Source organism: Schistocerca nitens, chromosome 8 (genome assembly GCF_023898315.1).
Source record: "Schistocerca nitens isolate TAMUIC-IGC-003100 chromosome 8, iqSchNite1.1, whole genome shotgun sequence".
NCBI classification, from domain to species: Eukaryota; Metazoa; Arthropoda; class Insecta; order Orthoptera; family Acrididae; genus Schistocerca; species Schistocerca nitens.
The window spans coordinates 255,902,211-256,190,568 of NC_064621.1; the positions used below are offsets into that span (position 1 = coordinate 255,902,211).

At 41.9% G+C, this 288,358-nt stretch overlaps 1 protein-coding gene across 1 annotated transcript; it reads left to right on the forward strand.

Annotated features, from left to right (window-relative positions):
• Window positions 1-95,581: 95,581 nt before the first annotated feature.
• On the forward strand, window positions 95,582-220,826 carry LOC126198757 (myrosinase 1-like). The gene is made up of 11 exons (XM_049935313.1): window positions 95,582-95,741; window positions 113,464-113,597; window positions 121,002-121,136; window positions 134,601-134,723; window positions 152,205-152,385; window positions 158,225-158,319; window positions 171,451-171,598; window positions 194,131-194,279; window positions 201,685-201,819; window positions 208,184-208,290; window positions 220,516-220,826. The coding sequence occupies exons 1-11, from the start codon at window positions 95,597-95,599 to the stop codon at window positions 220,646-220,648; spliced, it is 1,485 nt and encodes a 494-aa protein (XP_049791270.1). The 5' UTR covers window positions 95,582-95,596; the 3' UTR covers window positions 220,649-220,826.
• The last annotated feature ends 67,532 nt before the right edge of the window (window positions 220,827-288,358 follow it).

The window sequence follows — 288,358 nt, forward strand, 5'->3', positions numbered from 1 at the left end:
TTGCCTTATGCTCTGCCTGAAACTTTGTACAGCCTCTGGTTCTTTCAGTTTATCCAGATCCTATCTTCTTAAATTCCCACCTTTTTGCAGTTTCTTCAATTTTAATCTGCAGTTCATAACCAATAGATTGTGGTCAGTCCACATCTGCCCCTGGAAATGTCTTACAATTTAAAACCTGGTTCCTAAATCTCTGTCTTACCATTATATAATCTATCTGATACCTTTTAGTATCTCCTGGGTTCTTCCATGTATACAACCTTCTTTCATGATTCTTGAACCAAGAGTCACCTATGATTAATTTATGCTCTGCACAAAATTCTACCAGTGGCTTCCTCTTTCATTTCTTAGCCCCAATCCATATTCACCTACTATGTTTCCTTCTCTCCCTTTTCCTACTCTCGAATTCCAGTCACCCATGACCATTAAATTTTCGTCTCCCTTCACTACCTGAATAATTTCTTTTATCTCATCATACATTTCATCAATTTCTTCATCTGCAGAGCTAGTTGGCATATAAACTTGCATTACTGTAGTAGGTGTGGGCTTCGTGTCTATCTTGGCCACAATAATGCATTCACTATGCATTTGTAGTAGGTTACCTGTACTCCTATTTCTTATTCATTATTGAACCTACTCCAGCATTGCCCCTATTTGATTTCGTATTTATAACCCTGTAATCACCTGACCAAAAGTCTTGTTCCTCCTGCCACCGAACTTAACTAATTCCCACTATATCTAACTTTAACCTATCCATTTACCTTTTTAAATTTTCTAACCTACCTGCCCGATTAAGGGATCTGACATTCCATGCTCCGATACGTAGAACGCCAGTTTTCTTTCTCCTGATAACGACGTCCTCCTGAGTAGTCCTTGCCCGGAGATCCGAATGGGAGACTATTTTACCTCGGGAATATTATACCCAAGAGGACGCCATCATCATTTAATCATACAGTAAAGCTGCATGCCCTCAGGAAGAATTATGGCTGTAGTTTCCCCTTGCTTTCAGCCATTCGCATTACCAGAACAGCAAGGCTGTTTTGGTTAGTGTTACAGGGCCAGATCAGTCAGTCATCCAGACTGTTGCCCCTGCAACTACTGAAAAGGCTGCTGCCCCTCTTCAGGAACCACATGTTTGTCTGGTTCTCAACAGGTACCCCTCCGTTGTAGTTGCACCTACGGTATGGCTATCTGTATCGCTGAGGCTCGCAAGCCTCCCCACCAATGGCAAGGTCCATGGTTCATGGGGGGTTGTGTTCATACTCCTTGTGAAAGTCAAAATAGAAGACTCAACAGATTATAACTTATTTATTAAATCTTTTGCTACAGGTAAGTTTCCCATCTGGACTTCCAAACAAAAAATATTTGTTTTTACTGTAGTAGGTTCTATTTCACTGTAGCTACATTTTCAACAAATTGTGCCCGGTGGTGTTAATTAATTTTTCTAACAAATATACATGTCAATCAATTAATACAGGTTTTTCTACAGAAATATGATGCCAGACTGTAACCACAAAGCCTTATTCACACTGAAGTAGACCTCTACCTGGTATTATGTCTTACTGTGTCATTTTCAGGATGCCAATTTTCTTTGAGTGCCAGTACTGTATTATCACATGTTTGGCTCTTTATTATGGCATAATGCCACATGTGTCAGAAAATGAAAATGCGCACTTGGATTTCAGTGAACAGTTGAAACATGAGAATAACGTTGAATGAAACACTTCATTTCAAATAAATTGACTGTCTGTGGAAAAGATTGTTAGAAGCAAAATTTATTTTGCAAACCAACAAAAATAATTTCATTGTTCCGCAAGACGATTAATGCTTGACTGCTAATAATGTGGAAATAAGACAAAATCATAAAACTGAAACTACAACATATTTTAGTCTCCCATAATTATGTGAATGTATTTTAATTCACTTGATGGCTCCCAGCCATAGAACTCTGTTTTGTTTTTGTTTGACGTGAGACCTGTAAATGAAAAGAAAACATCAAAATTATGAAATATAAGCATGGGTCACATGGAGACTGTCCCACCTCCTGCCCACTACAACTCAGTCTGCTCTGCATATGCACCAATATGGCAGCTTGGGTGAACCAGGAAAATTTTCCATATAGCATCTGGCTGCTTGCTGCTACTGCTCATACAATTAACAGCTACATCTCAAGTAGCTAGAAGCAGGAGAAGGTGCAGCTCATATGTGGTTTCAGCTCTGTTCATGCCCATGAGCCAACTAGCAACTGCTCAAACAAACCTCATACATACACTGTAACTGGTGCCAAAACGGCACACTAGCTCCCTACCTCACTAGTATTTTGACTGTGGTGAAGTACAGTTCATGAGAGTCTTTGCTTTGAAACACTTACAACAATGAACAACTACAACAAAACCACTATTTTCTATTTTCACGTAGTTAAAAAAAAAAAACAACTCTGCAGTATTGAGGAAAATGAAGAATCAAGAAAAATGTTAATGGCCTCCCCCACAAAAAAAAACAAAAACCACACATGTAATTGGGATATATTATTAAAAATCGCAATCCTCTCCAATACTTTGTTCAAAATCTGACCAAGTGAAGGAAATTATATGCACAATACCATGTTTATACAATAATTTGTGGTAATGAATTTCATCTGTTCTAAAAAAGTCAGATGTGTAACAGCAAGTAAGAACTCATGACAAAATTGAAATCGATATCTGGGTACAAGGTAATCAATCTATTTTCTGACATGGAGTGACTACAAATTATACATTCAAAACTCTCGTTTTGAGAGATCATCCTTTGTATTCACCTAGAAAAAAGCAAAAACTGACAAACATGTTGAATCAAATCATAAACATCACTGCAGCTAAGTAGTTAAACCATAAGTGTAAATGTGGACATATGTTTAATGACAAACTTAGTCACCATTGCTGTTATTATGTAATGTTTTTCTTATGAGGTGCACTTCATATGCTCACCACCATTAGGGTGTTATTTTAGGTGTGTTGAAAGATACAGAGGTGAAAAAAATGAGTTTACTTCCCCAATTGACATTGCAAATTTATTTGAAGTCGGCTCAGTGAATTTCTGTACACTTCGTAAAATGTAAATTTGAAAGGAAGCTAAGGTGCTACAGTTTCACTTTGTGCTCTGTCACTGCTGCCAATCTTTATAGTCTACAGTGTGTGGTGCAAAGTATACAAGTGATTAGTATATGTAGTTGTTGCAATTGTATCATAACAGATTTGAGCACAACTGTTTTTAAAATGTACTACTGCAAAACCCTTTTTCTATTTCGATGTGACATCTGTTACAGCACATCATCTACATGAAAAGTATATTTTCAGCACTTCACAAAATGCTATCACCCCTACCTCCACTCCCATCTTTGAAGGGCCACCCCCTTTCTCCACACATCCAGTAGACAAGCTCATTTTATGTGTGTTAGTGTGGTGTGGTGGGTGCACTGACTATTGCGTGACTTAACACGTTTCCAGCCAATAAGAGTTCACTAGCCAGAAATAGGTGATGTTTCCTCGATCATGACCAAGCCCATTCTTTGAGACTCAATGTTTGACTTTAAAAGACTCACAATTTATATTCTTGTTGAATACAGTACATCAGAAGTACATGCAAAAAGATGAGACTGAGTTATAAGTGGCACAAGAAAATGTGGTGGCTGGGCTCCTTCATCACGTATTAGCTTGGTCCAGAACACTTCATGTCAACTGTCTTATTTTTCCATTACTGCTGCAACCTAGCAATAGTTGTACCAATAATTGCACAGTGAAGCTAAATGTTACAAGTTGTGTTGGCAACACCAATCATTGATTATATCAGCATTTCCTCTCACACCTCCCCTTTCCACTGTGGCCTAAGACATTCCCTTAACTCTGCCAGTGCCCATGTTGTGATAGCCTATTCAGTCACATCAAATATCAATAGGAAGAAAACAAGAAAAACTCAAGTGAGAAGTTGAGTAAGAATTTAGAATAGAGGTAAACCTTACTAGGAAGAAATATAAAATTGGGGAATTTTTTGCATTGATCTTATGGATTTTCAGAGGAACTACGAATTTATGGTGTAGAATTGCAAAAAACATAAGATCGGAGAATGTAAAATCGAATTTCCAGTATGTGCATACTGTTTTGTATGAATTCTGTCATTTTACCTGGTGTGAAAATGTCTACGTTTATGTCAACCAGATTGAAACATGTGGAAATAAAAAGTGGACATATAAAACTCAACAAACAATACTTCAGTCACCTCTGAAACAAAAGTCAGGACCAAACTTTACTTTCAGTTAGGTTATCAGTTGGAGATGATGATTAGATACCAACACCAATACAAATTAAGCAACCTTTTTTTCTTTATAAAGTTTTCGTCTTAGATCTTCTTTGCAAATATTGCATCATAAGTGTTGGTCACTAATTGGCAATAAATTTGGACTTCCAGTATGCAATGATAACTGCCAAGAGGGAACTTTATCCAGTCAAGACTATGACCTCCCTGCCAATCAAAAATCGTGACTCCTTGCTGCTTCACTGCTTAAAAGGGCAAACCACTTTCTTTTTGTATTTTTGCTTCAAATACTTCTTGAGAAGTCATAATTTCTTTGTACCATACATCACTTGCAGTGTTATTGGCTGATTTTTTGTTGCATCTCACTATCTGAGGTTTGCGCCATAATTATCAAATTATGGAGAATGTGTGAAACTCTTTGATGTGAAACAGTTGTGTATTCCTCTGGGCTTGAAATTTCCCATACAGTTGCTTGGGGGTAGCACTCTGAGTACTAACAGGTTGCCCATCTGATGCCTCACCTGGATGGTTCCCTTTACCTTTAACAGTACACTCTTTCAGCTTTTGTGACTGGCTTTTATGATACTGCTATACTCCTTTTTCCTTCTATTATTGTTGTGTCCTTGTTTTAAGCGCTTGTGTTTTATGTATTAGTAAGACTGTAGTGATTTCAAATACATAGAACAGGCAGTTTCCTTAAATTTTATTTGGGCAAATATATTATTTCTGTGTGTTCAAAGTGCTGGAGAGTGACTTCTTTCGTCAGAATGTTTTGAGTATGCTTTTGAACATCAGTTTCTTTGCTTAATAGTAATTATTATTCTTCCATGACTGTCTTAGAAACTTTCTCATCATCATCATCATCATCATCATCATCATCATCATCATCATCATCATCATATTTTTCAAACTATTTACTTCAAGTTCACTGATATTGAACTGTATTTGTTTAGTGGTTTCATGTATGTGTGTGTGTGTTTTGAGGTTTTCGGGCACTAAACCTAGTGGTTTCATATTTGTAACTTTCAGTTCCATGTTTATGTTAGTACTAGGTAACTGGCACATCACTATATCATTGATATTATTATGTAAAACATCCTTGGTTTTCTTGCTGCGCCAATTTGGGATAAAATCTCAAGCTTTCAATGATAGCCTCCTTTGTCATTGTCAGGAGCAACTGACTGTCTTCACTGCTACTATGGTGGCCTTATATAGCCAGTGGATGGCTTCTGATTGGTCAGCTTGTGATTGGTTGACGATTATGTACTGCTGTCACAGATGGTGTCAATTTCTGTGCTGGTGGCGCCACCGCTTTCGTGGGAACATAAACCCTGCAAGGAATGTCTCTGCTGCTTCTCTGCATCGAGCACTCGTTTCCATGTACCACTCAGATAGTATCCGCTATCACAGTTAAAGTTCTTCTCACTCATTCTTATTTCAACAGCCTCCTTAATAACAGAATCCCAGGATGTGGAGGCATGGGACAAAATTTTTGTTTCATCAAACAATATTTTATGTTTGTTCGTGAGACTGTGCTCCCCAATTGCTGATTTTCTCCCATCCTGTCGTACATCCTTCTTAATCCAAGCACTTCACTCTTTGCCTTCAGTTTGTATTGCTACTTTTTGGTTCTGATACATATGATATATGTTCTTCTTCTTTTCCAATAGCTTATGATTTTTCTAAGAATTTTGAAGATCTTCCACTGTTTCACTATTTGGATCATTTTTTCTAGGTCAACAAATCATGTGAAAAGTATTGATTTTTCTTAAGTCTTACTCCCATTATCAAGTGCAACTTCAGAACTGGTGCCTGTATATTTTCAAAAGCCCAACTCACTGACATCTAACAAAATCTCAACTTTCTTTCCCATTCCTCTGTATATTATTCCTATCAGTAACTTGGATGCACGAGTTACAAAGCTAACTGTATGATAGTTCTTGTACTTACCTGCCTTTGCTGTCTTCCATGTTGTGTGACTTATTTTTCCAAAAGTCCGATGATTCATTTCCAGTCTCATAAATTCTACATAAACTTGAATAGCAGTTTGGTTGCCAATTCCCTTGTTGATTTTAGAAATTCTGAAGGAGTGACATCTATCCCTTCTGCCTTATTTGATTGCAAGTCTTCCAAAGCTCTGTTGAACCCTGACTCTAATGATGGATTCCCTATATCTTCCACATCAACTCTCATTTCTATCACGTCTGATGAATCTTCTTCCTTATGCAGACCTTCAATGTATGCATACTGTTTCCACCTACCTGCACTCTCTCTGCATTTAACTCTGGGATTCCCATTCCCTGCTTAATGTTGCCACTGCTGCTCTTAATTTCACTGAATATTGTTTGGACTTTTCTGCATGTTGAAAATGTCCTTCCCACAATAATTTCTTCTTTGATTTCTGCACATTTTTCCTGCAGCCATTTCACCCTATCTGTCCTGCACTTCCTATTTATTTAATTCCTTAGTGATCTGTATTGCTGTATCCCTGTGTTTCCCCGACATTTTTGTACTTCCTTCTTTCATCACTCAACTTTCTGCTCCTCTTCAACTGACTGACTGCTCTGATATTCCACATTCTTAGCAAACTTTAGTAGCCGACTTTCTTCCACATTGACTCTTCTAGATGATTCTTTTAAACTTTATCACCATCATTACTAGTGCCCAGATTTGAAAGGCCTTTTTCCTGGACTTTAGGATAAATTTTACAACAATTTCTATACAAATCCAGGTACTTTTGTGTAGAAAAATGTGTTTTTATTATGCATATAAAGTCATATTTACCATTTTTTCAGTAACAGGCCATATTTTGACAATCTTTGGCCATAATAGGTCATATTTCAGCCAACTTCTACCAAAAAAGCTTGTGTTCACTGTATCTCTAAGGGCACAGGAATAAATACATGAAAATCTTGCTTACATGACACTGTTTCAGGTGATATTGTCACAAATAAACAGCACTTTCTACAAAGATTTATTTATCAGGACTGTTGTAGACAAGCAGCGTAACCCACTAATCAGATTAGTGACATAAAACATAAGACAATAACCCAAGGGCAAAAAAAGGCTCTCAAAGCCAATAAACATAGATTCTGACATATTAGCCCTTATTCGGAATTGATATTTTGACGAAAATAACTGGAATCTGGATCCAAATGGACCTTCGAATAAAAATTCAGCATGATCCCCATTAAAGATATAATTCATACTTAAATGCGTAATTATTCTATTAAAATAAGTTTTATTTCAAATATAAATAAAATTTTATTCAGCAAAAATTTTACATTCTGTTATTTTTTTGGCTTTAAGTCCTATGTCTCATATTTTGCAAGACTTACTTTGGAATGCTATATGATTACAAAAAAGGCTTAGGTTAGAAAACCTAGATGTACTGTAGAGTTTCTCATAACTTCCCTTTAATATAAATAGGGACTCTCTATGCCATCAATCAGAAACAAAAATAATGAAAACAAAACATGGAAGTGTCCAGATGTTATCTATATCAGTACAGAACTAGGAATGGCACTTGGTACACAACACTTTTTTTCTGCATACAGATGATTTTAAAACATCTGTCGCACTTTTGTGATTCTTTGCTGTCAGTTTTAGGATCACATAAATAACATCTTCCTCTTTTTCATGAGTCACTTTGATTACAAGGTGAATTTTCTAGTTGTAGATCATTTTGTGGTTCATCTGCTGCCTCTAGATGATTATCTAGCCTACTCTTAAATCTACTGAAAATGAAGAATACTTCATCTTTTTTTCTGTGACAAATGGCCTTATCAAATTTAGTCCAATTTCTTTTATGTAATCATTAAGTTTCATACATTTTACACCATTTGAAGCCTTCCATAATACGAATACATTTTCACTCGCAACATTCAAAATTGCTGAAAGAATTACACATGGCCGTCGTTGAGGTCTTGTAGACACTGAATAATTGGTGCATTTCTGATCTAATGTATCAACACCACCTTTTGTTCTGTTGTAAAATTCGATCACCTCAGGTTTTCCATTGTTTTCATTGACTGAATTGTCATGGTGCATTGATGAGATCACCACTACGCTTCGATTCTTTTTTGGGACATAAGATGCCAGTATTTTATCCTCCATGAAAACAAATAACATAGATCCTTCTATCCATCGTTCATTGGCTAAAAATTCTGGTGGTATTTTCCTTTCGTGAGTCAAACCATTTTCAATCAATTTAGTCCAAATAGAGGTTCTGCAAGCTGCAGTACATTCTGTGCTGGAACTGAAAGTTTGCTTGTTTTATTAGTGATTGCTTTGCCGTATAAATAAAAGCATTGTATAAATAGTGTGTTTTAGTGTAGCAAAGGCACATAATCTTGATGCCATAGTTAGCAGGCTTTGATTTCATATAAAACCTGAAAAAACATTTCCCTCTAAAAGGGGAAAGCATTTCATCACTTGTCAAACATTCTGAGCAGCTATAGTTTTTTTGACAGTTCTGAATGAAATTTCGAAATATTTCTGAGATGAGAGCAGCACAATCATTAGTTCTTCTTTCTTCCCTAGAATTCACATTATATAATCTCAAAGCAGATAACAGGAACACAAATTGCTTTACTGACATCATTATTCTGAATATATCTCAGCCTGTTCCATCAGTTGCCCATAAACTTTCTATATATTCATGGCGAGATTTGAATACACCTGGTAATAGCAACAACTCAAAGAATGCTTTCATTTCCATAACACTCACATTGTTAGTGTAACTAGCATTAGTTTTATACTTTTCTGAATATTCTATTATTTTCTGATTAGTGTGAGTGCAAATAAGTGCAATCATTTCATCTGATATGAGCAACTGCCATGATTAATAGGTAACATGTTCCATTTTTCACCACTGTACCGATGAGACCGGGCAGGTGAGTAATGATGTTGTGGCTTCTGACTCTGGACCTAGCCGATGGATGAGTAGACCACTTGAATCAATTTTTACCTTGAAAATATGCACTGCTGACAGCTGGCTATCTCTCTCTACTGAATCATCAGACGATGAATTACTTGAATCAGTAGAAATTTCTGGTTGTGTATTTTCATAGGCACTTATGTCATTGTCACTTATATTCTCTTCATCACAAGGTTGAATATCACTTACAAGATTCTGTGTCTGAATAATTTTCATCTAATAATAGTTCACAAGTTTCTTTTTCAGTGAGATCCCACTGCATTGTGGCAATAAAGTGCCTGAAACACCACAAAATAATCAGTACACACTGACTAAACAAATCCTGTATCTTGACTTGTGAGTCAAATAGGACCCAGGGATGGCACTTATCTCCGTTTCCAGTAAATTTAAAGCAGCGAGCTCCCGGTCCCTGGTGCACCTCACAATGTACTGAGATTACACTGGGATGTGAAACTGAAACTACATGCGTTTTCATTGTTAGACAGTTTAATTGTTGTCGCCGGGTCCAAAATGACCCATGATTCTGATTAAGGGTTAAACGTAGTGTAAATTGTGACACTATTCATTTCGAATACAGACTCACTCCAGTCCAACATTCTGAAAGTAAAGTGCTCCAACAGTATGAAGTTAGAAGTTTTTTTTTTTATGATTTTGAAGAGAAGCTCCTCAGCACTGATGGGGTCATATTTTGCAAACTATGGGAAGCTAACCCTTCATTCTGCACTTTTTTTGTAGAACACCAATTCCTCTCCACACTCTCCCCCAGTATGTCAGGGAAAAGAAACACATTCCTTCTGGAAGGAACTACAAATTTATCTATTTTAATTTTTAATTTTTCTTACATTTTGTGTTTGTACAAAATTGCATGAAACTTATCATCTTATGACATCTTGCACCTATTCAAAACTGTGAAATTTACATCATTAATAACAAATTTGTTAAGCATAAAAACATAGTTTTAAATACCAAATGAAGAACAGTTATGATGGAATTAATGGTGCTATGGAAAATGGACGGATGGCATATGTCTTTAGATGCTATGGAATGCAAGAAAGCAGTTTTTATCTTTATTTAAACATAAGTATATGTTGCACTTCTCATATGGGACAAAGGCATAGCTTGGTAGTTAAGGTATCTGCACGTTGTCCTCTTCTCATTCCACACTGGGTCAGTGGTTAAGTGACTCTAATCCCATATCCTTTGGAGGTAATGATGATCCCTTATGTTTAAGCCTGTTGATCTCTATCACATCTGTTCTAGCTGGTCTGCCTCACTCATTTGCTCCAGGACCAATCCGGGGAAGAGTGTAAGCCATTTCAGTTCTAAGCTTCTAGTTCATTGGCATGTCTGCTGTTCAGTGTTTATCCTTACGTAGAGAATCCACAAATTTACTACAGTTATATCAGTCAGATGCAAAAACAAATCTAAATACCACTGTCTGGATCTAGTCTTAAGGTATCTGTCAATGTTATTAACTAATAAGTCTACATTTCCTATTTGTGAGTTGTAAACAGCAGGACATGTTACCAGTCTGTGTCCTCTCTTCTTTCTGGCAAAAGTACTCACTTCAGATTTTGGCAGGTCACCAACGAAAGTAGATAGGAAACAGAAAATACTAGTCTTTACACAAAATGGAGGCAATGTCCTCTTGGTCAATGGTCATAATATATTCCTCAGAATAATCACATGCTTGTTTCTTCAGCTCCTTTTCATTTTCGAATTAACAATTTTCTATTTTATTAGTTTGGAGTATTAGTACACACTGAATCTCTAGCTTGAAGTGTATGTGAGAATGGGGTAGCCCCTTTAGGGAGGTAGCCCCAGTAGATCAATTTTCAGCCATTATATACATTTATTTGATGAAAGGAGAAAATATAAAAATGCAGTAAATGAAGCAGGCAAAAAGGAATACTAACATCTCAAAAATGAGATCGACAGGAAGTGCAAAATGGCTAAGCAGGGATGGCTAGAGAACAAATGTAAGGATGTAGAGGCTTATCTCACTAGGGGTAAGATAGATACTGCCTACAGGAAAATTAAAGAGACATGTGGAGAAAAGAGAACCATTTCTATGAATATCAAGAGCTCAGATGGAAACCCAGTTCTAAGCTAAGAAGGGAAAGCAGAAAGGTGGAAGGAGTATATAGAGGGTCTATACAAGTGCGATATATTTGAGGACAATATTATGGAAATGGAAGAGGATGTAGATGAAGATGAAATGAGAGATACGATACTGCATAAAGAATTTGACAGAATGCTGAAAGACCTGAGTCAAAACAAGGCCCCAGGAGTAGACAACATTCCATTAGAACTACTGACAGCCTTGGGAGAGCCAGTCATGACAAAACTCTACCATCTGGTGAGCAAGATGTATGAGACAGGCGAAATACCCTCAGACTTCAAGAAGAATATAATAATTCCAATCCCAAAGAAAGCAGGTGTTGACAGATGTGAAAATTACCAAACTATCAGTTTAATAAGTCACAGCTGCAAGATAATAATGCGAATTCCTTACAGAGGAATGAAAAAACTGGTAGAAGTCGACCTCGGGGAAAATCAGTTTGGATTCCTTAGAAATGTTGGAACATGTGAGGCAATACTGACCTTACGACTTATCTTAGAAGAAAGATTAAGGAAAGGCAAACCCATGTTTCTAGCAATTGTAGACGTAGAGAAAGCTTTTGACAATGTTGACTGGAATACTCTCTTTCAAATTCTAAAGGTGGCAGGGGTAAAATACAGGGAGCGAAAGGCTATTTACAATTTGTACAGAAACCAGAAGGCAGTTATAAGAGTTGAGGGGTATGAAAGGGATGCAGTAGTTGGGAAGGGAGTGAGACAGATTTGTAGCCTCTCCCCGATGCTATTCAATCTGTATATTAATCAAGCAGTAAAGGAAACAAAAGAAAAAATTGGAGTGGGTATTAAAATCCATGGAGAACAAATAAAAACTTTGAGGTTCGCCAATGACATTGTAATTCTGTCAGAGACAGCAATGGACTTGGAAGAGCAGTTGAATGGAATGGACAGTGTCTTGAAAGGAGGATATAAGATGAACATCAACAAGAGCAAAACAAGGATAATGGAATGTAATCGAATTAAGTTGGGTGATGCTGAGGGAATTAGATTAGGAAATGAGACACGTAAAGTTGTAAAGGAGTTTTGCTATTTGGGGAGCCAAATAACTGATGATGTTCGAAGTAGAGAGGATATAAAATGTAGACTGGCAATGGCAAGGAAAGCGTTTCTGAAGAAGACAAAGTTGTTAACACCAAGTATAGATTTAAGTGTCAGGAAGTCGTTCCTGAAGTTATTTGTATGGAGTGTATCCATGTATGGAAGTGAAACATGGATGATAAATATGTAGTTTGGACAAGAAGAGAATAGAAGCTTTTGAAATGTGGTGCTACAGAAGAATGCTGAAGATTAGATGGGTAGATCATGTAACTAATGAGGAGGTATTGAATACAATTGGGGAGAAGAGGAATTTGTGACACAACTTGACAAGAAAAAGGGACCGGTTGATAGGACATGTTCTGAGGCATCAAGGGATCACAAATTTAGCATTGGAGGGCAGGGTAAAAATCGTAGAGGGAGGCCAAGAGATGAATACACTAAACAGATTCAGAAGGATGTAGGTTGCAGTAAGTACTAGGAGATGAAGAAGCTTGCACAGGATAGAGTAGCATGGAGAGCTGCATCAAACCATTCTCAGGACTTAAGACCACAACAACATCTGGAAGTATCTGGTTGGTTTTTCTGTCTTTGCAGAGTATGGTTAACTAAGTTCTCCATTGATGCCATTACTGAATTATCTGTTATACAGTCATGTTTGGGGACTGTTTTACTATGCTTCTACTCTAATTTTCATCAGTTTTCTACCTGTTTCACTTGCTTTAGCATTTTTTTTTCTTTCTACTTCACAGTCTGTGAATGCTTGTAATACATAAGGTTTCATTTACTGTGCTACACAAGTATTTTAGATAATAATTTCTGACCTTTAATTACTTTTTTTCAGACCAAGCAAAATGGGTAGATATCAATGGGGTAATGGCAGCAAGGTACTGGCACTCCACAATTCAGGGCAGTTGTTCCAAAAAAGCCCTTAAAAACATGTTGAAGTTTGTTGCTGTAGGCAATTCCATTTTTGCAGCAAGCAGAATATTCAATATCTCATTTAGCCCTCTAAAAGAACTTAGGAATAAAAATAAAACAACTAAATGTCTTCTGGGATCTAATGCCACTTCCACTCAAGAAGCAGAAATTGTTAATAGAACAAATTTGTTATCAGACATTTTTTGTGCTCTGTCTGCACAGGAAGTATGAGGAATATCTTGCTCATATGAGGACTATCTTGCTCACTACAAGATTGAAATAATTTTCAGTTGTGTTATCATTTTCACTAATTTTTAAAAATAAAATTTTCTGCAACTTTTATTTATGAAAAAGAATAATAGTCTATAACCTTCTACAAAATATCCAATAATTTCATGTTCACATAAAAACTAATTAAGATGTGTTTTTCTGTATTAGAATCAATATGGCCAAGCCTACCTGCATTAATCCTGGGTGCGGGAATGCCAGTACATGTACTTTGTATGATTGTTATATATTGCTGTGTTTACTTGTTTTCAGAATTCGTTTATAGTTTAGCATACTGAAATATACATGCATAGCTCAACTTTAAGAGTGTAAATTTTAATGTGGGTATTTTGAACAGTAATATGAGCATTACTGCTTAACTTACTGCTATCCCCCTCTTCTCCCCTATACAGACAGAACTATAGAGGCGTAATAGCTATCAATATAGATATTGTAGTTCTGATCCCTTGGAATTTCTGTTACAAGGAAAATGCTCCAATATCTGATTCATTACTTAATCTGAATTTTAGATTATTTGCTTGCTCACTGTAGGTTTCAACTCTGTGTGCAAATCCCATTTCTCCATATAAAATGAAAAATTTGTACTCCCATTTATGTGGTTTGTATTTCATATATGTCTTCATGTGGTGCCTTGTTTTGGTTGTATGAATTTGTTCATCAAGTGAAACACACTCACTCATTGCAATTGAAAGAACTTTTTTTTGCATGTTCAAATATAGGCCTTGAGGAGGATTACCAGGTTGGTTGCACCAATAATCACACCCATTTAGCAATAGTTCATTTATTAACATTAACACATACAAGGATCACAAAGAACTAAACTGAACATGGCGGAACAGCCAAAGATAATGCATAGAGTCCAAAGATGAATGCATATCGATATTGGTGTCGATTTCATCGGTGCCACATAGCCCCCTCCCCGCAGTACTGAGTACTCTTGGGAGGCCGGAGAGGGGAGGGGGGGGTGTTACTAGGGTGTCGGCAGGGGTTGTCCGTGTGATCAGGATCATGGTCAGCTCAACAGCATTGTGAGAGAGCTGTGTGGGTAGATGTCATGAAGGAAGGTTCAGCCACCAAACCTGAAAGTCGTTGAAGCGACCCGGGCGTCCTACTGGGCATGCTGGTCATGTGGCGACAGGTAGGCCAGCGGTTTGCGAATGGAACGGAGTGCCAATGATGATGTCTCTGGTGGGTGTGGTTAACACACGAAGCATGTCCAGGTTGACGTCAGGCGGTAGGGGAACATATTTCACCAGGCGGCAGGGAATGGCGGAGGTTGTGTCATGAGCACTGGATGAAGAGAAACACATGACGAACAGTGTATAATTGCACAGTATTATTGAGATGTTTTGGATTATGTTGGGGGGGACAGGCACAAACACCTAAACACCTCGAGCGAGGGCACATTCAAAACGGGGGGGGGGGGGGGCAGACACCTCGACAGGGCGAGGCAGGCGACGGTGGTGAGGTCAAAGGGACCAGCGAAGGGCCCGGCGATGAGGGTGTGATCGTAGGTAAGCTCGACGTGGGGAACATGTGGTCGGAGGAGAGCTCGACGATTGGAGCTGGAAGTCACTCAATGGAGTGTGTAAGTCCGACGAGGTGGGAGTGTTCGGAGCATCATGAGCCACGACAGTGAGTGGCATGGTAGTGTCCTGAAGGGGGCGTAGAAGAAGGCTCGACATGAGCAGGCTTAAGTCTGTTGAGAGAGACTGTAACAGCTGAATCTTTCATCTGGATGTCATAGGTGTTGGCTGAGCTCCGGAGAACTCGGTACGGGCTGGTATATGGAGGTTGGAGGGGAGCACGGACAGTGCCATCTCGGAGCACGACATACTCGCAATTGTCCAGAGATTTCGGGACATGAACCTTAGGGCGGGAATGGCTGGCGGGTGGAGGGATATGGAGGTTGATGAAGTGGCATCTGACAGGGTCCACGAAGGAAGGTAAGTCAGGCTGAGAGATAGAAGCGGAAGGGCTCACAAGTTCGCCAGGGAGAACAATGTTCTGGCCGTATACGAACTCGGCTATTGTGCCTTTGAGGTGGTCTTTATAAATCGCACAAATGCCGAGTAGCACAAGGGGAAGGGCCTCCGTCCATAGAGGGTCGTGGCATTGAAGAGCCGCCTTGAAAGTGCGGTGCTGTGTGCTGTGTACTGTTTGCTGTGGTATGCATGTGCCAGATGCCGCAAATGTTACAAATCCTGTTGAACAGGGCCGACTCAAATTGTCTGCCCTGGTCAGTCATGATGATAGCTGGACATCCAAAACGCGATACCCATGACTCGATGAAAGCTCAAGCAACAGTTTCTGCCATAATATTGGGGAGGGGGACAGCCTCGACCCAGTGAGTTGTTCGGTCGATAGACAAGAGAACATAACGAAAGCCGTTAGAGGGGTAGAGAGGGCTGACAGTGTCAATATGAATGTGCTGGAAACGCCCAGGAGGGATCGAAAAGGCGCCGAGGGGGGTTGAAGTGTGCTTGTGTACTTTGCAGTGTTGGCACGCGACGGAGGAGCGTGCCCATTGCTGGCAGTCCTGCACTCCGCTATGAGGTGGGCGGCGCACGAACACGGGTGTGGGCTAAATTATGCAATGTGTTGAAGACAGCTCGATGGAATGTGGTTGGGATGAGGGGGCGTAACATGCCCATACTGTCGACGCACCGGATCTCACCAGAAATGCCAGGGAAGGTGGTGCAGACGAAGTTAAGTGAAGAAGTAAAGTCTGAAATCAGGTATTGTGTTTCCTTGTCGGCAGGTTGGAGGTTATGCAGTTCAGAGAGGTCTAACAGCGAATGGACGGCGTCACTCGTGAAAGGAAATCAGCAACTATATTGTCAGCACCCTTTATGTGTCTGACATTGGTGGTGAACTGAGATATGAAGTCCATGTATCTGAAGCGGTGAGGAGGCAGGTCAGCTGGCGGGTTTGTAATGGCCACAGCCAGGGGTATGTGGTCCGATAAAACATAGAAAGGGCGTCCCTCAACGTCAGTCTTAAAATGCTTAATCGCTTCGTACACCGCGAGTAACTCCCAGTCAAACGCGGAATATTTCCATTGTACATTGTTGAGCTTGCACGAGACGAACTGCAGAGGCGAAGTTTGCCCGTCGATTGTCTGGCTAAGGACAGCGCCGATGTCAGTATTGCTCATGTCTGTAGTGATGAAAAGCTGCGCATTGGGATGAGGATGCGCGATGGCGCAGGCCTCGGCAAGATGATTTTTGAGGGCAGTGAAAGAGTCAGTCATAGCAGGGGTCATGGAACGGGCTGAGATCCAGAAGTGTTGGTGCCTGCCAAGGCGTCCATCAGTGGAGCCTGAACATCCGCAGCCCGAGGTAGATGTCGGCGATAATAATTAATCTTCCCGAGAAAGTGCCGGAGCTCTTTGACTGACGAAGGTCTGGGTAGGTTTAGTATTGTTTGTACTTTCTCAGGGGGTGGTGAAATGCTGTCGGCAGAGACCCGAAAACCAAGAAAAGTGACAGCGGGTTGATGTAGTTGCAGTTTGTCCTGGTTGGTGTCGATGCCTGCTGCCGTGAGAGTGTTCATAACAGTTTGCACATGTCGAATGTTGTCCAGCTGGAGGAGTTGAACACAAGAATGTCATCTAGATATGCAAAGCAGAATTTTAGGTCGAATAGCACTTCGTTGATGAAGCATTGCCAGCTCTGGGTTGCGTTTTTCAGACCGAAGGGCATGAATCGAAACTGAAATAACCCCTATTGGGGTGGTGATTGCTGTCTTCTCGATGTCTTCAGGTGCCATGGGGATCTGGTGGTAGGCCTGTTTGCAATCAATGACAGAGAACGCGGTCACACCTGCGAGGGAACTGGTAAAGTCAGCAGTGTTGGGAATGGGGTAGGTGTCCATAATTGTTCGTGCGTTTAGTCGACGGTAGTTTCCGCATATGTGCCAGGACTCGTCTTTCTTGGGTGTCATATGAATGGGCGTAGACCAGCTACTGGCAGAGGGTTTAATGACGCCGGAGCTTAGTAATTCAGAAATCTGATTTTTAAGGTCAGGGAGGCATTCGGGGCAAAGTCGACGTTGTTTACTTGAGATCGGCGGACCTGGCGTGAGTCGAAGCTTGTGAACCATGCCGTTGGTGATGACGGAAATGTTGCCGGCGGCACGGGAGGCGGTTTGTTTACATTGTGTGGTGGACGGGGCAGGCGAGGTGTGGTCGTGGTGTTCGGAGCCACTCGGCGGATCCAACGGGAGCCGAGGCGGCAAAGTGTCCCAGGAGTCAACGCCGCCGGCCCGATGCAGTGGCACCGTTGTTGGGTGATACTCGGTAGAGCTCATGAGCCATTAGTGAGTCCATTGTCCGAGGGCGTGGGCTGTGGCAGCACGGTCGCGGGCGAAATGTTTGGCTCAAGTGCACTGTTTGTGTTGTCAGTGGTGGTCGCACGGTGACGCACAGGAGCAGAAGTTGCATAGTTTGAGGTGCTGTCCGTGAGGGGCGGGGTAGGAGCCGTCAGTTCGGGAACACGTGACGGTCGTCGCGCATGCGCACTTGCGTCCGGCCGAGTGTCAAACGCTGCCATGTTAGGAGGGTGTGGCCCCGTGAAACTGTCAGCACACGTTATGGCAGTCTTGATAACATAGTTACGAGGGGTAGCGGGAGGTAAACACACGGAGGCTCGGTTGCTGGGATTGCAAGCAGATTCGGCGCACTTACTGACCTTGCTTAGTCCTCGCTGTAGTGTCTGTAATTCCTTTGCTGCATCGGAGAGGTGGAGCTGTTTTTCATGGAGCCGGAGGGAGAGCTTGAAGTTTTCCTTGCATAGGCGAGTGATGTATTCAAGCTCGACAAGGCACTTGTGCGTTGTTTCTTGTAACGTCGTCGACAGAGACGAGCATGTACAGATGAGATGAGCCCAGACTGTTGAGGCAGGGGGCGGGGGGGGGGGGGGGGTTTGCTCGACGGAGCAGAGGGGAAGTGAGTCTTGGACAGATGATGAACCACGGTGTTTCGCGCTAGGTCCGGTGAAAGTTTGTGGTGTCGCAAGAAGTCAATGCCTAGTATAGATTCGTCAATTTTGCACACTAAAAAAGTCCACTCGAGTTTGCAGTTTGCGGAGAGTGAGACAATGTGGGAAGTTCAACCTGAGCATTGTACTTTAGTTGAATTCATGGCTTGCAGTGAAGGATGATGAGGGCGGATGTTTGACGACTCTAAGGACGTAGGTATCAGCGAAACATTGGTACCTCTGTCCACTAGGGAAAGGTATCCTGACGAAATGTCTTTAATGTAAAGTCGTCCGCCATTATCCAGTCGTTCCTGGACAGAATGGAGCACTGGGGGGTACCTGTCATGTTGTGTACAGGAGGCAGCACCTGGACCTACCTTCGATTGGCGTTTGGGAAGTAGCAGGGTGGTCTGCAGTTTCGTGCCGCCTCACCAAACCGTGTGTTTAAGTAACAGTAACGGTAGTGTGGTTGCATTTCCTGCAGAAAGTTCGTTGCCAGTGGTGGTGGCCGAGGTTCGGTGGCCACCGCAGGTTCGGTTGCGGGAGGGGGCGTTACTGTGAGCGGAGCCGGTGACGTCCCAGTTGCTTGTGTAGTGCTTCCTGGAGCGAGCGGAACGGTCGGCACAGTATGGCCCCGGCCGCGTCAAGCTGCAGAGCGATGAGCCTGAACCTGAGACTTGTCAGGTAGGCAGTGGCTGGCGAAATAGAGCAGTGATGCATCGTGTAGCTTGTCAGCAATCGTCATTCTTTGCTCGACAGGTTCAGGAGACCTTTGAGCCAGAGCAAAGCGGATGTGAGGAGATAGTTTATCTGAACAGATGGCGAGGAGAGCTGTCAGAGAATAGGTCGGCGCTGACGAGGGTACGTAGCCGTCTCCAGAGCTGGGAAGGTTTGTCGTTGCCTAGTTGCCCGACGTGGAGCTTCAGTTGAGTGTGCAAGTCGACGTAGAACTGTCTTTTTGGCTAGAGTGTACCGGGTACATGAGTCCGGGGCGTCGACCAGGTCAGCAATCAAGTCCGCCTGGTCGTGCGGATGGGTGATGAGACACAGAAACCTGGTTGACTCGTCGAGTTTGTAATGGTCGAACACTTTGTCCACAATTTTGTACCAGGTTGTGGCTCTGTCGGGATTAAACGGCGGCAGCATCGGTAAGCGTTGTAGAATGTTTGGAAGAATAGGTTGAGTTGAGTTCGTCTGGGCACTGCCTGAATCAAGCTGTTGTTCCTGTAGTATTCCAGGAGAGTGTGCCTCCAGGGGATGTGGCAACGACGGCTGTTCGGTTGGCAGCGTGAAGGTGACACGTTGTGGTTGAGCGCGATCCGTCGCGACGTGGAAGGCCGACGCGGGGGAGACACCATAATGAGTCGATTGCGGTTGCGGAAGCTCAACACGTTGCGGGTGTGTTCAGATTGACGTGTCGCGGAAGACCGACGTGGATGAGGCACCGAGATGTGCCGAGAACGGTAGCGGAAGCTCGACTGGAGCCGGGGTGTGGGCGACAGGTGAGAAAAAGTTCAAAGTTTGAGAACGCATGTCAGTCCGCGGAAAGCTCGACGTATGATCAGAGCCGGGGCCACCTGTGTTGCAGGGAGGCTGCGGAGGTGCGGGCTGTCGAGAAGCACAGTGTGGGAAATGATGTCGAACATGGGACGGAATGTGTGAATGTTCGCTGCTCATAGTCACTCCACTCAAAACGGTGTGCGGATAAGGTAATGTGGCACGAAACACTGAGGCGTAGCAGTGGGACGGAGGTGGAGGTCACGCTCAGATAACAGTCGTGTGAAGTTAGCACCCCTTTTACGAGAAATATACATTTTTTTCATAGTTCTTGATAGATGTGCCATAGTTCTAGAGCTCTTTGTACAAAATTTGAATAGTTCTGTAGAATTTAACGAAGAAAACAACAATACTCGAAAAAATGTTCGTATCGAAAACATTCTTTGTCAGTTTCCGCAAAATATAAAGAAGTACAACAGTTCTGAGCACAGGACTCAGCAGAACTCCAAGAGTTCTATCGAAAATCCAAGTAACATTTTTTTGTGCAGCTAATAGTTTACGAGATAATTGCAATTTAAGGAGAAAATCTTTTCACTTACTGTGAAGTTGGCACTCTTTTTTTCAGAAATGTGTATTTTTTCAGAGCTGTTGATAGATATGCCATAGTTCTAGAGTTCTTCGTACAAAATTTCAATAGTTCTGCAGAATTTAGCGAGGAAAACAGCAATATTCGAAAAAATTTTCGTATCGAAAACATTCTTTGTCAAATTTCGCAAAAATTAAACTCGTACAACCGTTGTGAGTATAGTTCTGAACAGAACCCCAAGAGCTAAATCGAAAATCCCAATAACATTTTTCTATGGCGATAATAGTTTATGAGATAAATTGATTTAATGTGGGACACACTTTCTCTACAGAAAATATAAATATATTCGTACAACAGTTCTGATGACAGTTCTGGACACCACGTGAAGAGTTCTATCGAAAACCCCAGTAGCATTTTTTTTGTGCAGGTAATACTTTAAGAGGTAATTGCAACTTAATTAAGAACCCCATAAGAGCTCCTACTGTGAAGCTGGCACCTCTTTTTTCAGAAATATATATTTTTTTCAGGGTTCTTGATAGATATGCTATAGTTCTAGAGTTCTTTGTACAAAATTTCAATAGTTCTGCAGAATTTAGCGAAGAAGACAACAATACTCGTAAAAATTTTGGTATCGCATTCATTCTTCGTCGATTTTCGCAAAAAGTAAATTCGTACAACAGTTCTGAGGACAGTTCTGAACAGAACTCCAATAGTTCTATGGAAAATCTAAATAACACTTTTTTGTGCATTTAATAGTTTACGAGATAATTGCAATTTAAGGAGAAAATCTTTTCACTTACTGTGAAGATGGCACCCTTTTTTCAGATATGTATATTTTTTTCAGAGTTCTTGATAGATGTGCCATAGTTCTAGAGTTCTTTGTACAAAATTTCAATAGTCCTGCAGGATTTAGTGAAGAAAACAATAATACTAGAAAAAATTTCGTATCGAAAACATTCTTTGTCAATTTTCGTAAAAAGTAAATTCGTACAACAGTTCTGAATAGAACAACAAGAGCTCTATCGAAAATCCTAATAACATCTTTTTCTGGCGATGATAGTTTATACAGTAATTGCTTTGATGTTAGACCAACTGTCTCCACAGAAAAAAATAAATTCGTACAACAGTTCTGATGAACAGTTCTGGATAATACCCCAAGACTTCTATTGATAATCATAATAACATTTTTTGTGGTTATAATAGTTTGTAAGATAATTGATTAATTGTGGGGCTCACTTACTCTACAAAAAGTTATGTCTATTCGTACGTTCTGGATAGCATTGTAAGAGTTCTATCGAAAATACTAGTAACATATTCTGTGCAGGTAATTGTTTATGTAGTAACTGCATTTAATAAGGAATGCTTATGAGCATTTCCCGTGAAGTTCTCACCCCTTTTACGAGAAATATACATTTTTTTCATAGTTCTTGATATGTATGCAATAGTTCTAGAGTTCCCTGCTCAGAACACGAATTGTTCTGCAGAATTTCGGGAAGAAAACAATAACTCGGCAAAATTTTGGCATAGTAAAAAATCATTTGTCAGTCTGGATAAAAATAAATTTGTATGATAGTTCTGTCGGCAGTTCTGTATAGCACCCGAAGAGTTGTACTGAAAATGATAAGAACATTTTTGTGGCGATAATAGTTTATGCGATAATTGTTTTAATCTGATATTCACTTACTCTACGAAAACAAAATTCGTAGAATAGTTCTGATGACAGTTCTGAATAGCACCCACAGAGTTCTACCGAAAACTATAATAACATTTTTTGTGACAATGACAGTATATGAGATAATTAATGTGGGACTCACTTTTGTCATGTAAAAGTAATAAATTCGTACAAAAGGTCTGATGGCATTTCTTTGTAGGACCCTATGAGTTCTACCGAAAACTGTAATAACATGTTTTGTGGGGATAACAGTTAATGAGATAATATCATTTACCAGAGACCCACTTGGTCTACATTATAATAAATTGGCACAACCCTTTTGCTGACAGTTCTGGATAGCACCGAAAGAGTTCTTTTTAAAACCCTCATAACATTTTTATGGTGCCAATAGATTATGAAATAGATTGTGTGTTCACTCTGCAGTGGGTGTGCGCCGATGATAAACTTACTGGCAGATAAAAACTGTGTGCCGGACCGGGTCTCTAATCCCAGGCTGTGACGAAGCAATATGGTCACAATATCCTTTCTTCCGGGAGTGCTACTTCTGCAGTTTTCGTAGGACAACTTCTGCGAAATTTGGAATGCAGGAGATGAGTACTGCTGGAAGTATAGATATGAGGACGGATCGTAAATTCTCACTTTTATTTAGGTATTATCTGAGACATAAACAGTGTTACAATGTGCAGTGCAGTACACAAGAAACTCTTTTATCTGGACTAGATTGGACCGGATGTAATCCGGGTCACCGAAAATCCGGATATATATTCTACTAAATACAAAAAGTCTAAATGTTCAGCACTGTACAAATGCCGGTACACCTTAAGACTTACTGTAGTAAGTGCAGGTGGAAGCGTGGGATGTGCACGCTTACATGATTCAAAGAGAGAAGGCTCGTCACTGCAAAACAAACAGATGGCTGAGAGAGCAGATACATTCACACGCGTCACTAACCAGATGGTGTCACACCTGTTGAGAAGCGCACCAGAGGTACAATGAACTGTGGTGGAGTGCTGTTAGCGTGGTTACTATGCAACTTACTTGATGGACACCAATACACCGTTATATTAATGTACAATACTTGAGAAACAATGTCATTCACACACTCTGAGCTTCTTAATCACTCAGTAGCAGACTAAATTACCGGCCTAATGATAAGCAGCCTATAGACCTCACCGACTACATATCTTCGTGTTATAAGAAAAAAAGAGAAAAATTCCAAGGGCACAAAATATGAATCCGGATAAACCGGAAATTCAGATTAGTGAGGACCAAATAAACGAGATTCTTGTTTACAAATTTCGAACTCCTTATTAACATTAATACTATATCCCCTCAACATAATAGCACCTCTATCAGTCATGTACTGAATTAGAATTTTAACATACTACTTAGTTCGTTTATACATTATTCACTTAAACATACTTACATTTCTATACATTGTAAAGACTTTTGACTCTCGCTGTAGTGTAACTCATCAAACTTCCACACTTCCTTTCTAACTAGAACAAATGTTTGCAAAAATATTAACGATAGTAAATTTATTCGGTATACAAAGCACATGTTTTTATGTATCCTAGAGTATGGTGATGTTGCCACCTAACTTTCATCCTGGGCATATTTTTAGCTGTTAGTGGGTCCTGGATGTCATGACAGCTCAAAACAAGTACTGTTTGACGTAATAAAATTCTTCTGATTCTTCCTGATTCTAAAAATATACACTTCATATACAATATACCTCATCATTCTCGTGTTTAATTCGGGCGCCGCAATTTCCGTAGAACCCCGTTTATGTAATATCTTCCAAGAACCTGCCCCCCTTCTAACAGCCGTGTACCGCAGGTCTCTAGAGGAACGGAAGGTTTCAAATGATTGGGAAAGAGCACAGGTAGTCCCAGTCTTCAAGAAGGGCCGTCGAGCAGATGCGCAAAACTATAGACCTATATCTCTGACGTCGATCTGTTGTAGAATTTTAGAACATGTTTTTTGCTCGCGAATCATGTCGTTTTTGGAAACCCAGGATCTACTCTGTAGGAATCAACATGGATTCCGCAAACAGCGATCGTGTGAGACCCAACTCGCTTTATTTGTTCATGAGACCCAGAAAATATTAGATACAGGCTCCCATGTAGATGCTATTTTCCATGACGTCCGGAAGGCGTTCGATACAGTTCCGCCCGCATCTCGTGGTCGTGCGGTAGCGTTCTCGCTTCCCACGCCCGGGTTCCCGGGTTCGATTCCCGGCGGGGTCAGGGATTTTCTCTGCCTCGTGATGGCTGGGTGTTGTGTGCTGTCCTTAGGTTAGTTAGGTTTAAGTAGTTCTAAGTTCTAGGGGACTTATGACCACAGCAGTTGAGTCCCATAGTGCTCAGAGCCATTTGAACCATTTTTGATACAGTTCCGCACTGTCGCCTGATAAACAAAGTAAGAGCCTACGGAATATCAGACCAGCTGTGTGGCTGGATTGAAGAGTTTTTAGCAAACAGAACACAGCATGTTGTTATTAATGGAGAGACGTCTACAGACGTTAAAGTAACCTCTGGCGTGCCACAGGGGAGTGTTATGGGACCATTGCTTTTCACAATATATATAAATGGCCTAGTAGATAGTGTCGGAAGTTCCATGCGGCTTTTCGCGGATGATGCTGTAGTATACAGAGAAGATGCAGCATCAGAAAATTGTAGCGAAATGCAGGAAGATCTGCAGCGGATAGGCACTTGGTGCAGGGAGTGGCAACTGACCCTTAACATAAACAAATGTAATGTATTGCGAATACATAGAAAGAAGGATCCTTTATTGTATGATTATATGATACCGGTGCAAACACTGGTAGCAGTTACTTCTGTAAAATATCTGGGAGTATGCGTGCGGAACGATTTGAAGTGGAATGATCATATAAAATTAATTGTTGGTAAGGCGGGTACCAGGTTGAGATTTATTGGGAGAGTCCTCAGAAAATGTAGTCCATCAACAAAGGTGGTGGCCTACAAAACACTCGTTCGACCTATACTTGAGTATTGCTCATCAGTGTGGGATACGTACCAGATCGGGTTGACGGAGGAGATAGAGAAGATCCAAAGAAGAGCGGCGCGTTTCGTCACAGGATTATTTGGTAATCGTGATAGCGTTACGGAGATGTTTAGCAAACTCAAGTGGCAGACTTTGCAAGAGAGGCGCTCTGCATCGCGGTGCAGCTTGCTCGCCAGGTTCCAAGAGGGTGCGTTTCTGAATGAGGTATCGAATATACTGCTTCCCCCTACTTATACCTCCCGAGGAGATCACGAATGTAAAATTAGAGAGATCCGAGCGCGCACGGAGGCTTTCAGACAGTCGTTCTTCCCGCGAACCATACGCGACTGGAACAGAAAAGGGAGGTAATGACAGTGGCACGTAAAGTGCCCTCCGCCACACACCGTTGGGTGGCTTGCGGAGTATAAATGTAGATGTAGATGTAGAACCTGTCGACTGTCGTATGTGCAGGAAAAATGTTTACATGGCATGAAACAAAATCAGAATGCGTTTCAACTGTTGCTTTTGGGAATACTTGCCGAAATCTGTTTTTGTTGGCATCTCAGCTATTCACGTTGGTGGAATGAATGTCATAATATGTTTTAATGATGGAGTAAAGATTAAAAACAATGAGCAGAACAGCCGTCAAAACAAGGAACTACATAATAATTGTGCAGGTATGAGCGGACAGGCAACATGTCACATGAAGTGAAAAAGCTGCTGAACGCATGAAAAAGGAGGCCAGAATAACAAAGAAAAGAAGTAAAACTAAAGAAAATGAAAAGGACACAAAGGGAATCAACAAGATTATGGAGAAGGAATGGTTTGAAATGTGGTCATTGAGAAGAAAATGTCATACAAATCTTTAGTTTCAAATACAGAGATACTGTTACCGGTTATCTCATCCACTATTAAAGCTAAATACACAAGTTATGAATGAATAATAATATAGTGCATGCCTACACATTGAACCACATTATTCAACAATGTATCAAATTTTTTAAGCTGCAGTATGTCATATTATGTTCTTAAATTATTAGGAGAAAAATTGACTCTTAAAATATTTTTTTAAATAATCAAAACATGAAACTAGTAAATATTACTGGTTTGCTGTTTCAACAAGGTAATAATTCAAAGAATAAAATTTGTTATTTATCTTTTATTTGGAATAGCGTGTAAGTACATTGAACCTAAAATAACAATTACGTGTAATTCAGAATGCAAGAAAAACAACAATATACACTGCACAATGTATTCCACAGATTTACAATTTTTTTCACCTAGAGCTCACAATATACCAATTCTTTGATAAAAGTTTCCTTCCTGAATCTACTGACAGTCTTGCATAATTAAATTACAAAGTACCAGTAAAAACGACTGGCCATGATGTACAGGTCCCCTTAACAGCTCTTCTTCAGGAGACACTAAAACCCAGAAGGAAATTCATATGTACTGAATTCAGTAATAAATAAGCATGGAATTTATGAGGTGTAAAACGACTAAGAAAAATAGCTACAAAAAATATATACGTGAAATTTGGGACGTAAAATGCTCTTATTCTAGTAACGAAAACAGGAAGGCTGTGTTTCCAGAAACAAAGATACTAAGAATTAACATAAGAGCTGTATTTGTAGTATTGGGATATCAAGTTTTAGCAATTGCTTACCTTATAAAGCAAAGTACCTATGTAGGAACTACTTGTTTCGTCTCGTCGGTCTTGTAGCTGTCATTTGAAAATTTTTCCTATCTTGACATACATGAACAGGTGTGGAGAAATTATCGTTTCTTTTGAAACTCTCTGTACATCTTTATACAGGTCATCGTACTTCTTCCAGTAGGTTCCATCGAAGACATATGCCATGTAGTGTTTGATGGAGCTATTCTAATGAATGGCACCAACGAGAGTGTACTCTTGATTGTTGACTACGATTTCTTTCGTGATCGTTTGCAACACACATTTCTTCCTTTCATTCAGAGGAAACTAATCCTCAGTTAGTGGACAAGTTGTTATACTAGTATCCATCATCAAGCAGCGTCCGAATTTCTTTTCTTCGACTGCTTCTCCTTTACATTTCTTGCATTTTATGATAGCCTTAGACCTCCATTTGTTGCATCTATAGCCTCTTGCATGAAGTTATAACCAAGTCTGAAAAGCACATACGTATCAACGGAACTATAATGTAGTTTCACATAGCGTGAATTTAGGCACGTCAGACACGACATCTTTTTGTTGCAAATCGAGATATCTTTTAATATTGTCTCGTATAATTCCCCAACATTCGACTCTGCATTCAGAGACAATATTTTTCGAGAGATTACTCCTTTTTTAGGAACGGTAACACATATAAAATGTCAAATCTCTGCTTAAAATGCTGGTAGTTTATAATTTTTTTGTCCAAAACATCCAAATGTAGATCCAAAAATGGATGGCTCACTATTTGAATGGTACTTTTGAAATCATCACTGAGTGATATTGCTTGCATGAATAAGGTCATCAAAGAATCGAAACCGCACATTCCCTTCAAGTTGTAGGTAGCAGATTTGAATTTGCCTGAGGACCCACTTGGGAAAAGTGGCAAATTAATGTGTATGAATTTCTTAGTCGAATTCCAATTTGGGCAATCATCTAAGTAGTTTCTCTTGCTCTTCGTTTGCATGCTCGATGTGACAATGATTTCATTTTGAAGCTTTTTCAGCATTGCACTCTCCTCCATTTTATTGTTACAGGTCTCTCGGTTCTCTTCGGTTTTCAAAGCACAGGATGGAATTTCAGTGACATCCCTGGTGAAGTATGAGTCTCGATAGTCTTTTGTGGAATGAAATATCTCTTTAGAATCCAAATTCGGCAGTAAATTATTATCTGAAGAGCGCTGAAAATACACACCATCACTCTTGCCTGAGAGACTGTTGTTCTCCGCATTCATAATAAATGAGCTCGATGTAGGAGAAAATCTGTAATCAAAACTATTAAAAATTTTGTTTAACTCTGTCTCATTGCCATCTTCGTGTTGGGTCTCACTTCGTAAGGTATTGTTCAGTGTGCTCTCAGATTTATCGAGTATATGATTGCTTTTGGGGTTTGTTATCTTCAGCTTCTCATTTTTTTCCTCTCCAGTTTTCTTCCTCATAGTAAGGGAGTGATGCTTTAGTGGTTTGTGCTTCACAGCTTTCTTTGAATCTTTTTGTTCCATCATAAGTGGCGCTAACAGTTTTGTTTCCTCACGCACCCACTTCAAATGTTGGAAAATGAATTTGTCTACTCGTAAAGGCAGCCTGTCAAAGCCCATTGTCTTTAATTTTGAAAATTGTCCTTCAGTCGCTGCTGACGAACGAATAGATAACGGAATATGGAAAGAAGGATACATCACAGCTGTCCACAGTGGTATATAGTACATCAACTCTTTCAGCATCTCTGCAACATTAGAAATGTTGTACGGATTCACATCAAAGAGATTGTCATCCTTAGTCTGATTCGCGATGACTTCAGCTTCATTGTAGATACGTTTTGCCCTATGAGTCCACGCGTTTGCAGTAGATTCCTTAGAGTTCAAAACTGATTCCAAAAGACAGTCATCATTGTTTTCAACATCATCAGTTTTCTTGTCATCATCTTTCTTTTCGTCAGTATATGAATGACGTGGATCACCTCTGATAAGGTTATCAAGGTGGCGCTGATGTTCCATTGATGAATATTCTTGACCGCGCTCATCAATACCAAGATGTTCACTCAACGCAACAACCAAAAGTGAGCGCAAAGCACTTTCAATATCACGAAAATCTGTCATCATGTAAACATGTGCCAAAACTCCAAGATAAAGTTGTTTGACTTGTGATTTACCTCTTGAGAAGCATTTCCACCTCAAAATCAGGCCATAAAATGGTTTAAACCTATTCTCAAAAAACACGAGGGTAGAGTTACTCTTTCATGCATAACAATATGACTATAACACCTATTCAAATAATCTGTTAAGTCCGAGCAATTGGCTATTGCTCTAGAAATGTCAACCAACAAAGCCTTACCAAAATCAGTTACAATGATTTTTGGTCTGGGAGCTCCAGATCTGACGATTTCCAATAGAAAAATGACTAGAATGATGCGTCATGCCTAGAGGATATCATCTGATAAGTTGGGCAACTGATTGATGATCGATTGACGATATTTGGATCTTTACTAATGACGTTTACTTCGCGGATGCGCATGTACTGATAAAGGTAGATGTACTTTGTCTTAATTTCTACACAGTCAGCCCTGTTTGACACATCCCCAAATCGTGAAATAACTCGAAATGGCCGGCCGGGGTGGCCGAGCGGTTCTAGGGGATACAGTCTGGAACCGCGCGACCGCTACGGTCGCAGGTTCGAATCCTGCCTCGGGCATGGATGTGTGTGCTGTCCTTAGGTTAGTTAGGTTTAAGTAGTTCTAAGTTGTAGGGGACTGATGACCTCAGAAGGTAAAAAAAAACTCGAAATGCAACGCCACCTGTAGCATCTAGTGAATCGTATACACTGCTGTTGTTTTATGACAATATTTGTGCAACTGACTTTGATCTTTCAGCCAATATATTCAGAAGAATGGGTCCGACTGCATGAATTTCGTCCCGATGGGTTGTATGTTTTGCGATTTGCAGGTTTTCAACAGCCTTACTAGTGGTTATACCAAATCGTTTGTCCCTTTCCTCTTCCTTAGCCTTTCTCAAGACATCAGATGGAGGAATCATGTCTCCGAAAGACATATTTTTCGCTTCATCATTTCGCCAAAGAGCTGCTGGCATCCTGTTATCAACCAATTTAGCAACCTGTTGTCTTCTCGTGCCACGAAGTCTTCTTTTCAGGTGATTACTATCGTCTGAAAAGTTTGAAAGTCTGCAGCTTAGAACAATATCGTTGTCCTTTTTTGGCTTCTTCAGAGCAATCGGTTCGAAAGTGGCTCAAATGGTTCAAATGGCTGTGAGCACTATGGGACTTAACATCTGAGGTCATCAGTCCCCTAGAACTTAGAACTACTTAAACCTAAATAACCTTAGGACAACACACACATCCATGCCAGAGGCAGGATTCGAACCTGCGACCGCAGCGGTCACGCGATTCCAGACTGGAGCGCCTAGAACCGCACGGCCACATCGGTCGGCTCGAAAGTGGCTCCGCATTCTGTACATCTTGCCTTTGACCTTCAAGAAGTACTTTGAACTTGAACTTTCATACACTTTCGCGTATTTGAAAGAAAAGGCACATGGAATTTTGTGATGTTCATAAATTTTATCAGCCATCAAATCGGTCATTTTCCTATTTCCAGTCTTGAAGGCTTTCCAAGTTTCCTGTTTGTTGGTTCTATGGTAGACCATTTTTCTGCTGACAGTAGTAGGTCAAATTGCTTTGTCATGTCCTAGTTGCACGAAGAACCAAAAGCATTTCACGACTCATCTTTGCTGTTGTCGTCTTTTTCTTCAACGAAACATTCCAGCCTGAAGGTGTTTCTGACAAATGGAAGCAGATCATGACGATCTTCTTTAATTGTTGTGTAAATATGGTTTGATGACATTTTCGAGCCAATGTCGACCATGGCATCGGACAGTTTTTGGAAGACCGAATGAGACGGAGTGAATTGAATGCCTCCATCATCGATCATTGAGAAGACGTTTCAATTCTGGTAGATTGTACATTTTTTATGGGTATTACGGTTCATAAATATCACTTACACAACAGCACCGACTGCACAACAGGCACCGACTGCACAAGAGCTCTGACTGAACGAGCATAATGATTATTCGCATGTGTGTGAGTAGTACTGTTACGTTTATGCATTAGGGGCAGATCACGGAGCGAAATGCAGCGCTGGCGGGCGCCGTCACTCGAAGCGGCGCACGCCACCCAAAAAGTGCAGCTGACTTCATTTGCCGACCGTTTAATAGACGCACTTCACATGTTCATCATTTCGAAATGTAGTGCCACGACTTTTGCATTGTTGCGGTGCTCTGTTTATTATTTTTTGGTCTTGAGAGGTCTCAGGGACGTATCATAGTTTTTATTATTCTTCCATCGGGCGCAGCTGTTCAGATTGATACATGTCGAAGTTTTCTGTAAATTACTTTTCAACAATTTACAGTATTGGCGCCTTCTCGTTAATAATTTCCCTTCTCCGTATGCTTTTCATTGTTGTGTGATTCTGTAAATTACTTGTCAACAATTGGCAGCACTGGCGGCTTCTCGTTATAGCTTGCTTTTTCTGTATGCCTTTCATTGTTGTATGATTCAGTATCGACGCTAATGCTCTCTTGATGAGATATGTGCCGATTGCTCGTTTTTATCCACTGTGCCCTTTCGTATTTCATTTCAGCAATTACTTTATTTGTTTTCCAATGTAGTAAGTATATTGTTGTTGTTGTGGTCTTCAGTCCTGTGACTGGTTTGATGCAGCTCTCCATGCTACTCTATCTTGTGCAAGCTACTTCATCTCCCAGTACCTGCTGCAACCTACATCCTTCTGAATCTGCTTAGTGTCTTCATCTCTTGGTCTCCCTCTACGATTTTTACCCTCCATGCTGCCCTCCAGTACTAAATTGGTGATCCCTTGATACCTCAGAACATGTCCTACCAACCGATCCCTTCTTCTAGTCAAGTTGTGCCACAAACTCCTCTTCTCCTCAATTCTATTCAATACCTGTTCATTAGTTATGTGATCTACCCATCTAATCATCAGCATTCTTCTGTAGCACCACATTTCGAAAGCTTCTATTCTCTTCTTGTCTAAACTATTTGTCGTCCATGTTTCACTTCCCTACATGGCTACACTCCATACAAATACTTTCAGAAACGACTTCCTGACACTTAAATTTATACTCGATGTTAACAAATTTCTCTTCTTCAGAAACTCTTTCCTTGCCATTGCCAGTCTACATGTTATATGCTCTCTACTTCGACCATCATCAGTTATTTTGCTCCCCAAATAGCAAAACTCCTTTACTACTTTAAGTGTCTCATTTCCTAATCTAATTCCCTCAGAATCACCTGATGTAATTTGACTGCATTCCATTATCCTCGTTTTGCTTTTGTTGATGTTCTTCTTATATCCTCCTTTCAAAACACTATCCATTCCATTCAACTGCTCTTCCAAGTCCTTTGCTGTCTCTGACGGAATTACAATGTCATCGGCGAACCTCAAAGTTTTTATTTGTTCTCTATGCATTTTAATACCTACTCCGAACATTTCCTTTGTTTCTTTTACTGCTTGCTCAATATACAGATTGAATAGCATCAGGAAGAGGCTACAACCCTGTCTCACTCCCTTCCCAACAACTGCTTCCCTTTCATGTCCATCGACTCTTATAACTGTCATCTGCTTTCTGTGCAAAATGTAAATAGCCTTTCGCTCCCTGTATTTTACCCCTGCCACCTTCAGAATTTTGAAGAGAGTATTCAAATCAACATTGTCAAAAGCTTTCTCTAAGTCTACAAATGCTAGAAATGTAGGTTTGCCTTTACTTATCTTTCTTCTAAGATAAGTCGTAGGGTTAGTATTGCCTCACATGTTACAACATTTCTACGGGACCCAAACTGATCTTCGCCGAGGTCGGCATCTACCAGCTTTTCCATTCGTCTGTAGAGAATTCGCGTTAGGATTTTGCAGCTGTGACTTATTAAACTGATAGTTCGGTAGTAAGTAGTACAAATCTAATCCAGAATTTAAAATGCTCTTAAATTCTTTTTGACTGTTTAATCGTCAGTGTCCGCTGTCTGAACGTCAAATATCGAATTAATACACTGCATCTGGTTGCGTTATTTTATAGGAATTTTATTATTTTAAGTGGGAGGCACTAGATCATGTTGAAGAAATCCAAAGCATATTGTTTGAAGAGGATAATATTATTCGAAATTTACCTAGACAATAGGCGCAGCCAAAGCAGCCTTTGTGATGCTGTAATTGCCTCATAGATGACGATATTTGTCTATTGTTGTTTTGTATTCCAATCAGCATTTTTAGAACGTCAAAGCTTCATTTCAGCGTGAGAGAGGGGTAAAATCAATAGATGTTATTGAATTGAAAGCCTTCATCAGCCTCTTGTTTTTAATTGTTGTTAACAAAAGTAACAGATAAATCCTGGAAGATCTGTGTGGAACTGATGGGGACGGCATTGAAAAATTTCACCTCCAAAATGAACATAAAACGTTTCAACTTTATTGTGGGGTACCTTACATTTTACAGTCGTGCTATTCGTGATGAAAGGAGACAATTAGACAAGCTAACAGCAATTCAGGAAATATTTATTGTGTTTGTACGCAACTACCAGAAATCTTATACCCTCGGAGCAAATGTTACTCTAGACAAGAAGCTGGAAGGATTCTGTGGAAGGTGCAGTTTTCGCCAAATGCACCTATCAAAACAAACAAGTATGGATTTAAAATCTATGCTTTTGTGGATTCTTAGGTATTTTAACCGTACAACTTGGAAATATATGTTGTGTTACAACCAGAAGGATTTACCAACTGAGCAGTAAACATTTTGATGTTGTTCTGTGACTATATAAACCTATATATCAAAGTGGACAACTGGTTTACTGGTATTGGAATGATAATAGAGCTATGTAGGGATAATTTTTGTTTTGTTGGTAATTTGAAAAAAAAAAACCAGCGTGAGATTTCCCTAAAGTTTACTATCAGTAAAGGAAGGGCTGCCCACAGTTTCTTTTTTGGTTTCCACAAGACTGAACTCTAGTTTCCTCCATACCTAAAAAGGGGAAGTGTGTGATCCTGGCATCACGTTTGCGTGAAGATAATTCGATAGATGCTGACACTGTAGATAAACGGAAGCCATCCATTGTAAATTTCACAATAGCGTCAAATGTGGTATTTTCACAGCGGATAAGCTGAATGTTTTGTACAATGCTGCAAGAAATGTGCGGCTTTGGTCAATGGTTATATTTTTGTAATGATCAATACGGTTGGAATCTATGCACAAGTGATTTATTGTGGCAACAGTAAGAACTGTATCAGAAGGAAAGGGTTCCTGAAGCAGCTATGTTATACATTGTTGTTTTCTTCGCTCTGTTCTGCAGAACTATTCAAATTTTGTACAAAGAACTCTAGAACTATGGCATATCTATCAAGAACTCTGAAAAAAAAGTACATTTTTGAAGAAAAGGATGCCAACTTCACAGTAAGTGAAAAGATTTTCTCCTTAAATTGCAATTATCTCGCAAACTATTAGTTGCACAAAAAAATGTTATTGGGATTTTCGATAGTACTCTTAGTGTTCTGTTCTGAACTGTCCTCAGAACTTTTGTACGAATTTACTTTTTGCGAAAATTGACAAAGAATGTTTTCGATATGAAAATTTTTTTTCGAGTATTGTTGTTTTCTTCGCTAAATTCTGCAGAACTATTGAAATTTTGTACAAAGAACTCTAGAACTATGGCATATGTATCAAGAACTCTGAAAAAAAATACATTTCTGAAAAAAAGGGTGCCAACTTCACAGTAAGTGAAAATGTTTTCTCCTTAAATTGCAATTATCTCGTAAACTATAAGCTGCACAAAAAACTGTTACTTGGATTTTCGATAGAACTCTTGTAGTTCTGTTCAGTACTGTGCTCAGAACTGTTGTACTTATTTACAGTTTGCGGAAATTGACAAAGATTGTTTTCCATACGAAAATTTTTTCGAGTATTGTTGTTTTCTTCGTTACATTCTGCAGAACTACTGAAATTTTGTGCAAAGAACTCTAGAACTATGGCACATATAACGAGAACTGTGAAAAAAATGTATAAATATCGAAAAAGGGGTGCTACCTTCACACGACTACAGATAACAAGTTATTGTTCCTGTTGCAGGCCGAGGTATCGAAGTAGGAAGGCATGTGCTGATGCTGAATCGAGGCAGGCGCGGGCATGGTCGGATGCTGAGGAGGTAGACCTGTGAACGAAGCAGTTCCAGCCACATGGCAGGTATCCACATGGTACTGCACGGATTGCGGCGTGGCAAATCGTTGTCCTGGCGGTAGTAGGTTGTCCGACGAAGCATTTGCAGAAATCGGCATTGGTCCCGCACTGCACAGAGATCCATAAGAGGTAACTGCACAGTCGATGAGGGAGGGCACATGTGGCGGGAACAAAGGCGTTTGATAGGTGGAGTCATGCGCACTCCTAACCTCACTTATTGTTGCAGGCTCGAAAACGTCCGGCGAAATCGACGGAATCATCGAGTGAGAGGCATTGTTTCGCAGTCCTGGCGGGTGTGCATCACCCGCAACACAAAATCTGGCGTTAGGCGCTGGGCCGAAGTCATTGTTCGAATGCTGTGTCGATGTAATACACGCGAAAACAACCGACGTGAAGGTCGTGGACACAGTAAAACGGCGAAAACGGAAGACGTTACAACTCGGGGTTACCAGTGAGAAGGATTACCAAGTTGGTTGCACCAATAATCACACCCATTTAGTAATAGTTCATTTATTAACCTTAACACGTACAAGGATCACAAAGAACTGAACTGAACATGGCGGAACAGCCAAAGATAATGCTTAGAGTCCAAAGATGAATGCATATCGATGTTGGTGTCGATTTCATCGGTGCCACAGCCTCATTTAGTACAATTTGTCATGATCCCCACTCTCAGGATCTGGTATGTTGGTGTCGATTTCATCGGCGCCACAGCCTCATTTAGTACAATTTGTCGTGATCCCCACTCTCAGGATCTGGTTGCTTCACATTGTCACTGAAATGCAAAGTGGTCATCAGACTTTCAAAATATCTCTGAGACATTGTCTGTTTTACTAGCTCAGCTGAAAAAAAAAGTTAGCACACCTGGAGAGATGACTTTAATTGTGATCTGATGATAGCATTTGCCACATGGGTGATAGTAGATATACTGATAATGGTTTAGTATCATCTGTGAACAGATAGTGAAATGGCATAGCTACAAGAGTGCCATCAATGTCTACCCTTTACTAGGGAGTGCTCGCAGCCAGAAGGTTGAGTGTAGTGCATATATATGAAGCAAGCTTGCAGCCATGCCTTGGAGGCACACTTGTGCTCCCTACGACCAACTGAGCGAGTTGGTCCTTTCGTAGAACTACCACACAAGCTGAACATGGTGCATCAGTTGTGCAACCATGCTGGTATCAGTGGTCACATGAACATTCTCACACCCATAGATGAGGTTCTTGACGTCCATGCAGTGCAAATGCTTGCTAGGATTGTTGTGTTGCAGATGCAGCAGTGACAGATTGCACAGCTACAATAGCATAGATATGTGGTGGTTGTTATTATTAGCAGTGGGACTAAAGACAAAAATACCTCTACCCCATCCTCCACTCAAGCCACAACATCGACATGTATGGCTCAACTGGTGCCATCAGAGGATTGCTTGGAAGATTCTGCCTGTATGCAGGTGATGGTTGTTTGCGGCTATGACGTAGGTCTGGTGAACACTGTCTCGTAGAGTGCATTTGTCACAGACACACTGGCCCCACCGCAGGCCTTACAGTCTGGGGAGTGGTAAGCTGCAACTCTTGTTCACCTTTGCTGTTACTGGGAGGGAGCGGGTCAATTCTACTGCTGCTCGGTATGCTCAGAATGTTGTTAGACCCATTCTTCTGCTGTTCTTGCAACTGGAAGGTGATGCGTTGTTCAAACAGGATAATGCTTGCCAACACACTGCCTATGAAACTCAGTGAGCTATGCAAGATGTGCAGCATCTTCCCTGGCCAGTATGTGTGGACTTGTCTCCAATCAAGCAAATGCAGGATATGATGGGGCGAGAAGTTACTCGTGCAACTCTTCTACCAACTACTCTTACAGAATATAGTGCTACAACGATGAAAAATAATATTACGACGATGTCAAACCTTATTTTCATGATATAAAGAAGAATTGACGATATTAAAAATGTAATTATAATTTTATTAGTTTAATTTTTGTGCTCAGTGAATCAAAGACTTTCTCGTGCACGGAATAAACTAGCATTGTTTGTACTACGAAACTATATATGATTGTTAAGTGAGAACTGCTTCTAGGTAAGACATTTTGTCTGGGCAGATTTTGTTCTCGTACTGGTCGGTAGAGAAAGAAAACTTTCTTAATCGATGTATGTGATGTGAATGTGTAAAGGCTATAAAAAGGAGAGAGAGAGATAATCCTTGTGGAGAATCACCATATTGTATAAGAAAAGGTAAATACAAGTTATTAAAAACAAATATCTCTAAAGTGCATCGTCTTGTGATTTCTAAAGACTGAAAATTGCGATGTTTAATCTAAACCTGTCCTGAATAACAGCGAAGAACATTTATGTCATCATATATTTTCTTCGTTTGACCACGGTTGTGATTCGCATGTTACTTTTTTTACGCGACGTGTTAGGAATATTTTCATTATACGCGCAAAAGTGCACACAGTTTTAATCGAACCTGCATCTTTCGGAAACGATAACTCTTAATCAGTACAATTACGCGAATACCGTCTGGGTCGCAACCGTGATCACAAAAGTGTTTCCTGGACCTGATTTTTATAAATGTGTGGACTTGAAAGCGAACAGCATTGCACCATCGCTGGCTCGCAACAATTGAAAGAGAACAAAACAGGGACAGAACAGCTTTGAATTTTGACGCCGTCAGCGTTACGAAATCTGAACGACGTAAGTTAATTAATTAAATATTAACAGGGAGAGAATAAATTTTAAAGATTAAATCATAGCAAGAATTAGCATCATTACGTTTCTTTGCATTAGTATTTGAGTATCAAATACCATCATATCTATTTAAAAGACAGTGCGTAAATAAAATTGCCACCTTTTATAATTATTATTAAAGCAATTCAAGAAGTAGGTGAATGGCTAGAGCAGGCATGGAATAATGTATCCCAGGAGAGTATTCACTATCTGTGTGATTCACAGGATGCCTGAATTAGCGTCTGCATTGACACCCATAGTGGACACACCACACACTTACATGGTTGTTTCAGCATGCGCCAATACCAGATACCCCAGAACTACTTGTACTATTTATCTGTGAATTTACTCATTTCATGAACTCCATACGCATTGTTGAAACAATATATCTTGAGTGAATTAAAATCTCTAAAAAGGTGAACTAATTTTTTGTGGCAGTGTTTATGAACGTTACGAAAACTCCAATTGTATGTTTTGTCTGAGTTTTTCTGTGTGCTGTAGAGATTAGATTCATCTATAGTTTTTTCAGCAAAAAAATATTTAAAAAACTGCTATATCGTCATCAACTCTAGAATTGTTTGGGACAGTGTGGTATTTTCTTTTTAAGATAAAAAGGTCATTTACAAATGAAGCTTTTTTCTCAAATGATTCGATTTTCTGTATCTTTGGGTGTTTTTGAAGCTTCTAGTATCAGTATATCAGCAACTAATTTATTATCCGTAAGCTACAAAAACATTTGAATTATGTGTAGTCCCTCTAACAGTCTCAGTCTCACTATCATTTTCTGCATATTCCAGGTCATTTATATTTATAGTATGATCTTCATCTGAATCATCAAAATCGAAGCCATCTTCACTGTCAGTACATTGTACGGCCATGAATACTTCGTAAGTCATCACTTTATGTCGCCCATTTCCTGAATATGGGAGTGAATCAATTCAACACTCGAATTAGCACGAGGAACTAGAAGAAAGCGTGATGAAGGACTCAATAATTTGTTATCGTTGAAGTGTAGGTAAGAGCATTACCACACCCTAATCACGGTCTGTGGCACTCTTGCATATACAGTATGCAAATAAAGTGGACTCAGGGAGTACTTATGTAGTACTTAAGTATTTATTAGCAGAAATACAAGCTCCAAAGGTAATAGAAGCACTTAACATTATTTACGTTCATGTGTTCATGTGTGGAATTACCTACAATCGCAATCAAAAGAGCTTGTGTGCTGCACTTGACAATGCTACACAGAGCAATACACACTGCTGCATCATGGGCTCTGTAGCGCATTCTAGTGGTAGATTCTTTTCAGGTACCGTCATAAAGCATCATCACAGGTCTACAAGGCAGAGTTGAAATGTTGCTTTCTTGCAAATCTGCAAAGCAGCACAGTGAAGGAATAAAGTTTGTGCAGAAATGCGCTTTAATGTGCAACATAAACGAGAAGGTGCTCAACAAAACACAAATTAGTGTTGCTGACCAAAAGGTCCGGGTGTCCGTACGTGAAACCACCGATGTGGGCCGGTGTTACTTTGCAAATGTTGTTGTTGGTGTTCTGAGAGTTGATGGGCCTGGAGGAATGTTTCTCCTAACATGTGAAATTCTCGAGAAAGATTAAACTACGCAACAACTGTCATTTTGTTTGGCTACTCTACGATTTCATTTTTATTTGGTCCTGTAAAATTACATTTTGTACAAAGATTTTACTGTAATGTAGGACATGAAGCTGCTATGGCCGGGTGGTGTGAACAGAGACAACGTTTTGCCGATTGTAACAGATAGTGCTTCATAAACGGCCAGAGCTGCCAAGGGGCTTCAGATTCTCTACTTGAATATGGTGTTCTACGTTACTTGTCTTGCACATGCCTTACACAGAGCTGGAGAAGAGGTGCGATCAAATTACCCTGACATGGAATAATTAATTTCCAGTGGCAAGAAAATCTATGTGAAAGCTCCGCTACAACTGCAGAAATTCACCAAACAAACACATTCAATAACTCCCCCTGCCCCCTTTCGCACCTCCTCAGGCTGTTCTTACGCTGCAAGGTTCTTGGCTTATTGCTGCTGAGCATTAATGCAATTACTACATCAAAATAAAGACCATCTTATGCGAGCTTTATAGCGATGAATCAAGTACTATCAAAACTGCGAAAGAGGACTTTACAGGTACCTTGTCTGCAAAGTACATCGTAGTCGCTTAGCGAACATAACTGGGGCCCGGGCAGATACTTTATTGGTGCCCCCCTCCCCCCTCTTTGTCCCTTCCACCACAATTGGCTCCTGAGGCACAACACTTCATTGGCATCTTCCCCTCCTCAGGGCCCAGGATACGGACACTACACTTTATTGCCCCCATCCCCCCCCCCTCCCCTATCCCGCTCGCCATCCAGAAACACATACAGTAATATAATGTATAGAACTTACTCCAGTAATAATATATTTTCCTGAAAATCTTGTTTGTCTTGGAGACGGTTTGGCGCCTGTCTGAAAGTGGCGCCCAGGGCATGATGCCCCCCCCCCCCCCTTGCCGCCACCTTGCTACGCCACTGGTACATCAACGCCAACTGTTCACTGTGTCAAAAGCCATCACATGACTGGAAGCTGCCGGTAATCAACTGCGAGTTGCGCTAGATATAGCGCAACATGTGTAGAGTGCATTGGGTCAAGATCATGGTCGTGTGACTGACTAAGTGCAAAACAAATTACAGTGCTCTCTAGCGGAATCCTAGATGTTCTACAGTGTGCAAAATTAATGACCGTCTCTCTGGGAATACTATTTGTAGACAATGCACCCATCTGGCCTGCAATGAACGCAATCACCTTCAAATGCTCTTCTGTGGTGTGGAGAGGAGCTTGTTTGGGTATAAAGCTATCTTAAGCGACAATTTTAACTCTTTGAAGATGAGAAAAACCTGAAAATGCACCTTGTGATCCTGCACAAATCTGCAGAAACGTAAGACTGACAGAATGTGTCAACTAATTTGGTTTAGGATTTACACAACAACACACATTTTCGAATTTTTCATTTACTGTTACACATACAGCAGTAAAAACTATTCATTCGATTTGAAAAATAATAAATATGTTTTCAGAAAATGTATTTTAGAAGTGTTACTATTTGCAAAATCCTTGTCAATGTCTCTCAGTAGAATACACTTTGGTTATTGTGTTCAGTATAAATAAGAGGTAAATTTATTAGTCACTTTGTGACGTCTTCCATTTGAAATAAATTATTCTTATTTTTAATTTAGGGGGCCAGATCATTCACTGTTAAAATTCTGCGACTGAATCTTAGGTACATTCCAAATCCTACGGATAAATGTGAAAGTGATGATGATGATGTGAAAGTACTGGAATTAAATTGTTTGTCAATAAATAATTCATTGCGACTATCAGGATAGTGTAATCAACGAAGATTGCTAACAATTTTATTGCATTAAAGAGATATCTTTAATCAGTATTGGAGAATAAGCCGCTGCTCTCTTTATTTTATAAATTTAAACAGAGCCGTATTCCTTTTTCCTGAATCTAATTTTTTCCAAATATGTAAGTAACATAGAGATGAGAAATATCTAGTTTTCATTTGAAAGACTGAAACTTTAGTCAAATTTTGTTATGCGGTGTCAAGCAAGTAAACATACATTAATGAGTCAAACATTGTGACCACCTCCTTAATAGAGTGTTAAAGCTTCAGGCGAACGTTTGCTGGAAGCATGTACTGCGGCATGGAAGCAGGCAGGGGGGGGGGGGGGGGGTTGGGGCCAGATTATGCCAGGGGGAATATTCACTTGCTCTTCCATTGGACCTGTGGTAGTAATTGAAGTCCCCAAGACAGATGTGGACTACCTAAACATTATTGATGCCTGATGTCTTCCCTGATGTCGGTAACGTTTTCCAGCAGGTGTCCGTGTCATTAAGCCAGACTCATACTATAGTGATTTTAGGAATTGGGGGAACATGTCCTTCAGGCTTGCGTAACATTATAAACTAGATTTATGACACTCACTCTGAACGTATTGTGAAAACGGTTCAGTCTTGTCTGGAATGTAGTAACTTTACCTATGAGTTCTTTGTCTTTAATCCTCACCAACATTGGTTGCTTGTCATTGTTTCACATACTTGTAAACATGTTTGACAAGTAATAAGGTCATAAAAATGTTTATATTGTACTTCAGTGCAACTACTGCTCACATTTATAACAGATTTTTTAAAACAAACAATAGAATTTATCGTAACTTTGACTTCTATTCCGTATCTTATCTGACCAGACAATTAAATTGCAGTATTACTATTCCGCTACCCTTTTGAAGCCTATAGGGTCACACTTTAGTGTTAATTAAATATCCTTGGGTGACAACAATTAATAGTCTTCTTGGGTATCTACATACAAAAACAGGTTACATGTATAAAGGTGTAGGCTGTGGGCTAGTGCAATGGCCTCGCTACAGTCTCCTGTTTCAGAAATCTGACCATGCAATAAAAGATCCAGACCAGTTCTTTTTCTTTAGATTATCTTCAAAAGATAGCTACCACTCAGCTGATGATCTGTTGTTTATCTGGTTGCAGATAAATTCACAAGTGGACACTTGCTAGTTCGGGAATACTGGGCCACATTCGTTTGTGATACCCCGTGAATGAATTTTTTTCCTTGGACTGTTTCACTCATTCCTTTAACTCATTTGCCGCAGCAGCTTCATGTTTTACATTACAGTAAAATCCTTGTGCAAAATGTAATTTTACAGGACCAAATAAAAGTCAGGCCGTAGAGTTGACAAACAAAATGACAGTTGTTAGCATACGTAGTTTAATCTTTCTCCAGAATTTCACGCTTTAGGAGGGAACAATCCTCCAGGTTCATTAGAGCACATTAGGAATATTCGAGAATTTGTCTTCTAGATACAGATGTTATTACAATCAAAGCCAATTCCTCTCGATTTTTCTCCGCTACACACAGTGCTTGCTTACTTTATTCGTGCTTCGTAGCTGCATTTATCAGCAATACATACCTCGTCAGTCCAAAAAAAAACATCTCAAATGGTCAAGAATGTTCTCCTTTGGGATGTTGTCCGACTCGAGCGCCGCATTGGCTTGAAAGTCGGTTATGTCGTCAAAGTATCGTTTTGTGTTCTTTATTCCAGGAGAGAATTATCAGCGCTTTGCACTTCAATCAAGTCATGGCAGGCGTGATTTGTGACGCAACGATGTTGACACACTACGGCTGAACGTTCATGTATGCACATCCGTAGTTTACATTTGTTAGTTTAAGCTGCCGCCGTAGTTGCTGCGCTGAGTCGTTTGTACACCAGAAACAAAAATGATCTCTGAACTGTTTGGACACATGATGTAAACTTCGTATGGCATTCCACATACATCGCTTTTTGTTAGTTAACTTCGTCGATAGTTTACATTATATAATTATTGTTCTCTCAACTTCACACGCCTTGATCCTACAAACACGTTCATTGTGACGCTGTGTTACACGAACGTTAATAATTTATAATGTTGGCTTTAATAATTGAAACAAGTATATCCACTACAGAGTGGTTATAATTAAAGTGGAACTACTCACAGAGATCCAATGTGCGCTGTAATTATAATATTATTTCTACATTACCTCACATTTGTCGTTTCCCATGAATCCCTTGGAGAATAGTCTCTAGGATGTAGAAAGAGTCAGATTTTTTTTTACGCATTTACATGAATATTGTACAATTCTAATGCAGACTCAGTTATGAGCTATAATCCTTGTGAAGATATTCATCAATGGAGTAGAAGGATTCAAATGGCTCTAAGCACGATGAGACTTAACATCTGAGGTAATCAGTCCCCTAGTCTTAGAACTACTTAAACCGAACGAACCTAAGGACATCACACATATCCATGCCCGAGGCAGGATTCGAACCTGCGACTGTAGCAGCAGAGCGGCTCCAGAGGACAACAGGAGGAAGCTCTTTAATTCACTCTGAAACCGATCTTTATCACTTACAACACCTCTGATTTGCTCTGGTAAGTTATTGAATATTTGAGTACCCATGTAGTTGACTCCTCTTTGTACTAATGTCAAGCTTTTATAGTCCTTATACATATTGTTTTTGGTTCTGGTATTATAATCATGCTTTAAACTATTTTGTGTAAAAAGAGACATGCTGGAAATGACAAAGAGCATCAATGACTATATGTACTGAGAAGTAGTAGTTGGAATACCAAGTTTCTTAGAGAGGTCTCTGCATGATGATCTAGGACTGACACCAGATATAATTCTAATGATTCGTTTCTGAATTTTGAAAATGTTCTCTTTATGAGAGGAGTTTCCCCGAAAGAGGATTCCATAACTAATTAGTGAATGGAAGTAGGCCGAATAAACTAACTTCTTCATTTTTAAATCACCTATTTGTGGTATCATGCGTATTGCTAATGTAGCTGAACTGAGGTGTTTCATTAAGTCTAGAGTGCGAGTTTTCCAGTTTAGGTTATGGTCAATTTGTAGCGCTAAAAATTTGACACTGTCTACAGCTTTAATTTCATTGTTTGAATACATTATAATTATACTGCAAAACACTGCAGTCGCTGTAGCCGGTTGCTGTGACTGTCGCTTCTAGGCGCTTCAGTCTGGAACCGCTCGACCGCTACGGTCGCAGGTTCGTATCCTGCCTCGGGCATGGATGTGTGTGATGTCCTTAGGGTAGTTAGGTTTAAGTAGTTCTAAGTTCTAGGGGACTGATGACCTCTGATGTCACGTCCCATAGTGCTCAGAGCCATATGAACCATTTGCAGTCGCTGTCGCTACGCATAATCACTGCCTTTCGGGCCAAGGGTGGAAGGATTTACGAAGCGGCTAAGTTTTAAACTGTTCGCGTGCCGTTGTAGTTAACGCATACTGCGCATAACAAAATGGCGCTATCCAAAATTGGCGCCGACGTAACTGTGGTGCACCACGGGCCATAGGTAGCAGGAGTGAACGGCGGCTCCAGAGATGTGTACAAATGAACAGACATGCAACTGTTGAGCAACGACTGCCCAGATGAAACAAGGGCTTTCAACTGTATGCTCTCAACGAGCGTTCAGAGAATGTTGCTGCATATGGGTATCCGCAGCCGGCGCCTGGTTCATGCACCCGTGCTGGCTGCTGTTCATCGGCAACGAAGGCTGGAATTTGCACGCCAGTACTGCAACTCGACATCCACTGAGGGACGACTGGTGGCCTTTTCAGATGTACCACGTTTCATGCTCCATCGGACAGATGAACATTGGTGTGTACGGTGTTAAATGTCTGAAATGAAACATTGTGCATGCATTATGGTCTGGGAAACGTTTTCGTGGCGTCCCCTGCGTGATCTAGTTATTCTGGAAGGCACAATGGATCAACTCAAGTATGCCCCTGTCTTTGAGGACCACGTTCAGCCCTACATGCAGTTTGTTTTTCCTCGGCACAGTGACATTTACCAGCAGGACAATGCAACGTGTCACACAGCTCGCAGTGCACGTGCTTTTTCAAAGAGCAGCGGGGTGAGCTTACCGTACTGCCGGCGCAGCATCCCACACCGCTGGACTTAAACGCAATCGAGAATCTGTGCGACCACCTTGATCGTGCTGTTTGCGCCATATTTTCTGAATCGAGAAACCTAGCGTAGCTTGCCACTGCCATTGAGTCAGCTTGGCTCCACATCCCCGCCTATACCTTTCAGAACCACACTGACAAACTTCCTGCACACCCGTGCTGAAAAAGGCGTTTACTTAGGCTTTTGACAGATGGTCACAGTGTTGTGACTGGACAGGGTAAATCTCTCCCATGTATTTGCTCAATTTTAAACAATTAACGAGCACAAAGCGAAGCCTCAGCATGGAAGCCTGTAACAGGTGTCTGATGTCGGATGTTCAAAGCTCCTAAACCGGTTGTGGTTGAATGAATTAACTTTTCTCTCTATATTTTTGGATGGTAGCCGTATTTAAGGTATAATCTTTATCACTCCATTACAATCACATTTTTCAAAAAGTTTGTTTTCGAACAGGTGACGTAGTGAGTAACTGATTTACTTATCCTGGACGGGTCAGGGCGACGAGGCCGTCCCTTACAGTAATAAGTTATGCATCTTCTCCTCATTATTGGATAATACACACTACAACTCGCAAAGTTCTCCACGTTAGAGCACAACCTGGAGCAGCAACAGTGGCCATAACCCGGCTGGGGATCGAATCGAACTGAGCATAGGTGACAGGTACGGGCATGTCATTTCATGCTGCTTTAATTCTGTGGCAGAGGTCAGTGATTGTAGTGGCTGGCGAATGGTGACGTGCCTTTCCCTCGGCAAAACATGACCAGATGAATTCAGTGGGTAAGAGATGAACTTTTCTAAGCACCTGGAACGATTTCAACCAAATTTGGTACACATATTAGTTACGACGTGCGAAGAAATACTGTGAGGTTAAGAACTAGCGTCTTGCTAGGGTGAGCTTGATACTGTGCAAAGAGAAGGGGTGAGGAGGAGATGGGCAGACAGCGAGGGGAATGAGGAGATGGGCACTGATAAGAAGGAGGACGAGATGGACAGAGGGGGAGGGGGAAATAGACAGAGAGAGGGGAAAGAGGAAATGGACAGAGAAAGGGAAGAGGACGAGATAGACAGGGGGAAGAGGATTAGATGCACAGGGATAGGAGGAGGATAAGATGAACAGAGAGAGGGGGACGAGAAGATGAACAAATAGGGAGGTTGTGGAAGTGGAATTAGAGGAGAGAGGACAGATAGGACAGGGGGGGGGGGGAAGGAGATGATGCTCAGAGAGGGGAGGAGCAAATGGACAGAATGGGGGAACAGGAGATCGACAGAGACAGGGACTGGAGGGGATGGACAGAGAATGGTGGCAGAGGAGAGTGGCATAGGGAAAAAGGAGGAAATGGAAAAAGAGAAGGAGAAGGAGGAGATGGATAAAAAGAAGACTAGAATAAATACATACCTGTGCCATAGCAGAATGGTCTTATATAACCAGTTACTTGTGCATCTAAAGATATATACAATAAAGTTTTAATTTTTATGAAAGATATAATTCAGGTTCGCCATTGAAATATATAGCCGTTGCTATATGATTTTAATATGGGTAAGAACTGACTGATCACTTGTATTACTTAAAAGTAATAATCAGATGAGCGAGTGGTGTAATTGCTAGATGAGTCTTATGATCAACTGACAGCATCTCCAACAACGCGTAATTTTCTTACTCAGCAGCAAATAATGTGAATTTAACAAGCAGAGGATAAGCCTCTATCACCAAAGGATAGTGCATATTCGAATATCGATTCTTTAGGGGGGTAGTCTGAAAGTAGATTCATACTTTAAACATCATTAATCAGATAGTCAATCTGTTCCTAGGTTGAGTATTGTATAAAATGAATCTTTACTTAATTAGAAAACAAATGATTGGGCCTGTATACATATACACAACGGGAAACGTTGTAGGATGTATTCTATCAAAAAAAGATATGAAGGATAAGCCACAGCCGGCCGCGGTGGTCATGCGGTTCTAGGCGCTGCAGTCCGGAACTGCGGGACTGCTAAGGTCGCAGGTTCGAATCCTGCCTCGGGCATGGATGTGTGTGGTGTCCTTAGGTTAGTTAGGTTTAAGTAGTTCTAAGTTCTAGGGGACTGATGACCTAAGATGTTAAGTCCCATAGTGCTCAGAGCCATTTGAACCATTTGATAAGCCACATACCAGTAACAATGAAATTGGATTCAAACTCTACTTAACATTTATTCTGTGCAGACTATTAGAAAAAAACTACACATTTACATAAAAATACAATGAATGCTGGTGTCTGCTTTAGATGGGCTTATAAATCGTTGGATACTCGTAAAATAGGAATAGTTTTATGCTAAAAGAAGAACCCACGCCATTCAAACTCATACTAATACCACGCAGAAGAAAGGAAAGGAACTATAAGAATCAGAAAGGAAAGGAGCTATAAGAATTACGACATGCACCACCAATATAGTCGACAAAGGTTTGCTCCACCGGCCTAAAGCATCAGTGACTAACACCGTAAATTCATACCGTAGAACTAAGTGCAAGCTACGACACGAAATGCAATTCAGATCGGAAATAGAGAGTCCATAAGGCACAGAAATACAGATAGGTACCTAACACGGACCAAAGAAAAACCACGTGGCTGAACAAGTTATTTTGCGGAATAAAGTACCAACATTCCCCATTTCCGCTGTAATAAAGGGAGGAAACAAACAAGAAACTCTGAACGTAAAATAAACTGCGATTCTGAAATAATCACACCCTCAAATACAAGGTAGCATATCCGGTGATGCAATCACACAAAGCATCCACACGGAGAAAAGAAATTAAGAAAAATTACGGCATGTACAAAAATACATATAAGACATATCATGTATTCGGTTGGAACTTAATCTGGAGCCCACCGATAAAGGCAGGAACTGGAGAAGATGAGCTGAAGGCTCATTGTTTCTCGATCACGTGACCCAAACCACACAAGGCGAGACCACGAGACAATATGAAAATTCTGAAGATCGTTTATCCCGGCGAAAGAATTACACACGTAAGAAAATTACTGAAAAGCAATCGCAAGAGGAAACAGATTCCAAGAACTGATGGCTCTCTAAACCATGTACTAGTACCTGGAATAGAACAAAGACATGTATTAACGAATAGAAATTACAGAATAGAAATGAAATTAAAGAGAAAGTAGCGTTAAAGACCATAACAAACTTAAGCACATGCACATTACCACTGAAACCAAGCATAGCATGGGCACAACACTTATCCATTCCTTAATTTCCGCTGAATAAACTAACTACCTATAAAAATCGATGGACTGCAAAAGCCTGACACACTTTAAATCGAACAAACTATAGCATATGATTATTAAGATCTGAAACTGTCAAATAAATGGGTTAATATTTCAGCTACACTGAAACTTACACAATCTCAGTTGCTATCATGGAGGTATAAAATAAAAGGAGAAGTCCTGACATCACAGCTGTGCCAGTCGGTGGCCATCATGATCCGACCAAAATCCTGCTGTGAGCATATGACTGTCTCTGGTTTTAGCTAGAGCTTAATGGTGACGTGCGCAGTGTCTGGGTGCAGGAATAGTTCTCACTGTGAAGTGAGATCTATAGGAATAGTAGCGCGGAGTAGTCGCGTGGTTTGAGGGACCATGTCACAGATTGCACGGCCCCTCCCGCCGGAGGTTCAAGTCCTCGCTTGGGCATGGGTGTGTGTGTGTGTTGTTCTTAGCGTAAGTTAGTTTAAGTAGTGTTGTAGGGCGACGTGTTTAAAACAATAATAAGTCACAAGTAATAGGAAATATTGGAATATTGTTCGTCGTCTTTTAAGAGAATCTGGAAACTATTTTTATGGTCAGCCAGAAAGTGATGGGGAACATACTGACCAGTCTGCAGGTGCACATGCATGTCCAGCCCATTGAAATAAATGTTTCTATTCTCTATTTACTCAGCGGCGTCAGGAACTATGATTTTAAATGAAGATTTTGAGTTCTGATTGACAGACATATTTGATAAATTTTCACACGCACAACATTGTAATACAGATGACGTAAATACTAATAATAAATCTCTCCATCCTAAACAACACTATGAACAATTCAGAGGCGACCTCTATGGTAACTTCCCATTAAATGATCTTTCGCCCTGACGTCTGACAATGAAAGTAATTGCTCGCCACAAAAGTGGAAAATGAGGGGGATTTGTAAACATTACGGGCGGCACACTAAAGGTTCGTTTGAGCAGTTGCCAGCGGGTTCGAGCGCATGCGCAGAGCTGATTTCGTGTTTGAGCAGTGCTGTCTCCCACTTCTGGCTACTTTAAGTGTGGCTATTTACCGTACGAGCAGTAGCACCAAGTAGCCAGATGCTACACGGAAAATATTTTCTGGAGCGCCCAAGATGCCAGATTCACGCTTGTGCAGAGGAATCTAAGTTATAATGGGGAGTCATTCTCCACATGACGCGAGCATATGTATCGTGATATTGCTGTTCACTATTCGTTTACAGCTCCCGCGTCAAATGAAAACAAAACAGATTTCTGTGACCGAGAGTCATCAAGTGAACTAATATACAGTCTCATAATCATGGAAGACTAAAATAAGTTGTTGTTGTTGTGGTCTTCAGTCCTGAGACTGGTTTGATGCAGCTCTCCATGCGACTCTATTCTGTGCAACCTTCTTCATCTGACAGTACCTACCGCAACCTACATCCATCTGAATCTGTTTAGTGTATTCATCTCTTGGTCTCCCTCTACGATTTTTACCCTCCACGCTGCCCTTCAATACTAAATTGGTGATCCCTTGATACTTCGGAATATGTCCTACCAACCGATCCCTTCTTCTAGTCAATGTTGTGCCACAAAATTCTCTTCTCCCCAATCCTATTCTGTACCTCCTCATTAGTTATGTGATCTACCCATCTAATCTTCAGCATTCTTCTGTAGCACCACATTTCGAAAGCTTCTATTCTCTTCTTGTCTAAACTATTTATCGTCCACGTTTCACTTCCATACATGGCTACACTCCATACAAATACTTTCAGAAACGACTTCCTGACACTTAAATCTATACTCGATGTTAACAGATTTCTGTTCTCCAGAAACGCTTTCCTTGCCATTTCCAGTCTACATTTTATATCCTCTCTACTTCGACCATCATCAGTTATTTTGCTCCCCAAATAGCAAAACCCATTTACTACTTTAATCGTCTTATTTCCTAATCTAATTCCCTCAGCATCACCCGATTTAATTCGACTACATTCCATTATCCTCGTTTTGCTTTTGTTGATGTTCGTCTTATCTCCTTCTTTCAAGACACTGTCCATTCCCTTCAGCTGCTCTTCCCGGTCCTTTGCTGTCTCTGACAGAATTACAATGTCATCGGCGAACCTCAAAGTTTTTATTTCTTCTCCATGGATTTTAATTCCTATTCCGAATTTTTCTTTTGTTTCCTTTACTGCTTGCTCAATGTACAGATTAAATATCATCGGGGATAGGCTACAACCCTGTCTCATTCCCTTCCCAACCACTGCTTCCCTTTCATGCCCCTCGACTCTTATAACTGCCATCTGGTTTCTGTACAAATTGTAAATAGCCTTTCGCTCCCTGTATTTTACCCCTGCCACCTTCTGAATTCCAGAGAGAGTATTCCAGTCAACACTGTCAAAAACATTCTCTAGGTCTACAAATGCTAGAATCGTAGGTTTGCCTTTCCTTAATCTATTTTTTAAGATTAGCAGTAGGGTCAGTATTGCCTCAAGTGTTCCAACGTTTCTACGGAATCCAAACTGATCTTCCCCGAGTTCAGCTTTTACCAGTTTTTCCATTCGTCTGTAAAGAATTCGCGTTAGTATTTTGCAGCTGTGACTTATTAAACTGATAGTTCGGTAATTTTCACATCTGTCAACACCTGCTTTCTTTGCGATTGGAATTATTATATTCTTCTTGAAGTCTGAGGGTATTTCACCTGTCTCATACATCTTGCTCACCAGTTGATAGAGTTTGGTCAGGACTGGCTCTCCCAAGGCTGTCAGTAGTTCTAATGGAATGTTGTCTACTCCTGGGGCCTTGTTTCGACTCAGGTCTTTCAGTGCTCTGTCAAACTCTTCACGCAGTATCATATCTCCCATTTCATCTTCCACTACATCCTCTTCCATTTCCATAATATTGTCCTCAAGTACATCGCCCTTGTACAGACCATCTATACGAGGTGTGGCTAGAAAAAAACCGGACTAGTACTGGTGAAACAATAAAACGAATGCAATAAGGCTGAAAGTCGCGTGGCCTGTCACGTGACTCTCGCTCCGCCTACTGCTCGAGTTTCATCTGCCTCCTGCACTCAGTCTGCCCGTGGCGTCTGTTTTAAGTAGTTGACGTTTTGTCTGTGCGTCGGAAAATGTTGAGTGTACAGAAAGAACAGCGTGTTAACATCAAATTTTGTTTCAAACTAGGAAAATCTGCAAGTGAAACGTTTGTAATGTTACAACAAGTGTACGGCGATGATTGTTTATTGCTAACACAAGTGTTTGAGTGGTTTAAACGATTTAAAGATGGCCGCGAAGACACCAGTGATGACACTCGCACTGGCAGACCATTGTCAGCAAAAACTGATGCAAACATTGAAAAATTCGGTAAACTTGTTCGACACTTTCCTTGTCAACTCCTGTTAACTCAGACACTGCTCTGATTGTTAAACGGCGATCTTGTCGAACAAGTTTACCGATTTTTTCAATGTTTGCATCAGTTTTTGCTGACAATGTTCTGCCAGTGCGAGTGTCATCACTGGTGTCTTCGCGGCCATCTTTAAATCGTTTAAACCACTCAAACACTTGTGTTCGCAATAAACAATCATCGCCGTACACTTGTTGTAACATATCCTCTGCAAATAGGGATAATTGACCTCCTAGTTGTTTGGGGATGTCGTTTGTGTAAATCGTATAGAGAATAGGTCCCTAGTACTGGTGAAACAATAAAACGAATGCAATAAGGCTGAAAGTCGCGTGGCCTGTCCTTGTGGTACCCCAGCCTCTATTGTTCTGGTGTGTTAGTCGCTCCTGGAACATGAACGTAGAACGTCCTATTGCGGAGAAATGATGCTATGGTATGAATGAGACTATTGGGACAGTTGTATCGATGAAGTTTGAAGATGAGGCCGTAATGCCACACACTATCAAATGCTTTTTCGATGTAAAGCAGGACCGCTCCATTGCCTCTCAGGCCATATTTACATACGGGAGCGGCGGACGGCCAAAGGAACATCTGCTGTTACCCACTCTATGCTCACGGCAGTAGCCTCTAAAAGGCCGCTTTTTCGGACACACAATATTTTATGACACTGTTGTGTATTAATTTAGGACCTTCGAAAGGAATCAGTTCACTGCTAGTAGCGCCACGTCACCATAACGCGCCTGTGCGTAGCACAGAAGCATTTCACCATAATTTAAAAATGAAATTAAAAGTTAAAGTTGCTTTCCCAAACTTCGTGCCGGCCGAAGTGGCCGTGCGGTTAAAGGCGCTGCAGTCTGGAACCGCAAGACCGCTACGGTCGCAGGTTCGAATCCTGCCTCGGGCATGGATGTTTGTGATGTCCTTAGGTTAGTTAGGTTTAACTAGTTCTAAGTTCTAGGGGACTAATAACCTCAGCAGTTGAGTCCCATAGTGCTCAGAGCCATTTGAACCATTTGAACCAAACTTCGTCAGCTTGTGCTTTAGTACACAAAGCACAATCTGTGCTGTAGTAGGACATTTCGAACGACAATGAATTTAAAAGAAATTCACGTTTCTTACATTTGAGGAACGGTAGTGAAATGAGAAAAGATGCTCTTAAGCCAAATGTAGTCTGGTTGCGACGGCAGGTCTTCGATGATAGTGATGGGAAAATTAATCGTAACGTGGACATCATACGGTCCGCCGTAATGAGTGAATATACTGAGACGTTAAGTGAGCCTGCCGTATCTCGAGTAGCACGAGCGTCTTCAATGGGTGGATATTTCCCGTATCTATATCCGTACTTCGAATGACATCCTTATCTCGGAAGCGGTGGAATCCCAATAGACAGACGTTACGCTACATTGTGCAAACGATGTAAGAACTGCACACTGTTAGACAAGGAGGGATGATGGAGAAGAGTAAATATACTAATTTGAGGCAGGGAACCTTGAACTGGAAGCCATCGAGGCGCAAGTCATAGGCGAAAATGATAAAATTTCTAATTCACTGTTGGTCTGCTTACGGTGATCAAAATCCAAGTAGGAATTTCTGTAACAATTTTATGTATCTGAACAACTTGTTCAGTTGTTGAAAGTGATGTGTTCCTGCTTCTCTGCTCAGCAATGACGATGTTTTCCTACTCGTTCTAACTTCCCGGATGTTGATCGACAAGTCGCACAGATAGCATGAATTGGTAGCAGGAGATTTCGTTCAATCTCCTTAGGTGATTGTATACGAAATTTTTCACAGAATCGCACAAGAAGAAACCAAGTGGAGTCAGATCGGGTAAACGACCTGACCACGAGTCACAACTCCTGTTAATGTGTGTTTGCCAGCTGTACAGTGTTTTACCTAAAATATATGTAAATATTTTATTATATTGTTTAAACAATTACTTAATCATCATCGTATTACACTGGCAGGGGTTTCCTTCAACACATCTGGCTTCGTAACTTCGTCACTTTGGGGCAAGGTGTAAGTAGGCTGTTTAGGTTTTTATGTTGGTAACGCCACGGAGCGCTCTGTATGAAAATCACTGACTGTGGTGTGTGCAGTCTGTGGCTGATTTGCATTATTGGAATATTGCTATTGTAGTGTTGGGCAGTTGGATGTGAACAGCGCGTAGCGTTGCGCAGTTGGATATGAGCCGCCAGCAGTGGTGTATGTGGGGAGAGAGATGGCAGAATTTTGAGAGCTGACGATCTGGACGTGTGGCCACCAGAAAGAGTAAATTTGTAATACTGTGTATCATGAACTGATATATACAGGGTGTTACAAAAAGGTACGGGCAAACTTTCAGGAAACATTCCTCACACACAAATAAAGAAAAGATGTTATGTGGACATGTGTCCGGAAACGCTTAATTTCCATGTTAGAGCTCGATGGAGCACGTTATCATGACTTCATACGGGATACTCTACCTGTGCTGCTAGAACATTTGCCTTTACAAGTACGACACAACATGTGGATCATGCACGATGGAGCTCCTGCACATTTCAGTCGAAGTGTTCGTACACTTCTCAACAACAGATTCGGTGACCGATGGATTGATAGAGGCGGACCAATTCCATGGACTCCACGCTCTCCTGACCTCAACCCTCTTGACTTTCATTTATGGGGGCATTTGAAAGCTGTTGTCTACGCAACCCCGGTACCAAATGTAGAGACTCTTCGTGCTCGTATTGTGGACGGCTGTGATACAATACGCCATTCTCCAGGGTTGCATCAGCGCATCAGGGATTCCATGCGACGGAGGGTGGATGCATGTATCCTCGCTAACGGAGGACATTTTGAACATTTCCTGTAACAAAGTGTTTGAAGTCACGCTGGTACGTTCTGTTGCTGTGTGTTTCCATTCCATGATTAATGTAATTTGAAGAGAAGTAACAAAATGAGCTCTAACATGGAAAGTAAGCGTTTCCGGACACATGTCCACATAACATCTTTTCTTTATTTGTGTGTGAGGAATGTTTCCTGAAAGTTTGGTCGTACCTTTTTGTAACACCCTGTATATGATGACTTTTGAACACTATTAAGGTAAATACATTGTTTGTTCTCTATCAAAATCTTTCATTTGCTAACTATGCCTATAAGTAGTTAGTGCCTTCAGTAGTTAGAATCCTTTATTTAGCTGGCAGTATTGGCGCTCGCTGTATTGCAGTAGTTCGAGTAACGAAGATTTTTGTGAGGTAAGTGATTCATGAAAGGTATAGGTTATTGTCAGTCAGGGCCATTCTTTTGTAGGGATTATTGAAAGTCAGATTGCGTTGCGCTAAAAATATTGTGTCAGTTTAGTGTTGATCAGAATAAGTAAAGAGAGAAATGTCTGAGCACGTTCGGTTCTGCTCAGCTGTTTAAAAATCAAATAACGTAAGGGGTTTTCCAGCACTGTCATTTATAAAATTTTTCTAAGGGTACGTTTCAAAGGGTTACTTGCTTCAAATAGGTAAATTTGCTCTTCTCCGCCACCACTAAAAATGTGTATACAGGGTTAGTGGTGCTGGATAACATTAATAGGACAGGATGAGACAAAATTCTTTATTCTTAGAGCAAAGTTTCATGCAACACAAAATACATAATTTTATAGGCAGCGATGGTGTACGTATGGCATATAATAAAATAAGAAAGCAAAGAAGTCATTAAAACAATCACTTACAACTGACTGAAGACAGCAAGACCAATAAATGGACTACAAGCACCAATGATGTAATGATTGATAACATGAGTGTTAATTTATGATTTAGTTTTATAGATGCCTTATGAGTGTGCTACGCGCCACTGACAAAAGTAAGGAGATTATAAGATTAAGTAAAATTATTTTCCTCAGTGATGAAGCGGAGTAGTTATGAAGATTAGAAAAGATAAAATTTCAAGGCATTCCAAAAATTTTTATAGTTGGACCTGATATGGCGAATACTTCTCATTAAGAAGGTCTGGGCAAAGAAATGGAACACGCATAGCGGGGTGACATATTGTGTTTATATCATCACGAAAGCGAATGCCTCCATCTAGTAGTCCATACCAACTCGCGTTATCTAACGACACAGGATTCTCGTTCCTGTGGACGGTGGTCCAATTCACCGTTTTCCTTGGCTTCCTTGCCTTGCTTAATACAAATGCCAGGGTCGTTCCTTTTCTCAACCCGACTTTTTTCTCTCTTTCTAATTATTTAGCCGTCGACGGGATGTCGAGTCCTGATTTTCCTTTTTCTTCGGAACTGCACTATAATGGTAAATGTTTGTGTCTGTGTTACTATTGATGTTACCTACGTTATTTTTTCTGTAATTTCGGAGCCTGTAGTTCGCAGACTGTTGAGCCGAAATATTTTTTAATCATGAGAAAGTTACGAAATTACTTTTGTCTTTCACAAACGTATCGGAGTTCTCTACAACTAACGATCATTGAGAACCAAGGACTAAACTAGTATCGTTCTATGCAAGTGGAAACCTAGTTGTCAGCGATACGTGTAGACCCGTCCTCTTCAGTTTCTGAACGGATCCATCGGGTATAAATATTTTTAGTGTCTCATCCTTGATTTTCCCATCGAGCTCAGAAGTATTGCGGGGGTAGTATCCTATAGTATGTCGCACATTCTGTTAGGTGTAACTGAGTCCCTTTGCATATTCAGCTGCTAGATACTAAAATGTTTGTCTAGTCTCCTCGAAAACAAGCAGAATCATTCAAAAAGAAGAAAAAAAAAAAGAAGAGGAGAGACGCTAACGATGAAATAGGTATTGGAAAAGTACACAACTTTGAGACAACGCAAGAATATGTTTGTATATATCTTGCAGTAATCGATTCGTCTATGTTCACGACAGCTGATCATTCAGAATTACACTACGCACCTAATATTGGAATGAAAACGAATTTTCATGCATACAAATTCAAGTCTCTCAAGAATTAAACCCAAGAAACTTGGTAAACAGTCAAAAAAATTTTAGTTGAATGCTTCAGAAACAATAAGCGATCAATCTTCTCATAAAGAAAATCGTTCTTGTCATGATATTCAACTATCCGGATAAACAGCAGGAGGCAACAAAGGGTTGTGGTAGGAGATCTGAAGTCACGTTTATAAATGTAGGTGACTTAAGAACTATACCCAAGTGACTTCCTAAATAGGCAAGAATTTGTTAATTGGATGCATGAGAAATAAGGAGTGATTAATCACATCAAGAAAATCGTTCGTTTGGTGAGAATCAGCTAACCTGGTAAACGGCAGGCGGTAACAACTTGCTGCGCGCATGCACTTCATGTCCAGAAGGACAATAAAAATTAGTACATCATCTTTATTTTGTTACTTGATACCATGTGACCTTTTCCTCTGGCGTATTGCTAACGTTTGCGTGTGTAAACAAATGAAAATCAAGTCACTGAGTTCATTTGTGAATCAAAGCCTCTGCATCTACATCTACATGATTACTCTGCAGTTCACGTTTAAGTGCCTGGCAGAGGGTTCATCGAACCACCTTTAAACTACTTCTCTACCGGTACGCTCTCGAACAGCGTGCGAAAAAAAAAGAATACTTAAATCTATCCGTGCGAACTTTGATTTATTTTATTATAATGATCATTTCTCCCTTTGTAGATGGACGCCAAAAAACGTTTTCACATTCTGAGGGGAACTCTGGTGATTGAAATTTCACGAGAAAGTCCTGCCGCAGTGAAAAATATCAATTGAAATTTCACGAGAAAGTCTGCCGCAGTGAAAAATATCTTGTTTTAACAACTGCCACCCCAATTCGTGTATCATATCCGTGGCACTCACGTCCCTATTTCGCAATAATACAAAACGAGATCTTACACCGCATAAAAATACTGCAGAAGAGGGCTGACAAGCATAGTGTAAGCCTCTTGATTTTCTAAGTGTTCTGCTTGTAAATCACAGCCTTTGGTTTGCTTTCCCCACAATATTATCTATGTGATCGTTCGAATTTAAGTTATTCGTAATTGTAATCCCTAAGTATTTAGTTGACTTTACAGCCTTTAGATTTGTGTGATTTATCGTGTAACTGAAATTTAGCGCATTCTTTTTAGTGCTCATATGTAGGACTTCACACTTTTCATGGTTTAAAGTCAACTGCCACCTTACATATATGTTGCCTAAATCATTTTGCAAATTGTTTTGATCATTTGATGACTTTACAGGACGTTAAATATCATATGCAAACAATGTAGGAGGACTGCTTAGAATGACCCCAAATCGTTTTTATAGATCAGGAAAAACATAAGAGCTACAACACATTCTTGGGGAACGCCAGATGTTACTTCTGTTTTACTCAATGACTTTTCGTCAGTTATTACGAACTGTGACCTTTCTGACAGGAAACCACGAATCCACTTGGACAGCTGAGACGATATTCCATAGCCAAGAAATTTAATTAGAAGTATCTTGTGAGGAGCGGTGTCAAACCCTCTCTGGAAATTTAAAAAATATGGAATCAATTTCATGTCCCCTGTCGATAGCACTAACTACTTCGTGAGGATAAAGAGATAGCTGTGTTTCACAAGAACGATATTTTCTGAATCTGTGTTAGCTATTTGTCAACAAATCGTTTTCTTCTAGGTCATTCACAACGTTCGACCACAGTATATGTTCCAAAATTCTACTGCAAATCGCCCGCATCTCGTGGTCGTGCGGTAGCGTTCTCGCTTCCCACGCCCGGGTTCCCGGGTTCGATTCCCGGCGGGGTCAGGGATTTTCTCTGCCTCGTGATGGCTGGGTGTTGTGTGATGTCCTTAGGTTAGTTAGGTTTAAGTAGTTCTACGTTCTAGGGGACTGATGACCATAGATGTTAAGTCCCATAGTGCTCAGAGCCATTTGAACCATTTGAATCTACTGCAAATCGACGTCAGTGAAATGGGTCTGTAATTCAACGGATTACTCCTACCTCCTTTCTTGGGTATTGGTGCAACTTCTGCTGCTCGCCAGTCCTTGGGTAAGGATCTTTCTACGAACGAGCTGTTATGTATTATTGCTAAGTGTGGAGCTATAGTATCAGCTTACTCTGAAAGGAATATGACTGGTATGCAATCAGGACTGGAAGCCTTGCCTTTTTTGTTTTAGGCTGCTTCGCTATATCGAGGATATCTACTTCTAAATTACTCGTTTTGTCAGTTGCTCCTGATTCGAATTCTGTGGTATTTACTTCGTCTTCCTTTGTGAAGGTATTTCGGAAAACCATGTTAAGTAACTCGACTTTAGTGGGAGAAGAGAGAGAAGTAATTGAAATAAAATTATCTGGATGGATGAGTGTTTGGTAACTGAATCGGGACGTCAAAAGGAATGTAGTCTAACCCATTTTTCTGCTACGGAATTCAGAAATCTCGAAGCGCTAATTTAAGGAAAAAAACGATAAACAAATTTATCAGTTTTACGATGTGAGTTATCAGCATAACAAATTTGGAAGTTGTTTGTTAAGGCGCTCTTAAGAACACCTTTAACAGGTGTTAACGTTGGAATCAAATTTTCCCATTACTCCAGTGCTGGAGAGGAACTATAGTATAGTCTTTGCATTAAAACTAAACTCATCCCGAACAGGCCATGAATGCCCAACGGTGCTGACCGGCCGCCATGTCATCCTCAGCCCATAGGTGTCACTGGATGCGGATATGGAGGGGCATGTGGTCAACACACAGCTCTCCCAGCCTATGTCAGTTTCCAAGGCCGGAGCCGCTACTTCTCAATCAAGTAGTTCCTCAGTTTCTTCGCATTGTGAGCATAAAATAAAATATGTATCCAGTTTATACTAAACCAGCAGCTTTCCTTATTTAGCCTCTCTTTAGTATGATTGCCACTATTACAGTCTTGTGTTTACCACGTTATTTAAGTTGTTTACCATAAATGATTTTAATTTAAAACTACGTGTAATAAGCAAACCTTTAGGAAAACTGCTCATTCTTTCTCGTATTGAATGATACCTAACATTTTCTCTGTGGAGTCACAAGCCTTAATTTGGTGTTATACAGATGGTCATAGCTTTTTGCCTGCGCATTCTATGAAATGTTGTCGTAAATAACGCATTTAGGTGCTACAGTGCTATGGACATTGTTTCCTGGAAACAAATATAAGTAGTAGTTAATGGTTTAATGAGGCTAGAATGTAGGTCAAGATTTCAAAGATAGTTGTAAGCCTGAAAAGCGTGCAGTCTCATTATGAGAAAAAAAAGAAAAAGACGGAATATTCGAATTGTGCAGTAGCAACCATACGCATCACACGTAAGACCCATATAAGAATAAACTTTATTGTGTATGTGAATCTTGTCTGAAGCTTCAAGAGGCATTGTGGAAAAATAAATAAAACATTAGGCGGTGGTTGTCATTCTCAGTTAATGTTGTAACGGCCTCCTTAATTACAAAACCAGATGAAGCCAATAAAGAACGTAACGAGGGTCTGGCGTCAGCGATCATTTAATTGTGTTACACAGAATCGAAACTACGCCCGTGAAGTTTCTGAAGAATGAAGTTCTTTTCTTATTGCGTATCTTATCAAAAGATGGAGTATGAGACTCTCGATTCCCGTTTAGGAAATACCACATTCGCTTTTCCCGAGTGAAGATGCTTTGTTTGTTATCTCCGTGAGTGATGTAATTGCTTTTTGTAAGGAGATGTTGCCTGTGAATGGCATCTGAGTGCTGGACGAAAGCTCAAAGTCATCGTCTGTATCTTCCCTCTTTTTCTGTCGAGTAATTTTACATTAACAAATGAGATTTAAGTCGTCTCAGTAAGCAACAACCTAGTTGGCTCGTAGATCACGAACCAAAGCAAGGAAAATTCCATACCACTGGGGCAGAGGAACATGGGTGTATAGATAGCTTCTTCAACGAAGAATACAGATGGCTTCAGTGACCGCTGTGATAACCACACGACAACAAAGTCTGTACTTTTCTAACATCATAACGAACACGATTGGCGATGCATCGCTGCTATGTGCTACGATATTGTCAGTAGAATGGCATTACACAAAACATGACAAAAAAACTATTTTGTGTCTCACAGACGCTCTCTATCTAACGACCTATTGTAACGTTCTTCATGTCAATGATATAATAAACTTCACGATTAGGCTGAATGAATGTCTGATCTGTGGAATGAGTACTGAACTCGAATTGTCGTGTTGTGTGTTGTCAGTGTACTTACTCTGAGTTATTGGTAGCAGAACTTTACACGAATTGATTGCGCAATGCAACTCCCAGTACCAATAAAGAAATACAGTCACTGCAAAATACATTCAGTCCCTTAGGCACTGAATCATCTGGCTCTGTTCAAAACTGATAACTTTTGTCCCTGTGTACATAACAAATAAATTAAATTGTCTTGCCTCTAGAGCAGCAACGGTGGAACGCGACATTTCCTGATCTCTCAGAAAAATATAAATATGCTAACTACAGGTTCAGCAGTGTGCAGTGTTGACCATAATACTGTGAAATGCACATTAAATTCTTTTGGCTGATAAAATAGAACATTTAAGAAAATCCAACTGCTTTGAAAGAATGTATGACTGGACCGGGAGGCGGTCCTAATTATGGTGAATTGCTAAACTGTTTTTTTTTAGCAAAATTATATTTCAAGTTAAGTTTGTCTTTTCAAAAACATCTGACAATTGAAGTTACATTACTCACAATTGGTTCACAAACAATGAGATTTAAACAGCAAGTATTATATATCTCATTAAAGCAGTATAAATGCAAATCATCAAATTACATATAGCTCCATTAACAAAACTTAGAAGCATTACAAAAAATGAAATATCTAACTAGCCTTTTTATCAAAACAATTTACGTGCATTATGGGGTCACTCAACAATTACAAATTATCAGCCAACCCACCATTACTAATGCGCTGGCAGAAACAGAAATCATAATTATTTAACTTATTTACCTTGGTTGCATGAAGGCCTCTGCTTCTATGTTCAACAAAACTGACATTCCTGCATTAATCTAACTCTTGGGTGCTTCACACAGCCCACCACAAAATTTGGCTCCTCCATCGTCTTTCCCTCACAGACAGATACCTACAACTGAGCACCAAGCACTCTCTCTCTGCAACACTAGCAGTGTCTCTGGATCTGCGATATAAAGCCTATCAAAGACATGCATCATTTATTGAATCATATTCGGGTGCCACATACAAATGTGCCCCAGTATACTCCTTTCACAATAAGTTATCAGTTTTGTACAGGGCCATATGATTCAATGCCTAAGAGGCTGAATGTATCTTACAGTGACTGTATTTCTTTATTGGTATTGAGAGTTGCACTGCACAGTCAATTCGTGTAAATTTTTGATAACAACAACACAGAGTAAGCACATCACTTGCACTTAAAACATGCAACACGACAAATCGATTCAGGACTCATTCCACAGATCAACGTAATCGTGAAGTTTATTATATCATTGTTACAAAGAACGTTACACTGTTAATAATTTTTTATGCGAAAAAACACCGAATTGCGAAACGCAGTTAAACCTTAATGTTAAATAATGTGCAGGAAGGCATGTTGATGACTGTGCTACACCCTCGGAATGGGTTTAAGGAGTCACGACACCTTTCGAAGCGATTAGGCTGAAGTTGAAAAGAATTATACAGCATTTCGAGGATCAGACGCACATAGATTTCAGTTGAGTGATGGTGAAGATTATGCTGAAATTTCGGAAAGTCATCAGGAAGAATCGACGTAAGGGAAATGGGAAGCTGAGTTAATGAAGAATGGTGATGTGCGTTCGAAGTTCTCTGAAGCAGTAGGTACTGCATATCACAGTAAGTAGTTCAGTTAAATAGAAACGAAGATCTATATTAATAATAAATCTGTAAAACCGCCTTGTCTTTGTTTGTCTTTGAACACTAAACATACCGATAAATTATTGGCTCAGATGGTTCAAATGGCTCTGAGCACTATGGGACTCAACTGCTGCGGTCATCAGTCCCCTAGAACTTAGAACTACTTAAACCTAACTAACCTAAGGACATCACACACATCCATGCCCGAGGCAGGATTCGAACCTGCGACCGCAGCAGTCGCACGGTTCCGGACTGCGCGCCTAGAACCGCGAGACCACCGCGGCCGGCGATAAATTATTATAAAAATATATTTGTGTAATTATTTTCCATATCTCCTCCGATACCACTAGACCCGTTTCAACCAAACTAGGCACACATATCACTTAGTGTCTGGAAGGAATCGCTGTGGGGTAAAAACTGCCTACATATCAAAGGACCGAAATTTTTTTTTCAGGTATCTGTCAACAGCATCGATATACTTGCAGAAATTCATGGTACTCACCGTGCTGTCTTAAAATATATTAAGTCATTACCGGTTTCGATCGTTGAACATCTCCACAGTGCTGGCAAAAAGTAAATAAATAAATAAATAAAATAAAATAAAAACATTTTTATACGCTTGTATCTGCTTTTATTTTATATCTTTTATTGTAATTTTAGTGCATGTCTATCTCTCTGTAACTGCACTGTAGTGTACACATGTTTTCGAAACTTGTTCTTTGGTCCTTATCTTTGACGTTCTTCGTTTTAAGCTTGCAACTTCTTTGACCAAGACTTGTTTGTTAACCTACTGGATGTCATTGTGCCTGAGCAATGATGCTGTGCACTGAGTGCTGTTATACGGGTTCACGTTTTCAATGTTTTCTGCTTGTTTAAGCCGATATTGTGTCGTTAAGTATCTTTTTATGACGTTCTCAAGTCAGCTTTGGCGCATACTTTTCCGACTAAATAGTGTGTATAACATGTTAAGTTATCACAATAGATATTTTTCATAAGTACACTTAATTTTTCAGATTAATAATTCTCATGAAAATATAATTTGTGTCGATATTCACAGTTTTCACTTTGTTTCCATTTTTGTGGCAGCACTGTGAAGATGATCAATGATCGAAACTGTAACATTCTGTGTGGTTTCTGTTTGTTCTAAGTCGTGTCTCCCTACCGCTTTCGCGAGGGAGTTGACTAGTTTGGACCTGGGACCTGTTGCTGGTAAGGAGACACCAGACCACACATGACATGTAGAGTTCAGAAGAGTTCAGTGAGACTAGCGATGATATAATCAAATACTTAATGATTTCAGCGTCAGCTCCACTGCAATCCCTGTAAAAGAATCTGAGTACTAACTTAATTTAGTGGAAGGGGTTCAAGGCTTTCCTATTTTTAGTTAGCTGGTAAAATAATGTCGAAAAAGCAGTTAAGTTTACCATTGGAATTTTTATTCTACTCACAAAACATTGTTTATAAATTGTACTATTGATAAAACGAAATATTTTAATACAGGATGATAAAAACCAACTGCGTTCAACAAAAATGTGAACGAATATTCCCTGAATGGGTTTCCAAGTTCTATAATGGATCAAAGGATGACCTATGCCATATCACATGTATAATCTAGGTTTAATTTAAGTTTCATAAAAGAGAAAACTATCAAAAATGATCTACAGTGACCCTCAATTATCTTTAATTACTTACTTAACTCGTCATAAATTACAGTGGCTGATGTGGCTTCTCAATAATTATATAACAGAAAAATCATCGCATTTCGGATTTTTAACCTCAAGTAGCATATGTGAATACCATGAAGTTTAATTGATGATCGACACTAGTATTACGTAAAACTGGGATGTAACAGATGAGACTTCTGCGGTTCTGAGTGAAGCCTTATGCGCTCTTATGCGGCATCGCGTGCGTTCATTACCTTGTCGGTGGTTAGGCAGCGTCAGGGGTGGAGGACAGCGCAGCTCCACACACCTCACTGTCTTGGTAGCAACTCCCTCGAAAATCTCCTTACTACAATTTACCGAAGTTGGTTTAAGCAAAAGGTATCTGGCTGTGTTTTCAACTGACCAATCAGCGTCTCAATGTTAACCTTAAGCTCCGCCTACAAAAATTCTGTCTATCCAATGAGAAACGCTATACTTTTCCCGGTGGGGCAATGTTTTTTAATGTTTGATATGTAACAGAGACGCGTATAGTCTCACGCTAAAACTTGCAGCTGGTGCGGCCCTTTTAGTGTTATCGTAAAATCTATACTGTTCTTCTGGAGGGCTCTATCTTTTAACATGGGCTGGGGGATGCTCTTGGTGGTCGGCCGGCGATGTGGGTGTCCCTTATCGTAGGGCCTTCTAGCCTACACAGCTCTGCTCTCGGCTTCTGTTATCGTTTCTCCCCTCGTAACTGCATCTGTTACACGGTGTGAAGGTATGACATGCATTTAGGCGTCCCTGTGTTAGTCTGTGGTATTCCATTTGCTCACTTATTGATCGTATTACTTTGGTTAATTTAATGTCAGGATTTATTCGGAGCTATGTGACATATTGCCGGATTTGCTATCATGTCAGGGTTTTCATGGAAGGTGTTGGATTTGCCTGACACCTTACAAAACCAATTGTGGATACACATATTGAAGACAGCACGGTGTGTAGCATGCATTTCTCCAAGCACATACAAAGGGTTGGGGGTGAGGGTGAGAAAGAAATATAGGCCACGACGCGCCAATACCCAGATTTTATTGATCCAGTATTTGAGAATGGGAGCACTTAGTGACGTGCAACAAATTTTACATACAATTTGAAGCCTTTACGAAACTTATTTTGCTGACACTCCCCACAAAATGATGAAAAGAAAGAATTTTATCGCTTACTACATTTTCGCTGTTCACTTTCGCATCAGGCATGACGTCATAGTATTTCTTTATAATTCTGCATACACTGACGCAAAAAATCTCAACACCAAGAAGGAGTTGTGCCTGGTAAAACAAAGTTGGTAGGCGTGTTACTACATCTAAAAGATGGTGTCTATTCAAATTTGGCTGCAGTCGCGTAAGAGCGGCGCTAGTAGCGCCACTGAGAGGATGCAAATCAGGTTTTGCTTTAAATACACGCTGAGACGGTCGAGAGCATTAGTTACGTTCGAGACTGGACATGGTGAGTTGATGTTAGTCAAGACTGCCTTTAAGGCAACAAAGACGCCACTATCAACACCTCACTGTGTTTGAACTGGGTAGTGTAACAGGGCTACCAGAAGTTGGATGTTCCTTCTGCGATATTGCAGAAAGACTTGGCAGGAGTGTAGCCGCTGTACATGATTGCTGGCAGCGGACGTCACGAGGACGTAAGATCGCGCCGCACTCCGAGAGAGAAGATCATCGTGTTCGGCTTATGGCTCTGACGCATCATACTGCATCTGTAGCGGCAATTTGAGCGGCTGTTAGCACCACAGTGACACAATGAACTGTTACAAATCAGTTACTTCTACTACAGCTTCGAGTCAGGTGCCCTGTAGTATGCGTTACACTGGCCCCAAGCCATTTGCGACTTCATTGGTGTACAGCGACAGCCCATTTGACAGCAGAGTTGAAGTCTGTTGTGTTTTTTGATTTAAGCTGGATCTTCTGCTTCGGTGTTAGTGACGGCCGTGTGTTGGTTAGTAGGAGGCCATATGAGGATCTGGAACCAACCTATCTGCTTGCTGTACAGAATGGACCTACACCTGCAGTTATAAACTGGGTGGTGACTTCGTATGACAGCAGGAGCACTCTCGCGGCTATCCCAGGTACCCTGACTGCAAATTTGGACGCCAGTCTGGTGATTCGATCTGTTGTGCTAACATTCATCAATAGCAGTCCAGGGGATGTTTTCCAACAGGATAACGGTCGCCCACATACCACTGTTACAACCCAACATGCTCTACAGAATGTCGAGACGTTGCCTTGGCCTGTTCTATCACAACATCTATCTCCAATAGAGCATATACGGGAATTCATCGGACGACAACTCCAGCGTCATCCACAAACAACATTAACCGCCTCTGTACTGAGCGACCAAGTACAACAGGCATTGCACTCCATCCTACACTCTGACATACGGCACCTATACGATAAACGCATGCACGTTTTGAGGCTTACAGTCAACATTCTGGGAGCTACACCGATCACTAATGTACAAGTATTTCACATTTACGGTGGCCTATCTCGCGCTTATATTAACCTGTGATCTGGCAATGTTAATCATTTAAATATGTTACGTAGAGAAATTTATTCTCGAAACTTCATTAGTCTACATTAATTATTTTTTGGTGCTGCTATTTTTTCCGTCAACGTATATTCGCGACAAATTTTTCAGGCAGTATTCACGTATACCACTCCCTGTATCTGCAATCTTCTATTCTTGTATGCCACGTAGTTCAGGATATATGGCGTCATAAACACTGAGAAGCGTGAAAAATTGCCTCAGCATGCATTACTAATTAGCTAAACCGATTTCGATGAAATTTGTTTCGGAGATAGCTCGAACACTGAGGAAGAATATAAACTACTTTAGAAAATGTGTGGTACAAGATACTTACTAATTTGAAGAATGTTACGCGAATCAGGGAAAAATATTTACTTTTTGGCTTTTGAACTTTAGCGTATTTGTGAAACTGCTTTTATTGGTTTATATGTGAAATACTATGTCATCAAACGTATCCGAACACCTGGCTGAAAATGACATAAAAGTTCGTGGCGCCATCCACCGGTAATGCTGGAATTCCATTTGGTGTTGACCCACCCTTAACCTTGGTGACAGCTTCCACTCTCGCAAGCATATGTTCAATCAGGTGCTGGAAGGTTTCTTGGGGAATGGCAGCCCATTCTTCATGGTGTGCTGCACTGATGAGAGGTATCGATGTCGGTGAGGTCTGGCACGAAGTCGGCGTTCGGAAACATCCAAAAGGGGTTCTGTAAGATTCAGGTCAGGACTCTGTGCAGGCCAGTCCATTACAGGGATGTTATTGTCGTGTAACCACTCCAGCACAGGCCGTGTTTTATGAACAGGTGCTCGATCGTGTTGAAAGATGCAATAGCCATCCCGGAATCGCTCTTCAACAGTGCGAAGCATGAAGTTGATTAAAATATCAATTTAGGCCAGTGCTGTGATAGTACCACGCAAAACAACACAAGGGCAAGCCCCCTCCATGAAAAACACGACCACACCATAACACCACCACCACCGAATTTTACTGTTGGCACTACACACGCTGGCAGAAGATGTTCACCGGGCATTCGCCATACCCACACCCTGCCATCGGGTCGCCACATTGTGTACCGTGGTTCGTCACTCCACACAACGTATTTCTACTGTTCAATCGTGCAATGTTTACGCTCCTTACACCAAGGGAGGTGTCGTTTGGCAGTTACTGGCGTGATGTGTGGCTTATGACCAGCCGCTCGACCGCGAAATTCACGTTTTCTCACCTCCAGCCTAATTGTCATAGTACTTACAGTGTATCCTGATGCAATTTGGAATTCCTGTGCGATGGTCTGGATAGATGTCCGCCTATTACACTTTACGACCCTCTACAATTGTCGGCGGTCTCTGTCAGTCAACAGACGAAGTCTGCCTGTACGCTTTTGTGCTGCACCTAACCCTTCACGTTTCCACTTCACTATCACATCGGAAACAGTGGACCTAGGGATGTTTAGGAGCGTGGAAATCTCGCGCACAGACGTATGACACAAGTGACATCCAATCACCTGACCATGTTCGAAGTCCGTGAGCTCCGCGGAGCTCCCCATTCTGCTCTCTCACGATGTCTCATGAGTACCGAGGTTGCTGATATGGTGTACCTGGCAGTAGGTGGCAGCACAATGCGCCTGATATGAAAAACGTATGTTTTTGAGGGTGTTCTGGAATTTTTGATCACATAGTGTATGTGGTACGATTCGAAGTTATGAGTACAATGCATATAGAATTTTCAATGTGTTTAATCCATACTTCCACGCTGCTTCAACAGCGCGATGCATAGATGTTCTCTCCTCTGCCCATGCCCGTCTGTACACAGGGGTAGACAAGGGAGAACATCACGAGCTATATCTACCCAAAAAGGCAGACAAGTGAGGGCAGCTGATGCTATTTCACATACAGCAGCTTACTTACTCATCATTAAACTACTGATATGTGACCACAGGCGCGGGTAATAGTCAATCTGTAATAAGCGTAACTGAAGTTGAACGGAAAATTATATGCGAAAAAAAGGTGCCAGCAAAGAAATTATTGGTAACATAAGAAATACTTCAGTTGAGCCTCAGAAGAAGGAAACGCAAAAAGGTTCCAAGTGAAGCAAGGAATACAACAATTAAATTGAAAGGGAAACGAAATCAATAGGACGTGCAAGGGAAATGGCTGCAGGGAAAAAAATGAAGGAATCAAAAATTAAATATTCATTGGACGGACAGATTCAGTGTATAGAAAAATCAAGATAATGTAACATGATAACAGGGAACTTTTTAGTACTTTCAAATGAACGAATTCTGTGGACCAAGGAAGGAGGACAGTAATGAGACTAGTATAGATATGTAGAGCATTTCTTGCAAAATAAGCTTACTAATATCAGACAGACTTTACTTCTACAAACAAATTTTTAAAGATGCACGGTTGGAGAACAGTACTGCATGGATTGAATCACTGATTCCGGAAAAACCCGGAAAGAAGAGAATCGAAAGGATTGAGTTGTGTTAATAGAGGGACGCTTCATTTACGTATACCTATACTCTGAAAGTCATCTTGCACTGTGTGGCGTAGGACAGTCTCTTATCACACTCATTTCCCATCATCCCTGTTCCATTCGCAAATAGTGTGTGGGAGCAACGACTGTTTTAAGGCTAGGTATGAGCACTGATGACTGAATTTATGGTCATTATCCTTTCACGTAACGTAAGTGGTAGGAAATAAGAAGTTACCGACTGTTCTTGGAACGAGGGTCTTGGAATAACAACTGTAAACCTCTCCATAATACACGACCTTTCTGTTGTAGTGTTTGCTACTGGAGTTTCTATGGAGTCTCCGTAGGGCTCTCAAGTCGATTAAACAGTCCCGTGACGAAAAGCGTCGCTCGGTAATTTCACATTTTATTACGGAAATAGCTGTGTCAGATACTGTACTGTACGTAGGAACCAAAGATGTTATTCCTTGCATAACAAAAGCGAACAATATCATTGCATAATCTTTGATCATAATTATCTTTCATAGAGTAGAAATATCTCTGGAGTGAGCATTCAGAAGCGCAGAATTGATTTTTTGTTGTCAACATACGTTGCCTAAATGGTCACGTGATCTCGGGACGCCGTAGATTTGTCCGACATTTGTCCTATATGTTTTGAATGTTGTCATATCGCTAGTAAAGACAGATTCCCTTCGTTAAGTGCTGTGGATTTAGTATAGACGTTTTGGAGGCACCATAGCAGTTTAAGTCTGATATTTGAAATAAATTGGGCTCTTAGCTTTGAAGAGCAAAATGAACGAGCATGACGTCACAGAAGCTTCACGTCAGCATGTATTTACAATGTCTTTCATGTCACATCTCGTCAAGTCGCTTAGCACAGTACTGAACGGCGAAATTGGGGTTTTGAGTCACCATCCCTAATATGCATAAAATTTTATAGTATCATATTTGAAATAAATTGGGCTCTTAGCTTTGAAGAGCAAAATGAACGAGCATGACGTCACAGAAGCTTCACGTCAGCATGTGTTTACAATGTCTTTCATGTCACATCTCGTCAAGTCGCTTAACACAGTACTGAACGGCGAAATTGGGGTTTTGAGTCACCATCCCTAATATGCATAAAATGTTATAGTATCAGAACTGAGGAGCTAACAATGACAAAATTTGTCAATGGCCGAAGCAAACTTTATAACCTACGTTCTTGATCAATTATGTTTGGTAAATTACTGAGAAGTGAGACAACGTTTCAAAACATCGACAATTATTTGCTAGGGAAAATATGTACATTCATACACATAAAAGAAAGCTTCAAACGAATTAATGAAGCCTGTTAAACTTATCCATTATGTTTTTTCTTACATAGCTTAATTAATAACGTCATAAACAACTGTATTTTACTCCTTCATTAAAGCTGACGTTTTCGCTTAAAATGTCAAATGGTGGAATTTGCTTCGTCTACTTATGTTCTTATACACATACATTGTGGGCGTCAGCACCGTTGTGTTATCGTAAAACCTAAATAACTTTTCGCCTTCAGATATACGACCTCGGTTGTGTAAGAAATTGGAAAAAATATCCCTGTCGTCATGGAACATCTCCAATTTGTCACTAAAATAAAGCGCTATTATAAAATAAATATTATGAAGATATAACAGTAGAAAATCCACTGTTATAAGTAGAATGAGCGCGGCGAAAATAGGTTAACTTAAGATGTTAACAGACTGGTACCGTTAAAATTTTCTTCCCGAGAAACCTTGACGTACCGTGAAATGACGTGACGTTCCGTTGACGACCTGTGCGAATGCCTCCATTCGAAAGGTAGTGTAGAACGTTTTGGTGTTATGTGACGAGACGTGACTTTACCTGATGGCGGACGTGAACTAGCGCTAAACAATCGACGTCGTCCCTAGATCACGTGACAATTCCAGTTTAATGTTGATAACATGCGCAGGACGCAATGCTCACTCCAGAGATATTTGTACTCTATGTTATCTTTGCGTTGCATGTAATGTTAATGATTCCGATTTTGTTCTTGCTCTAATAAAAACGAAGGGAACTTATAACAGTGAATGTTACGTATTACAATTCGATAGTAAGAGCAAAAGATTTATTCAAGGAAGAATCTCTGATAAGTAATTAGGTGAGACTCGAACGTAAATTTCACTCTTTCTAGTCGTTATAATTACTATAGAAAGTTTCAGGTATACTTCGTCGACTTGGAGTTGGAGAGACGCTGGGGAGATTGGTTAACGAAGCTACAAGTAAACACGATGACTTTCAGCGGACTCAAGAGCACCCAAAAAGAAATATGCCACAGCTTTTACCAACGCATTACCGCAATGCAAAACACACACAAAGAGAGTTTAGGGATAGAAGCTAATCTTGTCTATAAAACCATAAAATACGGTAAAAACAACAATATAGCTCTTCGTTGAATGTTCTCTACCTCCTCATTTAATCAAATTGGTAATGATAACACTCAAGTGCTGTTCGACAACGATTTTATAAGTCACTCCCTTAGTGAATAAATTACATTTTCTTAAGATTTTTCCAGCGAATCCTAGCTTAAGATCTGCCTTTGCTACAATTAGATTTACGTTGTAATTCCACTTAATGTCTCTTCGAATGTTTGGTTACTCCGACGTATACTGCGGCTGGTCCCGACGGAGGTGCGAGTCCTCCCTCGGGCATGGGTGTGTGTGTTTGTCCTTAGGATAATTTAGGTTAAGTAGTGTGTAAGCTTAGGGACTGATGATCTTAGCAGCTAAGTCCCATAAGATTTCACACACATTTGAACAACTCCTACGTATTAATGGTAAGCCGAACTGCTATTTCCAGTGATTTGTTGCGGGAAGTATAATCGAACATGAGTGGATTTCTTCGCCAGTTTATGCACATTACAACACATTTGTTTACATTCAGGGTCAATAACCGTTCCCTGCACCGGTTGTTGACCCTCTGCAGGTCTACATGACTTACGATCACTTGTTACCTCCGCTACGTTAATTACATCGAAATGTGCGGCTCGGTTAGTTACTAGGTTTAAGGGGCTCCGGAACGCCCTATACTTGCAATGTTAAAATAACGCTTATAAATTACATCTTTCCTCACAAAGTATTTGAGGTAGGAAGTTGAACTTTTTACAGATTATTTATTGGAATATGGGCTACAACTTAACACAGGGATTTTACAAAATTTTAGTTCAGTTATTAAAGATGATTTTTTTTTCAATTGTAATGAAAATTCACAACATTTTTTTTGCAGTTTTTTATTTATATATTAAAAATATACAGTTTTTTGGAAAAAGGCTGTGTTAAATTATGCAGAAGGTACTGTGTAACATTTACTGAAAGTTTGAAACAAATATGTTTGGAAGATCCTTAGAAAACATGTAATTAGTATGAGAAAATAAAAGTTTTGGGAATCGAGCGACAAAGATTGGATTAACTTTTTAGTGCATTCCAGGTCCATAGGATGGATTATCTTCATCCTCTGCAAACTCCTCCTCCAGCTTCCTCTTGTTCCTCCTCCTGTTTACTCTTGCTTGTATTTCTAGACTCTTTACAACCCTGTCTGCAGCCCGAAGGCGTTCCTTGTCTAAAGCAAGCATCGCTCGTACCATGTTAGAACCTATCTTCATTCCCATATTTCTAAATACCTTTGGCTTTCCAACATTTCTCCTTTTCTTAAAAGCCTTCAGAGGATTTCTAATAACTTTACTTTTACTCATTATTATACTTCAACAAAACAGAGACTCAAGAAACAGAATTAATTACGAATATTTTCGAGATAACGACAGAGTAAATAAACATGAATCAATCGACAATCACACCAGCGATATATATTGAACCATCACAGGTTAGCCACAACACATAGTTTATCTCACATCACTAAAATGTACCTGATGAACACAGACGTTAATAATAACACCATTTGACAGCAGTTTAACAGCGCCACAGTGGGTCACGCCCATGTAGAACACATTTCAAAAAAAATTTAAAAATAGTTGTAGTCTTCGGAATTGAATAAATTATATATCTATTAAAAGGTAATAGTCTGCAGATTCAGAAAACGCAAAAAAGTAAAAATTGAACTTTTCATGATTTTGAGCCTTTCCGGAGCCCCTTAAGTTGCGTTCTCGAGTCTGTTCTCTAACTACTCGAAACATTTTCCAGAAAACAAAAATTCGGGAAGGAAGTCTGAGATAAGGCCAAAACCTGCATGCGGTCTTGCGAAATTGTTTCACCACGGAAGATCATAATACGGTCCCTCCTAGCGCATTTATCGCACGAGCATCGAAGCGGGAGATGTCGAAATAACCGATTGCAGAATAGAAAATCAATTGTAATCGCTTAGTAGTGGAAAGGCATCTGGCCCAGGTGGGATACCTGTAAGATTCTACAAAGTTTATGCGGAAGAACTTCTCTCCTTCTAATGGTATTTATTGCAATTTGGTCGAGGAACGAAGTATACCTAGCGACTGGAAAAAGAAAAACGTAGTTAACTTCCGTTTTCAATAATGGTCGCAGGACAGATGCACGTAACTACAGGCCTATATCGTTGACCTCACTCTGTTTTTGGAGAACGAAAGCCTCTTATGTAAAAATCAATATGGAGTCCGCAAACAGAGATCTCGCGAAACTCAGCTCGCTCTGTTCGTCCATGAGATCGACAGCGCTGTAAAAAACGGCGCTCTGATTGATGCCGTGTTCCTTGACCTCAGGAAGGCATTTCACACGGTCCCACACTGCCGTTTAGTGCAAATATTCGAGCTTACTGAGTATAGGACCACATTTGCGACTGGATTCAAGACTTCGTTGCAGACAGAACACGCTGCCCTTATCGGAACAAAATCGACAGATGTAAACGTAATTTTCGGAGTACCCCAAGGAAGTGTGTTGGGGCCGTTACTGTTTGCAATGGAAAGCTTCGGAATGTTTATTAAGATCGTTTGCAGATGATGCGATATTCTATAGCAGAGTAGCAGTGCCGGAAGACAGTATTGATTTGCAGAGTGACCTACAGTGGAGTGATGGTGCAGGCTCTGGTAGATGAATAATCGTCAATAAATTTACCATATTGCGCACACGTGGGAAAAGAAATCTACTAGTGTGAAATTTCACTATTAATGACAAATTCCTGAAAACAGTATCTACCATAAAATAACTATCCAGAGCGACCATAAATGGAATGAGCACATAAAACAAATAGTAGGAAAAGAAGATGCCAGACAGATACAGACGAAGAGTCTTTGAGCTGTGGCGAACTGGCGCCAGTCTTATTTTGTTCATGTATCTTTGAGATCGATTGTGGTTGAGGTAAGCTATCTTTGCTTTTCGCGTGTCGTATCTTGCGACTCCGCAGGTGAAGCGAGTTGGTTGTTAGCCTCCGACGTGTAACCCTAGAGATCTCGTGTCATTCGTGGGGGAGACGAGTGTCAACGGCTGCCGTACGAGTGTGATGACCGTTACACGTTATGGTGTGAAATTGGTTGGGCGTTTTGCCGACTGGGCAGCTTGGAGATACAAGTTCTGTGACTTCTCTGGGAACAAAATTTGAAGGGAAGCGGTGAAGCTGTGGCACTCTTTCTTTCGTATTGTGTACCTGATATGGAGTAAGTCGTCGTAATGGTGTTTGTTCACCGACGCACTCAAGATTTTAAACTTTATTATTATTATGGGAGACTTTCTTGGCTTAGTTAAATGGTGGCCGTTATTTGAAAATTTTCTCAGAAGGTTTTTGTGTCTCTTGCAGTCAAATGATTTTATGTTGCTGTTTTTAAGGCCTACACTCTATTAATACCGTTATCGATGTGTAAGTGAGTGAAAGGTTCTTCCCAGTGCTTCTATGTTTCAGAGTTTTTGGGATGTCTTTGTGATTCGGGCAGAAACTTTTATTGTGCCAGCGCCTTGGCGGGGAGTGAAATGTCATCCGAGGCCTAGGCCTGGCAGTGTTTAAGAACCTGGCCACTACCGGAGTTGGTCACATATCCCCTTCCAAAGTTTAGTATTTATCTTCCTTCCCTCAGCGCGGGTTAAGCTGGTAGATATATACTTTGTATGTAACCTGTTTGTATATGAACTTGTTTTGTTAACTATTACGGACTGGCAACTGGCTAAACTTTAAACTGCATAGCATCTGCTGAGTTCCTTGTGCAGCTTTTTCTAGTAATTTTTTACTAACACGTCTGAGTACGTAAACTTTTTTTTTAGATCAGTGTATCTGTTGTAGTTTTTTTTAATTAAGTGATTCTGTCATGTTATGTAATGGCATCTTAGTTTGGCACTAGTGCTCAAGTGTCAGTAAGTCATCCTTTACCTGGAATTGTTTCATTATATCTATTTTGAGGGAAGTCCTATATGGGAGTTTGAAGTTCTTATGTTTGTCAGTAACCCCCTTTCCTTAATTTGGAATTTTTTGTTAGAGTACTGAGAACGTTGGGTTTCCAATTGTATTTTCAAAGTTTTATCCAGTGGCTCGTCCACAATTTGTAATTGTCAATTTTGTTTTTTAAAAAAGGGTTTGTTAGAGTACTGAGTATGTTGGGTTTGTGTTTGTATTTACAAAGTTTTATGTAGTGGCTCATCCACAATTTGTAATTCTGAAATTATTTTTATTAAAGGCGGAACGCTAATAAAGTGTCTTAATTATAAAGTGTGACTACCAAACATGATTCCATCTCGCTTCCTCTTTTATGGTATTTAAGATATGCTGTGCAAGTGTGGTACGACTAAGGAAACACGTGTCAATCTTAAGGAAATGTAGCTCATCCAAGAAAGAAATGGTTTACAAGGCTCTTGTTGGACCGATTCTGAAGTATTATTCATCAGCCTGGGTATCCTTACCAGGTACGATTGATACAAGAGAGAGAGAGAGAGAGAGAGAGAGAGAGAGAGAGAGAGAGATAGAGAGAGAGAGAGAGAGGTAGAGGTAGAGAGAGAGAGAGAGAGAGAGAGACAGGGAGAGGGAGAAGAGGGAGAGAGACAGGGACAGGGAGAGGATTCGACGAAGAGCGGCGCGTTTCGTCACGGGCTCGTTTAGTGGTCAAGAGAGCGTTACAAAGATGCTCAACAAACTCTAGTGGCAGACGCTACAATAGAGGTATTACTGTGGAATATTGGATAGAGCACTTTCCAGGATAAATCGGGCAACGTATTACGTCCTCCACAAGCATCTCGTGAAATGTCCACGGTGTAAAAATTCTAGAAATTATAGCTGATGCTTACCGACGATCATTCTCCGCACACGCCACTGACGAATGGAACAGGGAAGGGGGGGGGACAGTGGTACCAAAAGTACCCTCCATCACATGCAGTGAGGTGGCTTTCGGTGTACAATGCAGAAGCAGATGAACAAACGCGAATCCCTTACTCTGAAAACAGTTTTAATCGCATTACTAGCCCAATGTACAGCTGAGAAATTTGAGTCTCCCCTTGTTATAATACCATACTCGTGATATCCTCCACGTTTTCTCTGAGCGCTCTGCCACTATAGCTCCTGTGGTAGTCAGTCTGGAAGCGGATCGGAATATCATATTTTAGCTAAATCTGATGCTTACACTCGTCCAGATTATTTCACATTCGGGATCAGTAATAACATCAATAAATATTGTAGAGAACCATATGGCAATAAATGCACAGCCGTATTGGAGTCAAGCCTATCCGTGATAGGGCGAAAACGTTTGACCACCTGCTTAACAGTGGTTTGGTCCAACTTTCGAGCGCAATACAGTAGCGATTCTGCGTGCGTTGAGTTCGACAGGTCGCTGGCAGTTGGAAAATACTATTAAGTAGAAGAAATTACATGGTAATAGGACAAATTTTGTGACGTCGTGGAGTAACGTCCATCGTAAGAGGGGTAATAGTAGAGGAAAAAAATTCCAGAGGAAGAAAGAGAGGACAATATATCCAGTAAACGAAGTACATTTTGTCCACGTGCTTCTCTGAGATAAGAGATTTGCTTACGTGAGGAAAGCGGGCAGCAACAAACCATTTATGAGACTGGTTAAAAAAAAAGAAAGGAGAAGGAGCCTGAGACACTGCCGTGGGTTCCTCTCTTCTCCTAGATTCAGTTACCATGCGCATCACTATCAGAAGAGTACATAAGACTACGTAAGATCTGCACTGTCTGGATGTCACAATTCTTTGACTTTGAGCTTCAATACTTCTTACACCTACTATGATATTCAATGAAATGGTTATTACGGATCCAGTAACATTTATGTCTACTTGGATCTTTGTTTTGGACACATATTCCTCTGAAAGACTCTAATAGGCGTGATGTCCTAATGGAAACAATTTCATAGGTAAACTACCCCTGTTTAGCTCTTGTGGATGAAATAGCGAACTAGTGACTGGAAGGATGAAGGAAGGTTCTCGTTTTGGGATCACGAAAGGTTATAACTTCGAATATTTTATGTATGTGAAAAATCTCGAGGTAGGAATTTTGGATTTAATTTATACGGATGTACGAAATGAATTTCTAAGAGTCAAAGATACCTGTTAGGTGGGACATAAAATTAATGTAACAACATTAGTGAACAGTGAAACGGATATTGGTACCTTCATGAGTGCTAAACGGGTAACATAGCAAATTACTTCGAGAAAAGTAGTGACAGAACTATTCTGTTCTGGGCTGAAGACGAAGGCTACACCAATTGCCTTTGTACCTGGTTGGAGGGTTTGGATAGTGGTACAGTATGCTTGGGATAGGATTACTGAATTCACGGGTGTCTGTCACGAACTAGAGAAGAGGAATATATCAGGTTGTTCAATGGTAGGTTTTCTACTGTTTGCAATGACATGTCAAGTGATACATATTTCTTGACTTCCGAAGACCATTTGACTCAGTACCAAATCAACGGTTATTGATGAATGTTCGATAATATGGGCTGTCAAACGAAATTTGTGATTGGAATGGAGATTTATTGGTAGGGAGCGGGCAGCATGTTATCTTCGCTCGAGATTCGTCTGCAGAAGCACGTGAGCCCCAGGGGGAAGTGGGTTGGCAGCCTTGCTGTTCATGTTGTGTGATACAAGACTAGATGGCCGATATTGATATTAACGTTGGACATTTTGCAGATGATAGAGTTGTCTCCAATTAAGTATTGTCTGATAAAAAGCAGCACATGTATTCAGACAGAAGGTGATAAGATTTCAAAGTGATACGAAGATGGGCAACTCACTTTTAATGTTTAGAAAAGTAAAATTATGCACTTCACAAAATGAAAGAATTGTAGTCTACTCTTACTACGGTATAGTCACAGTTGGAATCAGAGAATTCATACAAACAGCTGGGTGTAACAGTTTGTAGGCGTAGGAAATGGAGTGATCACATAAGCTCAGTCGTAGGTAAAAACATGTGGCAAGCTACGATTCATTGGCATGATATCTGGAAAATGCGGTTAATCTGGGTAGGAGATTGTTTACAAAACGCTAACGCTCGTAGGACCCATTCCACAATATTTCTCAAGTGTGTGTAACCAAACTAAATGACTGTTAGAGAATACTGAGTGTACAAATAAGGACATAACATATATTCACAGGTTTGTTTGACCTTGGGGAGAGCATATCGGATTTTGTCTATGGGAACAGCGATGACAGTGTTAGACTGAATGATTACACAACGCATAGAGATATTTCAGCAATCATTCTCCCTGTGCTCCATATACTAAGGGAACAGGAAGAAACCCTAAGAAATAGTACAATGGTAAGTACCCTCTGCCATGGACTACACAGTGATTTGCAGTTTATAGATGTAGATGCATAACACAGAATGGATGAGTATATCGGCAACTATGAGATTTTGAGTCCGTGGAAAACAGATGGGCCCCTCCGCTGAACGCGCCATTTACCACTTCATCGACATGGCCTGAATTATCTGAGCCACCATTGATCTGTCTTAACCGTTCTAATACGAAGATCTTAACGATCTTTTGCAGAGGCTGGAATTTATTAGCTTTCGAAGTACAATGACTAAGCAGTTCATTTCATTTGTAGCTGTTAGGAAGAAAATGTCAAGATACAACATACACATAGAAACACGTGGCCATTGTGGGTTGGGGAAAAATAATTCTCAGTACTTTGTCACACTGGACACGGTTGTTTCTTCACTGTTGTCAATTCAGAGCACACAGTGGATGCACAATTTTTAAATGATTTAAATTAAATGTCTATTGACACCTTAAGCTATCTACAATTTTGTTAAAGAACTTGCAAAAAGAATTACAAAATGTGATATAACAGGCGTGGAATAGTGGTGATACTGGTATGAGGAACATAGGGTCCGAAACGGCTGTACTCATTCTCATTTACCGATCGCAAATAAACAGTAAAAGAAATCTCGATGCTGAACAGCTTGGAGTGAGGTCAGATAAACTGTATCATTTATACACCTTACACATTTTTAGTAGCCTACATACTACAGTTTTCCTATTCCACAACAAGAAGTAAAAGAAGAAGAAGAAAACATCCCTAAAAAGTGATTCTTGAGTTTCTCCCGACGTATTTGATAGTCAAAATATCCACGGGTGTACTGCCGCTCTACAGTGTCCAACGGGCACAATATTTCGGCGATGATACATGTCGCCATCATCAGGTGAACTGACAGACTGAGCTCCTGTGAACGTGCCGGCACGGAGATCCGTACGCTATGGCTGCTCAGAGGGAACTGGGTTCGGTCCCGGCGGCGGCCGCTTTAAATACCCTCCGCCCGCGGCGCGCTCCCTCCGCTGTCCGCGCCCCGCGCCATGGTCGCGCGGTGGAACAGATTGCGACGGCGTCTGAGATGACGTGGGAGTGATGGCTTTGTCCGCCGTGGTCGTCACAACTATACGTTTGCTCGATTTACTCTTGATTAACCCAATCGCTGGTTCCCAAGCCTTGCTAAGATTATAGCCACAGTCACGGTTTATGAGGTCGTTATTGGTGCGAATTTCGATGGCCTCTCTAACAACGCTGTCCCAGTATCTCGACGTCTGTACCAGAATCCTCGTGCGTTCATACCCCATAGCGTGATTTTCCGATTTGAGGAAGGCCGGCGTGTACCACATTCCGTGTCAATGTGGCAAGTCGTATATTGGTCAGACGATGCGTACCGTCGAGGATCGATGCCGTGAACACCAGAGGCACACTCGACTGATGTATCTGAGCAAGTTGGCGGTCGCTGAACATTGTTTGTCGGAAAATCACGCTATGGAGTATGACCGCACGAGGATTCTGGTACAGACGTCGAGATACTGGGACAGCGTTGTTAGAGACGCCATCGAAATTCACACCAATAACGACCTCATAAACCGTGACTGTGGCTATAATCTTAGCAAGGCTTGGGAACCAGCGATTGGGTTAATCAAGAGTAAATCGAGCAAACGTATAGTTGTGACGACCACGGCGGACAAAGCCATCACTCCCACGTCATCTCAGACGCCGTCGCAATCTGTTCCACCGCGCGACCGTGGCGCGGGGCGCGGACAGCGGAGGGAGCGCGCCGCGGGCGGAGGGTATTTAAAGCGACCGCCGCCGCGACCGAACCCAGTTCCCTCTGAGCAGCCATAGCGTACGGATCTCCGTGCCGGCACGTTCACAGGAGCTCAGTCCGTCAGTTCACCTGATGATGGCGACATGTGTGATCGCCGAAATATTGTGCCCGTTGGACACTGTAGACCGGCGGTACACCCGTGGATATTTTGATTATTCCTAAAAAGGTTACAGTAGTTCTTTAGTAGGATTGCAGAGCAGCGCGAAATGATGATTCTGATATGGCCTGGGAAGCAATATTATTTGGAAATGCTTCAGCTTTAGTAATTATTCTAGGAATGGGTATTCTAGAGGAGACAGGCTCATCAAGTCTACACAAGACTGGTATCATTACCCAAATGGTTGGTTCCACTGTCATAGTGTTTTGCTTGGAGACTGTAAGATCACTGAAGAAGATATTAATCACTACCCTTGAGAGTGCACACTGGTCTCTGTGCAGCGTTGTAGATTGTGTAGATTTGGTACCAGACATCCAAGTTTCCTCCAGCTTTGGTGTAATCATGGCAGTTAAGTGATACATTTGGGTTGGCATGTATTGAATCAGTGCAATAAGAATGGTTGACGTGATGACGTGACACAGTGCAGGAAGGGGCTGAACATGGATGGACCGAGATTAGGACTTAGTCGGGATGTGGGCGTCCGGGAATATCAGGAAATTTGTTGATAAACCAAAACCAGAAGTGCTTGGATCGCTGACTGGAGTTCATTGATCTAACTCCAACTACTAAGGAATACAGGAAAGTACAAACTGCTGCGTGGGAACAGACTGCCACAGCCGGACTGAGGGGGGTATTGCCCGGAAAGAAGAGCAGGAGAACAAATCTGGTCCGGACGAGTTGGCGGGCAAGAAGGGACCCCGTGGTACCGATGCGCTCTCGCCAGCCTACTCCGCGTCTCCCGTGTGACAGTTTTCAGCCCTGTGGTTGGCAGTTAGAGGATACTTTGTACGCGCCCCTCTGTCAGAAACGCTTTGAAATAGCGTCCCGAATGATCAGTACCAGGTTGCGAACTCTATTTACGTGGACTGTGGGTAGGTGCGATATCTAGGAACATATGGCGTTGCGTCAGTCCAGATGCAGCCATAGATCTACTGTAAAACGCAGCTGAATACGCCAGAAACTCAAAGAAAGAAACAAAAGAAAAAAAGTTGAATTCCATTAAACCTTTCAATAAAAATTCCACTCAGTGTGCTCACCACGATCAGAGCTATCGTGTTTGGACATGCCCACGACCACACATTTGGTGAATTTGGCTGAATCTTTTTGGTTTATCAACGCAGATATTTCAAGGTGTCTGCAATTAATGCAATTAATGGTGTGCCTCTCATATTCACGTGACACAGTGTAAGAACAGTGGCAGTAAAGATATCCTCACCGATAAGTATCAGAGATGTAAGTAACGCCTTGTCAATGAGAATCAGACCGACAGAATTACTGCATTCAGTGAATGCAGTTCCACATCAACACGTGTCCGAAGGAATATCGCGAAGGAATGGGCCAGACAGCACAGAAACTGGGTAACAGATAAATAACCGGGGGGGGGGGGGGGGGGTGTAACGTTCTCCGACGAACTAAAGGCACCGGTGAAATAATAAGATACGACCACTTTGGGCTGAAAAAGAGATTTTCCTACGATTACAAAGTTTTAAAATTGCTCGATCGTATGATCATGCCGTTGTAATAGGGGGTATAGTTTGGGAGTGTTACGCCATCAAAACTGGTGCCGGAGACAGGAAATCATGTGGCATTGTTCTGGATGTCTTTTCCGAAAATTACCTTGAGCAGATAGAGAACCAAGTCGTGAAGGTAACGTCTAAGACCTCTTGACAACAAATAGACCTGAGCTTATCGAATCAGTTAACGTAGAGGAAGATATCAGTGATGATAAGGTTGTGACAGCATCTATGACTACGGGTCCTACATGGAATGTTAAGAAAGGTGGGAAGATATATTTGCTCAGCAAGGGTGACAGGATACAAATTTCAGAATATCTCAGCAGTCAGCATAAAATATTCGATGATGAGGACGAAGATGTCGAGAACAAATGAAAAAAAAATTCAAAGGCATCGTTCAATATGCCCTAGACAAGTATATTCCGAGTAGGGTTTTAAGGGATGGGAAAGATCTACCTTGATTCAATAGCCGTGTCAGAAAAGCAATATGTAAACAAAGAGCACTTCATCTCAGATTCAAGAGAAGTAAAAACCTAGCTGACAAACAAAAGCTGAACGAAGCGAAAATAAACGTAAAGAGAGCAATGAGAGAGGGGTTCAATGATTTTGAAAGTAAGACTTCGTCAGCCGACCTGAGTAAAAACTCTAAGAGATTTTGATCGTATGTAAAATCAGTAAATGGATCGAAATCATCCTTTCATTCTCTCAGCGACCTCACCGGCACCGAAAGATGACAGAGAGAAGGCCGAAATATTGAATTCGGTCTTCCGAAGTTGTTTCACCGCGGAAGATCGTAACACTGTCCCTCCTTTCGATCGTCATACGAACATCTAAAAGGCAGATACTGAGATAACCGATCGCGGAATTGAAAACGCAATTACATTCGCTTAGTAGTGGAAAGGTTTCAGGAGCAGATGAGATACCTATAAGATTCCATAAAGATTATGTGAAAGAACCTTTTCCCCTTCTAGCAGTAATTTATCGTAGATCACTTGACCGACGAAAGATACCCAACAACTGGAAAAAAGCGCAGGTCATTCCCGTTTTTAAGAAAGGCCGTAAGACAGATCAAAACAATTATAGACCTATATTATTGATATCAATCTGCTGTAGAATTATGGAACATGATTTATGCTCAAGAATTATGAGCTTCATGGAAAATGAACTTCTCTATAAAAATCAATATGGATTTCGCAAACAGAGATCCTGCGAAACTCAGCTCGCTCTGTTCTTCCATGAGATCCACAGCGCAGTGGACAACGGCGCTCAGGTTGATGCTGTGTTTCTTGATTTCAGTAAAGCATTTGACACCGTCCCGCATTGCCGTTTAATGAAAAATATACGAGCTTACTGAGTATCGGAGCAGACCTGCTATTGGATTCAAGACTTCCTTGCACATAGAACTCAACACGTCGCTCTTGAAAGAACGAATTCCCAGACTCCTGCTAAATTCAGTAACTCGTAAATTGAGAACAGTTGTTGTTCCTTTATTTACTTATTTATACCACGGATATTACATCCATAAAACAAAGTTGTTTGGTTAAAGAAATCATATCCATAAAACAAAGCCGTTTGGTGCAAGACATCATATCCATAAAACAATGTTGTTTGGTGAAAGAGAGAGACAAGCCCAGTTTTGTAAATTTCTGTAAATACACTAGGCAGCCAGAGTATTATGACCACCGACCTACTACGATATAGACCACAGCTAGGTGACAGCAGCGTCACTTGGCGACAAATGACTGCTATATACACTCATAGTGCCTGTAGTATCAGTGAGTGTTCTCGGAAGGAGCGCTTCGGAAAATGCACGACTTGCCGGATGTTCGACGAGTGCTGTGGTGAGTGTTTTCAACACGTGGCGAAACCAAGGTGAAACCAAGTCCAGACGTCGTGGTGTTGGGCGGCCATCCCTCATTTCAGATGTCAGACGTCTTAGGCTGGTCAGACTGGTACAACGGGACAAGCGGCGACCTGTGACGGAAATAACATCAGTCTTTAATGTTGGACACAGTACACTTGTGCCCGAACACACAGTGCACCGAACACTTCTAATGATGGGCCTCTGCAGCCAACGATCCAAGCAAGTGCCAATGTTAACACCACGAAATCGGCAACTTTGACTGAAATGGGCACGAGACAATCGGCACTGGACGTGGGCGCAGTGGTAGTCCGTTGCATGGTCTGATGAATCCCGATAACTTCTTCACCATGTGTGACGCCTGCTATTGGTGCCTACTGACACTTCCAAGGTCAGTGAAGATGTAATGTCCTTTTTCTATGCCCAGCCAGTATTCTTCACCTCGTCGAGGTACGTGAAAGCCAAGCGACACAACACTGTCACTACAGTCAATATTTGTTGACCAATAAGTTTAAATTCAAATTATAACCCTCAGTTAGCAGCGTTGTTTAGCGGTTGTTGCCAAAGTTGCTCATTAACAGTTATTAGGCTACCGATTCGTGTTTCAAAACGAACTGATATCTTTCATCTACATCATACTCTGCAAGCCACCTAATGGTATGTGGCGCAAAGTGCCCGCCGTAACACTGTCTGATCCTTCCAACCCTGTTCCACTCGTGAATAGTGCGTCGGAAGAATGATTGACGGTAAGCCTCTGTATTGGCTCTAATTTCTCGAATTTTCTCCTCGTGGTCAATACCTGAGATGAATGTGGGGGTGGGGGGAAGTAATAGGTTGTCTGACTCCTTCTGAAAAGTGCTGTCGCGAAATTTCAATAGTAAATCTCTTCGTGGTGCACAACGTTGCTCTTGTAACGTCTTCGAGTGGAGTTTGTTTAGCATCTCCGTAACGCTCTCTCGCTAGCTAAACGATCCCGCGGCGAAACGCGGCGCTCTTCGTTGGATCTTCCCTATCTCCTCTATCAGTCCTGCTTTGATTTTGCGTTGCACGTGTACACCAAATTAATTCCTTCAAAAGTCACAGAGTTCATTTAACACATATTATTTGATATGATTTATTATGAAGGTTATTCATACTTACGTCCGATAATAAATGTCTATAACCGAAAGTCAAAGAAAAAAATGGTTCAAATGGCTCTGAGCACTATGGGACTCAACTGCTGAGGTCATTAGTCCCCTAGAACTTAGAACTAGTTAAACCTAACTAACCTAAGGCCATCACAAACATCCATGCCCGAGGCAGGATTCGAACCTGCGACCGTAGCGGTCTTGCTGTTCCAGACTGCAGCGCCTTTAAGCACGGCCACTTCGGCCGGCGAAAGTCAAAGAAATTTACCTTTAATTAGCCCTGCTTCCAGTGAGGTTAACTATTTCACGCGGCGGCGCATGAACTTAAGAGTCGCGAATATTCAGAGCTACAACGCTAAAAGCTCGAACACTACAATTTCGATATAGAGCCTCACAGACGCTAAGGACTTACAGATGCTAGCGACTAACAACCGCGAAAGACGGTAACAACACGTGCGTTGGGTTCATATAATAGTTATTAAACAAAAAGAAACGCCGTTAGAAACTCTTTGAATAAAGTCCTTTGCTACTTCGCATATAATTCTCTATTGCATTGGCTCTTATTTCTTTTATTTACGTTACTAGACATTAAAATTGCTACACCAAGAAAAAATGCAGATGATAAACTGGTATACATTGGACAAATATATTATACTAGAACTGACATGTGCTTACATTTTTACGCAATTTGGGTGCAGAGATCCTGAGAAATCAGTACCCAGAACAACCACCTCTGGCTGTAATAACGGCCTTGATACGCCTGGGCAATGAGTTAAACAGAGTTTGGATGGCGTGTACAGGTACAGCTGCCCATGCAGCTTCAACACGATACCACAGTTGATCAAGAGTAGTGACTGGCGTATTGTGAAGAGCCAGTTGCTCGGCCACCATTGACCAGACGTTTTCAATTGGTGAGAGATCTGGATTCATCCGAAAAAATTACGTTTTGGCTTTAGTGCTCCCAGGTTCGTCGTTGGGTACACCATCGCAAGCACTCCTGTCTGTGATGCAGCGTCGAGGGTAACCCCAGCCATGGTCTCCGAGCTGATAGTCCATGCTGCTGCAAACGTCGTCGAGCTGTTCGTGCAGATGGTTGTTGTCTTGCAAACGTCCCCAGCTGTTGACTCAGGGATCGAGACGTGGCTGCACGATCCGTTACAGCCATGCGGATAAGATGCCTGTCATGTCGACTGCTAGTGATACGAGGCCGTTGGGATCCAGCACGGCGTTCCATATTACCCTCCTGAAACCACCGATTCCATATTCTGCTAACAGTCATTAGATATCGACCAACGTTCAAAATGGTTCAAATGGCTCTGAGCACTATGGGACTCAACTGCTGAGGTCATTAGTCCCCTAGAACTTAGAACTAGTTAAACCTAACTAACCTAAGGACATCACAAACATCCATGCCCGAGGCAGGATTCGAACCTGCGACCGTAGCGGTCTTGCGGTTCCAGACTGCAGCGCCTTTAACCGCACGGCCACTTCGGCCGGCGACCAACGTGAGCAGCAATGTCGCGATATGATAAACCGCAATCGCGATATGCTACAATCCGACATTTATCAAAGTCGGAAAAGTGATGGTATGCATTTCTCCTCCTTACACGAGGCGTCGCAACAACGTTTCACGAGGCAACGCCGGTCAACTGCTGTTTGTGTATGAGTAATCGGTTGGAAATTTTCCTCATGTCAGCACATTGTAGGTGTCGCCACCGGCGCCAACCACGTGTGAATGCTTTGAAAAGCTAATCATTTGCATATCACAGGATCGTCTTCCTGTCGGTTAAATTTCGCAACTGTAGCACGTCATCTTCGTGGTGTAGCAATTTTAATGGTCAGTAGTGTAATTTTTCTGCTTTAAAACGAGAATTTGTGATTTTATATGAAATTTGGGAATTGTTCATGGCCAGTTAGAATAAATGTTAGGTTCAAAAAAAGAACGGACATGTAACGAGGGGTTACACATGACGATGGGATGGCGCGAATCCGTCGTCCTCCAGGGCGACAGCTCCTTGACATCTGTACTGCGGGCGGAGAAAAGCTGGCGACGGCACCATTATGCTCTGGGGAACATTCACGCTGGCATCCATTTCTCCAGTGGAGCTCGTAGAAGCTACGGTGGTGGCCAAGGGGAATCGTACACTGGCTGCAGACCATTTACACCCCTTTATGCGGAACATGTAACCCAACGGCAGTGGCATTTTTCAACAAGACAATGCGCCATGTCACAAGGGAAAGAGTGGTTCGAGAAACACATTGGAAAGTTCCAGTTGACGTGTTGGATCTCCAACTAGCCAGAGGTGAACTCTATCGAACACGTCTGGAATGTGACCGACCGTGGCGTCACAGCTTATCGCTCGCCTCTAAGGAACTTACGGAACTTAGGTCACTTACTTGTGCAGATGTGGTGCCATCTACGAAGGCCTCATTGCTTTCATCTCACAACGTATCGCCGCTGTTATCCGTACCAAAGGTGGACATAGCGGCTATTAGGTAGGTGCTCATAACGCTCTGTCTGATCAGCGTGTAATGCATCTTAGTTTGGTTGTGATAACCTGTTGTGGTTTGCTGGTGGCCTAAGTAAAGATAGGGAAAAGACTAGACCGATTATTATGTTTCTCCAATTTGTGGACAATGTTCTGTGTTTTACTCGAAACTATGTAAACATGACTTACCTGGTTAATTTACCAACTCGTTCAGTTGAGATTTTGCTTCGTGTTAAAAGACGCAAAGCGTCGAGTGCATTGATGGTCCAGTGTAGTGGTTAACCCTTAATATGGAATGGGTCTGTGATGTTTCGGGAGTGTTTTTCGTATGATAAAATCATTCAAATGGTTCAAATGGCTCTGAGCACTATGGGACTTAACATCTGAGGTCATCAGTCCCCTAGAACTTAGAACTACTTAAACCTAAGGACATCACACACATCCATGCCCGATGCAGGATTCGAACCTGCGACCGTAGCGGTCGCGCGGTTCCAGACTGCAGCGCCTAGAACCGCTCGGCCACACTGGCCGGCAAAATCATTCAAGTTAGTCTGAATATGAACCAGGATGTGCATTTAAACAGTCTCGGTGACTAAGTGTTGCTCTTACTGCTACATGATGACTATGCTGTGGACACTTCATTCGTCCGAGATGCCAACAGCCATGTGCACAGGACTGGATACTTATGTTCCTGCTTTGACTAATGCTCAGACACCGCTAAATCACCCAATAGTAAGCCAACAGAAAATGTTGGGGAATACTTAAATCAGTGGGTGAATCGTAGCAATCAACATCCCTGCAATTTGGTTGCTATAACAGTCTACTCCTCACTGAGTGGTTTAAACTGTGGACTTCTTCCCTCTCCGAAGTGGTGCAGTTGTGAAGTCTGGTAACGATTATTAATGAGGTGTCTCCTGGAAGGTGACTGTATTGTCTCGCGGCATGCTATTTTTGTCCGTGCCTCTCTCTGACCTGAGAACCCATTCAGATGGCCACTTGTTTTGGGACTTAAGATTTAACAGGAAGGACGAAGCGTAATGTACCTTTTTTCCCCCAGATATACAACGCGTCGGCAAATTTTAATATCATGGTAATGACCAGAAAAAAATCGAGGCTCAACCGAGTGTTGTACCCTCGAGCTACGGTGTTAATACCCGATTCCAGCGCCAAGTAGGTAAAACCACTTGGACTTTTAAGCACCGTAAGTAATATAACTATAATTTAAAACCAAGTTTGTGACTACTCTGACGTACTTTAGGATCATATTAAGCTATGACATGGTGTTATTAAAGACTGGCCGTACTTCAACATAGGAATCTTAGTGTCACTACTTGATCACGTGTATGGGTCAATACACATGTTGATTGATATGGCTTGGATTTTTATGGTAGGGCCTATATTTTTTGGTATGACTGACATTTTCCATAAATACAGGTAAATGCTTGATATGAAAAAGAACTAAACGAAATACTGTAATTTTTAAAAAGGGGAGGAAGGAAGAGTGGGGTTAACGGCCCGTCGACATCGAGTTCATTAGAGACGGAGCACAAGCTCGAACTGTGTCAAGGACTGGGAAGGCCATGCTCTTTCAAAAACCATGCCAGCATTTGCCTGGAGAGATTTAGGGGAATCACCGAAAACCTAAATCTGGATGGGTGGACGCGGTTTTGAACTGTCGTCCTCCTGAATGCTAGTTGTGATTTTTTAAGTCATATTTATGCAAATATGGTCATTTCTCTCTAATAGAGTATATTTTTGTAAATAATTTGTTAACATCGTTATACGTTCATTCTTTCAAGAAGTAAAAGGATTTCCTCATGCAGTTTCTTTCTTCCTTGCTACATTTTCCAGAAATGCGCATCTCATTTTGTTTCCTGGCAAATGGCAACTGTCTAACTACATCCCCTATTTCTTTTGAATTCAAAATATGAATTTCAGCTATACACAATAGTGAGATTGTGTAATCTATTGCCTCTGTGTCAGCAGGTAGTTGCTTGAGCCGTTCTGTTCCCTATATTGTAGCACTCCGTCTTCAGACCACGAGTGGCCTACCGGGACCATCCGACCACCGTGTCATTCTCAGTGGAAGATGCGGATAGGAGGGGCGTGGGGTCAGCACACCGCTCTCCCGGTCGTTATGATGGTATTCTTGATCGAAGCCACTACTATTCGGTCGAGTAGCTCCTCAATTGGCATGACGAGGCTTAGTGCACCCCGAAAAATGGCAACAGCCCATGGCGGCCTGGATGGTCACCCATCCAAGTGCCGAACACGCCCGACAGCGCTTAACTTCGGTGATCTCACGGTAACCGGATTAACCACTGCGGCAAGGCCGTTGCCTATATTGTAGACAGGTATGTAATTGTGTCATTCACTCTTTTTGAAGTCTGCGGTGTGCACAAAGTAGTTCAAAAATATTCCAAAAGTGAAGTAAAATTACAACAGAATGAAATTTGCATTCTGCGGTGGAGTGTGCCCTGATATGAAACATACTGGCGGATTAAAACTGTGTGCCAGATCGAGACTCGAACTCGGGACCTTTGCGTTTCGCGGGCAAGTACTCTACCGAGTTTGAGTCTCGGAAGGAAGTTTCAAAACTGCAACAGTTCATTTCTCAATAGGAGAGAAACATTTTCGTGACGGTGAAATACTATACAGTAAATTGTGCGGCGTAATAGTAACTGCAGTTAAGTCACTGAGAAGCATGTGGAAACAGAAAAGCACAAACGTGTTCAACGGATTGAAAGTGGAGAAACATACAGCAAATGCTCCCTACGGAACTCCCGCCAATCTTACCATTCTATGGAGGACTTTCTACAACTCTGACACTCCACTCCTTTTCACATTCGTTAGACATCAGTAAAAACGCCCTGTGAGTGCGTTAGCGTCATTAGAATAAATTGCTGGAGTAGACCTTTATTCTATGACAGAGCACAGCGGTGTTTAGCTGTAATATTTGTTTAATTTCATTTTTGTTGTCAAAGAAGCACACGGGTTTATATAGATTGTGACATGGCAATTTCAGGACAATTGTCAAGATAATGTATTACGTCCTGATCAGCAGAAATAACACTGAACACAACAATATCAAATTTAAATAGAAGGTTCTCTACAAGATTTGTCTTACTTCTTGACAGTGAAGTACTGTCTGAGTTGATCGATATTATGACAAATTATCCGATTCCAGGTCTAAGTTCGGTACTATTTGGGATGACAATCAAGTCTATTGAGGATAGTTAGTTTTTCTGACCAGGTGAGCAAAAGATTACTCAAGGTTGCTCGAGTTCACAGTGGATGCAAGCTGGTGACCCAACAATTTTACACCTCTGCCAGCGGCACTTACCTTTAGCTGCGACGTGCTGTCGTCTGCATGGCTACTCTCGCCCTCTGAAAATCCTATAAAAAGCTAATCAAAATCTTTACTGATTTTATCAGCTGAAACTGTCCTAGATTTCTTGCTAGGCGAGAAAACGTGCATTCATGCATAGTCTAGAAAATATGGCGATATACATGTGCATAGATGGAGTAGCGTGTATTCTTCAACGCCCTCTCAGTTCTAGCAAGAACAATTAGGTACATGGCTCTTTCATTGGAACTACGCTGCTGCTATGGTATCAGTTTCGAATCCTGCTTTGGCCATGGATGTGTGTGATGTCCTTAGGTTAGTTAGGTTTAAGTAGTTCTAAGTTCAGGGGCTGATGACCTCAGATGTTAAGTCCCATAGTGCTTAGAGCCATTTGAACCATTTGAGCTGTTTCATTTCTCCACAATAGGAGCTCAACAACTCTTCAAATGGTTGAAATGGCTCTAAGCACTATGGGACTTAACATCTGAGGTCATCAGTCCCATAGACTTAGAACTATTTAAACCTAAATAACCTAAGGACATCACACACATCCATACCCGAGACAGGATTCGAACCTGTGACTGTAGCAGCAGTGCGGTTCCGGACTGAAGCGCCTAGAACTGCTCGGCAACACTCGCCGGCTCAACGACTCTTCAGCTAATTTCTAGCTGAATGTCAGCCAAAGTGAACACAATGTTCACACTAAGGAGTACAGAGCATGTTCCGCCCTGTTCTACACTTGACGCTGGTTCAGAGAAGAGTCCCTCAAGTTTTCGGTATTGTGTCTTTCGCAGCAAACTGTCCACCACCTGTGTCCTTTCGTGCTTCACGTCACAGCTTTTTCAGACGAATGGGAGCATTTCATTCATCTTGTGGAAACTACCCCTGCCAATCGTAAAGGGCCTATCTTTAAATTGCGTCGAAATATCACCCCTTTTACTCCTTCCGAGTTTATTTCAGCCAATCGGACATTTTGCGCCCGGTCCTGACGCCTAAAAGTTACACTCGTACATCACGAGAACATCATGGACCTTTCACGTAATCAGCTGCATTTCTGGCCTGTTTGTATCCATCTGGAAATTCCCGAACGCAGTTTTCTAAAGAATTTCTCTGTCGCAGGCAGCGCTGGGCCGCTACCTGCTCCCCTCGATGTATCGCCCAGCACATTCGTTGTCTCTCTTGCCCCAGGTGACAGACCCCTGTTAGAAGTCTTTCACTGTATGCGTGCCATGACTGTGCAACTCGCGTCTGTCCCCAAACTGAAACGTTTCTTGCTGCAGCTTTTTTCACCTTCAGCTCATTGACATGCAGGATTTGGGTTTGGTGTGTTAATACTGTCGAACAGAGTGTCATCCATTTCAAATACATACTGTACATTTTGATCGGCAGATATGCTCACTATCGGCGAAGTATGTCAGGTGACATATCAATGTACTTGTTCGACTTGTAAAATCTCATGTAAGGTGCGAAATTAACATTCATTCAAGCTGCCACCTTACATAGAGATACTTCATATTACATGTTCTGAGGTAAACAAACCATCCAAAATTTCATGAATCATTAGAAAAATACACAGGCAAATCTGTTCCTGATTATTCAACATTAAGAAAGGTATAGGTCAGCCGAAGCTGCAGAAAAACTATGACAACTCAGACAACTAATTGCAAATAAAAAATATGGTTATCAACAGTAAAATGATGCTCGTGACTAGTTTAGCTAACACCTTACACAGAGTTACAGAAGAGACTCTTAGTATATTCAGTGATGTTGACACACTTATTGAGTGTGGCAAAAAAGTATTTTTGATAGCCCCTTCACGTGCTACAGCGGTGAAGTTGCTAGATCCAGAAATTTCCTTGATATCATCTTCATAAGACTGGGGTCCTAGAATGATGCCAGCAAATATTACTGCCAGAACTTCAATGCTACGAAAAGCATCATTGATTCATTTGATAGCAGTGAAGCTGCTTGAATTAGACTGGCCCAAGGATTAAAGCCTAACACTTACGTTTCAGGCAAGCTTTCATATTCACAGTATGGATTTGTTTCTGCTGTCATTGCTGCTCTGGAGCAGTCAGAAGTGCCAACAGTGAAGCAGATAGGGCAAGTGAAAAATGTTATGCATAAATTATAAACTGTTCATGGTCAACTAGATAAAGAGGTGTCAAAGGAAATGGAAAAGGTGTCAGAAAAAATCGAAGGTAAAAAGTTCTCGCTTAATTATTTAGATTTGTGTCATTTTTAGCAGAAAAAAAGTTTGTCGAAGTCCAAGGCATGGTTGACTGGCAGAAGCAAATCTTTTTAACTGTACAATTTGCACAAGGTATTCACAGTATACTACAAATGAGAGCAAATGGATTGAAGTAGAAATGATGATGTAAAAAAATTTACATATGTTTCGATAGTGTTAGTAAAAAGTATACAACAACATTAAATTCCATAGTTAAGCTTGCTACGTAAGTGAATTTAATTCTTAAATAAATTGTTTATTATCACAAACTGACTAATTTATTTTACGACAGGAATTTAATAGCATTTCAGTATTGTTAGGTCATACTGTATTTTTAGGATTCCGTTCCTCAGTTGGGCAAAAACAGAACATTTATCAAGTTGAAATTTATGTCACATACTAATGCCTACGTCTCTCGCTGGTGGAAACAATTGAAGCTTCTAAGTCAGTGCAGTCAAAAGATACGACAATTTATGTCACATATTCTGATTCTAACAAATTCACCCGTAAAAACCTATTGGGTATATCCTGTTGGTCAAGAATAATGAAATTTGGGAAGAAGCAAGGTTTCACAGTACAAGTAAAGGAAAAAAACAAAGTTGTTACTCTGTAATTATATCACACAAAAAATTTTTCTTTTGTCATCAGTTATCCGACGTCATACTTGAAATTAAAACAATCAGTAATTACGATTTCAGGCTGACTGGGTCGCAATGGCAAAAGTCGAACTTCAGGTAAGGAATGACTGTTGCTCATATGAGGAATTTCTGAATTGATCTATCATCAGTTATCCATTAGCGATTACTGCACGTATATATGACGTTTCAAGTTGTATAAGAAATCTGCGAATTTTTGTTTCACATAACTGATGGATAAATTCCGATATGTGTCATATGAGGAATAATGTCTTTTCTTTATTGATATTTGACTGTAAGTCACATTTATATTACTGAAATTAAAACATTCTCGAAGATCTTGGAGTCCCTCGGACCGATATCTCGCCAGTATCAATGTCGATAACAGGCAGAAATGGTCGAGATTCCAGATTCCAGGAATGGATGAACTGTCTGTCTACATAATGAAGTTTCTTCGGAATTCTCAGCGCGCGATCCCTACTCCCACCTGCTCAGCTTTTTATGTCATTATGTATATTTTGTAAATTTTTGGTCACAACAACACTTTTTTGGTACTTTTGTGATTTTTGGGTAATCAAATACCCAGCGCTGCTGCCTAGGGTCTGAAAGGGGCTACTTAAATTTACACCACCCTCCTGCTATGAGAGAGGTACCGCGTCCACGCTGTGAATGCATTGTCACAGAGCTTACTTGCCAAGTCGTTGTCGTTATTCGAACTGCCAATTGGCAGCTGTTGACTCGCTCTTTTGCGTAGGGTCTAAAAGAGGCTACTTCAATTTACACCGCCTGCCCTGTCAGCAGCGAGGTATCGCGTCGACGCTGTGAATGCATTATCATAGCGCTTACTTGCCACTTCGTTATCGTGATATCCAACTGCCAATTGGCTGCTGTTGACGAGCTCTTTATCTCGTTATCTGAGCGCCGTGCCATATAAATGTGGTCAGAGCTGCGCCGAGCCCAGCTGTCGTAGTCTGCTCCCTCCTGCAGCATGTTAGGTTTCCGTCTACTGATTGCCGCCGCTCTGGCGGTATACGGTTGTGTCGCCCAGAACACCTCGTTGGATTTCCCTGAGGACTTCATGTTCGGTGTCGCTACCGCGGCCTACCAGATCGAAGGCGCGTGGAACGTAAGCGGTGAGTTACGGACCTCACTCATTATACTATCCCTTAACAATTCGAAATCTGTGATGGTAAACGGGAGATCTCGTCCCAGAATTGTTACCTATGTCCTCATCTACGACTCTGCGCAATCATCAGTGGAGCTGCAAAAAGTTATTTGTCTTTGCGATGAATGCCAGTGAGGCCACTGCCTACAGGAAAATCTACAGGTAACTAATACTTGATGGAATCGTAGCACACTAACAGACTAAAACAGTACTGGAGAGATATTATGCCACCAAAAATATCTCTCACATCGGGAGTAGCAGTAATGCCTGTATATGTTTCTTTGTTTAGTTTCTGCTTATTTACCATTAATAGACACCTTTCACTTACCAGCACAGATATGCTTTTTTTTTAAACGACAATTGTAAAGTATATAAATTACTTATGTTAGCATAAACAAAGTATTTACATCATAGCACAATCAAAATTTACAAAGAGAGGAAGGTAAAAGAGGACAGCAAAAAAGTGGAAAGGAAATATGAAACAATGCGTTAAATCCAACATGACTCTGATTTGAGACATTGATACTAACACAGCTGATCATAGGCTGCATCGTTTCAATAAGCAGTAAATGAGGAGCTAACTTTTTATCAAGAGGTAAAGCATTGGTTTACTTCTTTAAATGGGGGAAATTGTAAGTTCAAATGTGTGTGAAATCTTATGGAACTTAACTGCTAAGGTCATCAGTCCCTAAGCTTACATACTACTTAACCTAAATTATCCTAAGGACAAACACACACACTCATGCCCGAGGTAGGACTCGAACCTTCGCCGGGATCAGCCGCACAGTTCATGACTCCAGGGCCCAAGACCGCTCTCCTAATTCCGCGCGAAATTTTAAGTTCATTGACGGTACGGGGGAGGTCAGTCCATGGTTGAGCACTTGTAGCACGGAATGCCATAACATAAACGCTTATGGTATGTAAAATGCTAAATTTACTACCAACGTAAAGATTTGCTGTATCACCAGTGTTGGTAAAGTTTTAATGCTATGTATGCCGATGGATAAAAGAAAAAAAATCTGATGAACGTGACATTGGACTGTTTGTAACCAAGATATATCTGTGACGGAAGCACTAATAACATACTACAGTGTCTCTCACACAATAACGTACAGCATGGACGAAGCGTCGTGAGTTGTTTCTATTTAGATTTTGTTGTAGTGCGTTACAATAACAGAAAATATTCCTATTCATATATAAAGAAAAGGTTCTTTCGTATTTTTGTAAAATATAGAGAACCACATATACCTCCTTCCACACAGCTACAGTAAAATTACTCCAGTTTAAATGCTAGTCTAGTGTTACCCCAATATTTCTTACTTACAGACATTAATTTATGTATTACTTAATAAAATGTGTGGAAGAGATTTGTGCAGATATGAACTGTTCAGTCGCCAACAAGCAACTTTTTGGTTAAGATGCTGAAAACGCAGAAGCTGTCAAATTCAGTAAAATAAGTAGAAAGGATGTGCGCTTATATGGCTCATGTCGGCATTCGCCACATACACCTCCAGTATGTAACAAACTATAGAAATTGCCACTGTGAGCATAAAAATACAGAAATCCACAGCGAAAATGTGGTCATTTAGAAAAATTCTACAGGACTGAAAATCCACGACAAATACACTACACAGAAACGTTTAATAGTTATAGCTCTAGATTTTTGTAGTGGTAGCTATTAAACAGAGGCAGTTTGTGACATGGTAGGAATTCTCCAAAGCAGCAGAATTCGTCTTGTTGGTAGGATGTCGGAATACGAATGTGGAGTTCGTTCCAAGCATTTATCTTTTCAAAGAAATTGCGACTGTGACCGAATAAGAAGACACTCTCGTCCTCATCATTTAACTATTACTCCTCTCTCTCAATTCATCCATCTCAAACTGATATTCCATTACAATCCCTCACCTTCACTCAACTCACCCTCATCCTCACCCTGGTAGTCTCACACTCTCACACTCATATTCTCACTCTCTCACACTCTCATATTCGCACTCTCTCATACTCTCCCTCCCTCTCTCTCTCTCTCTCTCTCTCTCTCTCTCTCTCTCACACACACACACACACATGGTCTGAACCGTTTAGGAATTTCTATCCGAATTTGATGAAGTGGTTTTCATTTTCGTGAACACCCAGCAACACTCATCCTTGAAACCTAGAGCAAGCTTATTTTCCACCAATTACAGCAACTCTCTATAGTCAGAACGGTGATACATCCAACTGTAGATCTTGCTGTCGCATTCTCTGCGAAAACTACAGGACTACATGAATGATTGTATAAGCGACTTTTTCCGCAATTAAGTGACGATACAGTCGTCTGTAGAATATTATACTGAAATCTTGTATTTACAGATTTTTCACACCTTCTTAATGTATGAAAAATAACTTAAATACCACAGCAGACTTTCATCGCAAACATTTTATTCAGTTAACAGTTTCAATCATTATTATCATCATCACATTGATCTAAAAAGAGAAAAAATTGCATTTTTATGAAAAAAATTACGTAATAGTAGGCTGTCAACTATTATTAGCAGTATCGTAACATACACAGCCATACAGGTTAGCAAACCTATCTGTCCTCATCGACTTAAGAGGGTAAGTAAATAAAATATAGCCGGCCGGAGTGGCCGAGCGGTTCTAGGCGATACAGTCTGGAGCCGCGCGACCGCTACGGTCGCAGGTTCGAATACTGCCTCGGGCATGGATGTGTGTGGTGTCCTTAGGTTAGTTAGATTTAAGTAGTTCTAAGTTCTAGGGGACTGATGACCTTAGAAGTTGAGTCCCATAGTGCTCAGAGCCATTTGAGCCAAATAAAGTATACAGTCATAAATGGCGAGGTCATATAGAGTAAAATCCTGATAAAATGGTAAACAGTCACCACCCGTAATGTCGGGTCGTCGCTGGTGTACTGCGCTTACAACAATGGGAACAGCTGAAGGGGCTTGGTCGCTAGATGTCGCTGTACACGTCGGGACCTACTGCAGTCGGCGATCACAGCGCCGTACTGTTGATATGATTCGTTTATCTTAAGTTCATTGAGTTTATGTTGTAGGTGGTCACCCTTAGTTTTACATAGAAACAAAACCTGGGATTTGCCTTACCTGTTTTAGAGGCAGCATGGCCAAAGAAATGACCAAAGAAGGCTGTGAGCATAAAAGTGAACAATGCCAGGAAGAAAACTCGTCCAAGTTCTGTTACTTAATTAATTACGTGAGGCGCTTAGGGGCAGAGAGGATCAAGCCGATTCTCACCCAATCTGATGTGTGGGAGGGAGGGCTCGGAAAATATCGCTTAATTTTTCCCGCAAGAAACAGTGCCAAATTTCCGTGAAAACTGGGTTCACTTAAATAAAACATGTTTTCCAATAAAAATGGCTAAACCCTACAAAATAATATTTATCGTGGTTACTCGAACGCCACAAAGTAGCACAGTACCCCGTCGATTGCTTAGCCACCACCAGCCAGCCAAACGCGTTACTAGCGAGCGCAAACAAATGCCTTCTTATTTACAGTTAAAAATAATGAAATGTTTTCAATTATTGTTTTGGTTGTGAAGTGTGATGACCGGGACTGTTGCAGCACACGCTGTAATCCTCCGCTTATGATTCTTCACGACTGTTTCCTACCACCTGCATAACCTATCAGTTAGGTTGACAGGCATCCGACGCTCCCGGACCCTGAAGAGCATGGCGGAAAGTCATTTGCTCCCTTCTTAATTAGCTACTGCCTACCGATTCAACCTTTGCCAGCATTCATCAGCATACTCTATGACCTCTACTGCCCAAGCGTACGTGGTGATTTAGAACGCCGCGAGGGATTAGCCGAGCGGTCTTTGGCGCCGGTCCCGGCGGAGGTTCGAGTCCTCCCTCGGGCATGTGTGTGTGTGTGTTTGTCCTTAGGATAATTTAGGTTAAGTAGTGTGTAAACCTAGGGACTGATGACCTTAGCAGTTAAGTCCCATAAGATTTCACACACATTTGACCATTTGATTTAGAAAAGGGAAACTGCAATTCATGCGGTATCTACTTTTCATCCATCACAAGAGCTGCAGAGAGCCGACGTGCGGTCCACAGTGCACCAGCTGCACCAGCGCACATAGTACGACCCTCACGGATTGTCACACGTCGCCGGCCGCGGTGGCAAGCGGTTCTAGGCGCTCAGTCCGGAACCGCACGAATGCTGCGGTCGCAGGTTCGAATCCTGCCTCGGGCATGGATGTGTGTGATGTCCTTAGGTTAGTTAGGTTTAAATAGTTCTAAGTTCTAAGGGACTGATGACCACAGATGTTGAGTCCCATAGTGCTCAGAGCCATTTTTTGTCACACTTCGATGTAGAGAGCATCTGTGTGCAAGCGACAACGGTTTATAGTGGCTAAATCATAATGAGCTTGGAGGAGCATATGGTTTTACTGAGAACTCTCACGAGGGACTAGGAGAGGGGGATGGGGGGGGGGGCAGGGGGGTGAGCCAAATCTCACGACATCTCGTCAACGGGGGAGGGGGTCGTCGAGAAAACGCCATAATCGCCTCACGTAATTAATGGACACCCCCTTAAGAAACTGGGACCAGATGATTTTCGTAATTTTCTAAGAATGGATGAATCACGCATTTCGGAGCTGCCGAACATACTCAACGAAAAAGAATACAATCGCGATAGAGGCCGTAAGCTGCGATGACAGGCTTTTAGGTACATTACGGCTTCTAGTCTCTGGTAGAAGTTATTTGAGGATATCAAATTCACTGCTGTTGTATCCCCACAATTATTAACTAAAATGACTGCTGTAGCCTGTGGCGTGATTCATAGGTAACTGAGGAAATACACCATGTTGTTTGTTGTTATTGTGGTCTTCAGTCCTGAGACTGGTTTGATGCGGCTCTCCATGCTACTCTATCCTGTGCAAGCTTCTTCATCTCCCAGTACCTACTGCAACCTACATCCTTCTGAATCTGCTTAGTGTATTGATCTCTTGGTCTCCCTCTACAATTTTTACCCTCCACGCTGCCCTCCAATGCTAAATTTGTGATCCCTTGATGCCTCAAAACATGTCCTACCAACCGAAACCTTCTTCTAGTCAAGTTGTGCCACAAACTTCTCTTCTCCCCAATCCTATTCAATACCTCCTCAATAGTTACGTGACCTACCCACCTCATCTTCAGCATTCTTCTGTAGCACCACATTTCGAAAGCTTCTATTCTCTTCTTGTCTAAACTGGTTACCGTCCATGTTTCACTTCCATACATGGCTAAACTCCATACAAATACTTTCAGAAACGACTTCCTGATGCTTAAATCTATACTCGATGTTAACAAATTTCTCTTCTTCAGAAACGATTTCCTTGCCAGTGCCAGTCTACATTTTATATCCTCTCTACTTCGACCATCATCAGTTATTTTACTCCCTAAATAGCAAAACTCCTTTACTACTTTAAGTGTCTCATTTCCTAATCTCATCCCCTCAGCATCACCCGATTTAATTTGACTACATTCCATTATCCTCGTTTTGCTTTTGTTGATGTTCATCTTATATCCTCCTTTCAAGACACTGTCCATTCCGTTCAACTGCTCTTCCAAGTCCTTTGCTGTCTCTGACAGAATTACAATGTCATCGGCGAACCTCAAAGTTTTTACTTCTTCTCCATGAATTTTAATACCTACTCCGAATTTTTCTTTTGTTTCCTTTACTGCTTGCTCAATATACAGATTGAATAACATCGGGGAGAGGCTACAACCCTGTCTCACTCCTTTCCCAACCACTGCTTCCCTTTCATGCCCCTCGACTCTTATAACTGCCATCTGGTTTCTGTACAAATTATAAATAGCCTTTCGCTCCCTGTATTTTACCCCTGCCACCTTCAGAATTCCAGAGAGAGTATTCCAGTCAACACTGTCAAAAACATTCTCTAGGTCTACAAATGCTAGAATCGTAGGTTTGCCTTTCCTTAATCTATTTTTTAAGATAAGCAGTGGGGTCAGTATTGCCTCAAGTGTTCCAACGTTTCTACGGAAACCAAACTCATCTTCCCCGAGGTCGGCTTCACCAGTTTTTCCATTTATCTGTACAAAATTCGTGTTAGTAATTTGCAGCCGTGGCTTATTAAACTGATAGTTCGATGATTTTCTCTGCTGTCAACACCTGCTTGCTTTGGGATTGGAATTATTATATTATTCTTGAAGTCTGAGGGTATTTCGCCTGTCTCATGCATCTTGCTCACCAGATGGTAGAGTTTTGTCAGGACTGGCTCTCCCAAGGCTATCAGCAGTTCTAATGGAATGTGGTCGACTCCCGGGGCCTTGTTTCGACTTAGGTCTTTCAATGCTCTCTCAAACTCTTCACGCTATATCATATCTCCCATTTCATCTTCATCTACATTCTCTTCCATTCCCATAATTTTGTCCTCAAGTACATCGCTCTTGTATAAACCCTCTATATACTCCTTCCACCTTTCTGCCTTCCCTTCTTTGCTTAGAACTGGGTTGCCATCTGAGCTCTTGATATTCATACAAGTGGTTCTCTTCTCTCCAAAGGTCTCTTTAATTTTCCTGTAGGTAGTATCTATCTGACCCCTAGTGAGACAAGCCTCTACATCCTTACATTTGTCCTCTAGCCATCCCTGCTTAGCCATTTTGCACTTCCTGTCGATCTCATTTTTGAGACGTTTGTATTCCTTTTTGCCTGCTTCATTTACTGCATTTTTATATTTTCTTCTTTCATCAATTAAATTCAATATTTCTTCTGTTACCCAAGGATTTCTACTAGCCCTCGTCTTTTTACCTACTTGATCCTCTGCTGCCTTCACTACTTCATCCCTCAAAGCTACCCATTCTTCTTCTACTGTATTTCTTTCCCCCATTCCTGTCAATTGTTCCCTTATGCTCTCCCTGAAACTCTGTACAACCCCTGGTTTAGTCAGTTTATCCAGGTCCCATCTCCTTAAATTCCCACCTTTTTGCAGTTTCTTCAGTTTTAATCTACAGGTCATAACCAATAGATTGTGGTCAGAGTCCACATCTGCCCCTGGAAATGTCTTACAATTTAAAACCTGGTTCCTAAATCTCTGTCTTACCATTATATAATCTATCTTATACCTTTTATTATCTCCAGGATTCTTCCAGGTATACAACCTTCTTTTATGATTCTTGAACCAAGTGTTAGCTATGATTAAGTTATGCTCTGTGCAAAATTCTACCAGGCGGCTTCCTCTTTCATTTCTTACCCCCAATCCATATTCACCTACTATGTTTCCTTCTCTCCCTTTTCCTACTGACGAATTCCAGTCACCCATGACTATTAGATTTTCGTCTCCCTTCACTACCTGAATAATTTCTTTTATCTCGTCATACATTTCTTCAATTTCTTCATCATCTGCAGAGCTAGTTGGCATATAAACTTGTACTACTGTAGTAGGCATGGGCTTTGTGTCTATCTTGGCCACAATAATGCGTTCACTATGCTGTTTGTAATAGCTAACCCGCACTCCTATTTTTTTTTATTCATTATTAAACCTACTCCTGCATTACCCCTATTTGATTTTGTATTTAAAACCCTGTAATCACCTGACCAAAAGTCTTGTTCCTCCTGCCACCGAACTTCACTAATTCCCACTATGTCTAACTTTAACCTATCCGTTTCCCTTTTTAAATTTTCTAACCTACCTGCCCGATTAAGGGATCTGACATTCCACGCTCCGATCCGTAGAATGCCAGTTTTCTTTCTCCTGATAACGACGTCCTCTTGAGTAGTCCCCGCCCGGAGATCCGAATGGGGGACTATTTTACCTCCGGAATATTTTACCCAAGAGGACGCCATCATCATTTAATCATACAGTAAAGCTGCATGTCCTCGGGAAAAATTACGGCTGTAGTTTCCCCTTGCTTTCAGCCGTTCGCAGTACCAGCACAGCAAGACCGTTTTGGTTAATGTTACAAGGCCAGATCAGTCAATCATCCAGACCGTTGCCCCTGCAACTACTGAAAAGGCTGCTGCCCCTCTTCAGGAACCACATGTTTGTCTGCCTCCCCACCAACAGCAAGGTCCATGGTTCATGGGGGAAGAAATACACCATGGTAAAGCAAAATAAATACATCAGAAAACATTTATGTAAACGGTATTAACTATCAGCTGCTAGAACTGGAAAAATCTTTGCTCTTCAGGAGAGGGTTTGGATATGTTGTTGTTGTTGTTGGCTCAAATGGTTCAAATGGCTCTGAGCACTATGGGACTCAACTGCTGAGGTCATTAGTCCCCTAAAACGTAGAACTAGTTAAACCTAACTTACCTAAGGACATCACAAACATCCATGCCCGAGGCAGGATTCGAACCTGCGACCGTAGTGGTCTTGCGGTTCCAGGCTGCAGCGCCTTTAACCGCACGGCCACTTCGGCCGGCTGTTGTTGTTGTTGTTGTTGTGGTCTTCAGTCCTGAGACTGGTTTGATGCAGCTCTCCATGCTACTCTATCCTGTGCAAGCCTCTTCATCTCCCAGTACCTACTGCTGCCTGCAGCCTACATCCTTCTGAATCTGCTTAGTGTATTCATCTCTTGGTTTCCCTCTAAGATTTTTACCCTCCACGCTGCCCTCCAGTACTAAATTAGTGATCCCTTGATGGTTCAGAACGTGTCCTACCAACCGATCCCTTCTTCTAGTCAAGTTGTGCCACAAACTCCTCCCCAATTCTATTCAATATCTCCTCATTAGTTATGTGATCTACCCAGATAATCTTTAGCATTCTTCTGTAGAACCACATTTCGAAAGATTCTTTTCTCTTCTTGTCTAAACTATTTATCGTCCATGTTTCACTTCTGTAGATGGCTACACTCCATACAAATACTTTCAGAAACGACTTCCTGACACGTAAATCAATACTCGATGTTAACAAATTTCTCTTCTTCAGAAACGCTTTCCTTGCCATTGCCAGTCTACATTTTATATCCTCTCTACATCGACCATCATCAGTTATTTGGCTCCCCAAATAGCAAAACTCCTTTACTACTTTAAGTGTCTCATTTCCTAATCTAATTCCTGCAGCATCACCCGACTTAATTCGGGTTTGGATACAGCTGGACTTTTTTTTAACTCTTGTAACAATGAAGCTAGTATGTCTTATGAGTTAACGTCCATTGAATGTCAATATTTCTGCTTTTAGACTTCTTTTCCGGTAAGTATCGGAAATAAAGCATAAAAACGGAAATACAGAAGGTTGCCACGTCATACGAAACCATTATGGATTCGTTACAAAAATGAAAAAAATGCTTCATTTCTTGCATCTGTATTGCTATACTCTCGCACGACGGGTCCCACAACCATCTGCAGCCTTTAAATTTCTCCACAAACTCTGTCTTAAAAATTTCGCCCGCCTTGCACCCTGTCATGTATATTAGAATGGAATCCCGTGCGCAGTGACCAAAGATGAACTTTGGTCGGGCGATTGGCGCTACAGTGCTACACAGGGAACAGTTTGTTGGGTTGAGTGGTGAAGGGTCGGATGTGGGGTGTTTCTACCAGCCCGACATCCCGACTTGCAAAGTCCGTCAGTTAGTAGGGCAAAACGTTAACACATGTCCAATTTTTCGGTTGGTCGGTCGGTTGCTGCGTAAATAGGGCACTTTAGGCAGTCTGCGTAAAACTTAATCGGATACATTAAAACTCAATTAAAGAAACTGCTGCAGTTTTAACACTGATTCAAAGAGAAATATTTGTTTATACTGTAAAAGGTAGCGGGAAATAAGTGACTGTGAAATCTGCAGTTAAATAAATTTAATTAACAGCAACGTATCAATGGATTAAAAAAAGCTCTGGAACAGCGGATCTAAGAAACCGCAGGCGGCGCGGGGCCAAAACATAATGCAAATGGACAAAATAGGAAATACAATTAAAAGCTCTAAAGCGTAAACAAAGGTATCTAATGGCGTTTCACTTAAAATGATGAAAACTAGTTCCTAGTTGTTTTCTGTGATATATATGGCGCAGAATTAGGCGAATTAAAGGCATCATATTCGAAACATGATAAAAAGACTTCGGGCACGTTGACAGCACAGGGCCGGGGAAGAAACAAAACTCCATACCTACAACAGACCGTCATACAATGGAGGACAGGTGTTAGGTACAAATTCATTTTGTTCATTAAGAAGTTTAGAAGGGAGGCGTTTTCTATTTCCATGAATCTTTATGTCTTTCAAAATATGGAGTAGACGTTTCTTAGGCGCAGTGTGTACAACCTACATACTGTAGTCGATGTTAGTTACGGTATTCTTGTTAAATACTGTCCACACGCTGCTCTATTTTGTGGACGTGTATGTTCCTGAACTTTTTATTTCCAGCTACCTTTTATAACTTTAAACTATTTCTCTTTGAATCATGTTATAACTCTAGCTCTTTCTTAAAGTGCATTTTAATGTATCCGATTTAGTATTTTACAGAACGTCAAGACCATATTTACGACTTTGTATCACGCCTTTGCAGACTGGCATCGGCCGGCGACATGTAGTTGTCACGAGCGCTCAGATGTTTGCACCGTAGTTGTAAGCACAGTACGCCAGCGACGAGCCGACAATACAGGTGACAAATGGCTCTGACCACTATGGGACTTAACATCTGTGGTCATCAGTCCCCTAGAACTTACAACTACTTAAACCTAACTAACCTGACATCACACACATCCATGCCCGAGGCAGGATTCGAACCTGCGACCGTAGCGGTCACGCGGTTCCAGACTGTAGCGTCTAGAACCGCATGGCCACACCGGCCAGCATACAGGTGACAAGTGTGACCATGATTTTAATCTACGCGTCGATGCCATTTATGGCTTTTTGTTTGTTATAACAAGGAATCTCACAATAAATATATCATGGTTCTACGGTTTATTGACACAATATTGATACAACTAATTCTGTTACCAAGCGCCAAGTTGTAGATGAACACTTCATGGAAATTATATACTTTGATAGTGGTTACACCAGTCTACAGGAAGTGCAAGTAAAAAGCAGAAGTCCAGTTTCCAGTAAAGCATTCGGATTCTGAGTCTAAAGCGCAGCCAAATCAACATACACAGCAGGTTCATCTCAGCGTAGCATTTCCTAGTTGTTGAGTAGAACATAGCACGATGAGAACTGGCTTGTAGAAGTCAGTAAGACGTTAAATAGGGTTCCATAGTTAATGGAGCTGGCGGGTGGGGTCGCTGTATATTCTGGGCGGCCAATCGCTGTGGTTTGAAGCACTTGCGCACTCGCGCGAAGGCGGCCTGCGATGCTAACAGCGGGCTGTGCACGGAGAAGTGCGGCCAACTACGGGTTTCTTGGCCGCACGTTATACCGCGCCGCTGCTCGGAGCGGAGATTTAGTAGTTGTGGACACCACATCCCTTCCCTCCTAGTGAAGAGGGGAATCATCTGCTGCGAATGAACGCCACATCCGTGGGATCCTCCTCCGAGTCCTCAGCGTCGTTGGTGACTCGGGGCACAGGAGCTTACGGACGAAAACGCCCTGGCCTGGTGCGAAGGCTGTATGGTGTGGACCTCGGCAGTGGAGCAGGTGGTGCAGGAGGAGCCAGCGGCATGTCTTTCTCTTCATCAGGAATTACTCGCGGCGGGTGACGGGGCGACACCTCGTAGTCTGGGAAGGGCAGCCTCTGGGGCTGGGTCGCTCTTTTTGGGGTGTGGTGTTCGTCAGCTAGCTGTGGTAAAAAGGCTTGTATAAGTCTGGTATTACACTGACTGGGTGACTTGGGATAGGATGGGAACTAGGGGACTGATCATGATGATGAGGAGAGGGGGACGGAAAAACTATTGGGAAACTAGTCAGAGACGAATTGATTGGCACGTCGTAGAACCTCCTGGTCCAAAAGCTGCACTCTGAAGAACTCCCAACCATGGTGCTGGACAACTGTTCCCGGAAACCAGTCTGGTCGCCGGCCAAACGATTCCACCCACACCAAGGTCGCAGGGTGGAACTTGGAAGCAGGCAGTGGTGGTGTTGGCGGTGGCGTCGTCGTGAGTAAGCTCAAGAGGGTTCGGGGCTGCCGACCGTGGAGAAGTTCCACTGGACTTTTGTCTCCAATGGGTGTGGATCTGTAACTGCTAAAAAAAAAAAAACAAAAAGAAACCTGGAGGTATTTGTTAATTTGAATTTTGAAAATATGGATCATCCTCTCGGTTTCGCCATTAGATTGTGGATTGAAGGGGGCCATTGGAATGTGGCGAATGCCATATTGGGCACAGAAAGCACAAAACTCTTTGTTATGGAATTGTTGATCGTTTTCAGTTGTGAGCACTTCCGACAGACCATCAATCGCAAAAAAATTTTCTAAGGCTGTGATGGTGTTGGTGGTTGACATGACATTGCATCCGAAAATATACGGAAATCTGGAGTAAGCATCAACCACTATTAAGAACATGACGTTAAACACTGGCACGGCGAAGTCAATGTGTACTCGCTACCAAGGACGAGCGCATGGTGGCCAAGAAACAAATGAATTGAAGGTGGTTACACCAATGTCTAGGAAGTGCAAGTAAAAAGCAGAAGTCCGGCGGAAATCACAAATCCGTTGACATACTAAGACTAGTGAACTCTGAAGTCCAGTTTCAAGTATAGTATTCGGATTCTAAGTCCATAGCGCAACCAAATCAACATCGACAACAGGTCCACCGCGGCGTAGACTTTTCTAGTTGTGGAGTGGAACACAGCACGATGATAGCTGGCTTATAGACTCAGTAGCGGCGTTAAATAAGGCTCCATAATTAATGGAGCGGGCTGCTTCGTACTTTACACGCCAGGGAGGAACATCACTCTGGCAACCATTACTCAGTGAGTTTGTTCTCTTTAATACGTTTGATATTCAGCACACTATGTATCTGTAAACACCTGTCGTAAACAAGGGTCATTACTGGACTGATTGGATGCAGGTGTAATTGAAAGGCATGTGCTTACGTGAATTCGACAATTCGGCAATGTAAAATGGTACAAGATACGGAGTAATACAGTAAGAATGGAAGATCAAGAGCGAAGTGCTCGGATTAAAAAGGGTGTAAGACAGGGATGTAGTCTATTGCCCCTACTGTTCAATCTATATATGGATGAAGCAATGACAGAAATAAAAGGAAGGTTCAAGAGAGCTATTAAAATTCAAGGTGAAAGGATATCAACGATACGATTCGATGCTAACATTACTATCCTGAGTGAAAGTGAAGAAAAATTAGATGATCTGCTGAATGGAATGAACATTGTATTGAATTCAGAATATGGATTGAGAGTGAATCAAAGAAAGACGAAAATAATGCGAAGTAGCAGAAATGAGAACAGCGAGAAACTTAGCATCAGGATTGATGGTCACGAAGTAGATGAAGATAGGGAATTCTACTACTCATGATGGACGGAGCAAGGAGGACATTAAAAGCAGACTAGAAAAACAAAAAAGGGCGTTCCTGTCCAAGAGACGCCAACTAGTATCGAACATAGTCCTTAATTTGAGGAAGAAATTCCTGGGAATGTATGTACGGAACACAGCATTGCACGGTGGTGAAACATGGACTGTGCGAAAACCGGAAAAGAAGAGAGTCGTTTGAGATGAGATGCTACAGAAGAATGTCGAAAATTAGGTGTACTGTTATGTTAAGGAATGGTGAGGTCCTCCGGAGGATCAAAGAGGAAAGGGATATATGGAAAACACTGACAAGAATAATGGACAGGATGATAGGACATCTGTTAAGACATTAGGGATTAATTTCCATGGTCCTACAAGGAGCTGTAGAGGCTCAAAGCTGTAGAAGAAGACAGAGATTGGAATACACCCAGCAGATAATTGAGGACGTAGGTCGCAAGTGCCACTCTGAGATGAAGAGGTTGGCACAGGAGAGGAAATCTTGGCGGGCCTCATGAAACCAGTCAGAAGACTTCCTCCCCCTCTCATCTCATGTAACTTGTAGGAGAGGGTTACTACGAAATATAATATTTAGTAAAGTGTAGTTCCCGATTCATACATCTGAAATGCAATAGTCAGATTCCCGTTGCGCGTTTTATCTTGAGATAGGAGCTAAGGCTAGAAACTTAGAGGTTTGGCAGTCAGAGGCAGGCAGACAGTGTTAAACATCATAATGGCTCAACAGAACCTCGCAGCTACGAAAAGGCACAATTATAGGGCGAAAGTGCGACCCACCAGGGAATTGTAAAAAAATCGGAGGCACCTCTTAGTGCCACTAAGTATTCCCTACTGGCTCTACACCATCCAAGCCGCACTTGTCTGTGGTATAGTGTCTGTGGTATAGTGTCAACTATAAACGAAGGAAGGCATTTCGATATCTCAACCAAGCTCCCAGCAATCTCTTACCAGTGGTTCGTGGTGACGCTTTGTCCGAACGTCAGCTGTCGTCATCCGTTTATTTGTCAAAACTAGTCCAAAAGTCCTAGGATTCTCTCGTAGTACAATTCTTTTGGAAGGACACATGCCTACTCTTGTTGCTATTCTTTTACCACTCGTTCCACGCTCATTGCACCACAGTCAACTGTCTAAGCGATCTGTCTGTATGACGATTCCACGTTGCTTACGACACTGATTCGAGTTTTCTCAAAGTCAGCAAGATGACGATAAGCTGTAGGGGCAAGTCTTCGGCCGGCTGGTGTGGCCGAGCGGTTATAGGCGCTTCAGTCCGGAACCGCGCAACCGCTACGGTCGCAGGTTCGAATCCTGCCTCGGGCATGGATGTGTGTGATGCCCTTAGGTTAGTTAGGTTCAAGTAGTTCTAAGTTCTAGGGACTGATGACCTCAGAAGTTAAGTCCCGTAGTGCTCAGAGCCATTTGAACCATTTTTTTGCAAGTCTTCTTGGTACGCTGTGCTGCAGTTTCCAGCAGAAAATTTTCAGTAATGTTAGCCATCTTGTAGTCATATCCTTCATATCCCTCTTCATCTGCAGGAACGGCTGTACTGAAAATAAAGTTGCGTGAGGATTACATTTTAATCGCACTATCATACGCATAGAATTACCGGAGATCGCTTTGGTAGCTTTCGCTCACAGTGTAACAGTTATTCTCAGTAGATATAAGGAGAGTCAGATGAAAACCAACACCCGCCACAACGGGGCCATGCAATGGTTCCACTCAAAAGTAACGACCACACGCCTTAAGACATTTATCCCACTGGGAGATGAGACGATCAATTCTTGTTTTGTAGAACGCGGTCGGTCCATGACTGATCTAGAACCACACCCATTGTTTCACTTCGTCGTCCGAATGAAATCGACGTCCACGCATGTCATTCTTCAGGTCGCCAAAGACGCCAAAATCACTTGAAGAAGGACGCGGGCTGTACTGAGGATGTTCCTGTATTTCCCATCGAACCTGCTGAAACGTAGCTTTCGTCCGATTGGCAGTGTGGGGGCGGGCGTTATCGTGCGGCATTTCCCGGCGTTTGACCATAACATGTCGCAGTTTCTGCCAAATAGCTTCATTTCCCTGAGCAATGACTGTTGCTGAACTTACCACAACTCGTGTGAACAGCTTCGGATTTCTTTGACGTGGGAGATGTGGGATGTTTCCATTATTGGCTTTGACATTTGTCCTCGGGCTGTCGCAATGCTGTCGGATGGAATCATCCTGTTGCACGATAATGCTCGACTCTACAGTGCCAGGCTGACGAAGGCTACGCTTCAGCTATTTCTTTCGGAAAAATTACAACATCTTCCTTACAGCCCCGAACTTTCACAGTGTGATTTTCACATCTTTGGCGACCCGAAGAAAAAAGACATTCGTGGACGTCGGCTCCAGTCAGACAAGGAGATGCAAGAGTGGGTCGGCGGCTGACGGCGTTTTACGAAACGGGAAATCATCGTATCGTCTCCCACTGGGATAAATATCTTAACGCATGTGTTGATTACTTTTGAATGGAATCAGCCCATAGTCTGATTGTGGCGGTGTTCGGTTTCCATTTGGCTGCCCTCATATATACAGGGTGTTACAAAAAGGTACGGCCAAACTTTCAGCAAACATTCCTCACACACAAAGAAAGAAAATATGTTATGTGGATATGTGTCCGGAAACGCTTACTTTCCATGTTAGAGCTCATTTTAATACTTCTCTTCAAATCACATTAATCATGCAATGGAAACACACAGCAACAGAACGTACCAGTGTGACTTCAAACACTTTGTTACAGGAAATGTTCAAAATGTCCTCCGTTAGCGAGGATACATGCATCCACCCTCCGTCGCATGGAATCCCTGATGCGCTAATGCAACCCTGGAGAATGGCGTATTGTATTACAGCCGTCCACAATACGAGCACGAAGAGTCTCTACATTTGGTACCGGGGTTTCGTAGACAAGAGCTTTCAAATGCCCCCACAAATGAAAGTCAAGAGGGTTGAGGTCAGGAGAGCGTGGAGGCCATGGAATTGGTCCGCTTCTACCAATCCATCGGTCACCGAATCTGTTGTTGAGAAGCGTACGAACACTTCGACTGAAATGTGCAGGAGCTCCATCGTGCATGAACCACATGTTGTGTCGTACTTGTAAAGGCACATGTTCTAGCAGCACAGGTAGAGTATCCCGTATGAAATCATGATAACGTGCTCCATTGAGCGTAGGTGGAGGAACATGGGGCCCAATCAAGACATCACCAACAATGCCTGCCCACACGTTCACAGAAAATCTGTATTGATGACGTGATTGCACAATTGCGTGCAGAGTCTCGTCAGCCCACACATGTTGATTGTGAAAATTTACAATTTGATCACGTTGGAATGAAGCCTCACCCGTAAAGAGAACATTTGCACTGAAAGGAGGATTGAGACATTGTTGGATGAACCATTCGCAGAAGTGTTCCCGTGGAGGCCAATCAGCTGCTGATAGTGCCTGCACACGCTGTACATGGTACGGAAACAACTGGTTCTCCCGTAGCACTCTCCATACAGTGACGTGGTCAACGTTACCTTGTACAGCAGCAACTTCTCTGATGCTGACATTAGGGTTATCGTCAACTGCACGAAGAATTGCCTCGTCCATTGCAGGTGTCCTCGTCGTTCTAGGTCTTTCCCAGCCGCGAGTCATAGGCTGGAATGTTCCGTGCTCCCTAAGACGCCGAACAATTGCTTCGAACGTCTTCTTGTCGGGACACCTTCGTTCTGGAAATCTGTCTAGGTACAAACGTACCGCGCCACGGCTATTGCCCCGTGCTAATCCATACATCAAATGGGCATCTGCCAACTCCGCATTTGTAAACATTACGACGTTCGTAATGAACACTAACCTGTTGATGCTACGTACTGATGTGCTTGATGCTAGTACTGTAGAGCAATGAGTCGCATGTCAACACAAGCACCGAAGTCAACATTACCTTCCTCCAATTGGGCCAACTGGCGGTGAATAGAGGAAGTACAGTACGTACTGACGAAACTAAAATGAGCTCTAACACGGAAATTAAGCGTTTCCGGACACATGTCCACATAACATCTTTTCTTTATTTGTGCGTGAGGATTCTTTCCTGAAAGTTTGGCCGTACCTCTTTGTAACACCCTGTAGTGCTGACAGGAACATCTTTCTTGGCTACAGTTCAACAGCATCTTATGAACTACACATATTTTTGGACGTCTTTTCTTCCGAAAGGTATTTTCAGACATCAGAGCCTATGCGAATTGTTGTGTCATAGTGTAAGGTGCACATCTCACGGAGTGAAAGGCGTCTGTTTCGCTAAGGCATGTTATTACTTTCAGGCAAGCGGGAGAGTATATGGGATGACTTTACACACGAACACCCGGACTGGATCGCAGACGGCTCAAATGGAGACGTCGCCTGCGACTCCTACCATAAGCTGGATGTCGACCTCGAAATGCTCCAGGACCTTGGGGTGAGTTACAATCACTGCATGTAGTCGGAGAAAAGACCTGATTCTCCTTCTTAGCCGTAACTGGGATGAGGAAGTGAAATACATTCTTTTATTCACCTCGCAGTGAACTGTGCAGGATTTTTCAAGATATCGATAAACATTTATGGATGGTAGATCGGACAAATACGATCATTTTTGTTAATTTTGTTTTTTTTGTTGCTCCTCCGTTTGTGAGCTATGTGCATGGTCATTACACACACTCGCTACTAGCGACCTGCTACGCAGCTCCTAGTGAGGTTGTTATTATGTGGAGTGGTACCAGTCCTGTCACGCAGCTTGTGTTGTGTTGCTGAATTTAGCATATGCTGTAACAATAATGTGTCTACAGTGGTGTGCATCTTACGAAAGCAGTATTCATTGTAAGACTGTATCTTCAGTGCTGTTCGTCTTACTAGTCCTGAATTCAGGTTTTCTTGCTGTTAGTATTCAATGAAACATAGAGTACGTCTTTGATGAGATCAGTGACAAAATTATGTGTTACGGCGAGGAGAAGAGAAACGGAGGAGCAGCTATACGGAAACCGGTTCCCTAGCAGAAGACATCAAACCACAGTACTTTCGCTGCAATTCACAGACGCTTCGATAAACGGAGTCTACGTCATCAGCATGGTGGTGGTGATAGCGTGACCTGAGAACACCAGATTTTGCAATGAACTTTCAAGCAGTAGATGTCCTACAGCCTGTGGTATCGGAAAATGTCCCTGTTCTGTTTGGAGAGTACCGTGGGAGTACAATCTACACGCATACCATCTTCAAAGATTTCAGATTTTAGGACCAGCTAGTTACCACACCATAAGCGTACCACACCAAAGAGTGAATGATGCTCCTTCCGCATATGTGTTTTATTTACAGATTAGCTTTCTTTACACTTATCGGGTATTTTAACAGCACGAACAGTCGCAACCAGGACAATGAGTAGCCACTGCTGTTAGTCGCACCAACGAAGATTTTCTTTAAACTTGTCCGTACCTCTTGCGGAAATACAGGAAACGCTGCGAGCAAGTGAGGTGAATGAACAGGGAGCTACTTCGTAATTTGCGATAAGTTGATAATTTGGGTCGGCCAGTAAGCGTGTTCGGATAGCAGAAACGAATAAGATGATCTGGCGCGTAAATCGAGAAATCCGGGTTCGAGTCACGGCCGGGCATAAATATTCACTTGTCGCTATTTAATTTATTTATTTGAATGCCCGATTGTGGTTGATGCCTGATTCTCTGTTGTGTCATGTATATGTGCTGAAGTTCTCTTGCGTCTTGAATATACACGACCGCTGAATCATACATGGTGTCTGTGCTTACGGACATGTTCGAAAGAAACAGACACCACATACACTGATGAGGCAAAACATTATGACCACCGCCCACCGCGACGTTGGATGTCACCTGGTGGCGTTTCGGGCACGTGACGCGGTAATAGAAGCATGTAAGCGGAGCAGACACGATAGGGGGATCACACTAGCGAAGATATGGGCCGCAGTGGGGAAATCCATTGAGATAAGCGACTTTTACAAAGGGCAAAATATTTTACGAAGAGCTTGTGAGCGAGTATCATGAAAACGGCGAAGCTGGTCGAATGTTGACGAGCTACTGTTGTGAGCTTCTATGGAAAGATGTAGAAAGACAGTGAAACTACCACTAGGCGCTAAATGGTTGGACAAGTCCATGACTCTTCACAGAACGTGGGGTTCGGAGGCTGGTCTGCTTTGTTAAGTAGGATGGATGGTGATCTGGTGATCTGTGGCATCTCTGCCTAAAGAGCACGATTCTGGTGCACGCACAAGTGTTTCGGAGCAAACCGGTCATCGTACATTGTTGAACATGGAGCTCCGCAGCAGACCACCCCTGCGTGTTCACATGTTGACCCAACGACATCGTCAATTACGATTGCAGTGGGTACAGACCCATCCGGATTCGACCGTCGATGAATGGAAGCGTGTCGGCTCTTCGGGTGAATCACATGTTTGCTACACTAGACCGATGGTCGTCTACACAAAACACCGTCATCGACATGAACGGCGGCTCTAAACGTGCAACGCCCCACAGACGCAGGCTGTTGGGTGCACTATTATACTGTGGGTATTATGTTGCGCTTGCATGGTGTGGTGTGCGTACTGTTAGACCTTCGGTACACACACCATCAGATTATTTGACGTGTCGCTCTAACGAAGTAGGCGAGTGTCAGCAATATGTCTCGTGGTCTTATCGTGGCGTGTTTATCTTCTGCCGTTAGGTCAGACGATGGAAATGCCACTTGCACGCTTAGAGTAGCAGATTGGCGATGACCAACTTTAAACAGAACTTGATTAATTTTCACACACATTTATTAAAATAATAACAAGCCTAAAAACTACTTAACTTGGTTCTGGATGCTATTTACAATTGACAGTCGGAAGTTCCTTTGGTCTTGGTACATTAATCTTATTCTCACATATCTCTGGTACTTGACAAAATTGTCTATTCATTTATCTTCATTGCTACGTACAGGAATATGATAATCTTATTAGGCGCAGACTGAAACTTGACTACAGACTAATGCAGACTGACTAATCGGAGGTCTGTACACTCGTTGTAATACCTCGAGCGTTCAGGTATCACTGCGCGAGTGTGATCCGCGAGGAGAAAAGGTTCTATGTTAGCAGCAGTCTCATTGGCTGTGTTACATATTAATACGCGGATCGGCGGAAGCAGAATTTGGTCCGTCTCTGAGACAGCGCCATCTCGTAGAGTGGAGACGGACGAGCGCTGCGCCAGCAGAAGTAAATCTTAAACGTTTACAGAATTAAATTACGAACGCGAAGAGCACTTTTCCGCATATCAGTTACTTTATTTACTTTTATTTACAGCTGTACTAACCCAATGGTCACATATTGGCAAAGAAGGTCTATTATAACTGCTGTGTACATAGTTCCGTGTAGTCAGCGCGCACACAACTTTCCCAATAGAGCGCGCCCCGCTAAACACAACAGCTCAGGCGCAGCGCTCGTCCGTCCGTCTCCGCACTACGAGATGGCGCTGTCTTAGAGACGGACCAAAATCTGCTTCCGCCGATCCGCGTATTAATATGCCTCGCAGACAATGAGACTGCTGCTAACGTAGAACCTTTTCTCCTCGCGGATCACACTCGCGCAGTGATACATGAACGCTCGAGGTATTATAACGAGTGTACATACCTCCGATTAGTCAGTCTGCATTAGTCTGCATTAGCCTGTAGTCAAGTTCAGTCTGCGCCTAATAAGATTATCATATTTCTGTACATAGCCGTGAAGGTAAATGTATAGACACTTTGTCAAGTATCAGAGATATGTGAGAATAAGATTAACGTACCAAGACCAAAGAAACTTCAGATTGTCAATTGTAAATAACATCCAGAATCAAGTTAACTAAGGTTTGTGATTGTTATTATTTTAATAAATGTGAGTGAAAATTAATCTAAAGTTGGTCATCGTCAATCTGCTACTCTAAGCACGCAAGTGGCATTTCTATCGTCTGACCTAACGGCAGAAGATAAACACGCCACAATAAGACCACGAGACATATTGCTGAGACTCGCCTACTTCGTTAGAGCAACAAGTCAAATAATCTGCTGGTGTGTGTACCGAAGGTCTTACAGTACGCAAACCACAATAACTGACTTCTGAGATTTTTGATTTTGTTAGTTTCTGGTGAACAGTTTCGTGAACAGTGCCCGTGTAATAGTACAAATAGAACATATGTGCCTTTAGACATGGTTTTGTACGTCAAGTGTGGAGTGGGGCTGCATAGCCCATTCTTCTCCAGTAGCACCAAACATAGCTTCAAGGCTTCACACAGCGGACACTTCAGTTGAAAGAAGTCATGGCACAGAACACAGTACGGACAAGTGGGTGATCGTGAGATGGACGCCTACACTTTTTTGCATCTGCGTATACATGTAATATATAAGGGAGGGTAAATAGGGATCGGAAGTGAAACACAAATTTGTAATGCATATGATTCAAAGTTAAAGAAATCTAAGTATCGTACGGCATTGTCTGTACAGCGTAAGCTGATGTGTCCTTTATGTCAAACTCAGCCAGCCACTGTTCTTTCCCATTCGTGTTGAGAGTGAGGAAAAAATTGGTGTATGTATGCCTTGCTATGTCTTGTAATCTTACTTGATCGCTAAGCGAGGCCTGTAAAAGAGGCAGTAGACTTGTTGTATTGTCCCCCCCCCCCCCCCAGCCCCCTATCGGTTCGATACAATTCATCATCACCATCAGCTTTCTGCTATATTTGCCTCTCCATTTTCTGCCATCCATTGGTTCCTTCTTACGGCTGCTGTATGTTGTGCCGTCAATCACGTCATCCAGTATCAAATCTCTTCCTTCCTCGCTTCCTTTTACCTTCTACACAACCTTCTAAAACTGTTTTTATCAGTCCGTCATTCTTTCTTAATATATGCCCAATCCAATTTCTTTTTCTTCTTTTTATTACATCTAGTAACTGTCTTTTCTCTCCCACTCTTCTCAGTACCTCTTCATATTTTACTCTGTCCATCCAACTTATTCTTTCCATCCTCCGCCATGTTCACATCTCAAAAGCCTCCATCCTTTCACTGTCTTTCTTCCCCAAAGTCCATGTTTCAGCGCCTTAGAGAAGAACACTCCATAAGACATTTTATGAGTCTCTTCCTGAGTTATCTGTCCAGACCACTGCAGAAAATTCCCCTTTTCTTATAAAATGCCTCTTTTGCCATTTCTATCCTTGTTTTAATTTCTGTGGCGCATTTCCAGCCGGTGTCTATTCTGCTTCCAAGATACTTAAAATTTTGCACCTGTTCCATAATTTTTCCGTTACCTTCAATGGTGTCCACCGAATCCTGCAATTCTTTTTCCCCTGTGGCTAGAAGGACCATGTCATCAGCAAACCTCAAACTCCCTACTCTTCTTCCTCCAATTTCTACTCCTTTGTCATATAATGAGCATTGGTCCATCATATTAGCAAGTAGAGGTTGAAAAGGATCGGTGATAGACAGCATCCTTGTCTTACTCCTTTTCTTAGTCAAATCCAGTTTGTACTTTGTCCTCTCACTTTAACTGAGGCTTTTTGATTAAGATATAATGAGTTTACAAGTCTTCTGGTTTTCCAGTCCACTCTCTTTTCCCTCATTATAGTCGCCAGGTTGTCCCAAACCAAAATGTCAAATGCCTTTTCTAGATCGATGAAGCACATATATAGGTCTCTTACTTTTTCAGTAAACCTTTCTCCTAAGATTCGTAGGAGCCCTATTGCATCTCTGGTGCCCGTATTCCATCTAAAGCAAAACTGCTCCTCGCCAAGATTCTCTTCCATTACTTTTTCAAATCTCTTGTTAATTATTCTTAACATCACTTTGGGTGCATGTGAAATGAGGCTGATTGTCCTGTGCTCACTGCATTTCTTGGTTCCTTGTTCTTTCGGTAATGGAATCATTACTGTTGTCAGAAAGTCCTGAGCCATTCACCATTGTCATATATTTTATTACATGACCTCAATATTTCGATTATGCACTACGGCCCCCTGAGTACCGTAACTACTGTCATCAGCAATACTCGTTGATCGTGTGGGGACAAACATGATTTCATCTTACCAGTGTCAGTCCTTTCTCCGCAGACATCCCGTGTTTAATTCTTCGAAATTAATGGGAGGCTATGTATACAGGGTGGTCCACTTAATCGTTCCAGCGCAAATATCTGTGTAACAACAATAGATACTTAAAAAAAAAAAAACACTTTCACGGGTATGTAGGTAGGGCAGGGGCTCAAGAAAGTAAATACTATAAGACATTCTAAAACGTAAGTAAATATCAAACTTATGTGTTTTCAAATGGACACCCTGTAATATTTCTCGCGCAGTCATTAACATGAAGAAAACACAAAAAGAATGGTGGTGGTTGCATCGCAATATATCGCTTGCATCCTGAGAAATTACAAAGTGAAGTAGACGCTTGAAATAAACGAAACGTGCTGCTATTGCACACTCCGAGATGCAAATGTGAAACCCACGTTACTCGTAATCGCGATGTGATTGACTCACTACGATGCAAGAAACGCTGTAGTTATTGCCATTTTCATTGTTATTAAGTGGTCTGGAAACATTATAGATTTCCAGTCACACAACTACGCAGAAGTGCCATTTACCCCTCTGTTAGATCCTTGGCCAGCCATTAATTATGTTTACCATGGCCGATGATATTCGGTTTTTTGTTACCGTTATGTCGATTCTAGCGCTACAGTAAAGATCAGTAAATATGAACGAGCGAACGCTTTCCCTATTTTTAATTGTGTATGGTTGTACATTTGTGTTCTTCCAAATCGACTTGATAACAGTGTAAACAGCATTAAATACAGCGATTGTTGCGTCACAGTGCATCAATCATATAGCGATTAAGAGCAACCTGTGGTTCACGTTTGCATCTCATGTTGTGGAATAGCGGCGCGATTCGTTTATTTCAAACGTCAACTCTACTGTGCAGTTTCTCGGGATGTAATTGACGTACTACGATGCACCCACCCCATTATCTTTCTGATTTTTCATGTTACTGATTGTGTATGAAATAATAGGGAGTGTCCGTTTTTTGTTTTAAACCTTGCCTTGAGAATCATATTTGTTTCGTTTTAGACTGTCTCATAGTATTTACTTTCATTAGCCCTTGCTTCACATTCATACTCGTGAAAGTCGATTTTCAATATCTTTTGCTGTTTCAGAGATATTTGCGCAGAATCGTTTAATGGGCCACCCCGTACATCTCGACTTAACGTCTGTGTGATCGCTGAAGTAATACTGAATAAGACTGATGAGAAAAGAAATTTGTGGCACAACCTGACTAGAAGAAGGGATCGGTTGAAGGGACACATTCTGAGACATCAAGGGATCACAAATTTAGTACTGGAGGGAAGTGCGGCGGGGGAGGGTAAAATTCGTAGAGGGTAACCAAGAGATGAGAAAAATAAGTGGATTCAGCAGTTTTTTTAGAGATGACGAGGCTTGCACGGGATAGAGTAGCATGGAGAACTGCATCAAGCCGGTCATCAGGCTGAAGACCACAACATTAACATGGAATGTGTTGCCCAATATTCGGCCAACACAGTTCAACTCCTCGTAGGTTAAATTTGACCGTGATAATGCTATTAAGCGATCTCTACCACTGAAAAATGTAGCACTAATTTATGAAGATCAGAGCACAATATTGTATCAATAAAGTAGGATAATAAAACCAAGGAACTCGATTTTTATCACCTGATTGGTGGTGGGGGAGTGGGGGATGGAAGAGGGGATAATGTGCAGAGTTGTATGATACGACATGGGATAACAAATGAAATCAAAATTACAAACAAAGACTTTATATTTGCCTTATTCTTTTCATTTAGGTCGACTTCTACCGATTCTCCTTCGCATGGAGCAGAATCCTTCCCGAGGGCCACACTGATCAGATCAATCCGGACGGCATCAGCTACTACAACAGACTAATAGACGGTTTGTTAGCAGCTGGGATACAGCCAGTGGTGAGTACCATTCATCTGAGTCATTGTTTTCTCTTCGATGATTCGCTGTCCCATGACTATTTGGATGTGCTTATTACTTGCAGTTTCACATAAGTGCATAAGCAGTGTAGCAAGTTACTTGACTGTATTACATTTTAGACGAAAAACAAGTTCGTGTGAAAGAGAGAGTAAGGAACCGCTGTAGTTGAAAGAAATTTGCGGAAATAAATAAGAGTAGGGGAACTTGGAGTATGATCGGATAGCTAAAGAGAAAGCAAGAAAAAAATGACAGTTTTCATTGTAAGATAAACAAGGTGTAAACAAATATATTAATTATAAGGACTTATTTTGATTTAAAATATGTTTAATACTAGCTATACCTTGCCACGCTTTGCTGTGGCCCAGTCTGCCTAAATAGAAAAGAAAGAAAAGAGAAGGCTCACTTTTCTAATGTGTATAGGAACTGGATATTCGTCCTAACATCCTTCTGTTCCCTGTCCCGGTCGATCTCCCCCTACGCCTTTCTTTATCCATCTCCTCCTTCTTCAGTCTCTCTCTGATCACCGTCTCCCAACCCTCTTTCTGTCCATCTTCTTCTCCACCCTCCTCTCTCCCTCCCTCTCTCTCCCTCTCTCTCACTCTCTCTCTCTCTCTCTCTCTCTCCTTCTCTCTCTCTCAATATCCTCCTGATCCACTCTGTCTCCTCCTCCCTCAGTCCATCATCTCCTCCCCCTCTCTCTGTCCATTTCCTCCTTCTCTTTTTCTATGTCCATTTCCTCCCACCCTACTTTCCATCTCTTCATTCCCTCCCCCCGCCTCCCCCCCCCCCCCACTGCATCAGACCTTGTTTATTGCAATTGCAAATTCAGATTGTGTACTAGCATTCTAATCATAGACCAATAAGCCATAAATACAACTTAACTGTTTGCTAACAACATTTCAATATTAAAGTACAATGATCATCCAGAACGTTATGAGCACCGACGCACTGTAGGGGTAAACCTGTCCAGGCGCTAGCAGCTTCACCTGGCGAGGAATAAGTGCTAGTGAGACACATGCACGGTCTGTGTAGTATCAGCGAGCGTGCTGTCCTTGTGTGGTATGGGAAAGGCGCGCGATCTATCTGCTTATGACAGAGGGCAAATTGTGGTGGCCGGAGGCTCGGGACGGATACACAGTGTACCGAACACACCTAACGTTGGGCCTCCGCAGCTGACTACCCTTGCACTTGCCAGTATTAACACCAAGACATCGGCAGCTACGATTGAAATGTGCTCGTGACCATCGGCATTGGACGATGACGCTCATGTGAGGAAAGTCACCGAAATTGTGGGTGCCAATCGAAGACTAACTGTCCGAGAGATTGTAGAATAATGCAGCATTTCAGCTGGATCATGTCATGAAATCCTGACACAGTGTCTCGGAATGCATCGTGTTGCCGCCAAGTTCATCCTACGGCTCAGGAGTCAAGACGGGAAAGACCTTCGCCTTGCAATCTGTGAAGTACTTTTGGAACGCGCAGATGAGAACGAGATGTTCCTTAAGAGAATCATTACTAGCGATGAGACGTGGATCTACGGTTATGATGTTGGGACCATGGTTCAATCTTCGCAATTGGTTGGGAAAGATTCTCAAAGGTCAAAAAAAGCTCCTCAGGTCAGGTCAAATGTCAAAGCTATGCTGATAGTTTTCTTTGTTCATCAAGAATTCGTGCCACAGGCACAAATTGTGAATCGATGCTACTATCGAGACGTGTTGCGACGCCTGCGAGGAAATGTGAGAAAGAAACGGCCTGAAATGTGGCGAGACAATTCATGCCTCTTGCATCACGATAACGCACCCACACATTCATCCAGATCATCACAATGCTGCCCCATCCTCTGTATTCTCCAGACCTGGCTCCTATGGAATTTGTTTTTTATTTCCAAAGATGAAAGACCCGTAGAAAGGGCGATGATTTGCAGTGATAGTCGAGGAAAAAAAAATCGCAGACGGCGCTTTGTGCGTTTCACCAAGAGGCGTACCAAGACTGCTTCTGGAAGGGGAAACGGCGTTGGGAGCTACACTGCTGGCCATTAATATTGCTACACCAAGAAGAAATGCAGATGATAAACGGGTATTCATTGGACAAATACATTATATTAGAACTGACATGTGATTATATTTTCACACAATTTGGGTGCATAGATCCTGAGAAATCAGTACCCAGAACAACCACCTCTGGCAGTAATAACGGCCTTGATACACCTGGGAATTCAGTGAAACAGAGCTTGGATGGCGTGTACTGGTACAACTGCCCATGCAGCTTCAACACGATACCACAGTTCATCAAGTGTAGTGACTTGCGTATTGTGACGAGCCAGTTGCTCGGCCACCATGAAACCAGACGTTTTCAATTGGTGAGAGATCTGGAGAATGTGCTGGCCAGGGCAACAGGCGAATATTTTCTGTATCCAGAAAGGCCCATACAGGACCTGAAACATGCGGTCGTGCATTATCCTGCCGAAATGTAGGTTTCGCAGCGATCGAATGAAGGGTAGAGCCACAGGTCGTAACACATCTGAAATGTAACGTCCGCTGTTCAAAGTGCCGTCAATGTGAACAAGAGGGCCGGCCGAAGTGGCCGTGCGGTTAAAGGCGCTGCAGTCTGGAACCGCAAGACCGCAACGGTCGCAGGTTCGAATCCTGCCTCGGGCATGGATGTTTGTGATGTCCTTAGGTTAGTTAGGTTTAACTAGTTCTAAGTTCTAGGGGACTAATGACCTCAGCAGTTGAGTCCCATAGTGCTCAGAGCCATTTTTTTTTTTTTTTTTTGTGAACAAGAGGTGACCGAGACGTGTAGCCAATGGCACCCCATACCATCACGCCGGGTGATACGCTAGTATGGCGATGACGAATACACGCTTCCAATGTGCGTTCACCGCGATGTCGCCAAACACGGATGCGACCATCATGATGCTGTAAACACAACCTGGATACATCCGAAAAAATGACGTTTTGCCGTTCGTGCACCCAGGTTCGTCGTTGAGTACACCATCGCAGGCGCTCCTGTCTGTGATGCAGCGTCAAGGGTAACCGCAACCATGGTCTACGAGCTGATAGTCCTTGCTGCTGCAAACGTCATCGAACTGTTCGTGCAGATGGTTGTTGTCTTGCAAACGTCCCCATCTGTTGACTCAGGGATCGAGACGTGGCTGCACGATCCGTTACAGCCATGCGGATAAGATGCCTGTCATCTCGACTGCTAGTGATACGAGGCCGTTGGGATCCAGCACGGCGTTTCGTATTACCCTCCTGAACCAACCGATTCCATATTCCGCTAACAGTAATTGGATCACGACCAACGCGAGCAGCAATGTCGCGATACGATAAACCGCATTCGCGATAGGCTACAATCCGACATTTATCAATGTCGAAAACGTGATGGTACGCATTTCCCCTCCCTACACGAGGCATCACAACAACGTTTCACCAGGCAACGCCGGTCAACTGCTGTTTGTGTATGTGAAATCGGTTGGAAATTTCCATGTCAGCACGTTGTGGGTGTCGCCACCGGCACCAACCCTGTGTGAATGCTCTGAAAAGCTGATCATTTGCATATCACAGCATCTTCTTCCTGTCGGTTAAATTTCGCGTCTGTAGCACGTCATCTTCGTGGTGTAGCAATTTTAATGGCCAGTAGTGTATGTATCAATTGTGCATGAGAGTATTTGCTACGCGTTTCTTGATACATGCACTCTCGAAATTTCAACACTAAAACTTCTCCATGATGCACATCGCCTCAGTTGAGGCCTGTTGAGCATCGCTATTTCGGAGTACTGGAAAGCATCAGTTGGGACTGAGTTCTTGTGGGACTATGTCTTTTTAACAAATTGCACCTCAGCAACTTTTCTTCTGAGATATATAGAAGGAATGTTGGATGTAGGCAGCCACTGCGCGTGAGTTGATCTGACAGTGGCGGTAATGGTACTTGTTGCCTCATTTAGGTGAACGAATGGACTTCAGACACATGTCGCCCCGCGCTAAGACCGTTGCACAACAAGAGTGGTGCATTCTCAGAAGATAGTAGATGTTCCGGGTTTCTCGCAGACACAGTTCTGTGTTAAACGGATGAAAGGTGCATCACAGTGAGCGAGTAAAATTGCGCGGTAACTGGAAATGTGCTCCAAAGTTAGTAGTATAATTCTTGTGGGAAAATCGAAATAAACTGCATATAGATTCACCATTAAATTCTTGGGGCATACGAATGAAACACAATGTCGCGTCCAGCCGATGTGAAATGTTGCCAAGAATCTGACCAATGCCGCACTGACGTTAAAGGATGTGTCTCTTAGTGACAAGTAGCATTATGGGATTTCTAGCATACGCTAAATTCATTGGGTGGTGTTGCTTAACCAAAAAGGGATATGGACTTTTAGGTAAAGGATAGAATACCTGCCTCAGACAACTATAATTAATCTGTCTCATTATAAGACTCCTAATAACGCACTTTCGTTTACCACATCCAGTGGATTTTGGTTTAGTGCCAGCTAATGAGGCATGTTAATTTTCTGTGAGGAAGAGTAACAAGTAATTTATTTATATCTGCCGCATGTACAATGATCGTACTGGATCGGAGAAGAAAAGAAGCCCTATTCTGAACCTAATTCATCAGGCTATACGCAATGCCAACCAAAGGTCCGACCAGCCGTACAACGGCATTATTCAGTTTTTATTGTTTTCTTTACTAATAATTTGAAATTCTTATCAAGTGCTATGCAAATTCACATGCGTTAACTATCGCTTGAGGTTGGTGGGTGGGTGGGGGGGGGGGGGGGGGAGCGGGTGGGACGATCATTAAAAAAGGAGATTTTATAGATAAACATAAATTTACTACACAAATTATTTTACTTTTGAATTCAAAAGAGAAGAATAATTAGTTACTGGAATTCGCTCTGTTCTCTCAGAATTTAATCTGATCTAATTGGCATGACACATTCCTCAGCAGTGGCAGATTATATCGATAGGAGTATTCGCTACATGGCTGTTAAAAGAACAAAGCGGGCTCGCTACAGATTTTGCGTAACTTGAGCGTAAACTCTGCACGCGATTCTAGGATCATTTGAAAGCAAAGTTATTACTATTAACGCGAACACGAATATTTATCAGTTAACTCCACTATACTAACGAATTATCCACGTGCAACGTGGTCTCAAGATTTCGCACGAAGCAACAAGGCTGTGCCTCAGAAAAAATTACTCACAGGGGCGAAAATCACTAGAGACAAAACTGGTCAAAAATAAGCATGAGAGGCATCACATAGCTTAGGTACCCAATGTGTCCACGTGTACAAAAACTGAACGGTGGACAAGTCACAAGCACAGAGATCGGAAGGGCTCAAAACTAAGTGATTTCCACACGCAACAAGCAGAAAATTATGCAAAGAATTTACGGGGGAACAGGAAAATGTTGATGCTTCCGAGCTTAGTGATCTAACTCAAACACATCGCGAGTTAATCTAAATTCGTGTTCATTAGGAACACACGCGCTTACTGACCAAGGGCTGGAACACGACTCCTCGACACAGTCAACCTCTGCCGCTTGCTCAGAGCGGAGTCCGAATTTCTTAGAAGAGGGAGGAGGCGCCCTCTCCACTAGCCATGAGGATGGTCAGAATAGCCGCTACAGCCACTTGCTGTCTTAGCTGACGACTCCAACAAGGCGGGAAGGACTGTGATTTGTTGGTTCAGGAAGACCTCTATGCGGCACCAAAAATATGTGAAAAGCAAAATTCTAAAGTTTGGGGCTGCTGCTTCGGGGTAGTAAGTAAAGTGAATTCTTTGGCTTCTACAAAACATTGAAACCACTCGCTCCTATTTTCAAACTAAGCTGCCAAGGCGTGAAAAGAAAACCACTATGATTACCTGAGAGGAAAAATAAAACGAAAAGCCTTGCTCTTATCTTCCCTCAGGTATCAGAGTAATTTTGATGTAGCAAACTAAGAGCGACAAGATCATGTTATTAAATAAATTATGAAATGAGTGCAAAATAAGCGCACACCTTTCAACGTGGGTTATGCTTATCGGGAAGTCCAGATTTTGCAAAATGCGATTTTCCTCTTATCTGCAAGCTGAAAGAACATCTGGAGGATAAGGTATTCTCCAACGATGAGCAAGCTCAGATAGCTGTTCTCGAATGGTTTCGTGACCAAGAGCGGATCTCTATTGTCGAGGAATTAAACGACTGGTATTAAAATTGTTCAAATGGCTTTGAGCACTATGGGACTTAACTTCTGAGGTCATCAGTCCCGTAGAATTTAGAACTGCTTAAACATAACTAACGTAAGGACAACACACAACATCCATGCACGAGGCAGGATTAGAATCTGCGACCGTAGCGGTCGCGCGGTTCCGGACTGTAGCGCCTAGAACCGCTAGGCCACCCCGGCCGGCGACTGGTAGTAAGTTTGGACCGTTGTTTGCGGGGACTGGAGTGATTATGCTGAAAATAGGTCATGTATCTGTGTCACTTTGAAGTGTAGTGTAGCATCCAATCAAGGATACTTGGCATGCCTTATTAATGTGTAACATAATTTTTGAAGCCCGCCGTACATGTAGTATAAGTTCTTTTTTCCCAAAGAAGGGACACAACATCAAGTAGCTGAGTAAACAAGTGAAACTGCCGCATTGCACAGGGTATCTGCATTTCGTCGCCTGCTGGTTCCGACTACTTTAGCCGTATTTCGTAGTAATGAGTAAACGTGTTGTGTTACGTGCCAGCACGTACTTTCTCAGTTGACACAATAGTTTGGAATAATATTTAGTTACAGTCTCCTGTTTATCTGTGACGCCATGAAAGATCTTAAACATATTTGCTAGTGAGCAATAAGGACCAGTCTGGTAAACTTGTGGAAATGTTTTGGTACCAAATTGTGCTTCATGTGGAAAATTCTTTTGTATCTTCTTATTTTCCATGCTGTGCACCATCCAAGATTTAGAAATGAAAGGCTATAATACTGCGGCTATTTTAGAACCCAAAGCTGTTACAAAGAAGGTGGATACAAAGAAACATTAGTTTTATTAACTGTTATGGTTACAGCCTGTACTCTAACGGACAGAGCGACTGACTCTAGCCCTGGGCGGCTTGGATTCAGTTTCGGACAGGAACTGGAAAATTTCCTCGTTCCAGCCCCAGCCCCCAGCGGGAAAAAGAAAGGGGGGGAGGAGTTGAATGGAGACCTGGGAGACGGGCTTGCCACTCTTCTCGGCGAACAAAATTGTGGACTCTAACTACAATCAGGCCAGAAGCACGTCCAGGAATTGAGCGCTACAGATTTTATCTTTATCTCGAAACGTTTCTGCACCTACACAAAAGAACTGATGAGCGAACGTCTTAATTGATATAATCAGTTAAGCGTGCTTATTTATGAGCATCCTTATCGAGATAACTTTTAAGTTGCATAAACGTATACTGATGTAGTGATTATTTGATTGTAGGTCGAAATAAAACGATTTAGCATCAGTTCATTCGTTCATCTGTATGTCTTCCAGGACACGTGAACAAATGTAGATAGTGGGAAGGGAAGAACCAAAATACGAAATTTTCTATCTAAGGCTGCACATATTTTTTTGTTTTATTTTCTCTCGTCCTGTCAAAGAGTGGAATATAATAGCTATTCGATTTCAGGTTGTATAGTCATATACTCATATTACTGCTTTTGTCTGTTATACAACATTTTCGTTCCTATATCAGCTGAAAGATCTTCGCTGAATGGAGCAAGAATTTCTGCGCTCTAGAGTACACTACAACAGTGATGTCTTCCCTGTATGGAGCTGCTGTACATTAAACAACAATGCAGAACTGCTACTGCCAACGTGAAACTGTTAACTAAACGCCACTGAGAATTTCTGTTCGAAATTAAGCGTGACAACGGTAGATTTTACCAAGAAATGATCAACTTCGGGAGCCATATGGCTCTGAGCACTATGCGACTTAACTTCTGAGGTCATCAGTCGCCTAGAACTTAGAACTACTTAAACCTAACTAACCTAAGGACATCACACACATCCATGCCCGAGGCAGGATTCGAACCTGCGACCGTAGCGGTCACGCGGTTCCAGACTGAAGCGCCTTTAACCGCACGGCCACACCGGCCGGCCCGGGAGCCATACTTCAGTTATCTACACACACCAACTTTGCCATGCAATTTTATGCAATTGTCAGTAGGCAAGCCGGCCGGAGTGGCCGAGCGGTTCTAGGCGCTGCAGTCTGGAACCGCGCGACCGCTATGGTCGCAGGTTAGAATCCTGCCTCGGGCATGGATGTTTGTGATGTCCTTAGGTTAGTTAGGTTTAAGTAGTTCTAGGTTCTAGGGTACTGGTGGCTCCGAGCCATTTGAACCATTTTCAGTAGGCAAAATGAAGAAGCAATAAATGTGGGACGCACAGTAAATAAATAATTTAATACGAGTTCGGAGTTTGAACTGTGAGTGGCACTCTGTTACTATGTTATGTTTAACATAAAATTCTTCTAAGGGTCGATGGATTTGGGAAAGATGTTAAAAGAGGTTGGACCCTGTTATATTCCCGCACTTTCTCCACTGGTGGGTAAAACGTAAGGGTATAAGTAACTTTCACATGATGTGTCACTAACACGTAACTCGATGAAACTTTGACGATACATACAAAGAACTGCTACAGTATAGTAACTGAAAAAAAGACAGTGAGAAAAACAGAAGTATCACTATTACTGAAATACAATAACTTCAATGAAGTCACTGAGATTCATGATGGTGAATCACTTCGTTGATTATTTTCTCTTGGAAAAAGAAAGAGCCATACCTTTGCTCATGGTAAATGCACAAAAGATGTTAACTTTTGGGCTACGACGACAATATTCCGAGGTTTGTCGTGGCTTATAAGTGCCCCAAATCTACAGTTGTGTTTATCATCTTTACCATTTAGGAGAAGAGCAGTCATCTCTAAAGATAACGAAATCTTCGCCTTGATCCAATCGATGTTACTTTTGCACTCAAAAGTCGTTAGAAGCAACATTATCAATGTCTAAAAGTTCTTACACCATTTAATGTTTGCTGTTTGAGATACAAATATTGCCCTGACGCTCGCCAAACAGACACATGTAGGATGCGCGGGTCGCGAGAAGCACGCTGGTTTGATTTTGTGGGAATGTTAACAAAGCTTTGCCTCACTTCCTCTACGACGTCGTCAGACACACGCAGTTGACTTGACGATTTTTTGTCACTTATCAAGCACCCATTTTCAAGAAAAAACTTATTACCCTTACATGGAAGGCTTATTTTGAGGATCTTTACCGTACTCCATACGAAAATTAGTTGCACAACTGTTGCAGACTGATTCATCAAACCAAAACACACAGCGAGCACACTCGGAATCAGTGAATGGAGCCAGCTATGCTATGGCTGTTGCTAGAGCTTTCGGTGGTGTGATTCAGTACTAGCACATTACCTGAGACAGGACCTGAAGTATTTTCCTACAAAATTACGCTTATACTACTTCTATGAGCAATATGAATAATTTTGTATGAATTTTCAAAGATTTATTTGTTGATTTATTTATTTAGCGTTTGGCTACATCACAAACAAAGTCCTTTTAGAAACACCCTGTATTGATACTATCAAGATAAACCGAATATACTCGTGTAGCCAGGAATTCTTCCAATATCTTAAAGAAGATATGTCTGGTATGATCAAATTTGCTTCAGTCGTCAACAGCATGTCCGCGAGCTGGTCAAGTGCACATAGAAGAAGCAAAAAAGTAAGTCCCAACGGCGTCGTAAGCAAAGCACAATCCGCCACCGAACATAGAAGAGGAGGGAAAGAAGTAAGACTGGAGTTTATCATCCCGTCCACTCGAGGTTTTTAGTGTTGGAGTTCAGATCTGTTTAGGGAAGGAGGGGGAAAATGGCTATATTCCTCACAAATAAACGATCGCAGTACTTGCCACATGCGAGTTATTGAAACAACAAGAAAACTAAAACTGGATGGGCGGACGAGGAAACTAACACATGTCCTCCAAAATGTGTGTTCGCGCCTTGATCACTGCAACAGTTCGTTTCATGCAGCTTAAGACTGTCACTCCGAGCTCTTGTGAGATGCTGCCACTGGAAGTCCTGTGACGTTACAGTGTGTATTTATGGTTGGTGTGATGAACGGCAGCTAGCTCTAAATGTAGAAAAATGTAAGTTAATGTGAATGAACAGGAAAAACAAACCCATAATGTTCGAGTACAGCGTTGGCAGCGTGCTGCTTGACACAGTCGGGTCATTTAAATGTCTGAACGTTAGCAATGCAATATGACATGGAATGAGCATGTAACGACTGTAGTAGGCAAGGCGAATGGTCGACTTCGGTTTATTGCGATAATTTTAGGAAAGTGTGATTCATCTGTAATGGAACCGCGTATAGGACACTAGTACGACCCACTGTTGAGTGCTGTTCAAGTGTTTGGTTGGGATCCGCACCAGGTCTGATTAATTGGAGACAACGAGCCAAGTCTGAGGCGAGCTGTTGGATTTGTTACCGCTAGGCTGCACTATACACAAGTATTACGGACATGGTTCTGGAACTCAAATGTAAATCAGTGGAGGGAAAGCGATGTTCTTTTCGAGCAGCACTGTTGTGAAAATTTAGACCACCAGAATTTGAGGATGACTGCAGAAAGATACTATTGGTGCTAACCTACATTTCCCGTAAGGACCATGAAGATAAGATCAGAGAGATTAGGACTCGTGCGGAGTCATTCAGATAGTCGTTTCTCCCTCGCTCTATTTCTGAGCTCAACAGGAAGGGGAATGACTACTGGTGGTACAGGTTACCTTCCGCCACGCACCATACGATGGCTTGCGGCGTATCTATGTAGATGTAGATGTAGAATGTAGTCACTGCGCTTTATGTGATTTAAGGTTCGTGAGAACATTTTGTAGTGTTTTGATCCTAGAAATACTTCCCAAAGACAGACCCTCTATAAGAAAGTACCAATTACTCTAGTACCTAAATAAGAATTCACAAAGAAAAGAACAACCACTGCATAATCTACTGAGAAACATTTTGTAGTTGCCTTCTTAATGTAAGGCTGGGAGGGGACTGAAACTGGAAACAGAAAACGAAGTTTCACCCAGCTGGGATTCCACCAGTCACCACCAGTAGATACAGCAATGAAGGAGCTACTGATTCCCTATGCCTTCGCCTGACACATTCTCCGTGTAATAAGACCATTTATCACACGGCTGGTGTTTCCGCACTGATAAGATTTTGACGTAATGCTAGTAAGTCTCACATGTAAATATCACGATGCAGATGTTACGACCGGTGCCTAAACACACTTGCCTGGTGTATGTGACGTCGGTTCGCCCGCAAATATCGTTAATGTTGTTTTTCGCACACACTGTGGTCGTACACTACAATAAAATTGACTCATGCCCACTATGACTGTTCATACACAAGAAGCAAAGTAAGCATCCACAATAGAAAATCAAACCGATGTGTTGTCTGTATAAATACAGTAAATGTGGCTGTCTGTTCATACTTTAACAGAAGATTGCCGTTGACTTTTTGCAATATGGAAAAAGCGTTCCGAAGCACTGCATCTTTACTAAATTTAGCTAGTCGCTGAAAGATATTAAATTCACTTGCCAATATATTCAATCCATATTCACGGCGCTGTTCATAATTAGTGGTCGTCATATCTTTAGCGTTTCTTTCTACACTAAATTTTGCCATTCCACATAAATTACGCGGCACCGTACTGCGTTTTATCGCGACATCCGTTACACGTACACTACTATCTTAGCGCCAACTCACTTAACTCGACCCAAGTCCAAAGATATTTGCACTGCGAGCTCTACTCGCAGGAAATGGGATGGAAGTGTAACTGTCACTCGCTCATCAATCAAAATTATCGGACTGTTTCAGCTGGGATATCTTTAACATAAGTTTTTATGACTATGATGAAACTTTTATTAACGTGTTGCTGATTAAACCAGAAATCGTTAAGTACATTGTTCTACACATCTGTCAATCGCAAATAGTGAACTTTTATCTTTTTAGGTGGATTTTTGTAAAATATTTTCCGTGGCATTTTTTTAAATATTCATTACATTAAATGTATATACCCTGGTCAGAGATAAACTTCACTGACACTGGAAGAATGTATTAAAAGCTCTGTTGTAAACATTGCTCAATGAATTTTGTCTGCAGATATCTTTAAAGTGATCACTGTGACGAACTATATACACACAACAAAAAAAGTTTTGCATCACCCCGGTTCCTAGAACTACTGAAGATAGACGTTGACTGTGGATCTTGTAACACAGACACAGTCCATTTGATTGGTCAGAGATGTCACTAAACCCGCCCAAAGATGTAAACAACCATGCGTGAGCAGCGCCTAATTATACGTAGGGGGTCCGACAGACGATCAGTTCCAGTCATTCCACCAGGAAGGCGTCTCATAGTGAACCAAAGCGATGTTGTTCGAACATGGAGGAGATACAGAGAGGTAGGAACAGTCGATTACATGCCTCGCTCAGGCCGCCCACAGGCTACTACTGCAGTGGATGACTGCTACCTACGTATTATGGTTCGGAGGAACCCTGGCAGCAATGTCACCATGTTGAATAATGCTTTTCGCGCAGCCACACGACGTCATGTTACGACTCAAAGTGTGCGAAATAGGCTGCATGCTGCGCAACTTCACTCCCGACGTTCGTGGCGAGGTCCATCGTTGCAACCACGACACCATGCAGCGCAGTACACATGGGCCCAAAAACATGACGAATGGACCGCTCAGTATTGCCATCACGTTCCCTGCTGTTTTGGGGTGGCATTATGTGGGGCCGACGTACGCCGCTGGTGGTCATTGAAGGCGCCATAACGGCTGTACGATATTTGATTGCCATCCTCCGACTGATAGTGCGACCATATAGGCAGCATATTGGCGTGGCATTCGTCTTCATGGACGACAATTCGCGCCCCCGTCGTGCTCATCTTGTGAATGACTTCCTTCAGGATAAAGACATCGCTCGACTATAGTGGCCAGCGTGTTCTCCAGACATGAACCCTATCGAATATGCCTGGGACAGAATAAAAAGGGCTGTTTATGGACGACGTGACCCCACTCTGAGGGATATACGCAGAATCGTGTTGAGGAGTGGTACAATCTGGACCAACAGTGCTTTGATGAACTTGTAGACAGTATGCCACGACGAATACAGGCATGCATCGGTGCATGAGGACGTGCTACTGGTTATTAGAGGTACCTCTGAAGGTCTTGCTGTATGGTGGTACAACATGCAATGTGTGGTTTCATGAGAAATAAAGAGGGCTGAAATGACGTTTATGTTGATCTCTGCTCCAGTTTTCTGTACAGGTTCCGGAACTCTCGGAACCGAGGTGATACAAACCTTTTTCGATGTGTGTATATATGCTGAAATGCAAAAGGCGAAACATAACTCTTCGTTATTTTACAGGCCACCATGTATCACTGGGATCTGCCTTCGCCACTGCAGGACCTTGGTGGGTGGCCCAACAATTTCACTGCTGACTTTTTCGTGCAGTACGCCCGAGTGCTCTTCGAGAATTTCGGCGACAGGGTGAGTCTGAAAACCACTTCCAGCACCTTTGCACTCTGTTATTATCGACCTTATCAGTATAAAGTATCCTTTCCCATCGACAGTGATATGTTACCGGCGTCCGACACATAACGTCCAATACACTTCATTGTGTTCATCCACGGTGACAGGTCTTTTCACTTCCTCTAGTTCAGGTCTCTGCTTTTGTATTACGAACAAAGCTCATACATTCAGTACTTTTACTCTAATGGTTCCTTTAATTCATTTGTCTTGTTCGTAGAATCTTTACCTATATCCCTACCGTAACTTAGTCATATGTTCTGATTTTCCAGTAGAGCATTTCTAGTTATTCTTCCAATTTGTAAATATTTCTCTTCTGTGTCCTGAGATTTGTTGCAGGCGTTGTCGTCTCATTTCTCCTCTAGTTCCGTAATTTATGTCCACACCTGCCTGTCACTGAACTATTTTAAAATAATCACTTACAATGAAACAGATTTATTTCATTTTCACTTGAGATAAAATAGTAAACTTCAATTTTAATTCCACACTTGGTTGTACACATTATTGTTCGTCTTATTTTTTATTATTTTTCTTCAGTGAGCTTTGAGTAATGTTTCTCCACACATTTTAATCAAGCAATGCCTTTTTCGGATATGAGGAACTTAGTGTCATATTTACAATGAGAAAAGATTTAGTGTTCTTTTAATTGCTGTTCGCATTGACGTCGTGCTCTGAGGACAGAACTTCGTTGCAATTCGTATTCTAGAAATATCCAGTTCAACACTTTTCAACCACATGTAACACAATATTACCAATAAATTGCAAAAAATTGAAATAGGAAGCGTCAGCATTCATATATGTTTGAGATCATGATCCACGTGATGTATGGTGTCATAGACTATAGTTTGCAAACACAGGGCTGGTTTGCATGTCATATCCACATCATTTTCCTTGATCACACTTTCTTTTATAATTCAACGATTTTGTTAAATTGTTACTTGTGCCATCTATCACATGCATTGCAAACGGAAGTGATCTGGGGCGTGACATGAGCTACCAAGTCAACACGCGACCTACTCCTATCGTTTCTTGCCCGTATGCTGGATAACTTTTCTTTTATTCAACATTTATGATGAATGGCATTAATTATAGGTTAACACTAACGAAAATATCACATAAAAAGTTATATAAAGTATCAGTGTTTAGACATTCATCCCCGTCATAGAAAAAGTCGCCATGCAGATACACTTCTAATATATCTATAGCATTATTTTTAGTATTTGGTAGTAATTCGCGTGTAGGTCCGTAGCTAATCGGATAAACGTCAGCCTAAGACTCAAAAGGTCTGGCGTGCTATGGACTTTCCTGACAATTACGAGGGCCGTTCAGAAAGTAACCTCCGGTTGATTTAAAAAAATACACCAAGTTAATAAAAATATTTTAATATATACATCTTACAACTACATCTTTGCACTATTTTTCTACATAGTCTCCATAGCAATTGAGGCACTTATCGTATCTCTTCACAAGCTTTGAAATTCCTTCTGCATAAAAATCACCCGCTTGTGCCTGGAGCCAGCCTGTGACCGCATCTTTGAGCTCTTCGTCGTCATCAAACCGCTGTGACCCGAGCCATTTCTTCAAATGCATGAAGAGGTGATAATCACTTGGCGCCAGGTCTGGGCTGTAAGGTGGATGGTTGATAACGTCCCACTTGAAGGACTCCAGAAGGGCCGTTGTTCTGCGAGCAGAGTGAGGACGGGCGTTATCGTGCAAAAAAAAAAAACGATACCGGAAGTCAGCATACCACGGCGTTTGTTCTGTATAGCCCATCGTAACTTTTTTATTGTTTCACAGTACACGTCTTGATTAATGGTCGTACCACGTTCCATGAATTCAACCAACAACACCCCTTTGGCATCCCAAAACACCGTTGCCATCAGTTTTCTGGCAGAAAAATCTTGCGAGGCTTTTCTTGGTTTGGTAGGCGAATTTGAATGTGCCCACATCTTTGATTGTTCTTTTGTCTCAGGGTTCACGTACTTTATCCAGGTTTCGTCACCGGTCACGATTCTGTTTAACAATGGTTCTCCTTCGTCCTCATAACGTGACAGAAAGTCTAATGCAGAGGCCATTCTTTGAGTTTTGTGGTGGTCGGTAAGAATTTTGGACACCCATCGTGCACAGAACTTACGGTAACCCAATCTTGCTGTCACTATCTCGTACAAGAGAGTCTTAGAAATCTGTGGAAAACCAGTAGACAACTCCGACATTGAGAAACGTCGATTTTTACGAACTTTTGCATCAACTGTCTGAACGAGTTCGTCAATCACCAATGATGGTCTACCACTCCTCTCTTCATCATGAACGTTTTCTCGTCCACTTTTAAATAAACGTACCCATTCATGGACAACTCCTTCACTCATAACTCTTGGTCCGTACACGGCACAAAGCTCACGATGAATAGCTGCTGCAGAATATCCTTTGGCTGTAAAAAACCTTATGACAGCACGCACTTCACATTTGGCGGGGTTTTCTATTGCAGCACACATTTCAAACTGCCACAAAAACTAAACTAGCGCAGGTACGACGTTCACTCGACCACGGCTTGATGCCGACTGACCTGTTGAGTGCGTGAACGCACAGATGGCGTCGCTACTCCCCCCACAACCCGCACTGTGACCAATCGGAGGTTACTTTCTGAACCGCCCTCGTATTTGTTTTTTAACCACGAGCAATTACTTCTAAATGTCAACGGAAATTTAAGTCACATTCTAGGTCTCCTGTAAAAGGGCTAAGTAAGTCACATCAAACATCGGAGACAGGCCAGGAGAACCAGCTCTAGGAAACACTGCAGCATTCAAACTTGCTTTCGGATTAGGGAAGCTTTACTTTAGACCTTTCATATCATTAGATAAATCATTATAGATTTTAAAGATGTATGCCACCCTCCTCCCTGTACTGTGATGAGCTCAAGTCACGAGAACAGAAAGTGATGTTTTAACCTTATAGTTTTGTTTGCTTGTTCGAGGCATGCTCCCATGGGACATACTGTGGGACACATTGGCTAAGATCAATGAGCGTACTTGTTGCCCACTGGGTACTTTGCTGTACAGAAGCTGTTCGTGCCTTTTGGCACCACATTGTGTGAATAATTACCGTTTATAGCAAGGTGAGTGATGTGAGAATGGACGTGTCAGCCCGAAACCGGTAACCACTACAGCTGAATTTAACGTCAATACAACTGAGGCGAACGAAATAAAAATGTATCCAATTTCCTTCTAGTTTTATGTTTGTGAAATTTGTGATCAACGTTCAGCTATATATCGTAAGATTTACAGATACAAATGTCAGTCCAACAAGCGTACGTATCTCGACATCAATGTAGCTGCTCCAAGAGGCTTCTTGACTTACCGTGTTGTTGCAGATATAAGCCGCACACTTCTTGAGGGGAAGAAAAATGAGAAATTCAGTGGAGACAAATTTGTCACTTCGCCCATTTACACGAATTGTTCACAAAGTGATCAGTCTTAAACCATTTCTTTAATGTCGTAACGTAGATAAATAGCATAAAAAATACTGGCCTTCTAATATTCACTGATATCAATGTTAACTTTACCACCGATATTCATTTTGCCACTAGCAGTATTTTCTTTCCTGTTCTCGCAAATGAAGGACGCTGGACACGCAGCATGTTTTCAGCCCTGTGAAGAAAGAATCTGGTGATACTGTGCGTTATGAAGAGAGAATCTATTCATACATAAGACTGACTAATGTTTTTTTGATTCTGCTAGATAGTGTGTTTTAGGGAACGGTCTTTAAATGATTTCTTTACGTCGACTGTAAGTATCTAGAGTGTTGAAGTCATGCATTGAAGTATAACGACCAAGTCTATCTATAATGCAAAAACTTTATTATTTACTTTCTCCTTTGGAAAATTGTCGTTGGGCAAGGATTTAGGCTTGAGAATAACATTGTGGGGAGTAGCATTCCTTCCTCTAGAGCAACAGATAACATCCCGGTAATTATGTAACTGTACAGACTTTCGTAACAGTTGTTGTTGAAGGTAACATCGTCTGGAAGCACGAAATTCCTCTTAAAGAGCCTACTTCACAAATCGAAGTTCAGAAAGTTCCAGCACAGAAGTTACAAGGTGGGCTTGAAGGGAATATCACACGCTTAACATCCTAGAATATTTTACCTGCAATCTCAGTAACTTTTTGATTTTCGGTTCTAGTTGTTTTTCGATGTGGCCGAGCGGTTCTAGGCTTCCGTCCGGAACCGCTCTGCTGCTACGGTCGCTTGTTTGAATCCAGCCCCGTGCATGGATGTGTATGATGTCCTTAGGTTAGTTAGGTTTAAGTAGTTCTAAGTCCAGGGGACTCATGGTCTCTCTGTCCGTCGAAGTTCATCAAAAGCACAGTTACTGCCTAAAGATTTTACCAGCAAACTCATCATCTTCCAGAGAGGCTTACTCTCTACACCAGGTCGGCAACACCGACGAAAAGCCTGTCTCTTGGAATACACCGAGTTATATGACACTTGATTATAACGAAGCGAAATGTATCACATTAAGAACAACTGGTTCAAATGGGTCTAATCACTATGGGACTTATATCTGAGGTCATCAGTCCCCTAGACTTAGAACAAGTTAAGCCCAACTAACTAAGCACAAACCGGAGGAACCAACCGATACTCCTTCGAAAATCCGTCTGTGGAAAGTATAAGGTCTTCACCATTTCCAAGGCTGAAGTAGTTCTCGACTTGTCAGTATTCCATCTTTCCTTTCATCCCTACATTCAAGTTCCGTATACCCCTAGCTACACGCTCACTCTATGGTTTCATTGGTGAAAAGCTCATTTATTGCGTATTCCTCAATGCGATCCAACGTCGCACATGACGTTAGTCCAGGCCATGCTATTTGATAGCTTCTGTATTACATGTGTCTTCGTATAAAGAATAACTGCGAGTCTGAAATCTGCTTAATAAATCTGTCGAGTTTGAAATTTTTTAATGGTTTTATGACAACGGTTTTACTCTTTAGTTAGATAGAAACTGAGTGAGTTCCAGCAACAGCCGCTAGCTTAAATGAAATGTCAGCAAATGGAGACAGACACAATTTTGATTCATATTTCTTTTTAAGTCACCAATCCTCTGACTAGTCTGATGCAGCCCTCCACGACTTCGTCTCCTGTGCCAACCTCTTCATCTCAGAGAAGCACTTCCAACATACATCTTCAATTATTTGCTGGATCTATTCCAATGTCTGTCTTTGTCTACAGTTTATGCCCTCTACAGCTCCCTCTAGTACCATGGAAGTCATTCCCTGATGTCTTAACAGATTTTTCCACATCATCCTTTCCTCTCAGTTTCTGCGCGGAACCTCCTCATTAGTCACCTTCATACTCTTTCACATTACCTTGTTACTTCCTTGTCCAGTTTACACCGTAGCTGCTGATTATCACTACACAGGAATGCCTGAAGTTCCATCATTGTGTTACAGACAGATAACATTCTCCTCATCAGTCCACCTAATTTTCAACATTCGTCTGTAGCACCACATCTCACATTTTTCGATTCTCTTCTGTTCCGGTTTTCCCAGTCCATGTTACACTACCATGCAATACTGTGCTCCAGACGTATATTCTCAGAAGTTTCTTCCTCAAATAAAGGCCTATGTTTGATACTAGTAGACTTCTCTTGGCCAGGAATGCCTTTTCTCAGTGCTAGTCTGCTTTTGATGTCCTCCTTGCTCCGTCCGTCATTGGTTAATTTGCTGCCTAGGTAGTGGAATTCCTTAACTTCTTCCACTTTGTGACCATCAATCCTGATGTTAAGTTTCTCGCTATTCACATTTCTGCTACTTCTCATTACTTTCGTCTTTTTTCGATTTACTCCCAATCTGTATTCTTCATTCATTAGATTGTTTATTCCATTCAGCAGGTCACGTAATTCTTCTTCACTTTCACTCAGAATAGCAATGTCATTAGTGAATCGTATCATTGATATGCTTTCTCGTTTAATTTTAATTCCACTCCTGAATCTTTCTTTTATTTTCATCATTGCTTTTTCGGTGTACAGATTGAACAGTAGAGGCTAAAGATTACATTACTGTCTTACGCCCTTTTTAATCCGAGCATTTGGTTCTCGGTCGTCCTGTCTTATTATTCCCTCTTGGTTCTTGTACATATTCTATATTACCTGTCTCTCCTTGTAGCTTACCCCTATTTTTCTGAGAATTTCAAACATCTTGCACCATTTTACATTGTTGAACGCTTTTCCCAGTTTGACAAATCCTATGAAAGTGTCTTAATTTTTCTTTGGTCCTGCTTCCATTATCAACCGCAACGTCAGAATTGCCCCTCTGGTGCCTTTAACTTTCCTATAGCCAAACTAATCATCATCTAACACATCCTCAATTTTCTTTTCCATTCTTCTTTATATTATTCTTGTAAGGAACTTGGATGCTGTTAAGTTAATTGTGCGATAATTCTCGCACTTGTCAGTTTTTGCAGTCTTCGGAGTCGTGTGGATATACTTTTCCGAAAGTCAGATGGTATATCGCCAGACTCATACATTCTACACACCAACGTGAGTAATACTTTTGTTGCCACTTCCCCCAACGATTTTAGGAAATTATGGTGGAATGTTATCGTTCCCTTCTGCCTTATATGATCTTAAGTCTTCCAAGGCTCTCTGTAATTCTGATTCTAATACTGGACCCCTATCTCTTCTAAATCGACTTCTATTTCTTCTATTACATCATACAGATCTTCCCCCTGATAGAGGCCTTCAGTGTACTCTTGCCAACTACCCGCTCTATCCTCTGCATTCAGCAGTGGAATTCCCATTGCACTCTTAATGTTCGCACCCTTGTCTTTAATTTCACCGAAGGTTATTTTGAATTTCCTATATGCTTCCTTCTTTCATCGATGAACTGAATTATTCTTCTGTTACCCATGGTTTCTTCGCAGTTTACTTCTCTGTACCTATGGTTTTCTTTCCAACATCTATGATTGCCCTTTTTAGAGATATCAACTGTACTGCCTACCGAGCTATTTCTTACTGCAGTACCTATAACCTTAGATAACATCAACTGTAGCTCGTTATGAACCATGGACCTTGCCGTTGGTGGGGAGGCTTGCGTGCCTCAGCGATACAGATAGCCGTACCGTAGGTGCAACCACAACGGACGGGTATCTGTTGAGAGGCCAGACAAACGCGTGGTTCTTGAAGAGGGGCAGCAGCCTTTTCAGTAGTTGCAGGGGCAACAGTATGGATGATTGACTGATCTGGCCTTGTAACACTAACCAAAACGGCCTTGCTGTGCTGGTACTGCGAACGGTTGAAAGCAAGGGGAAAGTACAGCCGTAATTTTTTCCCGAGGGCATGCAGCTCTACTGTATGGTTAAATGATGATGACGTCCTCTTGGGTAAAATATTCCGGAGGTAAAATAGTCCCCCATTCGGATCTCCGGGCGGGGACTACTCAAGAGGACGTCGTTATCAGGAGAAAGAAAACTGGCGTTCTACGGATCGGAGCGTGGAATGTCAGATACCTTAATCGGGCAGGTAGGTTAGAAAATTTAAAAAGGGAAAGGGATAGGTTAAAGTTAGATATAGTGGGAATTAGTGAAGTTCGGTGGCAGGGGGAACAAGACTTTTGGTCAGGGGAATACAGGGTTATAAATACTAATTCAAATAGGGGTAATGCAGGAGTAGGTTTAATAATGAATAAAAAAATAGGAATGGGCGTAAGCTACTACAAACAGCATAGTGAACGCATTATTGTGGCAAAGATAGACACGAAGCCCACGCCTACTACAGTAGTACAAGTTTATGTGCCAACTAGCTCTGCAGATGACGAAGAAATTGAAGAAACGTATGATGAAATAAAAGAAATTATTCAGATAGTGAAGGGAGACGAAAATTTAATAGTTATGGGTGACTGGAATTCGGTAGTAGGAAAAGGGTGAGAAGGAAACGTAGAAGGTGAATATGGATTGGGGGTAAGAAACGAAAGAGGAAGCCACCTGGTAGAATTTTGCACAGAGCACAACTTAATCATAGGTAACACTTGGTTCAAGAATCATAAAAGGAGATTGTATATATGGAAGAATCCTGGAGATACTAAAAGGTATCAGATAGATTATATAATGGTAATACAGAGATTTAGGAACCAGGTTTTAAATTGTAAGACATTTCCAGAGGCAGATGTGGATTCTGACCACAATCTATTGGTTATCAACTGCAGATTGAAACTGAAGAAACTGCAAAAAGGTGGGAATTTAAGGAGATGGGGCCTGGATAAACTGAAAGAACCAGAGGTTGTACAGAGTTTCAGGGAGAGCGTAAGGGAATAAATGGCATGAATGGGGGAAAGAAATACAGAAGAAAAAGAATGGATAGCTTTGAGGGTTGAAGCAGTGAAGGCAGCAGAGGATCAAGTAGGTAAAAAAACGAGGGCTAGTAGAAATCCTTGGGTAACAGAAGAAATATTGAATTTAATTGATGAAAGGAGAAAAAATAAAAATGCAGTAAATGAAGCAGGCAAAAAGGAATACAAAAGTCTCAAAAATGAGACCGACAGGAAGTGCAAAATGGCTAATCAGGGATGCCTAGAGGATAAATGTAAGGATGTAGAGGCTTATCTCACTAGGGGTAAGATAGATACTGACTACAGGAAAATTAAAGAGACCTTTGGAGAAAAGAGAACCACTTGTATGAGTATCAAGAGCTCAGATGGAAACCCAGTTCTAAGCAAAGAAGGGAAAGCAGAAAGGTGGAAGGAGTATATAGAGGATCTATACAAGGGCGATGTACTTGAGGACAATATTATGGAAATGGAAGAGGATGTAGATGAAGATGAAATGGGAGATATGGTACTGCGTGAAGAGTTTGACAGAGCACTGAAAGACCTGAGTCGAAACAAGGCCCCGGGAGTAGACAACATTCCATTAGAACTACTGACGGCCTTGGGAGAGCCAGTCCTGACAAAACTCTACCATCTGGTGAGGAAGATGTATGAGACAGGCGAAATACCCTCAGACTTCAAGAAGAATATAATAATTCCAATCCCAAAGAATGCAGGTGTTGATAGTTTTGAAATTACCGAACTATCTGTCACGGCTGCAAAATACAAAATCGAATTCTTTACAGACGAATGGAAAAACTGGTAGAAGCCGACCTTGGGGAAGCTCAGTTTGGCTTATCTTAGAGGCTAGATTAAGGAAAGGCAAACCTACGATTCTAGCATTTGTAGACTTAGAGAAAGGTTTTGACAATGTTGACTGGAATACTCTCTTTCAAATTCTGAAGGTGGCAGGGGTAAAATATAGGGAGCGAAAGGCTATTTACAATTTGTATAGAAACTAAATGGCAGTTATAAGAGTTGAGGGGCATGAAAGGGAAGCAGTGGTTGGGAAGAGAGTGAGACAGGGTTGTAGCCTCTCCCCGATGTTATTCAATCTGTATATTGAGCAAGCAGTGAAGGAAACAAAAGAAAAATTCGGAGTAGGTATTAAAATCCATGGAGAAGAAATAAAAAAGTTTGAGGTTCGCCGATGACATTGTAATTCTGTCAGAGACAGCAAAGGACTTGGAAGAGCAGTTGAACGGAATGGATAGTGTCTTGAAGGGAGGATATAAGATGAACATCAACAAAAGCAAAACGAGGATAATGGAATGTAGTCTAATTAAGTTGGGTGATGTTGAGGGTATTAGATTAGGAAATGAGACACTTAAAGTAGTAAAGGAGTTTTGCTATTTGGGGAGCAAAATAACTGATGATGGTCGAAGTAGAGAGTATATAAAATGTAGACTGGCAATGGTTAGGAAAGCGTTTCTGAAGAAAAGAAATTTGTTAACATCGAGTATAGATTTAAGTGTCAGGAAGTCGTTTCTGAAAGTATTTGTATGGAGTGTAGCCATGTATGGAAGTGAAACATGGACGATAAATAGTTTAGACAAGAAGAGAATAGAAGCTTTCGAAATGTGGTGCTACAGAAGAATGCTGAAGATTAGATGGGTAGATCACATAAATAATGAGGAAGTGTTGAATAGGATTGGGGAGAAGAGAAGTTTGTGGCACAACTTGACTAGAAGAAGGGATCGGTTGGTAGGACATGTTCTGAGGCATCAAGGGATCACCAATTTAGTATTGGAGGGCAGCGTGGAGGGTAAAAATCGTAGAGGGAGACCAAGAGATGAATACACCAAGCAGATTCAGAAGGATGTAGGTTGCAGTAGGTACTGGGAGATGAAGCAGCTTGTACAGAATAGAGTAGCATGGAGAACTGCATCAAACCACAACACCAACGACATCTCGTCATTCCTTAGTACTTCCGTATCCCACTTCTTTGGGTATTGATTCTTCCTGTCTGATCTCTTAAACTTCAGTTTGCTCTTCACCACTACTACCTTGTGATCTGAGTCTATATCTGCTCCGGGGAACGCCTTCCAATCCTTATCACCCGGTCTTTTCCAATGTATCTTCTCCTCTTGTGATTCTTGTACAGATTATTCGCTTTTACTAGCTGAAATTTATTACAGAACTCGATTATTCTTTCTCCTCTCTCATTCCTAGACCCAATCCCATATTTCTGCAACCTTTTCTTCTGCTTCTTCACTTACAACTGCATTCCATTCCCCATGACTATTAGATTTTCATCTCCAGTTACGTACTGTATTACCCTTTCAGTATGCTCATATACTTTTTCTATCTCTTCATCTTCAGCTTGAGACGTCGGCATATATACCTGTACTATCGTTCTCGGTTTCGGTTTGCTGTCGATACTGATAAGAACAATCCTATCACTGAACTGTTCACAGTAACATTCTGTTTACCCTACCTTCCTATTCATAACGAATTCTATTCCCGTTATACCATTTGCTGTTGCTGTTGATATTATCCTATACTCATCTGACCAGAAATCCTTGTCTTTTTTCCATTTAATTTCATTGATCCCTACTATATCCAGATTGAGCATTTCCATTTCCCTTTCCAGATTTTCTAGCTTGCCTACTACGTTCAAGCTTCTGAAATTCAGTCTGCTCTTCCGTTCTCTTTGAGAAGGCCGTTGGTAGAATGAGGGTGATTTCCTATGCCGGAAGTCTTCGACCGCCAGTGCTGATTATTAATCAAAATTTAAACGGTGGGGTGTTTCGGACCCCTCACTGATTACGTTTTGATTACTGATCAAAGACGCTACCCCCCTTCCCTTTTTTAAATCCCATTTTGTTCGTTGCATTTTCTTCGTTGTATTTGCTCGGGGCGGATGCTCCATGAAGCTTGTTCAAATTCACTGTTGATCCATTCACTCAGCATTTTATTACATAGGGCAGTTAACCTTCTGACCGAACAGGCTGAGCTACCATGTCAGCTATTGGTAGACCACCATCGCATTTTACATACAACTAATAATTTCCAAGAATTATCGATATGATTTCTTCAAACCGAAAAAAGGTCCGAGCACTACTCGCAAAGTTTTAAGGATGCAAAGATATACTGGCGTATATGGGGTACCGCAAATAAACCGACTGTAATTTTTCGTGGCCGAATTTTGGGGAACAAATCGGTTTATACTTGGGTCTGTATGGCTGATCAGGCGTCACGCGGCCCGCTTGCCAGCAGGTGATTGTATATCGACGATGATATATCTATTGACAATGTGTTCTCTAGTATTATTCTTCTAAAATTGGCTCGTATGATTCAGCTTCTGCATGTACACTATTTGATTTTCTTGCTGTATTACATTGTCCATTCATTTAGACAGTCACGTGGATGGCACACATTCGATTTATGTACCTCTGAAATCGATAATACATTGCAAATATTAATATGGTAAATAAAGACAGCTGACTAGAATATTTCGAAAGTATTTTATCATATCGAATGTTTTGCAGATTGTTCTTGTGTCACAAGAAAGTGGCGAAATCTCAGCCTTCTATCATGTTTTTCCTCGAAGGAGCAATTGTTCGTAGTTTGTTGTCTAGTGGTCAGCGTCGCTGCCTCTAGGTCGCGGAGTCCCTGATTCGATTTCTGGTTGGGTAACACAATTTATTTGTTATACGTGAGTGCAGGATTTCTCGGCGAATTTCATATATGAAGTCTTCACGGGTTGTCAGTCGAGTAGCTTCGTCGTCTCGTAGCAACGTTTCGATGGAATACGTCTCCATCATCTTCAGGCCATGTGTCGGGATATCTGCTGCTGCTCTCATCTGTTACTTTCCCCTCTTTGGGGAACTGAGAGGGGGAGCTCTTGTAGCCTTTCGGCTTTTACTCCCCTGTGTACGTGTGTGTGTGATTATATCTGTAGTTTTTTTTTTTTGGTGTCTGTGAAATGTGATGACTGTTCTGTTTGTGTCTGGTATTTGCCTGAGGTTGGCGAGATGTTTGGTGTTATATGGAAAGGGGCAGGATTAGGGATTGGATATTTGGGATTTTCTCTTCGACTTAATCGTCGAAGATCGTCATGGGGCGCTTGTGCTTGTCGCGGGACATGTCATACCGACCTAGGGAGTGGATGAGGGCGTTTCCTGATCTGGAAGAACCCTCATAGAAGGCCCTTGCCAGATCTTGAAAACGCTCTCTCAGGAGTGGGATTTCGGCTGCTGCGTGCAGATCATCTATGGGGAATCCAAGAGGTAAATGTAATGCCCTCCTGAGGGCGCGGTTCTGCAGACTCTGGAGTTTTTTCAGGTGCTGCTTTGCCGCGTATCTCCAGACAGGGCACGCATATTCCATTACTGGCCGGATCAGGGCCTGGTACACGTTTACTGCTACTGGGCAGTGAAGGAAGCTGGTTGAGTTCAGGATTGGGTATAGGATGGACATTCTGGCGCAGACCTTCTTGTGGACCTCGTCTATGTGGGGTTTCCAAGTAGGAGGAGAGTCCAAGGTTACGCCAAGGTACTTGGCGGTTCTGCGCCAGGGGAGTTGGGTTCCATTTAGGTGAAGATGGAGGGGGGGACTTTGAGGAGGTTCGCGCCTTCCGAGCCTGCGGGTAATCAGCATAGCCTGTGTCTTTTCAGAGTTGATGGTGATACGCCAGCGACAGGCCCAAGTTTCTGTGTCATCTAAAACCCTTTGTAGCCTACGGATGACCTTGTTCGCATTTCTCATGTAGAAGGCTGCGTCGTCTGCGTACTGTGCAGTGTGCACCAGGGGGGCCGTTGGAGTGTCCACAGTGTACAAACTGTACAAAAGGGGCCCCAGGACCGATCCCTGTGCCACCCCAGCACGAATACGCCTTTTGAAGGAGGTGGTAGTTTCTACTTTGACGGAGAAAGTTATATTCGTGAGATAGCTTTTGATCAACTTAACTATGCTCCCAGGAAACACTTGCGTGTACAACTTGTAGAGTAGCCCTCTATGCCATACTGAGTCAAAGGCTTTGGCTACATCTACTAGCACTATCCCGCAGTAGCCTATGTGGTTGAAGCCCTCTGTGGCTGCTTCAACCACTCTCATGACCTGTTGTGGGGCAAAGTGGTTCTGCCGGAACCCAAATTGGAAATCCGTCCGAAGTTGCTCTCTGGTAATATGTTCCTGTATGGGTCTTAGCAGGAGGCGCTCATAGATCTTGCTGAGAGTTGGCAAGAGGCTAATCGGCCTGTAGTGCTGCGGGAATAGAGGGTCTTTCCTTGGTTTGTGTATCACGACTACTTCCGCATGTTTCCAGCAAGCTGGGAACTCGCGGGATCGAGTAATCTCGTTGAGGACGTTCGTGAGGTGTGTGATCGCCGTGGGTGGGAGATTTTTGACTAACTGATTGGTGACACTGTCGTGTCCTGGTGCCTTTTTTGTGGGGAGGGACCTAATTACTTTTGCCACGTCCTCGGGGGCGAAAAGTGTGGGTTCATCCTCTGGGTCCTCCTCAGCAAAGAGGAAGACGGCCAGTTGACGACTGACCACCACTTCGTGCTCTTCATCCTGGGGTTCTGCCGCTTGAAACTGCTTCTCGAAGGAGTCGGCGAGGGCGTTGTCCTTCTCAGCATGGCTGTAAACCAGACCCCGCTCGCTGTGCAGTGGCGGCATCCGAGCGCGTCTTTTTGTGAACTGTTTGGTTGCTTGCCATAGTGTATGACAGTCTACTTTGAGAGCTGTGAGACGGTTTTGCCATTGCTGGTATCTGTGCTCATTGAGTGCTACCTTCAGTTCTCTCTGTAGACGATTGAGCAGCCTCCTGGTGGCCTGATTTCTGGTGATCTTCCACTCTTATTGCCACTCTGTTCTTATGTCGAATTTGAGCTAGCAAGTGTTCCGGGAGTTGTATTTGCGGCGGTGGGCCATCCCTTTGTGGAAGGGTGGCCTCTTCCGCTGCCTGGAAGATAATACCTGTTAAGTCTTGTAGCGCTTGTTCTACTGTTTCGGCAGTAGGTGGCGGAGTGCGAGCGATATCAGAGGCGGCAGTTTCTCGGTATCGCTCCCAGTCTGTACGTTTGTAAGACGTTTGGTATCGTGGGAGTGCTACCCATTCTCCCACATCGACCTCTAGGATCACTGGGGTGTGGTCGGAGGACATTCTGTTGTTTGTCCTTGCGGCCACAAACTCTGCGATCCTCCTAGTGAGAGCTATGTCTAACACGTCGGGCCTGCCTCCATTTTTTGGAAAATGTGTGGGCTCGACCGGACCCCATGTTTCGAAGTGGTGGATGCACGCCAGTTGTTGCAATTTGGCGGTTGCTCTTGAGGTTACTCTAGAATTCCAATCAGGGTGTTTCGCATTGAAGTCATCCCCTATTATGAGTTTGCCTTTAATTTGCCCTAGAGCAGCTATGTCTCCCTCATCTATCTGGTCTTGTGGAGGTCGGTAAATTGCAACAATTGTTAGGGGTCCGGTGGCAGTGGTTACTTCCACCGCCACTGCTTCGTTTTTGTTGGTAGCTGCTAAGAATACCTGGTGGTGGGGGATCCCTCTTTTTACGTATATGGCCACTCCTCCGCCTTGGGTTGGCCTGTCTTTACGCCAGCTAATGTAGTTGGAAACTGTCGCTTTTATTCCCGGTTTTAGGTGGGTTTCCCCCATCATGCATATGTCGATGGAGATTTGAGAACTCCTTCATGAGTTCTCTGAACTGAACATTTTCAGGCCTTGGATATTTGGTCTTCTATTCGTGATGGGGTTTTGAAACTACTGAGGAAGTCGCAGAGGGGAGCAACTGCTGGACTGCTGCCTGAAGGGCAATGAGGATCTGTGTGTTCTGCTTCTGGGCTTCCCTGAATTCCATCATCATTTCCATGATGAGGTTCTTGGTCTGCACCATTACGCCTAACAACTGATCTATGGGGGGGGGGGGGGGGGGGAGACTGTGTGTGGGGTTCCCTAGAGCTTTCTCTGTCATGGTGGACCTGGTCGTTGTTAGTGTGTGTTTGCCGATGTTGTTCTTGTGATGGCTTCTGGTGTTGCGTTGATTGGGCCACGCTTTCATAGCATCTTGGAGGAGAAACCACTTCCATATAAGTTGCCTTTGGTGTGTCCGGCCTTAGTTTTACCCAGGCCTTGTCCGTGTGTGTTGTCGTTTTTTGTTTTCTTGTGTGGCTGGATGGGATCGTGGTGCTTTGTTTGAGTGTCTGGGGACGCCCTTTGCCTGCTGTGTGTGTCGTTTATGGACCTCATTACCTTGGTAACCCGCTACGTGGTTTTTACCACACAGCGCGCACATTATTTGTGGGTCCGTGTGTTGTAGTGTGCATGTCCTTGTGTCGTGGGCCTCGGCGCACTTTCTGCATCTTATTGGCATGGTGCAGTAGGCGGTGATGTGGTTTAGGCCCTGACACATGAAGCACTGCACCATCTTGTTTCTACAGCGCAGCGGTTCAGTGGTGACAGGCACAGCCAGGACCGTTTTTATCTCCCTTTTGTTTTGGGGGATGTCAGGAAGTGTGATCTGATATAGTGGCCACTTGCTGTTTACGTTGCGCATCTGCTGGACCGCCTTGACGACGTTCCCCTGGGCAGTCAAGTCTGTTTTGATTGCCGGGGGGGATGGTCGTCTTGGGAGGTCTCTTATTACTATATTTTTGTTGCGTGTTTTTGTTGTGGGGAACGTGTAGTGGGGTATGTTTTTGTTATTGAAAAGTGTCTTGATGTGGTGTAGTTTTCTAGTGTATGTAGTGTAATTTTTATTTTGTCTCCACCGGCAGGTTTTGCCTGGAAGCTGCCTCCCCTGATTTCTGTTTTCAGTAACTCGAAGAGCTCCTCGTAATTCTGAGAAAACTCAGCGACAATCGGGGGGAGGTAGTGGGTGACTTGATTCTGTGTTTGTGATTCTGTTGTGTTGTTTTGTGTTGTCTCTGGCTCATCAGCCACCGCCTGACATCTGTTCGGGGTGGGTTCCACTCTCCGGGCCGCCGGAAGCCTCGGCTGGCGAAAGGTTTTCTTCGTCAGCACGAAACGATCCGAGTCCAGCCCGGTTACGTGGTTCCCTTCCAGTGCAGTTGTTTCCTGGTCCGCTCCCAGGACGACGACAGGTGCTGTCGGGGGCGCAGGTTCCTCACAGGGTGATGGAGTGGTTGGGGTGGGGGTGGGGATGGTGGAGTGCCTCTTTCCCTTGGAGTGCTTCTCCTTCCTGTCATTCCTTGCACGCCGCTGTTTGGATGTGGTGGTCTTGTGTGTGTGTGTGTGTGGGGGGGGGATTTAAGGTATTTGGAATGGGTGGAAGGCTGAGACGAGAGGGTGGGTTTGGGGAGGATTTTGGTCGGCAGACGGATTGTCTGCTTGCCATTATTCAGGAATGCAATATAGTCTGGAAGTGTGTCGGTGGCGTTGGCAAGCAGGAGCTGACTTAGGACGAGGGGAGGAGGGGCCGGATCGCAAGTACTGACGATGTATTTTGCTGTCGCCGTAAGTAAATACCGTCGGTCGCGGGCTGATATCTCTGCCGGACCGCTGTCCGCTTCCCCTCCGCCGGCCAACCACGCACCCGCGAAATCGCCCGATGCGCCTGGAGCGGCCGGTGGTGGTGGTGGTGGTGGGGGGGGGGGGGGGGGAGGGAACGCGTGTGCGGGGTTCGGGTCCCGACGTCCGTCTCTGTCTGCTCCGTCTGTGGCCCGGGGTGGAACGGAACGTTCTTCTCTGATTTTCCTGATTGCAGGCTCCCAGGCTGTGCTGAGACGGTAGCTACTGTCGCGGTTGATTAGGTTGTCGTGTAACCGTATTTCTATGGACTCTTTGATAACTGAGTCCTAAAATCCGTTTGTACTGCATATTTTCTTTGTGTCCTCGAAATCGAAGGTGTTTCTCGTCAATACTATGTTCCGCCACTGCGGATTGTCGTACATTTTATGTGCTTGGGGACTGGGTGTTTGTGTTGTTTGTTTTATCCTAATCATATCATGCCATCCCCAACGACGCACAAGTCGTCGGAGTGGCGTCAAATAGAAGGGCTTACACCACGCTGCCGAACGACCGTAGTACGGTCCTATACGATCTCGTCATTTCATTTCGAGGAGAACTAGAAGCTAGCTGTTGTCTATGTTTTTGGTCTCTTACACCACAGGTGAAGTGGTGGATCACGTTCAACGAACCGAAAGAGGTGACCCGCGGCTACGGTGAGGACGACAAGGCACCGCGCATCAACACCCACGGCATCGGCGAGTACCTGTCGGCGCACACCATCCTGCTGGCGCACGCCAGGACCTACCACATGTACGATGAGGAGTTCCGTGCCACGCAACAAGGTAATTATAGTGTGCGTTAAATTAAATGGCATCTGACTTTTAAGATCCGAAGATGCGAAATTGTCGCAACAAGTAGAACTCGAGTGAAATACACCAAGAGGTAATTAATGTAGAGTAATGAAATTTTGGGAATGCATTTGTTCAGGTGACATATTTAATGGATTACCTTGCAAGATCACAGGTAAATGTACGCGCAGGAAAAGACATTGCAAATGTGAAACTATGGTAGTTTAATAACTGGTGTAACCGCCAGAATGTTGACTGCAAACATGCTAACGCGCAAGCAGTGTGTCGTACAGGCGCCGGATGTCAGTTTGTGGGATGGAGTTCTATGCCTGGTCGGTGAATACAGGGACAGTTAATGCGGCTTGTGGATGATCTCGCTATAGTTATGTCCGACAATGTCCCATATGTGCTCTGTTGGAGACAGATCTTGACAGGGAGCAGTCCAAGCTACACTCTGTAGAGCATGTTAGACTACGACAGCGGTATGTGGCCGAGCGTTATAGTGTTGGAAAACACTCCCTGGAAAACCGTTCATGAATGGCAGCACAACAGGTCGAATCAACAGACTGACGTACAAATTGGCAGTCAGGACGTATGTGATAACCACGAGAGAGCTCCTGCCGGCATACAAAATCGTAGCCCAAATCATAACTCCACGTGTAGGTCCAGTTTGTCTAGACGGAAGACAGATTGTTTGCGTGTACTCAACTGGCGTTCTTCTAACCAATATACGGCCATCACTAGCACCGAGCCAGAACTAGCTTTCATCAGAAAACACAACGGACATACACTCTGCTCTCAAATGAGATCTCGCTTGACGTCACTGAAGTCGCAAGTGGCGGTGGTTTGGGGTCAGCGGAATGTTCGCTACAGAGCATACGACTCGGATCTGTCCTTGAAGTAGCCGATTTGTAACGGTTCGTTCTGTCACTTTGGTGCTGACTGCTGCTCGAATTACTGCTGCAGATGCAGTATTATGTGCAACAGCCATACGCTGATAATTATATAATTATATTATAGTTTGAATCAGCCTATCCTTTTGGGCTGTCATGTACTTATCAATGGCAATGTTCTCAACATTCAAACATGTTGATTACCTTGTACTAATTCATTTCTGATCTGTGTTAACGGAATTTCTAAACAAAGGGATGTGTTTCAGCGCTCAAGATTTACGATATTACTGTTGAAAATTTTGATGATTGCTGTTTTTAGGTCAGACTATTCTTTCAAAATAATGTTAAGATGTTTTCGCAAATATGTGAAAATTCCTATTTCTTCCAAAATGTTTACCAGATTGCCGTTTCCGTCAGCGCGTAGCTTAGGAATGCTAGACGACTCAGGGGCAAGTACGCACACTGGCTAATCGTCTGACTCTGTCAGGTTGTGGCTAGCACAGTGATAGGTGCAGACCTGATCCTCTGACGTCACAACCCAAGAGGACGGCAAGTGACAGCACTCTTACCTACCCCATGACAAGCCACGCTTTCCCCATCTTCGTTTCCTTCCTCTCTCCAGTTGACAACAGCGTAGTATTAAAATGAACATTTTATCACAGTGTAGTATAAATAGCTCGCATCAAAATGAAACACCCAGTCACAAGGCAGTCGCAGAGAAGCCATACTGACAATGCTCAAAAGTATTCGAAAGATCTAAAACTGTATAATTTCCATGTCTAAAATTCGTCAGTTGAACACACACACACACACACACACACACACACACACACACACACACACACAGCCAGCCATCAAAATGGTGCCTGAAATATGTTCATGAATCTTCAAATTAAGTACTCAAGCACTATTTTTGTCTCTAAATAGTTATAAAACATATGTAGCTAAGAAATAACATTTTTCAGGCCTACGCTTTGTAAATCAAATACTTCAAATTTAAATTGTTCTATAATGTGTGTCAAGGGTTTCAATGTTAATTCAATGACTAAAGTGTCTGCAGAAATACATCAACAACAAAAAAAATGCAATGTTTATGTTAAGTGGCACAATTTTATTTTCCACCTACTCTCATATCCGCCAAATTGCTGCCTAAAACATAATTGTGAACTCTCAGATGAAGGCCCCAATGCTATTTTCATGCCTGAGTTCTTAAAAAAAACGCAAGTGAATGAAAAATATTATCCTAAGCAGGTAACTTTTTGGCATGCACTTTGTATCAGGACCAGTGGGTCTTCAAACTAAATATTTTCACATCTAAGTAGTTCTGTGTTGCTTGTCAAGTGTTATAATGGTATTACCATGGCTGAAATACGAAAAGGCTGTTAACATTTCAATTTGAGGCAATGTTAATCGTGGTTCGTAGAACAAGCTGACATCACCTTATGGTTTTAAAATTTTTACCGCAAAGTTACACCTTAGGAAGCAACAGAAAAATACAGCGATAATACTTATAAATAAAAATGTAAATGTCGTGTGATAACAGTTATTGTTTTACTACAAAAGAGTCAGGATTACTCAAGCTTTTGTACAATAACAACATTCGAGACAGGTTGCAATGTTTACCGAACACAGCTATGGTTCTCTCTAAAACGTTTGCCGACTGTATTTCTCATAATAAACTAATAAATAATACTACAATGTCTAATCAAAATATCTGATGTAAAAACACATTCAAAATGGACAAAAGACAAATGAACTGACCAAACACGTTTTTAGGAATGATGGAAGAAGGTGTTTTGATGACACGTTTATTACGATACAGCACTCAAACTGTATATTTTCATAATACGAAAGGACAAGGTCCTAATGCAACGTGTTTATATTCAGCATACCATGACCAAAGATGATTATGGAACAGGTTGTCGAACAGGTTGTCAGGGGACTGATACATAATTTCCACAAAACACATTGTCTTTATTTTACACTTTTTATTCGACCGTGCTTCGCAACGAGAGTTAAAGACGGACCGCTCTTTACCGTTGTCTTTTACGGTTTCATATCTTCGTTCATAAAAAGGGCGGGACAAAACAAATGGTTCAAATGGCTCTGAGCACTATGGGACTTAACATCTGTGGTCATTAGTCCCCTAGAACTTAGAACTACTTAAACCTAACTAACCTAAGGACATCACACACATCCATGCCCAAGGCAGGATTCGAACCTGCGACCGTAGCGGTCGCGCGGCTCCGGACTGAGCGCCTAGAACCGCTAGGCCACCGCGGCCGGCTATAAAGGGGGGGGGGGGGACATTGAATGATCACTTTGTCAACAAATTCGCTTTTCCCAGTCAAGAAGTTGAATATAAATGAAACCTATGGAGACAAGCGAAGATATGTCCGGAAGAACAAACACCATGGTCGATCATGACAGCCGTGAAGAATCAAATTTAAGTGAATTACAAACATCAGCTGTGTACGGGACGTTGATAAAAATCGGCGGGAGGAGTTGAAAATGTGTGCCTTACCGGTATCTCCTACTTCCTAGGGAGGTGCTCTAACTCTTTTTTTTCAGTTTTTTTTTATTGCAGAGGGCAGATAACCCTCTGAGCGACTACGCTGAGCTACCATGCCGGCTAACTCCAAAGCCACCGAGGACACAGGAATCAGCTCGGCTGCACGGACTTACCGCGAGCGTGCCCCCACAGCATTCTCAACTTACTCCAGACTCTACGAGAGCTGCTCATTAATCTCAATGATCGTGGAAAATCCTGTTCCCACATGAGTTCAAGAGTGTGCGTTCATCTGCACGAGCATTAAGGTTAATGGGCAGGGAGCACTACTTTCGTAGTGTGTGCAGTAAGAGTAAGTTGAGAATGTGGGTCTGCTTGGGGGGGGGGGGGGGGGGGAGCTTGGGATAAGTCCGCGCTACCGACTTGTTTCTGTGTTCTCGGTGGCTTAGGGGTTATAATGCATTGTAAGCAGGAGACCCAGGGCTCGAATCCCAGTCGGGCACACATTTCTCAACTCTCCCCGTTGATATCTATCTGCGTTGTATACACAGCTGATGTTTGTAATTCATTGAAGTTTCATTTAATTCTGTGACCGACGTAAACGTCCGAAAATACTACTGTCAACGAGTTAAAGAAACCTAAGAGTGCCATATGTTGGGTCTTTGGTGAACTAGAAAACGACTGCCATCTATTGGTTCTTTGGTATACAACGAACTAACAATGATATATATTGGTTTTTGCTGTAGAACGCAGTCACTAAGATAAACATCCGAACTAATAAGCTGAGCAGAGTCCTACAACTTTTACGATATCCTTTTCTTTCGTAATCCGTTTTTGATTAAATGAAGCCTATACGTTGTCCCAAGACACATGCAGACTACCTGTGGAAACCCCATGAAAATCGTATGCAGTTTTGAAGATTTGCGTTTTCAAACAAACAGACACGACAATTTTCAAGTTTTATTAGTTCTACAGAAGGTATAGACATATAGATATATATTGTCAGTATTGTAGTAAGCTACTTTGCCCATTACCTTACAGTTTCTACCCCTTTTTATGAAATTTTCTTCTGTTATCACGTGATCGATCTCGTTTTGCTTTGGTTTATTCTTTGCTTATACGACTACATCCTTTTCGGTACTCCAGTGAGAAACTATCGACTTTGGACACCTATAATTTGTCGCATTATTGGTTGTACTGACATAATTTGCTAATATGATCGTCTGTAGAGTCTCCAGTTGTACTTTACATATTATGTGAGATAAGAGTTCTCGCACAGGCTTCAGTTATCGAACTGCATCTCCCTCCTACCATTCGGTGTCCTTTCAAAACGAAGCACCGCACCCCCCTCCACTACAGCGCCATCTGTGGACACACAGCAGCAAGCCTAATTATTTTGTGCTTTTGTGCGTATGCTACTCTGTACACTCATAAACAAGTACACCTTCTTACACAGTGGGCTACATTTTTTATGTCGAACAGATTCTTACAGAACTAAATTAAAATAGCTCCCCTGCCCAAGATTTCTTGAGACTCCCCTTGATTATGTGTTAATTGCTGGGGTTTATAACCCCCTCCTAAATACCCCCAATTGAGACTTCCTCTGCGCCACTACGAGGTTGCGAGGTATTTGGCTGAACATGAGTCATTATTGGAACAGCCCACTGCTTATAGACAATGAAAAGTATATTCAAATACGTGTGGGAAGCAGCTGTTGTGATGAAATGAAGACAGTTGCCGGCAAGTGACAGTAATGGTGATGTCCACCAATTCATTCTTAGTGTTGGTGCCCAAAATAACATCAGAGGAGGATTATTTACACACATCTTAGTGGATAGAGTTCCAGCTTCGGCAGAGCCTACACCGTAATGTATGATATCCACCTCAGTTGCCGAATGGTGACCGTCGCTGCTTTCGTTGCTGAAAGACCCAAGTTCGATTACCAGGACCTCCTAAGATGTTTTACGAGATTCAGAGGTGTTGTACGGGGTCCACTCAAGCCTTGTAAGGCCAAATGAAGAGCTGCTTGAATAAAGAAGACGGGACATTATCAGGATTCTTGTACTGGCAATACAGGTTGAAAGGATTATCGAGATGCAGTTCACATCACTCCTTGTATTGCTTTGTAAGCAGCAGTCGGCCAGCTGGAACAGGGCTAAGGAGTGTTGCATGAGTGGTTTTTAGATTATAATGATATCTGGGAAGTAACCGCAATATGGTGAACTTAATGAGGGAACATTCTGGGCAATAGCTTGAGAAAATTTTTTTACTAATAGCCATAGGGAACAGATAGAAGGTATTCAAAACCACCATATCCTGACTTGCCTCAAATGCTCAGAAACGTTGTGGCGAGTTTTAGCTAAAACGACTCTTCAGTTGTGTATAAATTTAAGACATATTGTTACTTATGTATTCTGTTGTCTGTTTTCAGGAAGGGTCAGCATAACGCTGAACCAAGACTTTTGCATACCGAAGAACGATTCAGAGGAGAATAAAGACGCTGCCGACAGATGCAATCAGTTCGAAGTAAGTTGAAGGCTGCACATATTTGATAGCTAATTATCTAACACTATAATCCTAAGCATTGTATGAGAACGTGAAGTGTTGAACCTTTATAAGAAATGCAAATATGTATTTTAATGCTTAAGGCGTTAATTTCTAGAATTTCACTCTTATATTCATTCATTGTACTTAAACCAAATATCGACACTTTGTGGGTATTGTTTGAGAGTTTAACAGTCGGTGTCCTAATACTGAAAAGGGGAGCGCAATTCCAAGTTTTTCTACTTAAGATGTGTCGGATATCGACCTTCACAACATGCTGTTGCAAGTGAAACTTCACAGTGACCCACTAGTACCTATGTTCTAGTTCGAATGACATCTTCCTTGCTAATATACTGGGATAGAACATAATAATAAGAATCCCTAGTGAAGAGAAACAACTGAAAGAGTTGAAAGTAAATACGTCGCCAGGTCCTCACTGAATCCCAGTTCGGTTTTACAAACGGTACTCTGCAGCATTGGTCCTTTACTTATCTTGTATTTACAACGAATATCGAGCCCAGTGCAAAGTTCCAAGCGACTGGGAAAAAAAGCGCAATTGACTCCTGTATATAAGAAGGGTAGCACAATGGATCCACAAAATTACAGACCAATGTCCTCAACACCGGCTTGATACAGATTTGTTGACCATATTCTCTGTTCGAATACAATAAATTCATTTGAGAGGAAAAAGTGTCTGTCCACTTTAGATTTTCAGAAAGCGACATTTTTGCGAAACTAAGCTTGAACTTTTCTCACATGATATCCTTCGAACAGTGGATGAACTTCAGCAGGCGAATTCCATATTCCTAGAGTTCCGTAAATCATTTGACACGATGCCGCACTGCGGACTGTTAAAGAAGGTGCAAGCGTAAAGAACAGCGGTTCGAAGACTTTATAAGCAACAGAACCCAGTATACTCCCTTCAACGGCCGAAGTTTGTCAGTGACAATGATATTGTCAAGAGTGCCCCAGGGAGGTCTGACAGAGCGGCTGTTAATTTTATTTGTATATACATAAATGAACTGGCGGACAGGGTAGGCAACTACCTGCAGCTGTTTGCTGATGATGCTGTGATGCACTGGAAAGTGTCGTCGTTGAGTGACTATCGGAGGATACAAGAGGACTTGTTGTTGTTGTTGTGGTCTTCAGTCCTGAGACTGGTTTGATGCAGCTCTCCATGCTACTCTATCCTGTACAAGCATCTTCATCTCCCAGTACCTACTGCAACCTACATCCTTCTGAATCTGCTTAGTGTATTCATCTCTTGGTCTCCCCCTACGATTTTTACCCTCCACGATGCCCTCCAATACTAAATTGGTGATCCCTTGATGCCTCAGAACATGTCATACCAACCGATCCCTTCTTCTGGTCAAGTTGTGCCACAAACTCCTCTTCTCCCCAATCCTATTCAGTACCTCCTCATTAGTTATGTGATCTACCCATCTAATCTTCAGCATTCTTCTGTAGCACCACATTTCGAAAGCTTCTATTCTTGTCCAAACTATTTACCGTCCATGTTTCACTTCCATACATGGCTACACTCCATACAAATACTTTCAGAAACGACTTCCTGACACGTAAATCAATACTCGATGTTAACAAATTCCTCTTCTTCAGAAACGCTTTCCTTGCTATTGCCAGTCTACATTTTATATCCTCTCTACTTCGACCATCATCGGTTATTTTGCTCCCCAAATAGCAAAAGTCCTTTACTACTTTAAGTGTCTCATTTCCTAATCTAATACCCTCAACATCACCCGACTTAATTCGACTACATTCCATTATCCTCGTTTTGCTTTTGTTGATGTTCATCTTATATCCTCCCTTCAAGACACCATCCATTTCGTTCAACTGCTCTTCCAAGTCCTTTACTGTCTCTGACAGAATTACAATGTCATCGGCGAACCTCAAAGTTTTTATTTCTTCTCCATGGATTTTAATACCTACTCCGAATTTTTCTTTTGTTTCCTTTACTGCTTGCTCAATATACACATTGAATAACATCGGGGAGAGGCTACAACCCTGTCTTACTCCCTTCCCAACCGCTGCTTCCCTTTCATGTCCCTCGACTCTTATAACTGCCATCTGGTTTCTGTACAAATTGTAAATAGCCTTTCGCTCGCTGTATTTTACCCCTGCCACCTTTAGAATTTGAAAGAGAGTATTCCAGTCAACATTGTCAAAAGCTTTCTCTAAGTCTACAAATGCTAGTAACGTATGTTTGCCTTTCCTTAATCTTTCTTCTACATCTACATGACAAGAGGACTTAGAAAAAACAATTCTAGTTCCTATGACGAATGGCAGCTAGCTCTCAATGTAGAAAAATGTAAGTTAATGCAGGAGAGTAGGAAAACAATCCGATAATGTTCGAGTATAATACTAGTAGTGTGCTGCCTAACACAGTCACGTCGATTACGTTCCTAGGGGTAACGTTGCAAAGCAGTATGAAATGGAACGAGCCTGTAAGGACTGTAGTAGAGAAGGCGAATGGTCGACTTCGGTTTATTGGCAGAATTTTAGGAAAGTGTGGTTAATCTGTAAAGGAAACAGCAAATAGGACACTTGTGGGAATCATTGTTGAGTACTACTCGAGTGTTTGGGATGACCGCCAGGTCGAATTAAAGGAAGACATCGAAGTAGTTCAGAGGCGGTCTTCTAGGTTTGTTACCGGTAGGTTCGAACAACTACGTATTACAGAGATGCTTTGGAAATCACTAGACGGAAGGCGACGTTCTTTTCGAGAAACGCTATTGAGAAAATTTAGAGAATCGGCATTTGAGACTAATATGATTACGAAGTCTTTCGCGACGGAGTCTACATCTACATCTACATCTACATGACTACTCTGCAATTCACATTTAAGTGTAACTTCCTGGCAGATTAAAACTGTGTGCCCGACCGAGACTCGAACTCGGGGCGTGAGTCGTGCTTCGGTAGCTCAGTTGGTAGAGCACTTGCCCGCGAAAGGCATAGGTTCCGAGTTTGAGTCTCGGTCGGGCACACAGTTTTAATCTGCCAGGAAGTTTCATATCAGCGCACACTCCGCTGCAGAGTGAAAATCTCATTCTGGAAACATCCCCCAGGCTGTGGCTAAGCCATGTCTCCGCAATATCCTTTCTTTCAGTAGTGCTAGTTCTGCATGGTTCGCAGGAGAGCTTCTGTAAAGTTTGGAAGGTAGGAGACGAGGTACTGGCAGAAGTAAAGCTGTGAGTACCGGGCGTGAGTCGTGCTTCGGTAGCTCAGTTGGTAGAGCACTTGCCCGCGAAAGGCAAAGGTCCCGAGTTCGAGTCTCGGTCGGGCACACAGTTTTAATCTGCCAGGAAGTTTCATATCAGCGCACACTCCGCTGCAGAGTGAAAATCTCATTCTGGCACATTTAAGTGCTTGGCAGAGGGTTCATCGAACCACAATCATGCTATCTCTCTACCATTCCACTCCCGAACAGCGCGCGGGAAAAACGAACACCTAAACCTTTCTGTTCGAGCTCTGATTTCTCTTATTTTATTTTGATGATCATTCCTACCTATGTAGGTTGGGCTCAACAAAATATTTTCGCATTCGGAAGAGAAAGTTGGTGACTGAAATTTCGTAAATAGATCTCGCCGCGACGAAAAACGTCTTTGCTTTAATGACTTCCATCCCAACTCGCGTATCATATCTGCCACACTCTCTCCCCTGTTACGTGATAATACAAAACGAGCAGCCCTTTTTTGCACCCTTTCGATGTCCTCCGTCAATCCCACCTCGTAAGGATCCCACACCGCGCAGCAATATTCTAACAGAGGACGAACGAGTGTAGTGTAAGCTGTCTCTTTAGTGGACTTGTTGCATCTTCTAAGTGTCCTGCCAATGAAACGCAACCTTTGGCTCGCCTTCCCCACAATATTATCTATGTGGTCTTTCCAACTGAAGTTGTTCGTGATTTTAACACCCAGGTACTTAGTTGAATTGACAGCCTTGAGAATTGTACTATTTATCGAGTAATCGAATTCCAACGGATTTCTTTTGGAACTCATGTGGATCACCTCACACTTTTCGTTATTTAGCGTCAACTGCAACTTGCCACACCATACAGCAATCTTTTCTAAATCGCTTTGCAACTGATACTGGTCTTCGGATGACCTTTCTAGACAGTAAATTACATCATCTGCGAACAACCTAAGAGAACTGTTCAGATTGTCACCCAGGTCATTTATGTAGATCAGGAACAGCAGAGGTCCCAGGACGCTTCCCTGGGAAGTCCCTGCATAAAAAGTTCTCGGTTTACTTGCCGCGTCAAATTTTAATCTGGCCACATGGCAATGAGGCACTGCAGCAATTTGTTGATCATTTGAATGGTATACATCAGAACATACGATTTACAGTGGAGGTGGAGAAGGATGGGAAGTTACCCTTCTTAGACGTGCTGGTGGAGCGAAAATCAGATGGACGCCTCGGACATTCTGTGTACAGAAAACCGACGCATACAGATTTATATATAAACGCACGTAGTTTTCACCACCCAGCTCAGAAGAGAGCTATGCTGAATACCTTGGTACACAGAGCAAGGACTATTTCGGACAAGGATCATCTCGGCTCCGAGATTAACCATCTGACGATGGTATTCAGAAAAAATGGATATTCCGATCGTGATATCAGATCCACTCTGGTGAAGAAACCTAGGAAGGACGCTCTTCGAACAGATGAAGAGGACCAACACATCGCGCGGCTACCATTCCGCGGTGCAACGACCAGCAAGATCGGCAGAGTCCTGTGCCGGCAGGGAATCAGACCAGTCTTCCGGCCACCCAGAAAGATTAAGGAAATGTTGCGACCCGTGAAAGATAATCTCGGCCTGAGAGTGCCGGGAATTTACAGCATTCCTTGCGAGTGTGGCAAAAATTATGTGGGCCAGTCTATAAGAACTGTTGCCGATGGCTGTGTGGAACATCAGCGTCACCTGAAAAACAGGTATCTAGAAAAATCAGAGGTGGCTGAGCACAGTTTGTTAAATAAACATAAGATTTTATTCTATGAAACAAGACTACTTGCTCACGCTTCAAACTATTGGGACTCTGTCATTAGGGAAGCAGTTGAAATTAGACTCTGTGAAAATATTTTCAACAGGGACTCCGGTTATGCACTCAGCAATACATGGAAGCGCGCAATTGATAAAGAAAGAGCGCAGAGGGAGACTTCTTACATTCCTCGCAGTTCTCCGCCTGTTGCGATGGATGGGACTGCAAGCAACGCTGGATAAAGCGCGCAAACAAAATCTATGGATATAGAGGCCGCCACCTCGGTACGCGCCGTTTTCACCGTGACGTCATCCAGCCAATGCGAAGCTGTCTACTGCTCATAAAAGCGGAAGCCTCACCGGTCCACGATAGTCAGTTTTACCCCTGACGAAGATGACGGAGGTAGTCATCTAAAGCTTGGGATGTTATCCTATTTGACGCGGCAAGTAAACCGAGAACTTTTTATGCAAGGCATTTGAGACTGACAGCAAAACGTTTCTACTGTCGCCAATGTACGTTTTGTGCAAGGGCCATGAAGATCAAAGAGACTAGGGCTCGTACGAAGGCTCTGTTTTCGACTGGAACAGGAAAGGAAAATACTGTTAGTGGTACAGGGTAAATTCCGTCACACACCATATGGTGTCTTGCGGAGTATGTATGTGAATGTACATGTGGAACAATCGAAACGTGTCGAATGTTCAGATTAATTACGTTACATCTTATTTTTTTGGAGTCATTTCCGTCAGATCACCGAAGTTCAGCGCTTTCAGGCTTGGCTAGCACTTGGATAAGTGACTGTCCTGGTTTACCAACCGCTGTTGGCAAGTGGGATGCACTTTGTGCTTGTGAGGTCAATTGAGGCGCTACTTCACTGAGAAGTGGTGGCTACGGTCACGAAAACTGACAGCTGCTACGATATCGGTGTTCTGACCACGTGCCTCTCAAGCGCCACGTCCAGTGACACTACCGTCAGACGATGACATGGCTGTCGGTCGGTACCGTTGAGCCATATGAGACCTGTTCGGACGGAGAGAGTATAGAGTGCTACTTCGCCGATGTGACACGTCTCAGAGCCAGCTGCATCTTCCCTCAGCCTGAGGTCTTATTACAAAAAGGTAAGGGGTATTCCAAAATCTTTGCATCATGCGTCTAGGCGTGATAGACCACGTCATGAGGAACAATTTTTGTTTGAGAGAAAACGCTCGCTGACGCTTCCTGGCGACACAAGACGTTCCTTAGTTCTCGACAATCCTGGGACGACGAGATATCACCGAAGCTGCATGGTCTACTAACCTGATGTGCTATGAACTGTTCCTCAGTAAATTAATAGGGCAATTTATGACAAGAAAATCCTAAAAAGGTATGTCTGCAAGCGGAGAAGGGTATTTTAGAAGTGAATAAGGAACTTTAAATTTGGTTGGACCTGCACCTTTCGGACGAAGCATCACGGAGAGATTTATTACTGAAATGTCGAGAGAGTACTTTCCGGTAAGAGTCGGGCAATATACTAATTCCTCTCACACACGTCTCACAAAATGGTCACAACGAAAAAATTCGAAAAGTTAGAGCCAGCACAGAGATATACCGACAGTCATTCTTTCCACGCGCTCTTCGCTAATAAAATAAGGAAGGGGGACGTGCGGAGAATTAATATATATTTACAATGTCCGGAAAACAGACCTCCCGTATTCCAGAAGGTTAATATAAGCAAATAAAAAAATACATAGAAAATACTTGGATTAGTGAACAACAATGCTATACCATTTTACATTAACTGGTTTTAAAAACTATGTCTGGTAAATGGAGTCCTCCAATGCTGATATACTGACAGATTCTTCCAGGAAGCTGTCCGTAGTTCTTCCTATCACTTCCGGTGGAATGGCAGACACTTCCTGGGTGATTGGCTCCTTCAGAGTTTGCAAGGTTGTGCGGCGATGTTTGTTCACTTCAGCCCTCACGTGTTTCCACAGAAAAAAACGACAAGGCGATAAACCGGGTGACCTTGGGAACCGGGCGATTTCTCCTCACAAAGAGGGAAGACGTCCAGGAAACAAATACCTGAAAATTTCTAGAGAACGCCGAGAAATGTGAGCTAGGCTTCGTGTTGCTGGAGCCAGACTTCTCCCTTTTCCAGGTCCCCAAATTACTGATTTATTTTAGGACGGATGAAGGTCTCTTATCAGATGACAGTAGCCATATGAATTAACCTTACCTTTACGTCATCTTCTGTGAATGAAACACGATCCCCACTTATCAAATTCAGCAACGGCATACAAAACTCTCACAGATTGCTGTGAAGTGGTTGTTGGTGAAGTCCTTGAGAGTTTTCTGCTGCCCAGTATCAGAAATTTTGTTTGTTTCCAGTACCTGAGAAGTGCAAGTGGGTTTCATCAAGATAAATCAGAACAGTACGAGGAGGAATGTGTCGAAGAATTTCCTCGCACAAAGCTCTGCGAGTTTCAAAATCTCCCCCTCTTTGTTTTTGGGTAATCATTTTGTCAAGACCTCTGTTCAAATGTTTGTGGTAAAGTCTTATGGGACAAAACTGCTGAGGTCATCGGTCCCTAAGCGTACGCACTACTTTATCTAACTTAAACTAATTTGCGCTAAGGACAACACACACATGCACGCTCGAGGGAGGACTCGAACCTCCGACGGGGAAAGCCGCTTCAAATCTTCAAATATGTGTGAATTCCTAAGGGACGAAACTGCTGAGGTCTGCAGCCCCTAGACTTACACACTATTTGAAGTAACCTATGCTAAGAACAACACACACACACACACACACACACATGCCCGAGGGTGGACTCGAACCTCCGGCGGGAGGGGCCGCGCAATCCGTGACATGGCGCCTCTAATCTGTGCAAGATTCTCCTTACATTCCTATGACAATCCCAGGGGAACTGCATGTTTACGTGATGAACGCTTCCGAGGTTGCTGGACGGACGCTCTCATACGCGCCACTTTCTCCGGCGTTGTTACTGTTGTGGCGTAACAAGCTCGCTACGCCACACTGAGAAGGAAGCCGAAAGGCACGCGTACACACACGCCGACTGGCGTCAAGTCTGGAACAGGATAAGTTATGACTGCTATAAAGAAAATACGTAGCTTTGGAATATACTTAACTTTTAATGCTTCCTTTGGTACATCTCTCTTGACTATACAAATGATACTCGTAAGATACATGCACTGTGACAATTGGCGCCTTGCTAAGTCGTAGCCATTAACTTAGCTGAAGGCTATTCTAACTGTCTCTCGGCAAATGAGAGCAAAGGCTTCGTCAGTATAGTCGCTAGCAACGTCGTCGTACAACTGGGGCGAGTTCTCGTACGTCTCTCGAGACCTGCCGTGTGGTGGCGCTCGGTCTGCGATCACACAGTGGCGACACGCGGGTCCGACATGTACTAATGGACCGCGGCCGATTTAAGCTACCACCTAGCAAGTGTGGTGTCTGGCAGTGACACCACAGTTACAGTCCGAAGTCGGCCAGTAGATTTTCCTTTTACTATAGAACCTCGTGCTCTAAATAAATTAGCAGTATTCGCAGTTACGAATGTGTACAACCTTCGGCTGTATAATGGAATGACGACAATGAAAATTAATGCCGGACCAGGACTCGAACCCGGATTTCCCGCTTATCGCGAGCGGTGGCTTTAGCATTTGGCTATCCGAGCACGACTCACGGCGAGACCGAAACTTCCATTTGTCTTCAGTCATGTGTCTACATCCTGTACTCGTATATCCAATATGTACACTACTGGCCATTAAAATTGACGTGCTACAGACGCGAAATTTAACCGACACGAAGAAGATGCTGTGATATGCAAATGATTAGCTTTTCAGAGCATTCACACAAGGTTGGTGCGGTGGCGACACCTACAACGTGCTGACATGAGGAAAGTTTCCAACCGATTTCTCATACACCAACAGCAGTTGACCGGCGTTGCCTGGTGAAACATTCTTGTGATGCCTCGTCTAAGGAGGAGATTGCATGCCATCATGTTTCCGACTTTGATAAAGGTCGGATTGTAGCCTATCGCGATTGCGGTTTATCATATCGCGACATTTCTGCTCGCGTTGGTCGAGATCCAATGACTGTTGGCAGAATATGGAATCGGTGGGTTCAGGAGAGTAATACGGAACGCCGTGCTGGATCCCAACGGCCTCGTATCACTAGCAGTCGAGATGACAGGCATCTTACCCGCATGGCTGTAACGGATCGTGCAGTCACGTGTCGATCCCTGAGTCAACAGATGGGGGCGTTTGCAAGACAACAACCATTTGCACGAACTGTTCGACGAAGTTTGCTGCAGCATGGACAATCAGCTCGGAGACCACGGTTGCGGTTACCCTTGACGCTGCAGCATAGGCAGGAGCGCCTGCGATGGTGTGCTCACCGACGAACCTGGGTGCACGAATGGCAAAACGTCATTTTTTCGGATGAATCCAGGTTCTGTTTACAGCATCATGATGGTCGCATCCGTGTTTGGCGTCATCGCGGTAAACGCACATTGGAAGCGTTTATTCGTCATCGCCATACTGGCGTATCACCCGGCGTGATGGTATGGGTTGCCATTGGTTACACGTCTCGGTCATCTCTTGTTCGCATTGACGGCACTTTGAACAGTGGACGTTACATTTCAGATGTGTTACGACCCGTGGCTCTACCCTTCATTCGATCCCTGCGAAACCCTACATTTCAGCAGGATAATGCACGACCGCATGTTGCAGGTTCTGTACGGGCCTCTCTGGATACAGAAAATGTTCAACTGCTGCCCTGGCCAGCACATTCTCCAGACCTCTCACTAATTGAAAACGCCTGGTCAATGGTGGCCGAGCAACTGGCTTGTCACTATACGCCAGTCACTACTCTAGATGAACTGTGGTATCGTGTTGAAGCTGCATGGGCAGCTGTACCTGTACACGCCATCCAAGCTCTGTTTGACTCAATACACAGGCGTATCAAGGTCTTTATTACGGCCAGAGGTGATTGTTCTGGGTACTTATGTCTCAGGATCTATTCACCCAAATTGCGTGAAAATGTAATCATATGTGAGTTCTAGTATAATTTATTTGTCAAATCAATACCCGTTTATCATTCGTATTTCTTCTTGGTGTAGCGATTTTAATGGCTAGTAGTGTATATTCCTGTACAGGGGGGGAACACTTTACCTGAAAGTGGCTTGCTCGGTGCTGACGGATAAATACGATATTGCAGTGCCTTTGTTTTTCCGAATTACGATTCAAAGTTCCTTCGGACATGCAATTCGGAATAACGCAGGTGAACCGTGAATTTACTTTCAAAACTTTTCCTTAAGAATTTACTTTATTTACTAGCGATTTATCAAGAACATTAACACATTTAATCACACTACGTGAGCGTGGAAGTAGTTGCCAGGGAGTAACTGATGATATCAAAATGAAATTGATTTTAACAAATGGGAATTTTATTCCTAAAAGCCTTTTTTCTTTTTAGAAACAGATTTAAAATTATAATCAGAAAGCACCCTCTAAATATCAAGTTACAATTTATTCAGAGGCAGGTAGAAACAAAGTTTTGAGTGTATGAGCTTTCGGGCTGAGAACCTTGCCCCTCCCCTTTGACATTGCCGTAGTCACGACCGCTCACAGCAACCTCTGAAAGACTACACAGGTGCAAATCTGCAACACACAAGATTACCTTAAAATAAAAGTTTTAACAATTCACACAAGCACACAAACTATGCACCCCGTAGGAGGGATGGAAATGGTACAAAACACTAAAATGAAAAGATTTACTTGCCACCAGAAGTTGCAACTTGATTTTAACTTCTAAGAAAAATCTTACGGTGGAAGGGTGGCAACTTTATATACTAAAATGACCACTTAAATAAAAGCCCATGAAATGCAATCTTACATAAAACTATACAAGGTTGGCCAAACATGCTCTACAGTACACATATGCCGCCTCTCAAGATGATAGGCAAGATAAAAACATATTTCAGGAATTAGGCCGTTACACTTCAAGCAATAAATTCGTTAACACACCGAATCCGACAAACATGACAGTGGCAGCTATTAACGTACGACAGACTGATAGGGCGATTACCGAACAACCCGAACCGCAGGTTGCTCTAACCGCCCCTACTCCACAAGGGAGAAACGGACCACCAAATTCATAAATAACCACCTTCCTGCGGGTGGGCAAACGGAGAAGAATGGTGGGACGACCCCAAAACAAAGCGGCTGGTGACCCCACCAAGAAAACAACTAGAATTTAACAAGTAAATGAAACAACATATCACCAATCACTTAACTTCTAATAAACTGCGATTTATGGCGAAGACCTGGCGCAGCACCCCCAAAACGCTCTCCCGAACCGTCCGCTGCCAGCCGCTTCCACGAACGCAGGAAGGCGCGCCTCATGGCGTCGCAGCTCGCACCGACCAGACCGATGTCGTGGGTTGACTCCAGTTGCTCTCGTGTCGACCGCGAAGTCACTACCCCTCGCTATACGGCGCGGCCTACTGGACTCACGTGGCGGCCTCACATGCGCCGACGCTCAAGGCGGAGAAGTCATCTTGTGTCTCAGTGCGCGACCGACCAACCGATCGATCCAACTGCCAATGACAGTTGCGTGAGCAACTCGAGCAGACTGGCGGCCTAACACGCAGACTCAGATGCAGGAACTAAGCCCCCGACCGGGCGACCACTTGTTGAGTTCCCTCACTGCGCCACAAATTCGGGCGAGAGACTGACCCCAGACTGACTCCAGACTCACCGAGACTGACCAACTGGCGAACTCATAGCGTCCCTTAAATGCACGTGAACAGGCAACCTTTCCCCTTTCCCGCCAGAGGGAGACACCAAAGCTGCGATTGCCACTGCGGCGCCACCGCCAGAAACGGAGGGCGACTGTTTCACACATCGCGCTGCGGCGCGCTCTTCAAAACAGCAATTTTTACCACGGCTCAACAGGCACTGCAATATCGTGTTTATCCGCCAACACCGAGCAAAAGACTTTCAAGTAAAATGTCTCCCCTGTATGGGAATATACATAATGGATGTACGGGCACAGAATGTACACAGATACTTGACGACATATGGAAATTTGAAACTCGACGTGAGTCTGCTGCTCTGAGAGGCAAATGGCAAGGCGACCGCTCGCGATAAGCGGGTAATCTGGGTTCGACTCACGGACCGGCACAAATTTTTCATTGTCATTCTATTATACAACTGATGGTTGTCAATATTCGCATGTGCGAGTACATTTAAAGTATTTCATAATGGCTGTAGTTGCTGCAGTGTCTGTTCCTATATGCATGCATGCATGCCAGAAGGAACTTTGCATCGTGTAATTCGGAATGACACAGGCACTGCAATATCGACTCAAACTGGAACAGTTTTTCTGTCAAGAAGAGAATTATTTCGGCCGAGCTCGAACCGAATGCGAAATGCTCGCTGAATAGTAATAACAGAATCAGCATTATGAATATACTCCTCCTTAACAAACACGCGATGCTCACCTAGACAATGCGTTGCGGCTGCTGGAAACGTCATATAAACCGCTATAGATCGATACAACCTCATCCTCTGTATCCCCACCACAGGTCACACTGCGACCTCTCCAAATACGGGAGGTTATTTTACCGGACCCTGTAGACACAGCTGATGACTGTATAATAAGTCGTGGACTGTGCGGCTGATCCAGGCGGAGGTTCGCGTCCTCCCTCGGGCATGGGTGTGTGTGTTTGTGCTTAGGATAATTTAGTTTAAGTAGTGTGTAAGCTTAGGGACTGATGACCTTAGCAGTTAAGTCCCATAAGATTTCACACACATTTCAATATTTTGACTGTATGATAGGCAACGTGTAAGGCATACGCGCGCTGCAGCGGGCCGCCAACCAGCCGCCCCTCAGGGGCATAACCCAAAACAGAAGACACCTAACGCTGTCGGGAAGTGACAAAGAACATTTTGTCTCCAAAAAAAGTCGTTCCCCAGAGACTTTGAAACACCCTATATTTGTAACTGTGAGCAGTGTTGAATGTATCGTACAAATCACAATGCAGTAACTGAGAACAAATTTGCGTGTGTTGTGGCCTGTCGTGTGACGAACAAATGTTGTTATTCACTGCAGCTCGGCTGGTTCGCGCACCCCATCTACTCGCAGGAGGGCGACTACCCTGAAGTGATGCGGACGCGCATCGATGAGAACAGCGCTGCTGAGGGTCGGCCCTTCTCCAGGCTGCCGTATTTCACCTCAGCGCAGGTTGAATACATCAAGGGTGAGTTCCTTCAGGCCTTCTGCTACTTTCAATAACCGTAACAACTTCGAGACCAGCATATATTTCTCAGTTTTGGCGTAAAAGCAATTCCCGGCAAGTAGATTCTTAAATCCTCAACTCCCCTGGACATATTGATACGAATCTTAATTAAAATCTTTTGTTAAAATCTAAACTTAATCAAAAAGAAATACAAACGTCTCAAAAATGAGATCGACAGGAAGTGCAAAATGGCTAAGCAGGGATGGCTAGAGGACAAATGTATGGATGTAGAGGCATATATCACTAGGTGTAAGATAGATACTGCCTACAGGAAAATTAAAGAGACCTTTGGAGAAAAGAGAACCACTTGTATGAATATCAAGAGCTCAGATGGAAACACAGTTCTAAGCAAAGAAGGGAAAGCAGAAAGTGGAAGGAGTATATAGAAGGTCTTTACAAGGGCGATGTACTTGAGAAAAATATTATGGAAATGGAACAGGATGCAGATGAAGATGAAATAGGAGATACGATACTGCGTGAGAAGTTTGACAGACCATTGAAAGACCTAAGTCGAAACAAGGCCCCAGGAGCAGACAACATTCCATTAGAACTACTAACAGCCTTGGGAGAGCCAGTCCTGACAAAACTCTACCATCTGGTGAGCAAGATGTAAGAGACAGGCGAAATACCCTCAGACTTCAAGAAGAATATAATAATTCCAATCCCAAAGAAAGCATCTACATCTACATCCAAACTCCGCAAGCCACCTGACGGTGTGTGGCGGAGGGTACCTTGAGTACCTCTATCAGTTCTCTAGCGGCAACTGTTAACAGATGTGAAAATAACCGAACTATCAGTTTAATAAGTCACGGCTGCAAAATACTAACGCGAATTCTTTACAGACGAATGGAAAAACTGGTATAATCCGACCTCGAGGAAGATCAGTTTGGATTCTGTTCAAATGGCTCTGAGCACTATGGGACTTAACATCTGTGGTCATCAGTCCCCTAGAACTTAGAACTACTTAAACCTAACTAACCTAAGGACATCACACACATCCATGCCCGAGGCAGGATTCGAACCTGCGACTGTAGCAATCGCGCGGTTCCGGACTGTTGGATTCTGTAAAAATATTGGAACACGTGAGGCAATACTGACCCTACGACTTATCTTAGAAGATAGATTAAGGGAAGGCAAACCTACGTTTGTAGCATTTGTAGACTTAGAGAAAGATTTTGGCAATGTTGACTGGAATACTCTCTTTCGAAATCTGAAGGTGTCATGGGTAAAATACAGGGAGCGAAAGGCTATTTACAGTTTATACAGAAACCAGAAGGCAGTTATAAGAGTCGAGGGAGGGAAGCAGTGGTTGGAAAGGGAGTGAGACAGGGTTGTAGCCTATCCCAGATGTTATTCAAATAGTTCAAATAGCTCTGAGCACTATGGGACTCAACTGCTGTGGTCATAAGTCCCCTAGAACTTAGAACTACTTAAACCTAACTAACCTAAGGACAGCACACAACACCCAGCCATCACGAGGCAGAGAAAATCCCTGACCCCGCCGGGAATCGATCCCGGGAACCCGGGCGTGGGAAGCGAGAACGCTACCGCACGACCACGAGATGCGGGCCAGATGTTATTCAATCTGTATATTGAGCAAGCAGTAAAGGAAACAAAAGAAAAATTCGGAATAGGTATTAAAATCCATGGAGAAGAAATAAGAACTTTGAGGTTCGCCGATGACATTGCAATTCTATCAAAGAGAGCAAAGGACCTAGAAGAGCAGTTGAATGGAATGGACAGTGTCTTGAAAGGAGGATATAAGATGAACATCAACAAAAGCAAAACGAGGATAATGGAATGTAGTCGAATTAAGTCGGGCGATGCTGAAGGAATTAGATTAGGGAATGAGACGCTTAAAGTAGGAAAGGAGTTTGGCCATTTGGGCAGCAAAATAACTGATGATGGTCGAAGTGGAGAGTATATAAAATGTAGACTGGCAATGGCAAGGAAAGCGTTTCTGAAGAAGAGAAATTTGATAACATCGTGTATAGATTTAAGTGTGAGGAAGTCGTTTCTGAAAGTATTTGTATGGAGTGTAGCCATGTATGGAAGTGAAACATGGAAGATAAATAGTTTGGACAAGAAGAGAATAGAAGCTTTTGAAATGTGGTGCTACAGAAGAATGCTGAAGATTAGAGGGATAGATCACATAACTAATAAGGAGGTATGACTAGAATAGGGGAGAAGAGAAATTTGTGGCACAGCGTGACTAGAAGAAGGGATCTGAGACATCAAGGGATCACCAATTTAGTATTGGAGGGCAGCGTGGAGGGAAAGAATCGTAGAGGGAGACCAAGAGATGAATACACTAAGCAGATTCAGAAGGATGCAGGTTGCAGTAGGTAGTGGGAGATGAGGAAGCTAGCACAGGATAGAGTAGCATGGAGAGCTGCATCAAAGCAGTCTCTGAACTGAAGACCACAAGAACAACAATGTTAATTTGTTTAGCTTACGGTTGCAGGTCCGCGACTTCATATGTCAGAAATGAATTGCAACATTTGAAAAACGGATAAACCTTGTTTAATGGTTGTTTATTACTTGGGCTGGAGGTGATACAGATCGCATGTTTCTTAGAAACCATTATGTCTAGCAGATGACTGGTGGCGGCGCCCATTTGCAGAAGACTTCTGGTCTATTGTTCACTTCATCTAAGTTTTTTTAGGTAAAGGTTTCTTTGTTACAATGGTGAACTGTTGTCAAGCATTTCGTTTCACCGAAAAATATGTGAATTGATGTAATATTTAATTTCCCAGGTAAAGTTATTATAAACTCAATTTTTGGGGTTAAATTAGTGAATTTGCTGGCTGAAGCTAAGGAGTCATATTGTTACGAAGCAGATGCCAATGTTCTTGTGTTAGAGAGTATTTCTTTGTGTCTAAATGTTATGAACTGAATAAAAAGTGTCATTATATACGTATGTAGTAAAAATACGTAGGTCCTCTGCTCTAAAATTCGATCAATGACGAAGATTTTGGGGCAACAGCATGTTAATATCTAACTCACTGGTAGATTTTTCTCTATAATAAACGTTTTTAATATATTATGCTACTTACCTGAATATTATTTCAGTATCTGTGCTGCCTAAATCAAAAGTCAGAAAACATAACCGGTTATTTTATGTAAAACCCGGAAATAGTCGGTAGAAACACATGTCATTTCTTTTAAAAATATAGTAAAGCATTTCACACCCACTTCTGAGGAATCGTCAGAATACTATGTGCTTCATACCAACCCAATATTTTCTCCCCTGCGTGTGAGGAACCGACAAAATACAATGAGCGACCCACAGTGCAACATATACATGGTCGAATGTAAAAACTACAGTCATCTCATTATTTGAAATGATACAGACATATGTAATGTGAGTTATAAAATGAGCTAGACTAATGAAAAAATTTATAGGATGGCACCATTCTTGAAAATTTATTTGAAGTAGGGCACCTGTGTGACTGAAAATGCAAAATTAAATTTGCGTTTCTATAGTCAGAGTACTCGGGATTTTAAAATTTTTGAACAAATTGTGGGTCATAGGAAAAGAATGATTACGTACGTGTCAAGAAACTTCGGGCATTAGTAATAAGCTGTAATAAAATTATATGAAGCTGCCAGTCGAAACTAGTATATACGTAAACTAGTATATAGTAAGCGGTCTACGTCTTCGTCTGCGTCTACATCTACACCTACACACATAGACCCTCCACAAGCCACCATATGGTGCGTGGCCGAGGGTACCTAGTGACAATACTAGTCATTCCCTTTCTTGTTCCTCTCGCAAACGGAAACGGGAAAAAACGACTATCTATATATCTCTCTATGAGCACTAATTTCTCTTATCTCGTCTTTTCGATCTTTGCGCGAAGCTGATCGCAATAGAAACGCTCAGCAGTCAGCCGCGAATGACGCTTCTCAGAATTTTCTCAACAACGTTTCGCGAAAAGAACATCTTATCTCCAGAGATTCCCATTTGAGTTCAAGAAGCATCTCTATATTACCCGCCTGTTGACCGAACCTACCAGTCACAGATCTAGCAGCGCGCCTTGTGGGGATCCCAAATACTGGAGCAGTTCTCGAGAACGGATCGAACTAGTGTACTGTAAGCGATCTCCTTGCAAGGCGAGCTACTCATTCCTAAAATTGGCCCAGTTAACCGAAGCCGACAATTCACCCTCACTGTTACCGACCTTACGTGCTCATTCCATTTAATATCGCTTTGCAGCTTTACACCCTACTTATTTAATCGTCTGTACTTTGTCAAATAGCCTGCCACTAATACTGTATTCGAACCCTACATGATTGTTTTGCCTACTCACATTCATTAACTTACGTTTTTCTGCATTTAGAGCAAGCAACCATTCATCATATCACGGTAAGGGCAAACTAAGTAACTGGTTTTCTACTTTTTGGGCTGCATTTTAACAGGGATACCTGCACTACTGGCCATTAAAATTGCTACACCACGAAGATGACGTGCTACAGACGCGAAATGTAACCGATATGCAAATGATTAGCTTTTCAGAGTAGTAACACAAGGTTGGTGCCGGTGGCGACACCTACAACATGAAAGTTTCCTACCGATTTCTCATACACAAACAGCAGTTGACCGGCGTTGCCTGGTGAAACGTTGTTGTGATGCCTCGTGTAAGGAGAAGAAATGCGTACCATCACGTTTCCGACTTTGATAAAGGTCGTATTGTAGCCTATTGCGATTTCGGTTTGTCGCATCGCGACATTGCTGCTCACGTTGGTCGAGATCCAATGACTGTTAGCAGAATATGGAATCGGTGGGTTAAGGAGGGTAATACGGAACGCCGTGCTGGATCCCAACGGCCTCGTATCACTAGCAGTCGAGATGACAGGCATCTTATCCGCATGGCTGTAATGGATCGTGCAGCCACGTCTCGATCCCTGAGTCAATAGATGGGGACGTTTGCAAGACAACAACCATCTGCACGAACAATTCGACGACGTTTGCAGCAGCATGGACTATCAGGTCGGAGACCACGGTTGCGGTTACCCTTGACGCTGCATCACAGACAGGAGCACCTGCGATGGTGTACTCAACGACGAACCTGGGTGCACGAATGGCAAAACGTCATCTTTTCGGATGAATCCGGGTTCTGTTTACAGCGTCATGATAGTCGCATTCGTGTTTGGCGACATCGCGGTGAACGCACGTTGGAAGTGTGTATTCGTCATCGCCATACTGGCGTATCACACGGCGTTATGGTATGGGTTGCCATTGGTTACACGTCTCGGTCACCTCTTGTTGGCACTGACGGCACTTTGAACAGTGGACTATACATTTCAGATGTGTTACGAGCCGTGGCTCTACCCTCCATTCGATCCCTGCGAAACCCTACATTTCAGCAGGATAATGCACGACCGCATGTTTCAGGTCCTGGATACAGAAAATGTTCGACTGCTGTCCTGGCCAGCACATTCTCCAGATTTCTCACCAATTGAAAACGGCTGGTCTGTGGTGGCCGAGCAGCTGGCTTGTCACAATACGCCAGTCACTTCTCTTGATGAACTGGGGTATCGTGTTGAAGCTGCATGGGCAGCTGTACCTGTACACGCCATCCAAGCTCTGTTTGACTCAATGCCCAGGCTTATCATGGCCGTTATTACGGCCAGAGCTGATTGTTCTGGGTACTGATTGCTCAGGATCTATGCACCCAACTTGCGTGAAAATGTAATCACATGTCAGTTCTAGTATAATTTATCTGTCCAATGAATACCCGTTTATCATCTGCTTTTCTTCTTGGTGTAGCAATTTTAATGGCCAGTAGTCTATTTCTTTATCCTCCATATATTGCGTTATGTGCAACAGTCAAGGAATGGTATGTTTGCACAATCCTCCTGAGTGAATGAGTTTTTAAACGTGAAATTTCAGCTTTATCTGTCTAGTCTTCTTTTGCCATACGAGGCTGGTCGACGAGGACTGGGATGGAAGTCTTCGATCCGCTTAGTTGTTTGAGGGTGGCTCAGAATTTGCTACGGTTCTCTATAATTGTGTGCATGCGTCTTACGGCTGTCCTTGAAAACGGAAATGTCCACCGCTCTTTTCCAGTCTCTTGGTACCCTTCGTTGCTCCTGAGGTCTACGATAAACTGCTGTTAGAAAGGGAGCACGTTATTTCTCACAATCTTTGTTGAATGTTATAGGTATCTCATCTGGTCCTGATGTCCTCCCACTACTAAGGGATTGAAGTTCCTTTTCTATTCCGCGATCGGTTACCTCAATTCCTGCCAATTCAACGTTCGCACGATAATCGAAAGGATGCAATTTCGGAAGACCGAATTCAGTATGTTGGCGTCCTCTCTCTCGCGTTTGGCTGCCAATATGGCCTCTGAGTGTATCAACGAATGATTTCAAACCGGTTATTGATTTTTCGTAAGAAGATAACCTCTTAAGATTTATACTGAGATCTGGTGACGAAAGTTTGCTTTCAAAGTCATTGAATACCACTCCCACTCATCTCCTTATGCTACTTTCAGTTCTTTCAGCTTTTGTTTGTCAGTTGTGTTTTGACTTCTCTTGAATCTGAGCTGAAGCTTTCGTTGTTTACAGAGCAGTTTTCTAACCCGGCTATTAAATCACTGTGCGTCTTTCCCATCCCTTTAGACCACGCTCAGAACATATTTATCTAAGTCATACAAGGTACGCGACAATCAAATACTTCCTTAAAGATCCCAGTGATTGTATTGATGGAGGAAACATAGATCTAGAAATCACCTCTGCTAGCTTGGTGTTCTTTGATGCAAGCGGTCAGTATTTCCGATGCTGGAAATTGCGTTGAAAGAAAGGAGATTTGTGACTGCCTAAAGTATAAGATGTCACTGCATATATAGCAACCTAACAAAGATAATAATTTCAAGAAAGACGTAAATGGCACAAAGAGAACATTTCGTTTGCTTTGGCTGTCATTATATCCAGCATTGTTCTACAGCAGTTAAAGACGGACTTCCTGAGTTGTGTGAGCTTTACCGGCCACTTACAACGCATGGCAGTCAGGGACAGCTCGAGAACATTTTTCCTCACAAAATAAACGTTATTTGACACTCTCATTCTCCCTCCTTTTCTCTTTTATACTTTTATCCGTGTCAGTTTTCGCTGTTGTAGTTGTGGTCTTCAGTCCAGAGACTGGTTTGATACAGCTCTCCATGCTACTCTATCCTGTGCAAGCCTCTTCATCTCAGAATAACTACTGCATCCTGCATCCATCTGAATCTGCTTAGGTTATTCATCTCTTGGTCTCCCTCTACGATTTATACCCTCCACGTTTCCCTCCAGTACTAAATTGGTGATCCCTTGATGCCTCAGAACATGTCCTACCAACCGATACCTTCTTCTAGTCAAGCTGCGCCACAAACTCCTCTTCTCCCCAATCCTATTAAATATCTCCTCATTAGTTGCGTGATCTACCCATATAAACTTCAGCATTCTTCTGTAGCACCACATTTCGAAAGCTTCTATTCTCTTTTTGTCTAAACTATTTATCTTCCATGTTTCACTTCCATACATAGCTACCCTCCATACAAATACTTTCAGAAAGAACTTCCTGAAACATAAATCTATAATCGATGTTGACAAATTTCTCTTCTTCAGAAATACTTTCCTTGCGGTAGCCAGTCTGCATTTTATATCCTCTCAACATCGACCATCATCAGTTATCTTGTCTACAAATAGCAAAACTCATCTACTACTTTAAGCGTCTCATTTCCTAATCTAATTCCTTCAGCATCGCCCGACTTAATTCGACTACATTCCATTATCCTCGTTTTTCTTTTGTTGATGTTCATCTTATATCCTCCTTTCAAGACACTGCCCATTCCGTTCAACTGCTCTTCCAGGTCCTTTGCTGCCTCTGACAGAATCACAGCCGGCCGTGGTGGCCAAGCGGTTAAAGGCGCTACAGTCTGAAACCGCGCGACCGCTACGGTCGCAGGTTCTAATCCTGCCTCGGGCATGGATGTGTGTGATGTTCTTAGATTAGTTAGGTTTAAGTAGTTCTAAGTTCTAGGGGACTGATGAGTTTAGAAGTTAAGTCCTATAGTGCTCAGAGCCATTTGAACCATTTGGCAGAATTACAATATCGTCAGCAAAACTCAAATGCCGGCCGGCGTGGCCGAGCGGATCTAGGCGCTACAGTCTGGAACCGCGCGACCGCTACGGTCGCAGGTTCGAATCCTGCCTCCGGCGTGGATGTGTGTGATGTCCTTAGGTTAGTTAGGTTTAAGTAGTTCTAAGGTCTATGGGACTGATGACCACATCAGCTAAGTCCCATAGCGCTCAGAGCCATTTGAACCATTTTGAACCAAACCTCAAAGTTTATATTTCTTCTCCGTGGCTTTTAATTCCTACTCCTAATTTCTCTTTTATTCGTTTACTGCTTGCTCAATATACAGACTGAATAACACCGGGGATAGGCTACAGCCCTGTATCACTCACTTTTCAATCACTGCTTCCCTTTCGTGCCCCTCAATTCTTATTATTGCCATTTAGTTTCTGCACAAACCGTACATGACCTTCCGCTCCCAGTATTTTACGTCTGCCATCTTTAGAATATGAAAGAGAGTATTAAAGTCAACATTGTCACAAGCTTTCTATAAGTCTACAAATGATAGAAAGGTAGGTTTCTCTTTCATTAACTTATCTTGTAAGATAAGTAGTAGGGTCAGTACTGTCTCGCGTGTTCCAACATTTCTACGAAATCCAAACTGATCTGCCCCGAGGTCGGCATCTACCAGTTTTTCCATTCGTCTGTAAGGAATTCGTGCTCGTATTTTGCAACCGTGACTTATTAAACTGATAGTTCAGGAAATTTATCACCAGTCAACACCTGCTTTCTTCGGGATTGGAATTACATACACAAAAAAAAAAAAAAATGTTTTGCATCGCCACGGTTCGGAAAGTTCCGGGACCTGTACAGAACATCATCATAACAATATAAACATCATTTCAGCGCTTTTTATTGCTCATGAGAACCACACTTTGCATGTCGTACAACCATACAGTGAGAGCTTCAGAGGTGGTGGTCCAAATTGCTGTACACGCCCGTACCTCTAATATCCAGTAGCACGTCCTCTTGCATTGATGCATGCCTGTATTCGTCGTTGCATACTATCCACAAGTTCATCAAGGCACTGTTGGTCCAGATTGTCCCACTCCTCAACACGATTCGGCGTAGATCCCTCAGAGTGGGGTCACGTTGTCCATAAACAGCCCTTTTCATTCTATCCCAGGCATATTCGATAGGGTTAATGTCTGGAGAACATACTGACCATTCTAGTCGAGCGATGTCGTTATCCTGAAGGAAGTCATTCAAAAGATTTTTTCGATGGGGGTGCAAATTGTCGCCTATGAAGACGAATGCCTCGTTAATATACTGCCGATATGGTTGCACTATCGATCGGAGGATGGCATTCACGTATCGTACAGCCGTTAAGGCGCCTTCCATGACCACCAGCAGCGAACGTCGGCCTCTCTTAATGCCACCCCAAAACAGCAGGAAACCTCCACCTTGCTGCACTCGCTGGACGGTGTGTCTAAGGCGAGAAGCCTGACCGGGTTGCCTCCAAACATGCCCCCGACGATTGTCAAAATGGTTCAAATGGCTCTGAGCACTATGGGACTCAACTGCTGAGGTCATTAGTCCCCTAGAACTTAGAACTAGTTAAACCTAACTAACCTAAGGACATCACACAGATCCATGCCCGAAGCAGGATTCGAACCTGCGACCGTAGCGGTCTCGCGGTTCCAGACTGCAGCGCCAGAACCACGCGGCCACTTCGGCCGGCGACGATTGTCCGGTTGTAGGCATATGCGACCCTCATCGGTGAAGACAACGGGATGCCAGTCCTGAGCGGTCCATTCGGCATGTTGTTGGGCCCATCTGTACAGCACTGCAAGGTGTCGTGGTTGCAAAGATGGACCTCACCTTGGGCGTCGGGAGTGAAGTTGCGCATCATGCAGCCTATTGGGCACAGTTTAAGTCGTATCACGACGTCCTGTGGCTGTACGGAAAGCATTATTCAACATGGTGGCGTTGCTCTCTAATAGGCGCTGCTCATGCATGGTTGTTTACATCTTTGGGCGCGTTTAGTAACATCTCTGAACAGTCTAAGGAACTGTGTCTGTGATACGATATCCACAGTCAACGTCTATCTTCATGAGTTCTGGGAACCGGGGTGACGCAAAACTTTTTTTGATGTGTGTATTATATTCTACTTGAAGTCGGAGGGTATTTCGCCTATCTCATACATCTTGTTCACCAATGGAAGAATTTTGTCATGGCTGGCTCACCCAAGGCCATCAGTTTTCGTTACTGCTTATTATACTAATGTATAAAAATCTTGCACTTGGACAATTCTGGTCCACTTCTTAGCTTGGTGCCCCAAGCTGCCGCTACTAATTGTGTTAAGTCCTGTACTGAAATGTTAAAAGTTGTGGCGCCTTTGGCGCCCATCTCAGCTTGTGTCGAATGTGCCCTAAATCTGCTCTGACTGCAGTCATTATGATGCATTCCACCAATTTAAAGAAGTTTCACGAGTGTGCAAAAAATAGATACGAATTCCGAATGGTATAAAATGCAGCTGAAAAGTCGAGTAATTTTGTTCAAATTGTAAAAAGCCAAATTAAGAATGTAGAAGAACTCGTTAATGGAAAGCTTGCGAAATTAGTACAAATTAATCGCACGAAGTAGAAATCAGTTGTTTTTTGTCTTTTGTTTTGTGCATTACTTGACTTGCCTTTAAAAGGACAAATCAGTTGAAACTGTGTTTTTATTTATTACCGGACCAAGATAGAGACGGCTGTGCAACAGAACGGCGAATAGACAGCTCCAGGTCTATCTTGCTGACGGGCTACTTCACCATGATCTGCACTTAAAATATTTAGGCGTAACATTGGGCCGGACACTGTTCTACAGGAAGCATCTGGAAAAAACCGCTGCGAAGATACGAAACAGGAAGAAACCTATGTGGAACAACCTGGGGCTTCGCTGCTGAAACTCTTTGCCGTTCAGCACCTGGACTTGTCTACTCTACTGAGGATTATGGTGCCCCTGTATGGCTCTATAACGCACAGACGCAAACTCGACGCATATCTGAACAAAATGAGAATTATCAGTGGTATACTAAGAAGTTTCAACTCGCAGAAGGCAACCCGCAACTCCCTACCCATTAAGCTGCGGCTATCCTAGAAAGAAACTGGCTTCGATCAAGAAAATCATCCATGAAAACAACCATGGAACCACACACGTCTCAGTCAACTTAATAGACAAATGGGAACGAAGCTGGACAGAGGCTTGGTCTACACATTGCGAGAAATTGCCCTGCATAAGAAAGAAACCCACTGCCTTTGACCAGTGGCGTAGAAAATTGACAATGCTTAACAGAATACGCATTAATCATGGCAGATGCATGGACTCTCTCCATAGGCGGGCTAACACTCCATCTCCAAATTCCGAGTGTGGGGCAGCCAGGCGAACCGTTCTTCACACTGTTACAAAATGTTTCACTGGGTCTACTGTGGAGATTTCGACGGTGTCCCAATGGCAGCGAACGATGAAATTGATTATATTAAAATTTAGACGTCTAGTTTTAAATTAAATGTGTTATTGTATTATATTCAATATTTTACCTAAAGACCATACGGTAAATAAAAAAATATATAGCTCTATACACTAGAGTCGGGTACCGAAATACTTCAGAAACTTTTGAAGGTTCCCTTAAAAATAGCACCTTTATTTCCTTTCAAATCCAAAATGAGTTTAGACTCTGAAAGAAATTGTACAGTTTTATGTTACGCGTTATCTTACAGTTTGTGTGTGAGCGGGAACAAGATGTAGTTTCCACATTAAACGATTTTAAAATGGATGTTAAAGTCTGTGGTAGCTGCTCAAAACCGCAAATTGTGGGAAACGTTACCCATACCAAAGCTTTAATGGACTTACGACGGTACCAATCGAAAATATCGTAAATCGTGGGAAAACGTAAAAACTGGGAACGTGTGGTAGCTTGTTCATGTTTATTACAGTGACCAAGTACTAAAACTGCACTCTAGAAACCAATAGGGGAAAATGGTGAGCAGGGACAATGCCCTCAAAATTTCTAAATCATATGTGTAGGGAAAGTGTTTTGCCCTGCTGATCTAAAAATCTGTGAGCACCCCTGAATGCTACATGTCTAATATTAATACCCAGAGTCGCGCAGTTGTTAAACTGAATGCTTGATTTCAGCCAAAAATGTGAACACTGTGACTGTTGGCTTCATTTTATATAGAGCGCAATGACAGAAAATCTGTTTTTAGCCATCCGTCGCGTGATCCAGATGTATGTTTCGAATCTCAACAGGGGTGTGTGCGCTCTAGGACGGGATTTCGGAAAGTAAGCTACACCTGTTGTGCCACACTAAGACCATTGAGCAACAAGAGTGGCATGTTGTTAGAAGAGAGTCCATGTTCTGGGTTTTCCGCAGAAGAATTTCTGCTGAGGCAAGTGTAACACGTGCAGCACAGTAGAGAAGTGAAACAGTGTGGCAACTGGAATCGTCCTCCAGAGTTGAAGTACGCCGAGCAGTTCCATTCTTATGGGCAAAACGTCAAAACTGCACACAGATACTGTAAAAGTAAGTTGAGCAGTGCTCTATTGGCAGTCTTTGGGGGACTAATTCATGGAAGTTACGCACCAAAAAACTGTCTACATCACTGCGAATAAGAGATGACTCTGAATTCCAGTAACTAATACTTGTTCTGAGGGTAAACTCCAAACAAAAAAACAAAATTTGAGAACTTGGATCATACGAAGGACGCTGATAAAGTAAATAGAAAGATAAGTTCAAGCAAATTCATGTGGTAGCCGGTCATGTCTGTTATGTTACATCAGAATCAAACTTTAAGTACGTGAAAATTTAGGCTACGTTGAAAGAGTGGTTCTCCTCCTAAAGCATTCAATTGTGTCCAGGGTGATTCTTATTAGCGTTTAAGATCCCCGAAGCGACGTAGATGACATTGAGATAAGTTAATTTAATATAATACACATGGAGCCTAAAATGTCCGGAATTACCCCAAAAGTCACGTCGAACACGTGACGTCACCACATGACGTACCTCGCCGCAAGCGGTTGAGTCTATCGGTCTCTCGCAGCTGATCATCCCAACGTAAGTCAAATATTCGATGTGGCTCCGGTTTACGGGCGCGACTTTAGGGTTTGGAGCTAAGGTCCGAGTCTTACGTCTGGCAGACAGAATTTTTTAACACGTAAATAAGTATAGGTTTCCGAATTACTTCGCACACAGCAAATGACCTATATGTTCCTTACTAAATAGTCTGAGAATAAAAACAGAAGGGACGGAATGAAAGAAACACAAAATAAGAACAGCTTTTGAATGGTTATAACGGGGACAATAATTTTGTTACTTCTACGTTTACAACAGATCACATTTACAAGACATGTTAGAAAACAGAGTAGCCTAGTGGAGCTATTTGTAGCACGTCCACTTAGCGACGAGGTTAAGATCGACAAGCCCGATCGCTGTATTTGCGGCGAGTCATCTGATGAAGTCACATGTCCAAAATGTGTCGTCCACTTTCGGGTATTGCCTCAAATTTGCGGCCCCATGTGTCTTACACTAAATTATTTGTCTCAGTGCCATCTACATAGCTTCGAGGAATTTTAAGCGTTAATAAGGATCACATTGTATAGACCAAGAGCGTGAAATCAACCTTTGATTTACAAAAAGGGAGGACAATTCCATCGAATTAAATCGCATTTCATCTTTCTTTAGACGCAAATGGCTATGCGTGGTTCGTATTTGCAAAACTTTAAACACTGTGCACAACATAAAATCGTAATACTGATTTGACGCCAGAGACATGCAGTGAATAAACATATTAACCATTATTGGATTGAATAATAGCAACACTGACAAATTTTTACCATGTACATATTTGAAACTACAGGCAGATATTTCGCCCGTTACTGAACCTGGCACATATTTGTATGTTCGATATTTGTTGACAGTGTTGAATATGTGCATGAGCGATTTCTTTGATTGTTCAGAGCAACTACACAAAACTTAATAAAGAATTTTTAATCTTCTTGGGGTACAACTTTATAGAACGTCAGGACAGTAGGTTCACGGTTGTCAACACAACGACACCGATTATTTGCGTAGTCTTTTGAGAGAATAAAAATACTTCGGTTCCACAGTAATGGTGATTTATAAAGTAGGGATTTAATTTTATAAAATTTATCAAGCTGAATTACAGCAATTTATAGCATATAATAATAAATACTTACCGAATACTTTACGTTTAAACTAGTTGAGGCACTTGGCGTAGTCCGGGTATCCATTTATTCCAGTCTTCTGTTAGCCAGTCTCTGACTTCCTCTCTCTGTCCTTCTCCTCCCCCCCCCCCCTTGTATGTCCACATCTCCTCTTCCCTACAATCTGTCCACATCCTCTTCCCCTCTGTACGCCGGCCGAGGTGGCCGAGCGTTTCTAGGCGCTTCAGTCTGGAGCCGCGTGACCGCTACGGTCGCAGGTTCGAATCCTGCCTCGGGCATGGCTGTGTGTGTTGTCCTTAGGTTAGTTAGGTTTAAGTAGTTCTAAGTTCTAGGGGACTGATGACCTCAGATGTTAAGTCCCATAGTGCTCAGAGCCATTTTCCCCTCTGTACCTCTGTATCTTGTCCTTCCACCCCGCTCTCTGTGAATGTCTTCTCTCCTCTCTCAACCACTTCCGCCTCCACCCTCTCTCTATCCATTCCACTTGTTCCTCCTTGTTCATCTCTTCCTCCCCCCCCTCTATATGTAACTTCACCCACATCTCTGTCAATGTCCGCGCCCTCCCCACCTTATGTCCACCTCCTCATCCTCCCCTCTTTTTGTCCATCTCCTCCACCCCATTCTGTGTCCTTCATCACCTTATCATCATAATGGGAGTTTGGTGGATTTTACCTCCACAATTTTACCACAGAGATGGTCAGATGAAATTAACCGACACCTCATGTTCTGTTATTACCAAGCAACAAACTTAGGAACCAACACAACTGGATGCAGATCACAAGTATTCACAACATTTATTACCCGATACCCAGAATTAAAATTTTTAAATGAACAACGACTAGTTGATCAGATCCATGTAATAATCAAAAATAACAGGATACCCCAGTCAGAATTAGAAAACATCAAACAACAAGTACGACAAATACTGGAACAAAATAATGTGCATTCAGAAGAAGAAGAAAATACAGTAATGGACTCAAACATCCCAGAGCAAATAAACAAAGTACAACACACATCAATTACACAATCAGAGGGAAACGAAATCTTGAGACAGCCACCAGAACACGCACAAATAGAAAATTTCAGCTGACATACACTCCTGGAAATTGAAATAAGAACACCGTGAATTCATTGTCCCAGGAAGGGGAAACTTTATTGACACGTTCCTGGGGTCAGATACATCACATGATCACACTGACAGAACCACAGGCACATAGACACAGGCAACAGAGCATGCACAATGTCGGCACTAGTACAGTGTATATCCACCTTTCGCAGCAATGCAGGCTGCTATTTTCCCATGGAGACGATCGTAGAGATGCTGGATGTAGTCCTGTGGAACGGCTTGCCATGCCATTTCCATCTGGCGCCTCCGTTGGACCAGCGTTCGTGCTGGACGTGCAGACCGCGTGAGACGACGCTTCATCCAGTCCGAAACATGCTCAATGGGGGACAGATCCGGAGATCTTGCTGGCCAGGGTAGTTGACTTACACCTTCTAGAGCACGTTGGGTGGCACGGGATACATGCGGACGTGCATCGTCCTGTTGGAACAGCAAGTTCCCTTGCCGGTCTAGGAATGGTAGAACGATGGGTTCGATGACGGTTTGGATGTACCGTGCACTATTCAGTGTCCCCTCGACGATCACCAGTGGTGTACGGCCAGTGTAGGAGATCGCTCCCCACACCATGATGCCGGGTGTTGGCCCTGTGTGCCTCGGTCGTATGCAGTCCTGATTGTGGCTCTCACCTGCACGGCGCCAAACACGCATACGACCATCATTGGCACCAAGGCAGAAGCGACTCTCATCGCTGAAGACGACACGTCTCCATTCGTCCCTCCATTCACGCCTGTCGCGACACCACTGGAGGCGGGCTGCACGATGTTGGGGCGTGAGCGGAAGACGGCCTAACGGTGTGCGGGACCGTAGCCCAGCTTCATGGAGACGGTTGCGAATGGTCCTCGCCGATACCCCAGGAGCAACAGTGTCCCTAATTTGCTGGGAAGTGGCGGTGCGGTCCCCTACGGCACTGCGTAGGATCCTACGGTCTTGGCGTGCATCCGTGCGTCGCTGCGGTCCGGTCCCAGGTCGACGGGCACGTGCACCTTCCGCCGACCACTGGCGACAACATCGATGTACTGTGGAGACCTCACGCCCCACGTGTTGAGCAATTCGGCGGTACGTCCACCCGGCCTCCCGCATGCCCAAAGTCCGTCAACTGCACATACGGTTCACGTCCACGCTGTCGCGGCATGCTACCAGTGTTAAAGACTGTGATGGAGCTCCGTATGCCACGGCAAACTGGCTGACACTGACGGCGGCGGTGCACAAATGCTGCGCAGCTAGCGCCATTCGACGGCCAACACCGCGGTTCCTGGTGTGTCCGCTGTGCCGTGCGTGTGATCATTGCTTGTACAGCCCTCTCGCAGTGTCCGGAGCAAGTATGGTGGGTCTGACACACCGGTGTCAATGTGTTCTTTTTTCCATTTCCAGGAGTGTATATAGAATACAAAGACACAAATACAGACATTAGACCATTCTTGCATAGACCACCAAATAACCCACAAGTCGAAACAACAATAACAACTATCAACACTACCATATATAACAGAATAAATGAAAAGACTACTATGGAAGAGATACAACTACTGGTTTATATAGGGGCACTCACTACACTAAATATACACACTAGGCAGAGATCAGAACCAACCAACACACAGAAGAAACCCACAAAACCAGCATGGCAACACAGGATACAGATCAGAATAGAAAAACTGAGAAAAGACGTCAGACAGCTAACACAATTTATAAGAAATGAAATATCAGACAAAAAACGAAAAGGGTTAGTTAAAATCTCATACCAAAATGCAATAGAGCAATTAGATTATAAGAAGCAGAAATTACAAGCATTGGCCAAACGACTAAGAAGATACAAAAATAAGTGAAAATAGAAGGAAACAAAACCAAATATTCAAGACAGACCAAAAGAAATTTTACCAGACAATAGATAACACACACATTAAAATAGACAATCCACCAAACATAACAGACATGGAACACTTCTGGAGCAACATATGGTCAAACCCAGTACAACATAACAGACATGCACGGAGGATACAAGCAGAAACAGACACATACAAGATGATACCACAAATGGCTGAAGTGATAATTTTGCAACATGAAGTCACCCAAGCAATTAATTCTACTCACAATTGGAAAGCTCTTGGAAAAGATAAAATAGCAAATTTCTGGCTAAAGAAGTTCACCTCAACACATTCACCCTAAATTATTTAACACTTACATTGCAGACGCATACACATTCCCTGATACACTTACACATGGAATAACTTATCAGAAAACCTAAAGATCAATCAGGCACAGTAAACCCAGCAAAATATCGCCTACCATGCCTACCAACAATATACAAAATATTAACTTCAGTCATTACACAGAAATTAATGACACATACAACACAGAACAAAATTATAAATGAAGAACAAAAAGCGTGTTGCAAAGGAGCACGAGGATGTAAAGAGCAACTGATAATAGATGCAGAGGTGACATACCAAGCTAAAACTAAACAAAGATCGCTACACGACGCATACATTGATTACCAAAAAGCTTTCGATAGTGTACCCCACTCACAGTAACTACAAATATTGGAAATATACAAAGTAGATCCTAAATTGATACAGTTCCTAAACATAGAAATGAAAAATTGGAAAACCACACTCAATATCCAAACAAATTCAAATAATATCACATCACAGCCAATACAGATTAAGTGTGGAATATACCAAGGAGACTCATTAAGTCCTTTTTGGTTCTGCCTTGCTCTGAACCCACTATCCAACATACTAAATAATACAAATTATGGATACAATATTACTGGAACATACCAACATAAAATCACACATTTGCTATACATGGATGATCTAAAACTACTGGCAGCAAAAAATCAACAACTCAACCAATTATTAAAGATAACGTATTCAGCAATGATATAAATATGGCCTTTGGAACAGACAAATGTAAGAAAAATAGCACAGTCAAGGGAAAACACACTAAACAAGAAGGTTACATATTGGATAACCACAGCGACTGCATAGAAGCGATGGAAAAAACAGATGCCTATAAATATCTAGGATACAGACAAAAAATAGGAATAGATAATACAAATATTGAAGAAGAACTAAAAGAAAAATATAGGCAAAGACTAACAAAAATACTGAAAACAGAATTGACAGCAAGAAACAAGACAAAAGCTATAAATACTTACGCTATACCAATACTGACCTACTCATTTGGAGTAGTGAAATGGAGTAACACAGACCTAGAAGCACTCAATACACTTACACGATCACAATGCCACAAATATAGAATACATCACATACAATCAGCAACAGATTCACATTAAGCAGAAAGGAAGGAGGAAGGGGATTTATCGACATAAAAAACCTACATTATGGACAGGTAGACAATTTAAGAAAATTCTTTATGGAATGAGCAGAAAATAGCAAAATACACAAAGCAATCACTCATATAAATACATCGGCTACACCACTGCAATTTCATAACCACTTCTACAACCCTTTAGATCACATAACATCAACAGATACGAAGAAAGTAAATTGGAAAAAGAAAACACTACATGGCAAGCACCTGTATCATCTAACACAGCCACACATCGATCAAGATGCATCCAACACATGGCTAAGAAATGGCAATATATACAGTGAGACGGAAGGATTCATGATTGCAATACAGGATCAAACAATAAACACAAGATATAACAGCAAGCTTATTATTAAAGATCCCAATACCACAACAGATAAATGCAGACTTTGCAAACAACAAATAGAAACAGTAGATCACATCACAAGCGGATTTACAATACTAGCAAATATAGAATACACCAGAAGACATGACAATGTAGCAAAAATAATACATCAACAACTTGCCATACAACATAAAGTAATAAAAGAATACGTTCCTACATACAAGTATGCACTACAAAATGTACTGGAGAATGATGAGCCGGCCGGGGTGGCCGAGCGGTTCTAGGCGCTACTGTCTGGAACCACACGACCGCTACGGTCGCAGGTTCGAATCCTGCCTCGGGCATGGATGTGTGTGATGTCCTTAGGTTGGTTAGGTTTAAGTAGTTCTAAGTTCTAGGGGACTGATAACCTTATAAGTTAAGTCCCATAGTACTAAGAGCCAATTGAACCATTATTGAGAATGATGAATACAAATTGTACTGGAACAGAACCATTATAACAGATAAAACAACACCACATAACAAACCTGACATCATACTCACCAATAAAAAGAAGAAATTAACACAATTAATCGAAATATCCATACCCAATACAGCAAATATACAGAAGAAAACAGCTGAAAAAATTGAAAAATACATCCAACTGGCTGAAGTAGTCAAGGACATGTGGCATCAGGATAAAGTTGACATTATACCAATTATACTATCAACTACAGGAGTCATACCACACAATATCCACCAGTACATTAACGCAGTACAGCTACATCCAAACGTGTATATACAACTACAGAAATCTGTAATTATTGATACGTGTTCAGTTATCGAAAGTTCCTAAATGTAATGTAACAAAAAAGGAAGTCACGCTTGATCAAGGTCCGCGTCACTTTCCATTTTTAACCAGACATAACGTCTGAGAAAGAAAAGAAACAATAATAGCAATAATGATGGTGGCAGGTACAAGAATAATTTATAGGTGTAAAAATAGATGTATTCTCATAGAGGGAGCTCTGTAGAAAGGAAAGGTTAAGAATACTGGGAAATGAGGAAATCTGGTTGATTTACAGGGTAACGTGTGCGTACAGGGAAAATAGTAATGGTTCAAAAATGGTTCAAATGGCTCTAAGCACTATTGGACTTAACATCTGAGGTCATCCGTCCCCTAGACATAGAACTACTTATACCTAACCAACCAAAGTACATCACACACATCCATGCCAGTGGCAGGATTTGAACCTGCTACCATAGCAGGAGCGCGGTTCCGGACTGAAGCGCCTAGAAGCGCTCGGCTCCAGCGGTCGGCGAAAATAGTAATCCTTATTGTTGCTTTAGTAGGTATGTCATTATCCGTCTTCTGAAGCTGTAGATGTTATTCAGTTCTCTAATGTAATGCTGGAGGTTACTCCAGAGTCGTGTTCCTAGTAATGAGAAGGACTTCGAGGAAGTGGCTGAACGATGGAGCGGATTTTGCTCTTAAGCGAGCTGGACTTCCTGCCGTGTTGTTTAGACAAAAGCGTCAAGGTCAAGGAGCGATATGAAGGACAATGTTTACTGATAACACAGTAGAGAAGACCGACGGTATGGAAATCTCGGCGCTTGTCTGCACGCAGCCAGGATAGCTGTGCTTATGGTGGTGAAATATGATCAAAGAGGTGAACATCACAGATATAACGAACACCGGGTTTCATAAACAGTTCCAGGCGTCGTTAGCTTTCCAGAGAAAAGCGTTCCAGGATAACACCTCTGTCATCAATAATGAAGTGTAAGTGTTTGTATGGTGGTCCGTTTTTGATGTCAAGAAGGGGGAGCTTTTTATATTTTTGTAGGGCATGGGGAGATGGTGTCAACCTTTTCGCTAACTGCAGTTATATGCTCAGTCCAATTTAGATTTTCATCTATTATTACTCCTGCACTCTTTGCTGAAGAAGAGAAGCTCTTCTTTACGTATTAATTCTTCAATGGGACACCTTTTCTTTTCCAACGGTGGATGACTACCCCGAGACCTTGGTCGTAGAACTCTGTACTTCGGCTGTTCAAGAAACGCCCAAACTGGAAATTACCTCCTAATAATCGTAGAAATTCCTGCCACGCGTTTGTTTTTTCATCGAGGAAAGAAGATGAAGTCACAGGGTGTCAGAAGACTACGTTGGGTGAAGTAAAGCAGCGTGTGTCACTGAGTCCTATGCACAATGAGATTGCGGTTTTGTAGCGCAGCAAACTGCACCATTGGACAGCCTCTCTCTCACTTCATTATGACAGCATACCTTAACCTAACTAGAACATTCCTTTCGTATGCTGTTATGGCGCTGAAGAGTATATTCTGCCACCTTCACACATGTGTCCCAGAAAACATCCAGCTTGCCCGACGATGGCTCGGTCTTCGCCTTTTTCGGTAAAGGTAGTACCATATGTTTCCACTGCTTTCTTTGCTACTTCGTCTCGGAGTCATAGAGATACTTCAAGCGCTCGTCCACTATGATTAGGCGGCTCAAGATGTCTCTTGGACTGGCGTGACACGGCAACAACATTTCCGCTACCGTCTCCTTTCGGCGGGCTTTTTCAATGGGTGTGAGCGAGATGATACCCAGCGGGCGGCGAACTTTTTAGTCTTAAAAATAACTAGAAAATAACTAGTAAGATGTTGAAAATTTATCCGCGAGTTTTTTTCCACTATCGTCTCCACCGTGATGCCCTGATCTGCAGACACCAGGATCTCCTCGTCCGGTTCGCGGTTATTCAAAGAGGGATGGTCTGGTACTTCATTCTCTTTAATTCAGGTTTGTTTTACCACTCTAGAAGCGTCTGCAGCACCTAACCACCGCGTCATATGATGGTGCGTTATTGTCTTACACTTCCACGAACCGAGCATACATTGTTGCAACGTTTCCCCATTTCAGATGTAGAAATGAGTTACTGTAGAATACTCCACTTTATCAAAAGTCTGGGCTGTTTTTTTTTTTTTTGGCTCCACCGTCTGCTGTGGCCGAGCGGTTCAAGGCACTTCAGTCCGGAACCGCGTTGCTGCTACGGTCACAGGTTCGAATCCTGCCTCGGGCATGGATGTGTGTTATGTCCTTAGGTTAGTTAGGTTTAAGTAGTTCTAAGTCTAGGGGACTGATGACCTCAGACGTTGTCCCATAGTGTGCAGAGCCATTTGAACCATTTTAGCTTTTGGCTCCTCTGCCTGCTTTCTATGGTATAAGGGCGCGGGAGTTTTTGTATATTTCAGGCTTACAGACATGTACCTGCGAACAAAGAGAAACTCACTAATGAATCTCTATTTTTGGAAGTGGTGGCTCTATGACTACACCTCGCATTTTTTTTGGAAACATTTACATGAATTTTTCATTACTAAGGCAAGTGCAAACCGATGTCTCGTAAGTCGCATAAGGATGTTGTAACATACATTCTTCCTTTTCCAGGAACGTTCGACTTCTTCGGGCTGAACCACTACTCGACGAGGCTCGCGGAGGACGGGCTGACGGGTGAGGATCCCTCCAGGGTGCGAGACGGCGGCTACGTCACGTCTTTCGACCCCTCGTGGCCGACGAGCGCTTCCGACTGGCTTGTTGTGAGTAATCCGACTCTATCTCTCACAAAACTTATAGGATCTGACTTAATGGTTCTGTTATTTTAGCCCTGCACACACGCTGTGACTGCGATGTGATCAGGACTGCTCATCGAAAAGTTCTTTAGTGGCTGTCGTTAATATTGTGGTCTTCAGTCCTGAGACTGGTTTGATGCAGCTCTCCATGCTACTCTATCCTGTGCAAGTTTCTTCATCTCCCAGTACCTACTGCAACCTACGCCCTTCTGAATCTGCGTAGTGTATTCATCTCTTGGTCTCTCTCTACGATTTTTACCCTCCACGCTGCCCTCCAATACTAAATTGGTGATCCCTTGATGCCTCAAAACATGTCCTACCAAGCGATCCCTTCTTAAGTTGTGCCACAAACTCCTCTTCTCCCCAATCATATTCAATATCTCCTCATTAGTTATGTGATCTACCCATGTAATCTTCAGCATTCATCTTAGCACCACATTTCGAAAGCTTCTATTCTCTTCTTGTCCGAGCTATTTATCGTCCACGTTTCACTTCTATACATGGTTACACTCCATACAAATACTTTCACAAACGAATCCTGACACTTAAATCTATACTCGATGTTAGCAACTTCCTCTTCTTCAAAAACGATTTCCATGCCATTACCAGTCTACATTTTATATCCTCTCTACTTCGACCATCATCAGTTATTTTGCTTCCCAAACAGCAAAACTCATTTACTACTTTAAGTGTCTCATTTCCTAATCTAATTCCCGCAGCTTCACCCGATTTAATTCGTCTACATTCCATTATCCTCGGTTTGCTTTTTTTGATGTTCATCTTATATCCTCCTTTCAAGACGCTGTTCATTCCGTTCAACTGCTCTTCCAAGTCTTTTGTTTCCTTTACTGCTAGCTCAATATACAGATTGAATAACATCGGGGAGAGGCTACAACCCTGTCTCACTCCCTTACCAACCACTGCTTCCCTTTCATACCCTTCGAATCTTATAACTGCCATCTGGTTTCTGTACAAATTGTAAATAGCCTTTCGCTCCCTGTATTTTACCCCTGCCACCCTTCGAATGTGAAAGAGAGTATTCCAATCAACATTGTCAAAAGCTTTGTCTAAGTCTACAAATGCTAGAATCATGGGTTTGCTTTTCCTTAGTCTTTCTTCTTACGTGTTCCAATATTTCTACGAAATCCAAACTGAACTTCCCCGAGGTCGGTTTCTACCAGTTTTTCCATTCGTCTGTAAAGAATTCACGTTAGTATTTTCAGCTGTGACTTATTAAACTGATAGTTCGGTAATTTTCACATCTGTCAACACCTGCTTTCTTTGGGATTGGAATTATTATATTCTTCTTGTAGTCTGACGGTATTTCGCCTGTCTCACACAACTTGCTCAGCAGATGGTAGAGTTTTGTCAGGACTGGCTCTCCCAAGGCTGTCAGTAGGTCTAATGGAATGTTGTCTACTCCCGGGGCCTCGTTTCGACTCAGGTCTTTCAGTGCTCTGTCAGACTCTTCACGCAGTATCATACCTCCCATTTCATCTTCGTCTCCATTCTTTTCCATTTCCGTAATACTGTCCTCAAGTACATCGCCCTTGTATAGACCCTCTATATACCCCTTCCACCTTTCTGCTTTCCTTTCTTTGCTTAGAACTGGGTTTCCATCAGAGCTCTTGATATTCATACAAGTGGTTCTCTTTTCTCCAAAGGTCTCTTTAATTTTCCTGTAGGCAGTATCTATCTTACCCCTAGTGAGATAAACCTTACATTTATCATCCAGCCATCCCTGCTTAGCCATTTTGCACTTCCTGTCGATCTCATTTTTGAGACGTTTGTATTCCTTTTTGCCTGCTTCATTTATTGCAATTTTATATTTTCTCGTTTCATCAATTAAATTCAATATTTCTTCTGTTACGCAAGGATTTCTACCAGCCCTCGTCTTTTTACCTACTTGATCCTCTGCTGCCTTAACTACTTCATCCCTCAAAGCTACCCATTCTTTTTCTACTGTAATTCTTTCCCCCATTTCTGTCAATTTTTTCCTCATACTCTCCCTGAAACTCTGTACAACCTCTGGTTTAGTCAGTTTATCCAGGTCCGATCTCCTTAAATTCCCACGTTTTTGCAGTTTCTTCAGTTTTAATCTACAGTTCATAACCAATAGATTGTGGTCAGAGTCCACATATGCCCCTGGAAATGTCTTACAATTTAAAACCTGGTTCCCAAATCTCTGTCTTACCATTATATAATCTATCTGAAACCTGTCAGTATCTCTAGGCTTCTTCTATGTATACAACCTTCTTTTCTGATTCTTGAACCAAGTGTTAGCTGTGATTAAGTTATGCTTTAGTGGCTAGGTGATGATAAATGGATTCATGACGATAAATTGCTGCTTGAGATATATTGCCCAAAACTGTCAACTATTTCGACAAGATTAAAGCATAAGGTGTGGTTTTGTGTCTGTTCTCCATTTAGCACATTTGTTGAAAAGCAGAAAAAGAACAATCTTTCGAAATTGCCTCCACTCTGTTGCACCACTCACGTCTTACAGTGACTGCAGAAAGCAATGATTCTGGTCGCTTATCGTGTTCTACCTCATTGACACAAAGATATTTTTGACGCAGCCAAGCGATAACAAAGCGCGCTGTTTGTATTTCTTCCTCTACAGCTCTGTTAATGACGTCTTCCCATGAATCGTATGCATCGTTAATAGTATTTCTCCTTTCGGTAAAACTAACAAATACATAGTTTCGATCCAGCTGATCTAACTAACCATACCCAACACTTCAACGCCTTCAGGAGTAAGAGATGCCAATGGGTAGCTGTGGTTGTAAGGAAGAACGCATAATTTTCCACCTAACGTGTTGCAAACAAGCTTCCTATTACTGACGTCAGGAATAGTCTGTGAAGAAGTAGTACTATCATCTCCAGAAGCCTTCATGTTTCTTGGCGCACTGCCATTTTTTCCGTCGACTTATGAAGTACTCCAGTTTACAGTTAAAATGGAAGTTAAATGTTATGTCACAGTTCCCACGGACATCATTAGATACTTGGTGATAGCAAAGGTGCATAAGGCTATAGTGCTTTAAGAGCACATTAATCTGCTCCACAAGACTGTAAGCTGACCCAAAAACTTGCCAACAGGTATCTACTCCGGCAGTAATGACATCACCTTCCTCGCTAAGAAATATAAGGGGGGATTAAAAAGTTTTCGTTTGAGGGCGTTGCTGCTGCGTAAATGCAGCGTTGCCCGGCTCCGATGCGAGGATAAAAGCACCGACCTTTACGTTGGCGACGTTGTTACCAAGTACGTCCAAACAGGACAAACACGTGCAGGCATTCATCGGAGGATGAAGAACTTGTGCAATATGTCTGGCGAAAACCACCATTGTGGAATGGTGCACCAAGTTCCATGCTGGTCGCGATTCGACACAATACGGTGGCCGACATGGCAGGCCAGCTGAAGTTACACCAACTCCAGTGAGAAACACACGAACACCCACCCTAAAGTCCTGATTTACCCCCATGTGATTATCACGTCTTCGGCCTTTTAAAAAGGGTCTTGAAGGGTCGACGATTCCGGTTCAACGAGGATATACAGCAGGCACCTATTGATTTCTTCATGCGGCAGGACATGTGCTTCACGCATCGAGTATCTTCAGCCTGATGCGGCGATGGAATGATTGCCTCAACACTCAAGGCGATTTCCCCTGATGGGTTTGATGCGGCCCACCAAGAAGAAAGACTCTATTGCAATATATTCATCTCAGAGAAGCACATGTAACATATGTCCTGAAATATTTGCTGGATTTATTCCAATCCCTCTTTTCCGGTACAGTTTTTACCCTTTACAGCTATCTCTAGTACCATGGAAGTTATTCTATGGTGTCTTAACAGATGTCCTACCATCCTGTCCCTTCTTCTTGTCAGTGTTTTCTATATCGTCCTCTCCTCGCCGATTCTCCGGAACCTCCTCATCCCTTAGCTTACCAGACCCCCTAATTTTCAGCACTCTTCTTTGGTACCATACCTCAAATGCTTCGATTCTCTTCTTTTCCGATTTTCCCAAAGTCCATGTTTCACAACCATAAAATGTTTTTCTTCAAACATACATTCTCAGAAATTTCTTCCTCAGGGTCTGTGTTTGATACTAATAGAATTCTCTTAGCCCTTTTGCCAATGCTAATCTCATTTTTATGTCCTCCTTGCTCAGTCCGTCGATGGTTATTTTGTTGCCTACTTAACACAATTCCTTAACTTTATTTACTTCGTGACCATCAGTCCTGATGGTTTCTAACTGTTCTCATTTACGCTGCTTCTCATTATTTTCAGCTCTCCTTGATTTACTCTCCTCCCATTTTCTATACTCATTAGACGGTTCATTACATTCAGCAGATCCGGTAATTCTTGTTCACTTTCACTGAGGATAGCAATGTCATCAGTGAATCGTATCACTGATATCTGTTCACCTTGAATTTTAATCCCAATGTTGGACCTTTCTTTTATTTCCGTTATTGCTTCTTCGAGGCACCGACTGAACAGTACCGATACGCGTAGCCAGTCGGCAACATAAATGAATTACAACTGTAGAATAGAACACTTACTTTGTCAGTATTCTGCAGGGCAAGAGTATTTGATTGTTGTCCTCTGCGATCAACTTCTATAAGTGAAAAGAATTGGAATTTATCAAGGTGAGCTCCAGTGGACTTAAGGATTGTTTCCACTTTTCATTCCGAAAAAGAGAGAGCGTTCACAAGAGCATTTATTCATTCCGAAATTAGTGGTTTATGGCTTCACTGAGCAAACTATGGATTGGTGTATTGCTTCTTGTCTCATGCATAGGCATTGCAAATTACCGGGAACTTGATAATTTCATAAAAGTCGGTCATTATACGTAATATATGCATAGGTATAAGCACAGTTACATTCTATCCGTTTACAGCAGTATAAATGGAATCTCCTTAAGGTTAACAATCCATACAAACAAATATTCTAACGCAATACGTGTCATTTACTGGTCGTGAGATTGTTGTTGTTGTGGTCTTCAGTCCTGAGACTGGTTTGATAGAGCTCTCCATGCTACTCTATCCTGTACAAGCTTCTTCATCTCCCAGTACTTACTGCAACCTACATCCTTCTGAATCTGCTTAGTGTATTCTTCTCTTGGTCTCCCTCTACGTTTTTTGCCCTCCACGCTGCCCTCCAATGCTAAATTTGTGATCCCTATATGCCGCAGAACATGTCCTACCAACGGGTCCCTTCTTCTTGTCAAGTTGTGCCAAAAACTCCTCTTCTCCCTAATTCTATTCAATACCTCCTCATTAGTTATGTGACCTACCCATCTAATCTTCAGCATTCTTCTGTAGCACCACATTTCGAAAGCTTCTATTCTCTTCTTGTCCAAACTATTTGTCGACCATGTTTCACTTCCATACATGGCTACACTCCATACAAATACTTTCAGAAACGACCTCCTGACACTTAAATCTGTACTCGATGTTAACAAATTTCTCTTCTTCAGAAACGCTTTCCTTGCCATTGCCAGTCTACATTTTATATCGTCTCTACGGCGACCATCATCAGTTATTTTGCTCCCCAAATAGCAAAACTCCTTTACTACTTTAAGTGTCTCATTTCCCAATCTAATTCCCTCAGAATCACCTGATTTAATTCGACTGCATTCCATTATCCTCGGTTTGCTTTTGTTGATGTTCATCTCATATCCTCCTTTCAAGACACTGTCCATTCCATTCAACTGCTCTTCCAAGTCCTTTTCTGTCTCTGAGATGTCGAGAAGAAATTCCTGAAAGACGCATTCGAAAATATTTCTTCCATTTATTTTGTTTTATAGCCGTGAAAGCAGTGCTGACTCATTCATATTTGTGAATAGCATAGTGGAAGCCTTTATTTTGGCAACGGGCTCTTTGATTTCTTTCCCTGGGCGATTATTAATAAGTAAAGATGTAATTTGCTGTTAACGAGATAACACCAACAGCGCACTGTTGAACATAAAGAATTATGAGAAAATATATGACGAAAAGGTCATTATAAAGCGCTTACACATAGTGCTGCTAAATATGTAACGTACACAGGTTGGATGAAAATATGGGAACACAAAATATATAATCATATTAGACTAATACATTTCAAACAGCTTCCAGTCGTCTGGGAATCCTGTGTAGTTTTCAAGGTTTCAGGTAATAATGATGGATGTGGATAGCCATCACTCACCCATCTCTCCAAAGTAACCACGAAGGATCAATGATATTGAGATCTGGCGATTGTGATGGCCAGGGGATATGCGTCAATTCATTCTCGTGCTCATAAAACTGCTTTTAAGCGGAGCAAGGTGTATGTACAGGGGCCATCACTACAGGGGAACAAAGATTGTGCCATGATATGGACCTGATTAGCCACAACGGCCACATAATCCTTGGCAGTAATGTGACCTGGCAGAGTACCGATGGTGCCCAAGGAACACCACGATATGCCTGCCCAAATAATCATTGAACCTGCGCCATGTTTCACCCTTGGGACGTGTACTCGGCCAGAAGTTGGAAACATTGTGCAACAAGACTCATCCGGCCAAATGACTTTCTTCTATAGCTCCTTAGCCCAAATTTTACGTCTACGGCACCACGCTTTCTTTTTACGGGTACTCGTTGCACTGATGTGTGGTTTTGGGATTCCATGTCGCCCTGCAATTCCCGGTTTACAGAGTTCGCTTCGTCTTGGTTTGGTGCTGACAGAGTTCGCGAGTGCGACGTTCACTTGTGTAGTGACTTTTGCAACTATCGTCTTCTTGTTTTTCGTCAGTCCTCTTCGACGACCGTCTGTCAGAATCACTCAACACACACTTTCGCCCGAGTAGTGACTTAGTGGATGGTACTTCCTGGCAGATTAAAACTGTGCGCCGGACCGAGACTCGAACTCGGGACCTTTGCCTTTTGCGGGCAAGTGCTCTACCACTTGCCCACTTGCCCGCGAAAGGCAAAGGTCCCGAGTTCGAGTCTCGGTCCGGCACACAGTTTTAATCTGCCAGGAAATTTCATATCAGCGCACACCACGCTGCAGAGTGAAAATCTCATTCTTAGTGGGTGGTGTTTGCCCTGTATGCTTTATAAATACGGTGCTTATTGAGTTATTGAGTCACCAAACACTTCTGCCACCTTGGTTACGGAAGCACACACCATTCTGGCAATTTGCGCACTTTCGAAGTTACTTAGCTTCGACATAATGCAACTTCAAGTACACAGAACGGTATTCTGACCACGACTGACACTTGCGATGTATTGAGGACATTAGTCAGACACAACAGCGCAACCTACAGGCTTGACTGTCATCTGCATTTACGTACAAACATGCATTTCTTGCGGTGTTTCCACGTTATTGTCCAACCCCTCTATGTGTGTTACAGGTTTATCCAGAGGGAATACGACGCATCGTGAACTGGATCAACGCCACGTATGGCGACGTCCCCATACTCATTACCGAGAGCGGTTTCTCCGACCTCGGCGAATTGAACGACACCGGCCGCCAGAACTACTACAGGGTAAGAACTTGTGATCACAGGGCAGCAGAAACCTGATACTACGTAACTATCACTAAGTAAATACCATATGGGAAACCTGCGTAGGGTAGCTGTGTTCAGCCATCCAATAGGGAAAGTTCTCTTTCTCCGCACACAATAGCGCTCCACTCCACGCCTGTGTGAGAGTTGTACCTCAAGTGTATCAGCTGAATGTGTGAGACTGTAATGAAAGTATTTATAGTGTGGTGTCAGATTTAGGTTTTAAGACAAAGAGAGAATGGGAAGGGAGAAGCCTGGCGGCGTCACATACCTGACTCCTCTCGAACAGCACCAAGAAGGCTGTCGGGTTAACGTCCCCTTCCGACTGACGGATCAACTTCACGCCGTGATACACTGTAGAGAGGTTCGGAATCTAATCCGAAACATTGTCGGAAAGGCTGGTGATCAGGATTCTTACGCCACCCCGAAGATTCGAACCGTCAACTTTAGAGTCGAGCGCAGCAGGAAGGCGTGCGTTACACCTCGGCCAAGGTGGCGACGATAACATGAAAGAAACACAGGTATGTGACAGTCTTATGGCATAAGATTATGAAAGAAACCGGTCTGGAAATTAATAGATATCGCTGCGTGTCTTCATATACACAACGGCTATAAGCAGGCCTGATCTTACCAACAGTGTCAGAGACAGGGACTAGTGATCATTATGTTACAGCGGTGATAGTTCGTATGGATAATAAATCTATCACGAAGGCTAGGATAGTATTAATGCTGATAAGAATAGATAGGCAGGAGACAGAATTTTACTAAACGAATGGACGGCATTTATTTCAAAATAATCGACGTGGAGGAATGATGGGGAAAGATTCAATTGATTGTAAGTCGCTTCCTGGATAAGTATATGCGTAGTAAGAGCATTAAGGAGGGATGAAACCGCAGTGGTTTAATGACAAAATTCGGAAACTTCTGAGAAAAAGAAAAAAAAGATCGTTGCTCTCTCGACAAAAGAGAGACAGAGAGAGAGAGATAGAGAGAGAGAGAAAAGAGAGAGACGCGGAAATTCTATAAACAAATTGGTGTGCGAAACATACAAGAACGTCCATCGTCAGACCTTAGCCAAAGATCTTGCCGTCAACCCGAGAAAATTGCGGTTTGACGTAAGATCGCTAAGCGGATGTAAGTCTTCTGTCGCATCATTCATTGATCAGTCTGGTGTGGCAGAATACGACACAAAAGGAAAGCTGATTTTTTTTTTAAATTTTGCTTTTCAGGAATCGTTCGTGCAAGGGAATCATACAAACACACCGTCGTTTGACCATCACACAGACTCCCGTATGGAGGACATAGCAGTAAGCATCCCTCGCATAGAGAAACTAGTGAATGAGTAGAAAAAAATTAATCGTTAGGTCAGGATGGAAGCGACTGAAAGAAAAGCGCAGATGATTCCTATATATAAGAAGGGTAAAAGAACAGATCCGCAAACTTAGAGACCAATATCCCTGTCACCAGTTCGCTGCAAAATTCTAGAACATATTCAAAGTGCGAGTACAATAAATTTCCTAGATACCGAAAAGCTAACGTCCACGAATCAGCACGGATTTAAAAAGCAGTGGTCGTGCGAAACTCAGCTTGCCATTTTCTCACATATACTGCAAATCATACATGAAGGGCAACTACCAGATTCCATATTCCTAGATTTCCAGAAAGCGTCGACACGGTGCCGTGATGGAGACTGTTAACTCTGAAGAAGGGGTCCCGAGTTCGAGTCACGGTGGGGCACATAGTTTTAATCTCTCTGGAAGTTTCATGTCAGAGCACACTCCACTGTAGTGCGAAAATTCATTCTGGAGACATCCCCCAGTCTGTGGCTAAACCATGTCTCTGCAAATATTCTTTCTTCCAGGAGTGCTAGTGCCTCAAGTTTCGCAGGAGAGCTTCTGTGAAGTTTGGAAGACAAGATATGAAAAACTGACGGAAAGAAATCTGTGAAGACGGGTCGTGAGTCGTGATTGGGTCGCTCCGTTGGTAGAGCACTTGCCCGTTAACGGCTGAGCCCCCAAGTTTCAGTCTTGATCCGACACAAAGTTTTAATCTGACAGGAAGTTTTAATGACAGATTATTTCGCAGCTTCGGCTTCGACTGACAAAATTTCACATCTTAAATTCGACTGCAGTCCTCAGTTCACAATCTGGTGTACAACAGAAGATCGCTTTTCGTTTTGGGGAAACACAAGTTGAAAACAAGTAAATAATAAAGTAGTAAAGAAACTTACTGGCAGATTAAAACTGTGTGCCGGACCGAGACTCGAACTCGAGGCCATTGCCTTTCGCGGGCAAGTGCTCAACCATCTGAGCTACCCAAGCACGACTCACGCCCCGTCCTCACAGCTTTACTTCTGCCAGTACCTCGTCTCCTACCTTCCAAACTTAACAGAAACTCTTCTGCGAACCTTTCAGAACTAGCACTCTTGAAAGAAAGGATATTACGGAGACATGGCTTAGCCACAGCCTGGGGGATGTTTCCAGAATGAGATTTTCACTCTGCAGCGGAGTGTGCGCTGGTATGAAACGTCCTGGCAGATTAAATAAGGTAATAGTTGTTAACTCTTCCATATAGCTGAAGTTCGAAATAACTTTTTTCGATTTAGAACGTTAGGTTAATAAGAACATCTGTGATGTAAGTAATAGTGCAGATAATAAAAGCTCCATAAGATTTCTTGGCCGGCCGAAGTAGCCGTGCGGTTAAAGGCGCTGCAGTCTGGAACCGCAAGACCGCTACGGTCGCAGGTTCGAATCCTGCCTCGGGCATGGATGTTTGTGATGTCCTTAAGTTAGTTAGGTTTAACTAGTTCTAAGTCCTAGGGGACTAATGACCTCAGAAGTTGAGTCCCATAGTGCTCAGAGCCATTTGAACCATTTTTTTAAGATTTCTTGAGTAAGAGTTTTACTTTATGTGAAAAAGTTTAAAGGTATTTCAAAGATAGTTAGCAGTAGAGTAAGAGGGGGAAAATTAGAGCTACATGGAGTGAACAGTTTAGTATATGGCGTTCGGCAGCAGCCGATAATGATTGAATATCTCTCACAAAAATGCTACCTAGGCATGTATTGCAGCAGTTACACTATTCAAATTAAATTTCAACGACTGAACATGTACTTAGACTCTTATGACAAATGCATGTGCATTGATGAACAAAAATAGTGACCACATTTAGTCTATTAGTAAATTTGTATCGATCGAGCATGTAATACCACACAGCGTGGTCCCAAGGCTCAATGGACTAATGTTTAAAAGTCTGAAGTTCGATCCCAGGCTGGTCGTAGTTGTATCGTGATTCGGAGTCCATGTTAAATCCATACATTTGTTCAGAGATCTGAGAACGGTAAAATTATACCACCTTCAAAAGGAGATAAATCATTATGGTGGTCAAACTAACCCTTTGGTTAATGAGTGCTCCGCCTAAGTAGCCTCTCTCTGCGTTGATAATTTCTTTAGCTTTGAATAACAATGGCCTTAAAACCTTGCGACTTATTAAAACTGTCATCAACACAGAAAAGCCGTCAAATTCATGGACAACGATATATATGTTTACATCGTGCTCAGCAAACTTTTGTAACCCTGGCGCGACGCTATTGTGGCCTAGAGTTTGCGCTCTCAGTCAGGTTTCCAACGCCATTTGGCTCTGAATCATCAACTGCTGAATGATTCATTCTCTACGATATTAGCTGTAGAGATAATATGAAAGCAATGCATTTTGCAACCACACCACCTGAATACAAGCGTTCTGGCTCACTATTCTGGGCTGCGTTGTGATGTCAAGGGTCTTAAGTTGAGAATTATATTGTTTCTTTTTGTTTACTTTATGAGTAACTCTTTTGATTTTTTTCGATTGTGGAGCAGATGGTACGATTAATATCCGTGCTCGAAGTGCAATAATCGTATAGACAGCTGATTTAGCGATGTTCCCAAGCATACCTCTACTAATTCAGGCCGGCCGGAGTGGTCGAGCGGTTCTAGGCGCTACAGTTTGGAACCGCGCGACTGCTACGGTCGCAGGTTCGAATCCTGCCTCGGGCATGGATGTGTGTGATGTCCTTAGGTTAGTTAGGTTGAAGAAGTTCTAAGTTCTAGGGGACTGTTGACCTCAGAAGTTAAGTCCCATAGTGCTCAGAGCCATTTTGAACTAATTCAATCAACACTGAACCTTAGTCATTCAAAGTTTAGTGTTATACAACAAACTGTACAAGAGCGAATTGGTGAACTGGGTTCATTTGCTGGTCTCCAATCAGCGAAGTTTATACAACAAGTCCTAAGAATACTATAAAGCTTTTTCATTCCATGACACACTACGAACAAGGCATGAGTGCACACTCTGATGGTTAACAACAGCACGCCACTACCTCTTCCACTAACCAGCTAAACACTGATGATCAAATCTTTTTCCATCACAAGAACCTAGCCGGTGACGTACGGATTCAGCAACTTTTCACTGAAAGGCAGGTTATCAATGAGTACTGTTACGAAATGAACTGCTTGACATAGTCCGATACCGTTCGTAGTCACTCTTATCTATTTTCCCGACTTTTATTTTACCAACGAGCGGTTGGTGTTAGTGATAGTATCAATTGATCTGAATATGTTAAGAGCTCTGAAATTTTCAGTTCTGAAACTAAACTAAATTAGCAACCAGGATCGAATGTGCTTGTTTACCTGGAAGTTATTTATTGTCTTTATGTTTTAGATCACGTATACGAAATTTCAATTCACTGTCAAGACTCACCTGACGCATGGGAACCATAACATAAATCTAACAAAAGAAACTGATTACCTGATGCTTGGGACATAGAGCATGTATACTTTCTCATACGGAGACGTCGACACCGTTTTTTACGGATGCAATTGTATCTTGGAGGCGAAAGATGCACGGTTACTAGCTCAGAAGCGGAACAGTAAAATTTATTTCGTCTTAACGGAAAATGCCAACTAATAGTATGTTATTCTACGGTTGAAAGTCGATAAGCAGAAAATATATATGAAGACAAAAATTGTGTTTTGCGTTGTATACAGTCCAATATACGTTAATTTTCGCACTCTTCTCTTAACTAAAATACTAATAGGTCGAATTCGGAAGAGCGTGATTTCATATCACTGGGTGGTAAACTTCCACGTTCACAACACGCGACTCTACTAGCAAAGATAGTCCATTATTCAAAATTATAACTGATTTTGTGCAAGTTGTGAAAAAGAAATATCAGAGATTGGAAGCACAGTATTATCAGAAAATGTTACTATGAGTATCAGTCGACATCGAACTTAATTGCTCGTGATCCTATGCAATTTTCTTCGTGGTTTATTCCATTAAACAATAAATTACATATTTTTTATGGTTGTGATGACATTTAAGTTGCTTCGTGTCAGTTTTCAGTTTTGAATTTTACATTCGCTTTTATAGTGTTTGACTTTATCTGACTAATCATCGCTGATAACCTCACAGTACTGCGTACTACTGACTCGCGATTTGAAAATTTTGATGCCACAATCAGTGCATAACAGCAACTGATTGTAATGTTGATTTTTGATTTTAAAAATGTTTTGTAGTTTTCTATATTCACATTTTTTAATCACGTTTTCCACTTACTTACAAGTTTGGAATCGATATTTTAATATTTGGTTAACGTGACTACAAAAGCGAATGTATTATATTTTAACAATCCTTATCTTAAATTTTTATGACTTGTTCTGTCGCCGGCCGCGGTGGCCGTGCGGTTCTAGGCGCTCCAGTCCGGAGCCGCGCTGCTGCTACGGTCGCAGGTTCGAATCCTGCCTCGGGCATGGGTGTGTGTGATGTCCTTAGGTTAGTTAGGTTTAAGTAGTTCTAAGTTCTAGGGGACTAATGACCACAGCAGTTGAGTCCCATAGTGCTCAGAGCCATTTGAACCATTTTTTTGTTCTGTCGTTTCTGACAACATCGTCACGTATGGCAACATAATAGACTAATTTTAACTAATAATTGTATACAGGTATAATTCAACAGAGTCTCTATCAAAATAACATCTTAGAAACATTAAGAAAAGAAATGTTTTCCTCAAATACGTAAAATTTTTTCATCTGCTGTCTAAAATTATATTGCGACGTAACTGTATTAGATTATCGGAACCATATAGATCTAAACACGTCTTCACATTATTGAATGACAGTATTTTAAGGTCTGTTTACTAATTCCAGGATCATAGTAGGCTAATGTGGACAAAAGATCAGAACTTTCAGTAGCACCTAGGTACCTAGCGACAAGTAAATCGGTTAAGTCCGTACAAGTTATCCAGTCTTTGTTATTTTGTGCAACAAAATGTGAGCCACAGTGGCGTAACACTTGTACTTTCTTCTAACACAGGAGTACTTGAGGCAGCTGTCCCTGGCCATCAACGAAGATGGGATCAACGTGATTGGCTACACAGCGTGGTCTCTCATGGATAACTTCGAGTGGCTAGACGGATACACGTGAGTACCCTACATTACGCTCCATGGTGAAAAATTTGTAATATCCTTAAAGGAAATAGGTCCCGTCTACCGTCACACGTCAGAAAGCTAAATACACAGATGAGCCAAAAACATTATGACCACCGTCGACGGGAAGACTGAAAGCAGCCTAGAGGCGTTTCACGCATGCGACACGGTAAGGAAAGTATGTAAGTGGAGCAGAGACGATCGGAGAATCGTTCTAGTGAAGCTACGGGCAGCAAATGGGGCATCGACAGACAAAGCGAATTTGAGAAAGGGCGGATTGTTATCGCTGGGCACGTGTGTACCATAATCTTAGAAACAGCGAAGTTGGTCAGTTGAACGCTTGCTATTGTTATGAGCAGTCGATGAGAAGTGGTTGAAAGATGATGAAAGCATCACAAGTGTTGCGCATCCATACCCCTCACAGGACGTAGATGTCTGAGGCTTGTCCGCTCTGTAAACCAGATTAGGCGGCTGTCTGTGACAGGGCAACAGGCAACAGGGTACAATTCAGGTGCAAGCACAAGTGTTTCACAGCACACATTTCAGAGTACGTTGTTGAACATGGGACTTTGCATAAGACGACTCGTACTTGTTCCCATTTTGCCAACGATACTGTCAATTATGACTGTACTGGGCATGGAGTCATCAAGATAGGACCACACATTAATTGGAACTTTTCGCCTGGTCGGACGAATGATATTTCTCGAAATAAAAGCCGATGGTCGCTTCTGGATACGCCGTCACTTGGCTGCTCGCACCGCTCACTGGACCACAGACGCAGGAGAGCTGTGTCTGCGTTACGCTATGGGGAAGATTGACCAAGAATTTCATAATACCTGTGGTAGAAAAACAATGAGTGCTGTGGACTACGTGAATTTTATTGCCAACCAACTGCCCATCTGCTCTCCTTCACGCTTGAACTCTTCCCTAACGCCATGGTATTATCCAGCGGTACAATTTACTGTCCCTGTCACAAGGCCAGAATCACACCACAATGGTTTGAGGACCGTGACAGTGAACTCGTTTTGCTGTCGGGGCGACCGAATTGGTCTGATATGAAACCGATGGCATACACCTTGGACATTATCAACGACCTATATTTGTAACCTCCCCACAAAATATTGTTAAATGAAAATGGAGCCAAGCGTAAACTCCCCACAAAATATTGTTAAATGGAAATGTGCCAGGCGTCGCCTCGCCACAAAAAATATAATAATTAAATGAATTTGTGCCAAGTGTAGCCTACCCAAAGAATAATAATTAAATGAATTTTAAATATTGTAACCTCTGAACAAAATTTGCTCCGATTTATAGTCTGTGTGCAAAAATGCATTCACATTTAATGTTACCACAAAATTCTTTTCTCATTTAATGTCAAGTTCTAAACAGAAAAATTCCTAAACACCAAAATAATAAAAAAAGTTTTGTAACCTAATGAATTTTATGAGGACAGCAGCGCTGCCCTTCAGCCCTGTATTCTGAATAAAAAAAGCAAAAATTCTTACCTCAATAAAACTACAGTTATATCTGCTCTTAATTAGTCATTTTTCGACACAGCTTCGTGCAATGCTGGCGTATATTTTTTTTATTCTTGGATGCATTGATAATGCATTGGAAAAATTCTTTAAATTGAAATGAATGCTTTTCTTTAAAAGAGTTACTTTATATTATAAAAATTATTGTTGGGGCATATTTTGAACTAATTGGCTGGCTGGTTCAAATGGCTCTGAGCACTATGGGACTCAACTGCTGAGGTCATTAGTCCCCTAGAACTTAGAACTAGTTAAACCTAACTAACCTAAGGACATCACAAACATCCATGCCCGAGGCAGGATTCGAACCTGCGACCGTAGCGGTCTTGCGGTTCCAGACTGCAGCGCCTTTAACCGCACGGCCACTTCGGCCGGCTTGAACTAATTAAATTACAATTAACATACATTATTAAATATGCGCAAGGCTGCTTCTTTACCTTCTACAACAATACTCATCCTCCAGAGTCCTGACCAGAGTCGCGAGCAGAGCACACAGCCAACACATGCCGACTCCCGCCGACTCACGCAGACTACACGAGACTACTACTGTCGACTCGCGCAGACTAGCGACAAGCTACTCTCTGGTCAGAGATTCTGTCATGCCTCGCCCATCGCCGGCAAAGCATACGTCTTACATATAATACCGAAAATGCGTGATCTGTGCTTAGATATCTGGCACATCATAACGACAATCGGAACGTTGTGTGACCATGCCATTCTGGCCAAACGTACCTTTAAGTTGGAGCTGTGATAAACACGACCAGTGTCAAATAGGGCACCGGCTAAAGCAACGTTTGACTCTTACATTTTCTCGTATGAGCTGAGTACTACGTAGTGCAATTATTTTGACTTTGGAACGGAAGACAAGGTAGTTATAAACTGATCACATGAGATTTTCCACGTGTTACATACTGCATTTACTGAAAAACAAAACTATGTGAGAATGTCAATACTTTACATTTCAAAATCACACTACGTTACTATAAATACCTAATTCATTTCAGAAAATGCGCCTGTCGTCATGGACTCTGATTAGGTTTCAGATATCTATCTACTGCTCAATCATTTAGAAGCCTAGCGGTTTATTTTCGTGATGGAGCTATAACTGTAGCTAAAATCATCAGAGGTGTAACTAAAATCTGAGATTTTCTTCAGCCTCTTCACGCACGTACAAGGGTCGTTCAAAAAGTAATGCAACATACTTTTTTTCTAAAAGCAGGTTGGTTTTAGTCAGGATTCCAATACACCAAATTTTTCCCTCTCTTTTTGCAACGAAACCATAATTTCACCGTAATCTCCATTCAGTGTGATGGCATCCGCCCCAGGTAGCTGAGTGGTCAGCGCGACAGAATATCAATCCTACGGGCCCGGGTTTGATTCCCGGCTGGGTCGGAGATTTTCTCCGCTCAGGGACTGGGTGTTGTGTTGACCTAATCATCATCATTTCATCCCCATCGACGCGCAAGCCGCCGAAGTGGCGTCAAATCGAAAGACTTGCACCCGGCGAGCATTCTACCCGACGGGAAGCCCTCGTCGCACGACATTTATTTATTTTAGTGTGATGGCTTTACACCACTTTACTGGGAGATCTTGTAGACCTGCATATTACCACTCTATTGGTCGACCTCGGAGCCAGCGTCTTGCTGCACCAATAACCTCCCTATTATCCAAGTACTGCTTCTTACTGGGCCAAACAGATGACAGTGGGAAGATGAGAAATCTGAGCTGTAGGGTGAATGAGGAAGAACAGTCCAGTGAAGTTTTGTGAGCTCCTCTCTCGGACTTGTGTGAGACCCTGCGGTGTTATGGAGAAGGAGAAGTCCGTTTGCATTTTTGTGGCAACGAACGCGTTCCTTAGGGTAAAACAATACACATCAGAGTTTATCGTTGCACCATGAGGGGGTACATCAAACAGAATAACACCATCAGAGTCCCAGAATACCGTCTCCATGACTTTATTGGCTGAGGGTGCGACTTAGAACATTATCTTCAGAGAGAGATAATGTAGCACCACTCCATGGTTTGCAGTTTTGTTTCCGGTTCGAGGTGATGAACCATGTTTCATCACCTTGACGATGCTCGACAAAAATTGTCACGATCAGTCTGCTAATGCGCAAGCAGTTCCGCATAGACGGCCGTTCGTTGGTCTTTATAGTCCTTTGTTACACGGCGAGGAACCCAGCGGGTACACCCCATTGAGTACTCCAAATGATGGACAAGTGAGTAAGCACTACCAACAGAGACGTCCGGTTGTGTAGCGATATGCTTAATCGTGATGTACATTGAATGTGGAGGATAGTAGACAGGCAACTTTTCTGCTTCTTTCTGTATGTATTAGGCATTTAGCTCCTATGCTCTCTTGGTTGGAATATTTATCTTTCCACCTCTTCCTTGGTCTTCCTAAATATTACCAGGTAATAAGTCATCGCTACTTTTGATATTCTGTCGTCTTTCATTCTTGTCACATAGTCCTTCCAGAGCTTCAGTTGTTACTGTGCTCCTGAATCTGTTCCTTTTCATTCTCTGTTCTTCTCTGGTGTCAGCATTGCTCCTCCTGTCGGATAGTGGTTGCCCAGCGTCTCCGATACTTGTATTCTTTGTTCATTCCTTTTTGTTACAGTCCATGACTCACTTCCCTTTGTTATGGTTGGTACTGACTTCGTTTTGTAGAATTTAAGTAGAGCTTGTTTCCTTACTTTAGTTCTGAGGATACTGTAAATTGTTCCGTTAAGGTAATTAAATCACTCTACTTTCCTTCGCATGTCCATTTCTGTGATAAATGAGATAGTATTACCTAAGAATTTGAACGAGTGAAATTTTTCTTCATTCTGACCGTTTACTGTTATTTTGCTGGAACTTGGCTCTTGGTCTCTCAAAATTAAAAACGTGGTTTACTTATCCATTGCCTGAGCATGTCATCAATATATATACTAAGAAGAATCGGAGAAAAACTGTGGTCTTACTACAGTTTCGTCCTACTATAGGTTTTACGTTTCTCAGGGGCGATTTCTGATCACAGGTACTTGATTTCTGCTACCTTTGTCAGGTGCAGAGGTGTTCCTCTTTTGTTCACTATCTGCCATAGCTTTTCTCTATTTCTTTACTGAAAGCTTTCACACGGTCTTTGAGTAGTAATTTTCTCTCTCTTTTGAACTGTGTGTTTCTCAATGATTTGTCTAATAGCAAAGTATTGCTTGTGGACGATCTACCTATCCTAAGCCCGTTTGTCCTTGTAGCTGAATATTTTCAACAGTCACTGCTAGTCTGTGTGTTACTACACTCAGTGTTTAGCAGAGAAATGACACTTTACTTTTCGCAATTACTTCTGTCTCCTTTCTTGTAAATAGTTATTATTGTAGCTAATGTCCAGTTGGAAGGAATTTCCTTGTTTTTCCAGCATATGTTAATTTAACTAAGAAATCAGGTTTTCAGTGTGGAAAATGCTAATTTAATTTGGTCTGTGTTTATTCCATCAGTGTGCAACGATTTTCTGTTTTTCATTTTGCACAGAAACCTCTTAGATCTTCCGGATTTCAAATCAGAAACAAACAATTTTCTGTCCAAGAGTGCCCCTTATTTAAAACGGACAAAGGATAATAATAATAAAGACTTATTCTAAACAGATCCATATATTTGTTATATGGGAAGTCGAAGTTTCAGGGAAAGTATACCAACACTGGTGACAGTGCACCCCCACTGGCCCATTTAGTGAAAGAGGATTACTGATTACAGTTCTGTCAAACAATAAACATTGACTAGGGATAGTGCACTATCACTAGTGAATGTATACTTTCACTGCCAAGAGGTAAGGAAAGTGAACCAAGGCTGTAATAACAAAACTGTCGTACTTTGAAAATTACATTTATCACCTGTAGTTTGAAAGCATAGTCATATTATCTAAAATTCATTTATTGCAGCAAGGTCGTGCACCATCGTACTTTGAGCTGCACAGCACATTTTTGTTTTTGCGAAAGCATCTCAGAGTCTGACATTTTTGGTGGTAGTTGCATTAGAAGAATGCCTGGCCGTTTCTCATCAGCTGAGACGTTTCAACGGTCCTCAGGGCAACAGTTTTCTTTGCTGGAACTTCCTCCTCCGAGATTATTCTTAAAGGGGAATCTTGTAGTCGTTGCCGTCCCTCTATTGTCCAGATTTTAGTGATGTAGCCTTGTTGAGAAGTGACTCGCACTTTTCTATGTCCATGAAGACAGAATTGTAACTGAGATTTCCCCGTTCTACTCTAAGAAGTTCGTAGAACTTCACGGATTCAACCATAGCCGCCCTGATATGAACTGTAACGGCACTACTATCAACCGCAGCTGCACTACTGTAAACCGTAACTGCACTACTGCCAACTATAACTGCACTGCTGTATAACATAACAATAACGAGCTGACGACAATTACATTCATGCTGATGCGTGGTAGCATTGTTGGACGCACCACCAATTATCCGGGAGCAGCCGTGGTACACCTTCACTAGTGCATAATATGTTGCTGTACAGTTTCCCTAGCCGAGTAGAGTGCAGGTTCACCTTCACTTATGTTTTTTTTTTTCATTTTATGGTGAGCTCTCACTCATCACTGTAGCGATGGTGTACATACACTGCTGAAGGTTCACCTTCCCTGGTCTTCCACTTCCACTATAACATATACATAAATAATTTTCTTACATGGCTCAAGTGACATTACAAACAGGTACCAATCAAGAAACAGTTATCAGAGCTTAATGCTTGGTTTTCAGTTTTCAACATGTAAGGGGCAGTCAAATGAAAACGAGATAGGTGGAACGAAAGTAAGTAAACTATTTATTACTTCAGAAGTAATTGCCATGGCTATTAACACATTTACCCCTCAGTGAGACAAGACAGTCAGTGCCTTCATGAAATAAATTGCGTGGTTGCTTACAGAATCTTGACTGTATCCAGGTGTTCACCTCTTCGTCTGAAGCAAATCGATAACTACGAATTTTTTTCTTTAGGGCTCCAAAAGTATGGAAAGCACATGGAAAGAGATTAGGACTGTATGAGGCAGTGTAAGTCCATCCCTGCGAAACTTCTGCGGTGTAGTCGACACAATCTTCCAACAAAATGCCCACCCAGGTGTTACCAAGTTTGTTTCCCTGAAAAGTTTCCCTGGGAAGCCCTTACACATTCTTCATATAGTTCCCATCTCTTCCCATGTTATTTTCATATTTTGGGAGCCCTGAAGGATAAATGTACCAACAGTTGTGGCGATTTCTTTTGAAATAATAAACAGCTTACTTTTTCTATCTGCTGTGTTTTCGTTTGACAGCTCCTTATAAATTCACTACGTTCGAAGTAATACTTAAGTATCTCTAATCTGAACAACACTGGTAGTGCCTCCATCTCGTACACTAAGTACTTACGCTGGGGTACAAGGTGTGTAAACATATGGTTGGTGTGATTGAGTCACCCAAATAATATGGATCTTAATCATATAGGTAAGGCTAAAGCGAATGTTAGTGCTAGGGCAACCCCGAGGAATAGTAATAACTTGTCACCTTTCCTGGTCTGCCTGGAGTGAATCTGCCCCTACGTGGATGCATCTGTTTGCACTATAGAAGTCCTGTTGCAGTTAGGTAATGCTAGTAGATGTGCTGTACTCAGAGGTTCAATTAGCGCTATAAAACCTGCTTCCTGGGACTCTCTCCACTCAAATTTTTGACCGTTTTCCCCCAGCAGATTCAGTGGAGCAGCCTTATGAGCAAATTCAGAAATTAATTTCCTAAAGGAGTCGTCCATCCTGACGAACCTCGCCACTGCCTTAACATTCTTAGACTTAGAAACCAGCAAAACAGCCTTAACTCCTTCCGGGTTCACAGTTACTACTCCCGGTGAAACTATATAGGCAAGAAATTACTTATCTGGGTTCACTGCCAGTACCACGTCCCGCAATCACCACAGAACCTCTCTCAATTTCTCAAAATATTCTTGCTTATTTATGACTGTATATAACTAAATCGTCAAGAAAATGATATAGAGACAAAATTTAATGTCAGAGAATATCTTACCCATAAGTTGTAACAGGACTGCAGCTCCAGTGGACAGGCTGAAATGTATGTGGGCGAATTCAATTAAATTCTAGTCAGTAGTAAAAGCTGTCAGCTTTCTGGAATTCTCCGCTTGTGGGACCAGATTGTAGACTTGATTTAAATCCAAAGTCGCAAAATGCGAGCGGCACTAAACCAACCAAAACAGCAGTGAAAGTCTGAGAGCGGGATCATATGTGAGACGATCTTTTTAACTCACGGAATTCGACCACAGGACATTTGCCTCCATTTGGCTTTGGAACTAAGAAAACAGGGACAGCATAGGGTAAGCCAGAGGGACGAATAGCTAAGTCCTTGGTCTAACTGTTTTTCCACTATGTCCTTAACGTCCTTGCGAGAAAGTGAGTGACGGTGAGTGGGGTTGTGTACATGTACATCCTGACTGATTTCTATATGATATACAGTCAACGATGCTAATCCCATTTTAATGTTTAAAACACATTTGAAAATATTGAGAACAGAATAACAAATTCGGAGGCATTAATTCTAACGGGCCCTCGTGATGACCAAAGGTTATATACTGCCCATCTCATGATCTCCAGTATGAATGTTGGTTACTGCCATACAAAGTTCCAATTGCTGTCATCAAAGCAAGGTAGAATAGTGACCTGCAGCTGAACTACCTCTTTTAACAAAAGCATGACCACTGTTTCCACACAACAATACACTAATCAGGCCCAGGTAGACTCACGCACCCCATGGGCTATGTGTATGTGCCACTCCTACACATGACGTGTGTATACCGCCTATTCTCGGTAGATGATGCGGTAAGGACCTTCCTCTGACTATAAAACCAGCGCCAGATTTGAGATGGGCAGACATCTGGTACAATACAGTGAATGAGTCACAATCTCTGTGCGAGTACAATAATTAAAATGAAAAAAAAAAAAAAAATCGTGCTCTTACGCACGATGATACCGCCGTGCAATTCAGAATTTCACTTTACACAATTTCTAATTCCTAGCCATGTTTGAAAACATCACAACAGTTACCAGCTGACTTCACCTCGCTCAGCACTAACTACAAGATAATTTAGTCTAGCAGAATCTATCAGATGACCACTAATAAATGTTGGCCACAAAACCACAACACCTGGCTCTCTGCGCAGCACTACAGTAACTAAACTCTCCACCATTCCTGTGGGCTGCTGTCTTCTTATGGAGACTGTGAAAAGATAATTCACTCCACAAGTAGATGACTTCCATGTACGGCTTAGGCATTGACCGTGTAGACAGCTGTGGCTGTAAAATTGCAGCTCCACGACGCTCAGTGTTCCAGTCCCTCTTACTCACATGTAGACGTCAACGAATCACTCCGCCATACCTGTGGTACCTTCCACGGATAACTGCAGCCAGCCCCTTGGGCATCTACACCAGTACATATCTGGAGGGGGCGCTACAGCATGACTCCACCGCCACGACAGTGGCATTTGCGGCTGGCACAAGATGATGTATTCTTCCACTCCTTGCTGATGCCTGCGCCCCGTGTGACTCCTTGACAATGGACTCTGGCACAAACTAGTGTGGTTAGCACACGATGAAGTCCCCGGCACCGTCCACAACTTATAATCCGCTGGCACTGTGACCAGCGGCGTTGGCCCAAGTAGATATTGCGTGTTTGGCCCAGTACTGCAGCCTCCTCCTCTGATTCTGCCAAATCTTTGGCCAGCGTGCTGGTGCCCCAGACAACCTCCCCTGCTGCGTAAACGACTGGTCCCTCTGACGCACTGCAGCATCGTCAGCCGCTTCGGCAGCGGCCCTGTTGCTGGTCCCAGAGAACGTCGCTGGTTTATTTCCGTACAGTTGACCCTTATTCTGACTCCGGCACTAGCTGATACGAAGTTTTTATTTCAAGGCACAAGATGGATGGCCATTTTTCTATGTCAAATAGTGAAATAAACGTTCCCTTCTTCTAATTATTCTTCTATCTCTCCTTCCTCTGTCACCTTTATTCTCTCTTCTCTTCATTAATGGTATTTTACCACTTCTTCACGTTACACTATTTCACAAGCATATCTGTTCTCTCATGTCAATGGACTTTTCTTCTATAGTTATTACTGTCTATACTGCATCGAGGTGATAAAAGTCATGGGATAGTGATATAAACATATACAGATGGCAATAGTATCACGTACACAATGTAAAAAAGGGCAGTATATTGGCGGAGCGGTCATTTGTACTCAGGTGATTCACGTGAAAACGGTTTCCTAAGTGATATGGCCTCACGACGGGAATTAACAGGCTTTGATCGGAATCGTAGTTTGAGTTAGACGCATGAGACATTCCACTTCAGACACAGTTAATGAAATCAGTATTCCGAGATCCATGGTGCCAAGGCGTGCCGAGAATATCACATTTCAGGCTTTAATCCTCACCACGGTCAATGCAGTGGCCGACGGCCTTCACTCAATGATCGAGAGAAGCAGCGTTTGCGTAGAGCTAACAGACAAGAAACACTGCGTGAAATAACCGCATAAGTCAATGTGGGACGTACGATGAACGTATCCGTTAGGATAGTGTGGCGAAATTTGGCGTTAATGGGCTATGGCGATAGACGACCGGCGCGAGTGCCTTTTCTAACAGCATGACATCACTTGCAGCGTCTCTCCTGTGCTCATGACCATATTGGTTGGACCCTAGAAGATTGGATAACCGTCACCTGGTCATGTGATTACCGACTCCAGATGCCAAGAGCTGATGGTAGCGTTCGAGAATGGCACTGCCCCACGGAACCATGTATGCAAGATGTCAATACGACACTGTGCAAGCTGGAGGTGGCTGCATAATGATGCGGGATTTGTTTATATGGAATGGACTGGGTCGTCTGGTCGAACCGAACAGATCATTGACTGGAAATGGTTATGTTCGGCTACTTGGAGATTATTTGCAGCCATTCATGAACTTCATGTTCCCAAAAAAACTATGGGATTTCTATGGATAACAATGTGCCGTATCACCGAGTCAATTTGTTCGCGGTTGGTTCGAAGAACGTCGAGCGAATGATTTGGCCACCCAGGTCACCCGGCTTGAATCCCATCCAACATATATGAGACGTAATCGAGAGATCCGTTCCTGCACTGGCAATAATTTCACAATCACGGTCGGCTGTAGAGGCAGCATGGCCCAGAATTTCTTCAGGGGACTTCCAGTGACTTGTTGGCTCTATGCCACGCCGAGCTGCTGTACTACGCCGCGCAAAAGAACGTCCTACACTATACTGTGGAGCATCCCATCGGTTTTGTCAGCTCAGTGTGTTTCTGAACAATAGTTTCCATGTTAAATATAAGACCTACTGTAATAAATATGCAGGATGAGTCAAGACACCACCAACAAAATTTCAGAGGTTATTCAAGGACATTTTCTGAGTATTTTGATACAAATGACCCGTGTTCTCCAGTGGCTCGCTACAGAGTAATGACGTATTTATGATATATTCGGTCTTCTTACCAGAATTATTTTTCATTTTGTGAAAGTACTTCCACAGCCGTGAAGAAGCTTGTACATGCACTCACCAAAAAGTAGTAACACGAAAGCATCTGGTTACTAGTGGGGGTCTATGTATAGATGCAAACCTACTGTGATGTGATTGCCATTGCGGCGGAAACAACTGAGAACAGGGTCGTAGTACCGCTCTCCCACTGCATTCAATGAACTCACAGGCAAGGCGCATATCAGTCAACTCCTCACTTATTTACATTCAACTGTGTATCAGTGTTAACATATAACCAATACAAAAAGAAACCGAGACAGAATCGAGCACTACAGGATGCATGCTTGAGGACCAACAATAAAGTAGGCATTACTGTCGTCGACAGCAACTACTGCGAGTGTGTGGAACAAGTTGGTTTCCAAACGAGACGCGGAGCACACACCGTCGACGTTAGCACTATTGCGAAGATATTCTCAATTTTATACCAATAAAAGGGGTACGCTATCGATGGGCGACAGATGTAATTAACCACACTCAGTCTAACCGAACCACGTTTTTCCCACAAAAATATTATTGTTCAGAAAATAAGCTGATACGCACCTTACGTAGATCTTGGCAGATAACGGAGAATTTTGAGAATTAGGCTACATCAAAGTAACATAGATCTATCGATGGCAACCCCCTCCTATCAATGGACCACTTTCTTATGTTTGATACTAGTAGACTTCTCTTGATCAGGAATGCCCTTTTTCTCGAAGCTAACTGCTTTTAATGTCCTCCTTGCTCCGTCCGTTATCGGTTATTTTGCTGCCTAGGTAGTAGAATTCCTTAGCTTCATATACCTCGCGTCCATCAGTCGTTAAGTTTCACGCTGTTCTCATACCCGCTACTTCTCATAACTTTCGTCGTTCTTCGATTTACTCTCACCACTATGTTGACATAAATGGACCGTATATTTAATAAACATATGCAAACTTTTCAGGACAGAATAACACTGCATTTTTACCAACTACAACTGAATTCATGATTTCTGACTACAAGTTTTCTTTTCGTACCAACTCTTGAACAATAAAAATTATCTTGTCGTTCATGAAGACGTAATGAAAAAATTACTGTAACTCTCTGTACTTATCTTCTGTAAAATGAGTGAAAACAACCATTACTAATACTATCATGTGTCTTACAGAGTGAGATTTGGGCTGTACTACGTCGACTTCGAAGACGACGACAGGCCGAGAACGCCTAAGGGCTCTGCGGACTTATACAAGCAGATCGTAGCCTCGCACCAGTTCCCAGAGGCTGAATCAACAGCGGCCTGAGAATGGTGAAACAGAGAGCAGCATTGCATTACGTCGGTGGTTGCACACAATAAAAGTTGTTAAGCAATAAACTTGCAACACTGTTATTAAAGAAAACCTTGCTTTGTACATATCATGTCGCTGTTTCATGTGGATTGTTACTGTACAATAATAAACTCATAAGGTTTTTTCCCGATAACGCGCTTAATGGAAAAAGGAGATGTTTTTGTTCTTACTGCAGTTATTTTGTATTGAATTTTGATCCTACCAGGTCAGTTAGTTCAGCCTGCGTTTTACATACAACAAGGAAGGTATAGTTCTCGACGATTCTTCTACTTGATACATTCAAGCGATGCTACGTAGTAATAACAGTAACAATGGTGACGATCGTTGCAATTGTTACTGTGATTTCATCCACCTTCTCCCTTTGTAGGCTGACTGCGGTACAATCAAGCCGCTCTTCGATCAGTAGACATTATTCTGTTATTAGACCCTGAACACAGAACAGGGAGACATATTTACCATGAATTTAAAATTAATTTTAAAGATGCTCTTAATGGGAGAATGTAAGAAATAATGCTGTCTCCATGAAAAGTTTAAAAACAGTGACAAAATGTGGACAGGCAGCACAGTTGAAAACACTTGATGAACACTAAACACTTGAACACTTGAAAAATATAGGAGACACATACTACTAAAAACGGAGCACTGTACACTTTCACTAAAATTGGAAGAGGACCCACCCTGGGATGGTAGATTGTTGATGAAAAGAGGGGGGTTGGAAGGAGGAGAATGGTGGTGATGAAAACTGAGGACTGGTAAGCGCTGGTGACGAGACAAAGAGTCTTTGTGGGGGACAAAGAGAGAGGGGTAGCGGATGTTGGGATATATAAATCTGGAAGAAAAAGTGGATGAGGGTAATAGGGAGGGGGAAAAGAAGGGTGTGTGTTATGGGGAGAGCAGGAGGAGGAAGAAGCCCTTAGGGGTGGATAGGATGCGATGGATTCGGAGTCGGTAGCAAGGGTATATGTTGGGACAGAGTTCATGGTGTAGGAGAGGAAGATGTTTGACATTCGTTTGGGAGAGAACATGGAGGACGTGCAGGTGGACGGTTGAGGGTTGGTGGCATGTGTAGATAGAGACGTAGCAGCACACTAGGATTGGAAAGGCGAGGGGACGCAACAGGATTGTTGGAGTTTGCAGATAGTATAGGTTATTCTGAGGTGTTCAATGTGAGTGAGGAGGGGTGAGAATTTGATGAGTTGCTAAAGGATCCTTGGGGAAGAGAGGGGAGGTAAAGGGATGCGAATAGCAAGGCAGAAAGTATGGCGTTCGTGGATCTGGAAAGATACATAGAACTTGGCTGAGATGGATATCCATAGCGAAGTATGGGGTAGATCAGGGATTTGTATGTGTGAAGAACAGTGGAGGGCTGTAGTCCCCATGGTCAGCCAGTTAGTAGTTTTGGTAGTTTTAGCCTACTGTGTGCTTTCTGTTGGATGGTTAGTAGGAGAGGTTATCACGTTAGTTGCCAGTTGAAGGCTAGTCCAAGATATTTTAATCTGTTAATTAGCTGGATAGGACAGTCGCAAATGGTGAGGTAGATACCGTGGAGTCAGAAGGTGCAGGTGGTGCATCCTATAAATATCGCCATGGTTACATCATGAGGCAAACTGAGGTGGATTTGGAGGGATCGTTGGTATTTCAGGAGCATAGGACAGAGGAAGAGGAAAGCGGTGTCATCAGTATACTGAAAGATAAAGGCGAGGCTGCGGGGCGCGGGGGGGGGGGGCGGGGGGGCAGGGGCGGAGACGGGGAGGGGGGGGGGGAGAGCGGAACCTTGGGGCACTCCAGCAGTGGGGTGACAGTTACAGTGATAATAATAATAATTTCTCATGTGTGGTAGTAACAGTAACTATCGAGAAGAATTGAAAACAATAGATAAACGCAGTATTTATTAACAAAGGAAATAAATTTCCAGATGAGTCTGCGACTTGGGCAGATATTCCGTGAATAAAGCAACTTCGGGAGTGTAACATATAGTACGTCGAGGAAGACGATGTCGATTTTGGCCTTATGACGACATATGCCACCTACTCATAACGGTTTCATCGTCGTCCGCCAACAGTTGGTTTGGTGGCATAGCTACTGGAGCGTCATCTGTGTCTACCCTTTGATAGGGTATGCTTACTGCCAGAAGGCTCAGTGTGATGCAAACGCGAGAAGCAAGCAGGCAATCATGCCACAGAGACGCACTCGTGCTTCCTACAGACAGCTGACCGAGTCTGATCACATTAGGGCCTTCCCAGAGGTGAGATGGTTCTTTTGTAGAATTGCCACACAAGGTGGACGTGCTGCTTGAGTTGTGCAACGGTGCTGGTATCAGTGGTCACGCGGCCATCTCACACCACTAGACGAGGTTCTGGACGTCATCACAGGACGCCCACCAGAATTCTAGAATTGTAAGGGCGGCAGTGGCAGATCGTACAGCTACCAAGGGAGGGATAAGACGGTTTGTGAGCTTAGACGTGTCTACACGAACTGTTGTGAACCGAATATTAACAGTGGGGCTAGGGGAACGCACACCTCTAGCCCGTCTTCCACTCGTGCCACAGAGTCGACGTGCACGGCTCGACTGGGGCAGTCAGAGGACCATTTGGAATATGGAATGTCTCGCTGTGATCTTCAGTGACGAAAGCACATTCTTCCTGCATGCAAGCAATGGTCGTTCGCGCCTACGACGTAGACCTGGTGAGCGCTGTCCCGTAGACTACATTCGTCGGGGCTCATTGGCGCCACCCGAGTCCTTATGAGCTGTATTTCGATAAGCTACAACCCTCATCCACGTTTGGCGTTTCTGAAGGGGACGCCAACGAGTACTCGGTACGTGCAGAATGTTGCTAGACCCATTCTTTAGCCGTTCTTGCAACAGGAAGATGGTGTGTTGTTCCATGTGGATAATGCTCGCCCAACACTTTCCATGAAAGTCAAAGTGCTCTGCAAGGCGTGCAGTAAATTCCCCGGCCAGCACGATCGACGGACCTGTCTCCAACCGAGCATGTTTGGGACATGATGAGAAGTGACTCGTGCTACTCGTCAACCAACAACTGTTTCAGAACTACGTGAACAGGTGGAGCAGGCGGCGAATAACGTATATCAGGACAGCATTCTCCATCTGTACGATCGACTGGATGCTAGAGTCAGCGCCTGTATCGCCGCCCGTAGAGGCTATGTAGAGGCTACTCCATTTACTAACATGGGTGTTTCAGCATGGGTCGTTACCTGGCACCTCAGAACTGTTCGTCCTACTGACCTGTAAATGTAATCATTTCATTTGCTCCATATGCACTGTTGTATCAATAAACTTTGAGTGAGGGTGTACCAATGTCGTTTCGGCTGCTGACGTCATCAGTTGAAAACGGACGTCTCGCGCAGGCATAAGCTTTGTCGATACCGACACTGAACGCGTTTTGCACGTTCTAGGTTTTTATCTGGTGATGACATAGCCGGAATGACATAAATAAAGATCAGTGTTAAGTGATCTAGACGCATTTATTCAGAAGGCAATGCTACTGTTGAAGTTATCTTAATAGGAGTTGAAAGTAAAATGAAGTGACAGAAAGATCTCCTTTTAAATAAAAATGAGGGTTAGATTAGGAAAAGGAAAGACAAGAATGGAATGAGGATAATCAGGTTGGACTTTGCCGCAGACAATTTTTTTCCGTGTTACAACAAGGCAAGAATGTAACCATATGATTTACACATGAACAGTCTAAGAGCACAGTATTAAATGCCCTGTAGTCTCCCAAATCATCGAGAATTAAAATTTCCTTTGAGCGGTATCCCTTTTTCGCTAGCCGAATATGCACTGGTTTCCAGTCTCCCTCACACCTTCACTACAAATTATAAACATTGTTGTCATCATTCAGAGATCGTAGGTAAGGATGACGCTGGATTACCTTAACGCTGTTTATCTGATAGGTGACTGGGTGTTGTGTTATCTATACGTTCGTATCATTATAATTGACATTCCACTGTTGAGATGGCTGAATGAGGTCGTCCCGAAAGCCATTAAAAAAAAGCGTGAAGCATGATGTTCACTTAGTTGACATTGGTCCCTTAATAACTACTTCACGTCCCGTGGAAGCGCCGGTGAATATCCCGCGTAGCGTATAAATAGCCTCACCGACCTGCGTTCGTGGCGGCGTGCATGTTTCAAGCAGGCGTTTGCCTGGATGACTGCGTAGTCGGACACGACTACCTATCTGGTGCGACAAGAAACATGATTCATCCCATCAGGCGGCACGTTTTCATTGATCCCTTTCGAAACTTTTTGATACCGCACTCACCGTAACTGCAATGTGCAGTATCGTTACTTCAGTATGGTACCACACAGGGTACGTCCGCTGGAGAGTGCCACGTTCAATAGTATGCTCCGAAATACTTGTATCTGTACCAGCGTTGTACTGTGTCGTCTTGTGTGCCACAGATTGCCGTCTATCCAGCTTTATAGAGCGGACAAACCTCCAGTCTCCACTTTCTGTGATGAGACGTGGACGATGTCATCCCCTCGTCTCCCAGTCACCGTTTCACTGGCCTTCAGCCACTTCCTATAGATGCTCACGACAGCAGTATGCGAACAAAAGACCAGCTTCGCAGTTCCCAAGACGCTCGCAACAGGGGTCGGATCAGCTTCCCATTTTTACGCCCCGCTGCTACACTATACACTGCATGAGGGCTTAATTAAAATAAAATGCAAATAATTTAAATTTCTGCTTTAGTAGCTGTCTGTCCGATTACGAAGTCTCGTAAACGGTTGGCCCTGACTGTTATTATTACGCTATCTGACTGCATACAACAATAACAAAGAATGAAATGGAAATTTTCATTAACACAATTAATTAATTAAGTCCCCAGCAACTATAAAACCTACGAAACCAAAGCACAAGTATAACTGTTCTGTGTGTGGAAGTATGACTCAACGTACGCATCTGGCACGGTTCTTCTTCAACAACACAAGAAATTTTAAATATCATTTATACTGAATTAATTAAAGGAAATAAAAATACCATAATTACTCAAGAAAACCAGAATTACACTCTAATACAAGAACACAAGCCAGATGCTTTGTTGACTGAACCTGTAATGACGCATTATTTAAAACATGGAAATAATGAAAAATAAATCAAGTTTCGTTACCTTCATATATTGACCAAAATCACTCTAATCATTACAATATATCTCCACACCGACTCGCTATTACCACATCTCAACAAGAACTTTTCAGTATCACATCTCAGCAAGCACTCCCTACTAGCACATCTCAACACGAACTGACTACTACGAGTCCTCGACAAGCACTGCCCACTACGACATCTCAATAATCACTGCCAGTGGAGGCGGCAGAACAATGCTCTCTAGCGATCTCTGGCGCTGTGGCTCAGTGTAGCCACCTTTCATATGCCCTTCCTCCACGGGCTAGAATTTGATGGTATTTTTGCCAGCATTGGTGGTGAAAATACCACCAAATTCGTCAAAAAAATACAGACAAAAATAAAAGATAATATTAATAAGTAAATATCATATAACTAGATAAAATTTTGGCTTTGCACTGACCTTTCAATAACCTAATATATAAAATACAGTAAGCAATACAAATTCTTTCATGCATGTGACTTTACATAACAGTTTACACAAGTATTATGTGGTTAAACAGTTCAATCAATAGCGTCAGCAATGACGAATATGTGCAGGTAAGAGTCTCATAACTTTTCACAAACAGTAATACACAAAAAATCAGTTTATACAAATATTCACATAAACGCTTTCCATAGCTCAAGAATAAGCAGTTGACAGTTCCAGCAGTAGCACCCAGCAATGGTCAACAGGTGCAAAAACCAACAAGTAACATTTTTTCAATAGAAACAGTCCATCAGTGGCACCCAGTAATGTTGAATAGGTGCAGACACCAACAAATAACACCATTTCAGTATAAGCAGTTCCATTAGTGGCACCAGCAATGTTGAGCAGATGCACACAGCAACAGGTGACATCTTTTCAGTAGAAGCAATCCATTAGTGGCACCCAGCAATGTTAAACAGGTGTAGACACCAACAAGTGACATCATTTCAGTAGAAGCAGTCCATCAGTGGCACCCAGCAATGTTGAGCAGGTGCAGACATCAACAAGTAACACCATTTCAGTATAAGCAGTTCCATTAGTGGCACCAGCAATGTTGAGCAGGTGCCGACACCAACAAGTAACACCATTTCAGTATAAGCAGTTCCATCAGTGGCACCAGCAATGTTGAACAGGTGCAGATATCAACAGGTGACATCTTTTCAGTAGAAGCAGTCCATCAGTGGCACCCAGTAATGTTGACCAGGTGCTGACCGCAGTCCATAAAATTCACTATCACTAATCACACTGTTCATCAGCAGAAATTAAACATGTCCTAGTGGCACCAATCATGTAGAAAAGGTACAAGTAACAGTCCATAATTTTTACAATCACTGATCACACAGTTCATCAGCAGAAATTAAACATGACTAAATGTCACGCATCATGTTGAAAAGTGCAGCACCATCACTAATCAGACAGTTCAGGCATGAACAATAGTTTGAATACACATACAATGCTTTTACACTAAACATACAAATCATAACAAACACACAAATTATATCAGATAATTGTCCTATTAACTATTACAATACACAAATACCAGTAAACCTATAACATTTATGGGTGTCAGTGCAAGCCACTACCAACAAATAAAATAATATTTAGGAGATAGGTGGGTATGATTAGGAAAGGAAAACACACAAAACACACTCACTCATCTTTCATCCACATTAAGTACTACTGTGTAATTGAATAGTGTTAACTGTGTAAATGTAACTCTGTCCAAGATTTGATGTTCATCATGTGTACCAAGTAGTAGTGGCAGCAATGTATAACAGTCAATAATAGTTAAGTCAACGTCATAGTCATCATGTCAAGACCAATGTTTGCCAAGCCATATCAAAATGTACGGTTGCTGAACAACTGTCAGTGAGCCAAGATATGCAATTACTTCCTCTCTCCAAAAAAAAGTATATACTGCTTATTGATTTAACAAAGTGTGTGTGTAGGCAATCTTCTTTCTAGCTGAGTGTTCTAGTCCGCCATCTTCATCCTCCTTGTCCCATATAGACCAACAAAAAAATATGCTCCTCACTTACTTTACCTCTTATCCACCAAAACTCCAATAATCATCAGCATCACATAATCTCAATACTTCTATAATACATCTTCAATACGTCGATACATATAAACCTTATCATCAATATCATTTACCTTACCTCTTGTCCACGAAAACTCCAATAATCATCAACTTCACATAATCTCAATACCTCTATAATACCTCTTCAATACGTTGATACATATAAACCTCAGCACCAATATCATTTCACTTCCATAACAACTCTTCCCTCTAGTCAGTCTCCTCGAACAAGTACAGACAAAATCCTAGTGCAACTTCAATTCAGCATCCCATACAATCCGAAGACACAGTGTCCACACACAACCTCTGTGTAATCCATCTGACCCAAATTTTCTACTCATTATAAATTATAAGATACATTTTGGTTCCTTGTCCATCATTAAATAAAAGAAATGCATACATGACCTCTAACAGACTTAGTTCGAATAACTCTCAGTAATTAAGTACGATTACGAAGTGTTAATGATCGTGATATTTCAGTGTGTACACCACTTCAAAAATTATGGCAAACAGAAGCAAATTCTTGTGTCAAGTGTCACTTCCTATTTCAACTGCTCACGAAGAATGCAGTGTAATAACTGTTAATGGTCTAACCTAGTGTTGGTGTGTCATGTCGTTAGCTTCCTTCCTATTAGCGTAAATTTATACAGCTTCCATAAAACCTCAGCTCATGTGACTTCTATGAAGTTTCTTGTACTCATGTCGTTCGTCGAATTATAGCAGTTCATTTTCTTATCTTAAAAATATAAGGCACTGAGCATAAGCAAAACATGCAATAGCGAGTAAATATACCAGTAGAGAACTGAATGTCAACAAGTGGATGCAGCACAATTCCTACAACGAGGCTCTGCCAAGCGAACAATCTATAATTAATACCACAGTGTAACCTAAACTCTATGTTCGTACACAGTATATCAGCATTTCTATATTCTAAATTGAAGAGTAGTTATGACAACAAAACAGAAGTGTGTAAATATGCAATCCATACGCACAGCAGCAAACATATATCTTACGTAATAAACAAGTCATTAGCATCATATCAGCATAAGCAAATAAATGTTTATATGTAATCTTAATAAGTAAACATGAAGGCGCAAGCAGATAAATCACAAAGTATATCTTACATACATAACCACAGTCAGCACAATTAATCAGTTGTCAATTACAATTTAAATAAATAAGCACAGCAGGCACATAATAAAAAAAATATGACATCAGTGAAAGAGCAGTGCAGCCAAGCGATGCATAATATATACAAATAACAAGCCTGTTCATTAATCAATAATCGTCAAAATCAGCAAATGTACACAAGCACGTCGCTTCACAAGTAAATTCATAGAACATGAAATTTAGCACAAAGTATGAATCACGTAATCGCGAGCAGCAAATTACATCTAAAGTACATACCTAAGTGGAAATATGTTACCTGAAAAATAAACTCAATTAATCGTTACCTTTTTGGTTTTTTTCCTTTTTTTGTCTTTTTTTTTTTTTTTTTTTTTTTGAAATTACATTCTTCCTGAAATTTTTTTCCATAGCAAGTCGTCTTAACGTCGGACACACACAGAATGTACCTGAAGGTCTTAAATATTTTACACAACCGTATCCTGAAAAATACTGAACGTTAATAACATAATTTATGAAGTCATCATAGCTTTATACGGCAGGGTCGCCACGTGCATGGGGGCTTAATTAAAATAAAATGCAAATAATTTAAATTTCTGCTTTAGTAGCTGTCTGTCCGATTACGAAGTCTCGTAAACGGTTGGCCCTGACTGTTATTATTACGCTATCTGACTGCATACAACAATAACAAAGAATGAAATGGAAATTTTCATTAACACAATTAATTAATTAAGTCCCCAGCAACTATAAAACCTACGAAACCAAAGCACAAGTATAACTGTTCTGTGTGTGGAAGTATGACTCAACGTACGCATCTGGCACGGTTCTTCTTCAACAACACAAGAAATTTTAAATATCATTTATACTGAATTAATTAAAGGAAATAAAAATACCATAATTACTCAAGAAAACCAGAATTACACTCTAATACAAGAACACAAGCCAGATGCTTTGTTGACTGAACCTGTAATGACGCATTATTTAAAACATGGAAATAATGAAAAATAAATCAAGTTTCGTTACCTTCATATATTGACCAAAATCACTCTAATCATTACAATATATCTCCACACCGACTCGCTATTACCACATCTCAACAAGAACTTTTCAGTATCACATCTCAGCAAGCACTCCCTACTAGCACATCTCAACACGAACTGACTACTACGAGTCCTCGACAAGCACTGCCCACTACGACATCTCAATAATCACTGCCAGTGGAGGCGGCAGAACAATGCTCTCTAGCGATCTCTGGCGCTGTGGCTCAGTGTAGCCACCTTTCAACACCACCCAATCAAAAGTTTCCGGACACCATTATGTAATGTGTAATTGCCTACTAGATATCCAAAGACGCAAACCCGTCAGTATAAAAGGAGGCATTGCGTTGCCAGGCGAAACGCAGTAACAGCAGAATGAGTCGACGAGCTCAGTTACTTCGAACGGGAAAATCATTAGATTTACCGGAGTAGCTAATCCATTAGGGTCATTTCATTTTCCTAAGTCTGCCCAAGTAGACTGTTGGTGATATCACTGTGAAGAGTAAAAGAGGAGGAACAACCACAACTAAACCAAGAACAGGCAGACAACTTGTGCCAACGGACAGGAACCGTGGAACATTGCGGAGAGTGGATATAAAAATGGCATAAAATTAGGGGAAGGCATCACTCCTGGGTTCCAAACTGCTACCAGGAGTCCCGCTACCACAGTAACTGTGGGTAGGGAGCTACAAAGAGTGAATCACAACGGTCGAGCAGCTACTCGTAAGTAATACATACACTATGTGGTCAAAAGTATCCGGACACCCCCAAAAACATACATTTTTCATATTAGGTGCATTGTGCTGCCACCTACTGCCAGGTACTCCATATCAGCGACCTCAGTAGTCATTACACATTGAGAGAGAGCGGAATGGGGCGCTCCGTGGAACTTACGGACTTCGAACGTGGTCAGGCGATTGTGTGTCACTTGTGTCATACGTCTGTACCCGAGATTTCAATACTCCTAAACATTCCTAGGTCCACTGTTTCCCATGTGATAGTGAAGTGGAAACTTGAAGGGACGCGTACAGCACAAAAGCCTACATGTTCACCTCGTCTGTTGACCGCCGACAATTAAAGAGGGTCATAATGTTTAATAGGCAGACATCTATCCAGACCATCACACAGGAATTCCAAACTGCGTCAGGATCTACTGCAAGTACCATGACAGTTAGGCGGGAGGAGAGAAAACTTGGATTTCATACTCGAGTGGCTGCTCATAGGCCACACATAACGCCGGTAAATACCAAATGACGCCTCTCTTGGTGTAAGGAGCGTAAACATTGGACGACTGAACAGTGGAAAAACGTTGTGTAGAGTGACGAATCACTGTACACAATGTGGCGGCGATCCGATGGCAGGCTGTGGGTATGGCGAATTCACTGTAAAAGTCATCTGCCAGCGTGTGTAATGCCAGCAGTAAAATGCCAATATTAAAATTATGGTATGGTAATATTTTTCATGGAGGGGGCTTGCATTGCTTGTTGTTTTGTGTGGCACTATCACAGCACAGGCCTACATTGATGTTTTAAGCACCTTCTTGCTTCCCACTGTTGAAGAGCAATTCAGAAATGGCGATTGCATCTTTCAGCACGGTCGAGCACCTGTTTACAATGCACGACCTGTGGCGGAGTGGTTTCACGACAATAACCTCCCTGTAATGGACTGGCCTGCACAGAGTCCTGACCTGAATCCTGTAGAACCCATTTGGGATGATTTGGAACGCCGACCTCGTGCCAGGCCCCACCGACCGACACCACTTCTCCTCAGCGCAGTACTCCGTGAGGAATGGGCTGCCATTCCCCTAGAAACTTTCCAGCACCTGACTGAACGTATGCCTGTGAGAGTGGAAGCTGTCATCAAGGCTAAGGGTGGGCTAACACCATATTGAATTCCAGCATTACCGATGGAGGGCGCCACGAACTTGTAAGTCATTTTCAGACAGGTGTCCGGATAATTTTGATCACATAGTGGATCTGTAAGCAATTGACGCTTGAGGTGGTTTGAAGAGCGGTGGCTCTGCACTGTGGGTGACTGGAAACAAATGATTTGGTGTGATAAATCACCGTATACAACGTGGAAATCCGACGAAAGCGTTTGCGTTTGACAGACGCCAGGAGTAAATCAGTTTACATTAAATGAAGTGCCAACAGTAAAGTGTAGATGAGATGTTACGGTATGGGGCTGTTTTTCATATTTACACTATGCTTCTAGTATTGTGGTTCAGAAAACGGCAAATGTGGAGGTATATGAACACTTTGTGATTGGTTGCTTGATTTGGTGGATGGGATCAAACCGCGACGTCATCGGTGCCGTCGGATTAGAGAAGATTGATGAAGAAGTCGATTGTGTCCTTTCAAAGGAACCATCCTGGCATTTGCCTGAAGCGATTTAGGGAAATCATGCGAAATCTAAATCAGGATGGCCTTTCGGGCGAATTAGAAAGTCGACTTCGCTCCAGACCCCAGCGTCTTTGGCTCTTGAGGAAGGGTAGGATGCCATTCCTCCACAAACAGTCAGACACTTCATTGAATTATCTCCAGTAGGGTTCAAACCGTCCCAAAGGCGAAGGGCGGACTCAACCAGTATTAATCTTCACTAACAGGTGCCCATATACGCTTGATCAGATAGTATATATACCACCAGGTGGCATTCAGTATCGGGGTGAACAGAGCTCATACTTTTTTGGGTCATCAGCACATAAGTGTTATTTCATGAACGCAGTCGCGCTAATCGCTTGTAATTTGGAATATGTACAAGAACTTATCTCAGGTAATATTACGTGAAGATAAGGGAAGACACCTATATTACATAAAGATAATGGAAGACACCTACAAAATAACAACTTTAATAACAAAATTGTATTAGTAGTACTCAACCAACATACATACTGGGACTGCGTTTTACATGCTACAAAGTCTAATGCAAGAATATTTTGTTTTAGCTCATCTACATCAGGAGAAATGATCGTCTTAACACAATAAAAAAACTAGATCTCCCCCGGAAAGATTAAGTGTTCGCTTTTCCCTCGTGCTGTTCGAAAGTGCAGCGATAGAGAAAAATCCTGCAGGTTGTTCGACGAACCCTGTTCCGTAGACTTAATTGTGAATTGCGGGGTAGTCATGTAGATGTAGAAACGATGTTCGTTACAAATTGTCGGCGTCTTGATAGTGGTGGTATGAAACGATGAACATGCGCAATAATCCACCGGGCTGTCGTCCACATCTTTCTGGCAAGGCCCACACGGCATACGGTAATTCTCCCTGGAACTGCTATTTAACGGCACATGCCTCTCTATGCCAATGGAGACAACTAGCAAAGCGAATCCTGTCTAATACTTTTCGTTCAGTTTCTAAAACCATTTTATGTCTCTTATGTATACCCGAAAAAGTCGCAGTATCTATATGATTTAATACTTTTCTTCTTCTTCCTATTTTTATTTCGCCTTTCTCCTCATAAACGTAGAGTCGGTGAGGTAAATTCCGGATCTGACATGGTTACTTCGAGCGGTGGTCGGGCACTTCCTGTCGTCACCCTCGTCCTCCCTGGGGCGGAATATGTGTACGCCAACTGTCTGCGTGTAGTGTTATCCAAGTGAAAGTTAGCAAAAATTTTCTAAATGTTTGCGAGTCGTCTAACTTGGGTACCAACCCGGTATTCACCTAGTGGAATGTGGGAAACCGCCTAGAGACCTCATCCAGGCTGCCTGGCACACACATCCTCTTTGTTGTTTCGCCAGGTGAATTCAGTCCGTGACCGTCGCCATCTCCCCGTCTTGGAAACGCCACTTTAACATGCTCGGCTATCCGTGAACGTTGTATGAATAGTTACTCACACTTTACAGATTTAGAAAACAGCGTAAATTTAATTTCATATTTAATTTTACAACTGCTTTATAGGAAAATTACATTCATACAACATACATTTGAGAAAGTTCAAAAAAAAAATAAATAAAAAAAAGAGAACTGTGTTTTGGTTCCAACTTTTACACATCAACTTTCTTGAAACTATAAAATGATCACGAAAGCATTATTATATTTGCAACTGATGGACGCAACATATTTTATAAGTTCGATTCAATTAAATGTTGCGAATTACTGGAGATGTGATTCATTTCATTTGTGCGAAATTAAATATTGCAAATGTCTTCCGCGATGGTCTCAAGATCTGGCGAGCAACATTTACGCCGTTTTAGCACTCGTGCGAAAAGTCAGGCACACGTACGTGAATTTAAGTCGTTTCTTGAGTTGTCTGTTCACAAAACCGGTCATTCGTTTCAGCCACTTTGATTATCCTTACATACTATTGTAACAAGAATTGTCGAACAAATGGATGTTTTAAGATTATATTTCACTTATCAGCATGCAGAGGAAAGGCTGAGCTATTGAGAAGAGCCATTGTTCTTCCACATTCCCTTCCTAAAACTGTTTTACTTCTTTTTAATGTGGCAATTATCGAAGTGCGGTGCTATCAGTTAATATTTTCACAGCAGTAAAACTATGTTCAATGAACTGCTTGCGAAACTGCCAGATTCATATAATGGACCTATTGTATCGCAATGTAGATAGTTCACACGTACTGAAAACTGCTTTGTCTGAATTTGATCAATGCAGAAACGAAAAAAATTTACATATTAGCTGACAAACCCAGCAGTGTCCGGGTATTCATTATGCCAGTTTTCTGTTAGAAATGAAAACGAAAAATGAACTCTGTTTGTAGTGTATTATCGAAAAAATTTCATTTCAGTGTATTTGTAAACACACCTTTGAAATTATTAAACAGTCTCATAAAGAAATATGCATCATGTACGAATGTAAAAGTACAGTACCGAAATTAAGAAACATAGTATGCAAAATACAAAATCTCTGTATCGTTCATATTACTCAGAACTCGATTGTAAGCAATATTTCTCGTTACATGTCCAGGTAGCTGGGTGCAGCTGCTTCGTGTGTCTACAATGCGATTTCGTAAACCCCTATGGCAGCGCCTCTTCAGAGTTTTATAGATGGCTATTGGTTTCGTCTGCGTTTGCGTTTCGCTGTTGAAAGCTGTCCAAATCTCTGCCATACGTCAGGGATTTCGTTGAGCTGACTCGACTTGCGGAGTGTCTTAGCAGTAAAAAAATAAATGTATTAAAACGTCATGCATGATGCGGAATTATTTAATGAATCTCAGTATTTGTGACGTCATAAGCAGCGCGGAGTGGCCGTGCAGTTTAGGGCGCCATGTCACGGATTGCGCGGACCCTCCCGCCGGAGGTTCGAGTCCTCCCTGCAGTTGCCAAGAATAGTAATCCTGCAATGAAGTGCAGAGGATTATGATAAATGGCGGAAGCTGCAACTTGCAGCTTTTACATAATAAATTTAAAACGCAGATGAATTTGACGAATTGTGGCACTAGTCATTGACATTCAAGAATGAGAAGAATTTACGGTTTTTCAGCTCAGTGTATATCACTCTTTCTATACTGAGTCTGCAGCATGCTGTCGTTGCGAACGTGTTCAGTAAAATCAAATTTATAAAACTGAAGCACAGATGAAGACATGCACTGCCGCAATAAACCCATTTCTCCTACTATGCTAGTGACTGCAGATTAACAATTACACTGTTCCATACCAACAGAAGAAAACTTCTGAAAACTGCTCTCTTGTTCAGTATGGGTGGAATACCAGCTGCAAGATTATGAAGACGAATCATTCATTTTTAATAAATGAGCTGAGGTAAGTGCAAATAATATGACATTTTTGTACTTTGTTCGCCACTGACAGAAGTTAAATTTTGTTTTTGTTGGACCTAAGGATCCACGATATCAAGGTCATTAGTGCTCTGACATTAACTACTGTTAATTTCATGGCTTTTCACAACGATAGCAACCTTTTTGCTTAAAATTAATTTCGCGTAGTTCTGTGCTGGCGAAATATGGTTTGTCTTACCGTAGGATTTTGCAGCTTCTGTAAGTTGTCAGTTCTACTGCAAACTCACAGACATGTGCTTCTCTAGCAGCCGGAACTCCTTCTGTTATCCTTCTTTTATCCAGAGAGCTTTACGAGGTTCGTGTTGTCCCTCGCCTGTCATGAAAGGTCTGTCACCGATAAGCATTTGTGGAGCAGGTTGAGACGGTGTTCGACCAGTATACATAACACACAGCGTCTTTTGCCCAGTCGTCAAAACAAGTTGTAGTAGCATCATAAGCTACCACCTAACATGAAACCAAACATCTCTTTAATCGTATCTATGTGTGATTTAAACACCTGGGTTGTAAACAATGACAAGCGACATTTTGAGTATTTAGAGATATTCCGCAATAAGTTTCCAATAAATTTTCATAAATTAGGTTTTTATCCAGATACGTCATAGTTTCATATATAACTACCGTAACAACTTGTTTTTAAAATGATGAATTCAGCCCTCAATTCTGTGCTTAAAATTTTGTCAATGTGTACTTAACATAGTTTGATTGCAAACTGAGTGTAATTGAAATCAGTTATCATTTAATTGCCACTGTTTACTTGTTAGAGGAGTTATGGAAACATTTCTCCGAATCCTCTACAAAATAAAAATTTAATAACTCCTTTCATGGATACCATTAATCCTAAAGAACGTTGTAGCTACGCGTATTTGCATATCGTAGCAATTCGGCTGTCTGAAATTCTGTAATATGTATTGTTTGTCTTCGTCACTTATAAGTTGGAAATACATTTTAGATCATTCACATGAGGACCTACATCTTTTCAGACAACAACACCCCAATGCGCATGTTTGTTCTGTATTCCATTTCTTTATTTATCTTTCCCTTCATTATTACCTGGATACCACCATGTTTCATCCTCTTCCGACCTCTCTGTGGCTCCGCTGATCATTTGCATTAACTGTAATTGTTTGCGGAATGTCAGCACCTGGTGCATTTTCTGAAGGATCATTTCTGCCACGTTCCTCTGAACCTATGTATTTGAGAGCAATATATTAGAATAATTTCATGCGTAACAATGAAATACATCCACTGATAGTCGCTAGTACGTACAAGTGAACACACTCATGCATACATTAAATAGAAATACATGCACAACACTGACCTCACAGGGTATACAATGTTGTTAAGGGTGTAAATGTAGATATTTTTATTCGTAACTGAGGACAGTGTACTGAACAACAGCACATCAGTATTTACTTCATTTGCAGACTAATAATTACAGCTATTAACGTGTAGTAACTTTCTTGGTTGGTTAGTATCTCCAAATACATGTGGTAAGAGGAAGCCATTAATGTCTATTTTCCCCTGGGCAGCAAGTCAAGTGTTGAAGTAGAGGTGCGTGGACGCAGAATGGTCAGGCGTAATTTAGTTAGTGGTGCAGTTAAGACTATGTGCAGAATACATCAGGTAGTAAATTACGTGACGTGTTTGCGAGAAGATTGTTACACACAAAGAAAAAACAACAAACACACTGGCCTGGGTACATATTAAGGTACGAATGGTCACAATATCTGCACATACACTCCCAACAACTTGTATAAAGGCAGTAATAATACACACATAAAAAAAAGTTTTCCGTCAAATGGTTCAAATGGCTCTGAGCACTATGGGACTCAACTGCTGAGGTCATTAGTCCCCTAGAACTTAGAACTAGTTAAACCTAACTAACCTAAGGATACCACAAACATCCATGCCCGAGGCAGGATTCGAACCTGCGACCGTAGCGGTCTTGCGGTTCCAGACTGCAGCGCCTTTAACCGCACGGCCACTTCGGCCGGCAGTTTTCCGTCATCTCGGTTCCGAGAGTTCTGGAACATGTACAGAAAATTGTTATTGAGATCAACATAAACATCATTTCCGTCCTTTTTATTGCTCATGAAAACCACTGCATGTTGTACTGCCATACAGCGAGATCTTCAGAGGTCGTGGTCCAGATTGTTGTACACACCGGTACCTCTAATACCCAGGAGCACGTTCTTTTGCATTCATGCTTGACTGTATTCGTCGTGGCATACTATCGACCACTCCATCAAGGCACTATTGGTCCAGATTTTCCCACTCCTCAATGGCGATTCGGCGCAGATCACTCAGAGTGGTCGGTGGGTCACGTCGTCCATAAAAAGCCCTTTTCAATCTATCCCAGGCATGTTCGATAGGTTTCATGTCCGGAGAACATGCTGGCCACTCTAGTCGAGTCATTCACAAGATGTGCACGATGGGGGCGCGAATTGTCGTCCATGAAGACGAACGCTTCGCCAATATGCTGCTGATATGGTTGCACTATCGGTCGGGGGATGACATTCACGTATCGTACAGCCATTACGTCGCCTTCCATGACCAACAGCGGCGTACGTCGACCGCACATAATGCCACCCCCAAACAGCAGGAAATCTCCACCTTGCTGCTGTCGCTGGACTGTGTGTAGACACGCTCCAACGATTGTCAAAAGGCATATGCGACATTCATCGCTGAAGAGAACGTGATGCCAATCCTGAGCGGTCCATTCGGCTTGTTGTTGGGCCCATCTTAGCGCGCTGCATGGTGTTGTGGTTGCAAAGATGGACCTCGCCATAGACGTCGGGAGTGAAGTTGCACACCATGCAGCCTATTGTTCACAGTCTGAGTCGTAACAGACGTCTTATGGCTGCACGAAAAGCATTATTCAACAAGGTGGCGTTGCTGTCAGGGTTCCTCCGAACCATAATCCGTAGGCAGCGGTCATCCACTGCAGTAGTAGCCCTTGGGCGGCCTGAGCGAGGCATGTCTTCGACAGTTCCTGTCTCTCTGTATCTCCTCCATGTCCGAACAACATCGCTTTGGTTCACTCCGAGACTCCTGGACACTTGAATTGTTGAGAGTCCTTCCTGGCACAAAGTAACAATGCTGACGCGATTGAACTGCGGTATTGACCGACTAGGCATGGCTGAACTACAGTCAACACGAGTAGCTCCTTCCTGGTGGAATGACTGGAACTGATCGGCTGTCGGATCCCCTCTGTCTAATACTGGGCGGTTTTAGTGACATCTCTGAACAGTCAAAAGGACTGTGTCTTTGATACAATACCCACAGTCGACGTCTAGCTTCAGGAGTTCTGGTAACCGGGATGATGCAAAACTTCTTTTTTACGTGTGTATAATGAGGTAGGTAAATACATAATTGACTTTTGTTTGTATGGTTTTTGAGGTATGGATACAATAATAGGTAATACCTTACAAGAAACTGATGCAAGCACCTTACTGCAATGCATTGAAAACGTTAACTGCACGTAAACTATGGTCTTAGCATTGTTTAATTGCTTAACGAAATTTTCGCATTTGCCTACTTAGTAAGGTCTTTTGATGTGTATTTACGTTGAGGAACATATGCAGGATCTTAGTCGGAGTCATACGTATGCACTTGATACTCCGATTCGTTCAGCCTATTCCTGGAAAGAAATTTCTTGGCACAACGACCCAACACGTTACCACTACAGGCAACGATATTCGTGGCACCTTCAACTATTCACATGCACACGTCCTGCCAAAGCAGCCAAAAGCTAGAACGTGAATTTCGAGAGAGGACTGTTATCCCTCGGATGATCCAGAAGCTTTTGCTTATTAGGACTAAATCACATCAGTTATTGTGTATTACATCCAATAACTCAGTTTTCCAACGAGTGTCGCTTACTTACCATTGTTTACAGCTGAGATATTTATTTCAGGACTCCATTGTGGTTGCAGAAACATACGCCAGCTACAGAAATAGTTGTCTATGATGTATATATGGGAATGACCCAGTGATTAATACAATATAGACTAGAGTAGAGAACGTATCAAAGCACTATTCCGTCTGAAGACCACAACAACACTGTACGTGATGAATAAAATGTTAAACTTCCACCTACGACCATTGTTGCTGAAACTTGTTGTTCTCTTTATACCACTGTATTATACTTAGCTATTGTGTAACACCAGGAGGTAGATGTTGCTGTAGAAATCAAAGTTAGAAATTCTGTGCACTCCTACTCAGTGCTGTGGTTAGGAAGTTTAAATATTCGTTAAGGACTCACATAAGAAAAGAGGTAACTCAAAATATCTATTTGTGAAAGACCAAACGCCCTGAGGACTAGCTAGTGAGATACGGGATGTGCCAGGTTTTATTATTTCTTCCTGTCCAACTGTTGCCTCTGCACACGAATATCAGGCCGCTTCAGTTTGGTATGAAGGTGGTTTCCACAAACAGAGTAGTGGTTGCACAGATGACATGCGATGTGTCGTCAGAGATAGGATCCAGTAGCGGAAAAAAATGTCGAATCAACGAGAGGCAAATGAAACAAAGACTACAAAATCGCAGAATCTATCCGAGAAGATGTTGTATGAAATACTGGTTAATTATTTTTTTCTGGGGTAATCAAGAGAATTCGAAGTTCGTCCATTCTGAAGTTAACTCGCAATTCAGATCATAAAAATGTGAAAGTTAGGTTTCGTGGTATACTCGGCGCATTATCCACTCACTTCGAGAGAAGGCAACAAGCAACGATTCGTTCACTAGGAAGGAGGAGCAAGGTCGGAGTGTGGTACGTATAGGGAAGAGCATCGGTAGTGTCTTTTTTCACAGAAGCGTCCCTACATTTCTCGTAAAAGACTTAATGATTTAGACTGAGGTGACAAAAGTCATAGAATAGCGATATGCACGTATACAGATGGCTGTGGTAACGCGCGCACAGGGTATAAAAGGGTAGTGCATCGGTGGAGCTGTCATTTGTGCCCAAGTGATTCGTGTGAATGGTTTCCGACATGATTATGATGACATGACAAGAATTAAAAGGCACTGAACGCCGAATGTTACTTGGAGCTAGACACTGGCACATTTAGTTTCTGAAATCGGTAGGGAATTCAATATTCCAAAGTTAACAGTGTCAAGAGTGAACCGTGAATATAAGATTTTTTTAGGCATTACCTCCTACCACGGACTATGCACTGGCCGACGGCGTTCACTTAACGACCGAGAGCAGCGACTTTTGGGTAGATTTGTCAGTGCTAGCCGGCCGAAGTGGCCGTGCGGTTAAAGGCGCTGCAGTCTGGAACCGCAAGACCGCTACGGTCGCAGGTTCGAATCCTGCCTCGGGCATGGATGTTTGTGATGTCCTTAGGTTAGTTAGGTTTAACTAGTTCTAAGTTCTAGGGGACTAATGACCTCAGCAGTTGAGTCCCATAGTGCTCAGAGCCATTTGAACCATTTTTTTGTCAGTGCTAACAGAAAAGTAACAGTGTGTAATAACAGCAGAAATCGATGTGGGACATACGACGAACTTATCCGTTAGGACAGTGTGGCGAAATTTGGCGTTAATGGGCTATGTCAGCAGACTACTGGCGCGAGTGCATTATGTAACAGCACAGAATCGTCTGATATGCCTCTCCTGGGTTAGTGACCATATTACACTAGTGGCCATTAAATTGCTAAACCAAGAAGAAATGCAGATGATAAACGGGTATTCGTTGGACAAATATATTATACTAGAACTGGCATGTGATTACATTTCCACGCAATTTGGGTGCATAGATCCTGAGAAATCAGTACCCAGAACAATCACCTCAGGCCGTAATACCGGCCATGATACGCCTGGGCATTGAGTCAAACAGAGCTTGGATGGCGTGTACAGGTACAGCTGCCCATGAAGCTTCAACACGATGCCACAGTTCATCAACAGTAGTGACTGTCGTATTGTGACGAGCCAGTTGCTCGGGCACCATTGACCAGACGTTTCCAGTTGGTGAGAGATCTGGAGAACGAGCTGGCCAGGTCAGTAGTCGAACATTTTCTGTACCTAGCAAGGCCCGTACATGACCTGCAACATGCGGTCGTGCATTATCCTGCTGAAATGTAGGGTTTCGCAGGGATCGAATGAAGGGCAGATACACGGGTCGTAACACATCTGAAATGTAACGTCCACTGTTCAAAGTGCCGTCAATGCGAACAAGAGGTGACCGCGACGTGTAACCAATATCGCCCCATACCATTACGCGGGTGATACGCCAGTATGGCGATGACGAATACACGCTTCGAATGTGCGCTCACCGAGATGTCGCCAAACACGGATGCGACCATCATGATGCTGTAAACAGAACGTGGATTCATCCGAAAAAATGACGTTTTGCCATTCGTGCACCCAGGTTAGTCGTTGAGTACTTCCTCGCAGGCGCTCCTGTCTGTGATGCAGCGTCAAGGGTAGCCGCAGCCACGGTCTCCGAGCTGATAGTCCATGCTGCTGCAAACGTCGTCGAACTGTTCGTGCAAATGGTTGTTGTCTTGCAAACGTCCCCATCTGTTGACACAGGGATCGAGACGTGGCTGCACGATCCGTTACAGCCATGCGGATAAGATGCCTGTCGTATGGAGTGCTAGTGATACGAGGCCGTTGGGATCCAGCACGGCGTTTCGTATTACACTCCTGAACCCAACGATTCCATATTCTGCTAACAGTAATTGCATCTCGACCAACGCGAGCAGCAATGTCGCGATACGATAAACCGCAATCGCGATAGGCTACAATCCGACCTTTATCAAAGTCGGAAGCGTGATGGTACGAGTTTCTCCTCCTTACACGAGGCATCACAACAACGTTTCACCAGGCAACGCCAGTCAACTGCTGTTTGTGTATGAGAAATCGGTTGGAGACTTTCCTCATGTCTACGTATTGTAGGTGTCGCCAACGGCGCCAACCTTGTGTGAATACTCTGAAAATCTAATCATTTGCATATCACAGCATCTTCTTCTTGTCGGTTAAAATTTCGCGTCTGTAGCACGTCATCTTCGTGGTGTAGCAATTTTAATGGCCAGTAGTGTATTTTAACGCTAGACAACTGGAAAACCGTGGTCTGGTCAGATGAGTCCCGGTTTCAGTTGGTAACACTAGATGGTAGGGTTTGATGTGGCGCAGATCCCAAGACGCCAGGTACCCGAGTCGTCTACAAGACCATGTGCAAGCTGACGTGGCTCCACAACGATGGGCGTCATGTGTACGTGGAATGGACTGGTCCTGTGCCCCTACTGCACCGATCATTGACGGTAAATGGTTATGTTCAGCTTCTTGGAAACCATTTGCAGCTATTCACGGATTTCATGTTTGCAAACTACGATATCAGGCCACAACTGTTCCCGACCGGTTTGAAGAACATTCTGGACAATTTGAGCGAATGATCTGGCCATTCAGATCGCCCGATATGAATGGCATTGATTATTTATCAGACATGATCGAGGGGTCAGTTAGTGCACAACATTCTGCACTGGAAACACTTTAGCAATTACAGACTGCTATAGACTCGAGATGACTCAATATTTCTACAGGAGACTTCGAACGACTTGTTGAGTCCATGGCACGTCGAGTTCCTGCGCTGTGCCGAGCAAAAGGAGGTCCGACACAATATTAGGAAGAATCCCACGACTTTTGTCGCCTCAGTGTAGGGTAAAAACGGAAAATTTAAATCTGTCTGGCCGGGTAGGGAATTGTACCACGATCCTCCAGAATGTGATGGCAAACTCTAGTCTTCCTTCCTTCCTTTTTAAAATTGTGAGGCCAGTGCCTTAATCGCGGTACCATTTTGCTCGTTGCATAGGCTGTTTCAGGGGGGAATGGTAAGTATTTCAGAAGGTGGTAGTACAGACTACTTCGAATGAAAGATTCTCTGTTACATGTACGCAATTTTCACCGATTACACAGATACAGCTGGTTACTGGCAATATTTTTCGTTTCGCATGTTGGTACCACAGCTGCTATGATCTAGTTTATCGACTAGCTAACCCGAAAATGCTTCGTAATAGCTAAATATTTGTGGGACTACTTCATCTGCTTTATTCTAGCAAAATAAATAGCTTCGAAATTAATGATACAGATAATTTGAAAGAATAAACTTACGAATTTTTTCAGCAACGTTCACTGCACCTACACTCCATGTAGGAACCATGTGTGATACTACAAACACCGACGCAATAATCGAACTCTTGTCACACACGAGCCAACATATCTACTGAGACTGTGCCATTTGTATGTTCAGTTCTCCTTTTCAATTCCACAACATCATCCAGAAGAGGAGGGACATAAGAAATGTTCTTTATATAACCCCATAAAATGACATCACAAGGGTAATATCTTGGGACCTAGGAGGCCATTGCTGTACACATTGGTCTGTTGCTCCACCACCATGAATCCAACGATTGGTGTGTTCAGATACACTCTAACATCAAGGTAAACATGTGCGAGGGCACCATCTAACTGAAGAACAAAGTTCTCTGATACTGTTTGCAACGATGGCCTTAACCAGTTGTGCAACATCTACACTAACAGTTTGTTCTTTAAAGAAGAAAAGCCCGTCAAATTTCTTGTGGGGCATGGCACAAAAATCATCGATCTTCGGAGAATATCCCTCGTGTTCAACAATGTTATGCGGATTTGTGTTCCCAAAATCCTACAACTGTGCCTCTTTACTTTCCCATTCGTATGAAATGCTACCTCGTCCGAAAAAATTGTCGAATTCATAAAACCATCATCGTCGACCTGTAATGCACAGCAAAACTCAAATCTCTGGTGAAACTTCCTGGCATATGAAAACTGTGTGCCCGACCGAGACTCGAACTCGGGACCTTTGCCTTCCGCGGGCAAGAGCTCTACCGACTGTTCTACCCAAGCACGACTCACGCCCCGTCCTCACAGCTTTAATTCCGCCAGTACCTCGTCTCCTACCTTCCAAACTTCACAGAAGCTCTCCTTTCTTCCAGGAGTGCTAGTTCTGCAAGGTTCGCAGGTGAGCTTCTGTGAAGTTTGGAAGGTAGGAGACGAGGTACTGGCGGAATTAAAGCTGTGAGGACGGGGCGTGAGTCGTGCTTGGGTAACTCAGTCGGTAAAGCACTTGCCCGCGAAAGGCAAAGGTCCCGATTTCGAGTCTCGGTCCGGCACACAGTTTTAATATGCCAGGAAGCTTCACATCAGCGCACACTCCGCTGTAAGTGAAAATTTCATTCTACAAATCTCTGGTGTTTGTCTTAGGATTTAACTTTTGGGCTAACTGTAGTCTGTATGGTGTCATGTTTAATTTTTTTTGCAAAACACGCCACAGAGTCGTTGCCGACATTTCAAACTTGCGTGTAGCTAAGAGTAGAGATTCTGCCGGACTCGCTGTGAAAGTTCTTCTAGCCCGCATCTCGTGGTCGTGCGGTAGCGTTCTCGCTTCCCACGCCCGGGTTCCCGGGTTCAATTCCCGGCGGGGTCAGGGATTTTCTCTGCCTCGTGATGGCTGGGTGTTGTGTGCTGTCCTTAGGTTAGTTAGGTTTAAGTAGTTCTAAGTTCTAGGGGACTGATGACCATAGATGTTAAGTCCCATAGTGCTCAGAGCCATTTGAACCATTTTTTTGAAAGTTCTTGTCACTCGTTCAGTGCCATTAGCATTCACACCTGGTCGACCACTTTTCTTTTTGTCACACAAACACCCACTTTTAACGAACCTGGCATGCCAACTGTGGATTGCCTTTCTGTTTGTTGCTGTTTTCCTTCACTGAAACTACATTTATTTAAGAAAAAGAAGGACATGGTGAAACTTGTCACAAAATAAAAAGAATTACAATTTTAACAGTCTTTTTGTTTCGTTGATCATCCGTTCCAGTCTTTGTTTTATCGGAGTCTAGGATGCAAAAAGCCTCCTCAGTTCCAGAAAGCAGTATCTTGATTATGATACCATCTAGCGACTATAATGAAAGTACACGACACATCCGCAATGACCAAAAAACTTACAAATCCACTCTTTCAAATTAAGTATATTGTTAGTTTGTAATGCTACTCATTCCATTACAATTATTTTTTAACGTGTTCCCGTACTTTTGAAACATGCTATACATCCTAATCCGTGTCTGCCCCGTCTCTCTGTTGAAGCACTCCTCCTCCCTCTCTCTGTCCATCTCTTCCTTCTCCTCCTGTCACTGTTTCCATCTCCTCCCACAAGTATCCATTACCTTTTTTTTATTTTCAGTAATCACTACGGGTAATAGTGAAATGAATAACTTCAACATAGATTCTGACACCCTTCACTGAAACTACACTTATTTAAGAAAAGGAAGGACGTGGTGAAACTTGTCACAAAATAAAAAGAATTACAATTTTAACTATTTTTTTTATTTTGAATTGCCTTGTCTCAGTGATAGAAAGAGCGAGAGATTTACATCGCAGCTTATCTGTTTGTGGCCAATGCGATGTAACGTCAGTGGCGGCCCGTTGGCATTGGTGGCGTAATTTAAGTGGCTCCATCAATCGTTCTTGCTGGGTACATGTTTCTCCTGGCAGTAATTTTATCCCCTGTGCCACTCCTTTTGTCGCAGTCTGGTCGAACGTAATTCGTTCTTCCTGCTCTCTGTGTCCATTTTCTCCGTCGTACCTCATTCTGTTCATCTGCTTTTCCCCTCTTTCCCTGACCTTCAGTGTTGTTTATTGTTATTGCAAACGAAACTTTGATTGGGAACTGCAGTTACTGAAAATTAATTATTAAATCGATTGGGATCGTTGGTACACGGGATATGAGAGAGACATCTTCTGCTGCTAGATTTTGTGAGGGTAGTTGCTTTAGTGACAGTATTTCACGTAGTTTTAATCTGCGAACGAGTGGAATTACAAGGTTTCAGACGATTCAGATTCCTTATTAGTACTGTTATCGTAAGCGTATAAGCCATAAAAGTCACTTGGGTTTGTGCATAAGTTCGCTGCGTTTTTCCATACGTTTGACAAACACAACAGATACATATAACAGAGATTTTGTTAAATAATAATATATTCTTCTTCACTACTGTTAACAGTATACCAGCGCTGGGGGAACTTTTCGATTCCGCGACTGTGGATACACATGACAGAGAAAATAGCACATTCTCCTTCACTATTTATAACAGTCTACCAACGCTGGCGTAACTTTTCGATTCCGAGACTGTAGAAACCTGGTGGTATTGAGGAGAATAACTCGTCGCGATCTCGTTCGGAGCACATTTTCATCCGGAAGGGAAGTTTCTTTAAGGGGAAAGGTGAAAATTTGATAGCGCAGAATCAAGTGAATAACGTGGGTGCGGAATGACTTCCCAATCCAACTCCTGTTTAGTATTTTTGTCAGCCTAGCAGAATATGGGCAGGTGTTACAGTAGAGTAGCAGTCTTCCTGAACGCTCTTGGATGGAGAGTGCAAGACTTCTCAGTTGCTGACGATAAATGCTAGCAGTGATGGTTACACCTCGGGGAAGCAATTCGCAACACACCCCCACCGTCGCTGTTACACCGAAAGCATTGTACTGTATTGTACTGTATGTTAACCGGAGGCCTAGAAACGACGGAGAGGCTCCGTCCCCGCCGAAGCCGCAGTGGTCCACAACCCCACGACGACTACCGCAGTCCACTTCACCCCTCCGTCGCCCCACACCGAAAGCAGGGTCATTGTGTGGTTGGGCCCCCGGTGGATACTCTCAGGGAACGCCTCTCACCAGACCAGTATAGCCCCTATGATTGCGTGTTAGAGTAATGGTAGTGTACGCGTACGTGTAGAACTTATTTACGCAGCAACCGCCGACATAGTGTAGCTGAGGCGGAATAAGGGGAACCAGCCCGCATTCGCAGAGACAGATGGAAAACCGCCTAAAAACCATCCACAGACTGGCCGGCTCACCGGACCTCGACACAAGTCCGCCTGGCGGATTCGTACCGGGGACCAGGCGCTTCTTCCCGCCCGGAAAGCCGTGCGTTAGACCGCACAGCTAACCGGGCGGGCTACCGAAAGCATAATATTCTCTTTTGTGAATGCACATAGATCTTTGTACGGCAGTTTCTGCTTTGTTTGGGTTCACACATTACTTTCTTTTCCTTATTATAAAGACACCATTTCCCGTCACCAGTAAAGATACTGGTTAGGAATGGTCCATGCTGTTCTCGAGCCTGTTGATGATGAGCAAGCAGAGATGCACATATGACCACCCGCTGATTTTTGTGATTTTGACTTATAGCGAGCCGTACTCACACATTAGATTTTTGAATCTTTCCTATTGCTTGCAAATGTCGCACGACGGTGGAATAATCACAGTTCAGCACATTTACCAGTTCTCGTGTACACTGACGTGTATCATTGTGGATTAATGAGTGTAAACGATCTTCATCAAACCCCGAAAATCTTCCTGAATGTGGAGAGTCACAATGATAAAAAGATCCTCCTTAAATCGAGAAAACCATTTCCTTCCCGTGCTCTCCCCAATGACATTTTCCCCAAACTCAGAGCAAATGTTTCTGGCTGCCTCTGCCGCTGTCACGCCTCTACTGCACTCAGAAGAATATGTCGTAAATTTTCCGTTTCCCCACTTGGCTCTCCATTTTCTAGCATCCACAGCTCCACTCACTATCTCTAAATGATAGGAGTAAAATAGTAACATGTAAATTCAAATAGCATCAGTGGACTACAAATAAAAAAAATTACAATTGATAAAGAAACCCATTGCCAGCAGAATACCAACACGCAAAGCAACCTAATAGATGTGATGCTGTGTGTGAGTTTACAGGATCGAATTTTTCAGCATTCATTATGATTGTGGCTGCTGGCCAATTCTACAGTATCGCCTAAGCATGCCATATTTGTTAACGGATGCTGAGTATACCGATGCGTGTTTGTACGCGGATTTCTTAATGGAAACGCTGCTTCTACTTGCAGGGAATACGGCATACGATTACATAACAGCAGAGTATGAAGTTCAAGAGTGTTTACTCTCGTTTTCGCTTCACTGCGTGAGAGTGGTGTAGCGTCCACCAGTAATATTTCAACCGAACATGCAAATTAACGTAGTATGGACGAAGTAGGAGACATTATTTAGTTGGTAGAAGGTAGTCCTTCAACAAGCCACACACATAATTTTTACTCGTATGGGTGTCCACCATTCCAGAATGTGGCGGATAATACGTGTGCCAACACATTCGAGAAGGAGATGAAGGTAGATATCTGGAACTTCGTCTTTAACAAATTGCAAGACGCCGAGTAATCTCATTTATACAATATGCTGAGAAGCTAACATCGATGGTCCAACGGAACTCCAGGCCTGTTGTGTCTCTGAATCGTATTACGGGGCCCGATTACTTAGACATATTTGAAATGAGAGTTATTGGAAGAGATTTCTTTGGCTACGTGAATGGACATGTTCTTCCAGCATGACGGGGCCCCTGCACATTCTAGTCGTCAGATCAAACATCATCGAAACCTCACACTCTCCGGGAGATTGATCTGCAGAAAAGATCACATTTCTTGGCCACCTAGGTTCCCGGACCTTACCTATTCAGATTTTTGCCTGTGTGGATGGTTGAAAGGAGAACTCTTCAGACAAAATGAAAGGACAAGAAATAGCCGAACTGAGGCCTTGGGTATAAGAGTAGTGGTGCCCTCATAAAAGAACGCCAAGCCGACCTGAGAAAAGCTACACGTGGTACTGTGAAGAGAATTAGAAAGTGTATTGGAATCGGAGGTGGAATTTATGACAAATGACGTAGCAATTTGCCTTCGCTTAACACTTCATCCACCGTTTCTGCCAACAGTAACAATAAAAATGGGACACATGGGATGTTTTAATCGAATTAATCTCTATACTACCATCTTACCAAATATTTGCTGTTCCCATAACTGTATACTGTTCGATGGGCTCTCAACAGATCCTCTATATAATTTTCTTGTATTTATCATACGGCTTTGGCATTTGTCTTCCCAGTTGTTGGATTTTTGAGCGTTACACAAGTTATTTCCTAATTCACAGTATAAAGAAGGACAGTATATGAGACAGTGGAGCCGGCCTGTGTGGCCGAGCGGTTCTAGGCGCTTCAGTTTGGAAGTGCGCAACCGCTACGGTCGCAGGTTCGAATCTTGCCTCGGACATGGATGTGTGTGAAGTATTTAGGTTAGTTAGGTTTAAGTAGTTCTAAGTTCTAGGGGACTGACGACCTCAGATGTTAAGTCCCTCAGGGCCACTTGACCCATTTGAGACAGTGGAAGACACTAAAGGAAATGGAAATTACTTGGAAATAACGAGAGCAGCAAAAGACAAGGGAGAAGACCTGCCTCAGGGCAGAAGATTTAATATGACAATAATACAAATGATAATAATAATAATAAATCCTAACTAACCGTGGTTTACAAACTACGCATTCCTGAACTAGTAGAGAAACAGGCAAGCTGCATCTGCTCAAGATTCTGTGAAACTACACTGCGCAATACAGTTAAAGGATCACTTCGTCGAAACACCGTAGTTGTCTCCCATTGAGACTTGCAAGTTTGGAATATGGCTCATAGGTGCCCACAAACTTGCTCTGTAAAGGTGTAATAACGTGGCACTCTGCAACGTCTGCCCTGGGACTGGGTGTTTGTGTTGTCCCTATCATTTCATCATCATCATCGTTTGTGACAGTGACTAGATCGGACTGCCAGAAAGAAATGGACTGTGTAAAAATGGTGACTTTGTACGGGAGATGATGACCGCGCAGTTGAGCGCCCCACAAAGCAAACATCATTATCTGCGACGTCACCTTCGAGCTCGGCGACGCGTCAGACAGTACCGACACATCCGAGGTAAAGGCCAGAGCTAAGAAGCAGTTGTGAGGGGTTAGGTGGCTTAATGATGTCACATTGGCACCAAATTTCGCCACAATTCTGCCCAACACCTCCGTGGATGTGCCACATGATAGGAAGCTTGTTACATCCCCCTTTACCCATATTTCACCCTGTCTTTTGATATCTCTGCGTTGGAGGCCAGAATCGCGAAGTCCAGCGATGAAATCACACCGCATTCTTATAAGAGGCCGAGTAAAACGTTTCAGACACACCGATCCAACTCGACACGTGAAGGTCTCAAGAACTGGTATAAAGAGCGTCAAAAAACCATCCCTTTCATTGGTGCGTTGGTTCCCACACATTTCGTGGTCTAAACCGACGGTTCGTAGTGAAATGAGCAACAGGATGACGTTCTCGACTATCTTTGATACTGCTGACACCATACGGACGATTCAGCTCTTTTCTAGGGACATCGGGGGTCAGTAACCACATTAAACGTGATGGAACCCTTTTGGAGTACAGTGCGACCGCAATGTTTGGTCTTTTGTGCGGAGTGGGGCCAGTGACATCTAACAACTGAACACGTTCCAAAGCAGCAACAGGTGTTCATGCTTTCTCAACCCTCTTGTTATGGTCCCCCTGTGGTGTGATTACGGTGGTGTAAGACACTGACACACGCGTGAAAAAAACGGCAAATAATATGTCTAAGACCAGTCATCGACCTACCTTTGACGAGCACTTTAAAAATGTCAGCACAGTCGTAACAGTTTACATGAAATCCACTCCAGACGAATGACTTTACCACATCACAGGAATAGCACAACCTCCTACTGAAAGAGAAATAGCTGCGAATGAGGAACGAAAGGCAGTAGAGTAGGAGAGAATCCACCCTCTGTATGGGGACGAATCGCACGTGCAATGACAGAAGTCAAGGAACAATTTCGTTAGAACAATGTAGCACTTAGAACCTCTGCTGCAAAAGCTAGGTTTCAACAATGGTGGGCCACGACCTACCTTCCCCAATCCTGGAAAAGAGTACCTTTTATATTCCCTGCTGGTTATGATGAGAAATGGATGACTTGGAAGTTCCTGAGTAGGCTAACATCAGGAGTTTGCAGTTTTAAGGTTAATTTGGCAAGAGGGAGCCACACTGATCAATACGTTAATCAATGTGTGTGGAGTAGACCAGACTGTTCATTATGCTTCAGTGTCGACTGTGTCTAGCCTCCTGTACAGAAGATGAACTTCATCAAAGAACAGAAAACAGAAAAGGCACTGGAAGTGTCCTAGTTTTGGGCAAAAGCGATATACTCATAACTGTGAATAACATCAATGTTTCTGAAATGAAAAAGTATAAAACAATAATTTGCTCTCTATCTTGTATTCTGTAGCTGCCTTTTTATAATTTATGCATTACAGAAAATTTCATATCTTCCCATTTCTGCCCCATCATTAAATATCATCCCTCAGGAGAGTCCACATAACACTAAATAAAAAAAAAAATACTCTCAGTAGCTGACATCCACTTTTCTGTGAAATCAGGTTTTAGTTTCATGTCTAAAAAAGTATAAATATTTAAATATTCTAATTATAACTTAGTATTGCACCCACCCAATCACTCACGCCCCCACCCATCCACCCTTACACACACACACACACACACACACACACACACACACACACACACACACAAGCATGAATTTTGCGAAAAAATGTAGATGGAAATTCTTGGTGCCAAGTTCAAAGATATATAGATGCGTTATCATAGGCTTTACTAACACACATATTATGGATGTGAGCACTGCTACTTTTTATGTGAGACAGAGGCCAGTGTAGGAGTTATCTCCATAGATCTCAAGTGTCTTGATAACACACTCATCCAAGCATATTCTGTTAAGATAGAGAGTTCAGTTCACTAATTGTGTATCAAGAATAAAATACAGAGGGAATGGGAAGGAAAAGGATACTCAGTACATATAATCTATTATATATTTTTTCACAGTGGTACTAATTGAGGGTTACTATACTTTCAATTGCCTAGTTTCAACTACTTTTCACACAGGTACAAAACGAGTGTTACTATACTTTCAATTGCATAGTTCCAATTACTTCTGAAGATTAGTCATCTACCAACATGCCGCTATTTTGCAGTGCCACCAACAAAAGACACACGCAGGTCGTCGTAAAATGGAGTCTTTCTAGGATTTTACGCAAGGTAGGGCATAAATAGCTTACATCCCCAGTAGCTGATACCTGCCAAGTAGCTAACATCCCCAGTAGCTGACAACTCACAATAGCCAGCAACCACTATACAGCATCATAAATTTAAACAACCCTCTGAATTTATTATGAACAGGTATAATTGAATGCATCAAACAGACCGGACTGCAAGTATAAGCACATTTAAAATGGACCATCTTGCTAGGCGCAAAAATCTGGCTACGCCTCAGAACGAAAAATATCAATATTTGCTGCAAAAAGCAATGGAAAATTATTATGCATTAGAGAACTTCCAGAAATCAATGAATCCAAATACGTTTACTACGTTACAGAATATACAAAATTTCTTTTTGTAAACATCCAGTCTCAATTGAATCTTCTTAAAAGGATGGTTGCATTGTACCCAAATGAGGTGGACTGGACATCCACAGCCGACAGAACAACTGTTTGCGGAGTTTAAAATCTACAGAATAACTAAATTTAATGATAATTAGTTTGCAAAAATTGTAAACTTAAAAGATTTTTTAAGGAATTTCTACAAGAATGTGGAGCACAGGAGTTGCAAACCTGCAACCAGGCAGACTTGGAATGCTATAACAACAGTGTAATGCAGGAAGTAAAAGGTAAAATTAACAATCCCTGAATGGTCTCAGCCATAGAAATTGCAAGAAGGAGCAGAGTTAACGGCTCAAGCACAAAAGTGATAGTTCAATGGAGAAAAATTATACATGTATTAGAACTCGAAAATATACCTTCTTTGAATCTGGAAAATTACGCATGGTAAGAGAGTGAGATAATTTGGATGTAAATTTAAATTATAATTTAAAAATTAAGTTTGGTTTTATTACAACAATACCAAACAAAAATAAAGAAATATAGTTTTATGTATGTAAATGTATAAAAAAGTTACAAATATTTAAAAGAAGATTTGCTTTCTTATTCCTTACCCTACTAACCTTAAAACATCTCCTATTCACGATGAGCTACATGTGTCTGATGTATGATGAGATAATAGAAATTATTCAGATAGTGAAGGGAGACGAAAATTAAATAGTCATGGGGGACTGGTATTCGATAGTAGGAAAAGTAGCAGATGAATGTAGAATGGGGGTAAGGAATGAAAGAGGAAGCCATCTGGTAGAATTCTCCACAGGGAATAATTCATTCATAGCTAACATCTGGTCTAAGAATCATGAAAGATGGTTGTATACATGGGAGGCCTGGAGAAACTGGAAGGTTTCAAATAGATTAAGTAATGGTAAGACAGAGATTTAGGAACCAGCTTTTAAATTGTAAGACATTTCCTGCGGCAGATGTGGATTCTGATCAAAATCTATTGGTAAACGATTTGTAGATTAAAACTGAAGAAACTGCAAAAAGGTGGGAAATTAAGGAGATGGGACCTGGATAAACTGAAGGAATCATAGGTTGTAGAGAGTTGCAGAGAGAGCATAAGGGAACGATTTACAAGAACAGGGGCAAAGGTAAAAAGGTGAGGGATAGTAGATATCCTTGGTAGATATTGAATTTAATTGATGGAAAATACAAAAACGCAGTAAATGAAGCAGACAAAAAGGAATACAAATGTCTCAGAAATGAGATCGACAGGAAGTGCAGAGTGGCTAGAGGACAGGTGTAAGGATGTAGAGGCATATATCACTAGGGGTAAGATAGATACTTTCTACAGGAAAATTAAAGAGAACTTTGGAGAAAAGAGAACCACTTGTATGAACATCAGGAGCTCAGATGAGAAACCAGTTCTAAACAATGAAGGGAAAGTAGAGAGGTTGAAGTAGTCTATACAAGGGCGATGTACTTGAGGACAATATTATAGAAATGGAGGAGGATGTAGATGAAGATGAAATGGGTGATGTGATACTGCATGAAGAATTTATCACAGGACTGAAAGATCTAAGTCGAATCAGATCCCTGGTGGTAGACAACATTTCATAGAACTATTGATAGCCTTGGGAGAGCCAGCCATGATAAAAGAAACTCTACCATCTGGTGAGCAAGATGTATAAGACAAGCGAAATACCCTCAGACTTCAAGAAGAATATAATAATTCCAACCCCAAAGAAAGCAGGTGTTGACACATGTGAAAATTACCAAACTATCAGTTTAATAAGCCATGGCTGCAAAATACTATCACGAATTCTTTACAGACGAATGGAAAAAACTGGTAGATGGCGACCCTGGGGATGATCAATTTGGGTTCAATGGAAATCTTGGAACACGTGAGGCAATACTGACCCTACGAATTGTCTTAGAAGATAGGTTAAGTTAAGGCAAACCTCCATTTACAGCGTTTGTAGACTTAGAGAAAGGTCTTGACAATGTTGACTGGAATACTCTCTTTCAAATTCTGAAGGTGGCAGGCGTTAAATAAAGGGAGGGAAAAGCTATTTACAGTTTGTACAGAAACTGGATGGCAGTTATGAGAGTCGAAGGGCATGAAAGGGGAGCAGTGGTTGGGAAGGGAGTGGGACAGGGTTATTCAATCAGTATATTGAGCAAGCAGTAAAGGAAAGGAAAGAAAAATTCGGAGTAGGAATTAAAATCCATGGAGAAGAAATGAAAACTTTGAGGTTTGCTGATGACATTGTAATTCTGTCAGAGACAGCAAAGGACCTCGAAGAGCAGTTGAACAGAATGGATAGTGTCTTGAAAGGAGGATATAAGACGAATATCAACAAAAGGAAAACGAGGATAATGGAATGTAGTAGAATTAAATCAGTTGCTGCTGAGAGAATTAGATTAGGAAATGAGACACTTAAAGTAGTAAATGAGTTTTGCTATTTGGTAAGCAAAATGACTAATGGTGGTCGAGGTAGAGTAGATATAAAATATAAACCAGCAACAGCAAGAAAGCGTTTCTGAAGAAAAGAAATTTGTTAGATTTAAGTGTTAAGAAATCTTTTGGAAAATTTTTGCATGGAGTGTAGCCATGAATGAAATTGAAGCATGGAGGATAAATAGTTTAGACATGAAGAGAATAGAAGCTTTTGAAAGATGATGCTACAGGATAATGCTGAAGATTAGATGGGTAGACCACATAACTAATGAGGAGGTATTGAATAGAATTGGAGAGAAGAAGAATTTGTGGCACAACTTGACTAGAAGGAGGTATCAGCTGGTTCTAAGGCATTGAGGGACCACCTATTTAGTATTAGTAGGCAGCATGGAGGGTAAAAATCGTAGAGGGAGACCAAGAGATGAATACACTAAGCAGATTTAGAAGGATACAGGTTGCAGTAATTTCTTGGGGATGAAGAAGCTTGCACAGGAAAGAGTAGAATGGAGAGCTGCATCAAACCAGTCTCTAGACTGAAGACCACAACAACAATGTGTGTCTTTTGGATGGTGATCTTGCAAAGTAGCCGAAAATGGGAGTTAGGTGGCATTGAAAAGTAACAGAAAGTATGTCGCCAAAAGTATATTAAACCTCGTTTATACCTATGTCATTAACGGATAACGCATACCGCCTGTCCAGCGACATTTTGTAATGAAACAGTCTGGCTGGGTCCATTTGAGAGTGTACAAACTTGATTTACGAGTAGCCTCCTCGAATTTCTGTATTCATGTCCATGTATTTATTTCAACCAGTCAGACTGATCAACTTTTAAAACTTCGTGTAATTTAATTACCTTCATTGTTAGGGACAGACATTTGATAGTGGATGACACAGCTGTGTTTGTCACTCTGACTAGTCAACAACGTGCTTCTTTTAGTCTCTCGCACAATTTTATTTAGAAGAGCAAGTGGTAAATTTGGATATTCGAGACATACTTCGAACTTATATCCATGTGCAGATTTATCTGAAATTTCGCTTATTTTTGTGGAATCAAAGCAATTGTTGTCACCCCATTGAAATCCTCCATATGGCAAATATTGGCTTTTGCCCCAACCATATGGGTTGTTCCACCTGAATATGATAGATAATGTGACTTCTCTTCTACATCATAATCCTTCAGATATTTGTTGATTGCCTTCACATATCTCTTACAAGATAGAGATATACCACATCTTATGCCTACTCCAGTCATTAGAATCGTGTCACAATCGTTTAATAATTCAAGTGATTTTTCAAATATTTTGAAAATTGCATCTAAAGATAAACTAGGTGCTGTATAACACCAGGATGGGTCCAGATCATACATTTTCATACAGTTTTTTCTAATATTTTCGTACAGCAAATAACAAAACATCTGTTAAATGATACAAAATGTGATAGTCACCAATATTCTTGAAATTAATTTTTCAGACCATTTTTGCTTGTATGTAGTCTTAATTGCTTATATCATAGTTGTTCACTTTATTTTAAAATTCTGGTTTTGGTGGATGCTGTATTTCTTCAAATTTCCTCCAACTATCCTTATAATCATAAGGACAAACACCCTTTTTAGAGGCTAGATTGACTACATTTCCTCAGAGAATTTTTCTAATACTTGTCATTTGACTTTTCTGCTGTTGGGATGAAAGTGTGTTAAGACTTGAAGAAACGAACATAAATGTCTCAATAATCTTCATTTTCGAATTTCCTATTTTCTTACCAAAACCAAGCTCTTGTACAAGATAATGGGATTTATATCCAGATAAATTATGTTATAGGTACAAATGTTGGATGTTTTAGTTTAAGTTACAGTACTTTCGAGTCAGATTATCATAAAGGTGATTTTTTTGGTTGTCTGTGAATAATAAGTTCCTCACAACGAAGAGCTTTATGATCTTGCACGTCTTGTTCGTTGTTCAGGTGTTATTTGTCTCATTTGTTCAGTTTCAGAATAAATTCTTCAAATTTCTGGAACCTTTTTTTTAGTATCTTCAATAAATTTTTTAAGACAGTTTGGTCCTCACTGCACAACTGGGTCTTTATAGTTTCCGTTTATTTACTTGATATAGTAAGACAAACCACGTGGTTGATGTTTTTGATATTCATTGAATATGGAGCTTGGCTGACATTCGTTCATCTCTAGATTCAAACTCTCAGAATCTGTGTTAATGACGAATGGGACCTTCATTGTATGATGATAATTCTTAAAACTTAGATATGAGCGTTTTTCTAGTAATTTTACTTTTAATGGCTTGTTAACTAAAATGTTATTTTTGTAATCATCTAACTTTTCCTTCTTGTTAAAATGGAGTAGACACAGTTATCAGATAAATTTTGCTTCTTTATGTTGAAACAAACTGAAGTAATCTTTTATCCAACAATAGTTGGAGTTTTCGCCTATTTAAAAATATAGTAATTTTTAATACTTTTTTTCCTGCATTTTGTTACTTTTAGTAGGTATACTTGACATTTTTTATGAAACAAGTAAACACTGTTCGACACATTAATGATGATTGGGAATATTATCAACCATAGCTGGAAATTCGAAATTTTGAGGTTTTTCACCTATGTAAACTTACTAATTCTTAGTGGGTCTTCCTTCACAAAAGAAAATGCAGATTTTATTGACCACAGAGAATATTCTGATCTCAATATTTGACATTAGTACAAGCTTTCTTGTCTTTTACTTTTTCCAGTAGTTCAATATCAGATGAGCCTCTTAATGGAACATATAAATTGATTGATAGTTTCCAGCCAATAATTCTGTTTAATATCCATTGTGAGCAATGATTTTGAAATTCAGACATTGTTGACATAATTCTTTTTCCTCTTTTGTAAAGCTTGATATAGTTTCTTTAATTTGTGATCCTATACATTTGTGCCTGAAACATAAATTCCACAGTTCTTACATTTGAGAGCATTTTGTATAAGTAGAACAGTATACGATAAACTTTCAGTACATGATGTGTTTTTAGGCAGTCTTTCACACTTCTCTTAATTTTTTGCTTTAATGCATTCAAGAAGAAATTTGGGTAAACAAAATTAAATTTTTCTCTGAATTTATTGTTTATGCTCTTTCTGCAAATTCTTTATATATATGTATTGATTAACTGTTCTACTGTGTTTTTGTGACCCAAACACATTGGTAGAAAATGAGATGATTTTCCTCCAATTCCTAAATGTCATCACTTTTGGAGATTTCATCAACATTTTCAATTTAGAACAAGACTGTACACATTACCAAGGGGGTGGGCACAGTTTCTGGCCACCCAAAAAATATAAATATTCTTTTTAAAGAGTTGATGATGTGCAAGTGTGGTCTGGAACCTAAAAATTCCTTTCAGCACATTGATAGCAATATGAAGTCACTTACATCATGTGTAGTAGCATTTTGTGATCACCCAAAAAAATTTAAAGACGCAAAATTCGTTCAATTTTGTTTACTTTTAGTGTCACCATACTTGTTAAAGAGATACTGACATGTAAGTATGGCTCTGAACTGGAGATATTGAATTCAGTATGCAATTGGAAAAGTGACATGTACTACTGAACTTGAATTAGGTATACAATGGGAAAAGTGGCATGTACTACTGAACTTTTTACTGTAAATTTAACTGAAAAATACATTAAAAACCATCTATAATTTTTTCAAAGATTTTAAAATATAAGCAGTTGACTAGATTATAGTATTTTAAAAAGGTGGCCATAGAGTATTCCCCCTCCCTTGGTATTGTGTAGGTTAATAAATGCAGTTAATTTCTTTTTTTGTTCACTATAGCCTGTAAATCTGTTTGCATTATAAAAGAGGTGAAGTTCAGGAATTGTGAATTGCTCCATTTTACTCTTCATTTATTAGAGAAAATACTCAATAAGAACTTTTAAAATAAAAGTGCTGAGGAAGATGTAGGATAAAAAGTATGTAAAAAATTTGGCGAACACTTGTACAAAAACTAAAACTCACTTTCTTGGTTTTCTCTTAATTTTATGTCTTTGGCTGACAGTAAATGTTTGTTAAGAATGTTTTAAACATTACTTTCTCACATTTACATACCACTTTACAAAATATAATTTTTTCCTACACTACAGAGACATATCTTACATTATTTGTATCTGAATCTTTATATGCCGAACTAAAAGCAAACTCAAACTTACATTCTTGACAACTTATACATTTATTTGAAGATGCATTTTCATGCTAAACAATAGATGAAGTAGTCGTATCATTCTTTGTGAATAACAAAAGATTAGAGCGCTCATAGTTATAAATTTCTTTTAAATGCTTGTTATAATATTTAGTGGTGGTATCTTTTGCATACACAAAGAACTCTATCACTCCTACATTCAGACAGCTTTTAACATTTCTTTACGTTTGTGGATGTTTGTCCTCTGTACAGTAGAGTGAATGGAAGTCATCAAACGACTTCTCCATATCACATTTCTTAAATGTCTTGGATTCAATCGCTTCCATTTATTAAAAAGAATTATAGAACTTTTTCTGTATAAATGGGTGCTCTATTGAAGTGGCTCAACAATCTTACTTGGGACAGTTCAAGCAGTCTTGATTGCATCTTGATTGCATCAAACACATTGGTAGAAAATGAGATGATTTTCCTCCAATTCCTAAATGTCATCACTTTTGGAGATTTCATCAATATTTTCAATTTAGAACAAGACTGTACACATTACCAAGGGGGTGGGCACAGTTTATGGTCACCCAAAAAATATAAATATTCTTTTTAAAGAGTTGATGATGTGCAAGTGTGGTCTGGAACCTAAAAATTCCTTTCAGCAAATAGTCAGAAGTAAATACTTTATATAACATTACTGGATGTGACTACTTGAACACGGCATATGGAGAAAATTTTTTATGGAGCCCAATAAAGAGATTAAAATTATTTCAGGAGACAGATATTTGAAACTACTGAGTGGGTTTCATTTTCAATATTTTGATGTTGGGTGTGCTAAAGTGAGCTATAAAGTGATGAAGCATAGCAAAGCTTATGCAGGTAGTGAAGTTTACACCCATATAGATAATCAATTTCAGGACACTGAATTATTGACATAAATTTTTTCAATTATTTCTTAATTTTTTGTATTCATTATCACCATGGACACAGTCCAAATACGAGACACAGTCAGAACATTGAATAAGCTGTCGATTCTTGTACTCTGTTAAACTCTTTCGTTTATATTTTTCAACCTCATAATAAAAATGAGGGTATCTCTTTCCTCGTTTTTTTGCTTGATACCATAAAATTGTACAATACAATTAAGAATTATTATGGAACATTTAACACGTTTTTTATGAAAAATCTCTGCCTTTTCTAAATTATTTCTTAACTCTTCAAGTCTGTAAGTACATGTGTTGTTTCCGGAGTCCATACATAAGTCATGCTATTTTTTTATTTTTCTTCATTTTTGCTTATATTCCTTCATGCACCAGTTTTTCCCTAATTTAGTATAAAAGTTGAGCTTATTGGTAAAACTGTGTTCTTTTGCTTGAAATATTATTTTTTCCTTTATTTGCTCGAAATTTGAGGATTTTGCTCACTTTCTGAGAATTCTAAGGAATTTCTTGTAGATGTATTGGTAACTGGTAAGTCCTACTCTTCTTTTCACGATTTCTACGATTTGCAAAAGCAGTGAAGTCTGTCTTACTTCGGAGCGAATAGAAGCGAAGACACACGAACGAGCATTCGCAAGTAGTTCACCAGTTTTCACTACCATTCTCCTTCAGATGTGACGAAGTTTTTACGCTGGAGGGAACAGAAGGCAGCGTGAGATAACTATCATACGCTATGAACACTGCGTCATTATTTTCCGGTGATAATAATCGGCACAAGGAATAGAACACCACGATGTAAAACTTTGATATTCGAGGAGGATTATTTTGTATGGCGAAAGGCAATCTTTTAGACGAAGTAAGCAAATTGGAGTAGGAAAAGAATTGTGAAATGTTTGAAGATAGTGCACCCAAAATTAATTGCAGTGCCAACTTTCCTCAGCGTTATTCCAAAACTGGCAAATATGTAGATTAACGTTTCTCGCTGGCTTGTCATTACAGCTGAGGAAGAAATTAAAAATCAGGATTTTGATTACCGACTACCAACACAGACTGAAGAACTGCTAGCATAAACACTATGATTATTACGAGGGCTTACTAACATTAATCCCTCCGAATTTTTTATGTGAAAATTCTTAAAGCTTTTTAACTAAATCAATGTGATTTTAACATTTTACATCTTTATTCATCACGTCTGCACATTTCCAATCTCCACGGTGGAGTGCTCCGAGTTGTATTGCGTAACATGGCAGTGTTAACGTAATTATGCCGATTCGTGAGAAACAGTGTACTGTAATCGAGTTTCGAATTCGAAGAGTTTGTCCACACATGGAGCACTCTCTCTTTCAGCAAGACAACGCCTGACCACGAATGACTGCAGCGACGTCTGCAACAATCCGACACATTGGGTTCACTGTCATCAACCATTCTCCATCCGATTTTCATGTGCTTCCAAAAGTTAAAGAACACCTTCGGGGACTACACTTTGATAGTGATAAGGCGGTACAGACAAAGGTGAGGTTGTGGCTTCGTGAACAAAGCGAATACTGGCGAATACCAACTGAACATGACCGGATGCAATTCGCTCATGCTCGCCTACCCTTTACACGTCAGAGAATTCTTGTTCGCTGGTTTAGATCTGTTGTAAACCAGGTTTCTTATTGTTCGCAGTTGACGAAAAGCGGATTGTGTAATCATTTCCCAGCAACAATTGCAATAGTTCAGGTACAGGCAAACTGAAATTGGATCTACTCTACAGCTGTTGCATGAACGTGAAAACATTACTGCCAACATGAACGCAAACACCCATAAAAGCAGGGACCTTCAGCTCGTAAAATCGCTCAAGAAAGGTGAAAAACATTCATAAGCTGTAAAATAAAAACGACAGGTTACTGCAACTAAGATGCAGTCGTCGATTGAAGAAACATATACATCTTTGTCTTCATTAAGACTTCGCACCCACTCACACGTCGGCAGTCACAGTGGCAATTCTCTGTATTCGGCACCACTCGCATACTTGCTTGTTGCAGACGTAGAAAAATCTACGATGGTAGTAAATCCAAGTCGATTAGCAAACAGATAGTTAACGAAAGAACATCAAATTTTCCGAAGCTTTGACAATTGCACATTTAATGAGGATTATTTATTTTGAAAATAATGAAATAAAACGCATTTTGATAAAAGCAGACAATTCTAGTAATTAATGGAGTTTTAGAAACCTAACTATTTGTCCTAACACTGATGACTTTTCAGTCGTCTTTCGTAGGTTGTTACAGCAAGACGCAAAATGCGAGAAACGATGCCATCTGCGACACAAAAGGAAATTTAAATGCTAGGATCTCACGGTTTACGGTATTTACGGTTCGCATACTAACATATTTACAACTGCTTCAGACTCAGTACACGTCAGGAGCCAAACTCTTTACGATGCGGAAAGACGCCGAGAGATGCAAAGTAAGCCACATAAACAGAGCTCTCCCGAAGTAGATGGGCTCAGCAAAGCGCGCGAGATCTAACATTAGCGTGACTGTGCACAGTGACCTTTCACCTACCTGCACACTGCACAGCGTTGTCGTTGGTTCTAGGATCAAATCATGTCACTGGTTACTATGTTTGTTTTCACTACTGCGTAACTAACGTTTGTTACCATATTAGGTTTCTCGACAATCTCTTTTCTATTGCACTAACATCTTTATTGCCGTTGATTTATACAGGGAGTGTCCGTAAAAGCGTGCAAAAATTCAACAGGGCATAGAGGATGCTCCACTGAACAATGTGAGGTGGGTAACCTATGGTTAGAGAAGCCAGCTTAAGGAATTAATAGGAATAAAATGAGATAACTGTGTAAATTTTTATTTAAATTAGTTAGCTGAAACTATCTTCATTGACACAATGAACCATTTGTAATGTAACTTACAAAATGTGCTGAAACTGACGACAATGAACTCAATGCAAGCACGGCATCGGCGAACAAGATTCTGACGCACTCTAATAAATATCCCTAGTGTGTTTCGAATCACATCACAGGCAGCTACAATTATGACAACAAATTCAATTTCCGTATCCACTGCGACCTCATACACAAGTGACTTTAGATATCCCCATAGTAAATAATCAAGGGGATGTAGGTCAGGTGAGCTCGCAGGCCATGGAATAGGCCAGCGACCAGGAAATACTGCACAGGTACTGCTCCATCGTATTGTACTGTACGTCTTCGAATAGCACTGTGTAATGAATGAGTCTGTCGTTGATGCATAGAACGTTATTTCAAGGGACAATATAAATACTATACTGCAGAGCCAGATTACGGACATGTAAAAAAAAAAAAAAAAAAAAAAAACCAACTTGAGTCATGTCTTCCTAGTAATCAGGCTCGTCCTCCTTTCTTCCTTGTAGGAGACAAAGAAAGTACTTGTAAATAAACAGCACAGCACAGAAATGCTAGACAAAGCGGCAGACAAGTCTACTCCCTTATCTTCTCAAGCTGGCTTCTCTAACCCCTCAAATTATTCAGTGGAGCATTCCCTATGGAGGATTCTCTACGTCCTGTTACATTTTTCTACGCTCCTACGAAAACACCCTGAATACTCATACATCGCCTTTCCAAAGAAGTGAATCATCGAGAAGGAATGGTAGGGTGTCATTGTAACTTTGTACACGTTCACACCATCGGCGGGTAGGAAAGTAGTTAGAACTGCAGCACTCTGTAACAGGCAGAATGGCCACTAGAATGCAGAAGTGTTGTTCGTATTTAGTGTTATTTAACAGACCTGGTGGGGTGCGTGAACAGAATCAGTGCTGAGCGATCGCTGTGTAAGAGACAGAGATACCGCATACTCGCGTGAGACAGCGTTATCAGCACTTGAAGGGGTTTGGAATGAGTCGAATTGTAGATCTTCATTTGGTCATGTGATCGACCCTACTGTATCCAGATACGTGAGCCATTCGAATGAGGCAGTAGCACGCTAATGGACTCGTAATTCCAATTTAACTGTAAATTTTACTCGATTTTGAGACAATCAGAATGACATCACATGTCCTCTGAGCATATTTCATTTCGTTTTCTCCACCTCTTTTGGGTGCTGTACGTTCTTTGTCAGGCAAAGGAAAGGTTACAAATTGGTTTTTAAAGAAAGACTGTTGACTGCGCTGATGTTGGAATGTAAAAGAAACTAAGACAAGAAAGAGATATAGTCTACGCTACAGTAAGATGATATCTTTAGAAACTGTTTCAGTACTGTCCTCATTTTCGACTGTCCATTAGGAAAAGAGCGATGTGTTATTGAATGTAATCCAACAACATCACTTTAAACTATTGTAAACATGTGAGGACAACCAGTATTCTATTCCATTAAGAAAACAATACAGTTTATTTTCTGAACAAACTGTTCACATATCAGTTAAAAGTGTCAACAAGTAACTTCAGTGCAGCATAATTTGGACTTCTGATAAGTCTTTATGTTTTACTGAAGTGAGATTTTTGACTGCATTCAGTATTCTTATAACTGAATTAAACCATCACAAGTATGTAAAAAATGATAGGACAGAAAATGTAAGCAATACATTTTTATGTTATTAGAACAAAGAACTTCCTACCACACCTGGCTTAATGTAAGTTTTATGTCGTAACTGTCGTGTAGGACACGGAGAAGTTTTTTTTTTATATATTTAGTTAGCTGGAAAGGACAACCTATCCACTTTTTCTGAAATGAGAAAAATATGCGATTAATAAACTCATTTTTGTAGCATCTATTGTATTCAGAGTTTATTCCTATAAACTACATTTGGTACTTTGCTTAGAGAGGGTAAGGACAAATGAGTGTTTTCGTTGTCCAACACTCGACAGGCTACGTATAGCTGGCCGTGCGAGAAGCACGATTCTTTCAAATTGCCTCTGCAGCACTAAATTGTTCGACCTTGTGTTTTATTGTCAGCATACTTGTTGTGACCAGGAGAAACTAGTTTCGTCTCGCCATAACTGTGGGTTCTTTGAGTGCTCTGGGAGAAGGCTTTTCAAACTAGGATGTACTTAACTTTGACACAGTTCACTGCAACAGGATTACTGCATAATTTACAACTGTCATTGACTATAAAAGTATCACTTCATGCGCTAAGCAGCAAACTATTCTCTTGAGGTTCAGTGTTAGACATTTACAATAATGGAAGTTCATCTGAAAATTTAACAACTCGTTGGTCCTACGCTATGGTGTTGGTCTTTCAGACGAGGACACGAACCAGGCAGAGCTCTTTCCAGCTCGATTCTATATTGACCTCTGAGCGAGAGCACTGTGGTGTTACGAGGGGAGGTGTGTTGTTCAGGAGCGCCTCCCATTCACTGTCACGGATTGCAGTGAGCCTTCGTTTAAGTCTGTGGTATAGATATGCGTTGCCGTGGTGTGGCATCACGATCTCTGGAGGATAACACAATACTGTCCGATGATCTTAGCGGAGATTGGAGCCTTTTGACGCTTGTGGTGAGTTAGTTTAAGTGTGTTGAATTCATGATAAGGATACTGATTTGCCGTTTTATTTCCGGTTATTACTTCCACTTCGTTGAAGAAACCATAACTGGTAAAAGAAAGGCATAATTTCTTACCGAAGCTCCCTTAGAGAAAGTACCACTTGAAATAAGTGAACCTACGTGCTACCAGCACGGTGGTTACCGGCATAATACACGGTTGTGGCTTGGAAAGAGCTCACGCAGCTTTTTCCTAGTCGCTGAAGAGGGCCCGCACGTTCGCCTGATTTGATGACACTGGGCTATATTCTCCGTGTAGGCTCAAAAATGAAACCTGGTCACAAGTTCCACCGACCCAAGAGAATTTACAACATTGCATTATTGTAGCAAGGACGATGATATCGAAGAAATCTCTTCAGTGTGTTATCAAGTCGTGCTCCAACGATCATGAACGTGTATTGCAGCAGACCGTAGATTTGTCGAACACTTGATGACTGAAATGGAATTTTAAGAAAGTGGTTATGATAACATTTTTTTTGTGATTTCCTTTATTGTCACCTTGCTGAGGTAATTATGCGAAGAAAGTATATTTTGACATTAAATTCATGACTCGAAGTTATTATTTAACAATCTTTGTAGGCTACCTTGATTTACCACTATTACAAAACCATTCAGTTTTTGTCGTGCAGCTATTTTTCAAGGTTCTGGAAAAAACAAGATCAGATCTGTGACCGTAGTTAACTGGTTAATAATGTTTAGATATTTCGTTTGCCTTCCAGTTGGTGTGTCATTCCTACCACATGTAGCCGACTGTAATTCTCAGCAGTTTAAAACTAAACTTGTCTCTACTGTTTCCATTTTTGGAAGCAGTTTCTCTTAGTCATGTCGCCGTAGCACCACATCAGCTTGACGCGACAATTCCGTGTAACAACAAGAACTTCCGCATAAGACAGCAGTCGGTTTCATGTTCAAAACAGGCAGATACTAAGTTAAATATATTGTAATTTATCCGAAATTAATAATTCTATTTTGAAGACTGAAATGTCGTTGAATTCATCTCCTTTAGAACTACGATAGCAAGATTGGCTATATCTAGTTCCATTTGAAAATGCGGAGTTAATACCGATGCTTCTGTAATCGATGTAGTTATGGATACAGACTGTACGTCATTTAGTGAGATTTCTTTCACAATTAATTTGGCCGAAAATACAATTACGATGTGTCACGTGACTTACGAAATATCCGATGTGAATACCTGGCTCAACATATCTACAAAAGATTTAATTGATAGCGCCAATAGCAGTCACAGTAAATTCGCTTACTATGTCAGGGCCAGGAAAAATTGTAAGAAAATTACAAAATAATTTCAGACTATTTCTAGGGCAATTACACAATAATGAACATAAAGCAATGGAATAAAGTAATATCTTATTACAAGTATAGCAGAAAATTTCCGGAATTTGTCACATAGTTTAAGTAGCTACATGTAATAAAATAGGCGCTATTAAATGGGGTGAGAAAATGAGGTAAGTGGTATGGCAAGTGGACGGTGGAAGAATCTGCATCGAGACACAAGCGCAATCAGTACTGGGGCTCCAAAGCTCACGCCGAAAGAATTCACAGTCAAGCCTTTAGGACCAGTGAGCTCGCTCGGTACAGTGTGCACTTAAGTAAACGAAAAGTTCTTATATAGCTTAAATCATGATCTTTGAAAGATTGCTGGACTGACATGACATTCTTCGTTTATAACTGATTTAAATTCAATACACTCTCAGTTATATCTCCGTCACTTGAAAAACATTTCACGTTGGTATTAAGTAACATCCTTGATTTCAACGATTAAACTGTCTACTCTACTCCTATATTAATTCTCTCTCTTCTCTGGTGTCAGTATTGCACATGATACTTTCTGTAGTTCAGATGGGATGGCGATAAGCAAGGAAGAAAGAGAGACACAGGGCAGTGACTCGGAGTCTGGCCAAGTCCGCTGGGATTTCGTCTTGACTTTCAGAGCTGAAAGCAATGGGATTCGGAGTGTCGGCTCACAGCAGGTACAACGCTATGAGCCATGTACTGTTTAATTCAAGTGCCTGCGAGTCGCCTTCCATCAGTTTTTCCCAGAAAGTGCCTTGAGCAGCACTGATTCTGGCGTCTATCCAAAGAAGTCAAGAACGTGCCATGACAACCATGTAGCCTTGCAGAGTCTTGGCTTTTGCCATCCGGTCAAAATACATTTCAAAATAACTTCACTCTTCGCTTATAGGTCTCTTCCTTAGAACGAATTGGAGAGGGAAGCCAGGCCGCAGATGCTGATCTCTGTGTCCCGAACAGCGACACAACTGCATTACGTTGAGGAATTCTTTTCGTGTTTGTAATGGTTATGCACCGAGTTAAAGGCGCGGCTCTATGCGGGGTGAGCACCCTCCAGCCTAAAATGTTGTAAGAGGGCACCTCATTGGTTAATCCTAAAAAGTGACAAATGAGTGAGTCAGGACGTTGGTTTCCGAAAAATTTAAAATGGAAACAAGCATGTTGGCTAAATAGAAAAACAGAACTGAAGAGTGGAAGTGTAACACAGAATTGCTTAGGAACAGCATACATGAAAGTCAGACAATTGGAAAACATTGCAAAATTTTCTGCCAGATGGGTAGTTCTTTTCTTTGTTAGGAAAAGTATGAGTGGCCTACATTTTGCAGAGGTTTTCCACTGGCATGCAGGAACTTTGTGGGTAGACGGTAGAGAGAAGTCGGATTCGGTGTTGAACATTTCGCCTGGGTGTTCTGAGTAAAAACTTAAGTCTGGAGATCTTGAGAGAGGCATTTGGTCGTTAACCCAAGATGAAAGTAAGGAATATGGCGCAATCAGCAGTTGATTTGTTGCTGAGAGCAGGAGATTAGTGTACTTGCAGCTTTTTACTCTACAGTATGCAGAATAACGTGCGAACTGCAGCAGAGGCGAATGGGATATGAGACTTATCGATTGCTTGTAGGTGTGTTGTCAGTATCAGACGGGTTCTGAAAATCTTGTACACTCCTTGAGCGTTTACTAGTTTTACGTTCTTGTGGTGTAATCAGACAATCACTGTGTGTCCACTGCGAATTTGTCTTTACATAACAGTTCTGAAGGAATCTGATCTTTCGCTTTCACCTAACCTATCTTGTTTTTGCCGGTCTTTAAATGTTATATTAGAACTATTTCATGTTGTAATTGTCAGTTCTCGTGCTTTCTGCATTTTTAATCCTCCGACAGCTTCTGTAATTAATAATTGTTCATGTTTGTGTTGTCAGAGAACTTTATAATAAATTGGTGATTATTTGGACCGTTACTTCATTTCATAGTTAAATGATTCCCTTTTTATTATATGTTGTGAGGCACAACACCGATGTCTCATGTTTGCTAAGGCCACCTTCTTGGTGCCATTAAACCATTGCACTACTGGTTTTACTGAAGCATATGTGGCCTTGGGGAGCAACCCGACTATCGGTCAGTCTAGCCAGTGCGGATCAGTGTGACACTGACAGGCGTATGTCGAAAACTCCATTGACGCCTTGCGGTATACTTGGCGTAAGTCTACTGCTATAATCTCACTGAGTGCACCCCGTTCCAGTCCACCCTTCGAAACAAATCCCTGACAGTATCGGCAATCGAACCCATGTCCTCCGCATAGCAGTCAAACACACTGTCCATTGGCTACGTAGAAAGGTATACAATGGTTTAGTCATCGAAAATAAGAGGCACTCTAAGAGTGTTATCGCTCTGCTGATAAAGTATGTCTGTTTCACACCCAGTAGCTCGTTTCATATCAGTATTCTTTTGTTTTCTGATTTATAATTTATCATAATATATATAATTACATTTAAGAGACTATTGAGATCAGTCAGGCAATTGGTACATTGAACATCATCCAGCATTAACACGTAACAGATGTTTTCAAGGCGAAATAAACAAAACACTTCACTGTTCGCTGTAAGATGGCTGCGTAAGCCGTAGACGTGGTTAGTTCATGTAATTTTTCCCCATCTGAAATATTAACTGAACTATACAGTTTACAGGTGATAGTCACGCAAAAATACAGCTGTAAGAGACAGACGAAGCACCACAAGAATCACTGTGCTATTTGAGTTGAGTGTTCAAATAAGTTAAATATTTGATGTGTGACGCGTGTCGTAAAAGACAATGGTTTGTCATATTAAACGGTACTTAAACTCTATTTATTCTACTTTTATGACTTTTTTGGATCGGAACATGACAACAAAGATTGTATTACCAGTAGAGTTCTTTTCTGCATGTGGCCGTGCTGTTCCTCATACACAAAATACAAATTCATTTTAATCGAGGCCACACAAAAAAATTATGTAACCTTCAAATAAACATAGAAATGCACTCACCCTCGTACTTTCGTGGACATTATTTTCTGTGTCTACGGAAAAGGAGTAGTTTTCAATAAGGCAAAGTTTGTATATATTTTTGAATATATTTTTCTTGGCAGCTATTCACTCATCTTCCTAGCAATGTAATACGTAAAACTTACGGGGAAAGACAGATAACACATTTTCCAGCTGGTAGGCTATTTTTTCATTTGTAGACGCTTTAACATTATAACTGTAATAATGGTTTTAAATAACGTAGAATTTCTATTGATCCAATTGGACAAAGGACCGGTATCAAGATACATAGCTTTCTTTTGTATAGAAAACTGCTTTTGAAGGACAGTTGGTATCAGATCACTCACTACGTCAAAGGACATTTAATCAGCAAAGCAATTATGCGCGCTCGCAAACCGAGGAGAATTTTGTGAAGAAGGAATATCCAAATCCATTGTACCGAAATTTGACAGGGGAAGGTACTGAATTCAGTTCCTCTTTTAAGAAATATTGCAGGATTTTGTTATTACACCTTGGCGAAACAAAATTAGCAGTTAGGAGCGATAGAATTTTGAATGTGCTGCTCAAATTTACTTCTGCCCTAAATGACGTCATAACTGTTGTCACTTGAAAGAATGTAGTTACTGGCAGACCAGTTATATGTGCCGTTAACAGATTCTCTAAGGGACATTCTGAGACAATAAAAAGTTAAGTTAGAGAAAAAAGTTATGTCCAGCGACTGACTGGCCCGTCCGTAACCTCGACGCCTTGCATCATTTAAAATGAGGTGAAACAGCTGATTGTCGGACCACATTGCGTGCCTTCATTTAGACAGTAACCAGTTTCTTTGTAATTTGAAGACAACAGCTTTATAAGCCATTTTTAGCAATGATCTTTTGCAAGTTACTCGACTCCAAGTGTACGAATATATGGCGTAAAATTCTCTTTGCAGTGGTTGCTCGGAAACCGATTGAGATGGACTTGACATTTGCTGTCAGCAGCAGCTCCTGTCAAGTTTGAAATCGACTGTCACTGATAAAGCACTCCATTCATCCCCGGTCTCTGTTTGTAACGATATTTTTACGGTCACTGTTCTTACGCTGTATGTCATGCCTGTAAGAGCTATACTGTTCCGTGTAGATAGCAGGACAGTTCAAACTGAAAAACGAAAAGATCGGCCAAGCTCATTCAACGTGTAGTCATGGGCACACGCAAGTGCAATACATTCTCTCTGTCATGTTAATCGATCTTAATGCGTCCGACTGAGTTATGACATCTGTGTAGGGGCACGCGATTACTTTCAGCATCCACTTGGTTCCAAAGAGACCACTGCGCTTATTTCCTTTTTCTTCCAGAGGGTTTGTACTTGAATGGGCATGTTAGGCAGAGTAGTGAACTTACTCTTCAATTGGGGAAACATCGTTATTGGCGTACACTCATCGCAAACAACTGAGGTACTTATTTTGTAGCGTCTAATAATCAACACATATACAGTGGCTATATTTTCTTACAAGAGTGACGTCTGGAGTTAGTTGTAGACTGTTCTGAAGTTGTTTAAACAATTTGATGTTTCGGGAACCGTTTTACAGTATAATCTTATAAACACGTTAGTATCGTTTGCAGTTATTGATCTTTATGTTTTTTTTCAAAAGTAGACTAAAAAATGAAATCCGTTACATCTGCAATTATGTATATTGCAAATATAGCTGAGCTAAACAGCATTGTAAAATGTTATTTATTCAAATATGGCTGTAGGTTGGGGGTATTTATTAGAAGTTCCGAAGCACATGTATCGATGTGTTCATATTTTGAATCAAGTGCCCTCAACAGATGCACTTTTACTTCTTTCTCAAAAACCGTGATCAGTTTCGGCCCACAGGGCATTAGCCAGTGGTCATATGTCAGACGGCCTGAAAGAACACAGAACACACTGTCGTATAACCAGTGGATAACGGACATGGGGGCTGAAGAATAGTCGGGCTTTTAAAATTGATGTTATAGTGCAGCTAGTGATGACACTTTATACAGTAGTTATGCTACAGTTGCGGAAAATGTACCCACATGCTCTATCTGCCGGACAAGAAGTTGTGAATCCCATTTTACTGTCTATGAACATCAGTGAGCATATTAAGTTTCATTATAGAGATATACTCTTTCACATACAGTGTACCATACATGTTAATATATGTTAACACCGAGATTTGCTATGTGTAGCGCATCCGAGCACTGGAATGCAATTCTAATAGCTACCAAAGGAATAGGAGTCAAGTTAGTTTCGGATAGTGTCACAGAGGGCATTAGAATCAACCAAAATACTATTCCCAACAAGATTTCTCTTCGTAATATGATTATGTATGGTAAACAGTCCGAAAGTACGTGTTTGTCTCGCGCATACTTAACTTGTTACTCGCTTGTTTTTTTTTTATATGAAGGAAAACGTGAATGCTTGAAAACAAACGGATAGAAAAGGTTCAAAAAGAAATCCCAATAGCACAAGAAACGCTTCGACTGGTAAGGGGAAGGGAGTCAATTGACATAATTTCGTCAAAATGAGTGTTTCGACATCGACGGAAAAAAAGACCGAGTATACGGTGCTGGCATAAGGTTTGTTCAATTACAGTATTAAAAAACACAAGTAAAAGTTAAAACACTTGTTCATTCAAAACAGCATTTTTGAAGCTGCGGGAGCTGATACTCATTAAATATTCATGTCCTCTTTGTAATTTGTGAGTCGGAGTTTTTCCTACTGTAGTACGTAGGATGTTTCATGCAGTCATTTAGTCTTATCTTCCTATTTATTTCGTTCCGCAGCCCGTTGCATTTCTGTATACCTGAATTTCATTGTTCAATTTTGTACTTTATTCTTTCATCGATGAACTGAAGTATTTCTTGTGTTACCCATGGCTTCTTCGCAGTTAACTTCTTTTTACCTATAGTTTTCTTTCCAACTTCTACAACTGCCCTTTTTAGAGGCACCAACTGTGCTGTATACTGAGCTTTTTCTTACTGATGTACCTATAACCCTAGAGAACTTCAAGCGTGTCTCGGCATCACTTAGTACTTTGTATCTACTTCTTTGAGTATTTATTCTTCCTGACTAATCTCTTGAACGTCAGCCTGCTCCTCATCACTGCTGAATTGTGATCTGAGTCTGTCTGCTCCTGGGTACGCTTTACAGTCCAGTATCTGATTTCGAAATTTCTTTTTTGACCTTCATGTAATCTAACTAAAATCCTCCTGTATCAACCGGGCTTTTCCAAGTATACCTCCTCCTCTTCTGGTCCGCAGCTCGTGGTCTCGCTATCGCGTTCTCGCTTCCTGAGCACAGGGTCCCGGGTTCGATTCCCGGCCTATTCATAACGAATCCTACACCCACTACATCATTTGCTGCTGCTGCTGCTGTTGGTATTACGCTACACTCATCTGACCATAAATCCTTGTATTTTTTCAATTTAACTTCACTGACCCCTAGTACAACTAGAGTGAGCCTTTGCATTTCCCTTTTCAGCTTTTCTACCTTCCCTATGACATTCAAACTTCTGACATTTCACGTCCCGACTCGTGGAACGTTACCCCTTCGTTGATTATTCAGTGTTTTTCTCATGTTTACCTGCCCCTTTGCAGTTCTGTCCCGGAGATCCGAATGGGGAACTACTCCGGAACCCTTTGCCAATGGAGAGATCATTATGACACATTTTCAATTAAAGGCCAAATGTTCCTGTGAGTACACGTTATGTGTCTTTAAAGCAGTGGGTTCCATTTCTTTCTGCATCCTCAAGCCGTTGATCATTTCTAATTCTTCCGCCTTTAGGAGCATTTTCCCAACCCAAGGAAAAGAGAGTGCCCGAATCTCTGTCCGCTCCTCCGCTCTTTTTCACAAGACCCTTAGCAGAATGAGGGTGACTTCTTACGCCGAAAGTCTGCGGCTGCCAAATTTCAATTAATCGAAATTTACGCGGTGGCGTTGTTCGAACCCGGGAGCAAAGACGTTTTGAATACTAATAAAAGAAATCACCCCTTGACCACGGGTCGGTTCCATGAATACCGATTCCAAAACGATATTCACACTGGTGTACCCCCTAAGCTCGCAGTATGTGGAGGCCACAAGAGGTTGACTTCAGGTGTATGAATTCATCCTCAGAGCCAAAGGCCTTGTCAAAGAGAGCGGAGGAGCGGACGGAGGTTCAGGGCACTCCCTTACCCTTGGGATGGGAAACCGTCGTTAAAGGCGGAATAATCAGCAATGATCAACGCCATGAGGATGGAGAAGGCAATGGAAACCACTGCTTTAAATGTGTATAATCTGAATCCACAGGACGTGTCCCTTGTAACTGAAAAAGTGTCATGATGATCTCTCTATCGGGAAAAGATTCCAGAATAGTCCCCCATTCGGATCTCTGAGAGGAACTGCCAAAGGGGGCGGTGACCATGAGAAAAATACTAAATAACCAAAGAAAAGATAACGTTCTAGGGCTCGAGGGTTGGAATGTCAGAAGCTTGAACGTGCTAGGGAAGCTACAAAATATAAAATGGGAAATGCAAAGGCACAATCTAGATATTGTGGGGGTAAGTGAAGTGAAATGGAAAGAAAACAATGATTTCTGGTCACATGACTATAAGGTAATACTAACGGCAGCAGAAAACAGTACAACTGGAGTAGGATTCTTTATGAATATTAAGGTAAGGCAGAGAGTGTGTTACAGTGAACAGTTCAGTGATAGGGCTGATCTCATCAGAATCGACAGCAAATCAACACCGACGCCGATAGTTCAGGTATACATGTAGACGTCGCAAGCTGAAGATGAAGGAGCAGAGAAAGTATATAAGGATATAGAACGGGTAATATGGTACGTAAAGGGAAATGAAAATATAATAGTCACGGGGAACTGGAATGTGATTGTAGGGGAAACACTAGAAGTAAGGATTATGGAAAAATATAGGGCTGATATTAGAAAAGAGAGAGAAAAAAGAGTGACTCAGTTGTGCAATAAATTTCAGTTAGTTATAGCGAATATTCTGTCCAAGAAAAGCGAGAGGAGGAGGATACTCGGAAAAGGCAGGGAGATAAGCGAAGATTTCAGTTAGATTACGCCATGATCAGGCAGAGAATGTGAAATCAGATACTAGATTGTAAGGTGTATTTAGGAGCAGATGTAGACTCAGATCACAATACAGTAATGATCAAAAGTAGGCTGAAGTTTAAGACACAGGTCAGGAAAAATCAATGTGCAAAGAAAAGATGTACTAAGGAATGAAGTGCTACGCTTGAAGTTGTCTGAGGCTATACGTAATGCGGTAAGAAATAACTCGATATGCATTTTAGTTGAAGAGAAATGGCTGTCTCTAAAAATGGTAATTATAGATGTTGCTAAGAAAAACTTATTTACAAAGAAGGTAACTGCGAATAAAGCATGAGTAACAAGAGATACGCTTCTACTGATCTACAAGAGAAGGAAGTAGGAAAATGTTAGGGAAATTCAGGAATACAGGAGTACAAGTCATTTTCAACGAAATAAACAGGAAGTACAGGGACGTTAAGGCGAAAATTCTCCACGAAAAATGTGAAGAAATCGAAAAAGAAACGATTGTTGGAGAGACTGACTCAGCAAGTAGAAAACTCAAAACAACGTTCGGTGAAATTAAAAGCAAGAGTGGGAACATTAAGAGTGGAATGAGAATACCACTGTTAAATGCAGAGGAGAGAGCAGGTAAGTGGAAAGAGTACACCGAATGCCTCTACGAGGGTAAATGCTTGTCTGATGACGTGACACATAAAGAAATACGAATCGATGTAGAAGAGACATGGGGATCCAGTATTAGAATTTAAAAGAGCTTTGAAAGGCTTAAGATGGAATAAGGCAGAAGGGATGGATAACATTTTATCAGAATTTCTAAAATCTCTGGTGGAAGTAGCAACAAACCACTATTCACATTGCTGTGTAGAATGTGCGTGGTCTGGTGATACACCATCTAACTTTCGGAAAAACATCATCCACGCAATCTAGAAGATTGCAAGAGCTGACAACTGCGAGAATTACTGAACAATCAGCTTAACAGCTCATGCAACCAACTTTATGACAAGAATAATATACAGAAGAATGGAAGAGAAAATTTAAGATGTATTAGATAACGATCAGTTTGGCTTTAGTAAAGGCAAGGGTCCAAGAGGGGCAGTTCTCACATTATAGCTGATAGTGGCAGCAAGAATAAAGGAACATCAAGACATGTTCATAGAATCTATCGATCTGGAAAAAGCGTTCGACAATGTCAAGTGGTGAAAGCTGTTCGAAATTCTGAGAAAAATAGGGGTAAGCTATAGGGAAAGACGGGTAATATACAATATATGCAAGAGCCAAGAGGAAATAATAACAGTGGAAGATCAAGAACGAAGTGTTGTCCCTACTGTTCAGACTATACATCGAAGAAGCAATGACGGAAATAAAAGAAAGGTTCAAAGGCGGAATTAAAATTCTAGGTAAAAGGATATCAATGATAAGATCCGCTTATCACATTGCCGTCCCCAGAATGAAATGATCTGCCGAATGGAATGAACAGCGCAATGGGTACAGAATATGGACTGACAGTAAATCCAAGAAGTCGAAAGTTACGTGAAGTAGCAGAAATGGGAACAGTGAGAAACTTAACATGAGGATTGGTGACCACAAAGTAGATGACGTTACGGAATTCTGCTACCTAGGCAGCAAAACAACGCACGACGAACGGAGCGAGGAGGACATAAGAAAACAGACTACCACTAACAAAAAGGACATTCCTGGCCAAGAGAATTGTACTAGTATTAATCATAGGCCTTCATTTGAGAAAGAAATTTCTGTGAATGAACGTTTGGAGCCCACCACTGTATGTTAGTGTAACATGGATTGTAGGAAAACCGGAAAAGAAAAGAATCGCAGCATCTGAGATGTGTTACTACAGAAGAATGTTGAAAATCTGGTTCACTGAAGAGGTGAGGAATGAGGATTTTCTCTGCAGAATCTGCGAGGAAAGGAATATATGAAAAACACTAAAAAGAGGATGGGATAGTATGGTAGGACGTATGTTAAGACATCACACAATAACTTCTATGGTATTAGAGGGAGCTGAAGAGGGTAAAAACTGTAGAGGAAGACAGAGAGGGAACACATCCAGCAAATACTTGAGGAGTCGGTGGCAAGTACTACGCTGAGATGAAGAGTTTGACACAGGAGAGAAATTCGTAGCGGTTCGCATCAGACCAGTCAGAAGACTGATGTCTTAAAAAAGAATCAGTAATGAGAGCGATACGTGCAGAAAATGATACAAAATTAAGTAATCGAGTAGCACAACACAGTCATAGATTACTTTCGCCACTCCTGTAATCGTTGGTTCTGCAGTGAAAATAGTTCAATCGAACTTTCGACCATATTATTTTAAAATTATACAAGTTCATTTCATGGAGCTTTATTACTCAACCAGTACAAATATATATTTTCGTGAAAGATCAATGCCAACTTTTATTCTGTTATTCATTAAGCAGCTGAATACCCAGCACTGCCTGGGTATTTATTTATTCCAATCTTCCATTAGCCGAGCTCCTTCTTACTCCATGCCCATCCCTCTCCCTCTCTCCACCTCATCATCCCCACTCTCAATTAACCTCCTACTGTCCCTCTATCAATTTCCTCCATTCTCTCTCGGTGCATCTATTCATCTTCCATGTCCCATTCTTCTCTGTCCATCTTTTCTCTTCTTCCCTCTCTCTTTCTCCATTTCCTCCTCCTCCCTCTTTCAGCCCACGTCGACCTCCCACTCTCTCGGTCCTTCTCTCCTTTTCCCTGTAAATCTCCTCCTTCTCCCTCACCACCTCTCCTCTGTCCATCACCTCAACTCCCCTCTGTATTCCTTTCTCTTCCCTTTCTCTGCCCATTTTTCCTCCCCCTATCCCTGTCTCACTCCTTCTCTCCCATCCTTCTCCTAAAGCATCTCTCTCTTTTCTACACTATCTGGCTCCTTTCCCATCTTCTCTTGCCCTTTTGTCAGGCTCCTGCTGCCCCTCTCTTTCTCCCTCTGCTCGTGCCCCCTCTCTTTCCCATCTGCTTCATTTCGGTCTCCTGTCTCTCTCTTTGTTGCCCATCCCCTCCTCTCCCCTTTATTGGTCGATCACACCTACCGCTCTCTCTGTCCATCTCCTCCTCCCCCCGATCTGTCTCTTCGTTCGCTCTCTCTATCTCCTCCTCTCCCCTTCTCTCTCCACCTTAAGGTTCCCATCTTAGTTGGAAGTTGCTGCCTCTCACCTGCCACAGGATTTCTTTCCAGATGGTAAGTTATATGTGTAGTAAATGTAGCTTGAAATCGATTGAGGGTTTAGAAGGAGTTTTTAACAGTGGTTTTGCCCATGTATGTACGTGTCTTATATATTACACAAGTGTTTCATATGTACACATATTTCACCTACATCTGTATCGAAATTTGCTCTGCAGTTTCGTTTTACACAGCTCAATATTTATTTCATCTGCTGAACTTTGTATCCTGCAGTAGCACAAACCGTTGTATAAGTGGTTACTGTCTGCAGACTGTGTTGTGAATAGAGTCGGTAGCAAAGAAGTGAAAAATTTAAATGTAATGCATGATGCGGCAGTATTTCCCGCATCTCAGGGCTTGTGAAGTGTTATCTCCTAAACTAAGTGTCATACAATGATATACTTTTGCTGGTCTATTCAGTGGTGTATTGGACATAGTCTGCATAATATATCGCAAATACAGTTATTACTAAAAAAATAACAAATTAAAACGTCATGCCTGAGACAGCAGTTGTACTGCAGGAACAGCGAAAATGTAGTAACCGAAAAACTGTTTTCCTTTCACCACTTTGTGGGGTTGTCAGCGAGAAACAGTTTCGTAAGGATTTGAAAAGATATGTAAATTTTGTTGCAAGTCACTAAGCGCTCTGATTCTCCAATACTGGTTGAATATAGACTGGCTATTTGGGCGTCTTGAGCTACACAACATTTTCACCCCAATCCCCAGCCCTCTGATAGGTAGTAAGTGATAAATGCAGCAAGTCTGATGAAATCGGTTCCGTGGTTTAGGAGGAGATGTTGAACATACATACATTCATACCTACATCCATTTTTACAATATCTTTGGGTAATCCCATAGCAAAAAATATTGTACTTCACTCAGCTGTTATGGTCATTCTCCGTAGTAAATTGTATACGAGGGCGTGTTGAAATTATTGCCTCCAAATTTTTCATTTGAAAGCTCTTGCAACTTATTAATTTTAAAGAACTTCGTTAATATTCAAAATCGTCATTTTTCATGTCTACATATTATTTGTCAACGTAGTCAACCTGGCAAAAAACACGAATCTCCCAACGAGAGACCAATTTGTTGATACGATCACCGTAGAACTGTTTGCTTTCGTTGACGCAACCACGGCTTCACCTCTGGTTGCACCACTTCATCGCTATCAAAGTGTAGGTCTCGAAGATGATCCTTTTTTTTTGTGTCATCGGTCTTCTGACTGGTTTGTTGCGGTAAGCCACGAATTCCTCTCCTGTGCCAATCTCTTCACCTCACAGTAGCACTTACTACTTACGTGCTCAATTATTTGCCGGATATGTACCAATCTCTGCCTTCCTCTACAGTTTTTGCCCTCTATAGCTCCCTCTAGTACCATGGAATTTATTCCTTGATGTGTTAACCGATGTCCTATCATCCTGTCCTATCTCCTTGTCAGTGTTTTCGACATATTCCTTTCCCCTCCGATTCTGCGCAGAACCTCCTCGTTCCTTACGTAATCAGTCAACCTACTTTTCTCAAATGCTTCAGTTCACTTCTGTTTTGGTTTTCCTACAGTCCGGGTTTTGACTACTATACAGTTCTGTGCTCCAAACGTACATTCCCAAAAATTTCTTCCTCAAATTAAGACCTGTGTTTGATGCTAGCAGACTTCTCTTGGCCAGGAATGCCCTTTTTGCCAGTGCTAGTCTGCTTTTGGTGTCCTCCTTGCTTCGTTTTTTAAGCTTTGGATACGGATGAAAATCGGATGGGGCCAAGTCGGGACTGTACGGAGGATGATGGACTGCAATGAATCCAGTGCGTCGGATTGTTGGAGATGTCGGAGCACTCACGTGTGTGGTCTGGCATGGCCTTGCTGAAGGAAAGGGTGCTCCATGAGTTGACGAACTTTTCGAATTCGAAGCTCGATTACCATATAGTGTTTCTCTCGCACCGACGTAGCTGATACATGTCACAATACTACACACTACCTGCACAATTCGGGGCCCTGTAGCGTTAGAGGGCTATAACTATGTAGACATGAAAGAAAAAGATATAAATGTTAATAAAGTATGTTTTATGCAAGAATTTTAAGAGTTTTCACAGTAAAAATTCGGAGGCATTAATTTTCAGCACGTCCTCATATATTTATCCATTCCTATTCGGCAGTGTTTGGAACCGACATCCTTTTTTCCAAAATTCATAGATGAGCGATCACACGGTCGTGTGGAAAAGCGATCGGATTGTGGGGACATTTTACGTGTGATTTGACGTGGCAGGGAATATGAGAGGCTGATGCACCTCGAAACTCAGACTGTGCAAATATTGCTGATATCGTAGGAATAAAATTCTAAGACAAAGAATAACTGTTAAGTTATGTGCGGACTGAATATCAGAAGCCATACGCGAAATAGAACCTACTGTTGTGCGTTCACGCCACACAGCAACCGTTATGGTTGGAAATCAAGATGCCAGCACGGTCCACGATTACAGCCCGGAGAGAGTGGCCATGCATGTGTGAGTTGTTCTTGTGTTAATGTGTGTCGTGTGTGAGTTTTCTACTCCTGAAGAAGGTCTTTCACCCAGAGCTGAAATACTTCTTGCGTTCTTTTTCATTGTGCCTGTCTGCTACTTAACGCTTCGTGTATGAGGCGAGGAGTAACCAGCAGAAAAACCCTGTCGGAGCATAAAAAAGGCGAATATGTTCCTCTTTTAATGACCCATACAAACTTACGAAACCAGCTGCCTCAATCCTCATTTCACCTTCCTCACAAAAAATATTGAGATGCGAACATATTCACATTATTTTAACACAGAACATTCTAAATCCTTCTTCTCAATTTCTCTTTGTCGTTGAGAATTCATACTTAACATCTCCTTCACACTGCCACTGTCTATATGTATTTCTTTCTCGCTCAGTCTCCTCTTTCACCCACAGATTTACAATAGATCCCACTGCCACTCTCTCCTCTTTCATTTACACTGTCTCCTTCGGTCTTTCTTTCCCAATGATACTGTATCCTCCACGTCTCGGGAGCTCAAAAACCCAGCGGCGTACAATTTATTTTTTTCAGCTGTAAGCACACGTTTAAAATTTCGCCCTCCGCTATGCCTATATGTTAAAGTTCGCTGGTCTGGAAGAATCCAAATCCCTCCAAGTCTATGTATGGGCTCCTCTCATCCACCAATACCTCGTCTCTCTTTCGCTCCCACTGCTTCTACCTTCATCCATCTCTGTTTCTGATATAGTGCCACTGTCTCTCACTAATCATCAATATCCTCTATTTCTTTGACGCGCACTGCTATTGTCTTCATACGTCTCTCTTTCACAGATGTACACTCGCTCACACCATCATTGTCTCTCACACCATCATTGTCAGTCTCCTCTCTTCCACTGTTGCTGTCTTTCTGCTCTCCTTCACCACAAAAAAGTGCGAATATGTTCGAATGCCAACATTTTTGGTGAGAAAGGCGAAATAATGAATAAGGATTGAGATATCTGGATCCCCATTTCCCTGTCAGAGTGTTTTTTAAAGAGGGGCATATTCGCCTTTTTTATGCTCCGAGAGAAGCATTTACCTGCTGGTGCCCTTCATTTCGCTGCTACAGCAGGGTGTGTACTTCTTATAAGAAACAAATTTTATAGGGCAGTAAAGTTTCGACGCTTTATTTTGTACTTCAAAACATTTGCGAACCTCGACACATATAAACAACTAGTAAGTACGCTTAATACATGGACAACACAAAATTGTTTGCTTTACATTTTTTCTGAATGTTTTGCTCATAGATTGTAGTTAATCGGAAACGCCCAGCTAATTATTTGTATCTTAAAAGAGTGAAAATGTTATTAGAAGTATTTAACTGAATTTGCAGTCCTTGCAGTTTTACATATCTTTTCGGTAGTTGTTTTAAATCCTTTTCAAGCATGTAAGGAAAATTTAAGCCCATTTTTTGTCACTGCAATGCCACTTTGGGCATATGTGTGTAGGCTTAAAGTGCGTGCTATACAGAGACAGCTCGTCATAAAGTTTTATTGGTGAAAAAATGCTGACTGAAAGCATAATTTGATGAACTCAGACGCCTATAATACTTGCCCTGTATTCACTACGCTAGTCAAAATTATATTCACGCCCCAGACCGGATACTGAGTTCATATTTTACGTGCATAAGTATGGAAAATTTCAACCGCTGGATCTTAGTTCAAATGGTTCAAATGGCTCTGAGCACTATGCGACTTTACTTCTGAGGTCATCAGTCGCCTAGAACTTAGAACTAATTAAACCTAACTAACCTAAGGACATCACACACATCCATGCCCGAGGCAGGATTCGAACCTGGATCTTAGTAATGGATATTAACATCAAAAAAAGGTTCAGATTTCCCAGAGAATATCATTTTAAGAACATATGGTAAAAATTTCGACGATTTGCCATCAAAATAAATTAGAGAGGTGGCCATCCCCCCAACAAGTACTTTTAGTAACAATAAATCATGGTATTTCGGAGTTGCTCCAGGAACCGCCCATGAACAAATGGTGCTTTTATAAGGCGCCTAAGGTCCACTCTAAACTACACCAGATAGAAAAGAATAGACCTTTTTGCTCAATTTGCCTCGGCCGGAGTAAGTGCCTGATGTTTAAATTTTTACCTTGATCTGTAGGGTAGCTACAGTATGCCCGTTCTTATGCTAGATTTACAACTGATCGCTAAGGCAAGGGCTACCCAAAACAATAGAATCCGAGATATGACCCCCTTGAAAAATGGCATTTTCCCGGAGACTTTTAGAACATATGGATAGCGTGCACTGTCGTGCACTGTCTTTGATTTTTCGGAGTACTTCTCATAAATTTGGAATTTATCAGTAAAATATAGATGTAATTGTCTAGCGTGAAAAGTTAGTTACATTTTAATGTTCTATATTTGTCAATACAGATCTTCGTTCTACATACCAATAGTAACCGGGTTACGAGGTGACACCATCACGTGGTGTCGGGAAGGAAGACTAAAATTTAACGTCCAGTGGACGAAGAGTTTATTAGATGTGGATCACAAACGGTAAGGAAGAATGAGCAAGGAAACTGAGCATCTCCTTTCCAAAGATTGCACTAAAAGAAGTAGGGAAGCAACAGAAATTTAAATCTTGATGGCTTGTTAGGAATTAAATGCCCTCGTTAATTTAAGTCCGCTTAGCTTGCTACAAACTGCAGGATCCAGGGCTATAATATATCAGACGGTTTCAACTATCGTTGTCTATATTGGATTAGCAGCAAAAGTGTTGCACTCTTTTCTTGCACAGTTTATGACCAGTGAAGAAATAGAAAAAGTGGTGTAATAAAGTCTTGAGATTATGGTTCGCACCACTCCGTTCGCAAAGCTAGACTCTAAAGAGGACGACTACTACAGAAATGTAAAGCTCTTTTTGAGGATGTAGCGATATCTACTGTCCTAAAAAGTGATGCTGCCAGCAACAAACAAGTTTTTAGTTGTGATACCGACATCGTCCACGACGAGTTTAGTTTTTACACGGTGAACAATGGATTAGCTTCTTTTTACGAACAATCGAATAGGCACTGGATAACTGAATCACCCAACGTGCTGAATCGACTGTTGCAGGAATTGCCAACTATTTTACAAATAATACAATGTGGGGAATTCTTGGAAGCGTTTGGACTACAAGCAGTTTAAATTTTACTGAAAGTAGCGTTTGATGCTCTGAAATTCAGGTCTGAAAGACAGGCAAAATGTGTCGAATGTTCGACCACTAAGAGTTCAGATTACCACTTTACGACATGAAATGTTCAGGATTGACCGCAGGTGTATCTTTCAGCCTTAAACATATAAGACCAAGAAGCGATAAAATATGTGATCAGCCTCATCGTTCGAAAGTATTTAAATCGCTAAATTTAAATAGCGCGTTTTTCTGCGGGCATCACTGTTGCTACGCTTCGTACGAACTTTGTACTTTTGTGTATACTTCTCTGTTCACACCTCGTTTTTCACATTATGTGGAGATCATATCTTGTGAATTCCGTTAGAATTTCAATCTACGCAACTCTGAATTGATACAGAATATTATGTGAGTAAATTTTATAACGTTTTTTATACGTGTTGTTAGGTTTTCTGTTTTTAGCGAGATTGGGTAATGTATTTACTGCTGGTCCCGATGGCTACAGAGAACCACCCAAACCACATTTTATTGCAATTAGTGTGGCAGAAAAACAGTTTTTATTGCAGCCAGTCAATCCATTCGTGCCTGAATGAAATACTCGTTTTTGTAGGCAAGGGCCTCAGACGAATTACGATTTTAACTGATCTTTGCAGCTAGCTGCCAGTGAATCTAGGACATTTTCACCTTAGAAACTAGATGACCTTGGCACTGCCCTTATACACGTTAACTCATGGACAATACGTACTACTCCAAGTTGCTTCTCTTCACATGGTAGATAATAGTGTCACCTGCTGTGGACAAACACTTGGCAACTGAAGTGGTTTGAGATATGATATCGCCTAGCCGATAACGCGCCCATGACTATTTCACAGTACGTTGTACGGATATGTTCAGGTCCTGTTATATAAAAACTAAAGAAGAACTTTGACTTCAGAACAACGCCGAAAATGTAATCTAATCGTCTAATACGCCCTTTGGAAATAACAGTGGAAACGTATGATAGGTGTGTTATTACTCGTCTAATTACCTTTTCAATATATTAATGTTTATCGCGGAATATTGGGTGCAACATTTGCTACTTGGTGTATGAAATAAGAGAAACCTACATCATTATGCATAGTCAAAAATATGGAACTATCACTGCCTTCGTATATCAGTTGTTTTATCATCACATTAAAACACAACGCAAAGGTATACTACTGACGACTGGGATGGATTGAGAGTGTAAATAAAAAAAATTGAAAAAGACAATCAAATGCTTGTGAAATGATTTGTCTGAATGAGACAGGGAGTTCCATTCCTCCACCAGTTGACGACTGTTGGACGGTCATCGGCGCATCTGAACGTTCCGCGGTACGTTTCCCCAACTTAAATCCCATCGAGCACGTGTGGGATGCGTTGTGGAGACGTACTGCACCACGCCCACACACACCAACGATTATGTGGGAGGTGGCAACCGCGTTGGTGGAGCAATGGAACGCCCTACCACACGGAGCCGTTACCAACCCTGTGGCCAGCACGATGACATTCGTACTGACCACACACCCTATGAAGTCCCTCCTTTTGTAATGTCCAAGAGACCTCCATGAATTGCAGTGACTACGGTTTAATTATTGTTGTTGAATAAAAGCGTCATTTCTGTTCGTCTCGCTACTTCTTTATTTCAGTTACTTTCTGTACTATATGAAAATGAAAAAGCTGGCGTATTATGCTTACTTTCATTCCATAATGTCATATGGGATTATTTTTTGGGGTAATTCATCAAGCCAAGCTAAAGTTTTCCGGGCACAAAAACGTGCAGTAAGAGTTCTTTGTGGTGTGAACTCAAGAACATCCTGCAGAAGCCTGTTTAGGGAACTAGGGATACTAACTACTGCTTCCCAATATATTTATTCTTTAATGAAATTTGTCATTAAAAATATACCACTTTTTCAAACCAACAGTTCAATTCATGGAATCAATACTAGAAATAAGAATAATCTTCACAAGGATTTAAACTCACTTACTCTTGTACGAAAAGGTGTGCATTATTCAGGAACACAAATTTTCAATAACTTGCCAGCAGCCATAAAAAACTTAACAACCAATGAAATTCAGTTTAAGAGAAGCCTAAAGGATTTATTGGTGGCCAACTCCTACTCCATTGGTGAATTTCTGTTGGTCCTACTGAGAAATTCACCAATGGAGTAGGAGTAACTATATATATATATATATATATATATATATACCCTCATAAATAAAATTTTTTTTATTTTAATTGAGTGCATTAGTGTTTGTAAAATGATTCATATAGTGTTCATTAAAAAACTGACGATCATTCCACTTGGGACCTGAGGAAGTTACATTAGCTTATTTGTTTCAGTTGTAAATATTTGTCATGTATTATTGTTTTTCTGACATGTTTCACATCCTGGAGGATCTCCTCACTATGGATCAATTTGAATGGAAGTAAATCTAATCTAATATAATCTAAACTATGCTGCAGAAGTTATATTTATGTATAGATGAAGTTTCATCGAGCTATGTTACTTGGCACGTCATTCGAAAGCTACTTTCGTCATTGTATTTTGCACACCAGTTTAGGTTAGAAAAGTATTTGCATCACGGCTGTATGACGCTGAAAATCATGCACAGCAAATGAGGCACGTGAAATATTTCTCTAATCTATGTCATTCCTTACTTTTGAAACAAATCAATTCACAAAAAATTTACAGTTATTTTTTCAATTTCTGCTTTATTTTCAAGTTTTGTTCAGGAATACATTTAAATTTCTATCGGTATTCTATTATTATTAAGATTATATTGATCAAGAAAAGATGAGATTTTCAGTTTATGCTGTAATTTGAAAGTTATTTCTTTTTTTAAACACGACAGAAATAGTTTCACAGTTACGACACCAGTGTAAGTTTTAATGAGCAAATTAGCTAGGACTTGTCAAGCAAAACGTTTTGACACTTCATTTACAAAGCTAGCAGCAACTGTTTACGAAATACTTCAATTTTTCCTCCAAAAATTAATTAATTTTTTCTTAAATACCATGATTACTTTCAAGCAATTAAGTCTCTCTTTGCAACACTATACCTCACGCTAGTGAATTTGATACTGCTTTTCCTTCATTTCCCACTCTGCGTTTGCCTATAAAAATTCGGACAAAATCCACTGTGTAATTTCTTAGCTGAAATATTTGACCAAAGGCTAGGGGAGGTGTAGAACGTATGGTATTGATAGCAAAAGCTCATCAAACGCATGGGATCAGTGAATTCGTCATGCCGATGTAGATCTTGAGGAAAAGGTTCAACAGATAGGGTTCATTTAGTCAAATTTCGAAATCAGCCCCAGCTACCAGTTAGAACATTCGAGTAGTGATTGTTTGTTGATTTCGTGAAGCATTACGCGTAGTGAACTACTCACTGATCATGATGGCAAAGCAAACCTTCGCTCCCTTTTAAACTAACCACAAGTGTTCGTACCGAAATACGTTCACGTTCTTAAATATACCCCGAAACAAAATACGCTTATGGTTAACGCAATCTCACTATTGTCTGGTAACAAGGAGAAGGTAAAGCGTCTGAAACACGTAATAACGGGGCAAGGTTATTCGGTTATAATGAAATATGATTACTGAATATATAGTGCAAATCGTAAGCGTCTCGCTGCGCTAACTTGCCAAGTAAAAAAATGCACCCTAAAGGTCCATTTAACTCCGGTAATACACCTCACTAACAGTCACCTATCACCATCCTAGACGAAAGTTATCAATGTCGAATTTGTCGTCTCCACAGTCGGATGATCTCTGAGTGTTTCATCAGCGTCAAAATTACCTTAAATGCTGAAAATCACTTACAGGAAGTAAATTCTAGAGGAACAGGAGTGTGCAAGGCGACTCTTAAGCAAAATGCAGCGTAT

Excerpts from the sequence above, each read along its gene's own strand:
- LOC126198757 (XM_049935313.1), top strand. The coding sequence starts at position 95,597 with ATGTTAGGTTTCCGTCTACTGATTGCCGCCGCTCTGGCGGTATACGGT. Across the intron at positions 134,724-152,204 it reads TCGAGAATTTCGGCGACAGG|GTGAAGTGGTGGATCACGTT; the intron begins GTGAGTCTGAAA and ends CTTACACCACAG. Across the intron at positions 171,599-194,130 it reads GCAGGTTGAATACATCAAGG|GAACGTTCGACTTCTTCGGG; the intron begins GTGAGTTCCTTC and ends TTCCTTTTCCAG.